Source organism: Talpa europaea, assembly GCF_964194135.1.
Source record: "Talpa europaea genome assembly, chromosome: 12".
Lineage (NCBI taxonomy): Eukaryota > Metazoa > Chordata > Mammalia > Eulipotyphla > Talpidae > Talpa > Talpa europaea.
In genome coordinates, this window is record NC_140079.1 from 93496342 (window position 1) to 93784699 (window position 288358).

Consider the following 288358-nt stretch of genomic DNA (forward strand, 5'->3'; position numbering starts at 1 on the left):
ATCAGTCTGCCTGTTCTGCTCCCCACTCTGTCTCTGGTGAATCCTCTCACCCTCCCACACCTGTGGCCTGTACCCCAGTTCTTATATAAATAAAAATAAATCTTCAAAAAAAAAGAAACATCGAATGCCAAGATGATTGAAATAAGATATAGTTTTCAATGCCTACCTCTTAAAAAAATAAGTATAGAAGACCCTAGCACCATCACAGGTTTTCCTGTGGCAACCAAAAAAAAAAAAAAAAATGAAGAGGCAATGGTGAAGCTGGACATTCCATCATTCACTATTCCTTTAAAGCAATTCACCTCCAATTACCATATTGGTTCTCACAGGATCAGGTAGCTCTACAACCCTAACAGCCAATGCCAAGAAAAGATTGTGAAGTGAGCAAGGAGTAACTTCTACAAAAATCAGGCTGTCTTCATGGATTATGTTGAAGAATCCCCCTCAGAGATGATGGACTTTATTTGTGCCTGCTTTCCACCATGCTGCTTGGTTTCTGGATCCATCATCCTCACAGCTCAAATAAAAAGCCACTTGTCTTCCCTCTGGGAAATTCACATCTCTTAAAAGTGTGATAAATATCTCTAAGCTCCCCATTGTCAGAGTTCTCCTTCATGGACCCCGACTTGCTCCACTGACCTCATTGCTCCCTGATGTATAATGCAAGGAGGAAGGAAGCCCGGCTGGCTCCTTAAACTAAGACTCATTAAAAGACCAAAAAATAAAACTCTTAGACCAGCTCAGGAGATAAGGACCAGGTTATCTTGTCCCCCATCTCCATCCTCACTATAGGACACACACTAGCAATCTATTTTGAAAATTGGCCAATACCCTCTTACCTTAGTCCTTGTAAGCCTCAGCAAATCCATACAATTCATTTGGGAATACTGTCAGCGACAAGTAGTAGAATAGTCAATCAACAAACAGGCCCTGCATTCATGGGATGAGTAGGCTGCTGACTTTGGCTTAGCAGTCAAATGGTCTCAGGTTAGCACCTCTGGTCTGCTTTATCTCTAGGCATCATATCCAGAACATTGGCAACATGGAGCAGGAAACATGCATGCCTGCGCACGTACATGCCTGCATGGTGGTAGTAAGAGTAATGGGATTTGGTCATCTGTCCTCTTTGGTCAAGGAAACAGAAACTTCCCTGGAAGCTCCACCCAGCAAACTATTTTTTTTGTGTCTGGCCACAGTGTATAGCTAGTTTTAATTTCAAGGCAATCTGGGAAATCAAGAATTTTAGTTGGATGCTTTGCTTCCCTGAACACAACTGGAGTTTTTTTCATAAGGAAGAAGTGCAAGTAATGTCACATAATTATTGTTCTGAATTCTCAGTACAAAGTTGTTTGGGTGGCTTGAATTACAGTGCTCGTCAAGGCTTTCTATGTTTTGCAAGGATTTCTTCCTTTCAAGGAAACTCCCCACATTGTCCCCAAGAATTTTCAGGTAATGATAGTGAGAGCTGAGATGTGCATGAATTGATAATCAAGGTTTCATTCTCTAATTTTTCTATAGAAATAGATGTACAATGTGCTTTTGTTTATAACTGAAATCTGATTTATGCATCTCATGGTTTAAATAAATGATTCTGCCTTAGGACATATCCATCACCCAGCATGTAAATGGAGTTCAGTCTTACCTTAAGGGGTTAGAGTAGGAGAAAATACCACAGCTCAAGGAGACGCTCAGTTACACTTTTGCCTCCCCAGGCTTGTCGGCTTGAGTTCTTACAACAGTTCTGCTAGAAATCCTTCCTCTCATGTTAAGCCCAGAACTCTGGCTAAAGCAAATAGATTTGGGAGAGAATTTAAAAATCAGGTTGACCCCCAACAAGCTGAGGTTAGAATCCCAACTTTGTTGCTTACTTGCTTTGTGATACGAGGCAATATTTTTGAGCCTCAGTTTCCTCAAATGGTCACCAAGAACAGCAGTATTTACTTCAAAGTGTGATTCTGCAATTTGAATCAGGTAATATTGGAAATATATCTAGCATGACCCCTGGTACATGATAATATTCAGGAAATATTACTATTATTAACATCCTTTCAAGAAAGCAGAGTTGAAGGGGATTAAGACAGTGAATTCTTTTTTTTTTTTTTTTTTTTTTTTCATTTTTATTTTATTTTTTTTTTAATTAATAAATTTTATTTTTATATTCCCCATACAATTGCAATCCCCCCATTCTGACCCCAATGCACACAAGAGCTGGAGTACAGGCCAGAGATGTGGGGGGTGAGAGGACCCACCAGAGACAGAGTGGGGAGCAGAACAGGCAGACTGACTGAAATACACTGCCGAGGGGAGCAGCGGGCAAGACAGGAGAGATCCACTTTGCCATGTGTGTTGCTCCCTGGCCGGCCAGGGAACTCATGCTGCAGAGGCTGCAGATTGCTTCATAGTGCTGTGCTTAATCCCCTGTATCACCAGGGAGGCCAAGACAGTGAACTCTTAATTTTTATGAAAATATGGCAGAACCAAGATTCAAGAAAAGAACATTCAGAGAAACATAACATGGCCTTTGGGGTCTCTAGAAACCAAGTTCAAATCCCTTCTTGTCAACTTGGAACTATAAAACTTTGGATAGTCTACTTAATCTCTTAGAGTTTCAGTTTTCTTATTAGTAAAATGGGGGGATATGATGCCTATCTTACTTAGTTTATTATTCATGTATCAAACACATATCTGTTAACTATGCAATAGGCTGGGGGTACAAATATTACAAGGCATTGTCCTTTCTTTTGGATTGAAAGTCTAGTAGATAATTGTAGGAAGTAGCTTTAAGTACTTCTATTTATTGAAAATTCACTAGATGCTGGAAGTTTCAATCACATTATCTTCTTTGAAAAGTTACAAGTTTCCTATGAGATACAGAAAACAGTCATGTGTCACTTAACGGTAGGGATACATTCTGAGCAGTGCATCCTTGGGTGACCTTGTGATCAAGGAACCTAGGAACATCTTAGAATGTTGGCTAGTCTACAAATAGCACCTCTCCATGTCACTGGAATAGTAATTCAGGAGGGCATCTTGGAGGAGAAATGACATCTTCCATGACTTCTTATTGCTCCTCTAGTACACTAGCAGTGTGTGTGTGTGTTACGATGTTGCTAGGCAACAGGAATCTGAGGCCCACTGCCATGTTTGTGATCTATCATTGACCAAAAAGTTGTTACATGGTGGGTGACTGTATCATCCCTGTTTTACAGGTGGGAAGACTGAATTCACAGAATATAAGAAACCCAGCCCAGAGAATACAAAAACATGGCCATATCAAGATTTGTACACAGGTCTGTGGGTCTGCAGCACACAGTACAGTACTAAGCATATGGCAAATGCAATCTAGTTAACGGCACCCCAGGGAACTGGGTCAGCATTTCACTGAAGTCCCCTATGCAACTTGAAGCTCATGTGCAGGTAAAGAGTTGCATGTGATCATGGTGACTGCACTCACCTTCCCCCGCACACACTGACATAGATTTGCTTTGTCAGTCTTGCAGATGAGTTGCGGAAATGATCATGTCACAGAGACCGGCCTTATGCGACAGCAGAACAAACACAAATAGCCTCTGAGACCAGGCATAAATTACTTGGTGCACTTGGAAAGCACAGCTGTATCTAAAGCATATGATTACATATAGGCAAAGAACCTTTCAAGAATGCATGATGAATGTCCTTAAAGTTTCCTAAATTAGGTACACTGGAAAAATGGGTCTATGCTTTTCCAAGGAAATGGTTAACTGGAGTGATAATAATTACATTTACAGAGTAATTAATAGATACCAGGCACATTGCTAAGTCACTTACATGCACTGTCTCATCTTCCCTGTCAACAGATTTTTGAGTTGGACACCATAATTATTTAAACTTTACTATGAGGAAACTGAGACTCAGAGAGGTTGAGTCATTTGCCTAAGCTCTGTCACTTGGTTATTGGCAGAGATGGGGTTCAAAATATGCTCTATGTGAGCCTCACACTCTTAATAACACTTGTTGATCAGCTGAACCCCACCCAAACCTCTGTGTATGGAGTCAGATGATACCTATGGCCATTTTCATCCCCACCAGTGCCCCAATCCCACCCATCTGTGCATCTCTCTCCCATCGAATTTTCTATCCCATCACCAATGTCCATATGCCCAAAGAGAACTTTCCTGCAATGTCACCATGCTCCCGTAACATGTTCAAAGTGTGTCCAAGCCTTTTGGCATTTCTGTCTTTGCAGCCTCTCCTCTAGAGGACTCAGAGGGCAATAGAGTGAGCAGGACTTCTAAATCAGAAAAACTTTGGTTCAAAACCAGGCTTCACACCTCTCTGCTGTGTAAACTTAAGCAAGTCCCTTAACCTCTCTGAGCCTCAGCGTCTTCACCTGTAAAAACGTGAATTTTAATATCTATTTTCCCAGGGATCTTATAGGAATAAATCAAATGAAAATTTTGATGTGAGAAAATGTGAAAGATATGAAAGTGCTTAACACAAAAAAAGGTAAAATCACCATTATTTATCATCTCTTTACTTCATATGGAGAAACCAGACTTATCCTTGAAAATCCAGGCTCCTTTTGTCACAGGTGTGTGACACTGTGCTGTGCTGCTAGAACTCCTATCACTCTCTAATTAACCCTTTCCATACTGGTTGGTGTTTTTTTATTTTATCTGTTTACCAGACTATCTTTTCTACTGAAACAATGGTTCCTCAGGGGAAAAGATATCATCTCATTTCTGTGTGTATCCATGGTGTCTGCTGCTGGCCTCCCAGAGTGTGGGATAATCCATTATTTGCCAATTGAATGCATAAAGCTGCATTAACACTCACTCATCTGTCCACACAGACACCTGGAGGAGGCATGTTTTGGAGAACACACACTGTTCCTTTTCTTATGTTTTGTGGACTGTCTCATGCTTGAGATAGAGCATCTACACACACCTAAGAGAAATCACTAACAATTGAACAATAAAGCTTCCTTCTTTTAACCCTGCCCTCTGCTGCTCACTAGCTGTTTTACATATATCCCCTCTAATTCTTATGCTGCTCTTGCAAAGTCACTGGGACTGGAATGAGAGGAAAAGATATCAAATTACCTTTGTAATCAGTCTCTTCCCACTCCCTCCCTTTTAAAAGGGAAGGCTTTTCATACTGCTCATGGGATTTTGCATGTAGGCGGTATGAAGGTTAATTTCATGGGTCAAATTAACTGGCCAATATGAGCCCTGATATTTCATCATCATTCTGGGTGCATCTGTGAAAAGTGTTTCTGGACAAGATTACCATTAGAGGGCCTCCCTTGGTGGCGCAGCGGTTGAGCACTGGGCTGCAAAGCTGCCCACAGCCTCTGCAGCACCAGTTCGATCCCCGGCCACCCGCGAAGGTCCCACATGGCATGACAGACCTCTCCTGCAGTGCCCGCTGCTCCCCTCAGCAGTGTATTTCATCAGTCTGCCTGTTCTGTTCCCCGCTCTGGCTCTGGTGAATTCTCTCACCCTCCCATGCTTCTGACTGTAGCCAGGGCTTGTATAAATAAATAAATAAATCTTAAAAAAAAAATAAAGATTACCATTAGAATCAGTAGACTGAGTAAAACAGGTTGTCTTTAATGGGTAGTCCTTGTATAATCAGTTGAAGGTCTCCATATAACAAAAAAGGCTGACCCTCCCTGAGGAAATGCCTCCTGCCTGACACTTTGATCTGGGACACTGATCTTTTCTAGTATTTGGCTCTCCTGGGTCTCTAGCTTGCTTACTGCAGATCTTGGGATATCTCAACATCCATAATCCCTAAGTTACATATCAAGACGCATTTGGTCCCGTTCAGAGAAATACCAAAGACAGTTTTAGAGGGCGAAAGACCAAGACAGAGAAACAGAACTTTAAGAAATAGGTAAACCATTGGAATTTATCTCCTTTGTCATTTTCTCAAGAATTTGAATAAAGCTTTGATTTGTTGTCAACTGTATGTTCTGCAGAAAGTAAGAGAAAGCCACAGGGCATCCCTTATTATATGTGGGTTCCAGTGTGTATTCATTTCCCATGTAGAAGTTGAATATTTGGGTTAAATTATGGGCTTGTGAGACTCTAGCTACAAGTAGCTATATCCTTTTCTAGTTTCCTTGTCTTTCCTTCCCCTTTTTTCCTCCCTCTTTCCTCTTTTATGTAACTCCTTTACTTAGATAAGTATATGGAAACCTATCCGCACCAAGATGACCACACAGAACAGGGGCCAGTGCAATCTGCCTCAGTTTAGCTTCCCTAAGCCCCCAGGGTGTCTGAAAGAACACTTTTACATGCACCAGATCTGGAAAATTCCATTCTTACTACAAAGCTTGATTTTTACATACTCAAAGTGCACATCAGACTTAGGAAAGTAACTTTCACTGACAAACTTGAAGGAAATAAAGGAAAATTTTGTTTAAAAAAGTGGTTTCTCTTGACTCCCAAACCCACACTCTGTGTTAGTAGGATTTTAATCAGGGGTAAGGGAGGAAAAAGGAGGAGTTGATTCTTTAGATTTTTAGTCCCCTAGAAAAAAAAATCGGCCCCCTTGCATTCCAGAAATCCAGAACACTCAATTCCCTGCCCCCAAAACTTCCAAAGATTAACTAATATCACAATAACTCAACTTGCAAAGATCAGAGAACAGGATTGAATCCAGGGCTACCTGATCTTAAAGTTACTGCTCTTATACTTTCATCTCTGCACAGTCAATACTTCATAAGCAGGAACCAAATTAGGTCCAGGTGACTTCTCAGCAGAGACGACATTACAAGCCAGTTCCACTCTGAGAAGACTCTCCAGCAGTCAATGGTTTTTCCTAAAGGAAACAGTCACAGATCTCCAAGCGGAGGCTGAGGACTACAAAGGGAGCACCTGCAGGATGAATCCCTCCCATTCGGGCCCTCGCAGACATGGACCTGGCTTAGCCAGCGTTTAGGGGTCACTGACTCCTTAGGCAAATTCTCAGCTGGCAACCAAGAGGCATGATTTGGTCTACTGGAATTTAGTTTAAAAAAACAACAACAGGTAATTTAGTCTCTTTGGGGCTTTCATGTCAGAGACTTTCTTTTTTTTTTTTTTTAAAGGTTTATTTATTTATTTATGCAAGCACTGGGTACAATCAGAAGCGCAGGAGGGTGAGAGAATTCATCAGAGCCAGAGCAGGGAGCAGAAGGACTGAAGCACACTGCTGAGGCAGAAGGACCGAAGTACACTGCTGAGGGGAGCAGCGGGTGGCAGGAGAGGTCTGCGCGCCATGTGGGACCCTCCCGGGCGGCCGGGGATCAAACCGGCGCTGCAGAGGCTGCAGGCACCTTCGCAGCCCAGCGCTCAACCACTGCGCCACTTGGGAGGCCCTCAGGTCAGAGACTTTCAGTCTAAATTTTATTTTATTTTGCTCTGGATAGAAACAGGCAATTAAAGATGTCCAGTGAAATTTGCTTTTGAGGTAGAAAGGTGCTAAGACTATATTGGAATGTTCTAAAGTACTGCAAATGTCAAATAGTGATGGTCATTAAAAGGAAACTTGAATGTTAAAGCTAAATGGCCGCAATTGTAGTGCCATAAAATATGAAGGCCTCTTCAGGATTTTAACAGTCATAGAGGCCCCTGAGATATTCTCCAACACACTCATCTCCAAATCTCCAAAAGTGGTGAAACTAAGGCACACACTGAATTTGAACCCAAATTTCTTGACTCTCAAGCCAGTTAACTCATTCATCAATTTGGAATGTAAGAATTAAATATTTATGATGGACGGCTTTTCTATCCTTAAGGACAAATTTCACTGACAGCATTAAATATTTCAGAAATATGTTCATCAGAAAACTTCCCAGCACCATCCACAGGGGATGTATTTAGGAGGGGAAAGTATTTAGTTGTCTAGATGCCAAAGTATGGTCCCTACTGCATGCATTTGGGTTATGCTACATACTGTATTCTTTTTAAAAATTATTTATTTTTAATTGATTTAACATTGGTTTGTGTCTTAGAGGTATAGGATCTCCTCTTTCAGGTATCGTTACTACACCACACCTACTATCAAAGCATTGTTCTTTCTTGGAGAGTCCAGATTCTCTACCTTATGAACATTCTTAGTTCTTAGCAGTAAAGAGTATAGTTAGCAATCTCTGACATTCCTTCTAGTGATCTGACAGTAGTTCATAAACAAATCCTATCAGGGTAACCCTGAAAATCTCTGAATTCCCCAGTCTATGTCTATGTTTATCTTTTATGAGAAAAATGCTGTTCTTTGGAAACTGGGCTATGATATTCTTCCCTCCACTCCAAATAACAAGCTATTTCTAGGGCCAGTGGAGAACTCTCACAGGAGAACCCCATGAATGCATGTGAGGGTCAGAAGAGCACTCATTCGAAGGAGTTTTAGCTCTTTTGTGGAGCCAGGAATTCAGGACTAGGCAGTGGGAAACTAAGGGTAAGCAAATATTAGACATGGAGGAGTAAGTTTCTGGACATCTGTTTCTGGACATCTGTTTAGCCAGTCACTGAATGGCCAGTGACTCTCAAACTTTAGCCTGCATCAGGATCTCATGGAAGGCTTGTTAAGACGAGTGCTGGGGGCCGCCCCTGTGGCGCAGCGGTTGAGCGCTGGGTTACGAAGCTGCCCACAGCCTCTGCAGCGCCGGTTCAATCCCTGGCTGCTCCCCCACCAAAGGAGGGTCCCACATGGCACGCAGACCTCTCCTGCCGCCCGCTGCTCCCCTCAGCAGTGTACTTCGGTCCTTCTGCCTGCTCTGCTCCCCGCTCTGGCTCTGGTGAATTCTCTCACCCTCCCGCACTTCTGACTGTACCCAGTGCTTGCATAAACAAACAAACAAACAAACAAACAAATAAATCTATCTTTAAAAAAAAAAAAAAAGACAGAGTGCTGGACTCTACCACTAGAATTTCTAACTTGGAAGGTCTGGGTGGAACCTGAAAAGTTGCATTTCTAGTAGATTCCCAAGTAGTGTGGATGCTGCTGATCCAGAGACCACATTTTAAGAACCACTGGCCTTGACCATTGGTTTGCCTCGGACATCTGGTGTGGATACTCAGACCAGTGACCTGTGAGCTTCCTTCTAGCAGGAGATCCTTCTGGACATGATATCTCTGCTGTTGTCCTGGCAGTTGGCAGCTCCCAGCATCCATGTCTCAACCTTTAGCCACATCATCTCAACCTTCTTTTAGTGAAACACTGATGGTATTTCCACTCTCCCCTGGACAGAGTGGATGCCTGAACTAAATCATGGTGAGGCCTCACTAAGTCTATGCCAGCAAAGGAAAGTGGTGGGTAAACGTGGAAGCGTGGAGTGGAGGTGCAGCGAGAGTGAGGTGTTTGTTCCTGGGAGAGCTCACACACCAGTGATGCCATAATATGGTCACTGCTCATGCATCACAAAGTCCTTTTTTTTAGCATCTTTCTATCTAGTCTCATCACTGCTATCAATATATTACCTTAATTTAAAAAAATACTTAAGAAAGATCCTACTTACCCAACCTATTGATACTTCTAATCTAAGCCCATCACTTTCTTGATCCTGGAAAATGGAGCGTCAAATTCTAAAATCATTTCCTAACAAAGAGACCCCACCAGAGCCCTCAAAAGTTGGTCCATTGGCTCCTGCTCCCCAGATCCAGAGCCTGTCCACAGCTTCTGCAGTGCCGGTTCGATCCCGGCTGGCTGACAAGGGTCTCACACGGCATGACAGTCCTCTCCTGTTGTGCCCGCTGCTCCCCTCAGCAGTGTATTTCATCAGTCTGCCTGTTCTGTTCCCTGCTCTGTCTCTGGTGAATCCTCTCACCCTCCTGCGGATCTGGCCTATACCCCAGTTCTTGTATAAATAAATAAATCTTTTTAAAAAATGGAATATCTCAGAGTAAAGAGCAGAGTTGGGATCTCAGCCCCAGGCCACTTGGCACCCAGAATACATATTCCCCTTCCCCAGCAACATCCCAGAAGAATTTCTGCAGAACCTTGAGGTTTGTCTATGCACAAATGGAAGACATTATCTTTTATTACTGCTCATGTTTTGGGCTCACTTTTTAGCTGGAGTGAATCTGGTCACCCTAAAGATCAGTGGATAAAAATACTGACTGCCTCCCTGAGCATTTTAAATACAAACCCCCACATTAGGTCATCTCCAGAGAACCCCCAGAAGGTCTAGCATAACTGTGGGGTAACCATCCCCCTGACCCACCAGATTGTATTTCTATTTCATCAGAATAGATGGATTCAGATCTTTGACTCCACTATTATAACACACATCCAAGGTTTTGTTTCCTCCCAAGACATACCATACAATGTAGCAATGTCCACTGAGCCAAAAATATGTTAATTTTGGCATGATTGTTAACCAGAGATATCTGCAAAGATGCAGACGATGGAGGACACACAGCAAAACCACTACTATGCTTTTCAGCACAGTTCCCAGCACAAGTCACTTCATGGAATTTTCAAAAAAGGAAAGAAATGCCCACATAGAAGCTTTGCCTTGAAAAAAATGTTTCCCATCCTGAAACACACTCTGTAAGTCACTGTCTTCCAGAAACAAAGCCTTCACCAAATTTAGGGCACCCGGGTGTCTTGAGATGGATGCTTCAATGCACACAGACTCCAGGAAACCTGAATCATACAAGTTGTAGGTCAGACCATTCTATTCAGGAGTCTGGAGATTCGGACTTTTGAAGGCTGGACATGTTGATTCTCCGGCATTAGTTTGGGTTAGTCTGCTCAAAAGATGGGGGTCTCAGATATTCTGGTTACTCAATCAGTCCAATTGGCTGGTTGGGCTGGAGATCCTCTAAACAGCCATCTGATGGCTCGTGCAGGGAAGAAGGACTCCAAAGGCCATACAAGTACACCCAGGGGACAGATCTCAGAATGGAAAGGCCCAGATCAGTCTATTTAAGGGATGGGGCCATTCAATAGAGAAAGAATCAGACAATTCCATGAAGGGAAGTCAGACGCTCTAAGGGTCAGTCTGTCAATCTTTGCAGGGAATGGGGCTGCTGAGACCTATAGAAGTTCAGTCATGTGACAAACATAAAAATTTTCTGCAGGAAGATTCCCAAGTTGGTACATTAATCTATGAAGCTACATTAAGGCTAAAAGGAGTTATTCAACAGTCTATCTCACACCTATTCTTAAGCAGGAAAACCATTCCTGACAAAAGTTGGAGACAAAAATGAGACAACCTTGAGTGATACTAACAGGGTAGAAACATGGGTCCCCAGCCTTGTCAACACACCACTGCCCTTCCTTCCAAGTGTACCTTAGCCCCTGTCCATTCAACCCTCAAATCATCACTGAACACACATCCTGAATGTCCTTATGTTTTCCTATAAGCTGACATTTTTCTTAGACTTGGTTGCTATTACTTGCAGCCAAAGATCTTTAACAGACCCAATTTCAAGACCCTAAGAAGAAAACTCCTTCCCTTTGCTCCAAAATACCTACAAATATGTGCTGCTCCATTGGAAGAAATATAATTTTTCTAATTATATTTTTGCACCTCTTTATGGCATTTCATAGTTCACAAGCACTTTCACAGCTTCACTAATGTTTTGTGCTTCCCCTCAAAAGACCAAGGTGAAATAGACTAATATTCCTGAGGTAAGTCTTCATCTGATTCTTGAGCCCAGATCTGCCCTGACCATACTCTCAAGATCATCTTTCTCTCTGAGCAGGACTGGAATGTCAACATCTGGAGTCAACAGGCTTGAGATGGGGCAGATGTCATTACAAAAATGGTACCTAGGGAACAAAGTTCATTCACTGAATCACTATCAGCTTATCTTCATTAAATTACCAGATTAATTCAAAGAAGGTCCCTAAGAGAATGGGGTGCCGAGCAGATAAGCTTTGATGGAGATAAGTGTTTTCTCTAATAGGGAAGATAAAATTCCTCACAGCAGGGAAGGCTGAGCAACCATAAGGAACCAGACAACCTTGTAGGAGTTAAAGGAAGAGAGGCAGGGAACAAAGAAGGAAACAGGTTCCTGATCCAAGATAGTGCCCGGGGCGGGGGAGGGGGAGGACATTGGACAACTGACTAGACACACCTAACTCCTCAACCCTGACAGGCATCAATTACCAGAGTGGTTCTGGGTCAGTCTCAATTTCTTAAATTCCAAAATGGAGATAAAGGGCATGCTCCACCTGTGTCCCAAACCTTTTTAGGGACTTAATGAGCAAAAGGAAGAGGAGATACTTAAAGGGAATATGACTACCTGGATGCAGGTGGGAGGCCGGGCACCTTGGCTCCAGGTTTCCCTGGACTGAGAAGGTAGGTAAGTGACACAGTATACACTGGATAAAAACCATATGTGAGGAGAAAGCACTCAGCACAGGTTCCCTGAGTCTCCTGTGGAAGGAGGGTCTAACCGAGGATGTACAACACACCTGCTGGAGCTACACACCTGGTGAGATGTTCCCAGAGCTGGGCCCGGATCAGACATTTCACCCCTCTTTCAGCTGAGTCGCTCTGACTCTGACAGCTGGTCCTCTAGGTACTGTATTTATTATTACTAACCCTCTGGGGCCCCAAGACCCCTCCACAGGACTCTCTCATTTCCTTCCACATAAATCAGCAGAAGAACCATGCTAAGTCCAGGTGATAAATGAAGCCCTTCCCCAAAGAATTTGGCCCAAGCCCAAAGCTGCAGCTTGCCTGTCGATTTATTGTCTATTTAAATCATTCTTTCCCTTATGATAAAATGTTCATGACAAAATATAGGTGATCCTCCAAGAGAGGGAAAAGTTATATTTTTGCAACTGGAAATTAGAAATGTATTATTAACAATGAACATTAATTATATATCTTAATGCTCACATGGGAGAAGTGATGGGGGCGTAATTTGCAGAGAGGCACAGGGGCCCTGAAACCTAGCATGATCATTTTATTAAGGACAGATCCTATTTCCTGCACCCATGAATATTTCATTTGGAATATTTACTCCATCCTATTACTCAGTCATTCCTCCCTGGCTAAGCCACAGTTTTAGACAAGCCTTTTCTCTTTTTCTTCATCTTGTTCTTGAGAGAGCTACACTTATCCAGAAATGATGCATGATTCTGAAAAGGGGTATCCTGAAGACCATAATAAAATTTATTCAGTGCCCAGGAAAATCTGGAGGCCTCCAACCAGTTAGGGCAGCGAACTGCTCTATGAGGGGAGGACGTGAGGTGTTGTCAGTGGTGATATCAGTAGCCCCAGGAAATCTATCCAATAATTAACTCCTGGGCCCAAGTCTTCCTAGGTTCTTCCAAGGTGGCCTGTTGTGATATTGTAATTTACAATAAATACAGATAATTGGTTTTCCTCTACAATTCTGGCTCCCTGTGCCCAAAATCCTTATTCCCTAGGTGTTGAGAGTATAAAGGTGCCTTGTGTCATATTAATGAAAGTAACTTTTGGAAAACAACTGAGGAGGGGGCTGGTTACCAGGGAAATCAACAGGACAAAGGACAAGCGGGTAGAACTTTCAATCTCCCTCCCCCCACCTCCTGGGGAGATTGAGTTCAATAACCAATGGCCAATGAGTTAATCAATCATCCCTATATAATTCACTATAAAATTCCAAAGAGGGGCTTCAGAAAGTTTCTGAGTTGCACAAGTAACCTTGCTCTCCCCAAATCCCTGAGGATAGAAGCGCGGGATGTGGCCTGTGTTTCTCCTCATCTGGCAGTGGATACATACCATTGAGTGTCCTTTGTAATAAATTGTTCAACTAGTGTGTACACTGGTTTCCTGAGTTCTGTGAGCTGCTCTAGCAAATTAATGAAACCTAAAGAGCAGGTGCTGGGAACCTCCAATAACCTATTGGTCAAAAGCACAGGTAGCAACCTGGAGGTTAGGACCTGGAGTCTGAGGCGGAGGTTGTGGGAACCTCCACTCTGCAGCTGGTTGGACAGAAGCACTGGCAGCAAGCTGGGACTTGCACATAGCCTCTGAAGTGGAGAGTGGTCTTGGGGGTGCTGAGCCCTTAACCAAACCACTTGAGTGGATTAGAAGACATGGCATATATACACAATGGGATACTACTCAGCCATCAAAAAGGATAAAGTCATGCCATTTGCAAAAAAACAGAGATGGAGCTGGTAGGGGTTATCAGAAACAAAATAACCCAAAAGGAGAAAGAAATACTAGATAGTATCACTTATATGTAGACTATAGAGAAAATAAACAAAACGTCAACAAAGATAATCTTTAAAATCAACCCTTGAAAGCTGACTATAGAACTGAGGCATCCAGAGGGGAAGGAGAGAAGGTGAGACCAGGTTGAGAGAGAGAGCAAAATGGACTATGGTGGAGGATGTGCTATGGAGACGACATCTGAAGGGGGAGGTTCTATACTGCCAAAATACAAGCAATGATGTGAACCAATGAGACTTCAAAAAAAAAAAAAAAAAAGAAAGGGAACTCTGACTCAAAGAGGGTGACTTCTCACCTGGGCAGCAAAGCAGCAGCCTCAAAGACTTAAGTTGTCTTCTCACCAACTGCTCAGACAGCAGTTGACGATCCTGCCCTGTCCCTCCTAACCGATCTCATGTCTGCGTGTGCCCAACTCTAGACTCAAAAGGCAGTCCTGGGCTCCCTCTCTCTGCCTCGGGGCCTCTGGGTCCAGAGAAACCCCTGCTCTGCTCCAAGAAATTCCCCAACCTGGAATTCCAGTTTGTCTGGTAAAGAAGTTTATTGAAGAAAGACCCACAACAGGTTTGACTCTGGTTGTCTCTTGGGACTTGACAGGAGACTTGATCAGCCTTCTAATGAAAGCAAAAGGTCACCAGTGTGGTTTTTATGGTGAGTGGTAAGAACGTCCCATAGTGTACAATTAAAACCCTAAACAAATGGCATGATACTTAATTGTGTGTGCACACAAAATTATACAAAATCCCCTAATTAGAATGTAAAGTTGAAAAGACCGTTTAGATTTCATGAAGATTTTTTAATGACACTAATGACATAACAAATTAGGGGGAAAAAAGAGCAGGTGTAAAACTGTACACACAGGAAGGTCACAATTGTGTAAATTATTGAAAAGGTATACAGGGATGGAGAATCTGAAGATAAATACACTGAACTGCCAACAATGGTTGCTGATCAATGGCCTGATGGAGACTTAATTTTCTGTCTTTTCATACTTTGTGGAATATTCCAACTTTTCTTTAGGGAAAATAGTTTGCCTAGGGGAAAATGCAAACATTCAAGTAACTGCAATCTGTTAGGTTAGAATATTAAATTTTACATGGAGGGGTTTTGTGTGTGTGTAGAAAAACTGGAATGTAGGCCAGACATATGGGGGGGATGAGAGGACTCACCAGAGACAACGGGGAGCAGAACAGAAGATGAAATACATCAGCAGAACTGAAATACTCTCTTAAAGGGAGCAGCAGGTGAGACAGGAGAGGTCTGCTGCACCACGTGGGTCAGCTCCCTGGCCAGGGATCAAACTTGGGTAATTTGGTGATTAGCGCTGAGACTTAATTCCTAGGCCACCAGGGAGGCCCAACATGGAGGTTTATATAGCTTTGATAGTGAAATTGAAGGAGGGATAAAGTTTGCAGATTCTGTTCCTGTGTCCAGTCACCATACAGAAAATCCTGTTTGTGCATCTTTGTTCCTTTCCTTCAGAGAGAACAGAGCTGGAATTCCTGTGATAAACGAACATCTCTGGAAGGGTGAAAGCCAATCATAGCCCTCCCAGCCTCAGGAGAGGAGAGAAGAGCATGCATTTCCCTATGTCTGGTATGTATATTTAGGTCGGACATAGCTGACGCCTCTCTGGTCAAAGGATAATATTACGATCACTCCCGATTATGTTCCCGCTACCGACACACTGTCACAGAAGCGGTTACTGCGGCATGATAGAAAGAGGAGGGGATGGGAGTTATTGTAATTTGAGATCCACAATATCTTTATGGAAATCTTTTTCTTCAGGATCAAAACCTTCCTCCCCTCCTGATGTTCTGGACACAGGACATGCCACGTGGCCAGTAAAATTTCCCAAGTTTCTACAAGGCACAACATTTGTCTTCATTATCTCCCCAGGTCTTCAGAAGTCATTACTTCGAAGAAGAAATAACTAGGTCACAAGGATTGTAATAAGGTCCATGTACTTTTTAACCGGAATGTCCCCCCTGAAAATAGTGATGAGGAAAGTGTCCTTCTTTAAGCTTGGGGTGAACCTTAGACCCATTTTCTGTGCAACTCAGTTTTTGAGAACCACTCATAATTTTGCACTAATGAAAACCTGATTTAAAAATCAGGAAGACACGTTATGAGGGCTGTCAGTTCATTTTCTAATGACCCAGATTCCCTTCTTCAAGGCCAAAGCAATAACTTTAATATGAAAATAGATGTTCACGGTGGGCCTTCCCAATGCCTATTAAGCCAGGGATGAGGCAAGAAGCAGAAAGATCACAGTATATTTTCATTCAATCTCTCTTAAAATAATGATGCATGCAACTTCATGTCATTACTTTTTAATGATCTTAGCCTAGTTAATAGCACAGTAATATTCCAAAAAGGAGCTGGGAATTATTTCCACATTTAATTTTCATTGCGAAAGTGAAAGGCGCACGCTCTTTTTTTTTTTTTTTTTTTTTGGTGCCAGCAAAGCTGTCTGCTGCCTATGACTGCATTAGCTCTGCTACATTACAGCTGAGCTAATGGATCAAAACCAAGTGATTAGTTTCCTACTCTTTTGAGCATTTCCAAGTATCGACTGACTGGCTCCCAGAAACTTGGACAGGGGTTTACAATGTCTACATGAAATTTGCTTGATTTCCTATCAAGTCGGGGCCTTTTGACCTGCCAACTGATTGACTATGGAGTCATTATATGTGTTCCGTTGGGTGTCGAGGTTGTACAGAATAATCAGGAAAGAGAGTTCCAGGGAGTGCAATAGAATCCACACATTTCACTGCAGTTGTCAGATCTACTGATAGTCAAAGTGGCCTCACGCAAGAATTGACTAGTCATTCATTCGCCCATTCGGTCATTCATCAGGCACTGTGTACCAGGCATTGTCCTAGGCCCTTGGCATACAGCAGTGAACAGTACAGAGATGGTTCCCCATGTTGGAGTTCACAGTAGCGTGTTTGAGTATAGGATTTCTCAATAAAAGATGCTCTTGATTGTAACAAGTACAAGTGATTTAATGGGATATTTTGTTTTGGGGGAGGAAGAAGAAACAGCAGCAGCAAGTCAACTTAAATGCTGACATATGCTGTAAGATGCCTCCCAGATAATACCAAATGTGGGAAAAAATAAGAGGATCAACATATCTTTGAACCACAATGAGATGCTTCTATACACCCTGATGGCTCTCAGAACTTGGACAGGGATTTACAACAGAAAGGCTAAAATTTAAAAAGACTGACAGCATTATATGTTGGTAGTAACTGGAACTCTCATACATCACTGGTAGGAAAGTAAAATGGGTCAAAGACTTTGGAAAAAGTTCTGACAGTTTTTTATAAAACTGAACATATAACTGTACTATGACCCAGTTGGTCCACTCCGAGGTAGTTACACAAGAAAAGGAAAGTGTATGTCCACAAAAGACTTGTACAATAGGACCACAGAAATTCGATGCAGAATAGCCCAAAACTGGCACAGTTGTTCTTGAACAGGAGAATCAATGAACTGCAGTATCTTCATTCAACGGCAAAAGAAACAAACTACTAATACATGTAACAGCACTGATGAACCTCACAGATGGCATGTTGAGAGGAGTCAAGCACAAAAGAGTTGATAATATATGATTCCATTTCTATAAAAGCAGAACAGGCAAAACTGATCTATATAGAAAAGCCTCAGAACAGTTATGTCTGTGGAGAAGAGAGTGAGAATTGACAGGAAAGAGGTTCCAGAAAACTTTCTGGGATGACAATAATGTATTATGACTTGATAGCTACTTGGGTTACACAGGTGCATTTATTTGTCAAAACACATCTAATACTATGCTTAAGAAGTATCGGCATACGGATGTTCACTATAAAATTCAACCTTTCTATGGGTTGAAAATGATCACAATAAAGCATTGGGAAAATGTCTTTGATCCAAATAATTATGGTAAATGAAATGTGTCCCCTGAACCCTTCCATCTAGCTCCCCACTTAGGTTCTTTTCTCACTTGGTGCTCCCACTTAAAGAACGCATAATCTCCATGCGCTGCCTTCTAAAAGCTCAAGATCCTTCCCTACATCTGGTCCCATTAAACAAAAAATAAAAATAAAATTAACACATGAACTTGTCAAGGCTTTCAAAGAAGGCGATGTATGTGCCCCTCACACTGGGGAATTTGCATTGTAACCCAATGATTCATTTAACATTCATGAGTCATCTTTTAAGTTCCCCCATTGCCTCATTTATTTTCTCCTATGTAAACAGATTAACTACCATGTTTTGTGCAGCTACTATGCTAAGTGCTTTCATAAATTATTAACATAAACGACCTTGTGATTTAGGAGTTACAGATGAGGAGACTAAGGTTGGAGCAGGCTTAGAGATTTTCCAATGATTACACAACTATTATATGTAGAAATCTTCCTACAATTACACAGTTACTACATGGCAAAAGTGACACTGGAAAATCCAGTGTATCTGATTCTGAAGCCCATGCGTTTTAACAAGCAATAAAAGGTGATTTTTAAAGTTCTTTCTGTTCCAGAATCTTTGATTCTAGAGGAGAAAAAAGCACTCTATAAGACATTGTTGAGCACAGTTGTTAAGTTTAAGGAGAGTACTGCGATTTTGAGTAAATAACTGAAACCACTCAACCTATTTAAGCATTACCTCCAGCAACTCCTGCAGGCTGCTTTGTTCCCTGTTCTGGGAACACACCTTGTGTTATTAAGTATAGCACAATGCAAAACACACACACACACACACACACACACACAATCAGGAATAAATCTAGAAAAAAACATAGAGCTGGCACCAGTAACCTAAGACCTACACTGAGAGTTGAACTGTATCCTGGCCCCACAGCAAACAAGGAAACATGGTATATCCACAGCACTTGCTTTCAGAGAAAAGATACTGAACAAATACAGCTGCAGTGAAGAACTCTTCTTTTGGACAATTTGGTAGGAACCTACTACATCCTTATTCAAGGATTGTTTGTTAACAGGAAACAGTATTTTGACATTTTTATGACAGACAGGTAAGAAAGCATTGTTTAGATGGGGCAAACTTTTGGGAATACTTCTTAAAGGCGGTGTGTATAACCTTAAATGGAAACTGTGTGAAGGCTTTGTTACGAGGCTGAGAATAAGATTCACATATTTAGTTTCATGCGAATCTCATAAAATATTGATTTAGAACTTGGAGACTCAAGATAAATGACTAAGTTAACCAGTCTTTGGGTTGATATTGGGCTGCAATTGATTCATGACTGGTTTCTCTAAGAGAAATTCATGGGGCAGAAATTCAGAGTTTGAGGTTATAATGCACGCATTTCTCATTTTGCCATTAAACATTGCAAATGTTTCTTACCTAGATGGTGAATTAGATTGCAGCAGCAATATCCCTATATGTTTTCAAAGCCCTTCAAAATCTCTTTCTCTGTGTGGTGTGTGTGTGTGTGTGTGTACATTCTTTCCATATATACATATACATACATATCACATATATACTCACAGTCTGTACAACAGAGCAAGCGCTATTGTATTATTATTTCACTATTAAACTATTAACAACAGTAATGACATCGCGGCTTTGAACAATGTGCTTTGCAGCCACAGGTCAGCCCACTAGCTGTTGGAAGACTTCCCAAGCTCAGCAGCTCCCTCTTCTGGCAGATTCAGGAAACCAGAACCTGTCCCTTCTGCCATTTTGACAGTTCCTCACTACTGCCCACTGGCCTCTAGACAGGACACAATGAAACAGACAGACTTCTGCCGGGGGCCGATTAAATGCTCAGACTTCCTAAAATCTTCCAGAGGCTGGCTGAAGTGGGAGACATGAGAGGAGGAGCTGACCCTGTTGTCGGCAGAGTCCTGAGATCAGGTCTATATAAACTCACTGTTTTCTGATGTATACCGTACCTCTCTCTCCCTATTCAAGATGCACAGATGGGGTTCCCAAATGATTTAGAGCATAGTCACACTTTATTTCTCTGCTTCTTAGGCCTCATAACTGAAACAGGTTGGAATAAGGCAAAAAGTGTATATCTCATGTTAGGGATCACGAGCTGTAGACGTGTTCTCACCAAGAGCAGATGAGAACTGGCTCACTGCAGCTCTCACATCCCGCACAAGCTGCCACATTCATGGGCTTTTATTGAGGGCCTCCCATGGCTATAGACTAATCAAAATACAATGGCCTTGCATGCGATTTTAAAATGCAACAACATGTCTTTCTAATTGCACACAATTCCACAAACGTCCATGTACTCACATATGGCTGAGTGCCAACTACCTACAAGCTACCAGATGAGCAGTATGGTTGCTGGTATTGGACAGCTAAGAGCACCGCTTTCCTAAAGCTCACGGAAGACCTCAAGTCAATATTTTTTTTTAAGATTTATTTATTTATTCATTTATACAAGCACTGGGTACCGTCAGAAGCACGGGTGGGTGAGAGAATTCACCAGAGCCAGAGCGGGGAGCAGAGCAGGCAGAGGGAGCAGCGGGCAGCAGGAGAGGTCTACATACCATGTGGGACCCTCCTCCGGTGGCCAGGGAGCAGCCGGGGATCGAACCGGCGCTGCAGAGGCTGCAGGCAGCTTTGTAACCCAACACTCAACGCTGTGCCACCAGGGAGGCCCTCAAGTCAATACTTTAGAAAGAAAAATTGGGTCACACAGAATTCCTCATGCCCCTTTTCACATACAGTTCAGGGGTTTTAAAGTGGCCATCAATTTGAGTTACCATAAAATGAGGAATAAAAAAAGAGGGATGAAACTGAAAAATGAACCAGTAGGACTTCCACCTCGTCCACCATCCTTGGCCTGTTCCTTTCTTCCTGAGCTCTTGTCTCTTTGTCCGTAACTTACCTTCCTAACTACCCAGGGAAAAGTAATGCACTTCCAGTGATGCTTCAGTTCAGTTATCTGACTCTTGATCTGAACAATAGAAGTTACTAGTAAAGACTCGGAGGAGGGGTTCTTGCAGCCTGAAGAGAGTGGAAGGAGTCTATGGCACATCAATTACCAACTGCAAGGGCCGATCATTAAGTGGAGTGATTTATATAAAGCACCAGGCACATAATAAATGCTCAATAAACATCAGACCCCTTCACTTTCCCTTCCCGAAGAACACAATCCATTTTCTACCTGCTGATTAATTAGCGAGAGGGCTGCCTATCTGCATGATGCGCCTTACAGAGCCTGGACAGTTGATTCATCATGAATAATGTAATGTCACAATCTGGACTATTTATATTCAGATGAATTGTACATAATATGCCACACATGCTAAAGAGGAACATTAATATTTAGCATTCTCAGCTAAGCTAGGATGATTAATTTGGCTTTAACTTTGTATCTTCTTTGTAGAATTTGCAATCTTCTCTCCTTTTATAAAAAGGACATTATAAGAGATGTTTTCTAAAACATAGGTGGGGTTTGTATACACACTGCTAAGAGCAGTTGAGAAGGATGTTGAGAGAGCTTGAAAAGTCTCTGCAGCTTTCTACTCAGTTACTTTAGTTCTGACTTTTATCATAAGGAAACATTCCTAAGAGAAAAACTTCTTTATGCACAAATATATATGGCAGATCGGTTTAGTACATTCATTTATTATATAGAACAGTATGCAGTCATTAAAAGTTACTTATACAAAGCATTATCAGTGACACAGGAATAGATTTCTGCCACAGATTTAAGTAAAAATAATTAGCATTGACGAAGGGATTGAAGAAGAAAGCACCAAAATGTTTCCTGTGGCTGTTTTGAAGTAGAGAGTCTGCTGATAAGTCTTCTTCCTACTTTCTCAAGTTTTATAGATCTATATTAAACATGCATTTTTAATTGGAAACAATTTTTTTATAAACAAATTAAATGTCACTGACACTGAGCTCACTGAGGCCAGGGTCTTGGCTTCTCTCACAGCTACAGCACCAAGTTTTGGCACAGAGTCAACAGACATAGTAATTTTTATCAACTTTTTTTTAATGATCAATTCACTATACATTTTTGGTTGGCCAATTCCTGAAGTCAGGTGAATTAATCGGGAAAAGGAAAGGATGACCACCTGACCACCCTGTACCAAGCACCTACTATGTGCCTGCTCCTCACTGGCCACGTACGATGTTATTTTGAATCCTTGCCATGACCTCATGAGTTAATACTATTTTTTTTTCATGGTTCTGAATACTTTTACTGATGGCTCATGAAGTAATTTGCAATAGTTTTCTTTTTTTTTAATTTTATTTTTATATTCCCCATACAATTACAACCCCCTTATTTTGACCCCAATCCCTCCTTCATGAGTTAATACTATTAACTTCATGTTTCAGATGTGGAAACTGAGGCACATGGGAGGAGCTAAGGAATCTGCCTGAGCCCAAAACTTGGAAGTGATGAGAACCCAGGGTGTGACTCCAGTCTTGACTCTCTATACAAGGATTCACCCAGTGACTTCCATTAGCAGAATGGAATGTCCCCTCAACACAAAGACAACAAATTTCTAACAGATTTCAACTTTTTCTGACTCTGGTGTTCAAGGGATTGCAACTCCTCCTGGTTAGTAACATGGTATTTAAGATTGGGCATTTACTGACCCAGACTCCTTGCTCTCCCCACCCTGCTCTCCAAATCCATTCAGATCCTGCACTGAAGCCCTAGGCCTTGGCCTTCTGGAGGCCAGAGAGGACAGCTGTGCACCGGGCCACATCCACTCACATCCACTGTCGTGAACGCAGACCCTGGTGTCGACTACAGATGCAGACAGTGAGGGGTCCTCAGGGGACTTGGGGCCCACTGCATTTGTAGGTTGAGCCCAGGCTGACCCTGAGCCTTCATTCTTTCACAAATACCTGCTCCTGCTATGCACAGCATCGTGCTAGAACCACAGTGAGGGAATCCAATGCCTGAGACCCGTGCCTATCTGGAGCTCTCATTCGGTGGGGGAGGCAGCACTCATTGGGAGACCCACACAGAAGTGTGGCCACAGGAAGTTTACACTCGGGCCCACTGAGCAAATGCAATCACCTGAGCATGAGGGTGGGTAGAGAGGAGCTTAGCTGAGTGGGCGCAGAGGGAGGAAGCATATGACCAGGGGAAACATGGCCCGTGAGAAATAAAAATGGTTTTCATTTTCCTAGAGCACTGAGGAGCTGGGGCAAGAAGGGACCAGAAAGAGGGGAGAAGTCTGATGCAGGACCCTGTATGCCTGTAAGGGCATCTGTGTTTATCCCAAGAGCAGTGGGGAGTCAGTAAGCTACTACAAGCAGGCTCAGATTAAGTTGAAAACAAAAAATCCCAGTGGGAAATAAACTGGGGAGGGATAAGAGTGAAGGTAGGCACCTCCTTTTTCCTTTGGCTCTAAGCAGCACCCCTCAATTCACCACAGACACCGGGGCTATTGCCTCCTTCGTGAAATTTACTCTGTACCCAAAAGTCTGTCTTAGTTGCCTCCCACATGCCCTACAGCAATCTCAAATGTCTTCATTGCACCACAGGTCACAAGATAAAGGAATCACCTGTTACTTCTCTGCAACATCAGCCAGTCTATACGCTACACACACTGCTAACCCCAATGACACAAACAGTGCTGGTCCACGGTAGGTGTGCAACAAACACAAAGTAGCTAATGTTTCATTGAGCACCTACTACATGCCAGGTATCCTTCTGATCCTTTCCTATACATGAGCCCACCCAAACGTCCCCGTGTCCCTGGGTGGCAGGTTCCATCACTACCCGCGTTGTAACAGATGCATAAACCGAGACACAGAGAGGCTAGATAACACGTCCAGGGTGATGGTGAAGGGGTGCTATTGCATGGCACCTCTGAGATCCAGAGTCCATGTGCTCAACCACAACATTGCAACAGATAACAAAAGAATAGAATTCTGTTCTGTTGTAGCCGCATTTCATTATCTGTGTTAATGGTTTAAAGCAGCGGCCTGCGTCATCTAAAACAGTGAGTAACTGGAAAATAATCCCTAGTCGAGTCAGTGATACATATGGGTTTTTTTCAGTAGATTGACCTTCGTAAATTACCACTTAAAATAGCCAATGACAAAACCAATTCCTGTTCCCTAAGTAGCAATCAAACTAATGAACAGGAAGTAACTAAGAACTAAACTGGCTAAGCCAAAAAAAAAAAAGCCCTCAATCAACAAATTTAATGAGCACTTGCTTCTCCAAGCCCCCACCATCTTTCTCTGTTCCCCATCACTGCCAAAATTCTTGAAAGCATAACCCACACCCAGCAGCTCTACCTCCTCACCTCCTGGCCCCTCTTCCTGAAATCAAATATCTCGGTTCCCATGATCCACCGATGTCACCCATGACCACTGCATGGCCACATCCAGTGGCTTTCCAGCCATCTGTAGTTGTCCATGGCATTTGATCCTATGCAACATCTTCCTCTCCTTGAAACGTCTGTCTAAGCATCTTAGATGCTGCTGGCTGCTCACGAGAGCAGACAAAAGGAGGTTGTTCTGACATGAGAATGAGAACGTGAGTAGCAGGGGTCTAAAGATCAAACAGAATGACATCTATGAAGGTCGACTCTTGTAAATGCTCATTTCCTCTACCCTGTTGGTGCAAAGGGTTTGGATGTTGCTGTGTTCCCCACTCACTTTGTAGAAAGTGGCTTCCCCACTTTCCCAGGCCCCTGAAGGTGGGCAGATCCACGTGACTAGCACCATCCAATGAGAAGTAAGTGGAAGTCATCCACATCACTCCCTGGAATTAGTATGATGGCTCCAGGGGCTTGTCCCCTCATGGCAGCAACCTGGAAGCCAGGAGAGATCAAGGCAGCCACTCTGAGTCACCACTTGGAAGGCAGCCCTGGGGAGGGCCTGGCCTGCTGTGTGCAGAGTTTGCATGAGTGACGCGTAAACCACTGTTGTGCTAAACCACCTAGCTCCAGTGTCACTCTGTTATCACGGCATGGCTTGGCCCAACAGGATTAAATACATCCCTCACTGGGGGTTGCTTGGATTCCCAGAAGTGGAAGCAAGTATGAATCAGTCTTAATCCTTTTTCTTTTAACCTCAGGTATTCACTATTAACATCTCCCTCCAAACCGCTTCCTTCACACACCAGAATCCAATCTCTAAATTTTATGTCTGAAGAAACTTAAGTTCAGAGAGGTAAGTTAATTTGTCTAAAGTCACACAGCAAGTAAGAGTCACAGTCAGACCAAGAAACCAGGTCTCCTGACTTCCCTATTATTCACACTACACCCCGCCACCAGAAAGCTGGCAACTGCAGATGGAAAGAACGTTCTGAGCTGCCACAGTGTTCAATCACTGGGAGCCACACATCCATGCTACACTAATGCACTAACTACCATCCGAGCATGTTACTGTGTCCTATCACTAACAAGAAGTATCGTCAACTCACCATCCTATTTGCCAGAACATGCGAAATGTTTCCACACTTTTTCTCAAGATTCAGCGTGAGGAGGGAAGATGTGGTACCATGAGAAACAGGCTTATTTCATATTGATAACCAATCAGACAGCCCTTATGCCTTTATTCTTTGTCAGCTGAATAAAATCTGGCAAAGCCCCAGAAGGAAGGGGGTGGGGGCGCCAGCGCCAGCTGACAGGACAGGGAGAATGGATGAGCTCTGGAAATAGACTCCCGCCTGCTTGAGACATCTCTCCCCTTTCACCTCTGTGGAAGTCTCAGTATTTCAGCCCTGAACTGGGAATGAAAGCAGCGCCAGCCTCATGGGGTGCCTGGGAATTCAACAGCATCAGGAGCAAAGAGTTCTGAGCAAGGTGCCAAGCTTAGAGTGACGTGTTCAACTGCTCTTAGCGGTGACTGTGATGGCTGCTTGGGGATGGTTCTCTGGGCGTCTTAATATGCTGCATCCTCACTTTACGTCATCAGCAGGTTCTTGGACACTGTGACTTTAAGCAAAATCACATCTAATGAAAGCAGGCCCTGACTAATGTCCTTTTGTTCAACGTTCAACATCAGGCAGGACTGTTTTTTTTCTCATCACCATTGTAACACAATGACATTAAGTGAAACGTTATTTGAGGACCTGCTTGGATTCATTTTGCCGCCAGAAGCTTAAAGGAAAACCAGTAAAGGAAGTTGGGGTGAGGGCCTTAATCCACCATTTATTAAACACCTGCCTATTCTGTAACATGATTCTCCGTACGTACTTTGCTGGCATTTTATCTTGTAACCCTGCCCCAGCCCTGTGAATTAGGCACACATATCCCTTTTGCACAAGGAGGAAGCAGAGAGTCCAAGAAGTTCAGTTATTCATCAAAGGCCACGCTGCTGGTAAGAAGCAGGGTGTGAAGTCAGGATTTCAATCCAGGGGCAGCTTCATTTCCCCAACCCCTTCACACCGCTGTGTTAATTCACTTACATTCCCCAGGGATGTTCCATCTCCAGACATCTCTGTGGGTATTTTGGGGAATGCTACTTGAGGACAGAGGCATGGGGATGTGCCCTGGGGCTGTCATTTGGATCGGGATAGGTCAAATGCACTTACTGAGCATTTACTGCATGCCCAGCGCAGCATGTAGATCTGCGGTCATGAGATGGGAAACACATGGTCCTTAACTTCAAGCTCATAGGGGTCTAATGGGGAAAAATGGTAAAAATGGGAGTCCAGGACAAGAGACTTGGCATAGCAAAAGATGGCAGCGCAGAGGAGAGAGGGAAACTCAAGAGACCTCTCCCAGGAGGCAACCCCTACAGCAGGTTCCGGAACACAAGAAACACCTGCAGGCAGATCGCAGGAGAGAGGGCGTTCAGATGCGAGAAGCGCACACGCACACTCACAGACGATGTGATCAGGCTGCGATTCTGGGAAAGATTCTGCTGGGTAAGCTGTATTACAAGGGGGAGAACAAGACCCCGGAGCAAGCTACTGTCGGGTTACTTGGGAGGACCTCACACTGGATGTTGAAGGCAACAAGAATCAGGCAGGGGCTCCAAGTAGGGGGTGAGGCCGGTGGGAGGGAGAGGGTTATCACCCATCCCTGTCTACTGCGTGAAGGCCGGTAGGCAGGTGGAAAGTGGTAGCTCTGAGCCCTGGTGGCCTTGTAGACTCACCAGGGAGCAGTGCCAGGATCCCACTCCAGACCAGCCAACCCAGCCTCTGAGGTGCCATCTGGGCACGGGCATATGTGCAAAGCTCACCAGGCGACTCCAGCATGCAGTCAGGACTCAGGCTACGGGCTCAGAGGCCAAGGCTCATGGGGGAGAAATAGAGTCTGGATGAAGAGGAAGGACCAGATTCAACATAATACTATTTCAGGATCCACCACTGCCCGTCGTGAGGGATGAGATATGGAGCTGAGAGAGAAGGGGGAGGAAGGTGGGCGGGAGGAAGTGCTCCATTTTTTCCATCTCCATAGATAAAAAAATACACAGCACACACTCTTGCCAGATTACAACAAGCCCATCAGCACTGCTCCCTATAGCTCTGGCCCCGCGGCAGAGATGTGTGAGTCCAAAGAGCCTACATTCAAGCGAGCATTCCTGTGCTACCAACACCACCTCCAGGACTCAGGGCCCCATTCGCTCCATCTCCCTGCACAATCCAGGGGGATTTGCACCGATCCCATCCTAGCCTCTTGAAGGAAAACTGTCTGGGGAATTCCACGGCAGGAATGAAATTGCTGTCTCGTTAGTGCATTATTTACTTTGATGCAGAATTCTAGCAGCTGCAGCCCAGCCCCATTGTTCACATGGCTGGGTAGGGAGTGTAATGGGAATACCATTAATTTGATGGTTTTAAAGGAGGTGATTTCCAATTTGAATTATTCTCAAGTTGTGAAATGAGTCTGAGCTGGTTTGTAAAACAGCAAGGAGTCAATGCACCGTATAACCTTGATTTTTTAGAGACCCAACACCAGGCAGAAAAAAAAATTCTCCTTCCAACCCATTATAAGGGGGTTAAAATAAAATGCCACCAACCTCCCACCCCCTAGGCAAATTAGCAAGACAAATGTTAGCAAAAGGCTCTGCAGACGCACCATTATTTACAAAGGGGAGAGGGAAGAAGATGCTATGAAATAAATCATGCTGACAGTTCAATCAAAAAAAAATCAGAATATATTATTCATGCTGCATCTCAAGAGTTGGAAAGAAACTGGACAGGGAGCGCCAACTGTGTACTTGTGTGCTTTATTTACCCATAATAAAAATTCGAATCCCTAAGGTTTAGCGAAATCTGCATGCTAAACTGCATGTGACAGGCTCATTCAACCTGCATTTTTTTTTTAATGCCACTCCCACCCCCAGCCAATGCTGCTCCTGTCCTAAGCGCTGCACAGGGAGGCGAATCAACTCCTGCTCCTGGGAAGGTTAAAATCCAGAGGCGAGTGGGCTGGATGGGCAGATAATTGCAAGTGCAGGAGTGGATAATGGTCATTGATAAGTGGCCTGAAGAAATTGAAGCATGTGGTGCAGTAGAGACCAACTGGGGGGCTACTTAACTTGGGGAATAGGATAAGACTGTGTGGAGGTGACACTCAAGCTTCCTGAAAGACAGGCGTCAATCTGGGGGAATCTAGAGAGAGTGCTCCAGGGAGAGGGCCCCCCAAGGCGAGGAGGCAAGCAGGAAGCCAAGTCTGGAGTGGTGGGTGTGGCCAGTGGACCAAGAAGGTCCACCTGCTGGGAACACGGTAGAGCTGAAGAGGTGGGGGGAGAGAATAAAGTAGGGGGATGATGGTAAGTCTGCCCAGCAGGGCTTGCACACTGTGGGAAGAAGCATGACTATCCTGCAGGCAAGGAAGGTTACTGGAGGGTTTTCAGCGGAGGGTTGACATGATCTGATTTAAATATTTTCAGGATCCCTGTGGTTAGGTCAACAATGTAACGCTCATGCTGGGCTCCCTGAGGGACAAGAGGGGGAGGTGCATAACTGGGAGGGCTGACGGACACCCCAGGCTGGGGTGAGAGACAGACGTGATCCATCCAGGGAAAGTCGCAAGGAAGACGAGCTATTTAAAGATGCTGTTGGTGAGGAGTCATCAGGGGAATTGCTTGAGTGTGATTAAATCATCAAAGTTAACCCTTTGGGGAAAGATGAGACTGTGGGGGTGAGGGTTGCCGTGCCCAGAGGATTGGGACAGGGAAAAGCAAAGGCAGGGGTATCTAGGCAGGTGGGCACTAAATCCCAGGACCACCAGAAACCATACAAGGAATGAGATGGGGCAAGGGTGGAACCTTGGCCTCACCGTCTGGACCAGTGGTTCTCAACGGGCGGTAACTCCACCCCCGGGGGACACTGGCAGCACCTGGAGACACTTCTGGTTGGTGTAACTAGAAGGGAGGACAGGACGCTGCTGGCATCTAGCAGGCAGAGGTGGGAATGCTGCTCACCATCCTGTGGTGATTTAATCACACTCAGGGCGAGTTGCCCTGCCCCATGTGCCTGGGGGTGCTGAGGGTGAGAACCTGGGTGCCCTGCAGCAATAACGTCTAGGTGTTCTGGATCCCTGACACCTGTGTCCTTGACTTCAGGGTGCCTCAGTGTCTGCCTGTAAAATGGACATGCACCAGTACTGCCTCCCATGGGGGTGAGAATATAGAACTGAGGCCATGGGGGTAATAACTACGCTTGGGGGAAACTGAGCCAGGGAGACAGAGCTACATAATATGCTTTGAAATGAGGTCTCAAAATACCTGGGTGAGCACGGTGGGCAGGGTGAAGCTTTGAATTGAGCATTGGAAGTTTGGGGTGTGGATCTAGGTGCTCACACAATAGATGACTTTGGGGAAGTGGCCCAGCTTTCCTGTGACCTCCCCATCCTGCTTTAGATGTGAATGTAGGAACATAAGCACCTATCTAGGTGGTCCACCTCAGTGGGCCAGTCCTTCCCGGGTCCTGTCCTGGAGAGTGGACCAGGGGAGAGGTCAGGGATCATGAACACGTACCTCTGCCCATGGCAATGGGCCCAGCTGCCCAGGTAGTTCTCCTTTGGGACCACCTGCCCCAGAAAGCCTCCTTAGTACCACCTGAAGACATCTTTATTTAACTCAGTACCACAGAGATGGTCAAAAAGCAAAGACTGAGAATGTCTCGACAAAGGGGGCTTCTTGATCTGGGCTCCACGGACACTTGGGACTGGATGATTTGGGACTGGAGGACTGTTCTGGGCCCTGCATGCAGGTTATGCTGCAAGATCCCTGGCTTCTATGTACTAGATTCACGTAATCCCCAACTGAGAACCGCTCAATTAGCACGGTATAGTCAAAATAAGCTGTGTAGATGGACAGACATTAGACTCAGTTCTCACCTCTTCCCCTTACTAGTGATGAGGGCTTGAGCAAGTCACCAGCCCTCTTTGGGACTCAGTTTTCTCATCAGTAAATGGGTCAAGTACTTCTCTATAGTGAGGATGAAAATATATGGAAAATTCACAGCACAGTGTCTAGCACATAACTGGCTTTTTAAAAAAGTCCTTATTTTTGTTTCCTATAAATGGTTGAAAGTTACACAGAATGGAGACACAATGGAGTCGTGGGGCCCCAGAACAAAGTTCACCCACACCCCTCAGCTGGACCACAAACAGCGATATGGCCCGATGCTATGCTCCTCCGCTGCAGAGTGGCTGTAACTGTTAGTTAAGATCACTGTTGTCATCACTAGCAAAAGCAGAACCTTGGACTTCTCTCCATATCTGGAAACTGTCTTTGTCCCCATCCAGACTCCAAGGCCCCCTACACTTTCAGGTCTTCCCCTCTACAGGGAAGGAGGCCAGGAAAATGCATTTCCTTCCAAGGGCAGCCAATGCCAAGCTCAGGGAGAGCAAGGGTGCTGCAGCAGGCCGGGGTAGGGTGTGGGTGGTCTTCCTGACAGCTGGTTTGTAAATACTTTCAAAGGAAAATGAGTTTGCCTCCAAGGAATTGTCTGTGTGCTGGCAGATCCAAAAACAGAAGCAACGCCTTCGTGGCCGACTGCACACAGACATTCTGATGAGGAAGTGCTACTAATTCAAACCCATTTTGTGAGGTGCCTGCAGCCTCAATGGGAAACCACCACCATTCTCTGGAGAGGATGGTTAATCACCTTTTACAGGAACGGGGATGGAGAAAACAAACAAACAAAAAAAAAAGCAGAAAGCCTTCTGATGGAGGGCGGTCCCGAGTGGCAGGCTCCAAGAGACACTGCTCTCCAGGCGTTTTCTCCCACACTGCACCCCGCTGGACAGAAGAGATTATTAGGACTTAGCGTGCATTTTGATGGTGTTTTGGTGATAGGAGGCCAATTAGGTCCTCAGTTCTGTCCCACCGTTCCCTCCTCCTCTAGGTGGGATTCCTGCAGAAGATGGAAGCAGAGACCTTGAGCCAATGGAAGCCATACTGCCTTATCAGTTGGGCCAATGCCCCAAACCACTAATCCTGGACTTTTTAGAAAAGGCTAGTCTGTGCCCGACACGCTACCCTGTAGTCACTGTGGAAAGGTGCTCTGCTCAGAGGGTGTATGGCTGATAAAACTCACTAAGCAGATCCAGCCCTGGCGGGGAGCAGGGGGACAGCTTCAGAGAAGGAGGAAATGGCTGAGGCTGGTTGCTGACAGCCCCACTCACCCAGCAGGGGCAAGGAAGGACCAGGAGGAAGGCTGCTCAGTCTGGCGCCTGTCTTGCTAACAGTGGCTTTGTTCCCCTTCACCCCAATATAAATGTCCCAAGTAAGGTTTTACACTCCGATTCATCACATTAACCTCCTCTTCCTTTAGAGCCGAGAGCTAGGATGAGGATATACCGAGGGCACAGGGAGACCAAGGCCGCTGGGAGACCCCTCCCCCCTCTCATGGAACTCTCCTGACAAGTCACCTTTCTAGGTGTATACAGTAAAGTTAGTCCTCCCACCTCCAGTGCCAACTATTGGGAATGAATATAGAAGAGACTTTCCGAAGGTACAAAGTGGACCTTGGAAAATGTTCCTCCATTCATTTCTTTTTTTATCCAGTACAGCCCAAAATAGAGTCCTCGGCCACATGTGGGTGTCAACTCTTGCTCTAGGGCCAGGTAGGTGGAGGGACTGAGGTCAGATCTGAGCGGGTGGAAAGCCATGCCCCCTCCTTCCCCTCCTCACTTTGACACCCTCCAGGCTTTTCCAGGTAAGCTTCTCAAATTTTGATCCATCTCTTGTCATCTTGTCAACTCCCACAGCATCTTGGCAAATCACTCATTCATTCATTCATTCATTCAACAAATATTTATTGTGTGCCCCTCGCTTAGGTAGGTTCCTAAGCAGAGGCTGAGGCAAGCATGTGGGGGGCCCTTGATTTATTAAGGGAAAACTGCTGGAGGAAAGCCTCTGAGGGAGGAAGTGAACAGGGAAGGAGAAAGTCCAGAGCCAGGGCATTGTCCTAAGTAGGCCAGACACGGCCTGATCCATGGAAGAATGGCTCTCCAGGGTGGCTGGCACACTTTCTCTATGAGGGGCTCTAGCTGTAAAGCAAACATTCGAGGCTTTGCAGATATCATATCATGTCTGTCACAACTAGTCAACACTGTCACTTCAGTGGGAAAGCAGCCATGAACTACACCTGAATGAACGGGCACGGCCATGAAGTCAAGAAGCATGTCTGTCTTGCCCATCAGGACACCCCAGGCCTGCGACCCTGCAGGCAGGAGTGAAGGATGCTCTGCACCCCCAAGAGCCCCTTTCCTGCACCTGTTCTGCCTCACTTCCTCCCTCAGAGCCCTGCCCAAATCTGACTTATCTTTCAAGATTCCATTTTATTCCATTCTTTTTCCTGAGCATTTGCTCTCATCTGCTCTCATCTCCAGGCTCTATGTGAGGCCCGGGGAATTGAGCTGAAGGCAGGTCCTATCTGGTCCAAGTGGCCTCAAACATACACCAACTGTTATACACACTGTTCCACCTGCCACTGGTATGGGCTGCTCCCCCAACACAACCTCGATAACCAGCCTCCTCTTCATCCATCCTTCAAGTTTCAACTTACACAGATCAGCCCCAGGCTAGGGTCACTACCCCCATCCCACACCCTCCTCTGCGCATCTTGAAACTTCGCTTGCCATTCAGGGCCTAATTTTCTCATGGTATATTAATTATTTCCTACCCCCCCTGCTCCCCCATTGGAGTGTTGGCTCATGGAGCCAGAGACCTCACCTTTCTTGGTCTCCAGTGACCCTAGCATCCAGCACAGGGTGGGCCTGTGGCAAGAATAATATTCAAGGAATCAACAGTCAACTCTATCGTCCTTTTGACTATTTCTTTCCATCTGACTTTTACTATAAACATTTCTTAAACATACAGAAAAATTGCAAGATGAATACAATGATTACAACTTAGATTCAACAACTGTTAATATTTTATAACCTGTACTTTTAAATTAATAGCACATATTCTTTGGGCATTTACTCTACAACCAGTGGGTTCTTGGCAAATGTTATTTCTTTAATTTCTTTATAGAAGAGAAGCATTGTTATTCTTCTCATTTCCCTGATAAGGAAACTGAGGCTTAAAAAGTCCCATCACTTTCTAATTTCAAATGACTACTAAGTGTTAGATCAAATCCAGAGCTGGGTCAGCAACCCGAATCTCTCACTACTAGGTTATGCTGTCGAATGACTCTACCACTGTATGAAGTGCTGTAGAATCCCAGAAATTGTGAACTCTGTTATTTCTGGAGAGTCTGAGGCAGCCGGTGGAGAGATGACCCCAGAGAGCTGCTGAAAGGCAGCCTGCGCGAGACAAGGAATGCTCAGCTGAAGTTTGGGAGCCGATCACCACGGAGATTAACCCCGACAGTCCCTGCCCCAATCCCTTTCTTCCTTGCCATATGTCTCTGCCACCAGCATTATTAGTGCCTGGGCTCAGAAGCTTGCCACCTTGTAGGATCTGAATTGATCCAGTAAAGAATTCTCTGAAAAGCACCATTAAGATGATTTATAGTCTAATTTTGGTTGCTATAGATTCCAAGTCAGACTTATGACTGGAGAGAGAAAAAAAATCCCCCACTCGCTTGGAATTCAGGCAAAGGTTTCAGTATTGATAGAGAAGCATGGCTGACTGAGAAAAAGTCATATTTTTTAAGTTTACAGCTACCACTCCTGGTTTGGGGTTGCCATGGCAACCGAGGGCCTGTGGGGCCTCTACAGATCTCAAGCACCCGAAAGCTGATTGATAGGTCTCCCGAACACTGTTTAGACACTTCTGTGCTAGGAGCCAGATAACATTAGTTTATTTATTAAAATACATGTTAAAACACCAGTCGTCTCTCTTGCCCCAGCATTTCATTCTAATCACTGTTGTTAAGGAATTGTTAACAGGCTACTGATAGGCTGGAAGGCGAGTCCCGCCAGGGAGCTAAACGCCATTTTGCTGGGGGTAATATGCACAGGGCACCAGCAGGCCAGGCAGGGGCATAATTACGCTAATTTGGCGTGATTGATAGCTTCCCTCTCCCCCTGCTCAACCCACCCAGGCTTTCAGGGAGTTTGAGGCACGGCTAATCCTAATAAACACTCCTGTTCCTGGCCGAAGGGCTCTGCTATCCAGCCAAGGTCTGAATTTCTGTCTTCGTTGTCACAAGGCTGATAGCTTGGCCTGGGTGAGTGGCAGTGGGTACCCCGAGCAGAGAAGGCATGATAGGGCACACAGCCAATGTAGACGGCCTGTCCAAGGTGACACAGCTCAGGAGATGGCCTACAGCTGTGGTCAAGACAGGCTGGGCGTGAACCCCAGCCCTGCTGTGGCTAGATCTGGGACATGAATCCTATGACGCCTCCATTTACCTACTTGGAAAGGGGGCTGCTGACACCACTTCATTTTATGAAGTACTTATCATATGCAAGAGGCTCCTATTAGCCCTTTGCCTGGACAAGCTCATTCATTATCACAAAGCCTAACTACATAGCACCCCCTGCTCCATTTGACAGCTGAGAAAACTGGGGCTTAGGGAAATCAGACACTAGAGGAGCTGCAGTGGGGAGGATTCAATAAGAAGTCATGTACATTGCCATAACTATTATTAGGTGTGTACTATCAATAGCAGATTTCAAGTGTACCATACACTGCTATGATAATAGTGATCCCCAGACTTATTCATCTTAAAACTTAAGGTTTGTGCCCTTTGGCCAATAGCTCCCATTAACTATTGTTGGTGGTCCTGGTGTTGACAAGTAGTTTGATCACCCTAGTCATCCAAAGATCACCATGGAGACATCTATCTAAGAATGCGGGAGGGTGATAAGCACTAATAATCTCCTAGCAGGTGGTTGACTGTCACCATTCCTCATGATATCAAGTAATTCATCACACCAACCTCATGAGAATAGCAGCATTATCTCAATTTACCAGGTGAAGACTGAGGTTCTCAGAGATGAAATCACTGACCTGGAGTCAACCAACTGGTAAGAGGCACCATTGGGATTTGAACTCATGTCTCCATCTTGTTCCAAAGCCTGACTATTAATCCTGACACTCTACTATGAGGGTATGCACATAAATCCATAAACTATGCATTAGGGTTTGTCTCTCACAGTCTGATTCAACTCCCCCACAAAATGCATAATTCTTCTACAATATACCTGAGTAAGAAATTCTCCAGGCTTGGGCAGAATGTCTTAGGGAGCTCACTGTTCTACTGAGGGCAGCTTTGTCATTAGAAAATTCCCCCTTACACTAAGCCCAAATCCCAGCCTCTGCTGCCCAACCACATGAGCTCAAATCTCCGGAACAACACAGATCCATTCTCTTTCCTTTTCATGTGTCCATCCATCCCATCACACATTTGAGATGAATCATCATTGTGCCCAGATAAAATATTTTTCCCATTGGTTCATTTATCATTCTCTCATTCATCTCTCCCTTCAGTTACAAAATCATTCCACAAATATTTATTGAGAGCCCACTAATTGCCAAATATCATGCTAGACACTAGGCTGCCATGCTGAACGTGACAGACACAGTCCTGCCTCCATGTGATTTACATTTCATTGGGAATAAAGACACTAAGAACTATTTTTCAATTGATTCCTTTATAATTCAGAAGAATTATTCCTTTATGATTCAGAAGAATTATAAAGAAGAGATAGAAGAATCTTAAGGAAAAGTATAAAATTGTATGGTGGCACATAACAGAGCAAATAGGAATTGATTTGGCAAAGAAGATGATGGAAGTCAAGAGAAGCATGCTATATCTGAAGGGAAAGTGTTCTAGAGAATAAGAGTAGCATGTGCAAAGGTCCTGTGGTGAGAAAGAACTCAGTAGGTTTGAGGAACTGAAAGTACAGTGTGGCTGTAGGAAGCAAAAGGTAAAGAGAGTGAAATATTCAGTTCAAGGAGGAAGAAGTAAAAATAAACATTTTCCTGCCTCTCTTCCAACTTCTTGAAAAGCAGATAGATTAGAATCCATGTTCTGGATGATGCTCAAAGGTTGGAAACAAGTCAGGCTAATCAACACTTTTTCTGATTTATGAAATGAAGGTCATAATGTTGCCTTAAGGTACTAATGACAAAACTATTTGTATGACAATTAGCAGAGTGCCTAACTTGTAACAGACACTAAAAAATGACAGCTACCACTGTTATTAACTGTGTGTTTTATTTCTTGTGTACCGTCTTAGTGTGTGGCATAGGGACAGCAAATAGTCTGAGTTCAATAAGCAACTGTTAATAGAATGGCCCATTGACTATTTCATTAAGAACTTACTGAGATGTCATTTTATTCCAGACAACGTGCTAAGTGTTGGACTTTAAAGATTTTTTAAAAGTCAAATAAAATATGCCAGTCCTGGACACACAGATAACTATGATACAATGTGATAAATTCAATGAAAAAAAAACTCACAGGGTTTTATGGGGGCACAGAAGAAAGGCACTTATCAAATCTAGGAAGGCTTTCAAGAGGAGGTCCCATGTTGACTCCTAAAAAAATAGAAGTGAGATTATAGGCCCTATGATTGCTTTCCAGCCCCCAAAAGTTTGTTATCCTTGCCAGGAGTAAGTTATACAAACAGCAGAGGAAGGAGTGGTGGTTGAACAGATTCATGTTTATGATAATTGCCTTCACATCTCAGGACTTTTGTCTAGAGACTGGGTTAGTTAGAAACAAGCCTCCTTTTCAAGTTCGCTTTCATTTCAGCTTTCCTTCCTTTGCAGTAAAACACACATGTCATTCTGTAAGCTCTCCCCCAGTTCCTTTTAGGCAAGATGCATATTCTTAGAAGCAGCCTGCCGAGAAACAAAGGTTAATTCTGCAGGGAATGAATTGCCAAAGCTGTGTTCTTATTTGAAGTTTTGATTTAGGGAAGCAACCTGGGTTTCTCTTTACTTTGCAAAGTATCCTCACATCTCCATCTGCAGCAGCTCCGTCAGCACAGCTCAGCGCGTGGCCCAAAGTCACTGGCGAGATATATTTTATTTGATTCTGCTATTCTTAAAAGGGAGGCAATGGCTGTGTCAGTGCCTACAGGACCTCTGGTAAGGGTGTTCAGTGGGAAGCCTTCAACCCTGCCAACCTAGCTGCATTCAGGGTGCTGTGAAGTCCACGGGTAGGAACCAGCGCACAGGAGTACTTAAATAAGAGCTGCTGAGGAAGGTGCATTTATGAAATACCAGAAGGTGACAGAGGTCACCCTCAATTGGTTCTTATGCTATTGAAATGCTGTTGAGTCCCAGCTGTGAGCCTCTGATTGGCCCTACCTGGTCTGTAAAGGAACTCAGCAGGGTCTCCAAAGACTTCCCAGGGGCTTCTTTTGTGTTCTCCTACAAGAATATTGCTGTAATACATGCAGTGCTTGGTATATATAAATGAATGAACACCTACTATGTGTCATGGGCAATAGACAAGCAGGGCTGCCACCTGTATTTCTGAAGTTCAGATGGAAGGTGAATTAGGAGTTGAAACTCATCAAGCCATGAACCCCTATGACTATGTCTGCCCAGCAGGTGTGATGTTTTCTCTACTCTCTAGTTTGCACAGAAATACAGTCTACACTAGACTCTACCCTGTGTACAAGACAATCATAGTGCTGACTCTTAGTCTAGAACAAGAGGAGGATGGGCCAGAAGATATACATTGTAAGCAACTTGAGAAGGGGGTCCATGCATTTTCTCCACCCGTGGGTAGTCCAGGCATGAGTCAGCTTATCAAATCCTCTTAAAGGACCTGAGAAGCATTTGTTCTCATAAATGCAATATTAAATCATGTAAATTGAAGGTACCAGGAAGTAAACAGGCAACTTAAATGACTATTTCCTTTCACTTGTGGTGTTAATGCAGTGATAAGGGAAGGGTGTTACCTTAAATAAGGGGCTACCAACTTTTACCTAATGGTACACATTTGAGCTCAGATGGAAGGTGTAAAGGACTAAGCCATTGAAAAGCTGAGGGTTCAAGGTACCAAATAGTCCAGAACTCTAGCAATGAGAAGCTGTACCTGGATATGACCTGGCACTTGTTCCAGGGAAGGAGAGCTTCGCAGAGATAGCCAGCAGAAGCAACTGCACTTCCACCTGGTCCTGACATTGTTCTGATGCTCAGAGTCGATCAATTCCTGGCTGTTCTTGGTGGGCAGAAAGTCTTTGCAAAACTTGACCTTTCCCAAGTGTTATCAATAGCACTAATGGTGATGCTGTCAGGAATGTCCACTAATCATCACACCTCGGGGGGCTTTCTGTGTTCAGTGCTTTTACTTGAGAACATCTATTGCCTCTGGAATGCATTTATTGAAGATTCTTTCTTTGCAGAAGTTCAACTATGGTATCATAGGGATTCATTTGATGTCTTATGTTGTGTTTTTTTTATTTTTTATTTTATATATTTTTATATCAGTTTTCATTTTTGTACAATGTATGCATTTTCATCTTGGTTATCACCCCATAAAATTCCCAGCCCCCGTGCTTTGGTCCTACTCCCTTTTCTCTGCACCCCTCCCCCAGCCCCGTACTGTGTCTTTGGTTTATAATTGATTGTTGATTTTGATTTTTACTTTAGTATAATTAGTCTTTTTCCTGATCCCTTATTTAGGTTTTCTAAATTACTGCTACAAGTGAGACCATCCGGTATTTTTCTTTTTCTTTCTGGCTTATTTTACTGAGCAGGATCCCTTCCAGCTCCATACATGCTACTGCAAATGGCATGAGTTTATCTTTTATGATTGCTGAGTAATATTCCATGGTGTATATGTACCACATCTTCTTGATCCAGTCATCTATTTTTGGGCATTTGTGTTGTTTCCATAGTTTAGCCATTGTAAATAGTACTTCAAAAGGTCACCTGCACCCCTATACTTATTGATGTCTTATGTTTTTATATGTTTATGTGTCTGTTTTTACCAATATACCATGAGCTCCTAAGAGGCAAGTATTCTGTATCTTTTCACTTTGTGCACCCAACACTAAAATAGTGCATAGTCCAAAACAGGAATGTAATCAATGATTTTGTGATCTGATGATCCTATGAGGGCCCCATACCCAAGCAATGTGTTGTTTTGATACTTTAGTTCAAAACAAGCAGATAACCAAAAAATAAATGTCACTCTCACATAGGCTGACATCCACTGGTGTGTTGTAAACAACTTGAGAAGTGGGTTCATGCATTTTTCCATGTGTGGGTAGTCTAGATAAGAGCTGCCACATCCTGTCTTCCAAAAAGGACCCTGAGAAAAATGTAATCTCAAAAATGCATTGTCAAATGATGTAAACTTTACCAAAGATCCCATAAAGTAAATGATATTTTAAATTGCACACCAAATTCAACAACCTAAAGATCTGTCTTTGTACTTTCTTTTAACCAAAGTGTACTCTCCCACACTGTCTGGAGACTATGTTTCTCTCTCCCTGATTTCCTAAAGAGACCCAATTTCACTGACATCTCCTCTTCCCTATTTCTTAGAGCATATGCTGTCATCCAAATCAACTGTCAAATTTTTCATCTTGACAACTACTGTAGTCTGTTCAAGTGGGTTTTTCATAAAAGCTTCTAAGAGATTATGATAGTCTTCATATTTTTTTGCCCTATGGTCTTTGCAGTGCTTTGAATATAATAGAATCTCAATTAATAACCAACTGAATTCACAATAAAACAGCACATGCTAGGGTGTGCTGTACTATGCACAAAACAAGAGCATTCAGCCTTCTCAGAATACACAAGATTGAGCCTATTTTTCTATTGCAGAGAATCCACTGTCAATCCCTATCATCACCAAACAGCAAAAGTTTCCTCAGCCCTGGGTTTGCCACAATCAGGTCATTCTAAACTGTTAAAACATCAGTCACTTCTGAATTTGTACAAGTACATGTAGATGGGTTTAAACTTCTTCTTAGCCAGTTCCATGAGCTAGCCTAGTGCCAAAAAAAACTAGTGACACTGGGACTCCAGTGAGTGACTGCTCTTCCAATTCCTCTTTGCTTACAGTGGATTTTAATACCTCTACCTTGCATCAGCCCCATAGTGTATACCTGGTGATCATGTTCCCAGGTATCAGTTGAGTGGACCAGAGTAAGCACATGACCTCAGTTGAGCCAGTCACCCCGCTCTCTCATAGGTATCTGGAATTGAGGCACAGAGATGTAAATAGAAGCTGAAATAGAAGGTGCTGTAGATGTACATATATGCACAAATGTGAAATGAGAAGCTGGAGTGAATGACAGGAGGTGCTATCAGAGAAACAGAGTAAGAGTTCCTGATGACTTTGCAATTTTTTGATGACTTTTGCATTTGTTTCAATGAGACTCTCTGTGCATCTTTATAACAGCTTCACTTTCCATCTGTGCTCCTTTGAGTGTAACTCTGGTCTGTAAACCAAACTATCCCCAACCAACCAACCACTCCTTTTCACCAGAGACAAGCGCCCCCTCTTTGTGACTTCCTTATATACTGCACACAGGCTCCTCAACACATGGAATTGCAGTGCTTGATTTAGAGATTTCTTTTACCAGGTTGTGAGTGGACTGCAGTTACATTCTATGACCTCATGCCTATGCTGACCACCTTACTCAGCACCAGGGACATAGTCAGTGCCCAATAAATGTTTATTGAATTGAATTAACAACAATGTCATCTGCAGAATAAAATCATGTATGTATCGATTTGTTCTAAGTTCTTACTGTTTCCACAGGAGACCAAGATTCTACAATCAATTTATGGCCATGCCTTTGCAATGTTCACCCATCACAAGCCACTTTGGGGACTCTTTTCTAAAAATAAGTCAATTCCCTTAATGATACCATTGCGTCTGCAGAACCAGAGCAACCTCTGTGGTGACTTGTGATACAAACTTGTGTTCAGGACTACATGTCCAATGTTGAAGGTTGCTAGAGGAGCCATTTTTCATTACTGAATAGGCCAATGACCCACCTCTTCATACTAATGGAATCACACAATTAGATATACTGGCTATTTCTTTTTGTTTCCTTCTGATTATAAGGGTGATGCAATTGGAGATGACTACAATGGCATCATAGGAAGACATGGTACCCACCTCCCGGATCAGAATACACTTACCCACAACATCAGTCTTGTGTCTCTCACCCTTCAGCATCCCTTTATCCAATGCTGGGGGCAAGTTCTACAAGAAATATGGCAAAATAGGAGAGCCTCCCTGGTGGCCTAGGGGTTAAGTCTTATTGCTATCACCATGATGGCCTGACTTTAATCCCTGGCCAGGGATCTAACCAATAAGGTGAGGCAGACCTCTCCTGTCTTGCCCACTGCTCCCCTCATCAGTGTATTTCAGTAGATCTGCCTGTTCTGTTGCACACTCTCTCTCCAGTGAATGCTTTCACTCCCCACACCTCTTACCTACACCCCAGTTCTTCTATGGAAAAATTTAAAAAAATATATGGTGAAAACTCCTTTTTTTCCAGAAAAGTTGCCTTTTCTGCCATTACAAAATGACATCTTGTGTCAAAAGCAAGGGATTATTTTTTTCGTACAAGCTGTTTTCTTTACCAAAATGCTGCCGACTAGCATTTCAGAAAAAGAAATTTTGACTCAGGAAACAAAATTGACAGGGTTTATAAATAACAAAACCCATATTTTAAAACAATTATATGAAATGTGTATACAAAAGTATGGTTTTAAAAGCCTTTAACATGTCCAGAACTGAGTTAATCGTTAGAAATGATAGCTAAAGTTTCACCAACTATGTTTTGTCTGAGTGTTTCAAAACATACTAGTAAAAAAAATAGTAAAACATCTTTTATACTGTAGTTCTACTTTGGGAGAATCCACAAAACCTTAACCTTTATACATTGAAAGATCAAATTTTAAAACATTTCATATATATTATTTTTACCTAAATGCATAGGAGTTTTGATTCTCTGGGAAACTGAGTAATTCAGAATTAGATGCCTTACTTACTGTGCCAGTTGATCTGCATGTACCTTTTCCCAGAATGGTAGTTCTTAAGCCCGTGTGCACATTTGAATATGCAGTGGAGCTTTTAAAATGTTTGCTCAGATGAATTACATTAGAATCTCTAGGTGTGAGACCCAGGCCTTGGCATTTTTTAAAGGTCCTCAGATAAATCTAATACATAGTCCAGACAGAGAGTCACAGTTTTCAAAAACATTTGGAAATGCAAATTGTCTGTTTCCATTAAACAGTAAATTCATTTCCCAAAATGTGCCTCAAATCACCTGATCCAGCCAAGCAAGGCCTGGGAAGGATAATGAGGACCAGGTTTGAGGAAGGGGTTGTATACTAAAGATGGGTAAGTATCTCATTGGGTTGTGTCTGTTATACAAATCAGATACCTCAGTGAGCAAATTTATAAAACACACTTTCCATCATCCAATGCTAATTTAGCTGAGGTTCAGAATAAAGACGGCAGACTGAGTTGTTGTTCATTTGGATATCCTGGGGTGAAGTGGGGAGAATGGCTTACTGGTTACCATCAGGAGTTGGTCACTATTAGTCCTGGCTGTCTTAGACCCTTTGCTCTCCTTATTACCAAGGACAACCTTGAAAAAAAATGAAATAAAATGAACAACTCTACAAACTACATAAGCACAATATTTTAGAGGTATGGATAGGACTTTATACTTGCCCAATATAAAATATTTAAATTAAAGTCATTATTCCATCAGTCAATGGTTTGATATGGTAACTATAGAGATGAAGAGAAATGTGTACAATCTAATGAGAGTAAAGTGTGTTTGGAGGGACTTTGGAAGTCAAACAAAAAATACAACTCCTACATTTTATGTGCGGGAATTCTGAAACCCAGACAGTGTTAAAACTAAGGTTCCCAATTCTAAGACTGCCACTCTCTCTAACTTATCCTAAAAGTCTTCTTCCCCTGGCCCCATCAACAGTTGACTTTTTAAAAGTGGTGTTTGTTCACTCCCCTGTGGCAGATTAATAGTATTTCAGAAAGAATCAGGTGGGAGGAAGACAGGGGTTCCCATAGTTGAACTGGGGCAGAGCTAAGATTTAAACACAATTCTCTCCCTCTAAGTCTAAAATAAATGTACAGGTAATGGTCCCAAATAAGCCAAAAATATTCTAATCTGAACTGCCATCTCAGAAAAGTATCAGTTGGATCATCTTGAAAAAGACAGTCTCAGTTTCCTCATAAATAAAATGCATATAACAAGAAACTGTCTGGCAAGATAGTTGTGAAGATAAAGTGAGCTCACCAGGGGTCAGCAAACTTTTTCTATAAAAGACCAGACAGGAAATATGAGTAGCATGGAGTCTCTGTTACACATTCCCTTTTTCACAACCCTTAACATGCCTTAAAAATAAAATAAACAGGCGCACAGACCTCTCCTGCCATGCCCACTGCTCCCCTCAGCAGTGTACTTCGTCAGTCTGCCTGTTCTGCTCCCTGCTCTGTCTCTGGTGAATTCTCTCACCCTCCTGCACTTCTGACTGTACCCAGTGCTTGCATAAATAAATAAATCTTTAAAAAAAAAAAAGGCTATACTTTAAAAAAATAAAATAAACATTTTTAGCTCATGGTGCATACAAAAGCAAGGTACCAGCTGTAATTCACCATGACTGATCAAGACCATATGCTCCAAAAATGTAGGAACCAGGCCTGACTCAGTGCTGCCTTTTCAGAACCTAGGACAGCACCTGATGCGTATCCATAAGTGCTCCCTTGATAATCTGGTGATGAACAGCATATATAAAGGCTATGGTCCAAAATTTAAAGTGTAAAAATTTAGACTGTGATTTTATTTAATAGGTTTCCTGTTCTTCTCATTACTTGCATAGTGCCAGTTCTATGCAGCAATATGAGAGAAAGGTATTTGTACAGGGATAGTGGAATGGGTGAATTCAGTAATTTAAGAATTCATAGGAAAAATAGGCAACTGTGATCTGGAGTCACTAGGAAAAGTATCCTAGAGGAGGTGGCATTGGTATGGACTTGGAAGGATGGGGAAATTTTGCAGCAATGGAAAAGTAAAGAATATAGTTATAAACGTGTCCCAAAAGAAAGAAGAAGGAAGCTATGTGTCTGTCACTATAGCATGTTGAATATGTTGCCAAACAAAGTGATGGGTGGCAAAGGCCATCTTATTCTATGAGTTCTTGGATTATGGAATCCATGGCTATTAGGGAGGGAGATGGGCAATTCTCAGAGGTAGAATTACCAACCCCTTATCCGTTTGACTTTCATTGACTGCATCTGCATGTAAACTGAAGGCCTGTAATTGAGAAGCCATCCTTGTGCATTACCCTAGGGAGAGACACATTCTCCTTCTTCCCCCTCCTACTACATAGTGCCTCCAACACACACAGAGAGGACCTTTTGCTAAGCCAGAACTGAAGTTTAGGATTATGTTAATCTTCTCACTAAAGGAAATGTGACTCAATTTGTAACCTCCAAACATGTGAACAGTAAAGTATCACCAATATAAATATAATCACCTTTAATCCTCCCATCCTCTTTAACAGAAGAGGAAATTGTTTAAAAGATTTAAAAAACAAAAACAAAATTTTCTCAAGCTCACCCGACTGAACAGCAGAGTTAGGATTCTCTGTCTTTTCACTAAACCACATGGTCATCTAAAGACTGAATTATAAATGACCAGCATCCACTCATTCCCAGGATTTTGAATGGCAGAAGGCTTTAAGTCTCTGAACAAGGGTTTGACACTCAAACAGGGAAGGGAAAGAGAGTAAAGATAAACTTCAAAGTTGTCTTCCTTGGGTAGAGAAAGCCTAGACTTCAATCAAGTAAAGAGATTCCAGGGCTTACTTGAGAACTGGAGCTTCAATGACAATGTCCCCCAAATGATTATAAGTCCATTGTTGCAGGCAAAATGGACACAAAGATCACAGTTGGGGTTGCAACTCAGGCTTCATAAAGCTGCTACAATGGGCCTTCCTGGTGGTGCAGGGGTTAAAGTCTCAGCATTATTAAGCTATCACCAGCCACTGTGGCATGAGTTCAATCCCCTGCCAGGGAGCTAACCCATATGGCACAGCAAACCTCTCCTGTCTCACCTGCTGCTCCCCTCAGCAGTGTATTTCAGTCAGTCTGCCTGTTCTGTTCCCCACTTTGTCTCTAGTGAATCCTCACCCCCTGCACCTCTGGATTGCACCCCAGTTCTTGCATGCATAAATAAATAAAAACAGATCTTTAAAAAAAAATAAGCTTCTATAGTGAAGATTCAAGAAAAAACAGGCATGGGTCATGGAGGCAAACCATGTCCCACTCCCTCATTCAGAGTAATTGGCTACATCTGTTAAATGTAACCTCTTGACTCATCGTGCTAGATAGTCTATTTCAAGTACAGATGATAGCATCGGGTCTATTTCATTCAATTCTTCAAGATTGATCAATAAAAAGATGTATATGGTGCCAGTGTGTCTGCAAGGAAAAAAAGGGAAGAAAAAGATGAAGAAATAACCTCAGTGAGTATGAACAGAGTTTGGATTTCTTAGAACACCTAGGAGACCCTGAGCAAACCAGGCAGGTTCAAGTATGTGATAGATTTCTGCTGTCCAATTTAATATTTAATATTTTAATATTTAATCCTAAAACTCTGTGCTCCATTTCTTAAGTTACAGAATATTAAAAAGTGAAGCTATTAAAAGCACTAAGTGTTTTAGTTCAGGAAGAGAATACAACCTTCCCTAAGTGATAGGTGACTCTGGGTGTCTTGCTTTATTTGTTTTTGAAAAAACGGATTTATTTCTTAAATATTTATTATTAATGCAACGATAATGTTCCTGGTGTTTATATAGTATCATGTCTTCTGAGGAGTACTCTGGCTGAACAACATCATTTGTCTTTATGAGCTTCACTGTCAGGAAGAAGACTGGACTAACTTTTGCCTTCTTTTAGGTGAGAAAACAGACCCAGAGAGATTAAAGGAGTTTTCCCAAGTCACAGAGTAAATCTATTAGATTTATTCACAGTGAATTGAAGGTACTCAAACTAGGACTGGTTGGCTATGACAGTAAAACCTCTGTTACAGATTTTCAGAGCAATGCCCTTTCTTTACCGTTCACTCATAAACCTTCACTTAGAGAGGTATGTATGTAGTGGAGAGAGACACACTTTGCGTTACAAATGACTCGTTCATTCATTGAAGCAGCGCTCCTATATGTCAGCTCTAAGTCTTAAGAGCTGTTCATCGGTTTCCTATTTCTGCTGTAACACATTACCGCAAACTTTGTGGCTTAAGTCAAACAATTTTATTATCTTACAGCTTTGAAGACCGTAAGACCTAAAATCAAGGCACCAGTAGGGCTGCATGCTTTCCTCAGACGTTAAGAGAAAAATCCATTGTCTTGCTTTCTCCAGCTTCTAGAAACCATCTGCATTCTTCGGCTCTTGGAACCTTCCTCTACTTTCGAGAGCATCACTCCAAGCACTCATTCCACCCTCTCATCTTTTCCTGGCTGACCCTTTTGCCTTCCTCTATAAGAGGATTTATAGAGGCATGTTTCATTTATTTATTTTGTTTGTTTGTTTGTTTTGTTTGTACAAGCACTGGGTACAGTCAGAAGTGCGGGAGGGTGAGAGAATTCACCAGAGCCAGAGCGGGGAGCAGAGCAGGCAGAAGGACCGAAGTACACTTCTGAGGGGAGCAGCGGGTGGCAGGAGAGGTCTGCGCACCATGTGGGACCCTCCTCTGGTGGCCGGGGAGCAGCCGGGGATCGAACTGGCGCTGCAGCCGCGGGCAGCTTCGCAACCCAGCGCTCAACCGCTGCGCCACCGGGGAGGCCCTATAAGAGGATTTATAAAGGACTCTATTACTGTACCGGATCCATTTTGATAATCCAGGAGAATCTAACCCTTCTCAAGATCTACAAAGACCTTTTTGCTATGTGAAGTATCATATTCATAGATTGCAGTGACTGGAACTCAGACATCTTTGGGGAAGTGGGACATTATTCAGACTATCATGGATGATAATGATGTTCTAGCCCTTGTAGCAATCATCACTGGGTGGGAAAGAGGTGCACAAATGAATGATGACAAAACATGATAGCAAACAAGAAGAGATGGTATGAGAGTGGATTTCTAACCCAGCCTAATGGGTGTGAGGAAGACTCCCAGGGAGAATAATGTCTAAGAGTAGTCCCAAAGGATTAATGGGGAAATAATGAGGCAAAAGGCAAGGGATATGTTGGAAGTTGGGTAGGTATTCCTGGGAACAAGGGTATTCCAGGTAAAAGGTACAGCAGAGCAGAGTGGAGCCCAGTTTTCTAATTCACTGATGACAATGTTGCTTCTAACTGGTCTGTTTTGTTTTAGTGGTGCCTTGAGTGATATATGAGCAGATTGATGATCAGGAAGCCTGGAGTCCAATAATCTGGGCACCATCCAGGCCTGTCCCTTCCTAGGAGTCTGTTTAACCTCTGTGATCGTCAGTTCACTCATCTGTGAAATGGGAGTAGTAATGGTACATAGAGGTTCTCCAAATGTAAACTGAGATCATACATATAAAATTCTTAGGCCAGTGAGTGTTTGGTGTTAGATTTTTTTTTTAAGGTTGCTTCACTTTGGGTCTCAGGTGCTCCAGGATGCTGTTTGGGGACCATGTTTTGTCCTGTGCCTGGAAACCCCAGAGAGAAGTGACTATCGCTAGAAAGCCTCATCCCCAGGAAGCTATCACATGTCACGTCATGAAGATAACAAGGACTTCCCCATCACGCTATAGGGGGTAATAAACACAGCTCAGAGACAGGAGACCATCACTGGCAGACCGCTGGGTCCAAGAAAATTGCCATTGTTGGAATATCACTTTTCTTTCTTCTCAAAAATAGGCAGGCGTGGTTACTCTTGGGGACGAATAAGTAGCTGTGATTTTTGTTCGCTGGAGGAGTCCTATTTTCTTGACTTGCTCCTACAACGTTGACAGTGCCATGTAGATGAAAAGAAATGGCAGAACCTGGGCCAGGTCAGCTGCTAATAACCACATCTCTTCAGTTGACTGATAGAACCTCAATTTACCCACGGTCAAAATGAAATGTTTTGCACTGGATGATCTGTAAGACTCCTTCTGGGCTTAAAATTCTGCTATTCTATGCTGAGTCTGGAGAACAAATAGATACCAACCACAGAAAGGCATCCTGGGCTGATGGGGAAAAGCATTACTTTGGGGTCAGGCAAATGTGTTTGCATCCTGGCTCAGAGATTTACTCACAGGGTTACTTAACTTCCCAGAGTCTCAGCTTCTGTAAAGTAAGGATTAAAATGTGCCTCCCTGGAAGGACCGATAGGAAAATTACATGTGCCGTTGTATGGAACTGAGACTCTGGCTTAAAATTAGTGTTCAGTGACTGCTGAAAGCTGAGGTTGAAGGGTGATATGTCTCAATGACATTTCATATTAAAATACTATTTCTGAGAGGTCTTCTTTTAAATTGAATGTTTATGAGTACTTTGGTGGTGGACGTGGTGTGATAACATACCTTGGAAGAGGGGTCAGCCTACCTATATCCCTAAATCATACACAGTGTTGTAAACCAACATTACCTCCATAAAAATGATTTTCAAAAATAACTAGTCACACTGCACTGTAAAATAAAGTGAAATAAAATAAAAAGAATTTTATATCTAAAAATGTTTACTGTTAATCAAAGTATCATGTGTTTACAGTTCAAAACTTCGGCATAATCTTGTTGAGGCTTAAAAACAACAGTCTCCTGCCTCAGCCCTCTCCAGCACTAATTACTGCTCCTCAGATGAAATAACTTTTAACTTGTAGTCATCGCCAGGAGTTTCCCTCCATATTTCTAAATAGCATGCTTATACTGCTGTTTCTTGATTCATCAATTTCAACTTCTTGTTAATGGCATTGGAAGATGTAGTTCCCCCCCCTTCTCCCCACTTTCTTTAACCACGCTCCTCTGTGGACTCCCACTTCTGTGATTCCATATTTCTGTATTTTGCTTTTAGAGTGACACGCATCTTTCAAAAGTGTTTTCATGTAAATTTTTGAGTACTTGCATGCCTGAAAAGTTTTCATAATATTATCTCTCTTGACTAATAGTTTCAGTATCAAGCTTTAGATTGTAATTTTGAAAGGAAGTATCTGTTGTTTTCTAGCTTTTAACATTTCTGTTGAGAAGCACAATGGTGATTCCTTATTCTTAATTTCTTTCATGACCTGTTATTAGTCCCCTAAAATTTATAGGGTAATCTCTGCATTTAAGTTTATCCTCAGCATTTTCTGACTTAAAAATGATGCTCCTTATTATGAGAGTTTAAATTTATTTTTTCTGGGTTCTCAGTAAATGTCTGGGAGTGAAAGACTTAAAACTCCAGACTATAGACATTTACTGAGAACCCAGAAAAAATAAATTAAAACTCTCATAATAAGGAGCATCATTTTCTCTGCAATGCCTGGTAGTTATTTTCTACCTTCTTGTATATTTTCTGAACTTTCTCTTTTAACTACGCTTTTGAAAGTTTTTCTGTCTTCCATATTCTTAATTTCAGAGTTGCTTCTTGCCCTCATACAGTTCACTTAGTTTACTTTTTATAGCACCACTTTCTGTTGTATTGATGAGATTTTCTCTAATTTCTGTGAGGGTTTTAGTTACCACTTATTTCTAGTTTTCTTCTGCTTCCTGCATTGGCTGTTTTTTTGTTTTTGTTTGTTTGTTTTTGCAAATTCCTATAAAATAAGGATTAAAAAGTGTTTATTTGTTGTTGGTGTGTTTTTATCTTTTTCATATAGAAGACTTTTCTCAAGTGACTGACTACTCTTTACTATGCATTATTTTTGAAGGAGGCAGGCACACACAATCACTCACTCACTCACCCTGATTGGAGGCTCAATGGATGAGGTTTATTGATTGAAATTCATGGATGAATTTGACTCTCATGTATCAAACCATTTCATAGGGGATAATCCCATCTGTTAGTATTTGTAGCTATTTTTTCTTGGTCCTCCCGGTTTCTTTCAGGAATATTCTAATCTTCTATCTTGGAACACAATCCTGGATGCCAGCATCCCAAGAGCCCAGACAGAAGGATGCTGACCTTTATTAGTCCTCCTCTGTTCACGCCTGCCATACCCACCACTCACTGTGCTTGATATTTCTGAATAAGGAAAGAGCTATCCTGATTCAGTTTTTCTGACTCTTCACCACTTCTGCTGGCTCCTCAGGGTAGGGCTGGGTGCCTGGGAGTCTACCAGTTCACTCTCCTGGTACACCCTTTGCTCATGCTTTCTGACGTAACCAGTGCTTCCAATTTCGAAAATTTCTGAGGTTCTGTGATTCAAATCACCTTGATTTTTATTTCTATGCCCCCTTGATAAGTCCTTAGATTTTAGTTGTCTTCACTCTGTTTCTTCACATTGGCCCACATTACCTTGCTCAAACTTGGTTGATGTATCTTACCCATTCTTGTCTCCTCTCTCAATCTACTGCCCCATCTCACTAAAGACTAAAGATCTATGAAATTGCTTTGAACCCTAACATCACATCACATCCTTCCTAAAATTCCAAACATTCCCAAAGTTTATACTTTTCCTGGACAGCTATTTCTCTGCTCAGATGGACTGGGATTTTTTTGTTTGTTTCATATTGTTTTGTTTTATTACCTCAAATCTGGGACAAATTGTAATTTCAACCCACCACCCCCCCCTTCCCCACATACAAAGGAAAGTAACTGGCCCTTCTCTAGAATGATGACTGCTATCAGACAGTAAGATTTTCATTTTCCCCACCCTGCTATTCCATGTTTCCTATGTGTGGATTTATTTTTGAAATAAACACAAAAATGCAAATTACATGGATTTACTATGTATTCTGGTAAAAAGAGATGAAGAAATCATGGTTTAAAGTCAAGTCCCGAGATTATTTCAGTCTCAGTCAACAGCATGTAGGGCAAGAAAGCCACCCAGCTGAGCTCAGTTTACAGAGATTTAGTGCAATGGTTACTAAGTCACTAAATTTGGGGGTGTTTGTTAGGAAGCAAGAGATAACCAAAACACTGCCTTTCTTACATGCCAGCAAAGAACTTTTTCTGTAAGAATGTTCAGGGTAGTGCTGTTTATACCAGCATACATACATAAACAGAGAGAAAGAAATCTTAAATATCCACCACAGGAGATTTAGGTGGATAAATTATGGTATGTTACATAATGGAAAAGCATTACATTGTTACTGAAAATAATGTAATTCAAGTCTTTTTCATGGCATGAAAAATGCATTTGGTGTCAAGAGGAATAAAGCCATATATGAAACAATGTGAATAGTTTCCACCGGTTTCTGTAAGCAAACTAACAATAATAATTAACCAATATAGACCTCCTATACATTAAGAATTTTTTAAGGACTTATCATAAAATAATACACTAGGTTCTCAAATAACATTATTTTACTCAAGTCATTTTATTATAATATTGATGAAAGGAAAAAAAATTGATAGTTGGTGGGGACACTGTCTCAGTGGAATATGTCCGTTTCTCCCACATCTGTGTGGGTTGCCTCCAGTTTGCCATTTCCTCCCACATCCTGAGGATGTTCACTTGAGTCTCAATGGCTGCCTCTATTGCCCCAGTCTAGTTGAGTGTGGGTGTCCTTCCATGGAAGGGTGTCCTGTCTAGGATGGGTCTGGCTTGACCCTGAGCTGCTGGGGTAGTTCTGGCCACCGACCACACTGAACCAGAAAAAGTGGGTTGAAAAATGAATGGATGAATTAGTCCTTAAAATTAAGTGTTTTGAGTTTATTGAGAAGCTTGGTGATGTTTATGTGACTATAAATATGCCACAGAAACCTAACTCCTATTCATATCAACTAGCCTGTGCTAATGCTGGTTTCATCATAGATCATTTTGCTTCAAGTTGAAGTTTCCAAGAAACTACTGAGGACATTGAGGACATACTGTAATGACTAGCTCAGTAGTATGATTATTCTACTGTATACCTGTAGAGGCAGGACCTGGAGCACAGTGCAGGTTTTCTGATCCCATGCAGACCGGGTAAAGGAGGAGTCAGAGTCCTCAGTGGTTTTGCAGGTTTTTTATTGGGGTTCACCAGGCATATGGCAAGCAGGGGTGCTGGCTGGGGGGCTGGCAGGCTGGCAGGCCTCCCAGCCCCCAGCAAGTCTTCACTCTATCTGGGCTCTCTAGCGTTCGTTCTGCTGCTTCTCGGCTTCTCTTTCGGCTGCGGCGGCGGCTGCGGCTGCGGCTGCGGCTGCGGCGGCGGCTGCGGCTGCGGCGGCGGCTGCGGCGGCTGCTGCTGCTGCTGGCATCCCCTTGACGCTGCCCTTAAAAGCACAGTCTTAGCTCAGCTGAATCCCATCTACCTATGCCCACACCCTACTCCAGGTGCCCACCATCAGGCATGCATTCAGGACAAGGATCCATCATCTATCCTGATGGCGGAAGGGCAGAAAAGCCTGATATTTTCTTTACCCTACAATACCTTTTAATATTTACTGGGTATTTTAATGAACATCTAAGAATATAACTACCAACCCATCATTAATAACTTAAAATTTTTAAATAGATTCGTAACTTTGGGATTCCTGAGGTGTTTGAAAACAAACAGTTCTGCTAATCTGAGATCACCATGCACACCACCTCACATGCCCAGGAGGCACTTTCTGGGACAGTGGCTTGAGCCAAATATTGGGCGGAAGGAGTCCCTGGACTCAGGCATGTTATTAATGCCTAATCATGGATAAATTCTGGGCCATCTACCAGTTCTCAGTTTTGCTTCTGCCATATGGACTACATAAGGGATTCCAGAGTGGTTCTCTCCAGGGGGTGGACCAAGTGAACATTCAAGTTTTATGACATCCCAGAAGTCATACACTCTCTGGAGATTCAAAACATATTGCTTCCTAATGCTCTATAGGCTTGGGAAGCAGGAGTCCCACTGTGCATTCTAAACTGACCCTCCTGCAATTAGAAATGAGATTTTCAGCAGGAGCTCTTGCTCAGTGCGAACCGCAGACAATAGCCTTTGGCTCTCTCTAACAAGATCAGCGAGCCAGGCTCTTCAAATTGGCTAAATTTATACTGCACACTCGACCCTGTGAATAAATAACAAGGAAATTCTTTTGTTGGCTTGAAAATAATCTATACAAATTCTATCTTAATAATAGTCTCTCAACAGACTACGTAAGCACCGGCAGGCAGGAGCCAGCTCTGGAACGGAACAGGACCGCCGAGTTTCGAGTGTGTATGAAACGCTACACCTGCTGCCTCTTAAAGTGGAATTGATTGGATAGAATTTAGTGCACAAGAGCCATCCTGTGCTTGTTTCCCAGCTTTTCAGAAACTGGAGATTAAGGACCTATTTCCCTGGAGTCTGAAAGATGCTTTGAATTTCTAGTGAGATAAGCTAGGGTCTGACCCAGAAGAGATGCTCTGTGTTGAAAAAATGAACCAACTGGGCTTATAGCCAGGGGCCCTTCTGTCAGTTAATGCTCATTTGGTGTGGTACAAATCCCTCTCCACATAGACCCAAGCACAGGTGGAGCGCGTGTACTAACATGACTGAAAAATTCAGAGCCTGGTTCAGCTGCAGGCACAGTTTGATCAGGAGCTAAAAATGGAATTTATAAGCTCTACTTCCACCTCTTTAAGATGCAACCTGACTCATCTCATCGGGACTTCATTTTTAATTTTAGTAACAAGTTCTTCCATCATGGTGAAAAGACAACTGTAGTGTTTTCAGAACTTATATTCTTTTGGTTTCAAATTTCTTATGGAAAGAGTGAGCATCTCTTTTCCTGGAGGCCCATCAGAAAGTCCATTATGCTTCACTGATGCTGTTCAGGTCACATACTCACCCCTAAATGAGTCACTATGGCGAATGAGGAGATCTAAGTCTAGGCAGCAGAGATTTGGCGCATGTCTCTTCTCTGGCAGTTAAGGAAGTTTGGATGCCATCACCATCTAAAAACATGGATTGGTGGGCCTCCCTGGTGGTACAGCAAGTTGAGTGCCATGCTGTGAAGCTGTCTGTAGCCTCTGTAGTGCAGGTTCTATCCCGGCTGGTGAGAATCCCACATGGCACAGCAGACCTCTCCTGTCTCACCTGCCGCTCCCCTCAGCAGTGTATTTCTGTCATCTGCCTGTTCTGCTCCCTACTCTGTCTCTGGTGAATCCTCTCAACCTCCCGTGCCTCTGGCCCATACCCCAGCTCTTGTATAAAAATAAATAAATCTTTAAAAAAATAAATAAAAACATGGATTGGAATGAATAGGGACTGGTTGATTCAGAGCTAAATCAAAGAGGAGCTTGCCTGGATCTGGTGGCAAAGACCCCAAATTCAATGTTGATATAAAAGAAAATGTTGAATTGTGTCCTTTAAAGAGACCACTTAAAGTTCTGTCTCACCTTCTGTGTCCCGGAGCATGATCCATGGGTGGGGACCATCTCCCACCTCATCTTGCAGCCCCTGGTCTTGAGGACAGGATCCATCCATACTTCCAACCTTCATTCTTTGCCCCTTCTTTTATTCTGAAGCGTCACCTCATGGAGGCAAGGGGCTTCCTCTCTGTCATAGTAACAGCTTCATTTGTTAATTTAGTATCTACCACACACAGGGTAAAGTCCTTTATGCAAAAAATCCTTTTAATCTTACAGAATCTCTAGGAGGTCACATCTATTGTTTATAAGATGAGGAAATGAGATTCAGGAAGATGATGAAATTCAGGCAAGGTAATGCAGCTACTAAGAGGAATAAAGTGGATCTAACTGTTAATGATTTCTGAGCCACTTCTCCTAACTATACAGTGATTCCATGATCTCCTTTCTCCACCATATCCGAACCAAGTCCACCTGGCCAGGTGTCTGCTTTTTCCCTTTGTCTTAGGCTTGCTGGTTTCCCTATCTTGCTTCCAATGCCTCACCTCCTGGTGTGGTCTATCCATGGAGGTAAATATGTTTCAAGCTCCAGACCAGTGGCTGAGAATCCAATGCCTCCTTCACATCAAGCTTCCCATGGAGTGACTATTTTCTGCCTCAAGTCTGTCACCTCTTAGACCCCAGCAATCCTATCTACTGTTTTTGTTCTTTACTCCTCCACCCATGCACTAGAAAGGCCCACTCTGACAGGATTTTGCATTCCTCTCTCTCTTTCCTACCAAAATAAGAAAGTACCTTCCACAAGAGATGAACCAAAAATCTACAGAAGAAATATAAGTGCTCCCACAGCAATATGCAAAGATCTTCAATCTTACTGAGAATGAAAGATACAAATTAAACTGCATTGAAATACCTTATTTATATGCTATTAGATTAGTAAATACACAAAATATAGATAGTATATTCTATTGGTGAAACTGTGGGGAAACAGATTCTTTATCCATTCTGTGGAAATGCAGTACAACCTTCATGGAGAGGAAAGTGTAAATGCTGACGAGAATCTATGTATGCATTTATCCTTTGACTTGACAATACCAGGTCAAGGACTCTATTCTAAGGAAAAGTTATAAAAAAAAAAAAAACATGAATGCATAAGTACACAGGCTTAACTATTGTGGCATTATCTGTAATATCAAAAGACTGAAAAGTGTTCAAATATCCTTCTGGGTCCTGCTGAATAAACTATGGTACATTCAAGTGATGGAGTATTATGCGGCTATAAAAAAAGACTGAGGAAAACAATCAATCCTAATTATTCATGGATTTTGCAGTAACAAATTTGTTTATTAGCTAAAATTTATTTGTAACCCCAAAGTCAATACTGATGGCATTCCAAGGTCATCTGCAGGTATGCACATGCCCAGGATGCAAAAAATTTGAGTCTGATATACATATTCTCAGCTGAGGTGAAGTCAAACAAGGTGACACTCTGGCTTCTTGTTTCTGCTCTCATACTGTTGATTTAAATGTCCTTTATATACTCTTTAATACTATGTTTTTCACGTTTGTGCTTTTTGATGGTGATTCTGGTATTTGAAATTACAGCTTAAGTGTTATTAAGTTTACCTGAGCAAAGAACGCTATGATGTGTCTTATGTTGTGTTTGATAAGCTTTGTTCAGGGATGAGTTACAGTGCTTGGGTTCATTGTTAATGAATTAACAGTATATGCTAAATAAGGTGTCACTAAACAGAAACACCCTTGAAATAAGATCATGCAGTGATTGGCTGAAGGAAATGTGACCAAAGGCTCACAGGACTGTGATTCTGCATTTCCCCCGGATCAGTCATTCAGGATTTGCTAATTCAGTGTTCACAGAAATTTAACAGAACATAGGGTTATCAGGAGACTATCCTGTTTGATATATAGTGAGAAGGTGTGATATCCAGGATATAGTCTTAAATAAAAAGTCAAGCAAAGAAGAAAGCTTATAGGCGTTAGAAATATTTTTTAAATTACCTAATGGAAGTGGTAGGAAACAGGCAGAGGGAAGTCTCCTCTGAGTGCCATCGGTTCCAAATATTTTATATTTTAAGCATGTAAATATTTTACAAAGTCATAAAATTAAATTTAATCAAAATGAAAATTCCCACAAAAGCAAAATGAAATTAATGAACTAAACTATATATTAAGTTGGTGGCTTAACAATGAAGAATTAAGTTAAATTGCTTTAAAACACAGAAATCCACCTGCATGTCCCTACTGGGATAGAGCCTCAGGTTACAAACAACTGCAAAGAAATTGCAAGTTGTTTTCAGAAATCATACTTTTAGTTGTAATATTGATTTTGTTATTCAGGAGCTGTTGTAAGGATGTTGTAGGATAAGGCAAGTGGGTAATTACATGTGTCGGTGTCAGTGGAGCTGAGGATTTTGTCATGGGGAAGCAATACTCAAGCACAGAATCAGAAAACTTGGGTCTAAGCCCTTTGACCTTAAATGTGAGTTGGAGATATCCACAGGAAGGCATGATGCATTTTTCCCTTTAAAAAAATACACATTTCCTAGCTTTGTTCAAATGAAAGGTCTAGAAACAATGACAGCCCAGTGTGGGATTTCTAAATACAATTTCTCAATAAAAGAAACTAGGACCCCTTGAGTAATTGAATCAGAACATATAAAAAGTGAGCCAGAAATATAAAAAGCTTGCACTAAGAGGCAAGAGTGGTCAAAAACTACTGGGGTCTGGCCAAAAGGATTCCAGAGGGGGCCTAAGAAGATATTCCTACTGACTGAAGGTGGTTCAACTTTAACTTCAAAAAGATGAATATACACAATGAATTAAGATAATTTTTTTTTAATTGGTGAGTTCAACATGATAGATTTAAAAAAAAAAAAAGAAAGTACAAGGATCCTATCTGGAGATGTTAGGATACTGACCTAGTTTTCTAAAAATTAATAATAAAGGGAAAACAAAAATGTTTAGACTGACTTTGCTGTATAAACCTTACTTTGGGGTTATCACAATTTGATGATGGGAATTTTTTCCTTCCAGAAAAAGCTCAGTTAACAGTGAAAGAATAATAGATAGAATATCTAGAATATCTACTAGATATTTGTATCACCAATTTGTGCCCCTGGAAAAATAATAGATGTAGGCAATTATATCAATGGTGGCTAAAATAATTGAGTAAAAAGTTAAAAAGGAACTTTATAGTGTGTGGTTCAGGTTGATAACACCTATACCCAATGGTAAATGATAAAGTCAATCAGAATTGACCTATACCCAATGGTAAATGATAAAGTCAATCTTTTTTTTTTTTTTTTTTTTTTTTTTTTAAATAAATTTTATTGTTATATTCCCCATACAATTGCAGCCCCCCCATTCTGACCCCAATCCCTCCCCTCCCGCCCCCCTAAAAGTGTCTCTGGTTCATAGTTTTTTGTTGATTTTGATTTTCACTATCTTATAGTTATTCATTTTCCTGGTCCCTTATTTAAGTTTTCTAGATTCCTGCTATGAGTGAGACCATCCGGTATTTTTCTTTTTCTTTTTGGCTTATTTCGCTGAGCATGATCCCTTCCAGCGCCATCCATGTTGCTGCAAATTGCATGTGTTTATCTTTTTTGAATGCTGAGTAATATTCCATGGTATATATGTACCACATCTTCTTGATCCAGTCATCTATTTTTGGGCATTTGGGTTGTTTCCAAAGCTTAGCTATTGTAAACAGTGCTGCTATAAACATAGGGGTGCAGGTGTTCTTTGGAATTGATGTTTCTGTGTCCTTTGGGTAAATACCTAGGAGTGGAATTGCTGGATCATATGGAAGCTCTATGTTTAGTAGGTCCAGAAATCTCCACACAGCTCTCCACAGTGGTTGGACCAGTTTGCACTCCCACCAACAGTGCAGAAGAGTTCCTTTTTCTCCACACCCTCGCCAACATTTGTTGTTGCTAGTTTTTTTAATATGTGCCATTCTCACTGGTGTGAGATGGTATCTCATGGTAGTTTTGATTTGCATTTCCCTGATGACAAGTGATGTTGAACATTTTTTCATATGCCTGTTGGCCATTTGCATTTCCTCTTCAGAGAAGTTTCTTTTAAGCTCTTCTGCCCATTTTTTGACTGGATTATTTTCTTTGTTGTTGTTGAGTCTCATCAGCTCTTTGCAGATTTTTGTGATCAGTCCTTTATCATTAGTGTTGGGTGCAAAAATGTTCTCCCAGTTGGTGGGGTTTCTCTTTGTTTTTGTTATTGTCTCTTTTGCTGTGCAAAAGCTCTTTAATTTGATGTAGTCCCAGCTGTTTATCTTTGCCTTCACTATCACTGCTTTGGGTGATGTGTCTGTAAAGATGTCTTTGATGTGCAAATCACGTAGTGTTTCGCCTATATTTCCTTCTATATATTTTATGGTTTCAGGTCTTATGTCTAGTTCTTTAATCCATTTTGAGTTGATTTTTGTGTATGGTGTGAGGTGGTGGTCAAGCTTCATTCTTTTGCATGTAGCGACCCAGTTTTCCCAGCACCATTTATTGAACAAACTTTCTTTGCTCCAATGCATATTCTTTGCTCCTTTGTCAAAGATTAGTTGACCATAAATCTGTGGGTTTATTTCTGGATTTTCTATTCGATTCCATTGGTCTGTATGTCTGTTCTTGTTCCAATACCATGCAGTTTTGATGATTATGGCTTTGTAGTATAGTTTGAAGTCTGGGAGTCTGATGCCTCCATTCCCTTCTTTTTTTTTCAGGAGAGCTTTGGCTATTCGGGGTTTTTTGTGATTCCATATGAATTTCATCAATAATTGTTCTATTTCTTTGAAGAATGACATTGAAATTTTGATTGGAATAGCATTGAATCTGTATATTGCTTTTGGAAGGATGGCCATTTTAATAATGTTTATTCTTCCAATCCATGAGCAGGGGATGTCTCTCCATTTCTTTGTGTCTTCTTCTATTTCTTTTAACAGTGTTTTATAGTTTTCTTTGTATAGGTCCTTTACCTCTTTTGTTAGATTTATTCCCAAATATTTGATTTTTTTTGTTTCAATAACAAAAGGGATGGTCTTTTTGATTTCTTCTTCTTCAGATTTATTGTTTGTGTATAGGAAGGCTACTGACTTTTGCGTGTTGATTTTGTATCCTGCCACTTTACTGAACTGATTGATGAGTTGAATTAGCTTTTCTGTGGAGTTTTTGGGGTTCTCTATATATAATATCATATCGTCTGCAAATAGTGATAGTTTGACTTCTTCTTTTCCTATTTGGATTCCTTGGACGTCTTTCTCTTGTCTTATTGCCCTGGCTAGGACTTCCAGTATTATATTGAAAAGCAATGGTGAGAGTGGACATCCTTGTCTTGTTCCAGATCTTAATGGAATTGCTTTCAGCTTTTCACCATTGAGAATGATACTGGCTGTTGGCTTGTCATAGATGGCCTTTATGATGTTGAGGTATGTTCCTTGTATCCCAAGAATTTCAAGGGCTTTTATCATGAATGGGTGTTGCACTTTGTCGAAAGCTTTCTCAGCATCTATTGATATTATCATATGGTTTTTATATTTCTTTTTGTTGATGTGTTGGATAACGTTGATTGATTTTCGGATGTTAAACCATCCTTGTGCCCCTGGAATGAATCCAACTTGGTCGTGGTGAATTATCTTATGGATACATTGTTGGATTCTGATAGCTAAAATTTTATTGAGGATTTTTGCATCAGTGTTCATTAGGGAGATTGGCCTGTAGTTTTCCTTTTTTGTGTTGTCCTTGTTCGGTTTTGGTATTAGTGTAATGTTGGCTTCATAAAACGTGTTTGGTATTGTCCCTTCCTTCTCAATTTTTTGGAAGAGTTTGTGAAGGATAGGCACTAATTCGTCTCTGAATGTTTGGTAGAATTCATTTGTAAATCCATCAGGTCCTGGGCTTTTGTTTTTGGGGAGGTGTTTTATTACCATTTCAATTTCGCTAATTGTAATTGGTCTGTTTAGGTGTTCTATTTCTTCTTTATCTAGCTTTGGGTGATTGTAGAGTTGTAGGAATTTGTCCATCTCCTCTAGATTGTTGAACTTGTTTCCATATAACTGTTCATAGTAGTTACTGATTATTCTTTTGATTTCTGCTGTGTCCGTTGTGATTTCTCCTCTTTCATTGATGATCCTGTTTATTTGTGCTTTCTCCCTTTTTTCCTTTGTGAGCCTGGCTAGGGGTTTGTCTATTTTATTGATTTTTTCAAAGAACCAGCTCTTGGTTTCATTGATCTTTTGGATTGTTTTTTTAGTTTCAATTTCATTTATTTCTGCTTTGGTTTTTATTATTTCTTTTCTTCTACTGGTTTTGGGGTTTTTTTGTTGTTCTTTTTCTAGATCTTTGAGCTTTGAGATTAGGTTGTTTCTTTGCGTTCTTTCTTGTTTCTTGATGTGAGCTTCTATTGCTATATATTTTCCTCTTATTACTGCTTTTGCTGCATCCCATACATTTAGGATATTGGTGTCCTCCTTGTCGTTCAATTCAAAAAATTTTTTAATTTCTTCTTTGATCTCCTCATTAGTCCAATGGTCTTCCAGTAGTGTGGTTTTTAATCTCCATGAGGTAGGAAAGTTCCTTGCCTTCTTTTTATGGTTTATTTCTAGTTTGATGCCTTCATGGTCAGAAAAGATGGTTGATATGATTTCAATCTTGGTGTATCTGTTGATGTTTGTCTTGTGCCCCAGTATGTGATCGATCCTGGAGAATGATCCGTGTGCGCTTGAGAAAAATGTGTACTCCGTTTTTTTGGGGTTTAGTGTTCTATAGATGTCTGTTAAGCCCAATTGCTCTAGGTCCTTATTTAGAGCTTTAGTTTCTTTACTTATTTTTTGTCTTGTTGATCTATCCATTGTTGATAGTGGTGTGTTGAAGTCTCCCACTACGTATGTGTTTTCTCTGATGTCTGTTTTCAGAGAGGACAACAGTTGTCTGATATATTTTGGTGCTCCTTCGTTTGGTGAGTATATGTTAATGAGTGTTATTTCTTCTTGAAGTATTGTCCCCTTGATCATAATGTAGTGACCCTTGGGGTCTCTTTTTATCTTTTTGAGTTTGAAATCTGTTTTATCTGATATAAGTATAGCTGTTCCTGCTTTCTTTTTTGGTCCATTTGCTTGTAGGATTGTTTTCCATCCTTTAACTTTGATCCTATGTTTATCTTTTGTAGCTAAATGTGTTTCCTGGAGACAGCAAAAGGTTGGGTTTTGTTTCTTAATCCAGGCTGCAACTCTGTGTCTTTTTATTGAAGAGTTTAGTCCATTTACATTCAGAGTTATTATTGATATGTTAACATCTGTATTTGCCATTGTGTTTGTCTTTCCTTTGATTTTATTTATTTATTCTTTTAATAACTTTTTTTTTTTGGCCTTCTTTCATTGTTATTCGTCCCTCTGAGGTTCTGGCTTTAGGACTCCTTGTAGTATTTTTTGGAGTGGGGGTTTAGTTGCAATGAAATTCCGGAGTTTCTGTTTGTCTGGAAAGGTCCATATTCTTTCTTCAAAGAGGAAGGAGAGCTTTGCGGGATAGAGTATTCTTGGTTGGCATCTGTTTTCTTGGAGTCTGTTGACTATGTCCCTCCACTCTCTCCTTGCCCGTAGTGTTTCTTCGGAGAAGTCTGATGTCAGCCTGATTGGTTTTCCTTTGAATGTTATCTGTTTCTTCCCTCTTGCCAGCTTCATTATTTTTTCCTTGTCCTGGATTCTTGGGAGCTTTACTATTATGTGTCTTGCTGTATTTTTCCTTTCGTCGTGGAAGTTTGGTGTTCTTCTTGCTTCTTGTATATCAATTTTCAGCTCCTTCTTCACATTTGGGAAGTTCTCTTCAATTATCTCTTTGAATATTTTCTCTGTTCCTACATCTCTCTCCTCTCCTTCTGGTATTCCTATAACTCTTATATTTCCTTTCCTCATGGAGTCAGATAGTTCCCGAAGTCTTTCTTCGTTCTTTTTCCTTCGTACTTCTCTTTCCTTTTCTGTTTTGGTTCTTTTTATTTCTATGTCTTCAAGATTACTTATTCGTTCTTCCATTTCATCTATTCTGCTTTCATTGCTTTTCCCAGAATTCTTTAGTTCTTCCATTAATTCTTTGATCTCCTGCATTTCTTTTACTTCCCTCTTTAGGGACTCAATTTCTTTCTTCTGACCATTGTTTTCCCTCTCTAGGGACTCAATTGCATTCTTCTGATCGTTGATTATTTTTCCCTTATCATTGTTTTCCTTTATGACTTCTGTTAGTTTTTTAATCACGGCAATTTTAAATTCTCTTTCTGGAAGGCTCAGAAATTCTTCCAAGTTATTGTCTTTGCAATCTGGGGGCTGGCTTTCTTTTTGTGGTGTGCTTTTTCTCTGGAGAGTTGCTAGGTTGCGTGTGGTTCTTCTCTTCCCTACTGTCTGTTTTCTAATTTGCCGTATGCGTTGGGACAGTGTGTTGTTGGGACTGGCCGGCATCTTGGGTGGGCTTCTCTGTTCCCCTCTGGTTCTTCCAGGAGTCATCTGTCAGTTTCAAGCAGTCTTTACTGGAGAAAGGTCCCTGTTCTAAAATGCCGATGTAGGGACACACTCCCCTGTGCGCCTGGTCTGCCCCGGCGGTGGGTTCCTGCTCCCCTCTGGGCTTGGACTGCAGGCCAGAGGGGGTCTGGCGTGGGCGAACTTCCCCCGCTCACCTCTGGCTCCTGAGGAAGCCTTCTGCAGGTAGTCTTTACTGAAGAAATGTCCCTGTTCTAAAATGGTGATGTGGGACACACTCCCTGCGTGTCTGGTCTCAGGCACACTCTTCTGCGCACCTGGTCTGCCCCGGCTGTGGGTGCTCGCTCTCCCTGTGGGCTCAGACTACTTGTTCGGAAGGGGCCCGGTGTGGGCAAACTCCCCAGCTGGCCACTAGCTCCTTCAGGAGCCTCTGCTGGCTTCAAGTCGCTAGGTGGTGCCAGAGATCTCTCCTAGAGCCCTTGGGGAGCTGATTTTCCACCCCGTGGGACAGGGAGCAGAGCGGGGATGGTAGGGTACACCTCAACGGCTTTGGGGTGCTGTGTCTGCCTTGTGCCCCACCGTCGTGGGGAACCCACGCCCCTAATTTCGTGCCCCGGGTCTCTGTTCCAAAGCCCTCAGTTCCAGGACACGGGCTGTAGCCCAGATCAGTGGGGCGGGAGTGGCGCCTTTTGAATCCTGCTCCCCTGCCTGGGCGCCTTGTTCCTGCTCACTCAGGATGGGCCTCCGCCGTCTCCCCCTAATTTCGTGCCCGGGTCTCAGTTCCAAAGCCCTCAGTTCCAGGATGCGGGCTGTAGCCCAGATCAGTGGCGCGGGAATGGCGCCTTTTGAGTCCAGCTCCCTTGCCTGGGCGCCTTGTTCCTGCTCACTCAGGGAGGGCCTCCGCAGTCTTCCCCTAATTTCGTGCCCCGGGTCTCAGTTCCAAAGCCCTCAGTTCCAGGACGCAGGCTGTAGCCCAGATCAGTGGCGCGGGAATGGCGCCTTTTGAATACAGCTCCCTTGCCTGGGCGCCTTGTTCCTGCTCACTCAGGGAGGGCCTCCGCAGTCTCCCCCTAATTTCGTGCCCCGGGTCTCAGTTCCAAAGCCCTCAGTTCCAGGACGCGGGCTGTAGCCCAGATCAGTGGCGCGGGAATGGCGCCTTTTGAATCCCGCTCCCCTGCCTGGGCGCCTTGTTCCTGCTCACTCAGGGAGGGCCTCCGCCGTCTCCCCGCAAGCCTAGGTCGCAGGCGCGGGGACCTGGGCAGCTGCGATCCGGTCCGGATCCGCGCCGCTTTCCGCACGCAACCTTACCGGGCGGCCGGGGCTGTGTGCTGGTGCTGGTCTCCTCCTGGGGGGCGTGGCTCTCTTTAATGGCGCCTGGAGCTCACCTCCGCGGCGGATCCTGCAGGGTTCGCCTCTCCCGTTCACAGGGTGTGGTGGCTGCAATAGTTCCTTTCCACTCACAGTCCCACTTGCTGCGTCCGTTTTTCTTGTTGGCCGTTTTGGTTTGTTGTTTCCCTCCTTTCTGCCGGTCGGTCGGAGAGTGCCGACTTTGTGGGCGGGGGAGGGGAGCAGGGTTCTGCGCTTCCCTCCCTTCTCGTCCTCTTTTATGGCAACTTTCTTCTTCGGGCAGTTTGCTGGAGTCGTCTGTTTATCTTCCGTGTCCCAGTTCTCACTGGGACCTGCCGCTTTTCCTCCCTATTAACTTTTTTTAATGGGAGATCTTACTCGCAGCGTCTCCTCGCCGCCATGTTGCTCCGCCCCCTTGCCGATAAAGTCAATCTTGATGTAATGTCTTCATAAGAAATACTATTCCCTGGCATTGTTTTTTTGCAACCACATGGATAAAACTAGAGGAGATTATAAGCAAAATAAGTCAGAAGGAAACAAATACCAGATTATTTCACTCATAGTGTGATATACAGAAACAAAACAAAGGAACAAACAAAACAAACCCTTGATCTGCCTGCAGAATTGAGGTTCCAGGAGGGGCATGAGGGAGTAGAAAATAAAGGGAAGAAGGGACCCAACGGGCTATCAGAGCTTTGATAGTGGGCAGTGTGTAGAAACCTATACTTGAGAAGATGTGAACTTGTAATCCTAAGTCATATATAGTGTTATTAACTCAATAATAAATAGCACAATTTTTAAAAAGAGAAAGAAAGATCATTCCCCTATCCCTCCAAATTGAACCTGGATCTAACTACCAATTTATAAGAAATATGGAGCATAGAGGAACATGTTCATGAAACTGCAGATATGAATCAGCAAAATGCAGAATGTCAGAAACTCTACTAAATAAACAAGTCAGGGATTTTAAATGGAAAAAAAAAGTGAAAAGAGGTATTTTAAATTAAGACACTCAAGAAATATATCAATCTAATGCAGTATTATAGACCTCAGATTCTAATTCAATGAAATTAATGGTATTGTGCACACACAAACACACACACGTCGAAAAAATCTGGGCATCAACTAGATATTTTATGATATTAACCAAGTGGTTTTAGACCAGATGCTGGTACTATAATTGGTTATTAAAAGTCCTTATACTCTAGAGACAAATTTTGCAGTATTTATGAATAAGATAATACACTACCATGGAATGGCTTGGACATAATCCAAGAAAGTGAGGCCAAAGGATGCCCAACCATACAGACTTGCTGGGACACACCAAGTCCCAGCATGCTGTGGGATTTCTAAATACACTTTCTCACAGAAGAAACTAGTGCCCTTTGAGTAACTGAGTCATAAAATATAAAAAGACACTGGACATCAGTGCTAAAGCTAGGAAAGTCTGGGATAAATTGGGATAATTGTTCACCCTAAGAATGGAAGACAGAAAAGGAAAAAAAAATGACCTCATAATGATAATTATAGGTATATCGATTTCATTTTAAGATTTTCTTTACTTTTGATCTATTATAAGTTTTTCATCCAAAGTAAAACATGTTTTGTCTCCTCTGTATAGAGGCCCCTGGGGCTGACAATTGCATCAGTTCCCTCAATGCTACTCTGTTCTGGCATCTGGACATTCCACTTAGTCTTGCCTTTGTCCACTGGCCCACCGACCTGCAGTAAAGGAAGCCATGGTTCTAACATCAGACATGTAGAGGAAAAGCCAGGACTGGAACTGTCATCTTTGTGCACTCAGAGCCATGCTTCCAAGCTGCCTTGCTTACAAACCCTGCATCGTGGCCACATTTCCCCCCAGTCCCTCTGAATCCTGCCCAACCCTGCTTCTTCTCCATGTGGCCCTTCATGGCACGCTGTGCTCCTGTTTCTAGGAAATGAATCCTTTATAACAGTCATTTCTGTATTTTCCTATCTCACCATAAGGAATGAAAACAAGTCCCAGCTTCCTCAAAAGCAAATAGAAACAAACCCTGGCCGAGGTAAGCAGGAAAAGACAACGGAAAGCTCCCAGATATTAAAGGGAAAACGGGAGACAAGACTAAGAAAATTAGCAGCCCAAAGAAAACTGTGAGGATGCAACCACCTGTCAAGGCTCAGTGCAGTGCCTGCTGGACACTGGACACCACCACTGGCACTGGGCACTTGATGCCTTCATGCCTATATCCCCAAGATTTAAGGTCCTATGCCCGGACTTCTGATTGGCCAATCCTGCATCATCTAACTACAGTCCAGGTGCCAGAGGGGAGAAGGGCCTTTTTGAATATGGCCCTTTTTGAATTCTACCATTTAAGATAGTAGTTCCCACTGGATACACACAGGAAGATTCTCCTAAAACGAGATGAGTGTTTACACCTTGAGTAGCAGAAAGGTGAAGAGATGAGAAAAGCCAAATGCAGACTTGCTAAGATGAAAAGCACTGCCTTGTCATTGCTGTGCATGTATTAACACACGAAATAGTTTGGTGCACTGAATTATGGGATTCCCAGAGCCAGGAGAGATGGGTGTTAATTGATTCATGGGGCATGAAGGACTAGTCAGGTACTGGACATCTATTTATCACTAAGCTTCCAATGACTTTTCAGAGAAGCCCTTTAACTGCTTGAACAGCTAATTCAATTAAAGGATTACAAGTTTGACTGAATAGAAACTGTAGGTGAGAACCCAATTTTTTTAGTTTGACTCTAAATTATATCATCAATCTTGAGAACATGAAAGAGGTCAAGTAGCATGAGTCATGATGAAGCACAGCACGTCAAGATGACTGTGGGGTGTCGTGCAGAAGAGCCTTAGGATTCAGATATGAAGAGGCCTGACTTAGAGTTGGTTGCGATTTTGAAAGAAAAAGGCATCAAATATTAAAGGCAAATTTAAGCTATTTTTGATAAAATAAAATTATCTACAATTTAATAGTATTTCTTCTGCCACAAACCCTCCTCCCAAAGGCTATCATTTAATCACTGGTCAATTATGGAATCAATAAGATGCTACTGTAAATGTCAAATAAATTTTAATTTTAAAATAGGGCCTTGGGGTGAAATCATCCAGACTCAGCGAGTCTTTCTTCTTTGCCTTTCTTGACCTCGCTCTTTTCATGAACTTCTCATCTCAGCAGAGTTGGTGGCTCCCAGTCTGAGCTGCATGTGAGCTGAGTGGAGGACAGGAACCAGCGACAGCAAGTCTTTGATTTCACCCCCAGAGCAATCTTCCTGTGAAGTGGAGTGACATGGAAGAGACCACCAGGAAGAAAGGGCCAGGAGGTAGATTTGCAGCTTTGGATCCACTTCTTAGCTGCAGCTCTTGAGCCAGTGACCAGAAGTCCCACAACACTTGGGAAATTTGTTCTTCCTTCCTGTGGATCCTATTATGGCTTTGACTGCCGAAAAGCACAGAAATGGAGCTGCTGGGAATCAGCGGGAGAAAGCAGCAGCCTTCTTGGCTCCGTTTCCTATAACATGAAGTCCAGAAGTCACCAAAAACATAGTTTTTCTCCAAATCTCAGTTCTAAAAATGGTGAGCCTTCCTTTAGTTGTCTGTATTCAAAATGCTTCTTTCCTTTATTATTGGATTCCATTTTTTTATCACTTGTTATTCCAGGAAACCTACACCATCTCATTTAATCCTCACAAATACTTTATCAATACTGGTATCATGTCTCCTACACCCCATTTTACATCCTAGCAGGCATGAAATGGTGTCTTGTGGTTCTGATCTGCACAAGATGTGCTTATTCACCATTTGTGTATCTTCTATTTTTTTTAATAGAGGCATGTTTATTTATTTGTTTGTTTGTTTGTTTTGTTTATACATGCACTGGGTACAGTCAGAAGCAAGGGAGGGTGAGAGAATTCATCAGAGCCAGAGCGGGGAGCAGAGCAGGCAGAAGGACCTAAGTACACTGCTGAGGGGAGCAGCGGGTGGCAGGAGAGGTCTGCGCACCATGTGGGACCCTCCTCCGGTGGCCAGGGAGCAGCCGGGGATCGAACCGGCGCTGCAGACGTCGCCGGCAGCTTCGCAACCCAGCGCTCAACTGCTGAGCCACCGGGGAGGCCCCATTTGTGTATCTTCTTTGAAGAATAATCTATTCAAATTCTTTGCTCATTTTTAAATAAATATATTTGTTTTTTATTGTTGAGTTGTAATAGGTCTTTGTTAATTCTGAATACAAATCTCTTATTAGCTATATTATTTGCAATTACATCATCACATTCTGTGAGTTTTCTTTTCACTTTCTTAAGTGTTCTCTGAAGCATCAAAGTTCTTTTTTTTTTTTTAGACATTTATTTATTTATGCATACAAGAGCTGGGGCACAGGCCAGAGATGTGGGGGTCAAGGGGTGAGAACATTCACCAGAGACAGAGTGGGGAACAGAACAGGCAGACTGACTGAAACACACTGCTGAGGGGAGCAGCGAGCGAGACAGGAGAGGTCTGCTTCACCATGTGGGTTGCTCCCTGGCTGGCCGGGGATCGAACTCATGCTGCAGAGGCTGCAGTTTGCTTCATAGCATGGTGCTTAACCCCTTGCGCCTCCAGGGAGGCCCACCAAAGTTCTTTTTATGAAGTTCATTCTATTTTTTCTTTTGCTGACTTTGCTTTTAGTGTCATAATTGCACCAAAATACAAGAGCATAAATATTTATTCCAGGGCCTCCCTGGTGGCGCAAGGGGTGAAGATGCAACCTATGAAGCTGTCCGCAGCCTCTGCAGCACGAGTTCGATCCCCTGGCCGGCCAGGGAGCAACCCACATGGTGCAACAGACCTCTCCTGTCTTGCCCGCTGCTCCCCTCAGCAGTGTATTTCAGTCAGTCTGCCCGTTCTGTCCCCACTCTGTCTCTGGTGAATCCTCTCACCCCCAGCATCTCTGGCCTGTACCCCAGCTCTTGTAGGCATAAATAATCTTTAAAAAAAAGATTTATTCCAGATTTTGTTCTAAGAGTTTGTAGTTTTGGCTCTTAGAATTAGATTGGCAATCTATTTTCAATCAAGCATTGTATATCATATGTGGTAGGGATCCATCTTTGTTCTTTTGTATGTGAATATCTAGTTGTCCCAGCACCAACTGTTGAAAAGTTCTGTCTCCCACTGAATTGTCCTGGTAACATTGTAGAAAGTTGAAGGATTTATTTCTGGACTCTTGATTATCTTTCATTGATTTATATTTCTATCCTATGCCAATACCACACTGTACTGTTTGCTATAGCTTTGTAGTAAGTACAAAAATAGAGCAGACAGATGTATTGCTCCAAATCTATAGATTTAGGCAATTCTGACATATTATGATATTTGATATTGAGTCTTCTAATTCATGAATATGAAATGTAGTTCCATTTATTTAGAGCTTCTTCAATTTCTTACAATAGTTTGGGGTTTTTTTTTTGGTTTTTTTTTTTTTTTTTTTTGGTTTTCAGTGTATATGTCTCATACTTCCTTTACTAAATTTATTCCTATATATTTTATTCTTTTTGATGTTTTTGGAAATATAATTGCTTTCTTAGCTTCTTTTTGGGTTGCTCACTGCCACTGTATATAAATGCAGTTGATTTTTGTATATTGTTCTTATATCACGCAACCTTGCTTGAACTCATTTATTAGTTCTAATACATATTTGAATGTGAATTCTTTAGTATTTTCTATTTACATCCTCCAAACACTGCTGAGGGAAAGCATTGATCTCTGGATGGTCTCTTCAGATACAAACTTCACATTATTTATAAGCATAACCCTCTCTTACCCAGTTGGCTCTAATGGACTTTTTTGTTTGTTTTCATTGGTGTTTTGTACATTTTCACCACGCACTATCCATTCCCTCCTCTTCCTAAAATATTGCCTTCATTTTTTCTAAGGATAAACTCCACCTCCCACTCTCAGCTCATAGCTTTTGGTGAGTTCCTGCTACAGGGGTGGTCATATGATGCAATTCTGACAAAAACGTCCCTCTGACCATCATAATTACATCACACTGGACATATGACACAAATAGAACCAATGAGCCGAACTCTGGGGACTCAGCACAAGGTCACACGTTTTTATTTTCTGCTGGGCTTGAGGTCAAAACAAAGAAGAGTAGAGAGAAACTGATTCTGATTACATCATACTGGAAGCCAAATCGAGTGTGTGATTTGATAAAGTTTTATGGATTAGCTGGTCCAGGATGGCTTGTCTGCCTCTTGCTCTGATGCTACCTCAGGTCATGTGTGAGGCTTTGCCACCCATAATAGACCATAGTACTTTTCCACTGCAGCTCCCAAGAGTTGTGTTTCAAATGAATGGTTTTGTGATAAAGATGTAGGATAACATTATCATGTTTTACCACTTCATTCTGTGAAGGAGGTTCACATCAGGAAAGCTGATTTTCATTAGGGGTGCACATATTTGAACTATCCAGCTTTGTGTTTGACTATGTACTTTGCTTGAACTCCTTGTGTATCCTCTCTGCTGGCTAATTTACTATAGAACAATCCAGGCTTCTTTCTCTCCTAGCGATTTTTGCTATGTGTGAATTTGCTCCCAGAAGATCTGAAGCCATGCAGACTCATGGTCATTATATTTTTTAAAATAATACCATTAGATATAAACAGCCAGTTTACTTTATTGGGAAGCTCTTTTAGAAGGAGTTTTGCATAACACTCAGCACGATAAGCAAAGAAGGTCAGGAAATCCCTTTAAATATCCAGTTCCAAAAAAAAAAAAAAGAGGCAGCCGTTGGTATAGCTCAGGAACTCCAACCTTGAATTCCAGACAAAGAAAGCTACCCTCAGCTATGATCTAACACTCACCAGGAACTGCAGAAGTCTTCAGCTCTGGGTACTAAAAACTATGCCTGTTGTTCAATATTTTTAGCTGATAAGAATAGAAAATCACTGTGGGGAGGGAAATTCTTGGATCTCGCAGGTCTAATTTACTTAGAAAGAGAAGAAAAGGATGGTCAAAATGTGGTCCTCCCTTAGCTAAATGGGGTTGATTTATTTCTACCACCTTTATAAGGGACAGGCATACAGTTGTACTAGACACCTTGGATTTGGAGTTTGTCAAACGCGGATCACTAGAATGTACCCACATGAAAGCTACTGAACCATGCTCCTCTTCTGCAAAGTAGGGTCAATAACAAAATCTATTTCATGGCTTTTGAGGACTGAATGGGATGACATAAAAGATTCTTAGTTTCTGGTGCCTAATAAGCATCCAATAAATATTATCATCATTGTAACTTCTTAACTTCAGCAGGAATAGTGAATAACAGACATCCCTGCTTCCCTCTAACAAGGCATGTTCACCATCTATTCTCAAAACCCAAGTGGCCAAGATGAGCAATTTTGCCAGATTTGACTCATTATTTGCTCCCAATGCTCTCGTTGATGGAATGTGTATGTCAGACCATAATTGTGTCACAACCTTCTAAATGTCAGGGATTTTAGCTTCAAAAGCAAGTATTGGTTTCCGCATCTATATATATATATATATAAATTCTGTTGCTATTTTCTCTTCTTCCTCCCTTTCCTCATTCCTGAGTTTTAGAAGTGTCAAGGGAGTCTGCCATTAAACTTTCCAGACTGTCTTTGTTTTTATTCCACCAGGTCTACTTAAAAATCTCTCTTCTGAAATTTGGCCAGAAATGACAAGGAATCATAATCATGAGTTAATTCCACAGAGGATCCTCCCAGAATGATGGCTCCCAAGCTAAAGTCGTTTTTCAACCCTCAGAGTAGAGTGAATGATGTAGGCATTAGTGGCCCTACTTAGTCATTGATGAATCTGCTCTTAGTGGTTGGAGCACCCAAGTGTGACTGCAGCAGTGGTGAGGGGGAGGTTGCAAGAGGGGGATGAATGAGCTCATTGTGCCTATGTATTTTGAAGGCCAAGACTACTGCCAGGTGGTTTAAGAAATGGGATGGAAGAAAAACTGCATTTGTCACCTAAAACGAGGAAAGGATTCAAGAAAAGCAAAGTCTGTGAAGGAAGAACAGTCAATGTCACCCTATTTCTAGCTCTTCCAGTAATGGCATTGGTCTATTCCATTACACTAGCCATGGAAAAATACCTCCTTTACACACTTGTTCTGCTGGAGACAGTTATTAAAGCAATTTGTTAGAGGCAGACTGTGTACATATTAAAGCAAGATAATCATATTGGAGAAGCTGGCCTGAAGCAGAGATTCAGCTGGAAAGGCCATTGCACATGACTCTGTTTTCTAGACCTGGGTAATGATGGCCATACTTAGTGACTGAGCCACACAGCATGCTTTAATGGGATTTCCCCCAAAACATAGGTAGTGATGAGATTAGGCCTGCTAAAAAGTAGACAATTCTGGGATCCTGCTTTGATTTAAAGAGATGAGAGCTTATCAATCAGATCATGGCCTCTCTTAGGGGAAAAATAGTCCATCTGTCCCTCTAGTTTATTTGTTTACTAAATATTTATCCAAGACCTACTGTGCAAGGGGGTGGGAATATATGCAGTAGAGAATAAGAAAGACCTAATATCTGTCTTTATAATTTCAGATCTGGTAGGGAGATCCAACAAAGCACTACACAATTAGAGAGGCAATTACAATCATGAAAATGCTTCAAAGGAGAACTATAGGACACTTTGCAAATAAACATTAGGAAACTCTCCCCCTAACTTGGGTAATCAGAGATGGTATACCCTAGATGGTAGCATTTAGGCTCAACACTAATGGATGAAAATCAGTTAAGAAATAGAGTGAGAAAGGGAAATGTCTTTCAGGCAAAGTATAGAGCATATACCAAGGCTCCAGGGCAGGAAAGGTCATCAAAATGGTGTGGTTGGAGCTAGGGAAATAGCAGAGGAGAGGGACACAAAGGTTCTGGAAAGGCAACCACAGCCCTTTGCTTATGCTGCACCTTGCCTGGAACACATTGGCCTGCAGGACTGGGCTCTACTCTAAGCAATGGGGACCATGAAGGGTCCCAGGCAGGAGGGCATGAGAGTGGTGTAGCATTTTTGAAAGAATACTCTAGTGTCCATGTAGAGAATGAGTTGGATAGGGCAAAAAGGAATGTAGGTTCAAGAATTATATAGAAGGAAAGACCAACAAGAACTGGAAGTCAGATACAGGACTGATAGATGAACCCCTAAGATAATAGTAGGAAATTTTCATTTAGGAAAGAAACTTTGACATTGAGGAAATAGCCAATAATTGCCTCACTACTATTCTCTCTGAGCTTCATTCCATGAGACAAATGGAATCAGTGCAATAAACACTGAATGTGAGATTACCATAAGGCACAGTTGTAGTAATGCTGGACATACAGTGTGCCTAATGTATGCTCACTCCTGTCAAGACAGATGGGAGGGTAGATCGTGGCCTCTCCCCGTGGTGGACCCAGAAGCTTGCGTGGCTAGAATGGTGTTTTAATGGTGAACATAACAAAAAGGCAAAATAGTGGTCTGGTGAAGTCAGGCCTGTGTGAGTTCCAAGTCTCACTTTGTCCACTAGCTTAAGTGAATCTGGCTTTGAAGTAGATACTTTACCCCTCCAAGTTTCACTCTCCTTACCAGAAAAATTGAACTGAAAGAATATTTGATGCATAGGATTCATAGTGAATAGCTCAATAAATATTATAGTGCCTGTGACCTCTCTTTAAAAATAATTATGAAGAGGGCCTCCCCGGTGGCGCAGTGGTTGAGCGCTGGGCTGCAAAGCTGCCCCCAGTCTCTGTAGCGCCAGTTCAATCTCCGGCCACCAGCAAGGGTCCCACATGGCACGCAGACCTCTCCTGCCATGCCTGGTGCTCCCCTCAGCAGTGTACTTTATCAGTCTGCCTGTTCTGCTCCCCGCTCTGGCTCTGGTGAATTCTCTCACCCTCCCGAGCTTCTGACTGTACCCAGAGCTTATATAAATACATAACTCTTTAAAAAAAATTATGAAGATCTAGTTAAAAGTCATATTTGTAACAAAAATAATAGTAATAGCTAACAGTGATGAACTGTCTACCACAGGCCAGCAACTGTTCAGAGCACTGAATATTTATTCATTCACTTCATCATGAACCCTCCGAAGTGGATACCATCATCATACTCATATTACAGATAAGAAAACTGAGGCTACAGACTCAGGACCACCCAAGTGAGTGTTGGAGTCAGGACTCATTCAAAGCCAATTGGCTTGGGTGGGCATTAAAAAAAATTTTTTTCCATACAACTTATGCAGCAACAGGCAAAAACAAAGGTTGAAATTTATGTTAATCACCTTGTGATTCTATACTCTCAATAATTCAGAAAGAAAAAAAACCAAGTTGACAGCACAGAGGTACAGCGTTCTGAAAAATTTAACACTGTGCCATGCTTATGAAGAATGAAACCCACTGGAAGTCTATTTCACAGTATTCCAAATGCTCTCCCACCCTTCACCCTACGAGGAAGGAACAACAACTTCAATTTATATGCCAACTAATCATGCCCCAGCACTCCAAGGTACTTTGCTGAGGATGAAGTCAGTGGTTGAATGGTACAGTATGTCGTGCTGGGTTAATGATAGAAAGTAGCCGTGTTAGCAAGGGCACCATGTTGGATTTATAAGAGGGGCCTCAGCCAGGGATCTGGGTAGGCCAGTCAAGCCCAGACTAGGAAAGTCTGAATGTCTGAACCAACCTCCTCTTTTGCTTTTCTCTGATCAGAGACAAAGAAATCTTGCAAACCTGAAAACTTCAACGTTCTATGGAAGAAGTTCTATTTATAGAACTTCAAAGTTCTATAAATCACAACCACTGCAAGAGTAATGACTGAATTGTGTAAGGTGGCATTTTGAAAACTGAACTTTTCCATCTTTTGGTACAGAGATCAGTGAATGTTGATGTGCAATAATGCTGTATGCTCTAATTTACTGCCTGCTTCCTGGGTGAACTCCATGAGGGCAAGAGTTGAGTCAGCCTGATTCACAGCAGCATCAAAGCACTGAGCATGATGCCTGAAACACAATAATAACAATGAGGAGGGGGAAGTAGAAAGGAAGGAGATTGTTTACATGCGTTAGATACTTCCATAGGTCCATCAAGACTAAGTACTTTCCATGAACTACAGTTTAACCACGACAAGAACCCAATGAGGTCAATTTTATTACTATCATGTTTTACAAATAAGAAAAATGAGTCATAATGAATTACAGTAATAGGCTGATTCAGCTACAAAATGGTAGAGACAGAATTAGAATCCAGAGCCTGACTTCAGCATCCATGGTCCTAAACACATGATGCCTCTTGTAAAAAGTGGAGATGAATCGGTACTTACAGAATAAAATAAGTGTCCCACTACTCTCACAGCAGAGGAGACTGGGGTGGGGGGTAAGTGAGGACCTTCTTGAGAAGACATAGTGGGATTCCCAGGGAATTTTTTCAAACCTATCCCTTTCTTAGCCACTTCCCATCCCACTTCTGCATGAAAATCCTTAGTGAGGGCCTCCCCGGTGGCGCAGCGGTTGAGCGCTGGGTTGCGAAACTGTCCGCAGCCTCTGCAGCCCCAGTTCGATCCCCAGCCTCTGGGCGAGGGTCCCACATGGCACACAGACCTCTCCTGCCGCCCGCTGCTCCCCTCAGCAGTGTATTTCGTCAGTCTGGCTTCTCTGCTCTCCGCTCTGACTCTGATGAATTCTCTTGCCCTCCCGTGCTTCTGACTGTACCCAGTGCTTGTATTAATAAATAAATAAATAAATATTTAAAAAAAAAATCCTTGGTGAGGTTGTCACTTTCAGTAGGAGGAAGTGGAAGTGTGGAAGTGGGTTTTTCTCCCTCAAGCATATTTGGGGGGGGGGGATAAAGAGACTTTGGAAATGATTATCCTACAAAAGTGGTTCTCAAACCTAACTTGTACATAAGACTAAAACCAGAAGCTGGGCCTCCCTGGTGGTGCAACGGGTTTAGACACAACCTATGAAGTATGAGTTCAATCCCCGGCCAGGGAGCTGACCCAATGGCACAGCAGAACACTCCTATCTCGCCTGCTGCTCCCCTCAGCAGTGTATTTCAGTCAGTCTGCCTCTTCTGCTCCCTACTCTGTCTCTTGTGAATCCCCTCACCCCTCACACCTCTGGCCTGTACCCCAGTTCTTGTATGCATAAATAAATAAATCTTTAAATAAATAAAACCAGAGCTTTAAAAAGATACTGATATCCTACCTCATCTAAGATTGATTAAATGAACACTGCTGGGGGTGGGCACCGGTATGTCCCAAGTGATTCTAATATATAGTGAGGTTCACTGTCCTCTCCAAAAAGCATCCAAGGGATTCTCCAGGCCCAATTCATTACCCGTCCTGAGGTATTAGCTTAGAGGTATGGTTTCCTTAATAGATACCAAGGGTGTTAGGTATTTAAAATTTTAATTTAATTTATTAAACATTTCATGAGGAAACATTTTCCTATCTGGAAAAGACAAACACAAAGCAGAGATTTATCTTTTATGACCGTGAAAATAATAGGCTAATGCAATCGTAGAGATGAATCTGTAACGGCTATTACATGAAAGAAAGTATCATAGAGATGGGAAAGAGTGGGAGGACTAACGTAACAAGAGGCCCTCGTGGAAGTGGAAGGAATGTTCTGGGCAGCTAAGGGGATGTCACAGAGCACAGAGGAAATGGATGAGGAACAGTGGGGAAAGCAAGGACAGCATATCTTCGGTTTTCCGCTTTTATTTTTGAGATAATTGTAGATTCACGTGCAGCTCTAAGAAATAATACAGAGAAATCCGCTATGTCTTATATTTAGTTTCCCCAAAGGTAACATCTTGCATAACTATACTGCATGCTCTATCTCTTATTTTTGACAAAAGACTCTGAGAATTAGGAGTGAATTTCAAAAAAGACTTAAAAGAACCTATCAGATAATTTCATTTTGAGCATAGATCAACAGTTTATTGCAAAGTGTGGCAAAAGAAGAGAACTTGCTTGACCTTGGGAGAAATATTTTGTAAGAAAAGAAAGTGAGATAATCATTGTGAGATAATCATTGTTCTGCTGGATACATGGAAAAGATGTCTGGTGAAGATCATTTAGACCCTTGACTGACAGCTAAGTAGGTAGGTAGGTAGTTTCCCAGAAGAAGTCTTAATCTCATTAAAGTTTAATGTAAAACTGCTTAAGCATTTTAGCACAAATTTTAATTTCCTTCCTAGTAGGAGATTGTGAATTACATCTTGAAAAAAACTTCTGTCTCAAACCAGCTTGGGGACTTTTTTTTTTTTTTTTAATCATAAACCAGTGAACTAAATGCAGTTTTAAAGACCCGCCTTGGGTTTTGATACATAGAACTGAGCCTCTGGGGAAGAAGACCCAAGAAGAGAGTCACTGACAACACCAGCAACATGAAAACTAGCTGGGAAGTTTTCATAAATAACTTGCTCTTTGTTACATGTTAGACTGTGATTCCCCTTTAATATAAGCTTCAGGGGGAAAGGGATTTTGTCTTTTTCTTACAATGATTTTTTTCTCCCTTGAACATTATCAAGCACCTAACAGGTACACAATAAACACTGATCGAATAAATTAATTTCTAAGCATTCAGATAATCAGTGATATTCCCAGGCTATATTTGAAACATGCTGGGTCTGAGAGTGGTTAAATCATGGCTACATTTCCTGAACTAACATTGGGACGCGCACATGTGAGTGCGCTGACATTCACTGATGTCACAGTATGAGAGAAATTTCAGCCTCTTCTTGCACAAGACAAGAGCCTCTACCTACACACATGGTTGGAGATCCAGGAATCACTTTTTAAAGCCTTGTTTTAATTGTAATAATGAAGGAAAAAATCAGTGGTTGCTAGGGATTGGGGTAGAGGTATGATTACAAAGGGAAAGCATGAGAGAATTTGGGGGTGGGTTATTCTGTATCTTTGATTCTAGTGAGAATTATACAAGTCTATGCATCTATTAAAATTCATAGAATACTACACAATAAGTATTTTAAAAGTAAAGTTGTCACTAAATTCCTACTGAATGAATATTTTGCACCAATACCCCATTCTCTTAGAGTAGCTCCTGATTTCATACATGGTGAGATTTTCAGGAATGTTGCTTATATTGTGATACTCCAAGTCCCCCTCCCCAATCAGGGTAACTGACAGTGAGAACACACCCAGCTGGACCAATCAAGTGTCTCAGATTTTTGAAATTGGGATTGTAGCCACAAGTAAGTCTCCAAGAGTGACTGGAATGGTAACAACAGAATCTGTGGTTGTGAGACAGCCATGTTTTCTTAAATAGATACAGAAGTTGAAAACGCTGGTTTGCAGAGTAAGAGAGAGAAGAATGCAAACCCACCCAAAGAAGTAGAGATGAGGGAAATGAGAGAGAGAAATATATGTCAAGTGATTGATTTAATGGCTCCTCTTCTAGAAAATGCATTTGATACAATTGAAGACCCACTCATAATTTTTTTAATTTAGCCAATCAAAGAAAAGTATGTAAGACCTTTCCATAAAAAATCGCTCACTATATATTACAGAAATTCAAGATGATCTAAATACATAGAGGGATATACCATGTTCATTAATTGGAAGACTAAATACTTTAAGGATGTCCTTTTCCCTAAAATTTATCTATAGACTGAATAACATTCCAATTATATTCCTAACAAAGATATTATTAATTTGGTTCTAAAATGCATGTGAAAATGAATATGTAAAATAGCAAGGAAGATAAACTTGGAGAATTTATACTATTAAATATCAAGATTTGCTTTAAAGCTATAGTCATTAACAAAATGAAATTTGATATGAGCTGACATAAGTAGTTCAGGGAAATCAAAGTGAGGAGTCTTAACATATGTATATAGAAACCTCACCAATGGGAAATATCAACATAATAAAAAATAATACTAGATTAATTTGACAATTATATGGGGAAAACAGTCCTTTACTACTACTTCATGTCGTATACAAAACTAATCTAATCAGACTGAAGACCTAAGTGTGAAAGGCAAACAACAATACATAGAAAATAACAGAATATTTTTATAACCCTAAGAAACAGGCCCTTTTCCAAAAAAAGCAACAACCATAAAGAAGAAAAATGGATAAATTATACTTCATTAAGATTAGAGAAATTCACTCCAAGCAGTATCATTTCACAAGGTAAGTTATGTAGTGGAAGAAGATACAAATGCATAACCACAGACTATAAAGAACTATAAATCAATGTAAATAAAAGACAGTCAACTCAATTATTTCAAATGGGCAAATGAATAAAACTCTTAAACACATATCCAGTAGCCATTAAGTTTATGAAAAGATGATCCACATTATCATTTGTCAGGAAAGACCTATTTAGAACAACAATGAGCTATCCACCAAAATGACTAATATTAAAGTGACAATGACAAGAACTAGCCAAAATACACTCACATCCACTGCTTATGGTAATGGGGATTGGCACACCACTTTGGAGAACAGTCTGCCTGACATCTGCCTACTCCCTGACCTCTGAATTCCATTCCTAAAGAATTCTGAACAGAGATGAATATCTATGTTCATTAAAAGATCTATATTCATAGAAGGATATTTTATGGAAGCATTATCCACAGTAGCCCTAACTGGAGCCCACCTAATTATGCAGCAGTATAGCAAGTAAATGAACAGACTATAGTAGAGTCATACTATGGTATATTACACAGCAACCAGAATGAGGAAATATCTGTGAAATATGAAATTATGAATTTTGTAGATAAAATGCTGAACGAAAGAGCCAAAGGGGCACATGCAGTACGAATCCATTTATCAAAAATTCAAAATAGGAAAAAGAAATGTATGGGAAGAGAGAAATCAAAGTAGCAGTCAACTTTGGAGGACAGAATGATTACAAGGGACAAAGGACCCTCTGGGCTTCGCAATAATGTTCTATGTTGGTTTGGGTGGTGGTTCACCCCGGACACTTACCAAGCAGGCCACTTACGATTTGTGTATTTTTGCAAATGTGTTGTACTTCAATAAATTTTTTAAAATGAAAGAAATGTGATGCCATTTTGTATAACAATCTAGTGGAAAAGGACACCATCTCTAATCATTTCCATCATTTAAATAATAGCAAACACTAAACTAGCCCTGTTTGCTTGCCTGACACTTTTCTAAGTGCTACAAACAAATTAATAAAGTACTTAAGATGAGTCCTCTTAAGCAAGTGGTGTCATTAGCCCCATTTTGCAGATGGAGGAACTGACAAAGAGAGAGGTTAAGTAACTTGCCCTTAAAGATAAATTGGCAATAAATGACATGTCCCTACCCTCTCCCCATGCCCTCTCTTTATCTTCCTCTCTCTCCCCTACACATTATAATCATTTGTGAATATTTTAAAATCCCAAAGTCCAGATTGTAGCCCAAATTAATTAAATCAGAGTCTCTAGGATGGAACGCATGTGATAGCATTTTTCTTAAAGAAAACTGATCGATATATGTTGCATTGTCCCCTCTTTAACAGATGTGAAGTTTAAGCTTGAAAGTTAAACAAATAAATTGGGGGGGCGGGAATAATGAGTAGGGATCAGATTTTGAGCCCCACTGTGTTAAACTCCATAATTAATTTGGGGGACAGAAGTGGAGGTGTGGTATGCATCAATCAGAAAACTCCTGGATGTGGGTAGTACCTCCTCCAAGAAACAAATGCCAAGTGGGACTGTGAGAGTGTTAGGGGGAAAAGGATGTCCTAAAGCTAATTCCATACAGGCTTTGTGGACTCCACCCCCACCCCAGGCCAAAGCCAACGACACCGGGAACTCCAAATCCCATCACCACCAAAGGGAAAGTGGCTGGGACCTGAGGGTGGGGTTAAGCAGCCAGGTTTGGTATAAAGCCAGACACGTGGGCTTTGGAGGGGGGTCCCCATTTTGGCTCCCCGCCAGCTCGCAGCGTCCAGCCAGCGCTGAGAGTGCCTTTGGGTTTCCAGGTCGGTGGATCGGGTAGGACGCATTAAAGACTTTATTTCCCTCTTTTCTCCCTGAGTTGTACATTTCCTTAATTCCCTTTCCCTTGTAAATAAACCTTTTATTAACCTTTTGTGTGTGCCTGCAGTGGAGTATTAATAAGTCCCTTTTAAGCACATGGGTGAGGACCCACAGCCAGGCAACCTGTTCAATATCATGGCTGCCCTATAACAAGAGGAAGACATATTTTTTACCCCAGGGCTCTTGCTCTGACCTGACACCCACGCTGCAGACTTTTAAAACCAGCTCCTTTAACCACTAACCCTCTTTGATGGGGCTCAAAGAAGGCTTACCCATCACCCCTTTCTCTCCAGAGTGACGGAACTGCTAGCATTACACCAAGGCTACAATACACCTGCTATAAGATGATGGGATAACACTCAAGTGGGCAAGGAGGAAATTTCCCAGAAATAGAAATAGTAAAAGCATGTGATGTTGCTAAAAACATCCTGACAGATAATTCTTTGAAAATTGTCTATTATACAATTACAATCTCTCAGTATGGGAGAGATAAAAGAGAACAATGTTTGCACAGCCTGTATCAATTACAAGAGCTACCATCACTCTCTCCAACCAGAAAGTAAGCAAATATATGCAGGTTTTTTTAAGCATATACTTAAAGCCAGAAAATAGATTTTGAGTGTAAGTTAAAGTGGAAGAAGCTGCAGGGTGCTCCCCATGCAGTTATATTACTGAGAAGGAGGACATGGAAGTAGAAATATCTTAAGGCGCATCCTTCTCTAGAAGATTGGCTTTTCCTGGTATCAGCTTTTCAGTAGTCTAATAGGTCTGCTCCTTAACATCTAAAATGATGTTCACAGGGCCTCCCTGGTGGTGCCGGGGTTAAGATGCAACCTATGAAGCAATCCGCAGCCACTGTAGCATGAGTTCGATTCCCAGCAGGCCAGGGAGATACCCACATGGCGCGGCAGACCTCTCCTGTCTCACCCACTGCTCCCCTCAGCAGTGTATTTCATCAGTTTACCTGTTCTGTTCCCCGCTCTGTCTCTGGTGAATCCTCTCACTCCCCCCCACATCTCTGGCCTGTACCCCAATTCTTGTATAAAAATAAATCTTTAAAAAAATAATAAAAATAAATAAATTAATTAAATGATGTGCACATCATCTCATTTATCAGGTTGTGTGACTCACCCACTCCTTTGAAATTCAAATGAAATCAGCTCAAGCTATACACTGCTGTAGAAAGCCCAGCACTGATCCCCAGTGCTGTGGAGGTTCCCGAGAAGTCAGGCAAGGTTGTTACAATCATTTAATTGTTTCTAGCTCCCATACTTCAGGTGAGATCATCCAGCTTGTGGATCAATGTATCTGCCTACATCTGCACTGTCACCAGAAACTAATCTCCATCCCTTAACCCAGGCTGTAAGAATGGCCGATGTTTACTAAAAGAGGATTTGTATACCACAGCACAGGCCAAAATGCAGCATTAAAGTACATTTTGAAATTCCTTTGATCTGTGTCTGCTAATAGGATTTACATGGACCACCTAACAGCCTCACTTTCATTCTCCTTCCTCCTCCTAGTCATCCTTTTGCTCCAGGCCAACCTAGCTCCCAAATAGCTATAAGCTCTTACACAGGCCAGCTTTACCCCTCCTATCTGTGCCCCTTGTAACCATGATTTATCAACTTCCAAACCCAAGTGGTCTGTATGAAGCTTTTTTCCTAAACAACAGTACAACTCTCCCTAAAAAAACACTTGGCTGTTATATCTTAAATAACTAATTTTTAATCTCACTAGGATTGAATGCTACAAATTCCCTTCTACTTCTAACTTCAGCCAAGAGATTGTACCTAAACTGTGCCAGGTATTAATGGTCTGATTCTAATATGTATGGTATATAATGAGTGAGCATAAAAGTTCCTAACCTGATTCAGTTCCCAACAGGGGACTTGATAAATGTTTATTTGTTTAGAAAAATATATAATAAGGCCTCTTTCATTAATAATTAAAGAGTGGTATCATTTCCACATATGTGATTTGGAACTCAGACTTTTATATATATTAATGATTCCTTTTGTCTTCCAAAATTATCCACGGGGGGGGGGGCACAAGTTACACACATATGTTCCTAACCAAACACCACTAACTGCACCTCATCAGGATAAGCAACACTCTCTATACCCTCCACAAAACATACTAACTGCTCTCCACAAAAAAGCTGAAAGTTCATGGCAAACAGGCAACTCTAATTCTTCCGCTAGATTAACCAGCCAACTACCAGTTCCCATTATATCAGATAAGAAGGCGTCTACTGTACTTTTCCAAATAAAAACAGTTTCTCCCCAAGTGAGCCTCTAATGCAGTCTACTAGAAAAAAAGTTAACACTGTTTTCTTCCCATCACAGGCAGATGCTTCAGAAAGACATTGTAGGGCTACACGGAATTCACCTTCTTACTGCAGAGTACAGTTGCAATCTTTGTTTGCAGAAAGGAAATTTCAGTGGTTGTATCAAGTACCTATTCCTGACAAATAAAATATTTCAACAATAAGCATTTATTATTGCTCTTGAGTCTACAGGTGAGCAGGGAATTTCTACCGATGCAGACACTCCTTGGGTGATCTCAACTTGTGTCTGTGGTCAGCTGAAGATGTCAAAGAGCTGGAACTGGCTGGTCAAGGATAGTACTGCATATCTGCATTTGGCTGACTACTGCCTTCCTCCACCAGGCTAGCTCATGGTGACTAGACAAAATTCCCAGAGAAAATGCAGAAGCTACAGGGCCTGTCAAGGTCTAGTTTCAGAACCATCATCTATCACTTCCACTACATTCTACTGGCCAAAGTAATTTACAAGGTAAGCAGAAGGGAAACAAGTTCCACCTATTTATGAAAGAACTACCAAACCACATGGCAAAGGTTGCGGATACAGGTAAATAGGTAAGTATGAGAATCACAGCCATTGTGATAATCAGCATACCACATTGGCTGAGGTAGCATTAGCAAGTTTTCTTGCATTGTATCTCAAATTTACCTGGAAATGTTAGTATTTAGAAAAAAGTTAGAGTTCTCTTCAGACAGATAAAGTCACAAGAGACAGCTACTGTCACCCAAAGAATGAAAACAAGTTAATTAAGGTATACAAAGAGCTGAACATGTATACACACATACACACACAAATACACACACACACACTCGCACATGCAAAGAGAACTAAACCCCAGAAAGTGAGAGACCCTTTATAAAAATGAGAAACTCACCATTGCCCTAATCTTTGGTTACACTGTAGAGAAGAGGAGAAGAAGAAAAAACTATCAAATTTCTGAAAAAATTTTAATGGTTACATGAAGCATTAGAATTGCAAAGTGCCAGCCACAAAGCAAATTTCTACCCATCCATTAATACATCAAATGCTTGTTATTTGAAAATGATCCAGTTTTCAAATCAATCATACAAAGCAGGAGTAAATAAACTATGAGCATGAGCTAAGTATAGTTCGCTGCTTGTTTTTATAATGTTCTATTGGAAAACAAAATATAAATTCATCTACATTTTGTTGATGGCAGCTTTGGGATCACAGTGGAAAAGGGGGGAAGCTTAATGACCTCAAGTTTCATCCACTGTGTCACAATGCAAGAATTCACATATATGCCACATCTTCTTTATTCATTCATCCATCAAAGGACACTTAAACTATTTCCATATCTTGGACATTATAAATAATGCTGTAATAAACAAGTGTATATATCTTTTTGAACTAATGTTTCCATGTTCTTTTCACCCAAAAGTGAGAGTTGAATCATAATGTATTTCGTTCTCATATTTTTTGTGAAATCTCTATACCATTTTCCATAGTGCTATCACAATTTACATTCCCACCCAAGGGTGTATAAGTAGCCCCTTTCCTCCACATCCTCGCCAATGCTTGCTGTTTCCTGTCTTTGTGATAATAGCCATTCTAATAGGTGTGATGTGACATCACCTAGCGGTTTTGGTTTTCATTTCCCTAATAATAAATGATGATAAACATCTTCTTTGCACTTGTTGGCCACCTGCATGCCTTCTTTAGAGAAACAAGCAACTAAATTTCTCTTTAACTCACAAACTACTTGAACAGAAATGTCACCAAAAAAATATATGAATAGGGCCTCCCAGAAGGCGCAGTGGGTTGAGCGCCATGCTCTGAAGCTGTCCACAGCCTCTGCAGTGCGGATTTGATCCCGGTCGGCCAGGGAGAAGCCCACATGGCGTAACAGACCTCTCCTGCCTCACCCGCTGCTCCCCTCAGCAGTGCCTTCAGTCCATCTGTCTGTTCTGCTCCCCACTCTGTCTCTGGTGAATTCTCTAACCCTCCCGCACCTCTGACCTGTACCCCAGTTCTTGTATAAATAAATAAATCTTTTTAAAAAAACAAAAATATATGAATAACCAACATTTGAAATGCAGTCATTAGGGAAATGCAAATTATAGGTCATAATCAGAAAACACTCGACACCCACTAGAATGACAACATCCAATACTGGCAAAGATGGAAAAAACTAGAAACTTTATACATTGCTTATTGAATGTTACCACCACTTTTAAAACTAGTGGCAATTTCTCATGAAAGTTAAACAGATATGTACCCTCTGGTGCATCTATTCCTCTCCTAGATACTTATCCAAAATAAATGAAAGCATGTTTACCCAAAATCTTATACAAGAATATCCTTAGCCACATTGATAACTGCCAAAAAGTGGAAACAATGTAACAGGAGAATGCTAATCCTTATAATGACTTTATCTCTACTCAGAAAAATGAAGATGAAACTACTAGCATACTCAGTAACATGTATGAATCTCAAAAACTATAGTAAGCAATAGAAGCCAAAACCAGAAAATCCAAACTATAAGAATAATGGTATCTGGCCTCTATGTACAGACGAAACTAATCTAAGACGACAGAAATCAGGTAGTGGTTACAGGCAGGGGGAGATGAGGAAACAATGCAGAGAAAAAAGGCAAAGGGTCCAGGGATGACAGAGACATATGTTGTTCGGGGTGGTAGTTATATTGGTGTACAAAACTGACAGAACTCACTGAACTGAGCACTTGAGGGCATGTGCATTTTATTGTTAGTTATATCTACAGGAATAAAAGGTTTTGCTCCAAGTGTCTAGCACAGGACATCTTTTGTTTTGGATTTTTCTTTTTGGACTAATGATTTCTCAAGGCCAGAAGAGCACAATACTTGAAAAATCAAAAATTTCAGACACAATATATAAGTGTGTACATTTGCAACCCAATGCTTTGAAATAGGTGCTCCCCAACAAAACAAAATGGCAAGAGAGTCATCACCATTCATGAATAATTAGCCCAACTGCCGTGACATCATGGGTTATAAGCAATGGCCAGCACCCCCAGCCATGACTTGGTGAATTCTGCCCCAGAAAATATCCTACTTTGATCTCACACTCTACTTTAAATAGTCCTGTAAGCCATAATTCCAGAGGGGAACAGGAGGATGTTTCTCCTAATTTCAATCCATTTAACTGACTTACTTAGAGATCCTCATTTTAGGTCTCTCCCTGAGGGGCACAAGATTTGGCATCAGATCCAGTGCCACAGGGTCATCTCAAAACCATAAATGGATACTTTACTCAGCCCCTCTCACCCTTAGTAACCCTCATGCCCTCTTTGGGAAACAGCAAACAAACAAAAAGATGCCACACCAAGTGGTGTGGATATTGGAAACTGCAGCCAGAATGTAAAATGCTTTTCTTAAACAAGACTGTCAAGGAACAAATAGACATTTACTTATTTTTGGGTTACGCATGATCAAGGAAGTCACTCTGCAGGCCCACATTCTCATTTAACACCCTTCAGGCATGCAATTGTTCGACAGGCTTAAAACACATGAATCTATTTCCAAAAATGGAGACAGACATCAAGGCCTTCCTGCCCGGGTAAGTGGAAGAAAGAGCAAACAGGAAGAGAAACCAGCTACGGAGGGGGAGCCCATGGGCAGTCGCTACTACATTTGTTTTAGAGCTTAAGCAAGGAAAAAACTCCTTTGACATTGGAAACTTTCTACATCCTGCCCTCTAAGTGCCAAGCTACCCAGACTTCCCCAGACCCCCAGAGGCCCATATCTTTTCTCATTCCTGGATATAGATGTGACCCACTTCCCTTATTATAAGGCAATGGCAGACCTCCAGATTAAGTCACAGTGCCCCAGAGGGGCCCCCAGAGCTGGCTGAGTAAGAGTGCCAGGTGGCAGGAAAGAAGCAGAAGTCCCTTCGAATGGAATTCTCTCACACACGTTTCTCTGGCCCAAGGCAACAATAACTTAAAATCATTTATGATTTTTTTTTATTGAAGTAACATTGCTTTAGAACATTCTATAGGTTTCAGGTTTGTGGTCTTATAAATCAACATCTGAATATACTACATTACATTCACCACCAGAATTCTAGTTTCCATCCATCACCATAGAGTCAGCCCCTTTACCTGATTTACCACCCCCTCACCTCCTGCCAGCCACTCTTGCTCTTACAGTCAACCTGAGTCTTCTTGGAATTATAAAAATAGGAGTGCATCCAGATCTGAGGACAGGTTGTCCCCTGTTCCCTGGTGCCGCCCCAGCTGGAAGTCAGCCAGGATCTGGCTTATGCAGTCTCTTTAGCAGAAATGGAGATTAGCAGGTGTTAAAGACAGATTAGCTACCAAATGAGTTTCTTGCTGGCATAATCAGCATTCAAAGAGGAAGAGTTTTAGAGAAGTTGGGCAGTTGCTGGGAGTCCTTTCTGGTGAGCAGAAACTTGCCTGAGCTGACCAGGCCTTCCTGAGCTCAAGAACCAGAGAGACCAGGTTGCCCACAACCAGAAGTTGTAGCAGGTTGGGACTCTAATAGGTGGGTCGTGGCTAGGAGGAGGGTGTGGCCGGTGTGGTTTTGTTTTCAGAACACTTTCTAGGGATGGGAGGGAGGAAGCTGCGTTTTTGGACTTTTTCCTCTTGACTGGGGGGGGGGGGGGGTGTCTGACTCTAACTCCAGTATGCCTGTGGCAGATGAAGCACCTTCCTCTGCACCCCGAGGGTTTTGGGGGCAGATATGGTGTTTGTTGAGTGCCTTGGGGCACCCCAACATGCTGCAAGAAAAGCCATTATGTCTCTTCTCAGGGCTCTAGTCCAATCTAGGAGGATTCTACCCTCAACCTAACTACCTCCCAAAGGGTCCACTAAACCAAGTGTGGTTTAGATTCAACAAAAACATTCAACCCCTAGAAAACACCAAGTACCTAATCAACAAGGTTATTAGAGAAGCTGATTAAGTACCCACTATGCACCACACACCTTACTACTTACTGGGCCCTTTCATCATTTTATATTAACACAGAGGGCAGACACACCCGCATTAGGAGATTTGGCAAAAGGAAAGCTCACAACAGATTGAATTCCTTATTTCTTTCCTTCCCGTGGCTTTGTATTTCCTTCTTAATGCTATTTTGAATTTGTTTAGGCTCAAATTATATTACATCCTTGTCATCTCCATTAGCTAAAATGTATTTATGGCTGATTATGCATGCAGAAAATAAATTAAATATCTGAATAACATTACCAGTAATTGGTGAAATTGCCTTATGTTTTCACATCCTTACAACAAAAAAGGCATCAACAAATGACCGGGAAAACAAAAGGATAATCCATTATAATTGTCCATATTACCATAGAGATAGGACAGACACAATTATGGGCAATTTCAATGTCTAAAAATCAAGTGTGATGAAAATTATATTGAAGTTAACCAAAAAAAAAAGAAAAAAATTAACTGTGGCTCCAAAACAACTGCCAGTCACGATAAAAAGAAATAGTCCCTGCTCTGAAAAAATCAGCCACTGACTTGGAAGTTATCACTGAATCTCTTAAGTTTTTACAAAATAGGAACCATAGCTGAAAAGCTCATTTAGATGTGCATGAGTGATTCTCCATGACACATCTCCCTTCAGAAGCCACGGGCTTATTGGTGAAATATTTATGCAGATTGAGAGAGACATTCCAGTGTGTTTTAATTTCCAAACACATAAATACCATCTCCAGCATAGCCCGATATATGTAGGAGGTCAGGTTGGCACCGTTTTTCCTTAGTCTGTGCTTGTATTTAAAAAATAATTGATAATAATTTTAAAAATATTTAATAATCACGGTAACAATTATAGTATAGGTACTAACCAATTGGGAAGAATGATAGCTGCTGTATAAGAGCAGAGTCCAAGGGCCCCTTTTGGACAGACAGGGGACCCCAGCAACTAGGATGTGCAGAGAAGTTGCTATATGCCAACCAAACATGGAAGCATTTTAACATTTTAACGATGGTGCAGCCGTACCAGTGTGTCCTGTTTAATGTCAGCACTGCACAGACGCACAGATGAAAGACCAAGTCTGGCCTCTTGCTTTGCCTTTATTTATCCAGCTGGCTTCTCTCAGCGTCTTGCCAAATGGACACCCCAGGAAATTGCATCCCTCCAGGGCTCTGGCAGGGAATAGGGTAGCACAAGCCAAAGACCATTTCTACAAGTACACATCACTCCTAGATTGAGATCTTGAAGATAGCAATCCCATGTACAGAACACAGCAGCTGGGATTCAAGCACTTGTTAGCACCATTTTGATTTTTAAAGCCAAAGATGTATGGGACTTAAAATAGAAAGGAAGGCTTCAAATCTACCCTGTGGAATCTAAAGAAGATAAATACATGGAGGCAGATGTGGCAGGGTCTGTATCTCATGAGAAAGAGAACCCTTTACATTGACACTGCAGAGGGAGCTTCATAAAGTACATATGCAATAAAGTCAGTTCAGCCATTCTCTCAAATTCTTCAATCAATGACCACTTAGTATAGCAGACAAAGGACACACCTCGCCTTGCTTCTTGCTCCCTGCACCCTCTACTCAAGCAACACTGAACCAGTGGGGCATCTTAACACTTTGTGCTGTTTCCCAGCCCTTACTTCCATGCCACCCAGTGGGTAATATGTTATGATCCCTGATCCAAGTCTTGGAATTTCTTGCTAGAAAATTGCCGAGTCACCTTCACGCAAGTGTCCTGAATAACACATGGCTTGACACATATTAGGTCACAATTGTTTCTGTTGAACAAATAACTCAATATAAACAAGCAGTTGCTTTCAACCGTATCAAAAATGGTGACCAGAATGCCACAGATCTTTGGGGTGAGGGGAGGCAGAATGACAAATATGTCCAATGTCTTCTAAGATCACAGGATCAAAAATGAGAATTTAAAAATGAAAAGACTAACCATAGCAAGGAGGAGTGGCGGCAATGAGGAGGAACTGCAACATTTATGCAGAATGACATACTCATATGGAAAACCATTTAGTAGCTTTTAAGATGATCCAGCCATTCCAGTCCTAAGTATTTACCCAAGAGAAATAAAAGTACATGTTCATACATTTGTACAAATATTCACAGAAGTCCTAATTGTAGCTGACAAAAGTGGAAACAACCAGCTATCCTTCAGCAAGTAAATGGATAAATAAATTGCGGTCTGTACAAAAGAATACTACTCAGCAATACGGAGCAATGAACTATGAACACACACAACAACTCGAATGAATCTCAAAGTAATGACACTAGGCAAGGAAAGAGTATATACCTATGACTCTGTCTGTGTAAATTGCTAGAAAGTAGATCAGAGGTTCCTGGGAGATGGAAAAGGAAGGGGTAGAAAATTTGGGGTGGTAATTTTTTTTTTTGTAATTTTTATTGCAATGATGGTTTAACCAGTGTATTGAGAGGTCAACACTCATCAAATTCTATCCTTTAAATTTGCACAATTTATTGGATGTCAGCTTTTATACCTCAATAAAGCTATAAAAATTAAAAATTGGGCACGGGTATGTGTTATTAGAATAGTCATTGTGGTTTTGGGAAATTACAATTAGATACTAAGAAATGGAAATAATGTAATTTTAGAAATTTAAGTTAGAGATTGATAATAGTGACTGCTATGCAAATTAAATGATTTAAAGGCAAAATACAAGAAAAATCTCTAGAGTCAAAGGATGCCCAAGGATAACATAAACTGACCTCATGTGTAGTGAGCTCCCAGTCCCAGATTTATTAATTTGACAACCATTAAATAGTCCTAAATAGTTCATTGCTTCATATTGCTGAGTAGTATTCTTTTGTACAGACCACACTTTATTTATCCATTTACTTGCTGAAGGATAGCTGGTTGTTTCCACTTTTGTCAGCTACAATTAGGACTTCTGTGAACATTTGTACAAATGTATGAACATGTACTTTTATTTCTCTTGGGTAAATACTTAGGTAAATACTTGGTTGGTCATTCACTGAGACAACATTGGCAGAGTATATTTGCCGGTAAGCACACTCCCTGTTACTGATGCTCACAAAAACAACCATTAGGAGTTTACTTCAAGAATAAAAGAAGTGAAAATAATTCAAAGGACCAGAACTTCAAAGAAGTAGAGTTGAAAGGAAATAAGTTCTTCAGATATAGGAATTGCAAGTGAGTACAAAGAGAACAGTGAGTGATGGAACTTGGGGGAGGGAGTGGTTGGGTGGCAGACAGTATGGGTGTGCGAAAATTTGGGGAGGGGGGTTAGCGCTGGGGACTAGAAAATGTAAGGTGTTGGTATAAGAAATGGAGAACTATGGCCTCAGAAAAGCTGGGGAAGCTGGGGTCTTAGGATGTTTCATCATAGATGTTTGGACTTGATCTGGAATAATCTTTTAAAGAAAAAAATACACCCAAGTTCAAAAACTTCCAGTAGCTTTCTGTTGTACTTAGAAAGCCATTAAAATTCTTTACCAGGGTTACACAGACACTGCTAAGTGAAAACAGCAAGATATAGAAAAATGCATAACAAAAATGGAATGGTATTAAAAACAAAGACAATAAAAACTCCTTTTGTCTGCATGTGTATTCTACATGAGCATGTTACACAAGGGCATCACTCTTAAGATGACACTAAATTAAATCTTCTCCTAATGCCTGTCCCGGGTCCCTCATAATCCCCACTCTGGCATATGGTGCTACTCCAAGGGGGAGACAGGGATAATTGCTGGAAGCAGAGGGGGTCCAATGAGGAGCAGTTGTGATCCCCACCAGGCACCTGGATGAAGCAATTAAATGATCGAGTGAGTGAATAGTAACAAGATGCCAAAGGGATGAAAACTGACTTGGGTAAAGTGGAAATGAGGTCAATTTCCTCACTCCTAAAAACCAAGGTGAAAGTTAAGGGCAGACCTTTCTGCTTGTCCATGTTTCCTTCTTGGCTCACAGAGGAGACGACAACACTCTTATCCTGTGGGAAAGAAATTATCTCTCTCCAACCTCAGTCTTCCCCCAAGAAAGGAGGAAAAGAGGAAGTCAGCTGGTCAGAGGCCAACACTTACCTGACCATGGCTTATGAAAGGGCAGGAATAGGTAACTCAGAGGTAGGACCTACTATTCTCCATTCACTCTTTGAACCCCTCCCAGGCATTTCTCTCCTTCTATCTGATATGTCCCACAAATACATGGGCTTCAGCCCAGTAGCTGGATGGGTAATTCAAATCAGACCTAACCTACAAGTCAATTGTCTTCAACTCAAAGGAGAAGGAATAGGAACCTCTACTCAGTTCCAGGCCATGTTCTTAGGCAAATATAACAGAAGATGGCCTTGGATGAGTTTAGTAGGTTGCACAGCTATCAACCAATGGAATTTTAACAGGGTGGTCCCCAGGAAAGGGGGAGGTTCCAGGTTTCCTGCTCCACCCAAAAGGAGGGTGGAGCTGAGCAGAGAGAGAAGCTGCAGAGGAGATTGAGGAAGGAGGAAGCAGGATAGGGAGCAAGAAGGAGACCTGGAGGAGGCACATGGAGCTGAGAGACACGTGAAGAAACTGCGCTTGACTTTGGGTCGTGGACTGGGTGACACAGATGTGGGTGAGAGACCCGTGGGGAGGTGACAATGGCAGTTTTTGTCTTGATTTTGATTTTGCTCTTTTCCCTCTAGACTTGTCTGGTTGTTTCTGATCCTTTTCTGTGGGTCCCCACTGGAAGATGCTTTAGACTTGTGATGGGCTTTGGGGCCTTGCTCTGGGCCAATCCTGCTTGGGTGGACTGTACCCACGAGGGGACGGGTAACTTTGGGTACTTAATTTAAAAACTATATTCTTTGTCTTTCCTGTATTGTTTTCTAATTGTATTAAGGTTTCTTCTCATTAAAGTCTCATATGTTTTGTGTTGATGCGGGCACAGCAGAACCTGTTTAGAGCAGGCAGTTTTACGGGGTCTGGGGTACCCCTCTCCCTGCCCTGTAACAGAATCACGTGCTTATGTAGGAACCCATCAGGGAGTGTCCTGGAAGGGAAGAGAGGGACTGGTAGGGTTTGGCTGACACCAAGTCTTCAATAATGGAAAACCAGTGGGGTCACACAATGGAATGACACATGGTCTTAGGGACTCTTCCAACTCCTGCCAACAACACCGACCCTGTGAGGTACGTGCTCTTATCCCCACTTCCCACATAATTAAGTAGAGACACTGTGCTATGGGCTGAATATTTGTGTGAACTCAAATGTCACGTTAATATCCTAGCCCTCCAATGTGACAGTATTTTTAAGCGGGGCTTTTGGGAGGTGATTAGGTCATGAAGATAGAGTCCAATGAGTAGACTCACAGCTGAAATAAAAAGAGCTCCCTCCCACTTCCTCCATCTGAGGTCACAGTGAGAAGACAGGCATCTCTGAACCAGAAAGCAGGGTCTCACTAGACACCTAATTGGCCAGGGTTTTGATCTTGGACTTCCCAAACTCCAGAACTGTGAAGAATAAATGTCTGTTGTTAATAAGCCACCCTATGATCTATGGTATTATGTTATAGCAGCCTTAATAGACTAAGATACAGAGTTAAAATAACTAGTGGTGGCATCATACTAGTTCCAGAAAGCTCTTAATCACTGCACTAGTCTACCTTTTAAAATGCATGAATATTAAATAATAGTAATTATTAAGTAATCTGAAAGAGATTGACACTAAACCAAGAGTTCCAGGTTCAGTTTTATCTTGAAACTTCAACCCGTCATTTGGGAAACTCAGTGTCCTAAGAAGACTCAGACAAGATCATTGACATAAAAAAAAAAAAAAGAACCTGAAAAGGAGGTAAGCAACAAGACCAGAAACCTGGCTCACACAAGGAGGTGGGGGTAGAAGAGCTTAGCATAGCCACTGACACAGCTATGGAAACCAAGATCCTTAGCCTTAGAGGCAGACTTCTAGATTACAAAGCATAACATCCAAGCAGGTATCCGAGGGGGCATCCAAAGGCAAAGATATGGAGATTGAGCCCATTGTAGAATCTCAAGTCCCTTTCAAATTCTACATAGTTATCCAAAATCAGCAACTAACCTGAAGACTCACAAGGAGTACCCCTCCCAAACAGAAGGAGATTCTATCAGTGCAGTCTCTGCTCTGGCTTGGGCAGCACTCCATCTGCCCACCTGTGCCTATGCAGGTGCTTCTTTTCACCAATTCTCTCCCCCTGCAAGGCAGCAGCTTTCTGGCTGCCTATAACCTGTATCTTGCCGGGACTTCTCTTCACTGACCTCCTTCAGCAGGGCAGCTCTCCTCAAGGCCATCTGCCTGTGACCATGCAGGCCTCTCTTAGTAAGCCTGTCCCTTTTGGGGCAGCTCTTCTTGCCCGCGTATGTCTATACAAGTTTTTTTTATTCCTCCGGTCCTTTCCCTAATAAACCTGCTCTTTAAATATAAACATCTCTGTTTCGTGGAGAAATTCGCCTGGGAAACTCACCGCACGTCGCCAAAACAGGAGCTCTGGTGAAACCTTTCCAGAGTAAACCCAAGGACCCTGCACTCCAAACCCACAGACTCCAAAAACGATAACAAAAGCATTTCATCCATGTGACACTGTGTCTTAATGAGCACATGCTTTATATGGTGGTAGTTGCAGCTGTCACAAGTCACCAATTTTGAGCAGACCCAGTGGTTTGCCACCCAGGGTGATTCTGTGCCTTAGGGGACATTGGGCAATGTTTGTAGATATTCTGGTTATCACAACTGGGGGGGGAGAGGGTGGTACTGACATCTAGTGGGAAGAGGCCAGGGATACTTGTAAACATCCTTTAAAGCACAAAACAGTGCCCTATACAAAAAATTATCCAAAATGTTAATAGTGCCACAGCTGAGAAACAGTAGCTCGGAATGAATTCATGTGTTATAACAATTAAGGAAAAGAGCTGATGCTTATGATATATTTGTTGAATCTATTATAGAAAAACAAAGAAATAATCAAATCCCACAATGTGGTTAATTTGGGAGAGCAATATCAGAATAAATAAGGCAGGAAGACTGAGGGACAAGCCACGTCCTTGTTACTGCAAGTGTGGCTCGTGAACCAACCTCATCCTCACCTGAACACACCTGTAAGAAAGAGAGAATCCCAGGCCCTACCCTGGACCTACTGAATCAGAATCTGCATTTCAAGAAGGTCCTCAGGTGGTTTGTAGGCATGTTAAACTTTGAAAAAGACTGTCCTAGAGTCGACACTTGATGGCAGGTTCACTTTGACTTGTGCAGAAACTGAGGTCTTTTTAAGCTCAGCCCAGCTAAAGGATCCCTCCTGGCTATAACCCAGCTCTATCCACAGGTGGCATTTCCACCTGGATACTCTCCATTTGGCTAACAGAGAGCGTGTCCCCAGGCCCGTTAGCACAGCATTCTGTCTCTTTGTTCACAAAGTAGAGCACTGAGTATAACGAAATATGGCACATCATCAATACCCCCTATCCAGACACTGCACAGAATGCCACAGCTAAAAGAGTCTTTGAAGAGGAAAAGAAAATTCTATTGCAACTTTTATTTGGAGTTTGATTGCTTCATTGCCTCTTGCCCTCCAGGTGAAGGGGCAGCCACGAAAAATGCATTCAGCGTGATGCTATTAGCTTAGGTATCGTTCAGAATGCCATTCAGACTATGTCCTGTTACACTGAGAGAAATGTGGTGCTCTGTGTCAGCCAAACAGTATCCTCAATCAGAATTATACTCCTCCCTCCAAGAACATATCAAAATATTGTATTCAATATTTATCAAGCACTGACAAAGTATTATGGCACTATTCTATCTAAGTATTTTGCATATCTTAATGAATTTAACACTTACATACAATAGCAGGTAAGAAATATTAAAACTCCCATTTCATAAAAGAAGCAGCTAAAAGCCAGAGAAGGAAGGAATGTCCCAGGTTCAGATATCTAGGCAGTGACAAAGTCAAGATTTGAACCCATGACATCTGGCTTCAGAGTCATGCTCCCACTGCCTCCTCTATAAGGTTTACAATGAACTGTGTATTCAGGACTCTGTGAGGGGTTCATGAGAATCCATAAGGTGAAATACTCTGCCTGGTAAAAGGAGACAGACAAGTGGATACAACACAGCCTATTAGGTACCACCACATCCCTGCTCATTCTTTGCCCTTATTCTACTTTCACCCAATGTTTTAGAATCAAGAAACCTGTTACAACATATCATGTACCTTCCAGGGTCAGGAAATAATGGTTGCACGAATGAATAAATAATTCACAAAAGAATGTGAACCTACGGTGAAATTTTGAGAAAGTGAGGCACTGCAGATGGTAACAGACTCTTCGAGCGAGTATCTTTTTTTGTTCTATGCAACAATATCCTCCCATCTCCATCCTTATTCATGAGGTTGCCCCTTCCTCAAATTCCACTCAAGTGGTTTTTATGGAGCCGTCCTGGCCTGGCATGGGTCAATGGGTTGGCTTTCTTAGGAATTTTGAAATCAGAAGAAAGAAAATCAGAACAACCCCTCTAGGTAGTTAAAACTGCAACCCCCGCCCCTAAAAAAAAGGATATCTGTTTTCATCTACATTTTCAACCTCAGGGAAAAGGCTTGTTTGAAATAAGAGCTGCAGAAAGCTGTATGCTAATATGCAGCCAAGAGCCAAAGATGAGAGATGGAGAGAAATTACTTCTGACACCATTAAAATCTCTGTTTCCAGACACTTAACCTCTCTATGCTTTCATTTCCTCCTTTGTAAAGTAAGGGAGGAAAAGCATGTCCTAAAAGGCTAAGATCCTGCCCCTGATCAAGGAAGAAGGGCTCTAAGCAGATGTAGCACAAACAGTGGGGGAAGTTGACCCTCCCTCCCTCCCACACTCACACTCACAGTCCCTAGCACCAGTTGAAAGGAACAACATCACTTAAAAGAATTGGTTCTTTTTGTTGTTGAGTTCCGCCCAATTGCCTTTTGATTTATGGTCCCAGGTGATATACAGAATATTGCCATGCCCATTGGTATGGACAGGTAATTCTTTAAGTCAAGGGTGTCTCCAGTTTCTCATCTAAAAAAATGTAAATTACACAACTAACCTGTGTCTTTGAATGCCATGAGCCACTTCTCATGGTCTGCTCACCTGGATAGACTCAGCATTTGAACTCTGTTCCCGCAGGGCTGAAAGACCTGCCACCTTGGCTCTCACCAGACACTGGACTAAATGAGGTGGTGCTCCTTACCCATTACAACTGCTCTTCCATGAAGCAGCACAGCAGTATCTGTGAGTTCCAACAGGTTTGGTCAACAGAAATAACCCTTAAGATTCCGGAGTGCCATGCTTTTCACGTTTTTCTCCGAAAATCCTTAGAGGTCACCTGGGGAGGAAGGATAAGGGATTAGATGGCTTTCACCACTGAAGCTGGACTCAGATGTGCTTGAAATATTTGGTTTGGCATGTATTAAGGTTCTTCAGAGTAACAGAACTAATGGGGGGAGAAAAGAAGGGAAGGGTGAGGAGAAGGAAAAGGAGGAAAAAGAAGAAGAAAATATTTAGTACATGGAATGGATGATGCCATAATTTGGAAGTTAGGGAGGTCAATCAGCTGCTGTCTGCAAGCTGCAAAATCAGGAGAGCTACTGCTGAAATCAGTCCAAGTACAAAAGCTGGAGAATCAGGGCTGATGGTGAAGACCCTGTCTCAGTCCAAAGCCTGAGGTCGAGGAGCACTGATGTTCAAGGACAGGAGAAGGCAGACGTCTTAGCTCAAGCAGAAAACCAAGCAGCCTTTGCTCTGTCTTTTTGGACTATTCTGGCCCTCAGGCATTGAATAAAGTCCATCACTTTGGTAAGGGTGGTCTTTACTCAGCCTTCTTATTCAGATGATAATTTGTTCTGGAAGCACAAGCACAAAGCATACCCACAAATAATGTTTTACCAGCTATCTGGGTCTTACTTAGCCCAATCAAATTGACACATAAAACAAAGCATCACATAACGTGATTACATTCTGACATTTTCTAATTCATCTAAAAATAAAAAAAAGGTAACAATGCCTCATCAAATTACCATCATGATCTCCTAATGGGTCCCAAAATGAAGTTTGAAAACCATTCCTTGGACAAGCCCAGGAAACACTTTGTGGCTGGTTTTGTGTGAGTTCACTAAGTCAAAGATCACAAACAGGTGACTACCTGCTGGGCAACATAGGACATGTCTGATATGGGCCATATGTGGTTGGCTAGCAATGTTCTTCTTCAGAAATTCATTTCCAAAAGTTTTAAATGGAGACACATACACTCCAGGATTCTAGCCTTTCAAAGGAGGCCAGGGGTGGAGATAAACAGAGTTTTGTAACAAGAGGTCTAGTCCCCACAGGGAAATAGTTGGGAAGCTGAGTGGAGGCCCCAGAGTTAGAGGATGTATATCCTTTCCAACTGATCAAAGTCCTTTTAGTTAATGACAATTCCACGAATATGGAAAAAGATGTCTGAGTTTGTTCCCTCCACCCTAGGTCTTTCCCAAAATATAAGTCTGCACAGGCAGCAATATCAAGATCACAAGAACTCACTCCAAAGGTCTCCCAGCCCTTTCACATGTCAAGCCTCCTGCTGTAAATCCTTTCTCACCATGGAGCCTGTGAGTACAGTCAGCTCTCCTTTTGATAAATACCCTTTGCTAAGATGCGGGTCAGTGTAATTTTCCAAAAGGTTAGGAGGAGTGACTGCTCAGAGAGGGCTCGCTCATTATTTCAAATGCCACCCGTCCCATTCTCTAACATTTACTGAGTTATTTACGTGATTCTGCCACACCTGCCCAAATGTCTGACCTACTTCCACCTCCCCAACTCCACCCCACCCCATCCTCATCTTTTCAGCCCTGAAATGGTAGCTGGTGGCCACAGGGCTGTTCCTTCTGGACCCAGGGTGGTCTCTAGCCTAAGGTAAAAATGCCACCTTAGTGGGTAATTTTTGCACAAAGTCATGCTCAAAATCATCAACAAAATGCATCCATTTTTAGTTATGCAGGGTTGACTGCATGTGGCTGCAAATGATTAGTCCATTTTCAATTTGCTCAGCCAGATTAGAAACCCAATATTACCAACCCTTGAAACCATTATTTCTCTTTTAAATAATATAGGGCATTTGTTTGTGTCAATAATTTCAGTTACAGAAACTTTTGGAAAAGAAGATAAAAAGAAACTCTTTTTATACAAGATACATATCTTATAAGCCTGTTAAAGTCATAAATGGAAATTATAATAAGGGTAACATTAGCTTTATCATCTCTTCAGTGTCTACTGTATGCCAAGTGTGATCCACAGGGTTCAGCTCTTGGATGGATGGAAGGAAGAAAGGAACGAAGGAGACAAAGATTGATAGACACATCACATCTGTGTAAGTTAGAGTTCAGAGAACTATTTCTTTTCCACAAATAAGAAACCAAGGCCCTTTAAAAAAAAAAAAAGAAACCAAGGCCCAAAGGGTGTCAAGGACTTTCCCAAGTCTGCCCAATCATATGGGAGCCAGAAGCAGATCTCAGGGCTGTCTGCACTTTTCACTACACCCGCTGATTCTCAATCATAATTATGCCCCAAAACATTCTGCAGGCAGCATCTGTGTCTACATATCGATCAAAGCACCAAGACTATGTGACAAGACAACTGTGGAAACTCACTGTTGTCATGGTCTTTCTTCTGGTTTGGAATGAGAAATCCTGGAGCTAGAGTGAAACCAGCCTCCTTCTTCTCTCTGGACCCAGTTTGCAGTTTACCCAAGGAAGCCTCAGCCCATGCATGTCCTAAAGCTTGTCCTCGGGGTTGCTACCTTCTCCACTGGACATCAAGTCTGGGACCTTCTGCTCCTCAGTACATAACTAAGAATTTCCAGCCTCGCCTAGACTTACTCTGAGGTCCTAAGGACAGGGGTACTGATTTTCCTCCATCTCTTCATCCGACCCTCCTCCCTTCTTCCTCTTTTTGTTCTAGCTCCTCTGATATATGCCTCTTTTTCACTTGTTACTCTGGAATAATTACGTTGCATTTTGACCTATGAGCTCTCAAATCTATTCAGTGTTATCTGCTTCTCCATCCTGGTTAAGACCAACTGTGGCCAGGAAGGAAGGAAGGACTTGACTCTCCCATCCCATTGAATATCTTCTCATCACCTACGTCTTAGCACCTCCACTCTTTAGAGTACCCTAGAGCTGCCATAACAAATGACCACAAAATTGGAGGCTTCAAACATGGAAAGGTATCTCTACAGTGGCCTGAAGTTCAAAGTCAAGGTATCCATGGGGATAAGCTCCCTCCAAGTTTCTAAGGGAGAATCCTTCCTTGCCTCTTCCATCTTCTGTTGGGCCTGGGGATGCTGGGGCTTGTGGACACACCAATGCCTCCTTCTTTGCTTCTGTCTTTTTTTTTTTCTTTTTAAAGATTTATTTTTATTTATTTATACAAGCACTGGGTACAGTCAGAAGTGCAGGAGGGTGAGAGAATTCACCAGAGCCACAGCGGGGAGCAAAGCAGGCAGAAGGACCGAAGTACACTGCTGAGGGGAGCAGCGGGCCACAGGAGAGGTCTGCGCACCATGTGGGAACCTCCTCCAGTGGCCGGGGAGCAGCCAGGGATCAAAAAGGTGCTGCAGAGGCTGCGGGCAGCTTCACAACCCAGCACTCAACCACTGTGCCACCGGGGAAGCCCTGCTTCTGTCTTTTCTGTGTCCTTTTTTCCTCTGTCTCTTAGAAGGACATGTGTCCTTAGAGGGCCAATCCTAACTCAGGGTGATCTCATCTTAAGATCCTTAACTTGATATCATCTACAAAGACCTTTTTTCTAGATAAAGTCTCATTCACAGATTCCAGATGGACATCTCTTTTGGGGGCCACCACTCAAACCATAATGAGCCTTATGAAAGCTGCAACACACCTTCTTTTCATCCTCTGACTTATCTCACACCTTCACTGCACAATGTCAACCTATGTCATTATACATGTCCCGCTCCCTTCTTCATACCCCACGATCTGCAGAAATCCAATGGTGGTAGAATAGTTTGCAGGAGTGACATGAAGAAATGAAATAAGCCTATATCAAGATAGAGTGGTTCCTGTCTCCTCCCTTAGGACAAGGATCACTACATGGGAGACACCAACCACTCTGTTCATTGACAAAGAATCTGAGGAATGTGTGCACTTTAGCACTTCACCAAAACTATTGCCATCATGGCCATAAAATTTTTGTTTTCAAATATATCTAGAAAGTACTGAGTTAAATAAATGCAGACAGAGTTCATTGCAGAAATTGCCAAAGATCCCAAACAGCAAATTGTGAATGGAAGTAGAAATCAATTTATAGCATTTCCCAAATGCACTGGCCCTTTACTTGTGAGGCATCTCAAAGCCCTGGTGTCCCAAACACACAATAGGAATTACTGCTATAAACCATTCTATACAGTTAACTATCTATCAGGTCACTGGGGAAACAAAAATTAAAACCACAAGAGGATACCCTACATACCTACTACCATGAATACAATTGAAACAGAAAAAAATAAAGATTTGGCAATAATATGGAGTGGGTGAACTCGCATACTTTTCTGGTGGGAATGTAAAATGGAGTAGCTGCTTGGGAAAAAAAAAAAAAACAGCAATTTCTTTAAAAAGTAAAACTTACAGTATGACCCAGTAATTATTTTCTTAAAAAGAAAAGCTACACCCATGTATGAATGTTCATGGCAGCACTATTCATAATAGTCCCAAATTGAAAGCAACCCAAAAGTTTATCAACTGGTAAAAGGATAAATAAAATGTGGCATATGCATGAAATGAATTATTCTCCAGCAAAAAAAAATAAGATGCTGATACCTGCTACAATATGGAAGGACTTCAAGTACATCATGCTCAGTGGAAAAAAAAAAAACATACGAAACACCACATATTGTATGATTCCACTTAAATGAAATGCCCTCCAAAAGGTCAACATATAGAAACAGGAAGTAGATTAGTAGTTGCCAGGGATTGTGGGTAGGATTCAAGGTAAGTGGACATGAGGAATATTTATTGAAGGGATGGAAGCATTCTGATACTGAATAGCAGTAATGGTGGCACAATTCAGTAACTTTACTAAAAACATCATTATATTAAAAATAGGTGAATTTTTTTGTTTGTAAAAATGTTGCTGCTGATGGATGAAATAAAATTTCATTAACCTAAAAAACATGCCCATCAGTCTATAATCTCATGCCTATGCTTTACGCAAATGAAGGTGTTGAGCAGACATTTTCAGAATCAGGAGGAGAATCTCTTTACAAGTTGAGCGACTTGCCTACAGCAACTGCCTTTTGGGTTGTGTTCAGAAGGATGCATTAAAGCCTTTCCCTACCCCCCCAAAGGATGCACCCCATATAGAGGAACTTGCAAACTGGAAATACTTGTGATGAGTCCCTACTTGCAAACTGTGCACTCAATAAAACAAGACCCAGCCCACTGAATTTGTTTAAATAGCGAAATTGATTAGAATTCCAAGACCAATGTGATAGAAGTTCCAAGAGAGAGGGTTTGGGCTCTTTGATCTGCCTGGTTCCACCCTGACTTCTTTCTAATTAGCAAAGCTTTTGAGGCTGACTGATAAGCATTCTGGGCACTGCACATGTCTGGCCACTGACTAATTAATTAATTTTTGACTTTGAACAGTGACACTTAATTTGAAAACTTTCTACCATCCACAGTTGAATGTGGAAAAGTAGGGCAAAAGATTTAAAAATATGCAAAAGATGCCATTTCAAGTCCAATTGATTTCCAAGAGGGCAGAATGGGTCAATGAGTTAAATAAAGAGATGGATGCTGGAAGGGAAGGACTGGGGGATGGTGTGCTAGACCAGGTCTATATCCACTTTTCCATGAGGCTGGGCTTAGCCTTTTACCCTGTGTTCTCTTGCTCATTTATTTGAAAATTCGGGAGTCCTGGCATCCTAATTTATTGAGAAGTGAATATGTGCATTGCGCACAGAGAGAAAAGGGACAGGGAACAAAAAGATTCATCAAGAGGGGAAGGGGAAAATGGACAAAGCTTACAATCTACACAGAGGTTTTGAGATGAACAATTCCCAGGTAAAGGATCAGCAAACTATACCCCAAGGGTCAAATCCTGCTCACCACTTTTTTTTTTTTGTAAATAAAGTTTTATTAAGACACAGTTATGTCCACTAATCTGTGCACTGTCTTTGGTTGTTTTCATGTTTCCATGGCAGAGCTGAGTGGGTTCAACAGAGACCATATGACCTGCAAAATATTTACTTTCTGATTCTTTACAGAAAAAGTTTGCAACCCTGGCACTAAATCCCTTTCTGAAAGATTATTCTCAGCCCCACCTTTGAGGCAGGAATTCACATGATCATGTTGCAGAGGAGGGACCTGAAACTCAACGTTAATCCTTGCTCATAAGTTATAGAACTGGTGTTTGAAACCAGACCAACTTGTCTCCAACATCATAGCATGATGCCTCTCTATTATGTCAACATTAAAGCGAAAAAAATTTTAAGAGGTTTCCTCAGTGTTCGCTTTGTAAAGGGCCAAAGATCTTTGAGAACAGATAACAGAGTGACACAATTCATTACATGCACCCATCCTCTCTATACTGACTCTATCCTTCTATTTATCCTCTCTCAAAGCAGGCAACATATTTTAACAAATTTTTACTAAATGTTGTGGACTGCAAAATTTTTCAAAGACAAAAACACATGGCCACTGCTAAATTGCTGCCTCTCAAGTAAAAACCCTCTACATTTATGTTTCTATCCTCCCCAGCCCCAAAGGCAAAACATCCCTCTTGCTCAGCTCACCGTCTTGTTACTTCCCATTCCAGGATGTTGGCCAATGAACAGAACTTTCCTTAAGTAGAAATCTCCAGGGTCTCCCCTGGTGGTGCAGCGGTTGAGCGCTGGGCTGCAAAGCTGCCCGCAGCCTCTGCAGCACCAGTTGCCCAGTGAGGGTCCCACATGATGCGACAGACCTCTCCTGCCACGCCTGCTGCTCCCCTCAACAGTGTACTTCATCTGTCTGCCTGCTCTGTCCCCCACTCTGGCTCTGGTGAATTCTCTCACCCTTCCGCGCTTCTGACTGTATGCACTTCTGACTGTACCCGTGCCTGTATAAATAAATAGATAAATATTAAAAAAGAAGAAGAAGAAATCTCCACTCCAACCATACAACAGGTTCCACTCTCCAAGGTCTGGAGGAGACATTCCAATTATTTACAATATAGCTCTGAAAGTCTGGGTTATCACCACCCTGGAGGACTATGCAATGCCAGTCTAGCTCTTGTTTATCATCTTTTCTCCAGGCTAAAGAAAAGAGATCAAGGCTGACCATAATGCCCTCCCAGGAGGATTCTGAGCCTGGGGTCCAAACTTAATAGAAAACAAACTTCTAGGAAAAGTTTCCCATATATGAACAATCAGTTTCAAGTATCATTCAGCCTAAATCCACTTTTAGAAAGGAACAAGTTCTCTTTCTCTCTGACTCTGTGCGACCCTGCCAGACATAATCTCAATTTCCATTACTAAACAGAACTCTGAGCATTGTAGTCATGTTTCTGCATTTGAGTTAATATTAACCAAGGTCAGTTAGAGCTCCTAAAGCTTCTATTCATAACCTAGAACAGATCCATTTCCTCCCAGCAGGTGCATCACTTGACACTGGCATGTACCTTCGCGAATTAAAGCCTTCCTTCAGGTGGCCTCTCCTCAGTCTTGGCACAAGACTGGGCAAACAAGTCAACATCTGTTTGGGCATCAATGTTAACATTGTGCAGTAAGCAACCTGTACAACCATCCATGACACCATCTCAGAGAATACTGGTCATTTCCTTTATGTCTGTTTAACTAACCAGACCATTCCAAATTTTCATTAATACAGGTTGTCTGCAAAATGTTAAAATGATGTCCACCCCTAGAGGGGGGAAAATGCTGGAATTTTCAACAAGTGAATTTAGAAGAATGAATTCACAACTGCCCTTTACCCACTGCTAGCTGAGTAATCTTAAACAAGTCACTCGGCCTCCCTAAGTTTTTCATCTCAAAGATGTTTAAAATCTCTAATTTGGAAAGTCAGAATGACTTGGCAAACATAAGTGACCTGTGGATATTAAGCAGTAACCCTATAAAAAGGCAAAAGTGGCAAATGATATAATTTCTGTTTCCATCCAAAGCCATTTTTTTTTCCTTTTTCTGCTGTCTCCAGCCACACTATTCCTCCAGCTAAAATCTGAGAGGGCCAATTTGTTGTTCCTGGTTTTTCAAAAAAGGTCATCTAACCAATAGAGTTTCCAGTGTAGAAGGTAATTAGCTTTCCATCCCACCTGATCAATTAGCCTAAGCTCTAAGCACTCTATCCCTAAAGAACATCAAATTGAGTTTTATGCTTTACTATTACAGGACGGTAATGTGAGGCTTTCAGAATAAGTCACATAAGCTGGGAAGTAAACAAATGTTTTCAAGCCACCACTCTCCCTACTGATAAGATATTTGACTAGGATTTTTAATTTCTTGTGAAAATAAAAAATACTACGATACCGCCTTATCAGGGTTGCTTTCAAACTACTGTGGAATCCAGCCCAAATTGCCCAGGCATCACTTCACCACGCCCTTCCACCACTGTAATCTGCAATCCCGCGTCAGTGTCCGGGCTGGATGTAAGTACCAAAGGCAAGGCCCATTTTTCTTTGTCAAAGGCTCCCCGTGATAGGAGGTGATGTCAGACATCCAGTGCAGGGTTTTCTTAGCAACCCACCCAAGCAGAGATGGGCACCCCCTCTTCCTCTCCTGGAAGACAAGTTATTAAAAAGACATATTTTTGAAAGCAGGCTTCTCTGCATGCAATGTCAACGTCAACAAGTAAAAGAGGGGGGAAGGAAAGAAGATGGGAGAGCAGTCCAGGGGCCGGGGGGAGAGATGCTTCCCTGAGCACTGTTTAAAAAATGATCAATGCGTGAGTCAAAGGCTGCGATAAGACATGCTGAGCTTATCAAAAACTGAAGCTTTGATGACAGAGTTCGCATGTGGCTGGAAGATAAGAAGAGCCAGGTTCTTCTCGCCTTTTCTCTCCCTAAAGACCCTGTTTTAATTCCCCACTCTGCATGTTACGTTTTCTGTCCCAATGGAGGCCATCTAGCCTCATTCATTTCCTTTTCTAATCTCACTGTAAATGTTTCCAGGAGACTGTGATTAGCAGATGTCGACCTCAATGCTATTTGCAGAAATACTGTGCAAGTGGTGTCAGAGATCTAAAATGCAGCTAGCTGAAGGTTCTGGAAATGCTCTGAGACCAGAGAAAGGAGTGGGAGGGCACTGAGACAGCTGTTGAAAATGCACATACATCTTGGCTCTGCCACAAACAGACCTTGCATAAGTCACATCATCTCCCAGAAAAGGAATTTCCTCTTCTATAAAATTGGGGGAACTGGGGCAGGGAGGGGTGAGAATTGGAGTGTGTTATCAAGAATCTTTCCATCTAGAACAATCTCACCTTCCTCTTGCCCTCTGGTAACAAGATTGCAAACCTGAGCTCACAGCCTTCATCCTCTGCTCTGTCATTAATGGTGCTATTTTAGTCAGCACTGATGTAACAAAATACTATAGGCTGCTGCCTTAAACAATAAAGGTGCGTTGCTCACAGTTCTGGAGACTGGGCCATCCAGGAGATCTGGTTCTTGGTAAGGGCCCTCTTCCCACTTGTAGACGGCCACCTCCTCAGTGTGACCTCTCAAGGTGAAGAGAGCAAAAGGGCACTGATCCCATTTTGGGGGCTCCATCCCCCAGACCTCATAAAACCTAATTACCTCCCCAAAGTACCTAATTTCTAAGACTATCCACTCAGCATTAGGGCTTCAGTATATGAATTTTGGAAGGACACAAGCATTTAGTCCACAACAGAGATCAAAATCTTTGCAAGATGACTAGAATCTCAATTTGAAAGCAGAAAATTATTTTTTGCTTCACTTCTCTTCCTTCTAGTTCAGCAGGTGCTCAAAGTGCCACCTGGTACATTATCCTGACTTTAGTCTGCATTGTGTTTCCTTGATCTATTACCAAAGTCACTTTCTGTTTCCTTTATTCAAGCCCAAGATAAAACTAACCCTCTTCAAGATACAGATTTCTTTTAGTTTCTCTAGTCAAGGACTCCTTGGCATTCTGCTCTGATTAACTGGAAGTGGCTGCCTGCCATTGAGAAGGATCCTTCTGTCGTGTTTGGGCAAGATGGAAAGAGAACTGTGATTGATTAGTGATGTCTGCCATGAATACTGTTTGGAAGAGGGATGATCGATCACACACGTCATTCCTGACACCCAGAGCATAAAGCAGTGGCTCTCCAATGCTGGTGTGCATCAGAATGCTCACAGATTGTTAACGGATAAGTTCCCAGGCCCCACACCAGACATTCTGATGGCCGATGTCTGTGGTGGAGCCTGAGAATCTCCCATAAAAAATGCCCCTAGGTGACTCTGTTGCACACCAAATTCTGCATGGCACAGACTTGGCAAGAAATTAGTTCCCCTCCAGTCTTAAGAGCTGAGATTCCTAGTGGCAGAAGAACCCCTTAACATAGAAAACCCATGGATATGTGCCTTGTCTAAATGTCCCTGGTGGCAAGTAGGTCTGACTTCCAACTCTTGCCATTTGGAGCTCGCTGCAGAAGGGCTTCTTTGAACCACAGGGCCCTGCTCTGCTCACATATGGCAGAACAGAAGGGCCAGTGAACTTTTGTGCTCCAAAAGCATCAACCAGCCAATGAAGCCACACAAACACATGTATGAGAGACTCCCGGGGTTCCCCAGTGGGGTGAAATGCTAGTTGCCACATCAGTGTCCTGCTTGATGACATGCTCTTTACTGGCCATTTTCCCTTCTGTATGCCACATCCAACTCCCCTCCCCCAAAGTGTGCCCAGGAATTACCACGCAAATACACTTTCTATCATTCTTATCCTGGCATTTAGTTCTGGAGAAATCCACAGGAAGACCAAATAAAATCAGAAATACCCTATGACCTAGAAATCTCTTTTCTGGGGATATAGCTAATGGAAATGAAGAAATGAAGTCAGTACCTTCAAGGGATAGCAGCACCCCCAGGTCCATGGCCGCATATTCACAAAAGCAAAGATATGAAAGCAACCTAAGGGCCCATTGATGGACAAACAGGTAAAGAAGTGTTTGTGTGTATGTATTGTTTATATGAAATGCATATATATGATATAGATCACATTATATATATAATATCACACTGTATAGGTATCATATATATAATGAATACTAGTCAGCCTTGAAAAGGCAGGAAATCCTACCATTTGTGATAATACGGATGAATCTGGAGGACATCATTATGTTCAATGACATAAACCAGACACAGAAAGATAAATACTGTATGTCCTCACTTAAATGTAGAATCTAAAACAGTCTAACTCAAAGATGCAGAGTAGAATAATGGCTATCAGGTAGGGAAAGGAGAGATGTTGACTGAAAGTTTCAGTTCTACAGGATAAAAAAGTCTAAAGATAGAATGCACAGCTTGACAATACATACTTCCTAACCATGTATGGTTTACTGGGAATTTGCTAGCAGAGTAGATTTCAGGTGCTCTGGTCACACACAAAACAACGGTCACTGTGTGAGGAGCTGGGGATGGCTGGCTCAACTGCAGTGATCATTTCATTCTGCGTATGCACACACATCTCACATCTGTCCATACATGCATAGATCACACACTACATAGCACATCTTCAGTATGTGCAGTTTTGTTGAATAAATGAATAGAGCTAATTTCAAGCATAAACTTTGTGAAAGAATGTACCTATGGCATTAGAAGCAAAATGGCGATCATTTTTTTTTAAATCCCCACCCTCAAAACATGCAGCTCCAATTCTTTCTCCCATCCTACCGCACATGCCATTCTCAACACCAACAATTCTATTTGTCCAGTAGTTTTAACTCTTCCAAGTCCTTGTGTCTGGGGACCTCGTTCTGGCACTTGCAGGGACCTGCCAGATAGGAAGTGCAGTAGCGTCACATTCTTTTGGAAAATGCCATTGGCCCTTTGCACGCGGGCCCAGCCAAGTCGCACAAGGTCCTACATGGCACTAGCCCCAGCTGCAGAGCAAGGCTGCCTCTCCAGACAGCAGTGCCTGCTGCAAGTTTCCAGTCCCAGGCATGAACTGGCTTTACCACCCAGCACCTCATCCCCAAGCAGGATTTACTAGGAGACCCTCCCATGACAAAAGACTTCGTCTGTTTTCAATCCGAGGCTGGATTACTCTGAGTCGGCCCTGGATGGGGAAGACAGACTAGCTGAGCAGGAGTTTGTGGTGCTACAGGCAGTCGATGCCATTCAACTCTATCTCCTATTCATTGAGGCCCAGCATTTTCCAAGACAGATGAAGAGAACGAGTTTCTTTGATGGAGTAATTCAAAGGTCAGGCTGGTGTAGCCACAGGTGTAAATGTCAGACACAGAAGAGCACCCTTGAAGAGAAATCAGCTTGTTTAAAAAAAAAAAAAAAAAAAAAAAAACCACAACACCACTCTGACTCTGTGTTTCTCAAACTTGAGTGTGGCTGAGAATCCCCCAGAGGGCTTGTTAAAATTCAGATTGCTGGCCCCATCCGAGAGTCTCTGTCTCTGTCCTTCTGGGTGGGAACCAAGAATTTGCATTTCTGAGTCTCAGGTAGAAGAGGCAGCTCTGACTCTGAGGACCACTGCTTCACAATGGTGCTTTCCAAATTTAGTGAGATAACCTGGAGCTATAGTTAAAATGCAGATTTGGCCTCAGGAGGTCCCCGCTGTCTTCTAATAAGCTCCGTGATGCTGAGGCCACAGTAAGTAGCGAGGATCCCAGGCAGCCTGTCTCCACAGTTGTGTGACTACTCCAAACTGCAAAGTGACTGTGGACTTCATTAAGAATGGAAACAGGGGCTCTGGGATGGTAAGACGGTGAGCTGAGAATGCTGGGCTATGGAATGCAGGAACACAACTGCCTACGGATTCATGGACAATACAACACAAAGGCTGAAAGTCCACCCCCAACTCCGTCTCCCCAGCAGAGTCATCCCAGGGTCACGGACTCAGCTCTGGCTCTCTAGTTTTCACCAAAGATGGATCCCTGAGTGTTTTGAAAACAGCAAGTTACAGAAGCCCTCTTGAGAGGGACAAAGAAGGAATCAATCATCCAGCTTGGCCCTGGAGTGATGCTGTCTTCATGCTAGAGGCCAGCTAGAACCAGGAGCTGAGCTGGAGTAGAAGGGTCCACCATCAACTAGACATCCTGAGGATATCAGGACAGGTGCCTCTCAGCCGTCAAAAACAGCAAGAAAAAGGGAGGAGGTGGGAGGGAAAAGAGGGAGGAAGAGAGACAGAAAGAAGAAATTGTGCTCTCATTACAAGATGGCATTTGGAATAACGTAGAAATTCAAAACAAATATTGAACAACTTGCAAATTGCATTTCCCTGGGACTTTTCTCTTGGCATTTCGGGTTTGTTTGCTTTAACTGAAAGCCGTGTGCTTGGATGAGCTCACGTGACATGCCAGGTTCAGTTATTCCAAATGACTTGGGTCCCACGATGCTCTATTTCTCATCAGCTGCAGAGCACATTTATGTGTCGGAACCACAGTGCAACGACTTTCTAACTGTCACATTGCACAGAAATGGCTTCAACACTCAGGTACGATGGCACTTCCTGAGAGACGGGGAGGTCATCCCTGGGTCACAGAGAGCAGGGATCATGAAAAGCAGGTGGCTGCCTGTGGTACCACCTGAAAAAGGGCAGAAAACTGGGAAAGCAGATGCAGGGGGACAGAACACAGTGCCCAGTCATCAGACCTCTGACCCTGTCGTCGGAAAAGCAGAAAGAAGCCCAATAATGTAGCTGGAGAATTGGAGGAGCTGGAGCAGGTAGGGGACATGAAGTCATCCACTTTATTTCCAGATGGATTCCAACTCGTCCACAGCCTTTTATATTCTCAATATTGGTGGTAAGCGTCAAATCACCCCCCAAATGAAGCAAGTTGTACTAATTTTCTGAACCCAAATTTTGGGGAATGGTGCACTTTATCATAGGTAAAACAACTTTTTCTCAAAACCAACCTTTACAAGATTTACTTAGTGACAAGAGCTAATACAGAAATTGTTATTTAACAGACAGTAACCTGATTTACTCCTCCTGGCCACCATACCAAGCAGGTATACTGATTCCACTTTACAAAGCAGCAAACAGAGGCTGACCTAGCTTATGCAAAGTTATACATGTCCTGAGTAGCAGAGAAGAGACAGAATCCAGGGCTACATAAAGCAGAATTGGGGTTTTAACTACCAGTCACTTGAGAAAAACAGTTTAGAAGTTTCTTCAAATGTTAAACATAAACTTATCAAACACAGAAAATACCCAGCAATAGTACTACTCTGGAGTAACATCACAATGGTGGAGTAACACCACCACTGGAAGTAACACCACCACAGGGAGTAACGCCACCACTGAGGAGTAACATCACCACGGTGGAGTAACACCGCCATAAATGACAGTCCACAAATGACTGTCAGATTAGTGCTCACAGTAGTATTATTCACAATAGCTTAATAATGTATACATTGACAACAGGTAAACTAAAGAATAGCTGGACGGGAACAGATTCTTGCAATGTGGTATACCCACACACTGGAATACAATGCATCAATAAAAAGGAATGAAGTGGTTCCAGTTGGAGATGATGATGTAGGAAGACCCTCAACTCACCTCCTTCCTAGGACATGGAGTCTACAGTTGTACATGGACCAATTACTCTGAACAAAACCTAAAGGCTGAATGAGCCATGAGCAGGTATCAGGCAAGAGAGAAGAAAGCCTCATCACAGCAGGTAGGAGAGACTGAGGCCAATCTCACCATAAGCCCCACCTCAGCATATTACCCACAATCAGGAGAGAAGTCAAAACCCAAACTTCTCCCTGGGGAGTGAAGGGTTTGAACCCCACATCAGACAACCCAACTTTTAACACCTGCACCAGAGCGACGAGTCCCCAAACATCTAGTTCTGGAAACCGATGGGGTTCATGTCCAGGAGCCACACAAGACTGTACCAATCTGAGAAAGCTGTCAGAGGGCTCACAATGAGGCACCCGCCCTCCCCAGAAGCCAATCTAAGGCAGTGGCTCCCACCCAGATGTCAAGTGACAGAAGTTCTTTTACTTTGATAGAAAGAAGCCAAGTGTGACCCTGGCTAATTAAAACATTAATAATATGTGAAAAGAAGAAGGAGAAGAACTATGTTTGCTTTCCTAGTAAGAGTAACAGTTGAACCTGGCATCATCCTGGCCCCTTTCTTCCTGCCTTGAATGGAGACATGATCTAAACAGCATGGCAGCCATTTTGCAGTCCTAAGAAAAATATCACAGAAATCACAGCGGATCTGGTCTGTCCTCGCTCAAGCGTAGAGCCCACGCCAGCAGCCACAAGCCTCCAGACTTTCTGACATGAGAAAAACAGAAATGTTCACGTCTCATTTGGATCTTCTCTGTTTCTTGCAGATAATATATTTCTAATTAGTATTGTTATTAGAAGTAGAATGATCATGGAAGTTTTTCTAGTTAGAATCCTTGTGGTCATCTGCTTTGGTCTCTCTCTTTCCTGTTGATTCTTCCAAACCTACCTAAGCTCTTTGTTGTCTGACTGGCAGGCTGAGGGGGGTTCCTGGACAGCCCCTACTTTAGCCCTTACTTCTCAAAATCCACTTGGAACTCCTCTCCCCCGGTTTCACTGAAAATGTCCCAAAGCAGCAGCAGTTCCAGCGGAAAATAAACCAATCTAATTTCAGAAAATCTCCTCTCCTAACTAGCAATCTCATAATACAATGGTAATTGCCAATAATGATAATAGGCAGTTAATACACATTTGCCATCAAAACTTCTCACCATGCTCATCCTTCATTTTTCCCTTCTCCCATTTTTATAGGAGAGGGAAATTTCACTGTAGCATATTCCAGAAAAATGCAGTAATCCTGACACTGGCCCCCTTGATGTCAGTTCCCTCTGTTCTTTTAGTCGGAGCTAAGATACCAAGCAGTCCCCACCACCCCAGAGGATCCTGCCTCTCCCGCTGCAGCAGGACACATTTGTCCAAATCTCAAGCAGGTTTTATTTAAATGGACAAAGGGAGACAGCTCCTTTTTAGGTACCTGGGGGAATCATGATGGAGAAACTCCTGAAATGTGACAATAATATTCAGTTGGTGATCAGGTGCAGTGGGATCCAGGTGTAGTCAGATGCATTCCTAGAAAAGAGCTGAGATTAAGTGGTAGGAAACTGAGCTGGGATTGGGGGAATGTATGGGCAGCATCTGACATCCCTTCCGCCCTGTGAAGCTGTCTGCAGCCTCTGCAGCATGAGTTCGAACCCCAACCAGGGAGTTGACCCACATGACACAACAGATCTTGCCTGTCTCACCCACTGCTCCCCTCAGCAGTGTATTTCAGTCAGTCTGCCTGTTCTGCTCCCCACTCTGTCTCTGGTGAATCCTCTCACCCCCGCACCTCTTGCCTACACCCCAGTTCTTGTATGCATAAATAAATTTTAGGAAAACTGCTTAAGTGTGGGGGTCATTTGCAATACAGCAATAGATAATACAGCAAGAGTCATGGTGAAGCTTAAAAAATGAAGAAAATACACAGACATATAATTCCAGGACTCAGACCCTTTCCCTACTCCATACAATAAGGTTTTTGTTTTGTCCTGTTGGGAGATTTGTGTTTGGTTTAGGTTTGATTTTGTTTTTTTTCTTTTTTGTTTTTTCTTTTTTTATTTTTATATTCCCCATACAATTGCAACCCCCCTGATTTTGACCCCATTCCCTCCTTTCCCCACACCCCCCAAAGTGTGTCTCTGGTTCATAGATGTTTGTTGATTTTGATTTTTTTCTTTCTTATAGTTATTCTTTTTCCTGGTCCCTTATTTAAGTTTTCTAGATTCCCGTTATGAGTGAGACCATCCGGTATTTTTCTTTTTCTTTCTGGCTTATTTCACAGAGCATGATCCCTTCCAGCTCCATCCATGTTGCTGCAAATTGCATATGTTTATCTTTTTTGAATGCTGAGTAATATTCCATGGTGTATATGCACCACATCTTCTTGATCCAGTCATCTATTTTTGGGCATTTGGGCTGTTTCCAAAGCTTAGCTATCGTAAATTGTGCTGCTATAAACATAGGGGTGCAGGTGCTCTTTGGAATTGATGTTTCTGTGTCCTTTGGGTAAATACCTAGGAGTGGAATTGCTGGATCCTATGGAAGCTCTATGTTTAGTAGGTCCAGAAATCTCCACACAGCTCTCCATAGTGGTTGGACCAGTTTGCACTCCCACCAGCAGTGCAGGAAAGTTCCTTTTTCTCCACATCCTCGCCAACATTTGTTGCTAGTTTTTTTAATATGTGCCATTCTCACTGGTGTGAGATGGTGTCTCATGGTAGTTTTGATTTGCATTTCCCTGATTGCAAGTGACATTGAACGTTTTTTCATATTCCTGGTGGCCATTTGTATTTCCTCTTTGGAGAATTTTCTTTTTAGCTCTTCTGCCCATTTTTTGACTGGATTATTTTCTTTGTTTTTGTTGAGTTTCATCAGCTCTTTGTAGATTTTTGTGATCAGTCCTTTATCAGTGTTGGGTGCAAAAATTTTCTCCCAGTCGGTGGGGTTTGATTTTGTTTTGGAGGTTCTGCTTTTTGCTTCTTTTGTTGTTGTTGTTGTTGAAGCAGCTATCAGCTGAATCCAGGCATTTCTTCTGTCCATCAGGACAGTACTGGCTATTGTTATTTTGCCACCATTTCATCAAGTTCGCAACAGGCCAAGCCTTGCGCTGAGGTTTGTAAGAAGTGTCTCACTTAATCCTCATCAACCCAGTGGGAGAGGTGCTATTATTACTGCCCCTCTCACATAGGAAGCCTTGAGAGCTTAGTGTTAACAGTTCTTGCCAGAGTCCTTAACTCCTTAGTGTGGAGCCAGGATGCAAACACAGGGACTCTGACTCAGCCTGTTCTCTAAGCTGGGCAGAGCCAAAGAGACAGGAAGCAGAGAAGCTGGAAAGACTTATATGATAAAGAGCACAGATCCAGCAGGTTGTGGGCTGGGGGGGTATGGAGAAGAGCTGACAAAGACTAGGTTTGGGGAGAGGAATCTTGGGGAGGGTCAAAAGGATAAGTGAGGACTTGGGGTCATTGCCATGAAGGCTGATGGGAGTGGGAAGGGAGAAGGAAATAAGAAAGGGGGGGCAGAGAGAGAGAATGATTGAATAATTTTGTTGCACATTATGTGCATAATCCCTTTTTAGCATTTTCAAGAGATGCAGTAAAGATTTTAACTACTTTCAATGCAAGAGACAGGCAATACACAAAACAATAAAAGCAAAGGGTATTGCATCAGGATTATTTTTGTCTCTTTTCATTCTATTAGCCTCTCTGTTCAGGGTTTCTGTGATGCCGCCACTCTTTCTTTGAACCTTCCTCCATCTTATGTGGATCTGAGCTTATTCATAATTATCTCCCAAATCTCTCTCCTCTCATTAATACTAGTATTGCCGCCTCAGTCCCAACCATCACCATTTTTTCTCCTGGTTTATGGCAACAGCTTCTTGAAAGACCTTTCTATTTTCAGTCTTACCTGTGCTGATCTCTTTCCTAGACTGGTGACAAGGCAATCTGTTTAATTATACAAACCTAGCCAGGCCACTGCTCTGCTCACATCCATCACTGGTTTCCCATCACAAACTGAATTAATTCCAAGCTTCAAGCCATGATATGAAAGATGACCACCACCTCGTGCTTGGACCACAGCAATCACTTCCAAGTAGATGAAACAGAAGTAAACAGTGAGTTCTCTCTCCCCTCCTGACCTGCAGGTTCCTCTCCAGAGACAACAGATTTCTTATTTATGCTTGTAAAGATGTGGGATGTGTGTAGCATTCTGCCCAAGAGGCTCAAACTTCACCACTATGACTCACATGTAAAAAATGTAGCAGATACAGTCAACAGATTTTTGACAAAGGAGCAAAGGCAATACAATGGTGCAAAGGTAGTCTCTTCAACAAATGGTGCTAGAGACTTTGGCAACACACCAAAAGATAGAACTTTTGGAAACTTGAAAGGATGAATCTAGACCTGAACTTTACACCCTTCACAAAAATGATCTCAAAATGGATCATGGACCTAAGTGTAAAACACAAAACAATAAAACTCCTGGAGGCCTCCCTGGTGGCACAAGTGGTTAAATCTCAGCACTATGAAGCTATCGGCAGCCACTGCAGGATGAGTTCGTCCCCAGCCAGGGATCTACCCATATGGTGCAGCAGACCTCTCTTGTCTCGCCCGCTGCTCCCCTCACCAGTGTATTTCAGTAGATCTGCTTATTCTGCTCCCCACCCTGTCTCTGGTGAATCCTCTCACCCCCTATAACTCTGGCCTACAACCCAGCTCTCACATGCATAAATAAATCTTAAAAAAAAAAAAAAGCAATAAAACTCCTGGGAGAAAACCTAGATGACCTGTGTGAGACAATAGAAAATGTGAGAATGGTCTCTATTTCTGGCACAGAGATTCCAAAACCCTGGTAATTTCCCAAGTGATAAAAGCACTAAGAGAATCTTTTATTCTAATATTTTGTCTTTCACCCCAGTTCCTGACAGAGCGCCTGTCCTTGGAGTTTCCTGGGTAATAGCAGTGTCTTTTGTTCCAATTAAGTGACTTTCACTGGGCTCCTGGATGGCAACTAATCACCAGAAGGACCAAGTCTTGATTAGAAGCCTTGAGTTGGTTCAGACTCCTTAGGATAAAAATGCAATTAGAAACAAGGTCCAGGCTCTGCACCGAGACTCTTTCTCTCTCTTCTCTTTCACAAGAAGTCACATGGATGCAGGGTAAGTGCACATGTCCTCAGAGGAGTAGAAAAAGGAAGCCTCAGGTCCAGCAGACACCCCAGGACTTTCTTGGCCGGGGTGGGCTGCCCTGCTATCTCCAGAAGGGATGGCGGGTCTCTTCTGGTGTCTGGGATACAAGCTGAGGCTGGTCCCCAGCTCTGGTTGCAATGTCCCTGTTTCCTGAGTCTTCCTAGCTCTGTCCTCAGATGGTCCACAGGTATCTCAGCACCTGCACATCACCCTCAAAGACTGTGGGGGCCTCTGGACACAGGTTGCTGGGAATCCATCCCCCCACGTTCCTCCCTTACTGTTTCTCCATCTGTGAATGCAGAGTTTCTGAAAGTCAGGGGTATTAAAACATTGATGGGGCACTACAGGAAATCAGGAGCCCCCATGCTCTGAAAGACCCCCAGACTTATCTTCCTATTTCTGACATCACCTCCGATATATCTGTGGGGGTCGGAGGACATCTGAGACACACATCTCCTTCCTACCAGGTCCTCCCAGCAGGACACAATGGCTCGTCAAGAAATGCCGTGGTCTCAGTTGGCCATTTGCTGGAGGAAAATAAATACGTTATCTCTGCAACTCTTGGTAGACAGTTGCTCTCTTGGTTCCATTCTGAGTGGGCCTCTCTGTCCTGGGACAATAAGCCCAGTGGCTTGGCTTCATGTCCCAAGGGTGCTGTGAGGAGGGCAACTGTCTTTTGATGGAATAACTAATCACCAAGAGGGACTTTAAAAACATAACACCTATCATATTTGGTGCACATGGGTGAGTGTGTATGTGTGTGTGAGAGAGTGTGTACGTACAAGCAGCAACAGGTTCTGTACCAAGTGTGTACAAATAATGGCTTGCAAAGGCAGCTGCCTTCTGCGTCTCACATGGGCAACCAGCCAGGGATGCAGGGATGATTTTCACATTTTTAAGTGGTTGGTGCACAGGAAAAGAATATTTTCTGACTTATGGAAACTTTTTGAAATTGGGAATTCAGTGTGCACACACAGAGCTCCACTGTGCCGTGACTGGTCCTTTCTGCACCACGTAGGCCCTTCCCGTAGGACAGGGCCGCAGCCCCGCAGCCAGAGCCTCAGCTACTCCTGGGCCTTTTAAGAAGGAGCTGCCCACCTCTTTTCATGCCATCCGATTTTTTGTCTTTTCAGCTTAAAACAAATCTTGGCAACCTTTCCCTATCACACATTAAACTACTTCATCCCTTTAGAAGGCTTTGCCACAATTTTCCTCTCACCAGCACCATTCAGTATATTCCTCCTCTGTTCCTCACTCTCCATTCCTCCCCTCCAAGAGCATAAGCCCTGTGACCCAGTCTATTTATCTTTGGTTCCAAGTAGAACTAAATAAAAGTATTAATTGGCTGATTAGAATGCATCTGGCTCTAAATGTAAAATTAAAATCAACGTGGAAATTTCTCCTCAAGTTGAACATGGGTCAGACAAAGGGATCTGAACCTCAGCAAACCCCGTGTCCATTTTCTGCCTCTTCTCATGCAGACAGATCCATTCTGCCTTTTTTGTCATAATTTGACCTAAGGGTCTCCCTGGTGGCCTAGAGGTTAAGACTCAGCACCACCACCACAGCCTGAGTTCAATCCCCAGCCAGGGAGCTACACACATAGCACAGCAGACTGTCTCACCCGCTGCTCCCCTCAGCAGTGTATTTCAGTAGATCCACCTGTTCTGCTCCCCATCTGTCTCTGGTGAATCCTCTCACCCCCGTACCTCTGGCTTACACCCCAGTTCATCTATGCAAAAAAAAAAATTGACTTAGGTTTAGCAGTTATTCCCCAAGACAGCATATTCCTCTGCGACAAGATTTAATTAAACTTCCAGCAAAATAATTAGCAAGGCTATCTTAAAAGACTGTTTTGAAATACCAGAGTGATACCGAGGAGCAAATAGAGTTAACACTGTCATCAGAGATCAAAGCCATCAGAAGACGTGACTGAAAATTTAACCTCCAGCAGCCGCCTAATGAAGACGCACACCCTGGGACAGTTGTGATATCCTCCCTCTCGGCTCCCATTGACAAATTCATTTGACATGGAAAATTTCCCAGAGGAAGCTTAAAAATGGTAAATTTCCATTAATTACATAGCAAAGAATGCGCTCTTCATAATTTATTATCCATTAGGAAACTTTTGAGGGAGCTATAACAGCCTCTTATTATACAGATTATCCTTCTTTACTTGGGGAGGCTGACGGGGTTAACAAACAACATCTCCACTGATGGGAGAGCCCATCTGGGAAGAGCCACTTTACAAAACCTCCTTGACAGTGATGGTGGTGGTGGATGTCTTGGCAATGGGTCCCCTGATGATGGTAACAATGGGGGTGATGAGGAAAATGGTGACAATTCTAACAAGCCCAGCTATCAATTTAGGACCTATTACCCTCCCCCACCGCAAGATTCTTGGGAAAAATGGGAAAAGTGAAGAGGATCCAAAGTCAGAAGATTCTAGATTTAAGTCTCTGCTCTACCCCTAGGCTACTCTGTGGTAATGAGGAAGCTCTTTCTCCTCTGAAGCCCCTTAATCCACCGTACATGGGGCTTTGTGCTCTTCTATTTTTCACAGTTGTGGGGGAAATGGGGAGAGTGATGGTGAGAAGAGTGATCCTACTGTGACCCTAACCCCACCTTCTTCCACTGCCTTCCATCAGCATGTCTACCCCCAGGCAGCTCAAGATTTCTAAAAGTATAAGAATAAAGGTCAGATTCTGGTTATTCTACAATAACACAGACTAATCGCTGCGTCTCATTTCTTTCTTGTGCAATCTCCACTGAATATTGTATCATAATTATTTTTCCTTATGTTGGGACTATGTTTATAAAGGTTTATATACTCTTTGGAGTATATAAACTATGTAACTGCAAAGTATATAAACTTTGGAGTATATAAACAGGTTGAACTATTTCCAAAGTGTAGTGACCAGTTATTGTTCTTTCACATGTCATAAATACTCAGAAAATCCAATGACTATTACCTCATACAAGGGATAGTAATGCCCAAAATGTCAGTACTTTTTTGTCTTGAACATGGCACCAAGTGCTTTTAAAACCAGTACAGTTACCAACCCCATTTTTAGGAATAAGGAAACTAGGGACGGTGAGTAATTTCCTAGGTCCACAGTTCTTTCACTTCACACCCAATATGCTCCTCCACTCCCATCTAATCATCACCCTCACCCCTAATGAGAGATACACAGATCCTGCCCCCTTGGTTCCTTGTCTTCCAAATTGCAATGGCACATCTTAAGGAGCATTTAAACAGTTCAGTGGAGCTGGACAGCTAATGAGCCTAGCGGACTGCCTGCCACACAGTGACCAGTTAGTGAACAGTGGCTGCTTATAGCCTGGCAGCTCAGCGCAGGCGTTCAGGGTTCCAAGGTCCAGACCTGGCGCCTCCCCTTATGAATAGGGAGGCCTTGGCCAACCTACTCACTTCTCCAATGCTCGACCTCCCCTTCATTGAGGATTAAATGAATTGGAAACACATAATGTGCCTGGGACCCAGTCTGGCCCTGGAAACAGTCCCTGCAACTCCATGCCACTCCCTCTGCTATTGTGATTGCTTGACAATGCAAAGCTTCTATTAAGTGGGTTCTTTTTTCCCAATGCTATGCCCATGCCAGATAAACCGAATTAACCTTAGGAAGCTTATTACCTTTAAATCTTGATTGCTAACGTGCCTTCTCCATCCCCCCTCAACTCCCCCCCCAAAAACTCTTGCTTCCTCTTAATTCCTCTGTTAATACTTGGGCTGATTATTTTTCTTAAATAGGGTTAGATTGCTTCCCCCAATACACACTCAGTAGAGAAAATAATGAGGAGGAGAAAATCTGTTTTAGCTATTAACTATGTCTCTCATGCTACTGGGGACCTCAGAGAGGCCCTCGCTGGCTCTCCTCACCTCCCATTTGCACTCGGGTTTCCTTTATTTTTAATAGGAACGGCATTAGGTCAACCCACCGCAGCCTGCAACCGGGCCAAGAAAACAAGCCCCCAATGCTGGCAGTTCAGGGAGCTTCCAAGTGCAATTTAAAATAAGTACTCACGTAGGCACTATGGCCAGCTCCTTGGAATTTGTCTCAAAGTGATTTGCATATTCAGAACCATAGTCTCCAGTGCTTTGGCCCATTGGGGAGTGATTTGCATTCAGAGAGGAAAGGCTAATATTCTAGTCTTAGCAATTATTGAAACACATCCAGTCAGTGCGCTAATAAATTATCTTAACCCAATTACTAAAAACATTGCAAAACATTACTGTGCATCGAAGACCGTTCTGCCCAGGAATCTTTATTGGCAGGGTAATTAAAAACGTACTAGCTATGGCTTCTGCTCAAATATTTGGGGATGTTTTGTGCCATTTAAATTAAGTGTCTTGGACTCTGAGAGAGAGAAATTTGCCTACTCCTTGCTATAGCCAGTCCTCCCTTCCCCAACTCCTTGCTTTTAGGGGCACTCATCACCAGGTGTCCTTCGCTCCTCAATGCCACCCACAAGTATTTCCTGTCCCTAGTTGCAAAGGTTAGGGCCCCTCACCTCTACCTCTTGTGTGTCTGTTCAAAGCAAATGATTTTGCTCCGATATATTGGGTGCTTACTATGTGCCAGAAAATTTCACGTTATCAGAATAAATCCTGTGATGACACTGCAAGCAATAATGTCCCCATCACAAGGATGAGAAAATTTCAGGGTCACAAAAGTTTAGTGAACTTACAAAGTCCGCAGACTTGACAAGTGGCAAAGCCAAGATCAGACTTGGGACTGGTGACTACAATGTCTTTTTCTCATTATTCCACGAATATTCAACTGCTCACACATGTGAGGCAGTGGTAGGCTTGGCCCTGAAAATAAGATAGTAAACAAAACTGTGAGAGTGCCCCGTCCTTGTGGATTTATATGCACCCACTGGGCCCATCACGTGTCTCAGTCAGGGTGTATCAGTTATGCTGAAGTAACAAGCAAATCCAGAATCTCGGTAAGATCTAACAAACACCGCGCTCTCATTGGTGCCACGTGTCCACATGGCTCACTGGGACCGTAGCAGGTGCTTGTCCACATCTAACTTTAAAGTCCGTGGGGAAATATAAGCCTACCAGGGAAATGGAAATTGGGAAGTTGGAGATATTTGGTAAACAGCACTAATGACAACCTCAGCTCCTGCCAGACAGAAGGGAGGGATGCCATTTCAGAACAGCAGCTAGGAGCTCTGCGGTGAATTTATAATGAAGCTGTAATACTGGCTGAGGTTCCCAGCACTCTACGTACAAATCCGACATTCATCTCCAAACACCATCTCTAACAGACCACGGGGATCCCAGGCATCAAACCCTGCCATGATCACAGGGACACGCGACCCTCACTCCTTCATAATTAGGCTCATCTTCACCCCCGCCCCCCTCAGTGTGCACCAGGCAGCTGAACTCAGGAGCCAAGATCTAAGAGTATAAAAGAATCCAGTTTGGAGCCATAAATGGAGGTGGCCAGGGCCACGCTTTCTGTTAACTTTTTTAGAATCACTCAAAAGTCCTCAGCATTTTCATCAAACAGCCAAAAAGCTGTGGTTCTTCCTCAATATCATCAATGACATCAATTGACATTAATTCTCCTCTCACTATGGACCTGGGCTGGATTCCTTTTTTATAATTTGATTTGCAAGACAATGCTTAAAGGAACCTATATCAATGGCTCCATTTTACAGATGAAGACACAGGAGTAGAGAGAGATGAAGTAAACATCTCATTGAGGGGAAGAACAAGGCTTGGAACCCCCGACTTTCTGAACACACAGCACCCTGAGCTCCTATGGTCAGAAGCACAATAGCAGAGACCTTGATTCTATGGCTCCAACATCTAACGGACCTGAAGCTGTAGCAGAGCCCAGACATAAGCACAAAGTTCCAAGTGAAAGGCGGAAGTGACTGACCTCAATTCAGCTCCCAAATCCACCAACATTTAATGAGAAAAGACAAATGAATTTTTCAGCATCTATCACGTGCCAGAACTCCAGACATATCCAGACTCTGCATTTCCATGGTGCACATGGCCAAGGCTCCAGGCATCATCTCATTTCATCTTCCCAAAGTCACTATAAGTTGGGTATTTTATGGATAAGAAATCTGAATCCCAGAGAGGATAAGCAACTTGCCCTAGGCCAACTTGCCCTAGGCCACACAGCTTACAGCAGGCAGAGCTCACATGCCAATTCTGCCTTCATATTTTCTGCTCCACCTTGGTGCCTCTTGGGGGCCCCAGAAGGCAAAGGAAGCCCCATGCACACACAACCTGGACAAACAAAGATATGGATAAGACTATCTCAGAGCTAAGACAGCAACATCCGGGAATGGGATTGGGCTCCTCCCCTAGAGAGAACAGTTCCTCACTCCAAACCAAGCCCGTTAACCTGCCAAGGGAGACCATCCTCGTCAGCGCCACACAAGAGTAGCACTGATAGTAGAAAGAAGGAAAAAAGAGGAGGAAAAAGGAAAAGAGAGGAAGAGGAAAGAGTGCTCCACAGTGATGGGCTCTCTACCCATAATGGGCTCTTTCTGTCATGATCTGCATGGACCAGATTATGACACTGGGGCTTTCGGGAAGAGAAAGCAACTTCACTGCTAATTGACTGACAAAGAGATAGGAGGGAGACACAAATCCACCTCCCTGATTAAGAAGGGAAATGAGATTATATGGATTTGGGGGTCCAGGGTGGAGAAAGAATGAATTACATCTTATTGGCTAAGGAGTGAGTTAGGATTAAAGAAATGTGGGCTTGGCTGAAGCCCACTGGCTAGCTACACAGCAGTCCATACATGGGGAAGAACGAAGAAGCTTTTTTTCAGATCACAGGAGCTTTGAAGTTCTGTTGGGGGGCCCTTGCCTCTAGGTACCCCCTCCTCAGTGTTTGGCGACTGCTGCTCAAGCCAGTCTCTGCCCTCAGCTCGAGGTTAGTACATAAGCTTCCAGGTTCTGTTGTGTCTATAAAAGCAAGTCTCAGAGAACAGTTTAAATAAGGTTTTTCTTTCCCTTTTGTGCTCTTAGGGCCTGAAACCAAACTGAACCGTTCAGCCTCAGTTACCAAAAAGGAACAACACTGTCCTTCCCCCTCCACCAATAATGAGGGACTTGGTAAGTTCCAGGAAAGTTCTAACTTCTTTAGATGTGCCATCTCATTAAATCTTCATAGAAAGCCCCCAAGGGTGAGGGGCACCACCTCATATTTACAGCCAACACAGTTCAGAGCAGTCAGTTCTCCCTCGCGAGGTCAGAGGTAGTGGGCAGAAGAGTCAAGATTCAAACCCCACATCTGCATGCCAAGTCTACCTCCGACCTCGTTAGTCCTGTGTGTCTGTGTCAGAGGAAAAGCAGAAAGGGCTTTTGTGGACCAGGGCTTGAGTGAGGGCCAGAATCCAGTTTCCTGTCAGAAATAAATAAAGCAGAGGACAAATTTGGTTTCTTCCCAAAGGGGTCTCCTTTCTAGTGGAGAAAGCTGGCAGCTTCCTCTTGGGTTCCCACCGGATTTCCTTTCTGGTGGGGGCATCCCTTGCCCAGCCCGACTCCGAGCAACTCTGGGCTGCAATTCAAGAGTCAGATCTCGTCAGGTTCCTGGGGACACGAGCCTCCATCCCTGCTCAGTCCTCTGTGCCTCACCCCACCCCTGGGCTCCCCTTTCTCCTGACACCGCCCCCACAATAAATCACTTGCACCAGAACCTGCACCTCAGGCTCTGTAACCAGAGAACCAAGCCTAAGACGTGCCACTTCTCCTGCTCCCCGCTGCAGCCTCTGCTCACTCGGGGTTCCTGGACATGGACTGCTGCCCAGCCTCAGAGGCGGGAGAGATGGGAGAAGGTGAAGTGGGGGGCCTTGGGAGTCAGGGTTTGCTGGGAGGCACGAAGCCAGGTGGCTGAGGGAGGGCAGCCAAGCCGACCATGCTGGCAGCGCCTGGCTGCCCCCGCGCCAGCCTGCCCTCGGCCTCCTGCTCTTCGGGTAATTAAGAACAGATGGCCCATCGCCTCCGCCAAGCCCCATTAATTCCTTAATGCTGCTCTTCTGGAGCCCGGACGGTTGGCCGGAGAAGCCAGCTTTGGAGGTCATCTGATTAAATGACGCCCGGCACAGAGGACTGCCCCGTCTCTCTTCTAGGCTGGCAGTGGTCCCCGCAGCTTCACCAGAGCTGCCATGGTGACCGGATGGGCTGGGAAAGGGGCCGGGGTGTGCTGCGCGGGGGGCTGCGCGCAGGGCAGAGAGCACTGACACCGCAGTCGGGGGACTGGCCTGGGGCCTGAGTCAGTTGCTCAGTCCGGGCCTCGGCCTCATCCCCTGCCAACCGGCGGGCACAGCAGCGACGGCGACAATAATAAAGCTGAGAGTGTACCAGTGACAGGAAATGTCTTATTTCGTGACCCGGGTGATTGTTACATGGGTGTGTTCGTTTGTAAAGATTCACTGAGGCGCTCACTTGGGCTAACGTGCTCGCCTGCATGTATATTCCACTTCAACGGTGTGTTTTAAATAAAGGAAAAATAACCCTAGTGAAAAACAGAGCTTTGGAAAGTCCGAATGGCGACCGACCCCCATCTACTATTTGCATGTTCTCATCTTGTTGTCAATAACCACCCCCGCTTCCCCTGAAAATCTGTTCCTCCTCCTAAAGCAGATGGGCACTCAGATCACTGGATACCTGCTGACTTCAGCGGAAGCCATGCAGCAAAGGCGCCCAGCCCGGCTCTGGGGGCGTTCATAAGCATCTTCTAGGCAAGACTTCATGACTTTCTAATGCCCAAAGGCCTTAAATGACGGAGGTGCTGGCCTCCCCACGGCACCCACTCCTTGAAGACTGAGAGCACAGCATGGTTGCAGCAGCACCTTGGAGTCCCTCAAGTTTTGCTGCCAACAATGCCGGGTCATTGGTCAGCACGCCCAACATGGTGGCCCACCTTTTCCCTCCCAGCCTCTCCTCAAGCCCTCACCGACTCTGCCCCCTGCCCTTGTCTGCCTGGGTACCTAGACATCTACATTTCATCTAGTTCCCGTGGGATCTCCTAATTCTCTTCATTGTTTCCTGCCTCCCCAGCCTCACACCACTTTCTCCTCTCATCTTCCCCAGTCACCATCACCAGCCTCCCAGTGGCTCAAGCCAAAAACTTCCAAGTGGTGGGCATGGTACAGTAATACAGTAATACATCTGAAGAGGTGTGAATCCAAGCCCCTAAGTCATACAGTGTTACAAAGCAATGTTATACTTCAATTAAAAAATAATACAATCAAAAAACTCCAATTACCTTGAAGCGCCCCCCAGCCCTCTGCCTCCATTGGTATCACCGCTCCCGCCACCAGCCATGATGTGAACCATGATGACCTGCATTTACTCTCCTAAACTACCTCACACCCTCTAGCCAGACTGAGCTGCCTGAACTGCAGAGCCGGCCATACCATTCTCTGCTCTGAGCCCACTGGTCTTCCCATCCCCCTCAGAGCACAGTGCAAGCCTGTCATCATGTTTTCATGACATTCAACTCAACATCTGCTTGTTCCTCTCCAGAGCAGCCTGGCTCTCTCAGTCCCAGCCCCGGTGGCCAAGTTCCACTTCCCACTCACTCCACACGCATTCCTGACACAAGCCTCTCACACACTCTGTTCCCTCTGCTGGAACACATTTTCCTTTTCCCATCATTGGGGCTTCTCCTCTTTTAGTCTCAAAGAAAGGCCATCTCCTCAGAGAGGCCCGCCTTGACGACCCATCTAAATTGTCCCCTGATTATTCTTCATGACACCATCTTGTTTTATCTCATTTATAGCATTTCATCAGAATCTGTCATTGTCCTGCTGACCAATTTCAAACTTTTAACTTCCAAAATTGTATTGTAGTATATTTGTGTCATTTTAAGTCGCTAAATTTATGGTGATTCACTATAGAGACAGCAGAAAACAAATCCAGCCATGTAATCTAAAATTATATACTGGGGCCACCCTGGTGGTGCAAGGGGTTAAGTCTCAGGACTATGAAGCTGTCGGCAGCCACTGCAGGACAAGTTCAAACCCCAGCCAGGGAGCTACCCACATGGTACAGCAGACCTTTCCTGTCCCACCCACTGCTCCCCTCAGCAGTGTATATCAGTCAGTCTGCCTGTCCTGCTCCCTACTCTGTCTCTGGTGAATCCTCTCACCCACCCCCTCCATACCTCTGGCCTGCACCCCAGTTCTTGTATGCATAAATAATCTTTGAAAAAATTAAATTAAATTATATACTCCACCAAATGTGCACATGTGCATGTACTTGCACAAAACACACACACAAGCATGTGTGCAGGCAAACAAAACACAACATTCCTCACCTCCTTCCTTGATTTGGTTTACTCCACACTACTCACCATTTGACAATGAAAATAAATTTTTAAAAATTGTGCCACATATCTGCCACATATGCACATGTACACGCAGAAACAAACATTCCATGAAGACAGCGATGTTGGTCTGTTTTGGTCACGCTCTCCCTTGCACTTAGAAGCAGGCCCAATATTACTGAGGGGATAGAGACTAAATTTGTTGACTGCATGCTTTCTTCATCTTAACACTAATACAGCCTATTCTTACTGTTTAAATGAAATCTGTCTCAGTTTTGGTCCTGGAGGGCAGGGACTGGTCTCTTAGTCACTACTAAATCATTCCACCACAAGCACTGCATCTTGCCCACCAGGAAGTCCCCACCAAATGTGCTGGATGATTGAGCCTATGCGACTGCACTCTATACATCTGAGCCTCAGAGTTGTCAGAATTCCAACCCGTCAAGAGCCCTCACATTTTATTTGATTGCAAATATGTCTAATTCCCGGTTCACTGAAGCAGCAAGAAAAAAAAAGCCACTCAAGTCTGTAATTTACAAAGCAAATCTGCCCAGCAGAAATATTCATCTTCAGACGACAGTGGGATTCAATCATTTTTTAAAAAGGAAAAGAAAGCAACCCACTCCATTCCTCACACTTTCCAGTTGTATTGTTTGCAAACCTTTTGAAAGCAGCTTGAGGCCAAGGCTAATCATTTTGCTTCAAGGGGCTCATTTCCTGAGGCTGGTGGGCCTTGGTGTCACAGAGAAAGGAAGCAGCAGGCAGAATACCTCAGAATGGGGCCGAAGTTCTTCTTGGGGGGAGGATTATGAGAATCCAGTCAATTCCACTGGGCTTGCTAATTAGAATTCCAGCAGTAGAGTGGCCGTGTGTCCCTTTGAAATCCTTGGAACAATTAGATAATCAGGACTATCCCTAAGAGGGAATATTATACAAGGACATATTTAAGTTACGTTATTTTCACTTTAAATCACGACATAGAATTGGTGACTAGAATCAAATGAGGCAGGTTTGGGGTATGTATTAGTTGCCTTTGCTTTTTTCCCTCTGTCACATATCTATATCATTATGTCACATTGTAAAGGGCTCTTCCTGTTGATTTCCAGACCTGTCAGTGTGCCCCTCAAGGGTAGGGACAAAAATGTCACTTTTCTGTGCATTCCTAGCCATCTTCATAATGCCTCACACATGCTGGACACTGACTGATTAAACAGATGAGTGGATGGAAGGATGGCTGGAAGGATGGATGGATGGATGGGTGGATGGATGGATGGATGGATGGATGGATGGATGGATGGATGGATGGATTTTTTTTAACCCAGGAATACCTACCCCTGAACCAAGTGCCTGTGTCCCCACTCAGCTGATAACAATTATCCAGGGCACTTATTCAAGTTATAGCTTCTTAGGCCCTCATCCTAGATATTTAATTGGTCTATGTGAAATGGAACCTGGGGATACGTTCTTGAACATTAACCCCCAGGAAGCACTCATCATCAGGCAGTCTTCAGAGACATGTGCAGCCTCCATCTGTTTATTGCATCCTTACCTGAAATGTCCTTGTGTTGTTTTCCATCACAGTGTAATCTTCAGCAGGAGGGGTTTCTCACATGCAAAGGGAATGCAGGCCCTGCCTACTTTTTGCCATCATGTGTCCTTCCCACTGCCATTCAGCCTTCCAGAAGCAGCCTTCTCTTTCTGTTCTCACTCTCTTAATCAGAGAAGCTGAAGAGGGCAGCAGCGGAGCCCACTGGATCTGCATCCTGTCTGACATTCACGCAGTAATGACACCTCACATCTACAAGTAGTGCCTCCAGCTCTTAGATTCCCTGGTACTATGGAGTTGCCTGTCTGTGCACTGATGGGATGCAAAGGAAATCATTCTGTGCCCTTCTGGGTTCTTCCAGACTGGCAGGTCATCAAACAAGCATCATACAGATTGATAAGAGAGGAGAATGAAGAAGTCTAATGATTACATGCACACCTCCTGTACACATGGAAGAGACCCAGGATGAGCCCATGTGGCTTCAGATGCCATCTTAAATAGTGTGGCGAAGATAGAAGGACTTTGGGAGGCAGACAGGGAAGGTCAGCTAGGGGAGGTGATGGGGAAGGTGTGGTAGACAAAGTATGTAGATCAGGTTCTGCCTTCTCTGTTCAAAGAGATAGATTAGGTCTTCCAAGTACACACACGTCCCTACAGAAGTTTACACATAAATATCTTTTCTACCAGCCTTCGGAGTCCCTCCCATGAAATTAACCTTTTGCCAAAAGACATATTTTGGGACGGCAGATTTCTGTTCCCTTACCAGCTTGGGAATGGGGGCACTCCAAAGGGGTGTTGCCTTTGTCTCACTACCCATGTCCCTCCTTTGAGGTACAGGCTCCAAGTTCCAAGGCTCCTCCCTCCTCCCTCCAGGGCAGCATCTTGTTTTTCTAGGTTCCATATGGACCACCCCCTGCAACACTTATTCAAACAAAGTGTTGCACAGATCAAAAAGGTTTGAAAACTACTAACGCTTCATTTTTGAGCCAATGGACAATGTTTACCTTCTCCCAAGACACCAGCAGAACAGGAGGCAATTGCTTTTAGAACAATGAAAAGTCAGACCTAGGGTGATAGTTCCAATGTGTAACTGGGATTTCTGACTAAACTACGCCCTATGCCTGGATGTCAACTGTTATCAATTCCTGGAAGCAGAAGAAACATCAGTGGAAACAAACACTCTCTGTATTAGTCATCTATTGCTGAATAACAAAGTGCCCCAAAACTTACTGCCTCAAGACAACATTAATGATCACACAGTTTCTGTGGAACAGGAACCCAGGCAAAGTGAACAGGGTCCTTTGATTAAGTCTCAAACAAGCTGGGGTCAAGATCTCGGCCAGGGCTACAGTCATCTCAACAACAGGGAAAGAGCCGCTTCTAGGCCACTTGCATGGCAGGGGGATGAAATTCATCTCTCGATGGTTTGGGACTAAGGGACTCAGTTCTTCTCCAGCTGTGGCCACATGGGCTTCTCCAGCAGTCAGTTCATGACGTGACGACTGGCTTTGACAGAATACAAACCAGACAGCAGCAGCCTGATCTTTCTGTAACCTAATCTTGGCACTATCATCCCATTCCTTTGCTGTGCCCTGTTCATTAGAAGTTAGACACTAGGTCCAGCTCACACTCAAGGGGAGGGGATTGCAGAAGAGCATGAACACCAGTGAGTGGGGACCCTGTGAAGCCATTACAGAAGCTGTCACCATAACTTCTAATGCATCTTCACCAGGTAATCTAGTCAGGAGCTGGGTTCAAATCTTGAGTCTGCCTCTGACTACTGCCAATACTACTGCGGATAATAATGTGACAGCTGCTGCTGCTATTAATTAGGCCTTTTGCTGATCTTCATGAGCATCGGTCTTACTTGATCCTCACAGCCGTCCTTTGAGAAAGCACTTTCACTACACCCCTTGAGCAGAGGAGGAAACAAAGTCTCAGGGGAGTTCAGTAACTTGCCCACAGACTCAGAGCTGGTAAGCAGAAGCCAGGTTCCAACCATGATGCTCCTGGTGCTGTCTCCTCTGACCTACGTTCCGACCAGTAATTTAACTCCTTTGATCCCATCCATGAAAGACAGAGACTAACGCTGAACTCCAAGGGTTAGCAAAGAGGATTGAATAAGCTAACGAGATAAATGCACATAGAGACTGACAAAGTAGGTGTTTTATTTACCTCCGGCTGAGCACTGATCTGCGCCAGGCCCTGTGCTGACATGTGCTTTAGCTACACCAGTGTTCGGTGCTCACACCAACACCAGGGAGCTGGTGATGGTAACAGCAGGCAATGGCACAGTAAGGTCCTATTTTTAAGCACTTTATAGTCACTCTTGGCACTCTCAAAATGACGCAAGAAGGTAGGTATTTGGAGCAGATGCCATGGGTGCCCTCACCCTTATCCCCGCAGGCCCTCGCCTCCAGCACCTGGTTTGAGCAGCTGAAGCCTGCCTTATCCTCCTGTGTGGCATGGGCTATGCCCCTCTTTCAGGAACAACATTTAACAAATGACTGGCATCCAGCTCACTCCGTCCCCCTGCTAATTCTGAGCTGAGTGTTAGGCAATGGCCAGAGTGGGTCTCTCTGTGTTCTTTCAGCGGCAGCTGCCTTAATAATGCACTCTGTGACTGCCATGCCTACTCTCTCACCTCCCCCCTCCTCTACTCCACTCTGAACCTTCCAGATAAATTACTTGCTCCCAATTCCTGGCCTCGGTTTCTGCTTCTGGGAAAACCCAAACTAAGACAACACTGTTATTAACCCCATTTTCAGGTGAGAAAACTGAGGCACAGAGAGGTGAAGTAACTAGCCCAAGTTCACACAGGTAGGAGGTAGCAGGATTCAAACCAGGCTCACTGGCTCTTAATATTATGCATGATTGTTATATTTTCCTCTCTGAGCTGGGTAAATAGAGAAAGAAGTTGCCTTCAGATGCAAAAGATAAACCTCTACACCAGACATTGCGTAACCAGTGGCCAGGTGGGCGAATGGTTTCATGATGTTTTGAAGACCGGCATCATCGCTAAGGAAAGTGTCAGCTCCCCAGCACAGCCAGCTGTGATCCCAGAAAGATATGATTATGGAAGCCATGCTAATGGTGTCATCACGTAGTAAGAATTTCTGGTGTGCTTATAAACCTAAAACCGTAATTGCCAAAGAGAACTCAGCCCCCACAAATCAAGCCCCTCTGTATTGACAATTACATCCGGTGTTGCATGGAATTTAATGCCTAAATAATGAAGTCAAAGAACAATGCTAGAGACCAAGCATTTGAATATACTTGATTGATTCATTTCTCGCTCCCATTTAATAACCCACTTAGTCGGTGACGGTTAAATGCAGCAGACTTAGAAAGAACATAACACACCAGAGAGAAAACATTTCACAGATTAATAACTGGATGTGGGTACAAGCTGGCGCTCCCCTAATGGCAGCACAAAAATAGGTTATCGTCAAAAATCTGGATTTAATGTTCCAAAATGGGGATTCGTGCTTTTCTTTTATATGGTTCCATACTTATCACCACAGGCTAATGAAACATAAATCAGAAATCAGGAGCTAATAAATGCAATTCTGGAGGAGTATTTTTTTTAATTTAATACCTTCCAAGATCGTGATCTTTGTTCAAGATCTGTAATGTTCAAATTACAATGTGTGAATATTAAGCATATTCGATTATGATTGAACTCTCCAAAAGGCTAATTTATGAACCCTGCAGCCTCACACGCATGCACTATTTAAAGGAGGATGTGGCCACAGTTCGTTTCTACCAATTTCTCCAGTATAGAGATAAACACTCTTAAGCTGCCTATATGAATGAAGTCATGAGCATATGTATCTGGCTGGTTTGTTTGATTTGTGCAGAGGGATGTACAATTAAATGATATTGACTCAGTGTTTAAGGCAATCTTGGCAGGAATTTTGCTTTGGGGAATGTTCTCGTAAGTTTCTTTCTTGCCGTTCAGATGAAGGAAAGGGCGGTTAGCCGAAGGCAGGCTGCTCTCTCAGGTCAGACAGCGACAAAATGGACTTCCTCTCTAGCCATAATCCTCTTCCTGAAATAATTTCATGATGTTGGTGGGAAAATACTTTCCCCCAGTGAGCTCATTTTTAATGTAAGCTTAAAAACATTCTCATCCCTTTAATTGGTTATGAGATTTGCTATTGTTTGCCCTGTTTATCATAGGATGGCCAAGTCCTTAGGCGTAATGAGAACTGCGTCTTGTCTTTCCAGGTGCCCAGCCAGCCTAGAATGACATATCACTAAAGTTTCAGGAAGGAGTGGAAGAAGAGTGAAGGCATTTCCTATGTGCCATGAAACGTTCTGTCCTGGAGGGAAGCTGGTCCATTCATTCTGCAGTTAGTGACTTTTGCCACGGCTAAGCTACTTTTAAATTTATCGCCAAAGAGAATATATGATACTGACAGTAAAATGAAATGTAAAATTTAAGCTCAGATGTTAGGATAAGATTGGATAAGATATAATGCAGAGATTTACATCTCCAGATCCTGCACATTTATGCCAAGGAAACCATTTGATTCTGAGCCCCCTGGCAGTCAAGATAAAAAGGGAAACATCCTTTTTATGGCCCACCACCCGCAGGGAAAGCAGACGATTCCTGGACCTGAGCAAGTACTACCATTAGCCTGTGAAGTGCCTCTGGGAGAACTAATAACCCTGACCACACACACCCTCCCTTCTCCACACATTCTTCCCATGGTCTGACTCTCCTGCTGAGCACAGGGCATCTAAGCAATTTAGCAATAAATGTACCCTTCTCTGGGTAGGAGCAGCCCTATGGACAGATGCAGGCAAGTTGACTGTATTGCAATGCAAAGAAGACAGCCCTTCCTCCAGGAAGACACAGCCCAGAAAAACAGCTTGGTGAGCAAATGCTGGCTTGATGCCAGCCCCCATGTACTCCTGTGGCTGGACTATGCACAAGGACCAGGGTTTAATTCTATAACTTTTTCCTACAGGAAATGAGACCATGAGAGATAGAACAGACAACATTCTCAACATTGGGAATAACACTGTGTTCCCTGAAGCAATTTTCAGCCTCTGGTGAAAGTCAAGAACAATGCTGAAAAGAAATTTAAGGAAAACAATTCTACAAGGGCCAAGCTAATGTGGCCCTGAAGTCCCCAGTGGTCAATTTTGAGACTATCTCCCAGAGTAGAAGCACCAAGTGTGCTTCAGCCAGTTTCTCAAATCCCTCCATTATGCACCATACTCTGGATATGGCAGGCTAGAGCACAGAATTTGGTAAGCCATTCGACTAAGTCGCAAAGCTAGAGAAATCAGTAAGTGAGCATTATCCAGACCAGCGGGTGACCTGCTAGAACCTGGTGAGAACGGCAGAATGGGGGAGCATGGGAGCTGAGATAGTGAGACAATATCCACCTTCCCTATTTTATTTCAATAAATAAGTCCCCTTTCCCTCTTTAAATTTCTTCTCTTGAGGGTCTGATATAATGAGTCATTAAGGTGGACTCAAGAGTACAGAAACAGACTATAAATTATGAAGGCCACCTAGAAATCATTTAGTTGAATGGAGTAAAGGACAAAGTAAGTGGTAGTAGCTTAAAGAGGGATGACAGAGTTGAGTTTCTTTGGCACTAGAGAAGAAAAAGGAGGGAACAACGGAATGGACTAAAGACCTGGGATTTGCTACCTTGAAGCAATCCTCTGTAATCTTTTCACAATGAAAACCCAACCAAAGCCACTAAGTTTGCATATCTGGCTATTATTTTTTCCACAAACATGGTGCCATTCGATGGGAGGGCTCCTTGGTTCTGTAAATGTTCCTCAAAAAAGATCCTCTTTCTGGAAAAGTCATTAAGCACCCCCAGTCATGAGGGGAGGAGTCTGATATCAACATCATTGATGCTGGCCATGCAGGAAACAGTACACAAATTTGTACTGCTCTGATTGGACAGAGCCTAGCAAGATGCTAACCAATGCCTACGCCATCAGGTTGAACCCATCCTCCCTGTTTCTGCCATTACTCTGGTACCAAGGAGAACTTCACCCTTAGACTCTTAACCCATTAAGCTAACAGGACAGGTTTCACATGGACTAACTGGTGCTTGTGCTACAGAAAGCCAGCTGAGTATAACACAAGAGCAGGTGGAAATTCCTCCTCCTGCTCCCAGTTTTGTTCATGACCCCACCCCTATTATGGTCAACATCTGGAAGGAACAACTAATAATTGCAGCAATGCCCTGAGGAGTTTTCACCTATTTACATATAAATAGTTCTGACCAGAGCTGGCCACCAGCAATGGTTAATTTAATTTACTATCCCTTGGCAAAAGAATAGTCATTGGTTTTCCAGCACTTTTAACCTTGGTAGACCCTTGGGAAATAAAAATTAGATTGAGAGAAAATTACCAGTGGTGGAGAACAGTATAAAAGTGACAGTAACATATATAAACCTCCGGCAGGAGTGGAATAAAGTGGCATATTATTGTTTGCTGGCTCCCAAAGTTCAATATTTCTTGTGTGATTTACTCTTCCACCATTGTCTCACCCCCTGGAGGAATTCTGGCCACTCCGGGCAGTGTCTCCCTAGGCGCACATCCTTGTTACTGTCAGAGAAGGGACAGATCAGACTAAACAGGGAGAGATAGTCAGTCAGACAACGAGCCATGACAAAACAGAACTTAACAAATAAGAATTTAAAGAGATACTTAGAGTGAAGCAAGGGTCTTGGCTGGCCCAGGTTCTCTTTGGCTTTCTCTATACTATTCTATGTGGGGCAAAGCACTGATTGGAGGGTCTCTGACGGTACTCTCTCAGACTCACTGCTCACTCTGTGCTCCCACTACATGAAGCCTCCTGTAGTTAGGCATATGCGCCAAAAAACACACACATACACATACAACAATTATTTCTCTCCGTGAACCTTTGCTCTGTGATGTCCTCTACTTGGATCTCCCTTCCTATCCTGCCCTGTTTTGTCTGTCTATCTCCTAACTGTCCTTCAAAACTAATGTAGGCCTCACCTCCTCCAGAAAGCTTTCTGTGATTACTTCCGGGATAGGTGTCTTCTTTTAATGTCAACCTTCTGACCTTGCCACCTATATTATTTGCATCCATTTATATATTTGTGGGTCTTTCTATGCCACCTCTCTAACACATAGTAAGTCAGTCATGAGCTCCTAAAGAACAGAAAAGTTAAGTTCAGACAGAAAGGCCAGGGTTCAAAACAGGGATGGAGGAAAGAAAGATAGGAAACTCTTAATAGAGATCTCTAACAAGAGGAATTTCCTGTTACAGGTGTTTCCTTCACTGTACACACCACAATCTTGTCCTTATTTTACTTGTGTGATTTTTTTGATTGATGTATTTATATACACACACAACTCTAAAGGCAAGATATGTCTGCCTTTTTTTCCCATATTTCTAGCATCTAATACAGTGCCCAGCACATACATGGTGACCTTTGGATATGCATGTGACTAAGTAATTGGAAAACTAATTAAAGATCTGATATGAAATAGATCAGGGAGGAAAAAAGTAGACGTTAAGGATAAAAATGGGGCTAAATTCTGAAGTTCATTTTTATATGTCTACATGGCACAATAATAAACAGGGACACTCTACAAATATTGGATAGTGAGATCCAATTCCAGTGAAATTATATCCATACCTGGGAAGGACTGAGACATCCATTTAAGCAAACATTAAAACCACCATGGAATTTCTCTTCCCCAGTGGGAATCAAAACTCATAGTTTACTGAGCATAAACAGACTTTAAAAATTTTGAAGCTCTCTAAAATTCACCAACACTCTCATTTTACATATAATGAGGTCGAGCAAGACTATACCCACTTACCGACTAATATGGCAACTTCACAGAGAGATCACTGTTTGTTGAGGAGACACGTTTTTAAGCATTTGGAGCCCCAAAAGTCATACACAAACCACAAGAGAAGAACACCAAAGTTTCTTAGATAAATGGTGATCACACTTAAAGTTGAGATCTTTTATTTTGCCAAGCACAGCTGTGAGTTGAATTTGTAAGTTTGAGGCAGACAAGAATTGCTTTGATAATAGGGAAGAGGGGATCCGGAGCACTGCAGTGGGGACTAGGGAAGAAAGATACGGAGGCATTATCAAATAAGAGACTTTGGGGGAGTCTTCATTTTCTTGTTATGGGCAATGCAGTATAAACTCATTCTCCAGGCTCCCCTACAATATCTTCAGTACATTCTGCTTGGCTCATTAAAGTTCTCCTGTAAGTATATTTTTATTTGGGAGGGGAAGGGAGGATTTAAAGAGTATACATGAGTAGCTGACATCTGGATGTTAAAGGACTGGAGAAAACGACTCCCAGCCAAGCTAACTGATTTGCTGCCCATAAAAAAAAAAAAAAATCAGATTCATCAGTTTCCCTCTCCTATATACTAAAGATGTCAACTTGAGCCATTTAGCAGGTTACTGCAGGGAAATGAGAAGGAAGGGTGAGTTCATTTTGATGAATTAACATCAACATTTATTGACATCTCATACATGTCAAACAGTTTACGTGATTCTCATTTAAATGGTACAGCATCTCTATGGAGTAGTTGGTGTTATTTCTATTTTATAGGTGAAGAATGAAAATATTCAGGACCAGGGAGGTAAATTATCCCAAGTCATGTAGTCATAAGTGTTTGACTTTGACTGGGTTTGAATCCCTGTCCTCTTTCCAGCACTTACTCTATCTCCTATAAAGAGCTGGAGGGTGGCCAAGGGAGGAGAAGGTGAGAATTGGGAGAGATGCCACCAATTCAGGCAGGATTTCCCGGAAGGAACTGTTGCCATAGACTATTTTAATCCTAGGGAGCCAAACAAGGTGTGCTGGGAGTTAGATCCCTTGGGCATCTAACTCTTCCACCATTGTCTTACCCCCTGGAGTAAGTCTGGCCACTCTGGGTAGTGTCTCTCTAGGTGCACATCCTTGTTCCTGTCAGAGAAGGGACAGATCACCTGGCTAAACAGGGAGAGACAGTCAGACTCATGGACTTATATTTGGCATAATCACCAAAGGAAATCAGAAAGAATGTTGCTGGAGATGAAGGCTGTGGAATCAGGCAAATTCTGTTTTCAAACAGTTCTGATTTATTATCTAAAACAGTTGAACTCTAAATTTCCCTTTCGAAATAATAATCATAAATGTAAATCTAACAATTAGTCAAAAGAAGCACAGCTCTTCTGAATCAGGGAACAACTGTCACTAGAGAATAATAATCCTAAATCTCCTTCACAAGATTCATAGCTGCTCCTAGCTAGCAGAATATAAGAGCTCAACCTGTAATTTCCTTAATTCCTAAAAATAAACTGAAACCTCTGGTGTCCAGGGGATGAATCTTAAATTTTATAGGAGAGACAGTATTGAGAGTAGTGATAGTTTTGTGACTTTGAGCAAATTATTTCACCTCATTGTTCTGACATTGTGAAATGGGGAATTATGCACAAATTTACTTTTGTAGATGATGTGATAAAACATGCTCTTTTGCTGAGCACAGTGCCTGGCACAGAGTAATGGTCACTTAAAGGAAGTGATGATGGTGGTGATGATCATCATATTAGGAACAATGACAATGACAAAAACACTGATGCAAAGACAAGACCCCAATGAGACAGAGACGTACTGATGTTGATGTGCTTGACGTGGTGTCGGATGACGACACTGCTGCTGATGGTGACAATGCCGAAGGTGACAGGATGATATTGATGATGATGACAAAAACAACACAACTGATATGACCCTGATGAGCAGTGATCATGCTGCTGGTGTGCTCATTGATGACGATCATGTTGTGAAGGTGAACAAGAAAGAAGAGTGAAAATGAAGGAGGAAGAAAAACAGAAGGAAGAAGAGGAATTTAAAAAAAAAAGGATAAATTAAAAACAATAACTCATAGGTGACTGAGTCTTACATATCCAAACCTAAGTGCTCTGTTCCTCCAACCAAAACAGAGATCTTCTTGATTAATGCAACAACACCAAGCACACAATAGACATGACCTCTTTGATTGCCCTAATTCCAATAATCAGCCAGCCTACTCCCTCAAGGATGACAAAGGAAACTTATTCTTTCAATTATCTATATTAAGAGAATAATACAGCCATGAGTTCATCATAATCCCATAGCTCGAGGCTGTCGGTGCAGTGGAGCAAGAACCAGGAGCAAGACTAATGAAAGAAAAGATAACCCTCAAGATCCTCGTTTCCAGTGGGACTGAGACCATGCTTGGGAGGACCTGACCAAATCTCTTCCTCGGTGTCAGCATTCCTCAGTGTCATCATTCATGAAATGGAAATGAAGTCTTTCCAAGAGGAATAAGATCAAGTGGATGAATAAGATCATATAAGCAAATGTGTTGACTTCTCTCAAGTAGAACTATGAATATCTTAATATTCAATAATTATGAAGTACAGAATTATCCTAATGGTTAAAGCATGACTTGAAACAAGTTAATTAATGTCTCTGAATCACTCTGTGATCAAATAATAAGTGTAAGCAGCAGTACCACTTATAAGACAGTAACAAACCTTAACAGATAATCTCTAAAAAGAGTTCAACATGGTGTCTTTCTTGTGAAGTCCTCCAGTAACATTAGCTGGAGGATTATTACTATTATTATCTGATATTATTATCATAACTGTAAGTGACAATAAAATAACAAACACTTAGATTCTTACAGATATTGCTACCTTTAGAGCTGAAGTTGCCCTCAGCTATGGAAGTGGACAATTGCAGACCCCCCTGGAGCAAGTGTACAATCTGACCTTCTTACTGGCAGGAACTGGGAAGATGATGCCAAGTGGGGACAGGACCATTCTTACCCTACCTTGCAGAAGATGGAACTAAAGGAAATATTTTAGAATGTCTACTACAGTCTTAGCCAGTGATAGGCCCAAAGAACAGGACCTTCCAAGGATATCTAAAAAGTGATGAAAAAAAAAACATGATATGTAACCAAGAGTGAGAGGAATAACTGGGGAATTAATAATTGATTAAGCACATAGAAATTTTTGAGACTAACAATTAACATCTTTCTACTAAAACAGGTGTCAGCAAAAAAATATTCTGTAAAGAGACAGATAGAAAATGTTTTAGACTTTGCAGGCTGCAAATAGTCTCTGTCACAACCACTCAATTCTGTTGCTCTAAAAAAGCATCCATAGACCATACATAGATGAATAATCTTTGCTATGTTCCAAAAATATTTTGTTTAGAAAAATAGGCACCAGACTACATTTGGCACACGGTTTGTTGACCCTCATTCGAAGATATTTGAAAGCACATTCTGTGCTCCACTATAATAGAAACAACCTGCTCAGAATTGAACCAGTATAGAACTAAGCAAAATAGATATCTAAGAGCAACAGTGAGGCTGTAGCTTTATTAGAAACCCAGATGCAGCCATACCTGAAACTAATTTCCCCTCAGATGTTCATTTTTATAAAATAATAAGTTGTCTATTTAAAAAAATAAGAGTTTAAGTCACGTGAGTTAGGTTTCTGTCCACTGTAACTAAAATAGCCCTGATGATTAATCAAGGCACACAAGATGTCAGGAAAAAAGTCAGGTCTCATCCCAAATCTCCTGACTCCCATTCCAGTGCTCTTTCATTTCAACAAGCATCAAGCAGAAATGAATGTTCCAGTTGACCTATCTTTTGTTCTGGCCAAAGACTCACATTGCCAATGTGGGTTAGATTCTGCTCCAAGAAACCCCTGCTACTTGGAGTATCATTAAAGGGAAATACATGCCTAAGAAAGGCTTCCCATGGATGTGCAAAGTTGACAGAACAGCCCTGGAGGACCAGATGGGTTCCAGACAGCTGTGACTTGATGGAGGCGCTCCATTTGGCAGGACCGGGGAGAGCCCAGCATGAACAGCATCAATTAGCAACCTCTTTCGAGAGAGGATGATTACAGCACATCACTGCAATCACGCTTCATGCAGCCACTACAAATAATGGTTATAAAGTCTCCAGCAATATGCAGACACATTTGATACAATTTTAAAAGAGAATAACAGAGTATACTGGAATCCTCATCCATTGCTGAAGGCATTGGGAATTGATACTAGCCCTCTAGGAAGCAGTTTTGCAGTATGTATCAAAAACCTTTAAAACAAAAAGCTCATGACTTCTGTTCAGTAATCAGCCTCTTCTCCTGTAAGAATCCACCCTAAGAAAATAATCGGCAATGCAAACACAGATTTCTGCACAAGGATGTTCATCACAGAATTATTTATAATGTGATAAAAGAAAATTGTACCCAAATGCCAAAGGTAGGAAATTGACAAAAGATGTGATGGTATACAAATATAGGATGGAAAATTATGATCAAGGAGAATCTTTAATGACGTGAGAAAATATTCACTCCATGGCAGGTTGAAAAGCAGGATAAACTACATAAATAATATACACAGCAAATCCAAGGTACAAGTTTTACCTACCTGGCTGTGATGATGAAATGTTTGATTTGCAGATTCAGGACTTCTCTTACAAGTTTATTTGCATGCAGATATTGTTCCAGGGATCAACAATAAGGAAGGAGGTAGTAGGAGAGTTCCTGGAGAGGGAAAACAGCAAGGAAAACTAAAGGGATGTAACAAGATACAGGACTCCCCGCTACCTGAAAGTAGAGCATTCCCATGAAAACTTTCATAAGCCAAAAATAGAGTGCAGCGAAGAAGAAAAATTCCATTAATTTATGTGGGAAAATACGTTAGCATTTCCAGATCGAAAAAATAACCTAGTAAGGTCTCCTCAGTGGCGCAGTGGGTTGAGCGCAGCACTGTGAAGCCATCCGCAGCCTCTGCAGCGCAGGTTTGAGTCCAGGCCAGCCAGGGAGATACCCACATGGTGCAGCAGACCTCTCCTGTCTCTCCTGCTATTCCCCTCAGCAGTGTTTTCAGTCACCTGCCTGTTCTGCTCCCCACTCTGTCTCTGGTGAATCCCCTCACCCTCCTGTGCCTCTGGCCTGTACCCCAGTTCTTCGATAAATAAACAGATCTTAAAAAAAAATAACCTAGCAATTTATACCAAAAAACACATGAAACCTAATGCTAACATAGAGTAAGAACAGCAATGTTATGATAAATACACAGCCTGTACTAAGTGGTTCCCAGAGAAAGGAGCTTGGTGGGACCTCTCTCACTCTTTCAGGTCCCACTGCCTCTAGAACAGCTGCTGCAAGACCAATGCTGAAAGTTATTTTTGCTTTTCAAAAAGCAAATGTGTTCCTTGGATTTTGTTGTGTTTGGTTAGCAAAAACAGGTACCAATGTAGATCTTTCATAAGAGCAACATAGGATAACAAGAACCTTCAAAAACTCGGGTTTACCTGTGGCAGTACCTGCTCCCTCACATTCAATTTTTTTGAGTTCCCCCCGCCCCCTACCTCCTGTCACTAAGCAGAAATTCTAATCAGAATGGAAAGATCACAAATGTCATGTCTTCAGGAAGGGCTCTTCCTCTTCCAAGGTGAGGTTCCACACCCCTGATATAAAGTCTCAAATCACTATTAGTTTCTCCTTCAAAGCACATAATGGATCTTGTCACCCTATATTTAGATGACACGCCATTTCACTCACCAAATCTGCCTTATTGAATATGGTAGCCACTATAAATAGCATGTGGCTATGTAAGAGTAAATGAATTAAAATAAAACAAAACATGGAAACCTATTCTCAGTCACACTAGTCACATTTCAACCACCCAATAGCCACTAATGATTGTATTGTGGATGTCAGGCAATACAGACAAAAAGCATTTGCCTCATCATGGTCTTTTTTTAAAAAAAAATTATTTTTATTTATTTATGCAGACAAGAACAGGGGTCTAAGCCAGAGGTGCAGGGGTAGGGGTAGAGGAGAGGATTCACCAGAGACAGAGAGCAAAACAGGCAGACTGACTGACTGAAATACACTGCTGAGGGGAGCAGCCGGTCAGACAGGAGAGGTCTGCTACACCATGTGGGTCAGCTCCCTGGCGGAGGATGGAACTCACACCACAGTGGCTGCCGATAACTTGATAACACTGAGACTTTAACCCCTGTGCCACCAGGGAGGCCCTGCCTCATCATGATCTTATCAGACAGATGTCAGTCTTGCTCACATGCTGTATTTCTAGTTCCTATTGTCAGCACATTTCAGGCATTGAATAAATATTCGTTGACTATGTTCATTAAAAGGAGATGCTTATAATAGTAAGAGAGATAAAATCACACACATTCCTTAATGTGTTCCTTTTCTCTAACAATACCATCAAGATCTAGTTATGAATACATTTGGTAAAGAATAGACAGAATAAAGAATGACAAAAGAGCACTGAACTCTACCTAGGCATCCAATAGTGAGACATCAGTACTCACAGCAAGGCCATCATCATGACACAAATCACATACAATTTCTCAGGACTAAATCTCCCTGGTGGCATAAGGGGTTAAGATGCGACCAATGAAGCTATCTGCAGCCACTGCAGCACGAGTTCGTTCCCCAGCCATGTGGGAGCAACCCACATGGTTTTTGCAGCAGACCTCTCCTGACTCACCCGCTGCTCCCCTCAGCAGTGTATTTCAGTCAATCTACCTGTTCTATTCCCCACTCTGTCTCTGGTGAGTCCTCTCAACCCCACACCTCTGGCCTGTACCCCCGTTCTTGTATGCATAAATAAATAAATCTTAAAAAAAAAAATAAATCTGCATTGGAAGTGGCAAAGCCTTCTCACTAGTGCCCAGGTGTTTGGGATGACAGAGTTGAGAGACTGATAGTGGTCAGCTCACTCTTTTTTCCTCACTGATGTTTTTACCTGATAGTAAAAAGACAAAAAGTTTAAAATCTTGGTCATGGGGTATCAAAGAACAATTGCTTCCTTCAGGGGCCTCTAAAGACACTGGAGAGTATACAAGATGTTGAAACATAGGAATGCTAGTCACCTAGAATTCTGAGAAACAGGCCTTGAGGAGTGACCAGAGGTTGAATTTGTTTAGAATGCCACATTTCAACATTTTCTAAGTGCTTGCTATGTGCCAGGCATTATGATACAGAGGTGGGAAAAGAGACTCACTTTCTTCCCAAAGATGCTCCTAGTCTATTAGAAGCAAGAAGACACAAATCAAACTATTACAATTCAGCATTATTTAAAACAGAAGCACTTACAAGGTAAAAAGCATACAATAAGAAGGTGCTCATTCTCTCAGGGGCTGGGGAAGAACAACATGGAGATTTTAATCAAAACTGCAAAGAAAGGGCAATGCTTTAGCTGGGTTCTTGAAGGATGAATAGGAGTTTGCCAGACACACTGAAGAGCAGTATCATGGGGAAGTGATCTCTAGAGGAGGGATAATCAGGGACAAAGGTACAAGAGCATGAAATACTCTGATGAGTTCATGGATCCTGAAAACATTTGTGTCCTATCAAGGAAATATAAGACTTTCAGGTCAGCCATTGTTTCTCCAGGCCACAACACACTGTCTAGGGCACACAACACACTGTCTGAGACTAGGGAAGAACATGTGTTTACTTACAGATGGAGAGAACAATTTATGAATACCATTTAATTCCAACTGTATGCAAAAGTGATCATAGAGTGTGTCAATTTGCCTTATAGTTTTGGTTACATTATGTTTTCATTCTTCTTGTTCCATAATGAAAACACTTATGAACAAGTATTTTCAATGCTCAAAACCAGACCTTCTGAACAAAAATTGCACAAATATTGAAGTTATTTTTTTAAGATCTATTTATTTATGCATACAAGAACTGGAGTACAGGCTCAGGGTGTGGGGGGTGAGAGGATTCACCAGAGACAGAGTGGGGAACAGAAAAGGCGGATCAACTGAAATACACTGCTGAAGGGAGCAACGGGTGAGTCAGGAGAGGTCTGCTGCACCATGTGGGTTGCTCCCTGTGGGACAGGGGATTGAACTCATGCTGCAGTGGCTGCAGACAGCTTCATAGGTTGTGTCTTAACCCCTTGCACCACCAGAGAGGCCCCTGAAGTTATTTTTTTTAACCCACCTGTTAGTTGCTATCTTCAGAGAACTTATTCAGGAAGGGTATAAGCCAAGAGCACAAGATTTTCCTCAGTCTCTTCTGAGTCAAGTGTAGTTAGTTAGCAGTAAGATAACAGGCCACCAGAAAGCCCTGGGCTCCTCCCACAGCCCTTGCAATTTTCACAGGGACACAGAAGCTAGTTCTGAGTAGCAGGGCAAGCTGCCAGGGGGGCTTTCGGCTTCTCAGTCCATGAGAGCCCAAAACAGAAAGGGGTCTATCTCACCAAATTTACTAACCAGATTGTACTTGCTTGAAAGATCCTTTGAGGTCTGCTACATACAGTTTGGAGCAGTGGATGCCCTTCTGCCGCTGGGTATTCTCTCCCACTCCCCTGTGCTGAGTCTGCTACATGTCAACAAGCTAACCAACTACTCCTGTCACCCCCTACACGTCAGGTATGTGCAGAGCCACCACTAGGGAGTGCACAGAGCAGTGCTCACTCACAGGGTGGTTCGTCTGGGTGAATGCAGGGACGATGAAGACACAGACGCCACCACACATAACTCCAAAGGAAACTGTCTTATGGAATGGGAGGTGGAGAAAAAAGCCACATTCTGTATGCCTCAGTTCTATTCTGAAATAACCAATTATTTCATAGACAAATTGAAACCGGCATGTCAACTAAATAAATGAAATATAAGTAGACATTTGACTTTCTCATCTGTATCTGTAGTGTATGTATTTAGCTGCTCTAGAAAAAGTATTTAGCCATTTCACTGAGAAAATGAGAGTTGCTATCTATTCATGGATATGGAGTAGTTTAATAGAGCAATGAGCGACAATCGGGGGGAGATCTAGTTAGGGTGAGGAGGGAGGATGGGTAGGCCATGCCTTTAGCCATAGCTCTGACCTCAATTCCTGTTCTCCCAGAGTCAGCTCTCTTCTCTCTTTAAGCCTTAGGCTTAACAAAGCTAGCAAGCTGACCATCGAGCTGAGGCATACAGCAAAATAGGGGGCAGGGAGCAAAACAGGGAAGGGATATACACAAGGGACTATGGTGATGGTTGACAGGTGATATGGTGGCAGGAGAATTATGGGGACTACAATAGTGTAAGAAAAATGTAATCAATTGACAAAAAATAAAATAAAGATAAATAAACCTGAGGTTCAAAACCCTCACTCTGCCCTCACTTCTTTTCGTTTTCTTTTTGCTGTTTACATTAGCATCACAGAGGTATACCCCGTATATAATAAAATGTCCCCTTTGTAAGTATCTGGCTCGATGAGTTTCAACAGCTGCATGTACCCACAGAACCACCATCCCTATCGAACATGAAACCCTAAAGTGCGCCCTCGTGCCCCTGCGTAGTCGACAATAAACTGCCCAAATCAAGGAGAGAGAGGCGCATCTGGGCATGGAAGAGATGTGTTCTAATACACAGCGACCCCAGCTGGCTCTGGGAAGAGGACGATATAGCTGGAGGGGACACATGCCTTCCAGAGCTCTCCAGACAGCCATACACCATCCCGTGCCCTGGCTTCTCCATCACTTCCTCATTTCCTCTGGAAGCAAAGCACCCCAGTGTGGGCAAGGCGACTGTTTAACAAACCCCACTCTGGGTTCTGTAGTTTTATTCCCCAAGGTTAATGATCTAAATAAATCTGCCCTGCCTTACCTCTGCTAAGCTGCTTGAGAAATGATGCTTTATAGTCAACATAGATCAGATCGGTACTTTCTTCCTTTGAAAGTTGCCCTCGGTAGAAGTTCTCACTCTACCTAATGAACCAATATTATTTTAACTACATGTTGTTAATTAAAAGCAGAGTCTTATGCAAGTTTCTTTTTTCCCCTAGAAAAAAATAAAAGGAATATTGTATTTGTCAAGTTCCCGAAACACAACAGTCCTAGAATTTATAGGCCTCTCTTAATGGAGATGGTGAAATATCTTTTAAGGGCGTCTTGCCCTTAGGGAGCTCATTCTCTTTCAAAGCAAGATCTGACCACAGATAACTCTCTATAGCCCTGGTCATTTACCTTTCAAGTGTGGAAGAAAACCTTTCATCCTAGGTTCTCAATCTTTTTTTCATCCCAAACCATTTTCTTGGTAAGTCAACATGAATTGTGTGCCCCAGAAAATAAAAGCCACTTCTCTTGGTGGTTCCGGCTAAAGATTTAGGGACATGTTCTCCTTTGGGCTCCTCCAGAAGCAAACCCGGAAATAAAATTCAAGTGCACGTGGTGTATTAGGAGGTGATCGGCAGACACAAGGGTAGGATTCAAGGAGTGAGACAAGGGAGAGAAAGGAACCAACCTCAAGAGTGTGTTTTAAGCTGCCATGTGGCCAGCTGGGCCCAACCACACTGGGGCACTCTGAGACCAGGGAAGAACATGCATTTGGAGTCAAGTCACTGAGCAGAAAAACCCAGGGTGGGGTACTGTTCCCCACTTTCAATGGTCATAGTGAAGCGGGAAGTTAACTAAGGGCTGCTGAACAATTTGCCTGCAATAATGATCACGGTTATCATGACCCCTTTTGCTGTTCTGAAAAGTTTCTGATAAACTCAAACTGGCAAAACTACCTGATATCCCACACTGCCAGCCTTCATTCAAGCATAGAGTTTCCCCATACAACTGTGTAAAACCTTACCGCTCCTGCTATTCGGGGCTCAGTCTTTTGGGAGCTGTCTAACTGAGCCCACTGGTGTGACAAATAAACCTCTCTCTCCACCTCTCTGAGTGCCTTCTGGTTTCTCTAAAAAACTGCCGTAGCAATAAGTTGACAACTATTACTAGGGGGTGTTAATTTGTCCAACCTCCCATGAGCAGGGGCAAAGTGACTCCAGTGACCACAGATAGCCTTCAAGCAAAGAGACAAAGCAGTCGGCAGCTGGAAGTTAGGCCAGGTTCAGGGAAGTGATGAGAGTAGAGGAGGTAGGCCAGACACCAGCAGCACCTGCAAGAACTGTGGGTCTGAGCAGCGATGGGAGTGGAGGCCAGCCCTCCAGATCTCCAGCCCCCCAGCCCATATGTTGAATAAAAGCTGTTTCTGCATTTGGTAGAAAGAAGAAAGCCTGCCTTTCAAATACTTAACCTCTTGGAAACTCGATTTTCTCCACCTGTAAATTGGGGTAACAGGGAATATCTCATTAATACTTACCCTGAATAAAAGCTAGTATTATCTTGTCTATCACAGAGAAAGCTGAGGTGTCCTGTGTTACAGAGAGAATTAGATGAGATAATATACTCCTAAGGTAAACAGCATCCTACAAACATAAGACAGTGCTCATAAGAACTCCACGAGGGATGCCTTTTTAAGAAGGGCTTTTGTTTTTTGTTTCTTTTGTTTTCATTTTTATGTATTTTACAGCATTGTTTTTTTTAAATCATGTTTTCTTCCTGCCTTGCCCGCCCCGGAGTAGTCCCCACAGAATTTCCTTCACCAATGCACCATCACCACAGTCCCCTGTGCTCCGCCCTTCCTCCCTGGGATCCCTCTTCCTCGTCCACCCCTGCAGGATGTCTCTGGTTTATAATTGTTTTTGTTTTGTTGTATTGTGCTTTCTATTGTTATTATTTTTCCCCATGTCTTATTTGACTCCCCTATATTCCTTCTATAAATGAAACCATCCGATATTTTTCTTTTTCCTTCTGTCTTATTTCACTGAGCATAATTCCTTCTAACTCCATCCATGTTGCTGCAAACGGCATGAGTTTATACAAAGAACTCAACATGACTCAGAAAGAACAAAGTAAACAATCCAATCAAGAAATGGGCAGAAGAACTTAAAGGACACTTCTCCTAAGAGGAAATGCAAATGGCCAACAGGCATATGAAAAAATATTCAACATCCCTTATAATCAGGGAAATGCAAATCAAAGCCAAATTGAGATACCCCCTTACACCTGTAAGAATGGCACATATCAAAATGTTGGTGAGGATGTGGTGGAAAAGGAACTCTCCTACATTGCTGGTGGGAGTGCAAACTGGCCCAACCACTATGGAAAGCTGTCTGGAAGTTCCTCAGTCTATTAAGACAGGCTTTTGGTGCAAAGTTGCCATGCCAAGGCTATCGTCGGGTTATTAAGGATATTGTCAATAGGTACTAGCTTTAAAGAATTGTAAGAAAGCTAAAACCCAAATGTAGCCCATTAATCCTTGTTTGGATCATGGTTTCAAAAAATAGTTATAGGTACAATTTGAAACATTTAGAGAAATTTGAATATGGAATAACTTATTAGATGATATAAAGGAATTATTAATTTTGCTAGGCTTGATAAAGCTATTATGGTTATGTAGGAAATTATCTTATTCTTTGGAGATGAAATCTGCATAGTTAGGGATGAAGTGTTATGTGTCTGTATTTGCTTTAAAATAATCAAGTAAAATATGGCAAAATGCTAACAATTAAGTGATAATTGCATGTGCTCATTATATTCTCTTTTCTACTTCCTATATGTGAAAAATTTCATAATTAATACTTTCACAGTGTTTTAAGGGATTTTAAAATAAATATTTCAGGGCCTCCCTGGTGGCCTAAGGGGTTATTAAGTCTCAGCACTATCACCATCACAGCCTGAGTTTCATCCCCCGCCAGGGAGCTGACCCACATGGCACAGCAGACCTCTCCTGTCTCTCCTGCTGCTCCCCTCAGCAGTGCATTTCAGTAAATCCAACTGTTCTTGCTCCCCACTCTATCTCTGGTGAACCCTCTCACCCCACCTCACCTCTGGCCTACACCCCAGCTCTTCTGTGCATAAATAAATAAAATTTTTAAAATATATTAAAAAATTTCAAACATCACAAAAGTTGACAGCATAATGTATGTTAATTAAATCGACCCCTAGTTCATTCATTTCCTAATTGAAATTTCTCTTGAGATAACTGTAGATTCACATACAGTTGCAAAAAATGAGTCCCATGTACACTTTGCCCAATCTTCCGGGATAACATTTTGTAAAACTACAGTATGGTATCATAACCAGGATATCAATAGTGATATATTCTATTATTTTTATTCCTATTTTCCCATTTTGACTTCTGTCCATTTGTATGTGTTTATATTTAGTTGCATACAATGTATCCCAGGTGCCCACCATCACATCAAGACAGAGCAGTCCATGACCCCAAGGGTTCCTCAGGGAGCCCTTTATAATGGCCTGCTCTCCACCCTCACCTTCCCCATCTCTAAACCCCGACTCCTCCACTTCTACGATGATGTCATTTCAACAACATTATATGGAATCACATGGCATGTAACATTCGGGGATTGCCTTGCCTCACATGCCATAATTCCTTGGGATTCACCCAAGTGGCTGCAGGCATCAATAGTGTGGCCCTTCTTATTGCTGAGTGTTATTCCAAGACATCTATGTGAGGGTTTCCTCACTATGAAAGTAGAACATTCTTATTTGGTATGATTCAGTGAGTTACTTTGGGTCTGGGAACACTGTTACTATTAATTTATATGGAATAATTTTTTGTTCTATTTTTGAATATTGGGGGCAACCTGTATGGCAGTTTGCCTAACCATTCACCTGTTGATGTATATCTGGCTGATTCCAGGTTTTCTCTATTACAAATGCAGCCATGATGATGTCTGTATGCAGATTTTTGTATGAACCTAAGTTTTCATTTCTCTGGCACAAATGCCCAGGTATATAATTTCTGCATCAAATATGATAACTGCAAGTTTAGTTTTATACAAAACTGCCAAACTGCTTTTTTCAAACTGGCTACACCCTTTACATTCCCACAGGTTATAGATAAGGGATCCAGTTCCTCTATATCCTTGCAAGTATTTGCTGCTTCACTACTTTTAATTTGATACATCCTGATAGATTTGTAGTGATATCTCATTGCCTCAACCTGCATCCCCTCGTGGCCAGAGATACTCTGTGCTTTTGCCTGCGCTCACCTGCCATCTGTGTCTCCCCCGCAGTGAAATGTCTGTTCATGTCTTTTGCCATTTTCTAATTGGATTGTGTTGCTGTTCTGTGTCATTCTTACTCTTGAGTTTTGAGAGCTCTTTATGTAGTCTAGATTCTAGCCCCTTGTCAGACATGTGGTTTGCAAATATATTCTCCCAATGTGTAACTTATCTTCTCATCCTCTTCACATGTGCTTTTGTGGAGAAACAGCTTTTTATTTTGATGCAGTACAGTTTAAGTCCAATTCTTTGAAACTATTCTAGAGTGATCCATTCCATGATTCAGCTACAATACGGCACCTCTAAAATGGCCCCAAGACCCCTACCCCCTGATATTCACACTGGTCCCCTGTATGAGGGCCAGATCAAGAGACTCACTTCTCACAAACAGGATATCATAAAAGTGGGAGCGAACTGAGATTAGGCAGCTGGAAAACCGACACCAGGCTTGCTTCTCGCTCTTTCTGTTTAGGTGAACTCAGCTGTCAAGGAGCAAGGAGCTAGTGTCTCATCAGCCTGGGAGGCTGCCCACAACCCCATGAATCAGCACGGACCCTCCCCCAGCCTGGCAGCACCAGGATGGCAGCCTGGGCAAGACCCCCAAACCAGAGGCACCCAGTTAAGTCCTGCCCAATGCCCAATGTCCAAAGACCAGTGAGAAAATAAATGTTTAAGTTGCTAGGTGTTGGCATGCCTTCTTATGCAGTCATAGAAAACTAATATAACCAAAATGATAATGCATACATTGTGCAAAAATGAAAAATGATGTAAGAATTATATAAAATAAAATATTAATTTAAAAAAAGAGGATGTTGGGGCCTCCCTGGTGCCACAATAGCTGTCCACAGCCTCTGCAGCAAGTTCAACCCCCAGCCAGCCAGGGAGCAACCCACATGGCACAGCAGACCTCTCCTATCTCACCCACTGCTCCCCTCAGCAGTGTATTTCAATAGATCTGCCTGTTCTGTTCCCCACTCTGTCTCTGGTGAATCCTCTCACCCCCTACACCTCTGGCCTGTACCCCAGATCTTGTATGCATAAATAAATAAATCTTTAAAGAAGGTGCATGACATTTGGAGTCCGTGCCAGGAGAGGATGCTTTGCACTCTGAGAGTTAACTGGGTGACACATGCACCTCTCTGCAGCCAAAGTCTTTTAATTTATGATCAATTATTTATTCTGCTGTAATGCCTTCTCCAATTACTAATAGATAATTGCCTAAGAGGAAACGGAACCCAACATGCCGGGCTAATGTAAGATCATTTTATGGGCAGGTTCCCGGCTTGGAAGCACTTGCTGAGATGGGGCACAGGTGATTTAGTACAATGAAAGAAGGGAGACAGGGCCCCCTTTTAATTAGCTCCTTAACTTATTTAATGATGCATCATGGATCCTGAAAGCTGTTATTGTTTAAGGGTTTAATGTGCCATACAATTCAGGGAAAGGAGACTGGCAAGGAAAAAGTCAAAATGCTGCCTTATGACCCAAGTTCTTGGTGTGATATGCTCAGCACCACCAGGCATCCTGGAGCTAGTCATTTTACTTTCTTTCTCCTTTCTAAGCACCAGGCATTAGTGGACAGATCCTTTTAGTGATTTCATGCAGCCATTAGCCCCAACAGTGTAGAACCTTCCAACCATGTATTGTTCTACTTCCTCCCTCAGCACATTCATACCCAACAACAAGGAACTAATATTTCCCTCTAGAGTTACTCTTGGTCTTAGGTAAAAATCAGAGTCCAAAAGAGGTGAGGAAGAAATATAACTATCTAAAACAACTTATTTTTATTTCTAGAACTCATTTCACAGGAGATGTAGAAGCTGAGTATCAGTCACTTTGGGGTGACCGAGGTGACCTTCTCCTGGGGTCATGGCTGCCTTCACCTGTCCATGAATAATCAATCTGTTCCCAGCTCCTCTTCCCAGTGAGTGTACAGGGATAAAATGCAGCTCTCCCACCAAAACCAGCATATATTCTAGGTAAACCATACCTGGGTTCAGGCACTGTCCTTTGCCTCTTCCCTCTCAGGCTGCCTCCATCGCCAGCAACGTCTGTTCAACCTATTTTCCTGCCTAGTTCCAGCTTCTCCTTGTCTTCCTCACTTAGTAAAGTTATTCACCTTTTGTGGCATTTGCACATGAACCAAACACCAAGGATCATAGATCAGGGAGTTTGGAACATAGATGAGAACTCAGAAATAATTTAATACAACTCTGCCTCATATAGAAAACCAAGGTTTGAGGACATGTTTGGGTCAGAGTTAGGGGTAGTCCCAGGGTATCAACAACAGCTGGGGGAAAATAGCTTCCACTTTCCTCAGTTGGAGGGGGGCGGGACTCCCCTATTGTGGCCTGGCTGAGTTGCTCAGAGGATGCGGACCCCACTGTGCAGCCTCCTCTCAGTGGGCATTTACAGAGCCACAGTCCTGCGCAGGCAGCTCTTTCCTTACCTCAGAGTTCTCATTGTAAAATAAGTCATATGAAGCTATTCCTAGGTCTAAGTTCATAGAGCTGTACACACACACCAAAAAAAAAAAAATCAATTTTACTGTATCTTAAAAAAAAAAAAAATTGACTTGAAAAAAACAGGAAGAGCAAGTTTGAGTATTGGGATGCAGATCTTGGTCTCTTGAACCCTATGAAACGATTACCTAAAATAACTACAACTTAGCTGACAAAGCAGGTCAAGATGGCCAGGGCACTGTGAGGCTGGTACATTCTTCTCCCGAGAGCTTAGCATGTGTCTGCTACATAGTAGGTGCTCAAGAACTATTTGTTGACTAAAATCAATAGGCAATTTGCATACATGAACACTAGGAAAGAACAGAAGTGAGCTACTAGAAACACAAGTGAGCATAACTTGGGATTTGTTGAATTTTTCAATGCCCAGGTGGGATCTTGGCTAATCGTTTGGAGTAATACAAATGCCGCATTAATGGGGCTGTCGTTTTTCTATCCTTCTGCAGGGAGGCTTTCAAGTCACTCAGAATGACCTCTCCTGCCCTCTCCCTGTGTTCCAGGCTCATATATGGCCTGCAGTCCATTTCGATGTATCCTAGTCACCTCAAACTCAACAAGGCCAAAACAGAATCATTGAAATCCTATCCCCTAGGTAAAACACCACACAAAAAACTCCCAGCTAAAGCAAATTGCCTCTTCTCCATTTCAGTAATGGTACCATTATGCACCCCATGCATAAGCCAAAATGTCACTCTTGAAGCCTTCAGTTTCCTCATCCTCCCCTTGCCAATACATCAACTCCATCACTATCTCTCCCTCTTCATTCCTATCATCCTGGTCATCATCTCTCACCTGGAAAACTGCTAGAGTCTACTTGTTGACCTCCTGCCTGAGCCAGCCTCTGAAGAATGAACTGGTCTTTCACATTAAAATTACACTCTGCCATTAACAGCCCACAGTGCTTCCTTTCATGCTTAGAATACAATCTATTGCCACTCATAGTTGCCCACCCCTTGCCAACCACTGACTTGACCCTTGACCATCTCTCCAAATTCATCCTTTTGCAATCTCCCTCTTATTCATACTTCAGTCACTTTTGCATTTTTAATGGGGATCGAATATTCCCTTTTCATTCTTTAGATGTCTTTATTTTTCCTTGCCCTGTACTTGTCTTCCCCTGGACCATGGCTGGCTACTCCAGCAAGTCTCACTTTAGAGTTGAACTCTTTGGCTAAGACATTTTGAACCACCCATCCTAAAAGAAACTCTTTCAATTAAAGATCATTTATTATTTTCATCAGAGAACCCGAAGTTTTTATTTATAAAAGAAAGTTGTTATCTTCCTCTGACATAGAAGTCCCATAAGTTTAAGGTTCTTTTCTAACTTATTCTCTCTACAGCTTCAGTGCCAAGAATAGTGCAAATGTTTGATGCATGAATCAGTTGCGAAGGAATGTATGTGATACATATATACATACAAAGGAATGTAATACATACAAAGAAAAAATAATTGTGATATCCTTGAAGAAATGCTCAGTCGGTGTAAAATGGCTGACATATTCCAGAGGACACATTTAAGGGAACCATCCTCAAGCTACAAAAGATTTCCATGAAAAACCAGGGGCAAATATGCCAACCTCTCTATCTGTTGAAACTTCAACAGTGAGCAGGAAACACATCTTTCTTCAGCCAATAGGCATCTTCTCAGAGGGTAAGGAGCATGGCAGGTATTCAGGGCATGAATTAGTATGTTTGTCAGGTCACATCCCCAGAGACAAGCCACTTGTTTCATCAAAGTTACAGCTGTCTCCAAAGCATGGAAAATCTCCAATCAGCAATTTACATGGGCAAATTTAACATATTGTCCGATGTTGATTTATGGTGACAATTAAGAACGTATTACCCAACTCTATTTCACCATTAACATCCCTGAGGACAGGATATGTTTTAAATCTTCTGGCTGTTCCCTCCCTAAAGACTTGGATCTTGGCTAAGGATTTAGAGATTATAAATTTAAGAAAGGATGAAAACTGCAAGAGGAGAGTCTTGAACAGCAAATAATGAGTTTAACCAGCATCTCAAGTTCTCAGCAAGATTTACAACTCCTCCCTGCCTGAGGCCAAGGAATCTTTTTTTTTTTTTTTGAAGTTTATAGCCCCTTTCACTTATTGTTTTAGCTCCAGATGTGAAAGTCTGGCCCTTGGATAGGATGTTTATGGAAGCCAATGGTCACTGCTTCAGCAAAACTTTCCTTCTGAGTGGCTTTTGGGGGAGTAGTAGCAAAAGAGGCACCTATGGCTTAAACATGATGCACACTCAGTGATAGAGCATCAATTGCACACCCAGTGACAAGACTCCCAGCCCTCTGTTACAAAAGAGTCCTGGGAATCATTGGTTCTATGAGGACAGAGATGGGATTTTCACCTCTGGTGGAGCTGAGTCACCAAGCACAGCAAAGGACAACACTAGCAAAAATCAATCACTATCAACTCATGGTTGAACCAACAGAATTTGAAACTTAAGTCAAGGTTAAGTTTCAACTACACTTAACTCAAACTTCTCAAAATACAGTCCAGAGATATCTTGATCAGAATCAGCTGGTGTGATTTTTTTAAACTATTTATTTATGCATACAAGAACTGCTATACAGGCCAGAAGTGTGGGGGGTGAGAGGATTCACCAGAGATAGAGCAGGGAACAGAACAGGCAAATTGACTGAAATACACTGCTGAGAGGAGCAGCCGGTGAGACAGGAGAGGTCTGCTGCGTCATGTTGGTCAGCTCCCTGACCTGGGATCAAACTCGTGCTGCAGTGGCTGCAGATAACTTCACAGTGCTGTGTCTTAACCCCTGGTGCCACCAGGGAGGCCCCAGCTGGTTTGTTTTTAAAGTAAGCCCCTACCTCAGACCTATAGAACCAAAATCTCTGAAACTGAGGTCTTGCCATCTCTGTCTGAAAAATTAGCACCTCTGGGGGCTTACTCTGCACTCAAAATTTTACATGCATGAAGATTCTCATCACAATGTTAACTTAGGTTATTTTTGATCTCCATCTCACACATGAAAAAACAAACAAAAAAATGTAAGTGGCATGCAACGATTACTCCACAGAGAAATGAGCTGGGATATGAATCCAAACAGCCTAACTCCAAAGGCATCATTTACTTAAAGACGCAACACTCACCTCTGTACCAATGGCACAAGCACATCTACCAGACCACAGGTAAACAAGGGGTGCTGCTGTGTGCCGATAAAAATTTATTTATCAGCACTAAAGACTGAACTTCATATAACCTTCCTGCATCATAAAATATTGTTCTCTTGGCTTTTCCCACCCATTTCAAATATGTAAAACTATCATGTTCACATGATTGATACAAAAATGGATGATGACCAGGATTTGGCCAGAGGCTATCATTTGCAGACCTCTGATTACATCACTTCCCATTCATGGTATCTTAGGCGTGTTGTTAACTTCTCAGCCTCCTCACTCTTCATGCCTTGATTCATGTGTGCCATTGTCAGTTGGCTCATTCACACATTCACATTTTCACCTAAATATCTATTGAGCCACGCACTGGGCCAGATGTTGTAGATGCTAGATCCAGCCCCACCCTCGCAGAGCTTGTATTTCAGTGTGAGTAAAAGACAAATAAGCAAGTGTTCTACTAGGTGTCAAGTGTATGTTGGCAAAGTACAGAGTGTGGTGGGACAACGAACTGCAGGAAAAGGGATTCAGGATGTATCAAAGCCACCACGGAACTATAAGCAATTCCATCCCACTTGGGGGGTCTCAGAGTTTCACTTCCCCTGTTCTAGTTTGATCCTCTTGAGCAGCAGATGGGTTACATAATTTCTGGACTAAAGCTATATTTAGCTTTCTATTGCTGTGGAATAAATCATCAGACCCACTGCAACTTAAAACAATGCACACTCCCTGTCTCATAGTGTCCAGAGTCAAAGCCTGGTCATGGCTGAGTGGGCCCCTTAGCGCAGGCTCTCACTAGACTGCCATCAGGCATCCGCTGGGCTGCACTCTCCTCTGGAGGTCTGGCTTGAGGAGAAACAGCTGAGTTTGTTCCCTTGTGGCTCAAGCACTCATGGGGGCTTGCTGGCTTGCTTGTTCAAGGGCAGAGGAAAGTGAGAATGAGTTTCCTTGGAGTCACAGAAGTATGAATATTTATAAATAATGAGAACATAATTAGGAGTGACATCCCGTCACCATTTTTGCCAGAGAGCAGAGCTTAATCAAGGTAGTGACACCCCACCAATCACTGTGTCCATATTTCTGGAAATCATTCCCAGAAAAGTGGTAACAGTCATCAAGGGCCTTAAACCAGGAAGCAGAGATCATGGGGGGCCGGTTAGGATTCTGCTGTCACAAAAGACTCCGTCAGACCTGGGAGGGGTACCTGGGTCACAGGGTGTCCATATACTTAAAGCTCTTAGAACACTGTCTGGCACATAGGGAAGGCATATTATCATTTTCCTCTCATTTGACACTATCATTATTAAGAAGATTCTTAAAAAGATAAGCTCATGCAATTTGCAGCAACATGGATGGAGCTGGAAGGGATCATACTCAATGAAATAAGCCAGAAGGAAAAAGAAAAATATTGGATGGTCTCACTCATAGCAGGAATTTAGAAAACCTAAATGAGGGACCAGGAAAAAGACTAATTAAAACAAAGTAAAAATCAAAATCAACAAGCAACTATAAACCAGAGACATACTATGGGGGAGCGGGGCAGAGGAAGGATAAGGGTCAAAATAAGGGGGGTGCAATTGTATGGGGAATATACCCAAAATGAAAATGCACACATTGTGCAAAAATGAAAAATGATGTAAGAATTATATAAAATAAAATATAAAAAATTAAAAAAAGATTCTAGCCACGGGCATCATTCACTCTCTCCAAGGTGATCGGGGATATTGCTATGCAGAGAGCAACTTCTCCGCTTTATCTCCAGGGATTTCCAGGCATCACAATGAGTCCACATTTCCTTTGACGTCGTGGGATCTTCAAGCTGGCCCTAATGGCTCTGTGCCATCTCATTTTCTAGGTGAAAATGTTTCTGTCAGAGATGGGTTATGTCAACTTTTGCCCATAACCTCTGAGCTTCCAAATTCCAAATGCTAATTTGCTCTGATACAACAGACTCATCTCCCAGGCTTTCAGGGCATGCCCACAGCACGTCAAGTGTTCTGCTTCCTCCCTCTCAGTAGGTTTGCTCCAACTTAAATACCCAGAATTTTCTCTCATTTTGCCTGTTTTAATTTGTATCCAGTGTCACTTTTTCCTATTCTATTTAAGATAGAACCCCTTTTCAAAAAGCATTATCTGCAGCTTTGAGGTGTTGGAGAAATAGTGCATCTCACTGTTCCCCAATTTTATTGCATGGATATACAGAGGAGAACTAAGCCTCCCCCCACACCCCCGCTCCTCTCTTTATTTTCTTACTGCCTCTTCCTGTCATTGAGATTCAAAATTGCTGCCAGCCTCCTCTCTCTTAGAACCACTTCTAAAAAAACAGCTCTTTGGTTGACTGTTTTTTATTTCTTCTACTTTTTTTAACCTCTGATTTCCTAAGAGTCCTTTCTCAAAGATTTCAGTCACACCAAAAGACTCAGGAGATTTTTACTATATGATTAGTAATGGCAATAATATTAATAATATGTTAATGACAACTAATATTGCCAGACTTCTAATTACATTCCAGGATCTGATCTAAGATCTTTGTTCATATTAACCCCTTTAACCCTCATTTTGAAAATCAAGAACACAGAGCACAGAGAACTTAAGTAACTTGCCAAAGGTCACACAGCTCCTAAGGGCTGGATCCACGTCCAAGCTGTCTAATTTCAAAGCCTATGCTTTTAACCATTTTTTGTTTCACAGAGACTATGGGGAAAATACTTTTATAGAAATGGAATCCCTTTTCCAGAAACAAACTTTGAATCCAAATGAGAGGAAGAGTTGGGCCTCCCTGGTGGTGCAAGGGGTTAAGATGCAACCTATGAAGCTGTCTGCAGCTACTGCAGCATGAGTTCAATTCCCAGCCAGCCAGGGAGCTACCCACATGGCACAGTAGACCTCTCCTGACTCGCCCCGCTGCTCCCCTCGGCAGTGTACTTCAGTCAATCTGCCTGTTCTGTTCCCCACTCTGTCTCTGGTGAATCCTCTCACCACCACCCCACACCTCTGGCCTGTACCCCAGCTCTTGTATGCATAAATAAATAAATCTTTTTTAAAAATGAGAGGAAGAATTCATAGAGAGGTAAGGAGAATGAGAGGGAAAATTTTAACTGTATTCCTCTGAAATGCAGGTGGGTCCTTTCTTGAACACCTCAAGACTCTAGATAATGCTTTTTAAAAATCAGCTCAAATGAATTGGAAAGGAGAGAGGAGGTGATCCAGAATCCAAATTAAAACAGACATACGGAGAGAAAGCAAAGGTGCAGTGATGCTGTGAATTCCATCAGAATTTGTTCAAATCTTGGCTTGACACCTCATACCCGAATACCTGAATATTGAATATTCAGGTATTATACTGAGCACCTCCAATCTTGTTTGACAAAGTGACTCTTTACTCCCTCAAGCAAGTTAGTACTCATAAATGGAAATCATAATGATATCCTTATCTACCCATTAAAACATTCATTCTTGCATATTACAAAGTGATCTTTAATTTATCTTCATTCTGTTGCTTTACACTTTGTACAACAAAATCAGGATAAACAGAGTCATAAATAATATTTGATCATTCAATATTATAACATTAGTACTCAACAGTGGGCATTCACTGTATTTTTTGAAAGAATTAAAGTTTTTTACTTGTGATATTTAATGGGAACATCCATTCTACTCAATAAATATTTACTTATGTCTTTGAGGATACTAATGTTTCTTAAGTGACTGCACACTCCAGGATCTGTACCAAGCCCTGCATGTGGAATGGGTTATCTAACCCAGAGCCCATCTCCAGCTTCCAGTGCTAACTCTTTGTGGAGTACTGAACCAGATGGGATTGCCAGTACTCAACCATTTTTCACTTATGGGAATGGCAATTTCATATGGTTCATCCCAATACTAGGGATTACACAAAACAGAAGCACAATTATAATCTAAGAGCTATGCAGGAAAATTATGGCACTTAATGTAAAAGTGAAACAGAGAAAACCTCTAAATCCAGGCTTCAGGATGGGTTTGGGAGATATTTCTTCTCCAGTTCTATGTTGTTTCCCAAGTGCAAAGATGCCCATTACTCAAACAGTCCTGCCTCCCGCCACCGTGCCCACTGGTTTGTTAGGGAGAGGATTCTGGCTCAGTTCCTGCCCTACTCCTTTCTCTGGGGAGGCAGCCACTGCACAAACATCAGCTTTGCTTGCTCCTCCACGCTTAAGCGTTCCTTTTCATTGTGGTTAAATGGACATAAAATTTACCATTTTGACCACTTTTAAGAGGCATGAAGTCCATTCACACTGTGCGACCATCAGCACCACCATCTGCAGAACTTTCATCATCTTTTTTTTTTAAAAAAAAAAAGATTTATTTATTGATTGATACAAGCACTGGGTACAGTCAGAAGTGCAGGAGGGTGAGAGAGTTCGCCAGAGCAGGGAGCAGAACAGGCAGAAGGACCGAAGTACACTGCTGAGGGGAGCAGCGGGCGGCAGGAGAGGTCTGCACGCCATGTGGGACCCTCGCCCGGCGGCCAGGGATCAAGCCGGCGCTGCAGAGGCTGTGGGCAGCCTCGCAACCCAGCGCTCAACTGCTGTGCCTCCGAGGAGGCCCTTCTTTCATCTTCTAAACTGAAATTGTGTCCATTAAATAACTCCCCACCCTGCTTTCTCCTCAGGCCCTGAAGCAAGAAAGTATTTCAGTCACTACTGGATATTAAAAAAAAAAAAAAAAATCAGCATAATTCCCAGCCTCTCCCCCAGGGAGAGAGTAGCTTCAGGTTACCCCTCTTAACCTGAGCTTGAAGAAACTGAAAATCCCTGTGGGTGTTCCCAGGTAGTGTGGGTCCTCCCTGCTGAGACCAACTGCAAGCTGCAACGCTGCTGGGCTGCACACAGGGCCAGAAGCTAAACAGGAGTCAACCGTCGTTGGGTGCAAGGGGAACTCAACAGCAGAAGAGTAGAACACAAGATCTGAAACCAGGCCAACCGGTGCTCACACCCCGTTCATTCATTTCTCTAGCTCTGTGACCTCGGGCAGGTTGTAATGATGACTTGATTCAGTGTCTTCACCTGTAAAGCGGGGATAAGGGTAGCCCTGGTCTCACTGGTTTGCTGCAAAGATTCATTGAGGTAATACACGCAGCAGGATCTTGGCTCACGCAAATATTCAATTTTAGTGGATGCCATGTCTGTTCAGTGTTGTCCAACAGAACTTGGTGCTATGATGGAAATGTCCTATACCTGTGCTGTCCAACACAACAGCCACTAGCAGCCTGACTATTAAGCACTTGAAGTGGCTAGTGAGAATAAGGAGTCTGATTTTTTTTAAAGATTAATTCATATATGCATACAAGAGTGGGGAGCAGAATAGGTGGATCTACTGAAATACACTGCTGATGAGGGGCAGCAGGTGAGACAGGAGAGGTCTGCTGCGCCATGTGGGTCACCTCCCTGGCTGGGGATTGAACTCGTGCTGCAGTGGCTGTGGAGAGCTTCACAGTGCTAATACTTAACCCCTTGCGCCACCATGGTGGCCCAGGAGCCTAATTTTTAATTTACAGTTAGCCGCTATCCTGCTGCATAGCATGTCACTTTAGATTGTATTCTGCATCCTGGAGTAATAATATATGTTTGCCACAGAGGCTGGGGGCTGTCACAGAAGCTAAAATTCTCATTCTAGGTCAATGCATTTGGGTCCACAGGTTAGTCCTGTGGAGAAAGGAAGTATCCTTGGCAAGCAGCTCTGAAAAGCCTCTATTAATACATCCCTGGACAAAGGCTGTCTTAAGGTTCTCAGGAGAAGCTCAGAGTATGTGAAAAGGGTCTGAAATAAGTCTCTCTTGCTTCTCTGTTAGTCCAAATTCTTGTCATTGTAATACCATTTATTAAATGCTTGCTGTGTAACGGACATGACTTTTGATGCACATCTCACTCAATTCACGTGAAACACTATGAGCTAGACACCGTGCTAATTCCCACTATACAGACAGGTAAGCAGAAATTTTAAAGATTTACTTTAAAGGGAAATTATATCACCACTGAGAGCATACATTCAAAGTGCTAGCTACACTTTGTCTCCTAAGAGTCATGCAAATACACATAAAACTGAAAGGTGTGGTTTGTTGCTTTTGTTTTTGTTTTTCTTTAAGTTCACCCAGGAATCACCCAGGGCATCCAGGGGATGCTGCTTCCATATAACCAAACTAGGCATCTCCCCGTGAGGTGGCCGTGATGGGGATGAGGGTGCTGTCCACAGAGACCAGATTCAGAGCCAGGGACTTCCAGGGAGTTTCCTCTGTGGCCTCTCTTCCTCCCCGCTGGGACTTAATGGTGCCCCGGGGCTCCTGGTTTCCACTGGGTGCTGGCAGAGAGATGGAAGGCAGCACAGCCCTCCCTAGACTGCTGCCCAGATGCCTTTGTTCGCATTTCCTAAAATGTTCTTTAGGCTCAGCATTTATTTCGTTTTAAGAAACAGATCCCAAGTGTTTTTAAACCCAATCTAGTTCCTTTATTCCAGCCTAGAGACTGCCATTTGGGCACATCATAAACATGACCCTTACCCAAGAAAAGGGGAAAAGGAAGAGGACATAAGACAATTTTATCCAGGTAACATGTTTCACTCGCAAAGTGATGAGCAAATTTATTTACACACCGTATCTTCATGTAGGACTTGCCTCACATCACCAGGATATAAATGTTGCGTAAAAATTACCTTCTCTCTGCACAAAGTCTGTAGGATGGAAAGCAAGACACCCAGGTTGGGAGGCGAAGGTGTCCAGAGGACCCTGCGGAGGAAAGGCAACCCCTCTCCACCCTACACAGGTCCTCCTCCCTCCCTCTTCTCCCAGGAGCAGGCAGGCAGAATTCATGCCTGCAGAATCCCAGACAGTGTCCCAAAGGTGCTATATCGGAACAAGAGCTGTCATGCTGGTTTCCCTAAACTGTTCTCAACATCTGTGATCTCCACCCCAGAAGTGATCAGGCCACGGGATATTATCTCAGAGCCACTTAGTTATAAATTCTCCTGCTTAATATAGTTGACTGAATTAGATAATCAATTAATGCATAAGTCATGCTGCTCTAGACTGATACATATGCCAACACAGCAAGGAACTGGAAAACACAAGGGAAATGAAGGCCGCAAAGGGACTTGCTCCGCAATACTGGAGTATATACTCCAAGTGCAGCACAAGTTCGGCAAACATCTGCTGATTCAGAATATGAGCAACCAGGGAACTCAAAATAAGCAGGAAGGTTTCTTGGAATTTTAAAAGAACAGTGGATGCCCTTCACCCTAAGATTCTCAGGTCATACAACATCTTAAAGTGTCTCTTAGTCAAATGAAGATTCCCTCCCACCATTTAGAGTTTTTGAAAAAATTATGTACCAACTTTCTGAAAATTAGCCCAAGTGTGTGTTCTCTGGGGCAATTCTCAGTTAATGTAGATATTCTGTCCACCAAAGAGTCCATTTCTCAGTGATTGCAGGGGATGGGGAAACAGGATGTAAACCAGGCATGGGGTTTAAGCCAGGAAGGATGTGTCTCTGTAGAAAGAATATCACACTAAAAAGCAGAGGGCACCCTGCGCTCGGGTTTACCAGAAGTATGAGTGTCTAGGTGAAAAGGCCTTACAGAGCCTCTACTTCCCAATCTGTATGACAAGAAAGCCGTTCCACCTTCCCACGTGGCTGTGAGAGTGATAAGAAAAGGTGAGTGTGAGGACTTTGGATGGCAAAGAGTAGTATTCAAAGGCCATCAATAATTACTGCCTTTCATAGCAACACCATCTTGGGTTTGAGTTATCGCCCCTTCTCTCTCCTTTCTCCTTCCCTCCCTCTCCCTCCTAGGGGGCATAGTAACATTCAGGATAAGTGTTACTCATGGAAATTATATCTCTCCATTAGCTCTTCTTACAGAGTAAATTTTATCGAAATCCATTAAAATATTTTAAGCAATATGGCTACTTTAAAAGTGTCATTAATCACTATTTTATATCAAGATGTTGGTCTAAGGGATAAAAAGCTAGATTTTAGATATTTTGTGGTGCAGTTTGATAATAAGGTGGATTTCATTCAATTTTGCCCACTCCTTCCAAACTGTCAACAAACAAAAACACAGAGGGAATGCTGGACAAACATGATGTATTCAACAATTAAGCCAAAATAAAGATGTCCCCTGTGTTTACAAAGGTTGTAATAGGCGAAGAAGAGTGTTTTACCCACAAACTCATTATCCACCCAAATGGCAAATTTATACTCTACTTTTATCCCAAGGAATGGGGCTTTCTAATATTTTCCCTATTACTTCTTGAGTCTTTATGGAGTGGGTCTCAAAGAGAGGGAGAAATTGAGGGGGAAGAGAGGGAGGAGAGAGTGAGAGATGACATGGATTCCATTCAGATGGATTCTTCCTCCTATTCATGGGGGACATGAGATAATGGAACTTAAGAATAAAAAATATGCAAAATGACCGATTGAGAAGGACCCTCAAAAGCAATCCAACCCACCTCTGTATTGTTAAAAAGACATATAACAGGTACGTGAAAACGTGTTCAAGATCATTCACCACCAGGGAAATACAAATCAAAACTACAATGAGCTATCACCTCACCTCACACCAGTTATAATGGATTTCGTCAAAAAGACAAGTGATAGTAAGCGCCGACCCAGATGGGGAGAAAAGGGGGCCTTGTGCTTTGCTGGGGGGAATGTAAATTGGTGCAGACACAAAAAAAAAACCCAGTATGGAGGTTCCTCAAGAAATTGAAAGTAGAGCTACCATATGATCCAGTAATTCCACCACTGGAAGTATATCCAGAGGGAATGAAATCACTATCTCAAAATGGTCATTGTAGGATTAGCTACAAAATTCAAGACATGGAGCGGCCTCCTAATTGCCCACCTATTCAGAAAAGATGATGGTGAGTGCCTTGGGGTAAGGATAACAGAATTACCATGTCTTGACCATCAGGTTTGTGCAAGATGCTTTACTTATATTTTCTTATTTAATCCTCACAGTAACACCACATGCTAAGTCCTACTATTTTCATTGCATGCACGGGGAAGCCAGGGCTCAAAAAAGCCTGGACTCTCCTTTGGGCACCAGAATAGAGGCCTAGGTCTGCCCAACTCAGAGGTCCATACTGACAAGCTGCCACAATGTACAGCATCTAAATCAAACAGACCCTCTCTGCTGGCACCACTTGGTCGTGGGCTTATAAATCAACACCTCTCAGTATTTCCTGGGCATGTGAATCATCTGGAGATCTTATTAAACACAAATTCTGATGCAGCAGCTGCTTGGTGAGAACTGAACCCTGCATTCCTAACAAGCACCCAGCCTGCTGGTGTGTGGACAACACTTTGAATAGCAAAGATATGAGAGAGTCCTCTAGTACCTCCATAATTTCTCACTTTTGGCCACTTGAGACTCAAGCGGCGTCTGTGGTTGTACAATTGAGAGTAGGAATTTGTTTCACTTTCTTGAGCTGTTTGGAGTCAGATTTTCCAAACCAACAATGCCAGTCTCAACACACACACACACACACACACACACACGCTCTCAACCTCTCATATATTTTTGTCACATGGTTATTGCACCCATTTGATATTAACCCATACTAAAATCAAACGAAAACTCAAATTTTTACTAGTCATATTTAATTCAAAAGGAGAATTCCACCATAAGACAAAATGCAGCAGAGGCACCAGCAACTTTCCAGGAAATTTTTTTTAAAGATTTGTTTTAATTATACAAGAACCAGGGTACTGGCCAGATGCACAGGAGGGTGAGAGGATTCACCAGAGACAGAGCAGGGAACAGAACAGGCAGACTGACAAAATACACTGCTGAGGGGAGCAGCGGGCGAGACAGGAGAGGTCTGCTGCGCCATGTGGGACCCTCCCCAGCCGGCCGGGATTGAACTGCAGAGGCTGCGGACAGCTTCACAGCGCTGTGCTCGACCGCCTGCGCCACCAGGGAGGCCCAACTTTCCAGGAAATATTGACCTAAGAAATGATGATGAGCCAGATGGCATTGGGTGTACATGGTTAAATCTTTAACAAAAGGGTCCCTTTCCCTTGCCTACTCTCAAATTCAATCCCATCAGAAGTTTTTAAGTTTTAAGGATGTCCTCATGTAGTGGCCCCTCTTGCTAGCCATATTTCACAGCTGTGGTCCCTCCCATCCATCCTCATCTCCCTAGGTGTTCCTTTCCCAAGACTTTCTTTGCCCAACTGTTCTGGTCTTTTAGATCCTCAATCACCACACTCATGCCTACTTCAGGGACTTTGACTACATTCTTCCCTTTTCTTGGATTATTTTCTCCTATCTGTGACCCCCTGCAGATTCTTCTGTCTCTAGCTTGAGTTTCCCTTCATAGGGTCATACTCGTTGACCTTGCCCACATTCAAGGATATTGACTTCATATCTTAATCTCTCCAATTGGGTCAACCATTTTGGGGGACTCCAGAAAAAAAGGAAGAAAGCAAGGTCAAAGAACGCCATAATGGCTAGTAACACAGGCCAACTCACAAACACCACTAGCATGACCTCCACCAACATTTGGCCAAAGATTTCCTCTGTGAATTAAAGTCAAGTGGTAGTTCAAGCAAGACACTGCATTCCATTTACATATGCTGGTTGCAATAACACTGATAAGTAGAAATAATAGGTAGGCACCACTGCCAACAAGTTCTTGCATATAAAATGCAACCCATTCCCTCTTGATCACAAGTCAACCTCTCCAGAGTTCTCCATCGCTGTCTTCTAAGAAAACTCCTGGATGCCCCTCCAGTGATTTTCTCCTTCATGTGATCATGAAAATGGCAAAACTGCAACATCACTTCCTCTTCATCATTCTTGGGCCTCCCAACATCTCTGATAAAGTTTTAGTCTTGCTGACCAAGTTATGACTGCCGAATTATTTTGATTCAAGACACACTATTTATAGTAACAAAACAGAATATACAAACTACTCCCTAGCATGTAGAATCTTTCCCAGATACAGCTTACTTAAAAGTGATAACAATTATTATAAACAGTTTGCACCAAGCACTATTCTATGCATTTCACATACACTAATTCTAGGGGTAGGTATTATCTTCCCTGTTCCAGAGATTAAGAAATAGAGACACAAAGAAGTGACATAACTTGCCCAAGGTCAGGCAGACAGTAAATCAGAATCTGAACCAGCATTTGAACAGACCACTCAGGCTCTCTGGATCATAAAGTCTTAAATCACTGCACAGTGCTACTCCTGTTCACAGGCTATATCATCATTGCATTGCCTATTGTTGAATAATTTCTCCTTATTTTAATTCATTTCATTTTTGGTCAGTACATTCCATCATATATAATTTCAAATCACCATGGAAATTTGAAGACAGCAGAACAGTGTGCTATGAGAAAGAGAAACAGTAGGGATCTAATCTCCATGGGAGAGTAGGGGAAAGTCTCTCAAGGTTTAAACTTAGACTGGGACCTGCAAGATGAAAAGGGACCAAGTATATCAAGCCTGGAAGGATGATCTAAGAAACAAGAGCAACATGGCCAAACACCAAGGGCAGGAAAGTGACGGGCACTTTCAAAGAATGGATCTAAAAACATTGTGGTTGGAACAGAGGAAGAGGAAGATGGTGGCTGTGTGGACAACTCTTTCAAGGAATCTGACTGTGAATATAGATCAGTAACCAGGGAGAAGTAGAATTTGGGGGATCAGCAAGTCTAAAGGGCACTGGAGCGGTTAAGGGGTTATTGTTTAGGGAAGATACTTTTGAGCAGAACAGAGAAGGAAATGGTGTTTTACTAAAAGCTCCCTGTAGACCCCCATGGACCTATGTTTCAGAGGTAAAGGAGTTCAGCTGACATGATCCTTGAGGGAAATTCATCAGCTTCCCTGGGGAGTACTGGAAAGGAGGGCAGAATAAGGGAGAGAAAAGTGAAGAAAAGAAGTGAAGGAATCCCTCAACCTTTACACCAAAACTTATTTTCTTTCCAGATTCTCTTCCCACCCTTTGTTCCATCACTCATAACACAAGCCCATTAAGTGGATCCACAGAATCATATGTGGCGCTCATCTGACATGACAAAATCAAAGGCGCTCATCTGACATGACAAAACCAAGGATCAGAGTGGGTGAGCGAGTCACACAGCCAGATGAACAGGGGGTTTGCCGTCCCTGCCTGTTCTGTCCTGTGGAAGCACTCCTGGGCAGAGAAATACCACCAGTTCTGCCACACTTCAATCCCTTATTCAGGCAACCTTGTAAAACTGAGAATATTGGCTCCTCTTTCTTTTATACTAGCAGTGTCAGGAGGCTCTCCAACCATTTATTTGATGGAGAGGTTGCTAAATGTTACAGCAAACGGCCACATCAATCTGGATAATAGCTGAGCATTGGTGTCTGCTAAAACCCTAAGACCTCACCAACTTGCAAGGAAAGGTTTTCCTGACCTCCAGACCAGGGTCTGCAAGAACATGGGGAGCAGGTCCACCAGGTGGGGCAAGGGCTCTGGAGGTAAGGGATGTTCTATTTTAGCCCTGACTCTGCTGCCAACTTGTGTGACCTTGAGGAGATCACTCGGTCTCTCTGGAGAGGCTTTTACTGGATAGGAAAGGAGACTAATATAAATAGCCCCAAATGTGTGCACACAGACTTGAGAACAAGCACACCCTTTCAGGCCTGTGTGACTCCAGCGAATCCCCGCTCCTCTAAAACAGAAACTCTGGCTACCACACCGCTCATCACTGTACACCAACCACAAAGCCCCAGTGGTTGTGCAACAATAAGAATGTGTATGGCTCGTGCATCTGCCGTGGGGCTGGTGGATTTAATCTGGGCTTGGCTGGCCCAGCTGGTTCGGCTCCACACGTGTCTGATCCTCTTCTGGCTGCAGCAGACTAGCCCAGGTATATGCCTCCCATGCGATGGCCAGAGCACAGAAAGCAGACAGAAACGCATTGGGTTTCTAGAGGTTTGGCTCCGAACTGGCACATTGTTACTCTCACCTTATTCTACTGACTCAAGCAGCTCATGTGGCCAAGCCCAAAGCTAAGGGACAGGGAGAGAGAATCCACTCCTTCAGTGCATGCAGCCACCAAGTCCCGAGGGACAGGGCATCCCAGAGCAAGGGGTCAAGGGATTGCTGCACCTGCCCACCCCAACAGGAAACCTGGGCCAGTTTCCTCCCTGTGCCCCCACTATGTCTTTGCCCATGTTGGGCATCCCTCCTGAAATAATCCCCCATCCACCTATCTAAACCCTACCTGCTCTACAATCCTCTCCTCCACCCAGGAACCTTCTCCAGCCCCACAGCTGACCCTTGAGCTGTTCTGATCCTCTGGTTTTAGGTACACACCTGCTCTCTCTGGCCAGCTGGAGACCAACTGTGTCTCTTTGACACTGGCCCCACAACTAGTTGTGGGTCACTGGCCCCACAACTAGAGCTCAAGCAAGCCCTGTCAGCTAGGGGATTAGTGTGTGCGCAAAGGGAGAGGGTTCTAATGCTCAGCTTTCCTAAGAAGGGGAGGAAAGGCTGACTGCCTCAGAATAACTGCGCCACCCCAAACCCCGGGGTGCTCAGTGGAGAGCTCACCCTCCAGGTTGAGTGGCAACTGCTCACCAAGGCAGCAATGTGGCCACACAGCTGCAGGCCAGTGCAACAGTTCTCACAGTGCCCCCAGATCATACAAAGACCTTCCTCCCTAGAGCCCAGAGGTGCCCCTGGAGTGGAGCTGAGGGGCAGACATCATAGGGCTCTTCCAAAAGGCTCTTGACTCTCTCACATCAACCACGATACCCCAAACTTCCTTATGGAAGAACCGCCTCTGTAAGATTCACAATAAGATGTGCAAAGACAATTGTGGGTTGTATGCCCACACACTCAGACCTCAACTTAGATGATCTAATCCATCCCCAACTACAAATATAATTTTTTAAAAGGGAGTAAATTAGGAAGAAATAATAAGCTGACACCAAAGAGCATGATTAGCCCTCAAAATTAATTACATCGCTGCCTTAATAATGCCCAGATATCTGGGAACTGGGAGAAGTCAATGGTAAAATCCTGTGATTGGACCCAGTGCCGCTCCTGCCACAGAGCCCAGTGGGCGAGGCAGCTTTCTCCCACCCTCTGGATCTTTCCTATCGGCCTCCTGGATTTCCAAGATCTCCTCACCTCTGGCTTCAGGACCAGGCCTGGGAGGCATTAAACAAATGCCATCTGAACCCCACGGCAATTCCTTCTCATCTTGCAAGATAACTCTCTTCTTCAAGTCCTGGCCGGCCACTTTCTACAAAGTCAGAGGTGACCCAGGCCCTGCATACCAGGCTGTAGACCCTTCTCTCCTTTCCCTGTTAAGTGCCCAGGGACCATTTTGCACACACCTCTCAGCGGCGGCTGCGGCAGACACCACAAACCTGCGGGCAGACTTCATTAGCTCCGTGACAGGCCCCGGGCTCGCCCTGCTCACCACTCCCGCTTCCTCGAGGCATCTGAGGGTTCCAACAGAGAAAAGAGAGAGAGAGTCCAGCATCTCCTGCTGCCCCGCCTCCGCCCCAGTGGCCCCCTGGAGCACATCAAAGTACTCCCCTGGCCGCACGGGCACACTCTCCAGCCCGGCGCACGCTCTGCAGGCCTGGCCGTGCCACTTCAGCTCACAGCACAATTTAGCACATTTTCACACACTGCTCTGGAAAATAGTGACCTGCAGAGATTTGGTAATTGGCAGCCTGAGTCCTAGCATGCCCTGTTCCCCATAGAGCACCATGTTACTTTAATTGCTTGGAAACCCATTTTCATATCCCAAGACCAGGGGCCAAAGATGCTGTAATAACCTGAAGGCAACAGATAATAAACCTTCTCCTGGGCACTGCTCTGGACAGAATGAAGTTTTCTATTTCAGGGGTAATGGCAAGGCAGGACAGGACAATTCGAGGGCACTTTTGATCTCAGACATTCCTTCTGATAAGGCAGGGTCCACAGGAAGAAGAAATTCAACAGGGTTACCCCAAAGTAGAATGCATAGGCTTGGGAGGTCATGGGCATTCAAGGGCTTCAATAGACCCCCTCGGTCAAGCCAGAAACCTGGGCATTAGCTTAGGTGGACACTACTCACATTGAATTAGGGCCTACCCGAATGCCCTTACTTAATCTTAGTTACCTTTTCAAGGACCTCATCTCCAAATACAGTCCATTGAGAGGTACAGGGAGGTCAGCGCTTCACATGTGGGTTTAGGAAGGAACACAACACGGCCTGTAACAGCTCTCTTGCAGGAATGCCCTCACCTGCCTTATTCATTGAACAACACTCACTCTTTCTTAAGAAGCACATCAGTACCACCTCCTTGGTGAGGCCTCTTCTGATGGCCTCTGTGGGGTTCATACCCCATCTCATAATCCTTGCAACCTGTGTACAAGGTCACTGGAGAACCATAACCTTGTGTTTTGATGATTTCCAGTCCTTTTTCACCACTGAACTGTGAGCTTCTAGGGGTTGCCCCTAATTTTTTCATCTCGATTCCTGCAGTACTACCCACAGTGGCCACCACAGGCCAGGCCTGTGGACACCCCTGTAGATTCAGCAGTGAACACGACAAAGTCCCCACCTACATGGAGACTTGATTTAGAGAGGGAAAAGGACAAGAAACAAGGAAAACAAAACAGAAGTGGTAAAAGGCAGGGGACAATGTCTACTCCACAGTAACTTTTAAGAAAACATCGAAGGAGAAACATGTGCAAGAGGGCTCTAGACATCTTAGAAAATGTCAGACTTGGATTCTGTGATTCGTTTTGACGTTTGAGTTTCTGAGGCAGTTTTTGTCCAGAATTTCAGGCAGCCTCCTCTTGTGCTGAAAGTGAGGTCACTAGCCTGTGTCACTGCATCCCTAAATCCCACCCAAAATCATGGGACCCAGCACCATGCCCAGGAAGAAACCAGGAGTCCAAGACAGAGCCTACCAATGTCTCCCACGGCCCCTCTCTCAAATCCCAGAGCCAAGGTCTGGTTGCAGTGGCCAGACCCGGAAATGAGTTCTATTTCCCTGTGTGCAACTTTTAGGTAAATTTGTGGGGGGAAAATAGGATGGGACAGGTGACTGGGCCTAAGAGGACCCCCTCTGTGTAAATGATGCCCATTTCAGCAGCATCACAGCCTATATTCACCAATGAGCAAGCTGCAGGCCATTTCCGGAAATTTTCTAGTAATACATGAGAAGTGGCAGCAGGCACTCTGGGCCGGCAGTCTACTAAAAGCTCAAAAGCACAGAGCTAGTGCGGACGCAGCATGGCCACCCATAATGCCCAGTTCCTTCCTGCCTTCCACAATCTTTTTTTAAATAAGAGCTATTTGGGTATCACTGAATAAAAAATGCCTGTTATAGAAAATTTAAAGAAGACTAGGCTGTAGGCACCAAATTCACTGATGGAAATCCCTGTCCTCACATATTTATTCATAAGGATGAAATTTAGAATCCTTTTTGTCATGTAAAAATGTGTTAAACTTATAGATGAAAGTGTAAAATTTATAGATAGGCAGGAATTGGCTTAGATATTCGGAACACCCCATTCTAGAACATATCAGGTGATCTTTCACGATAGTATTTTATAAATATATTCCAATATGCCCTGTACATCAATGATCTACTGCTAGAGGGTTTATATTGCTGGTGACCACTCTCAAAGAAATCTATTCTTTTTTTAATTGTATGATTTTTAATGACAACACTACATGTAATTTAAGGGTACAGATTCACACCTCTCTGAATGCATGTCCCCACACCCTACTTCCCATCCATCCTCCATCCCAGTCCACTGGGCCACAGCCCTTTTTGTCCCACACCCTGCTCCCCACCTTGGTAATCCTCCAGGCAGATTTCTAGGGTTTGTTTTGTTTCATTTGCTCTCTTCTTTCTCTCTTTATATTCCACATATGAATGAAACCACATAGTGTCCTCAGTTATATGCATGTTGTCATAAATGGCAAAAGTTCATTGTAGGGTAAATGGTTTTCAGGCTTTTCTGTCCTCCCACCATTAGGATGGCCCTGCCTGATGGGGCACCTGCAGTTGTTGCAGTGTTGTAAGCTGTCTTGTTTACTTCTGTGGGCCCAGGGACGAGTACTGAGATAGTCACCAAGAGAAGCAGAAACAGGAGAGAAAAGGGGAGAAAGAAAGCCAGAAGAGAGAGAAAGAAGCCCAGAATGAAGACTTGCTGGGGGCCTAGAGGCCTGGCACCCCTGCCTGCCGTGTACCTGGTTGTTGCACTACATGTAAAAGCTAAATAAAAGCTTGAGATAGCCACCGAGGGCTCAGGACTCCTCCTTCACCCTGTCTGCTGCAAACATAGAACACCTGCTCAGTGCCCATCCTGGTACGACATCCATCTTTGCCTTTGTAACGGCATAGCATTCCGTTGCGTAGATACACCTTCTTTATCTGCTCATCCATCCTTGGTCACTCAGTCTGTTTCCATAACTTGACTATTATAAAGAGAACACAGGACTACATATATCCCTTGGAATTAGTGGTTTGCATACATTGGGTAGATGCCTAGGACAGAGGTACCTGGATGACATGGTAGATCAAATTTTAATGTTTTGAAAGCCTCCATACAGTTTTCGATAGAATCTACATTCCCACTAATAGTGTAGATGGTACCTTTTGCTCTTCACCCTCATGAACACTTGTTGTTCTGGTCTTTTGAGATGGACCATTCTTTTACCAACGCCTTATAGTTTTCATTGTGCAGGTCTTTCACCTTCTTTAAGTTTATTCCTAGGTACTTAATTTTTTTCAATTGGGTTAGATTCAATGGGATTTATTCTTGATTAATGAAATTTTTAAATGATATTATTTTCTACCTGATCATTGTTGATAAAGAAAAGTTTTTATAAAAAAGAAAACTTGGTCAAACGACTGAACTCTCTTATTACTTCTAATTGTTTTTAGTTGATTCTATGAGATTTTCTATGTAGATGTTCCCATCATTTTAAGTAAAAACTGTTTTGCCAAGTTCCATTCCAATACATAGCCTTAGTTCATTTTCTTCTATAATTGCATTGGTGAGCAATCCCAGAGCACTGTAAATAATAACACAGAGAGTAGTTTGTTTCTATATTCAGTAGAAACTCACTTAATGTCTCTCTGAGTCAGCAGGGAGAATACTGATGGCTGCTGCTTTAATATATATATTGGGGGTTACATTAAAATTTCATTTTCAGATTCAAATTGTCCTATTAGTAGTAGCAGATGTCAGATTTTTGAGAATCTACCAAGATGATCTTAAGATTTAAATAATTTTTCCATGCTATAGATTTACATGATCCTTTGTTTTCCCATGTTATAGCCCAGCAGTGGAATTATTGGGTCAATGATAGAAGCATTTAAAATCTCTTCATATATTTCGCTCAATTTATCCCCAAAGGATTGGACCAATTGACACTCCCCTAGCAATGGATGAAAATGCCCGTGACTCTGAACTCCTGCTTGTATTGTGCTTTAACAACAAAAATCTCTGTTAACTGAGAAACTGTTGAATGGCAGCTATAAAGTATACGCAATGTACCACCTCTTTCCCACTCTCCTGCCACAACCCTTAAAAAAAATAGTTGTGGGTCCTCAGGTTTAGGATGCCTGCTGATAGTTCATAGACTTTAACACAATCCTCTGGAAGAGCCTTGCAAGAATATCTAATGCAATGACTGGGATATTTCAAGGTCACAGAAACCTAATAACCTGAAAAAAAACTATGGGCCCTCGCTCCAGGAAAAAAAAAAAAGTGCACATGTGTCATTTGTTCTCACAAGTTTCCAAAGATCCCCAAATCTCCTAAAGCTCATTAGTGGGGTGTCACAGAGCCACAGATGTCCAATGAGGACATCTGGACCATTTCAATACCTCTACAGAGAAAGAAAACTCAGGCTGGGGAAATCTCCTTTGGTTTAAGACGGAAATAAAACCATTTTTAAACTTGTTTTAAAGGGCTTTTCCAAAAGTATTTGAAGAGAAAGGCATATCGTGGCTTTCTACTTTTAAAAGATATTATTTTGAGAAAGGAAAACTTGGAGAAACAGCAGCATTTTATTAGCTGAGCCACAAAGCTTTTCAGATTCATCCTCATGGGGCAAAGCAGAAAGTGCCTGAGCAGGAATGAGACAGGCAGGATCTGGAAATGCTGGTGTGTCCTCAAATAGCTCATCAAAGGTGAGCCCCACTTTCTAGACCTGTAACACAGGGTAATAATCAGGCTTTGGGTTATGGGGGGGTTGAGTATAAGTGTTGAGTATGAGTGTGTATTGTGGGTTAAAGGAGGTTACCAGTACTTCGTGAGTTGTGGGTTGCATGCGTGTTGTGAGTGCGGGTTGTATGTAAGTACTGTAGGCTGCATATGTATGCTTTGGGTTATGTGGGGGGCAGCAGGTTATTTGTAGGGGGGAGTTGTGTGTGCATATGGACTGGAGTGAGTGTGTGCGTGTGCCTTCATGTGTTGGGAGACAAGGCTAAAGGGGCAGGCTGAGCAGTGGGTGGCATGGACGGTGCTATTACTTTGCCGTTCACATCTCTTCCTCAATGCAAGACACCTGGTTCCAAATGCCACACCAGCCCTACGCCATCCGAGAGCCTTGTCTGGATCTGGGTTTTATTTCCCCCATCCTCAGCAGGCTAGACATGCCCATGAATTCAAGTTCTCCACCCTAGAAGCCCCCAGTCAATGACTGGGTGTGGGAGCACAAGTGCCCAGCACCACCAGCCTGGGTAAATGACATGCCCCATGGCTGAGCTCCGCAGCAGGATCACACTCCATCTGCCCGGGGTGGCAACATGCTTGACCATGAGCTTGTGTTGGCTGCTTTCCCCCAATTGTTTCACATCCACACACCATGTGGGTATTTGCTGACCTCCTTCCCAAATAAACGGCCAGTTCTCACATCCCTTACCTCATGGGTCCACATCTGGGTAGACCCAAACTGAGAAAGCTTAGAAGCCATTCTGGGCTGGACACTGAGTGCAAAGGGCAGCCATGGCTGTGACTGGTAGGAGTCTCATGTTTAAACATGATCCATGTTTTAGAAATTAATGACATACAAAGCTCCAGCAACTTTCTAAGTCACACAATTCAACCCCCTGTGCTGTCCATGCCCCCCAATCAAGAAAGGGTACCTGCCCGCCTGCCAGGCAGGGGTGACCCTACCTTTCAGGGATTCTTTGAGATTCCAGAATGTGTAGGCGACTTATCCAGAGCCTCCCAGTTAGGGAGCAACCAAACCACATGAGACTCAAGTCCAAGGTGCCTGCTCTTCCGCCCTGTTCTCACTGGGGTGCCCCCAGTCCCCAACACTTTCAAAAGCTGTTTGTCCACACTTGTCAAGAACAAGACCCTCAGCCATTTCCAGTCAGTATCCTGGAGACAAAGAAAATGAAGACAAAGTCACATTCTGCCCTGGCCAGGAGCCAGGGCCTGCTCCTTTGCAAGTCAGACAACTGCTCTAAAAACTTAAAAATGGAAATATCACATGACCCAGCAATCCCACTCTGGGGCATCTCTCCGAAGAACACGAAACCAGCGAGGCCAAAAATGCTGTGTTTGACAGTGTTGATTGCAGCTGATTTACAGTCACGAGGACATGGCAACGAGGAGAGGCAGAGGGTTGGATGCAGAGATGTGGTCTGTCCACACCATGGAATGCTCTTCGGTCAAAAGGTAAGATGGAATATTGCCACTTACAGCAAAACGGAAGAAGGTTGAGGGAATTGTGTATAGTACAACAAGTGCGAATGGCAAAGACAAATATTGGACATTTACATAGCAGACAGCTTGACAAAATGGAGCACTTGTGAAAACCGCTAACAGATAAAGTGAGGCTTCAGAGGCTAAGAGAGGAGGAGCATGAGGTTAAAAAAAAAATTCTTCCCATATTTCTTCACTCAACTTTTATGATGATGGGGACAGAGTTTGAGACTGGAAATGAAGGGTGTTGCCCCTGGGCCATGGAATGGGGTTGCTGAAAGAGTGGGGTGAACAGACATCCCTGCACTGTGGCTACGGAGAAACTCTCATCCTCGTAACCACGGTTTAATCCTGCACATCTAGCACCATATCTGCCCTGCACTGTAAAGAGCCGCAGGATTTTCCAGAGGAAAAGTCAGCTCAGACCATGTGTGTGTGTGCCCTCGGGTGGTGCCCACAACCTCTGTGCTCCAGACCCTGCAAAAAGGGCCTCTGAGGGACTGACCTGTCACTAGGAAAATCACAGGAGAAAGACTGGCCATCCTCCCTGACTCTCAATCCATGAGATCCACCTTAACTCTGTGAGACATTCAGAATTCTGAAACCTTAGCAGATTTGAAATTGTGGTTATTACCCCATCATCATAAAATTGAGTGAAGAAAAGTAGGGTATAAATTGATTTCAACCATGGTCAGAAGCAAAATAAAACTATGTACAACACGAAAAAGACAGAAAATAAAGGCAGCACAGGAAACGCTGCAGGAGTTGACCTCAGAGTGGGTCCCCTCTCATCTTCTATATTGTCCCAGTTTTCATTAATGAACCCACCTCTTATCAATAAAACAAAATTCCATTTTAAAGGAACCCAATGATGCTGACTACATGCTTGTTACCTGGGTACTTCGTCTTACCTTACATAACTGAGGACATGCATAACATTAGCCTCATTTTACAGGTGGGGGCATTAGGCTCAGGTGGACCGAGGACTTGACCATGCTAGAGCTGTTAAGGGCAAAGCCAAAGTTTAAAATAAGTTTGACCTACTCTCAAGTGGTACTTTCCAGCTTGACTACAGGTTAGAATCATATGGGAAGCTTTTAAAAATCATGATAGTTTTTCAAAAATCATGATATCCAGGCTACATCCTGGACCTAATTAAACCTGAATCCTTGGGTTTTAGTCCCAGGCATCAGTACTTTCTAAATGCCCCTGTGAGTACAACATGCAGCCAGGACCGAGGATATGGCTCTCCAGTCAGTGTGGTTTGGAACAACGGGCAATGTTCTTTTTCAAGATAAGGGAACCTATGTCTCCAGCAGTGAAAAATACAAGCACATTATTTAAGAGCCTTCAATGGGCCTCCCTGGTGGAGCAAGGGGGTGAGCACAGCACTGTGAAGCTATCTGCAACCTCTGCAGCACAAGTTCGATCCCCAGCCAGGGAAGTGACCCCCACAGGGCAGAGCAGACCTCTCCTGTCTCGCCAGTTGCTCCCCTTAGCAGTGTGTTTCGGTAGATCTTCCTGTTCTGCTCCCCACTCTGTCTCAAGTGAGTCCTCTCACCCTGCTGCACCTCTGGCCTGTCCCCCAGTTCTTGTGTGCATGAATAAATGAATCTTTGGAAAAAGGAAAAAAAAAAAAGAAAGAAACACTTATTAGGCACCATGAGGATTTCAGAGCCTGGTGCAGGGAAAGAGGCAGCCATCCTACACAAGACGTATTCCTCAATCTGAGAGTGGAAGAGAATAGCAATGTGGAGAAGAGACTCCTGAAGGCTGGACAAATTTTTTAAAAAGGTTACTGGTTGACTGGGTGCTGGGAAGAGGGGATGACAAGGAGAGTCGGACTCAAGGGAAAGTTTCAATGAACCAAGTACAGAGTGAATTCAAGTCAACTGCACCTTCCATGGAAAAGGCTGACCTGTGCTCCTGGTGCGCAGCAGCTAGGGTGAGCTGCTTGTTTATACAACTAAACAGGTAGGCACACAGAGGAAACAGCCGTCCCCAGGAGGGCGAGATGAACAGGTCCGAGACTGGCTCACGGCAAGAGCTGTAAGCTAATGCATACAAGGATCAATAGGGAGGTCAGAGCAGCTGGCGAGGGAAGAACAAATACTGAGCTAGCACAGAATAATGACTCATAACATCAAGGACAACAAAAAAACATCGGTGAAGCCCTCTCAATGCATGAGTGATGATTTGGATTGTTATTCCATGTCCTTCTTACTGTGGGAAGGTAGACTTCCAGCCCCACCAATCTGAAGCATGGCCATAGGACTTGCTTTAGCTAGTGACCTGTAAGCCTGAGAACCAGACGAGTCGGTGCTAGGAGAAAGCAGGCACCAGACAGCACCCATCTTCCTGGAAACAGCAGGGTGATGGCAGCTTGCTCTGGGGGCATTAGGACAATGTTCAGACTCAGTGACAGCAACCTGATGGCCATTCCCAGTGACAGTGGGGTTCCCAGGCAAGCTCCCTCCAACCCTTTGAGAGAGTCTGTGTGCTACCTCAGAGCCACAGTAAAGTACCTCCCGCTTGAACAAGCTTAAGTGGCTTCTGTTGTCTGCAACCAAGAAAACGTTGGTCATTTAATCCCTGAGCCTATTTCCCCACATAGAAAATGGGAAGAACAACAAACAGTAGGAACATCGGCAGGTGTCAGAGCTTGGCAGTTAAAGTTGGACAACCTGGATTCAAGTCCCAGCTCCATCATGTACTGTTGCTTCAGGCAAGTTACAACAGCTTTCTGAGCCTCGGTTTACACTAAGTAAATGAAGAAAACACATACTTTACTGAGTATTTCAAAGATTGAAAGGGACAGTTTATGTGGCGCTTTGTGCACATAAAGCACTTAAATACTAGCTGTCATTATTACTGGGGGTTAGCACTGAAAGTTTTTCACCTCCCATATTTCACCCCTCCACAACAACCTACAACACTGTGCTCTGGAGGATAGAGTTGAATCTCCATAATTTTAGCCATCAAGCCTTTCCCACCGCTACCCCTTGGTCCTTGCAGGGATCTGGTCTGTCACAACTTCTCCTTATTCCTCCACCCGGCAAACCTGGCAAACCTCGGGAAATCTAAGCTGCCTTTCCCTTCTCTGAGCCTGTGGAGCAGCTGGTGGTTCTTACTGTACAAGCTAGTGCTGAATTATGCATGGCCACAGAGTGTCGGCATCTCACCCTGGATGTGTCCTGTCTCAACAGCTAGACTAGAGACTCCTCAAGGGCAGGTCCTTTGCCTCGTGTATCTTGGTGACCCCCATTGGCCGGGCACTTAGAGGGAAGGAAAGGGAGAAAAAAATGTGTCACTTTGAAACTGAGCAATTGAACAGATGCCAAATCAATATCTCAGGTGGCAGGAGCAGGGCAAGGTCACAATGGAGCCCCAGGGGTCTCAGGCAGCCCTGAATCCACAGGGTGTGCTAGGACACCACCCCCCCTCCTACTTGCAGGCAGTTGGGTAATTTGCATACAGATGACAGTCTACAAAATGCAGGTGCCTGCCTTTTCACCACAGAGGCCAATTAAATGCTTTACGTTTAAAAGCAAACTCTTTAAGAAATGCCTGTGAGAACAATTAAGAGCACAAAACACAGTAAATGAAACTGGAAGTTATCAAAAGCTATTGAAAGAAGTTGAGGAAAATGGCCAGTTGCCAAATGGGAGGGAGCAGAGTACAGTGGGTGAGATTAGGGGCTGTGGAAGCCAATACTTGGGCTCCCACCCCCAAGGGTCTCTCAGGGACCAATTGTAAAACAGAGATAATAATAGTATTGCCTAGGAGGGCAGTGGTTAAGATTGAATGTATTAATATAGGTAAAGTAATTAAAACAGTGCCTAGCACTTAAGTGCTCAGTGACTGTTGTTGCTATGATTATGATTATTAATATAGTAGTATATGTGCTCCAGAGTGGCAGCGCCCTGCCCCGCCTGTTTGCGCAGCACCCTGGCACTTCAGGCACACGGGGGAGACTCCACAAATGACGGAGTTAAATGGCAAGCTCAGCTGGTGACAAGTGAGGACCCAGAGCAGCCTGCAGGCCTGCTGCCCCTGCACCTGCAGCTGCTCCTTCCTGCCCCAGCCAAGTCTCTGAGCCCTCTCCCAAGTGTCCTCCCTAGTTTGATGCCTCAGGGGCCCCTGCCTGGCTCATCCACTCAGTCTCTCCTGGCCATGGGCCCAACCCCTCCTGCCCCTCACCCAGTCCTCTTCAGACCTCCACATTCTGAGTTCTCTATGGTTCTAAGCCGGGACTCTGGAATCTTACAGACCTGGGTTTAAATCCTAACACTCCACTCAGGGATTCCCTGGTGGCACAAGAGGTTAAAGCCTGTGCTATCAAGCGATAGCCAGCCACTGTAGCACCAGGGAGCTGACCCACATGACGCAGACCTCTGCCGCCCTGCCCCGGCTCCCTTCAGCAGTGTATTTCAGTAGATCTGCCTTTTCTGCTCCCCACTCTGTCTGGTGAATCCTCTCACCTCCAGGACCTCTGGCTTACACCCCAGTTCTTGTATGCATAAATAAATCTTTAAGAAGAAATAAATAAATCCTGACACTCAGCCCCACGCTATCCAGCGTTCTTTGGCTATATATGTCATCTCCCTGACCTCAGTTTCCTCACCTGAAAAATGGGATGCTAAGGCCCATTTACATAAATGCCCTCAACACTCCCAGCACAAGGTCTGCACGTAAAAGCAGAACGTGAAATGTTAATTCTCTCCCTGCTTGCTCCTTCCACGAGATGGTGGAATCACTGGCACCCCATAAAAACACTGGATGGGCCATTTGGTCAGCAAGAGCCTGGTGATTGAAATCTCGAGCTTCGACTCTATTTTTCCAAAAGAGAGTGGAACTTTGTAATAAAATTGAGTTGTGGTAGAATGCTTGGAAAAGCTGTTTGCTGCAGTCTTAACAGGCAAGATATAAAGGGCACCTCCTCAGAGGCCAGGGGACAGGTTTATTAATAGGATTAAAGCCAGCCAGAGGGGCTGGGAAGTCAGGATGGCTTATCAGCATGAAATAGTGTGTGCTGGAAGATAAGATCACCCACAGAGCAGCCAAGGGGCCATTTCAGAAATAAAAAATTGTAATGGGCGACTGGGCTAGGGAGACAGGACAGGAAATACCAGTTGCCTTCAAACACTGGTCCATGTGTTCCGTAAGGACGGCTACATCAGAATCACTGGGGAAGGGTTTAGAGTACAGAGTCCTGACGGGCGCAGGGAACCACTCCACCCTGGAGTTTCCAGGGTGGGTAGGTGTAAGGGGTCCCTGGGAATCTGAAGCAATTTTTGCAAGAGTCACAGAAGATGTTGCTGATGCAGCAGTTAAGTCAGGTTGTTTGAGTTACCATGTGAGGATCATTTCATGATTAGTTTAGTAGCAATCCAGACACCTGGATTTATCCATTCATTTGTTTAACAAATACTCATTACACGCCTACCACGTTCTGCGTGAAAACAAAATAAGAAAAGAGGGTCATGTTCTGCACTGAGCTTACTGCTGATCCCTGGGGAGTCAAAAAGAACAACAAATCAGTCACCACTCACTCACAAATGAAGTACCTATTATGTGCCAGACCCTGTTCTAACAAAGCAGGATTTTGACTGGGGCCCCAAAATGGGAAGCAATGAGAGACTTTGGGAGAAAGTCACAGTTTAGATTTCAACCTTTCCAAGGGAGGCATCATTGTTTTTGCTCTTTCTCAGAATCATGTTCTATATTATTCCCTGAGAGGGAAGAGCAATGTTTCTTTGAGCTCAGAGAATGGATTATGTTTCCAAGATCAAGGTCTTCAGACTTGAGAGAGACAGGTTTGCACTATTCAAACGCAGGCAGCATGTTCTCAAATGACACTAAAGAGGAAGAAAAATGTGAGGAGAAAGGAAAAATGCTAATAGCAGGAGTATAATTTCTAACATATTAAGCACATTCCCCACATGGGGCTCAGTGCCAATCACTCCAAAGCCCCTTGCTTTGCTTCTGCAGCGAGCAGCAAATGTGGCAGTCCTTTCAGGAGGTAATTTTGCAGAGGCATCTATGGCCTTCAGAAGCTCTGGTCCTGCCATCTGAACCATGCTCTTTCTTTGCAGGGAGCACACTTCAGACCTCTCACAAAGTCGTCATGCACAGCAACATGCAGTACTGGATTATAAGGGCACAAAACCTAGGAGCAAACTGAGTGTCCAACCATGTCCGGAGCTTGCTTAAATGATCACTGGTACATGGGGGAGGGAGAGGGCTCAAAACAGGGGCAGGCAGAGCACAGGGACTATGGTGATGGTGCGCGGGTGAATTGGTGGTGAGAATTCTATGGGGATTACACCTGAGAGGAGAAAGCAAACATTGCGCAAAAATGAACAATGATATAAAATATATATATAAATAAATAATTTATAAAGCAAAACAAAAATGATCTCTGGTACACCCACATAACAGAAGGAAGAGGTGACTCTGTACTGACATAGAACTGTTTCCACGATGAACCATTATGTGAAAAATGCCAGGTGCAGAAGAGTGTGAGGTATCTTTTAAATTTCAGGGCATATGCATGCATTAACATTGCAAAACCGATTTAAAGCCATATGCCAAACTATTTACAGAGTGTGATCCAATCGTCTATATACAAGGACAAGTAAAGCGGGGGAAAGAATTTTGTAGAAATGTCCACTGCATTTTTCTCTACTATTTTTTATATTTCTAGATTTAGATGTGGGGGAAATGAAAACACTGTTATCATGGAAAAAAGTTTTAAATAAAGAAATCACAGAGCTGGGCTAGGGATTTGCTTTGATTTTTAAAACCTTACCACACCTTCAAAAACTGCAGTGGCCAAGCCCCAGTGACCAAGAAACACACAGCAAAAGAATGGAAGGAAGCAGGGAGGAGATGATTATAAAGGCACAATGATTTATAAAAAAGCAAAAAGCCAAGAACCTCTCAAAATTGAGTTTCAAAGCATCATCCTGAGATTGCTTTGGGGTTTAAGTGTATTGGTTAGAACTCTTCCTGCTGCAATTGGCAGGAACACTAACTCAAACTGGATAAAGCACAGGGGATGTATTGTTGAACCTGTGCCTGACATTTTTCTTTCTGGATAAATCCCTCATATCTGTGTTCCTCTTTCTCTTCCTCATCTTCTTTCCCCCTCTCCTTTTTGAGATATCTGGGCAACTCACCATTTCATTTATCTTCCTCAGTGCTTTAATTACCAAAAAAGATGTGCTTATCATCAAACTACCAAGCAATAAATAAGCACGTAATAAAGTGTGAGAACCTCCCTCTAGTAAATGCTGGCGCGGTTTGGTACATAATCTTCCACAATATTTACTGTGCAGATACAGGAAATCATGTTTACTACAATGTTACGTATTTTCATCGTAGTGAGATAAACTGCAGTGGCCAGCCTGCCCAGTCTCTGGAACTGGCATAAGGCGTCACCATGAACACCTCTCAGAAACCATCTCCATCATTCATTCATTCCTCTACCAGTTAACACCTGGGCCAGGGACCTTGCAAGGTGCTCAGATACAGCTGTGAACCAGACAGGCACACTGCCCTTCTAGAGAGAACATCTGGGCTACATGGATGGTGGATCTAACTCACTTCAAGAACTGCATTGGCCAAGCTCCCCTCTGTCCTAGGCCCATCCAGGCTGCAGGACATCCTAGATAAAGCCTACACAGCCCCTGCTCTGAAATGCTCGTAGAACAGGAGAAAAATACCAGAAAGTGAGCTCTACTGGTTCTATTACGTTACTATGAATTATGCGTACTGGGCACTAACTCTGTGACAGGTACCTCACTCACTAGGCACTTCACACCAGCCTGCTTATCTCCACGAGGACCCTGTGAGGGAGGCTCAATGGTCATCCCATTTTGCAGATGAGGACACAGGCTGAGAGAGGACAAGTGACTTGCTCAAGCCCTCACAGCTGGCGAGTGGGGGGCTGTGACCCCAGCCCAAGCTGTCTGTCTCGAGGTCTTCTCTGCTTTCAGCCACTCTGCTCTTCCCCTCTCCAGCATTCTCTTTGGCTCCCTCTTCACCACATTCCTACAGATCCCTGGTGACTCTACCCTGCCCCAAATAACTTGCTGCTGAGTCACCTAACTTTAGGGGGAAAGCCTTGCCTGAACTGTATCGACAGCCACAATGACTGAAAATTGTGTCACGTACAACAAAGACCCTCTGTTCCCAGGGCACCCAGCAAGACTGAAATAGGTTCATCCACAGGCTTGTGTCTCAAATTCCACTGGCAAGGTTAATGCTCAGGGTCACATTCCTCCTGAGCTTAAAACCAAGGACTTCAAGGTAATGAGGGAGCCAGCACTCCAGGGGGCTTGAACTAATGACCTGTGAGCTTCTGTTCAGCCCCAAGCTCCTGGATTTTCAGAGTTCAGCATAGTGAGATGCTGGACAAGCATCTGGTCAAAAGAAGTCTTGATAGTGTAATGAAAAGGTTAATGGGCCAACAGCTCACTATCAACTTATTCTGAGATCAACCTAAGTCTTATTTTTGTTCATTATCTTACCCGCATCACCTCCCTGCCCCTTCCCTGAACGCAACTGCTCAACCAGCTCTAGGACACGAATGTGCAAAGGTATCTCCCTGTCCTTGCAGGCTCCCTACACAGCACCACCTTGTTACCTGTCTCCATCACAGGTCTCTGCTGACTGAGCAGCTTGCTGGGTGGTTCCCTCAGGACCGTTCTTTCACAATTCATCCCTTCCTCAAGCTCCTGCTCTCTGATCAGACTGTTCAATTCATCTCAATGGGGGTCTCACTGCCCTTCCACCGGGCTGGCCAGCAGACAAAGCTGGTTTGGACAGATGAATGAGACACAGGCCTTAGAACGGTCACGGCCCCCAACAGTCAGAATGAAGGGAACATGACTTACATGCAAATAAAATTAATAATGTCTTGTCTGTGCAGTAAATAGGAGAAACAAGACACAAAGGAAGGGGTTAGTCATCATCTCTGCAGAGGGTAGGAGATGACAAAAAAAAGTCTTCACAGATGAGGGTTTTAAAGGATGAATAGGAGTTTTCCTGAGGGGAAAAGTGAAAACAAAGACAAGAAATCATAGAAGGGCATGTGTGGTGGGCAGAGGAGTGGGAAGAAAATAGGGTTCCCTACAATTCATGATGCCGTAGTGTGGACCATGGGGGAGCAGAGTGGACGGAGATGAGCATGAGAAACTATGATAGACCCAATCACGGTCTTTGCTTATTTTTGTCAATTTTTTTAAATCTTGAAACAACTCCACACTAAAAGGAAAGTTGTAAGCTTTGTATGAAGAACTCTCATGTATCTTTTTCACTGAGTTCCCCAAAGAGTCAATATGTCATGAAACTCACTTTATCATCTTTTCTCTATAGGTACACATTTATATTCTTTTCTAAACCATTTGAGAATGAGTTGGAGCCATGATATTCCTTTACCCCTAAATAGTTCAGTGACTTAAAACCAAAGTCATTTTCTTAGATAACTACTATAAAAAAGTCAGAAAATTTATGACAATAAATTTATGACAATAAAATTTATGACAATAAATGAAGTTTAATCTACAAACTTCATTCGTATTTCACCAGTTGAGCCCATAACACCCTTTATTGTAAATACATACATATGATAACTTATCTCAAGGTGGCAGCCCCACCACTTCCAATATGCCCAGTCATGACCCTGTTTTACCTTCTGCACACACTGTCCCGTCCCCAATACCCAGAACAGTGCTTGGCACATGGTAGCTGCTCAAAAAACATTCTTCACATGACTGAACAGCCAAACCCAGATATGTCTCTTCCAGACTACCTGTTCCTTTCATCTTTTTAACAAAAGCCAATGGGATAGTCACCTCAAGAACACAGAGGCTCCATGTTATGTGTTTCCTCCTTTAAAGTTTTGTTTGGGGTACTCTTCTTTGTCCCCTTCTATGTATATAATGCATATTACAAGAGAGAGGACTATCCCCCAAACAGGGCTTTTCCTAAAGCTAGCACAAGTCAACTGAACCCCTTTGGGCTGATTATTAAGATGCAAAAGTCCTTGAAGTATCTATCCCTCTCCAGAGAAAGTCCGTATCTTTAGGTCTAATTGAAAGATTTGAAAAAAAAATAACTAGAAGGTCAATTTATAGATTCAACTGTTAAACCAAGCCATATTCTTAAGCACATGGGACACAAACCTTGTATTAAATCAAAGACTTGATCTAAGTTAAGCCACCCTGGCTGGGAACTTGAGCTGGAGGAGACGTGTAATTAACAGGAGCCAGTCAGCTGCTCCAGCTGACACTCCACAGCCTGGACAACCTTGTTACAATTTCCAGAGGGCCTTGGTTGCAGCAATGGTGGGCTTGGCCTCTGTGCAACCTTCCTAGACCGGATAGTTCCTTGTTGATTCAGGCAGGAGAAAAGAAAATTTTGGAGCCTTCCATATTTTGCTATGCTGTTAGTGTTGAATCAGGGAACCAGACTCACAGGCAGACCAGCAGGCAGGGAGGCAGCAACTGAGCTTCCTAGTACCTCTTAAATGACACAGGCCTTCTCAATCACCTGAGTCAGTATCCCCTGAGATGACACCATTAACCAGGTTTGTCTGGCTCTCAGGCTGAAAATCTCTAACACAAAAATCAATGGGTAATGGGGAGGTAAGTGAAATGTGAGGGATTACAACTTCAGACCTTGTTGTAGGGGATCTAGGTAGGTCTGAGAATATAACAATCCACATTCCCACAGCTATAGTACTGTCCCTAAACACTGAACTCTATGACCTGGATCACTGAGTATTTTTATATTTAATTAGTATCTGCTATCCTCAGGCCCCACCTGAGCACTGATTCTCAACTGAGGACAACACTCTGCCCCTCCCCCCCAACAATGGCAATGTCTAGAGACATTTTTGTTGTCAAAACTATGGTGCAGGTGCTACTGGCATCTAGCAGGCAGAGACCAGGGATGGTACTAAACAGTTCTACAATGCACAGAACATACCACCCCCACCCATACCAAATGATCCAACCCCAATGTGAATGGTGTCAAGGTTGATAAACCCTTGACACAAATAAACATCAAACAGATATAGATGCTAAATAAAACATCTGAATGCAAAGAAATTCAAATATTTATTGAAATATTTCCTATCTAGTGGGCTGACAGAACTCAAAAAAAAATACATGTACTGGCAGGAATATGAAACTATAGGAACCCTCATGCACAGCTGGTGGAAGCAAGCAACCTTCTACCATCTAGTCCAAGTGAGAATCACAGCCCCAGTAGGCAGCAGGTCTGAAAGAAAGTTACAAAGCTCCCACAAAGGACACATAAGTAGGTAAGGGTTTCAACACTATTTGTGGCTTCAAAAAGTCTGAGGTCATGGGGTGCCCTTCAGTGGAGAATTAGACAGGTAGAAGTCGTAGAAGTGTCTAAGTGGGCACCATGGAGTATTATAAGTGACAATTTAGAGGTACAAAGAGCAGTAGATATGCCCCTTATACCTATAATGAGGGAGGAGAAGTAAAAATACAGTATAAGGTCATTAGCACAATTCCACATACATCAATTTTTTTAAAAGTATATATACTGGGAGAGTACATTGATAAACAAGTACTTTAGAAAATTGTAAATTTCATAGTGTTTACAAAAGCCTAAATGTAAATATTATAACCCAATAATTCTACACCTAGAAGTATATACACAAGAAATGAGTCCCTGTGCCCACCAAAAAAAAAAAGTGTAGTTGTAGCAGTTTAATTAGTAATAGCCCCAAACTGGAAACAGCCAGTTAATAAGTAAACAAAGTATATCCATGTGATGGAATAATATACAGCAAGGAAGATGGACAAACTACAGTCAAGCATTGCTTAATGACAGAGATATGTTCTTTGAAATATCATACATGGCACATGACTCTAAACACAATGTGGAAGAATCCCAGAGACGTGTTTAGCAAAAGAAGACATGTTTAGCAAAAGAAGACAGACACAAAAGAGTACATACTCTATCATATATAGAGTGTATATATTATATATACTTATCAGGTATATGCTCTTTATGTTAGCTATATCTACTTTAAATGCATGTTATACTTCTTGAGAAGAAAGTTTTAAAATTCAAGTTTGATTTGGTCACTGTGTGGGCAAGTGAATGTGCAAGAAGGAAGTCCAGTGGTCCAGTAAAAACATGATGAAGGGTTGAGAAGTAGATTTGGAAAATAGTTAACGATATCATAACTAAAAATAAAACTTGGAGAGGGCAATTTCAAAAGATAAAGATTCAATTGACAATACTAAGGGCAAAAATGCAGGGCAATTAAAAATTCTCATATATTGCTGATGAAAAGCAAAATGGCACTGCCACTCTATAAAACAGTTTAGCGGTTACTTATAAAGTTAAACATACACTTACAATATGGCCCAGTTATCCCACTCCTGAGTATCCTAAAGAAATGAAAACTTCTGTTCACAAAAAAAAAAAAAAAAAACCTGTTCACAGAGATACAAAGAGCTGTTTACAACAGTTCTATTCATAATCACCTAAAATTGGAGACAATCCAAATGTCCTTCAGTGAGTGAGTGGATAAACAAACATCCCTACCACGGAATACTACTCAGTAATAAAAAGAAGCAGACGACTGATACAGGCAACAGCCTGGATGAATCTCAGAGGCATTATCCTGAGTGCAGGCAGCCAATTTCAAAATTGTTACATCCTATACGACCCCATTCATGTGACTTTTTTGAAAAAATAAAATTATAGTGAAAGAGAGAGATCAGTAGTTACCAGGGAAGGCGGGTGAGAAGGGGTGTGACTATAAAGGAATAACATGGAATTCTCTGGGGTGACAAGAGTGTTCAGTATGCTGATTGTAATTACCTGAATCTATAATGTGTTAAAATTCATAGAACTATACATCCCCCAAAATGGTCAGCTATACTGTAGGATGACGTGAAATATAAAATAAATATTGATTCAAAATCCTATCCCCAATGAATAAAGAACTATGTTGGAAATAAAAAGTTCTGGAGCTAACATACAGACTGGTGATTATCATTAACAATACTGTATTATGTACTTGAAAGTTCTCACCACAAAAAAGAAATGGTAATTACATGACATGATGAAGGTGTTAGCTAAGCTATAGTGGTGATTATTTTGCAATTAAGTGTACAATCAATGCATTGTACATCTTAACCTTACACAATGTTATGTGTCAATTATCCTCAATAAAGCTAGAAAAAACACACATATCATAGATATTTTATATACACATCCTATATATACATACATACACACAAAAACATGCATATGCTATAAGAACATACACAGAGAACGCTATACATTGAGCACAAATTGGCCTCTTAAGGGGAGTGAGTATAACAAATGGGAGTTATGTGTGGGGATTAAAGAAAATGAAGCTGCAGCTAGATAAATAAGACACATCTGGTGATGCATGAGGAAGATGAGTACCTGGGACAAAGAGTCAGTGGTACCCTCTGCTTATCACTTCTACAAGATTATGGGGTGGGGTCTGGTCTGGAGGAAACCATACACAGGGTGCCAACACTCTGCTGCCTCTCTTCCAGGGATTGCATTGAACATGGTCCTTCATCCCACAAAATTCAGCAATTTGTACAGAGCTCCTGCCTAGGGACATCCACTGAAGACTTGGGATTTTTATTCAAGGTTGTTGTTTTTTTTCCATTGAGCACAGGTTCAGGGGTCTCATCAGGGGCTGATCAAGTAGGTTTTCATTGGGGGCTGGTCATACAGACACAATAACCGAACACAATTATTGAGGTTGCAGGCTCCCACAAGGGAAGCAGGTATTCACACAGCCCAGTTCCTTGATGCCAGTCAAGGGTCAGAGCCCAAATCAGGTCCCTGGAAAGACAGCAAACCCAGGCCTGCTCTGTTAACTTTTCTGTGCCCAGACCAAAGTCATGAGTTTATAGTCCTAGAGAAAGAGTGAAATAAAATCAACACTGTCTGAGTGAAATAAAATCAACACGTCCGTCTGACTGGAGAACTCACAGGCATTCTGCTACAAGTCTGCTCCCAAGGGATGCCCCGTGGATGCTCCTGTCTTAGCCCCAAGTCAGATTATGACCACCAGTGAGAGCGAATTAGAGTGGACACCCTTTGCATTAAACCAGCTCAGCCTTGGCAAACTCACCCAAATGTATTTTTCATTCACCTTTGTTTCACTGTGTGACAACCAAAAGTAACCAAAAAATCCCTCAGCAAATGTTTAATAACAGAGAAGTGCAGAGGGGCAGTGAACAGCCCACATATCTCATCAAGGATAATATAAAGATGGAACGATCCTCACCCTCCTGCAATGCCCTCCCAGCCTCCCAGCTCCACAGCATCTGACATTAAAAGCAAACAGTCTTTTTTAGTTTCAGGCATGAAAGAATTTTTGCTCCCTAATGATACCTCTCAGATGTAGCAGGACTTAGGCTCTGTTTAGCTGGAGAAATGCCTTTATGTTCACCACAGACTTCCCTTGCCTCAAAGACAGATACTCAGCAAGAAAAGGGAGCTGCAAAGCCAGAGACACTCTCTGATATTAATTCTGATATTAATTCATCTGCTCCCAGATGTCAGTTCTGGCTATTATTTAAGCCATGCCAATGTGTTAACCAGGCTGCTTGGTCAATCAACAGGTAGATGAATGAATGGGTAGGTGAGTGGCTGGGTAAACAAATGGGTGAGTGTTTGGCTAAATGGTTGTGGGAGGGGATGGATGGATGAATGGATGGGTGGGGTGGGTGGATGGGTGGACAGATGGATGGTGGGTGGATGGGTGGATGGATGGATGGACAGATGGATGGATGGATGAATGGATATATACATATATAGACAGAACTAAATATAAACAAATATAGATAGATATAAATAGCTAAAGAGAAATGGGGGTGGTGATGTATCCAGTCATTCAATAATTATTTCTTGAGTATCTACTATGAGCCAGGCATTTTTGTAGGTGCTGAGCACAAAACAATAACCAAAACAGACAAACATCCCCTACCTTCATGGAGTTTACGGTCTAGTAGAAGGGAGACCATAAGAATACATATAAATATATAGAATGGCAGCTAGCATTGATGCAAAGAAGAGAAAAAATTTAAAATATTAACTTTACTTAAAAATTTTAAAAATTAAAAAGGGTCAGGCAAGGACTTGCTAGGAATGTCAGTTTTGAATACAGATCTAAAGGAGACTAGGTATTCAGGTTCAAGAATACGCTGTAACTAAATAAACCTAACTTTCTGAGGGGAAAAAAAAACATGCTTATAACAAAAATACCACAACAATAGAAAATCATAGAAGTTGGTTTAACACTGACAGGTGTTTAAAAGAGAATGTGGAATTTAAACATTTTGTTGTTGCAAGATTTGGATTGGAGATACATAAAATGAATTAGGCATAACTGAAAGAAATCAAAGGATCCCACAAAGGGTGGGTTTACACAGGCCTAAGACCACCAGGAAACATAATCACCCTTAACAATGTGTAACACAAAAAGATGGGGGAATATGCCTAATTTGGGCACAGAAATGGGTTGAAATGTAGGACCAACCAAGGCTAATATAGACACCCTAGGGATGGAGCAAAAAAGGGACTAAGGACAACAGGAAGGTTGAGGCTCTATATAGATATGGAAAAAACAACAATAGTGTTTGACAATCTCTGAGAATTTGTACATCTGTTGCTTACCCCACTGACCCCTATTAGCCATGTAAGTAAGCCCATATTGGCACAGGTCGACCTGTTCTACATTGCTGAGAAGACTTCTTGTTAGACTAGGAGATGGCAATGATCAGTCTTCACAGTGCCTATGCATCAAATCAGAATTATAGTGCTTACAAAAGTTGACCACAAATTCCTCCTATCCCTATATATACACCCCTTTGTCAAACAACTTTGACGTTCTCCCCATTAAGGAGTAGAGTCTATTTCTCCACCTTCTTGAACCTGGGATGGTCATGTGATTTGTTTTAATCAATAAAAATCTCAAAGAAATGATGTTAAAGTACTTTGCGCCTAAGCTTCAATAGGTCTGCAGCTTCTGCCCTCTCTCTTAAAACATTGACCTGAGGCTAAAATACAAGAATGTACAGATTGTGGAGGATGAGAAATCATGTGACAATGTCTTGTCAGCAGACAGACGGCCTTCAGAGTGAGCCATCATAGCTCACCCAACTCTGGCTGAGCTACCAGACAAGCACAGAACATGAGTAGCTCCAGGCAAGACGAACAGAAGAACCACATAGCTGAGCACAGAACAAATTGGAGACTCAAGAGTTGTACACAACATTGCAACACAATGTTGCGTAAAGCCACGAAATTTGGGATGTTATGCAGGAACAGGTAACTAATCCAGGTGGTAACCACAAATCTCTCCCTATTCTTTAAGGCTATCAAGAGATCATGATACTCTGAGGAGTGGAAAGGTGTCCATTCATCAACAACCACTTATAGAGCTCCTACTATGTTCCAATCCAGCCTAGTGACTCACAATCAGAAAGCTCCATAGTTACTGCTTGGTGAGATATCGCTATAGAAAAGTACTCCTTTGTCATATCAAGAGATAATGATCTGCCCTTGCACATCTGTCCTTACTCAAGAAACAAATGAAGGTTCCTTCACTGAAGGTTCTCATTCCAGGGAAGATGAAGCCCAACTCCTTTTGGCCAATGTCTTCCCTTCTATGATGTGCTGACTCACAGATTCTACAATGTGATTGTTTAGGATTTCAGAGACAGCACCTGTTATTATGCAGTTGCACTTAAGGCTGATCCTTCCTAGAACTGACAGGAGAAGAGAAAAATCTGGCCCTCACCCACCAAAAATGGACCAATCCATTCCCCCCCTAATGGCAGACTTAACTTCTTCAGTAGTGAAGAGCACAAGGTATGGGGCGGAAGTCAGGAAATCAGGGTCCTGTTCATGGATCTTCGAGACTTGTAGGACGACACTTCATTGCTCAGTCTATGAAATAGGGATACGAGAGCTCTGACTCCAAACCGTTTAAATGCATTACCTCCATCTTCCCATTTAACTCTCCAGGCATCCCACTGAGGTAGGCACTCTCTCCATCCTGACTTTACAAATGAGGAGTCTGAGGGTTGGAAAAGTTAAGTAACTCGCTCATATCATGCAGCTACTTAGATAAGTAAGGATATGAACCTGGGATCTTCTGATTTTAAAAACATGGACTTAACCAGTACCCATCCATCTGACAGAGGCTGAAGTTGGATACTTTAGATGAGCTTGGAATCCACCTTGTAGGAAACTGATCTATCCAGAGATGGATAAAAGCAGCTAAAATTACATTAGGCTTAAAATTGCCTGGCTGAATCTCTACTTGCTAACCCTTGTCATCTGTTCACATCAATAATCCAATCAATCAATATCACTGATCACCTACTATGCACCACACAAAGACAGTGTGCTTGGGATATACTTAGGAGAGTCCACATTCTGACTTGGGTGTTTCCTAACAGGGATTCTTATTATCCATGGGTGGGGAAGAGAAGGGTAGGATTGGGAGTTGGGTGGGTATAAATGATTAGAACTGATAAGCAAGTTTTGTCCAGCAGAGCAGGTCAGAGGTGCTGCCTGCAAGAGAAATTTCCAAGGAGATACGCCCCAGGACTTGCCAAATGAAGGGCCATTAGTGGCAGAACTCCCAGAAATGGATTATTACTCAGGAGGGGAGAGCCAAAATTTGGAAGCCACGGAGAATAGAGCTTGAGAAGCAGCTGTCCCTTTGATCTTCAAAGGGAGAAGCAGAAGGGCAAGCAGAGGTGTAAACAGAGAAGTGAGTGAAAGCCAGCCACAGCTGGTGAACAGAGAGATGGGGCTGAAAGGACTATGGTAAGGCACTAGGGCTGTGCAAGAGAGAAGGGTGTGAGAAAATGCTGAGCCCAACCCCAAGACGTTATTTCCAGGAAGGTTATACAGAAGGTTATCCTGTTCTGGACACAGGGCCCCAAACAGACCCTGTCCGGAGCACCCTAATGCCAACAATTCTGTTACTCAGATGCATGTCCCCAAGTCCTTCTGGGTTAAGCCTTTTCCTTGAAAACCAAATGAAATACCTCCGAGGACATGTCTCGGCCCAGCGCCCAAAGGTTCCCTGCCCACACCCAAGCCTCACTCTGAATTCCTCTGTCTGAAGAATTCTTGACCGCCCTGCAGTGAGCTCCTGCTTGTAACCTCTCTCCATCATTCTGTCACCCACAGTCTCTCCTGTTATTGCCCTAAAGCACCTCTAAAACAGGCTGTACCTGCCTCGACTTTACTGCAGTTCTCAGGAAATGAAGGGAGATGGAGCACAGAGAAACAACCAATATCACGGGGCCTAGTTCCCATGTCCTAAGTTCCCTGCCACCCCCGCCCCAGAGATTCCTCACTCCCTACTTCCCTCAAGGCTCAACTGTGACCCTCTTGCTTGAGGAGCCCTCTTTCCCTACCGAGTCCCTTCTCCCCATCTTTCTCCTTTTCGTGTTTTGCACAGTTCCAGCCCCCAGACTTCCTGTCCCAGAGAGCTGGGGAAATTCCTGTTATGTATCATGCATACCAGTAAAAGTCTTTTTTATCTAAACTTCTCCCATTCCCACCATGTCCCAGGGAGGCCTCACTCTAAATAAGCAAGTATTTAGAAAGCACATTTTTCTGAAAAAAGTAAGTGCAATTATCACCTCAGGGGGGTTCTTCTGATCCTTCTAGTCACCCAGTTCAAAAGGCAACTAGCTGTTAAAATAACATTTTTCCATTAAATAACAATAACTAATTGAGTCTGCACATTGGCATAGCAGGGTACTTTACATTGATTTATCCATTTTCCAGATGAAGAAATTGAGGTGCAGAGAGAAAGCAGAGCTAGGAAGCAGAAAAGTGAAAAATCAGCCAACCACCAGAGCCAGTGGTCAGGCAAGGGAGGTTGGTGGGATGCAAAATTTAAGGTGATACTCATTCTCAGATGCCAATCCTGCACTTGCACACCCAGGAAGTGGGTACCTCCTTAAAAGCAAGGTGCCTGAGGCTCAAGATCTGGTGCCTGAGGCTCAAGATCTGGGCAGGGTGAATGCAACTTTTATTTTGCATCCTAGGTGCCCAGGTTGCATCCCGGTGGCCAAACCCTGCACCTTTCCTCCTACAGCCCTGAAACGTGAGCGAGTAAAAATCCTCAGGAAGAGGGTGGCCTGGGCCTCTGGGCTGGCATCCTGATGCGAGCCTCACCTTTCCTGTGCAGGTGGGGCTGATTAATGGCTCTGTTAAGGAGAACCAGCTGCTGCCTTTAGCATCCTCCTGCAGAGCTCCTTAATTACTGGGCTTCACCTGTTGAGTCTCCTCAAGCAACATGAGTGTATATTTTTCAGTGGGAAAACAATTCATTAGGAAGTGCCAACATCTTATAGGAGGGAGAGCCCCCAATTAATTCTAGAACATACTACTTCAGCCATGTAAAAGGTGCTGTTTTTATCTGAATGCTACAGAGCCCCACCTCCACCCCCCAAACCAAATCTTCAGCACATGGTGGGGACCCCATCCATGGAGAGGGGCCATAAAATCAGACCACTCTCTTCTCAGTTGCCATCCATCCTTTAGCATCCTCCCTGGGGACCCCTTTATCTCAGTAGCCTTGAAACGACAGCAATAGCACCAATCCAGTACACCCCCCACCCCAAGAACCAAAACTGCTTTAGCATTTTGCTTTAGCTTTAGCATTCTTAAACAAATGCAAGCAATGCAAATGGCTAAAGTTATTAATAGACATTTTGACGTAGGATAATATGCCTTAAGGTATTAGAATCCAGGTTCTAAGACAGCAGTTCTCAACTCTCATAATTAGGAGATTTTTTTTTAATTCAAATGCCCAGACTCTGGATTCAGATTTAACTGGTCTATGGTATGGACTAGGGCATAGGCTCTTTTAATCCTGATCTAATGTGTGACCAGGATTAGAAACCATTCTGGTTTATACTGTACTTTTGACAGATTGCAAAACACTTTCTAAAGGATGGGTCCCGAGTCCTGGTTCCCAGGTCCCAGGCATAGTATCACCGTGCCAATCATAGTGCTTGGCACAGAATTTGTCATGATTACATATTATATAAATTAAAGTTCTGTTATTTGAATCCTACATTATTTTTCAATTATTTTGCCTTATGCATATATAAATTTTACATAAATACATACAGGTGACCAAAAACATGTGTTTATATGTGAAAGAGAGCACACTTCAATTTCCTTATCACTTTTTACCTGCATGCCCTGCCCCCTCTCATTCCTCATATAAAAAACTCTGACTGTGGGGCCTCCCCGGTGGCGCAGCGCTGGGTTGTAAAGCTGCCCGCGGCTTCTGCGGCGCCAGTTCCATCCCCGGCTGCTCCCCAGCCACCAGTGGAGGGTCCCACATGGCGCGCAGATCTCTCCTGCCGCCCGCTGCTCCCCTCAGCAGTGTACTTCGGTCCTTCTGCCTGCTCTGCTCCCCGCTCTGGCTCTGGTGAATTCTCTCACCCTCCCTTGCTTCTGACTGTACCCAGTGCATGTATAAACAAACAAACAAACAAACAAATAAATAAATAAAACATGCCTCTATTAAAAAAAAAAAAAACCCTGACTGTGATCTTCCACATCCTCTCCATCCTCACTGAACTCTAGACAAATACGTAAACATACACAAGCACGGGTGCTCGCTCTGTTTTGTAGAATGAGGCCATAGTATGCACACCAATGCCTTGCAGAAAGCCCTCCCAGTCACTGGCTAAAGCTCCACGGCATTGTCTTTGAAGGGCACATACTAGTTTGTAGCTTACTCAGTCTCCATTTCCCCCTATGAAGGGCACTTACGTTGCTTCCCATTTCTCCCCCATCAGAAACCACGCAGCCACAAACACCAGGTCTTCAGATGCCTGAGCCACCTGTAAAGCACAGATGTTCATGTGGATCTTCCTTTCCATCCCTGGGCACAGGCAAATATCTGGCAAGCCTGCCTTGATGCCGTAATTCTCCATCTCTGGTCAAGGGAAATTTTAATGAATCATGAGATCGTGTACACAATAGAAGTCACTTTACAGTCTGCAGAAGGCTTTGTGTTGAAGTTGGGCAAATACAAAGCACATGTCCAGGTTCTCTGTGGCCAGCCCCATCCACAACTCCACTCAGCAGAAAGCGGCTCAATAGCATCATTAACAGCCCATTGATCCAATTATATTTCTTTCTGTTCCACTTCAGAATTACAATCCCTCATTGCCCCCGCAAGAGCCCAGATAGATTCCTGATGATCAGTGGTGGAGGTAGCTGCCATCAGGACTCGACTGATGGGCCCAAATGCTCATGCAATGGTGGTACAGGATGAATTAATCTGGTTGGCACATCAAGGAAACCTGCTCGTTTCTACAGCCTCTTAGTTTTTCTAGTCAGATTCAAGGTGCAGCCAATGCAGGTCAACCAGGAGCATCACTGGACTACCCACATCATGTGTTTCAGGCAAGCAGGCACTCAAGAAATAACTGTTGAGTTGAAAAAAATGCCCAAGGGATCCTATTTTGGGGTTCAAAGCAGAGCAGTTGGTGAATAAATGGTATTTGTCCAAATGGTCTCTTTGCAGGATGGGAACTGGAAATCTGAGTACAGAAGTAGTGCATAAAATGTATTTACTCTAGAAGAAGGCAAAGTCAAAACCTTGAGCAACAAGTGAGGCAAAGACAGGAATTAAATATGTACTCTGAGTCCAGTGGGCAGGATAGTAAAGGAGAGAAACAGAGAGTAATAGGACCAGAATAGGGAACATTCACTCACTGACATACCTATGAATACCAGGCACTGTGCTAAGTATTGATGGCGTGGCGGCACAGAAGTCATAATCCCAGCCCTCACTGCTCGCGGTCTTACAGGCGAAACCACGACACAAACACACAATCACAACACAGACTTGACAAGTCAAGAGCTAAGAGGGAAACCCAGGGAGAGCTGAGCGTACATGGAGAGGTGCCTCAGACAAGCTGGGGAAGCTTCCTGGAGGAGGAGATGGATGAGGAAGACAGTAAAACTAAAGGGAAGGGGAGGGGGGTTGGCAGAAAAACCATATATATTATGAAAGACTCATTCCCATTGCTGTCACCTCAACCTTTGACTTCTGCATCTAGACACCCAGCTGGTGAGAATCTGTACCCACAGCCTTTTCCCTGGAGCCACCCGCCCTGTGTTCTCCCACCTCCATGCCTTTTGCCCACCCTGCCCCTCTGCCTGGAGAGCACCACCCTCGCCTACCTCTCCAACCTGCAAAACCATCTCCCCGCCTCCCATCAAGGCACAACCCAAATGCTACCTCCTCCATGAAGCTTTTCCAAGTTCCTCTACCTGGAATTAATCTCTGTCTCTCTCCCTGAATTCCAATAACACGCTGCCTGTTCCTCTCTCACAGTACACAGCACTCCTAACACTGTATTGTAATTATTTGTGTACTTGTCTTCTTTCCTCTACTAAACCATAAACTCTGTCAGGGCAATAGCCTTGTTTTACCCACCTTTGTATATTCCCCATGGTGCTTTATCCTCGGCAGGTGCTCAATACATGTTGAATGAAGATTCTGTTTAGCGCATTCCACGTAAATGGAAGGCAGTTAACAGACAGCTCAGCCAGGATCAGTGGGCAGTCCCAACTTTATAACAACTAGAACTGGCTGCCTTTGACTTAATGAAGTTCCCAGAGTGGACAGAGATTCTTTAAAAAATAGTTGGCCTAAATGACTTCTAGGGTCATCCAAACTTTGCCAGGTTACTATGATGGAGAATGGTTGATAAACAAGCAAAGATGAGAGAATCCCACTAAAAGGTGAAATAGGAATAGAGGTAAGTTATTGCCATTATTTTAACACCTGGATTGCAAGGGCATTTATTAGATTATCAAATGACTAATCGATTAAAGTGAAAGATTCATTCTTAGAGAAATGAAGAGCGTGTCAGAAACGAAAATTGTAATTAACCTATTTCTGAACACCTGAAATTCATTTTAAAAGTCTGATCTACATAATAATTGATCCAAGATCTGATTTGATACACCAGTGGAGTCAAGCGATGAAGGCTTTACAGGGTACAAATCTCGACATACCATCCTGCTTTTTAAACCCTTCAATGACACAGCACCCCCAGTACCCCAGGACACACTCCTCGGTGCTCAGCATGATGTTTGAAGCACTGAATATAGCTCTGGCTGTCCTCGCCTTCTGACATCCCATGACACACACAGACCCAGGATCCCGATCTCAAAAGCCTACAGCAATGCAGTGGAGGGTGCTGGGCCTTGAGCAAATCACTAGTGTCTGCCCCCACTCAAAAACTGAGCAATTTCCCAGCTCCAGCCCCTTTTTCCAGCAGACACACAGACTTAGTGTTGCAAGCTTTTCCAAGTTTTCAAAAGAATCAAGAAAACTCATCAAACATTGTACAAAAATAAACAATGTGAAAATAAATAAATCAGGAACTCCAAATTGTTTTTATAGGATCTGCCACTTTTCAATGTTGGCTCAAAAATTCTTTAAACACTGTGCAGGCCAGACAAACCCATCTGTGGCTCATGAATCCCTACCCTACACTTTATTTAGCACCTATTATTTTAATCTGCTTTGTGTTACTCTAATATGCAGTGCTCACTTACCTCCATATCCCCTTCCTAATTTTTCCTCTGCCTTTATCACTCCTCTCCATTTCTTTTTCCTGGATTCATTCCTACTTAACTTTGCTTCTGGCAGCAGTTACTCCTGCGAATTATCCATTTCTTTGTACTTATATTTGCTCAAATTTTTAGGATGAACTTGAGTAGCACATGTTGTCACTGCTTTCCCACTTCCCCTAATACCCTTGGACATTTCCATGCACACAGTTCCCCCATGGGCTTCCACTCTCGGTAGCCTAAGGCTATTGAGATCCACTCCACAAGCCCATGGGAATTGATGGCCGGTGCAGGAGTAGAAATACTTCCGTTCCCTTGTCCCCTGATGAAAATAACTCCAAAATATGCTGTTTCCAAATCTCCCCTGAAGATTGAACCAAAGTTCTTCTCTGTTGCACTTTGCTTATTATGACATACTTGCTGTGTCTTTCCTGGAAACATTTCTAATAGATCAGTTTAAAGGAGTCCTTGTTCAGGATCTCCTTCCTGGTTCTGTGACAGACAGCCTCTGACGTGGCCTCCACTTGTCTCTACCTCTTGTTTAAGTCCTGTGCAATCCCCTCCCTTGAGTGTGACTTGCTTCTAGGTTTCACAGTGATAGGTATCATCTCTAAGACAAGTTTAGAAAATATCAAACTTCCATTTTGCTAGCAGACTACTGTGTGCTCATCTTGCTTTGATAATACAAGATTCCACATTGGAAAGACCCACGTGGCAAGGGGCTCAGGTGGCCACTGGCCAGCAAACAACTCCAAGCTTCCAATAACCATTGAGTTTAGAAATGATATTTCCCCAGTTGGGCCTTCAGATGAGACCACAAAACTTGAGCCAAAGCTTGAGGCTTTGTGAAAAACCATGAAGCAGAAGACCCAACTAATTTACACCCAGACTCCTGATCCCCCAAAACTATGAGATAATACATGTGTGTTATTTTAACCTCTGAGTTATAGGGTGACTTGTTGTGAAGCAACAGATAATAGTTATATAATCAGAAAAAATTCTATCCTTGACATCTCCAGAAAATAATTTCTGAGCCCCCCAGGCCATAGCCCTGTGTCCCTCGTGTCATGGCCTTTAGCATCCTGAATTTAATCCTTGATGTCCCTTGCCTCTCCCCATTTGTCTTCCTTACTCATTGAGAACAAACCTGAAAGTCCTGATAGTTTCTTTTTATCAAAACATAGTGTCTAGTATGTAGTAGATGCTGAATAAATGTCTGTTAAAGTAATTTGCTATTGTTTTGCCATGAAATTTTAGCCAAATGTCTCCCTATACGCCATCATTCTCCAGACACCAACTCAAGGGTAAAGCATTCTTCAATATTCTGCAAGATCCTCTCTCTGCATCCCCTGCATCATTTTCTAAGCAGCTTCTTCTTTTCCAACACCAGGGTGCAAATCAATTTCACATTGACACTTCCTCCCATCTGTTCGATTCATCTGTTGGACGGTCACTCGCTGCCACTTCAGAGCCACAGGGAGTTCACTCTTCCTTTCCTACCCCTCTGGGAAGCCCATGGAAATTATCTCTGATTGATGTGATTCCTTCTTTTGGTCCTAATGACAAAATTACAGCAAAATCCAGTCCTACTCTGCACCACACTTGGAAGAAATCTGCTCAGCGTTTGTCTGCCAACCACAACAAAAACTTGATTAGCTGGGACTCAGCACACATTGGTTTGGAATTTTTGTTTTGTTTTTTTATTTCTGGTTAGCTAAGGGATAAAATCCCCAATGCCTCAATAAAGATGCCATTTATTTCCTCCCTTATTACTGGGAAAAAAAGAATCAATAGGTTAGCCCACATTGCTGCCCATTATGAATAAATTCCCCCAAAGAAATTGAGTTTTTCTCTCTCTCCCTGAGTGAATGAGCATGCTGCAGGCCCAAGAACCATGCAGTCTCAAGCTAAAAATGGTGTTAGAAATTAGGCTGAATCAGGAGAGACCATTCACATGTGGGATTTTTATTTAAAAAAAAAAATATATATATATATATGATATTCCTTGTCTTTACCCTTTGAAAAGCAAAAGTTATTTGAAAGTTCCAGATTCTTAAAGCCCAACTCTTACTAGTTGTGTTATACTTTGATTAATATGGTAGAGATTCTTTTACAGATACCTAAACCCAAGCTTACTGGATTAATTTCTCATATTCATTTCTACTCAGTGGGTATTCAAAATCTCCTGAGCACCTTGGATCCTCTTCCCTGAAGATACATGAGACTCTCTCCAGAACCTTCCCATGGTGTGTGGCATTGTGAGAAATGAAACCATCCTTTGGACCAATCTAACAGATCATTTTACATCTAGGAAATAAAGAAGAAGCCAGAATGATAATTTGATACCTTGAACAAAAATCAACCGCATATTAAGGGAGAAGAATTATAAAGAAAGGAAAGAGGTTGGTGACTACTAACTCGGGATTGAGAACACATTCTTCACTCCTGATCACAGTTTACAAGGCCCTGCATGACCCAGTCCCTGCCTACTTTTTTTGACTACATCCATGCCCATACCCCCAAACTCTCTGAATCAATATGACAAAGAAAGAAAAAGTCTTGTATCGGCCCACGATGGTGAGTGTGTCTACTAAATCACCTACAGTGTTACAGTCCCTTTGCTAGACCATGCCAAGCTCTTCCTACCTCAGGGCTTTTGCACTTGTCATTTCCTTTGCTCTTCCCCAGATAGGTGCACAGCTGACCCCAATCATCCCTTGCTACTCAACTCAACATCATCTCAGAGAGCCCCTCCTAGCTAAGCTGCCACCTTCCATGCCCAGCCATTCCTGATCATGTTCCTGTGTTACAGTTTCTTCATAGCTCATTACCATTTTTAATCAACCTAATTACTGTCTGGGTCCACATGAAATGATAACCTTCATGAAAGCAAGGAATTTCCTGCCTGGCACTTGTGACATCAACATGCCAGCACAAACCTGCCATGAAATAGAAGTTGAGAAAATATCTGTAGAATGAATACAGAAATAACCTTCTTTCTGAGTCCTCCCTAGATAAATATTTTTATCACCTCCACTTACAGATAAGGAAGTAGCGGTACTGAGCAGAGGCGGAGACTCTGCAGGACTGCACAGCTGGCAGGGACGAGCGGGCTGGACCATAGCACCATCTAACTCCACAGCCTGCATTCTCCATCAGTACTGGAGACTGTGTGGGAAGACAGGAAAGTGTGTTTTCATCAATTGTTTTCCAACTTCTATTAATGAAATATGTCTGAGCAGCTGTGACAAGAAGAAAGTCTTTTATCAGCCCAAAATCTTGAGTCTGTCATAGCACGTTGTGTCTTTCAAATCAGATGCTGCTGTTTTGTCAAATATCAAGAAACTACCACATCTGTCTCTCTCTCATGTACCCCTTTCTCTAGGACCCTCTCACTAGGCAGCTAAGATCCAAGCAGTAGATGAAAGTCATGTCTGTCTAGGATGGTTAGTGAATGGATTTGACAAGCTCTGTATTTGAGGAAAGCCATCTACCCTTCGCCCAAATTTTCTCACCAAAGTCACCACCCACCAGCATGAAAGTCAATGGTGAAAAATTGTGGGAATTGGGTCCTGCCACTCTACTGGTAGCCATTTTCTGGGAAGCAAATCCTTTTATTCACCCCACTACCTATACTCCCATCTTCAGTTCCATTAACATTGCCCCCCACGTGCGCCACTCTGCTTTGCTTCTTGTCTCCAGCTTAAAGTTCGAAAGCCTCACAAGATAGGTAGGTGTTTTATGTTCTGGGTGTTGAAACATGGGGCCTCCTAAGGAAGTGGCCTGCATACTGCACCCCTCCATGTAGCAGTCATTCCTCAGCATGACTCATTTGGGGAATGCTCTGACCCAGCATCAGAGCCGCAGACAACAAGTCCCCAATTTTCCTACCCAAGTCCCACTTACAAGAAAACCATCAGTGACCTCACCACACTCAATGGACTGAAAATCTCTGGCAAGAAAGAATTTTAGAGGTGACCTGACAGTATAGTCCCACCACCAGTTACAGAATCAAAGAGAACAATTATAGTTCAAAGGCAAAATGTGTGCTATCTTCTCATTATTTTTTCTGATATTAAGTCTTTTTTATTAAGAGAATCATAATGCTCGTTCTCTCTACATGACACTTCCCATCTTTAAACATTAACTAATTAATTGACTGAAATGGTATCTCGGGAGCATTTATCATCCCTCCCATTAGCCAGCAAGCCAGGCAACTGTCTATAAAAGCTGTCGAACACTCAGTGGAGGCTTCGTCTTTCCGCTTCCCTTCCCAGAAATGTTCGTGTGTGTGTGTGTGTGTGTGTGTGTGTGTGTGTGAATATGTAAAAGGAAAAAATAGAGGATTTTGCTTCCACCAACCACTATAAAAATCTACCTCTGGGAGACATGGAATTTCAATTGTGAAATAATCAGTCTTGGAAATTGTCCTGTCCTCCAGGAAAAGAAAAAATAAGTAGTTTAACAGCAATTGCCCTTCAAAACAATTACTAATTATAATGTCTATAAAGAAAAATACCCTCGATACCATTACTCCTAATAAAGCCAGGCAAATCTATAGAAAGGAATTAGCTAGCACGTCTAAAATCTGATGGAGCGCTCTTGGGAGTGGTCAGAAGCGGGTGTGCTCCAACCAGCTTATAAGCCCAAATCCAGAGCTTTAGGAAGCTTACCACCTGGGGCAAGCCCCTTCCAGCAAACTGGGAAGATTAACACGGGCCTCTGAGAAATCAGACTAGGACAAATCAGAGAGGTCAACCCAAGCTATTTTTCCTGACTTGTGTTTCTGTCCTGCCTGTGGCAGTGTCTTCCCTGGTCCCTTCACCTCTTCCTCAAACAGAGGCCGGTGTTTGGGATTCCATATGTGAGTCATGTCTCAATGATCAGTATCATCCTCTCCCCACAGTCCTCTGAAAGATACAGAGGTGCCTGGGAAGAGACACGTCACGTCCCTAAGGCCTGGGGATGAATTTGACTGTCAAATTTCATCTGTTTGGAACAACATGTGGTGGGGGGAGCAAGAAAAGGAACCAGAGGGGAAACTGGGTGGCAGTGCTGAAGATGGGAAGAGTCGGTCTGGCCCCAAGTGCCCTATTCTAACCTGTCCCGAACAAGCAGCCAAATCATTTGAGCTCAGATCCTCAGACCCTGGGTCCTCATCTGAGAGAGGGCAGAGGAGGGTTTAAGAGAGCTGGGGTTTTACACAGTGTTCAGACAAAGGAACCACTCTGACTACTTTAAGCAAAAAGGGATGTATTCCTAGGTATAAGGTGACTAAGAAAACCAATGGAAGAACCCAAAGAATTGGAGCTTCCAAGAAAATCCCCTCTCCTCTGCAATGCTGGGGAAAACTGCCACTGCTTGGAGGAGACGCTAAGTCAGGAGGCTGGTTGAACACCCAGCAATGTAGGAATCCACAGCAGCGAGGCAGTTGCACTGTGCCTTTCTCCCTCTGCACTCAGCCCTGAACTCAAGGCGCACAGGAGCCCATCAGAACCCAAGTCAAATCCAGAATCTTAACTGCAAGGAGTCTATGAAAGCATACTGTTTCGATTCCCAGCCTCTGCAGCATGGGACAGGCCAGTCAACAGAGACCCGGGAAGAAGTACAAGAAGACCATCTACTGGGGCACCAACCACAGGTTACACGCTTGTCAGGGGGATTAAATGGGATGGTATTTATAAAGTGCCTCGTCCAGTGTCTGACCATTAGTAGGTTCCCCTAAACATTAGTTTATCTTCTCTTTCCCAAAATTTTGAAAGTGGCCTGTGACTCATCCTAAAGAAGGAAGACAGCTGGGAGCAAAAAAATGATTATCCTAACGCATGTGTGAGGCTGACCTGGGCATCTTCAACTAAGCGATCTGATCAAACCTCAGAGTCATCGTATTTCAGGCATCCTCCTGCCTTACAGCAAGATGGGAGCATTTTCAGCAGCAGCATTAGAGTTTACTCTTTGAAATTTCCCTGTATAATTACATTTACTTTACCAATTTAACCAATATTTACTGGTTAATATTAATAACTTGGAATCACCTACTAGATCCCAGGCAGAGGTGACTCCTCCCCTTCAAAGGATGAACAGTCCAGGCAGAAAAAAAATTGGACAAACCTTATAAATTACAAATTCCAATAAACACCAAAGGAAGGGAATAGGGTCCTGTGAGCCAGCAGAAATAGGGGAAAGCAATTCTGTTCAGGGAGTCAGGAACAACCTCTCTGAGAACTTAACGTCTAAGACTGGAAGGACAATACCAGGAAATAAGTGAGGGTGGGACAAGAGTGGTTCTGGCAGAGTAGCATGTGCAAAAGACGGCATGTGGGAGAAGCCAGGGAATACCAGCAAAGGGAGAAGGACAATAGGGTGAGGATGACATTGGCTGTGTCCCCCAAACTATTCATCTGGGGGCGACATTCCTGCTGAAGTTGGAGACTGGAGTCCAGACCTATTAGACAATGAACATTTCACAAAAACAATATCTAAAGTAATGCGTGTTTACCTTTCTGCATCTTAGTTGTTTCTTCAGTGAAAGAGAATAGTAGTAACCCTCTCCTGGACAGCCGCTAACCAGTATGAAGTTTCTAGAAGAGGGCTGGATACAGTGAGCACCACAGTGTCTTCAGTGTCCACCACACCAGTCCAGAGAGGGATTCTCCACCAGGTCTTCCCCATTCAAAGCCCCCCTTGAGACCCTCTCTAGCCAACACATAGCAGAGACACCCTTGTGACGCCCTCACATGGCCACAGCTGACTGGACCAGAGCAGACACCCGCTCACCTAGGCTATCAGACGCTCACATGGAAATGTGAAACAGACATGAAGCCTGAGTTGGTCAGGGAGTGTCAGGAGCCAGGAAAAGTCATGGAAGAGGAAGAATCAGATTCTTGGATGGAAAAGTCGGGAATAGGAAGAATCAGATTCCCTGCAAGGGAAAAGTGACCTGGACTGCAGAGAGGAAGTCTGCAGAGAGGAGAACGGAGCAGAGCAGATGTGCAGAGATAAGCTCCAGAGAGCAAGAGGAGAGGAAGCCTGCTAACAACACCCCAAGCCCATGAGGTCCAGATGCCGGCACTGGATTCCCCGGGAACCTGCTGTGACCTGACAATAAAATTCCACGTTCACTTTGATTTCTTTGAAAGAGTTTCTGTTCCTTGAAATTAAGCAATCGCTGCCTAAGAGACTCATTGACACAAAGAGCCAAAGTTTTACTCCTGAATCAGGTTGCGGGAACTCTGACCAGGGGCCCCGTGCCATCTCAAGGTCTTTCACACTGCTCTTCCCTCTGCAGAGAAATCTCTCCCTCCCACTTTTCGTAAAGCTAGTTCTCACTCACCTTCCACATGCCCCCTTTGAGTAACACCTCCACAAACTCCTACTCTGAGTTGGACCCTTGCTGTGGTTTCAATAGCTCCTGGGACTTCTCTTCGCACAGGCAACTCTCTTTGGTCACATGTCCCAAGGCACCCACCACCCTCCTGCCTTGTTTCCCCACACACTGCATGCCCTGTTTCCTGCTGGGTCTCCAGGACCTGACAAAGGGTCAAGCACACAGTAGTTGCTCAATAAACATTTGATTAATGACTGTGAAATCATCTAAAAGGAGCAAATCGATTTTTTAGCTTTCTTTTACTCTTTCTTTCATGGAAAAGAGTCTCATTTTGCCCTACTGGTGCTCTGTTCTGTGCACGGTGTTTGGGCTAAAAGATGAATTAAACATGACCCCTGTGTTTAGGACCTCACAGTCTAGGGCAGAGGATATGTAGGTACCTAAATGCATTATGATGTAACATGACTATTAGCAGAGAGAGAGAGATTATCGCGGAAATATTAAAAATCATTTATCTTCGATGATCAAGAAGAGTCCTGTTTCATTTCCACCACCTTTTGAATTTCCTCAGAAAATGAAAGTTGTTTGACTAGCATCTATCCTCCCCTCTTCCAGATATAGCCCCCCACTTTTCTTTTTAGAGAAGCTGCTCTCTCAGTCCAAGAGCTGGGTCCAATGCCCTCCACCCAGCAGCAGGCAAGGCGTGTGCTCCAGGTCAGTAAACAGACTGACGCGCTCCTCCAGTGACTGGGGGAGATCATGTAGCAGAACTGTGCCAAGTGAGAGTCAGCCTCAGGATTCTTGGGGGAAGCAATGAAAAGGACAAGCTCTTTTTTCACCGAGTCTCTGAGTGGGTAGCAGCCTTGAGTTGTGGAACCCCATCTTGTGATCATGAGGAAGAAAAACTCCCAACACATGATGCCTACGAAGAAAGTAGGAAGCCAGAGAGAAAATGGCACTTCTGATGTCACTGCTCCAACACACATATACAGCGAGCTCTTCTGGATTTTTCAGTGAAGGGTCAACAAATTCTCTTTATTTCTTATACCAGAGTTTCTCAACCTCAGCACTATTGATGTTTGACAGGATGGGGAGTGCCCTGTGCGTTGTAGGATGCCTGGCAGCATTCCTGGCTTCAACTCACTACGCCATTCTCATCTCACCGCTGTGGCCCCAAAAATGTCTCAAGTCAATGCCAACTGTCCCCTGCAAGGCATCATCACTTCCTACCACTGGCTTCTGCCTGTTTGGTCAGGTTTCTATTACTTGTCACCAAAAGGAGTCACAACCACACACTAATCCCTCCACTCATGCCTCACCTAACCCCCTAATTTCCAGGAATAACTTTTACTCCTATATTTCTTTACTTTCCATGGTTCCTAAAACATCTATCCACAGGCTTTGCTCCCAAAACCACTTGATCTAGTTCACATTTTTTTTTTAATATTGGAGTCAATGAAAGTCAGTCAATGAGATCAAGAACAACTTAGACCTCAGTTCCAGCAATACTTTTATAAGTGGCAGATTTGGGCACATCGATTATACCCTTTTCTCTCCTTTAAAATTTTAAATATCTTCCCTCATTTACTTTCTTTATTTTAGAATTTTCAGCAGTCAATTCTCCTTTATCCACAGACCTTGCCTTCGATGGGAAACTAATCAATAAGAAATTATATTTTTGCCAGGCTATTTTAAAGTAATGTAACCAACATATTTCTCTCTCATTCATGGCTTTATTGATTGTGAAATGAAAACAGAAAGTCGGTGCAGACTCCACACTGCATTTCTGAAGCCCCAATGCAATTCACTCCATCCCAGGCAGCTTCATGCATCTGAGCCATTTCTCTCAGTGGCCTTACTTTGGGTGAAGCTGGTGGTGGTCATCAACCACATCTTGTAAATTAAAGTTCAGCGAGAAATGAATTAGTCCCTCAGAAGGAGGGATGACAGGGTGGTAAGTAACAACAGAACTCAGGCAGATAAGCTACATCCACTAATTCTATCTGAAATCTTGTTTTTGACAATTATTTCTCTTATTGTGGTGATGTTGGGCTACCTTTTGGCTCCTAAATTGAAATATCTCTTTCAAGAAAATATTGTATTGTACTGAATGAGAAAATCAAAATGAAAATGAGGTTTCAAGAGGAATGTAACTACTATCTTTTCAATTTTTTTCTTTAAACACCAGCTGGAGAAGTTTGCCAGACCCAGTCAATGGGGATGTTAATCCCTTTCATCAATGTACTTGTGTATCTGAAAGCCACCATGATGCCACTGAATGATGGAGAAGAAGAAAAATGGACAGTGAGTATGCCTCACTATGCACACAGTAGGTGCTTGGTGCCTGCCTACCTAGCTGCAATCAGTGAAGCTGGGAGTCTCCTCAAAGCAGTTAGCATTAATTCACAGGGGAGCTGGCCAAAACAAGACGTAACACGTGTTGAGTCTGCATTGCCCCTCCCTTCACAAATACCACATCTCATTTCATCTCCATCACAACCCCATGAGGGATGGACGCATCTCCACCATCTCATGGATGAAGAAGCCGAGACTCAGAAGTGACCAGAACAAGGTCTGTCTCACTCCAAAGCCTAGGGTCTTTCTGGTCGCCCTGCTCCCCACTCACCCAATAAAACCCAATTTACTAACAGAACCTGAATGTTTCCTCTGTGTCTATTCCCTGTTAAGACTCAATGAGGGGTATGGAATTGGGGTGTGGTCTTTGCTCTCCTGGCACTAACAGTCTAGCTGAAGAAACTGGAGGAAAATGCTCATTTGATTTTAAAAAAATCATACCAACGTTCCACCCACACCCGCTGATCTTGCAGAAAGACTTGTGAGTTCTAGAGCATGGTATACCACTACACCAGCACATGCCCCTCTCCTTGTTCCTCCTAACCATAATCATCTTCACCCCCCCAAGAGTCAAGTCTTCTAGGAAGCTCAGCTAAACCCTGGGTTGGTCAGCTGCCTCTCCGCTATGTACCCCCAAGCTCCCAGGAAACTTAAAGTATCTCCAACAAGGGGGAAATTAGTGAGAATACCAAAAGTCAGATGGGAAAAGACACAAAGGATGAAGGGTATGTATTATGGTCCAAGGTGGTGCCATCCACGAGAGGAAACTGACCGGCAGATGAGGGACCAGTATGTAGCCAGGTGTGGTGAACTCATAAGACACAGAGTCAGCCTACTCAAGAGCCAATGAATTCACAATGTTTTACTTTCACTTGTTTTCTCTAGGTGTTTCCACCTATGGAAGCATAGCTGGTGGCCATATTTATGAGACAGGGAGTAGATACCATCCGCTCCATCTGATGGAAGAAGAAACTGACATACTCAGAGAAAATCACACAACATGGAAACTGCAAATCAGCAGAGTTGAGTGGTGCAGATCACACTCTGTTGTCAGGCAAGAAACAGCTCTCAACTCCCTGGCCCCATGAGCTTGGGCAAAAGACTTAACTTCTCCAAGACTCAGTTTCCACATCTACATGAGAGGATCAAAGGGGTATGTAAATAAGACCTCAGTCAGCCCTTGACATCTGTGACCACAGACCTTTCTCCCTCCGCTGCCACTGCCCATTTGACCTGAGGCAGCTGCAGCACCACCTGTGTGAAACACTGGTCCAGCTGTTCAGCAGGAATGACAGGGCTTCCTCTTGGGAAACAAGATGACTTTGGAGCCCAAGTTTCTGAGCTCTTGTTCAACTGCACATCCCCTTTTTCAAAAATCCACCAGCTTTATGTTTCCTTTCTAAACTGCCAGGAAACAAATGCCAGGGGCTTGCTTTACAGAACCATTTGGAAAATAATTAGTTTGCCTTCTACAGAGGCCAGAGTTCACCACTGAGATATTTAAAACTCTACTGATGGCTTAAAATAAATATCACAATGGAGATGTCAAAATAGCAGTGTGTTTTAAAACATGACCTTTGGGGCAGGGGTTGGGGGGAGAGTAAAAAATGTAAATGGATTTACCAAAATAATCTAAAGGTAAGACCTTTGAGGTTTGATACCACAAAAATGTCATATTGTTTAAATTTCTATTTTTTTTGTGTTGTTTGTGTAAGTTTGTTTTTCTCCTCTGAGGGCACTGAAAGGTTTGTCATGAAAAAGAATCAAAAACTTGCGTGAAAAATAAAAAAAGCATAATTGCATTTTTTAAATCAATCATTAACAATTTTCAGATGTTTCTTTTGAGAAGTTAAGGCCATTCCCAAACACAAATAATTGATTTCTCCCACTGGAAGATGTGCTAAGTACTCGATGGATGCCAACTCCTGGGCTGGGTATTTTTCCATGTTTCTCTTATTTTAATCCTCACAGGTGCTCAAGGAGGCAGGTGGGCTCCCCCCTCTGCATAGGAGATAGTGGAGACCCCAGGTACTTGTTTAAGAGTCCAGAGCTAATACAGGACACAGGATTGAGCCCAAGTCATCTTCATCCTGACACCTTCTCGTTCCAGCACATTCGATCTACTCCATTTATACTGGGAGACTAAACACCTGCCATTGTCAGGGAATGCAACAACACAATCTCACAAGCTGAAGTTCATGGTTAGAATAAAGCAATAAAGGGCAAATCTGAGAGAGAAGCAGTTCTAGTAAACACCTGTAACCTCAAGAATAAGACCTCTTTCCCCAGTCCTGCCTGACAAAACCTACTCCCTGATCTCCTACCACTACCCACTCACTTGATGCCACCAAATCACTCCTATTGCCCAGAGGTATCCATGTCTCATGTCACTGTGCTTTTGCAAATGCTGTCCCCTTCACCCAAATGCTCTTCCTCCATAATTCACTTGGTCTGCAGTCAAAACCCTACTGAACACAATCTTTTAGACGTCCTCAACCCCCTCCCACTCTTACACCTCACATCATTTACATGCGAACATTTTTTGTAATGGGCATAGTTTTTCTGGGGGGTGTTGTTCTCTTGTTTGGCTGGCTGGTTTGGCTAACAGACCTGTTCCCCTCACCAGGGTGACTTTCACACAGGTAGGAGCTAAGCCTCATCCCTCTCTGTATCCTCATGCCCAGCTCAGTGCTTGAGTCAAAATAGGGATCTAATTGAATGAATGGAAATTGGAAATGAAAACAACTATCATGGAGAACTAGAAGAAAGAGAAACAAGTGCTAATGTTGTGCAAGTCTATTACAGAGCAATCAACCAGACCGTGTTTTCCTAATACAGATCACAAAACTGGCACAGAGGCAAGATGGAGCAGCAGTGGGGACTCAGACTCTCTGGACATCTGCTGGGCGTCTCATCTGATCAATCCTCGCCTTGCCTTGCTGACGATTTCATCTTTCAGAAGTCAGAGAATGCGACAAGGGAATGGTTACTGGCGCTAAACCCTGGCAACGAGGAAACACTGGCTAATGAGGAAGTCATGGAATCCTTGGTTAAAAAAAAAGAAGACAACACGTAATCTTAGTTAATGCAGTGCAAGAGAGCAGGAAAGAAAACACGTCCGTTAAATGCCTGCGGCATGTTGCGTGCCGTGCAGGCACTACTGCATTTGTTTCTGCTATTTTCTGTAGTCGTTTGCTACCACAGCAACCCTAGAAGGTGGGGATAAGTCTCTTCCATTTATAATAAAGGAAATGAGAAAGTGCAGAGAACGCCATGCCCACAGTCCCACGGTGCAGTCTGCCGGCTCGTACTCTGCTGCGAAGCAAAGATCCCACCACTGCCTGACCTGCCCCTGAACCAGAGGGGGTGACTGCGATCAGTAGAGGCATGGGGGCGCCGCACTAACCACACACCCAAAATCGCAGGACGACAATACAAAAGTCATTCTTTCAGCCTGGTCAGTCTTCTAGGATGGGCAGCCGCTGCGTGGTGGCTCAGTCCTCATGGACCCTCCATCCAGCCGACGCACAGGTTCAGTCAGGGAGAAGTCCTGGGGATCTCACGCCAGCACCCCATGCCTCCACCCAGAAACAGCAAGCATGTCCTCTGCTCGCATGACCAACCTAATGCCAAGAGGCAGAGAAGTCAATTCTCTACTCAGAAGGAAAAGGCAGCAAAGTGGCTGAGCTCCGAAAGTCCTGCCAGGACCCTCCGCAAAGCTGAGACAGCAAGCGTCTGTGTGCAACACACTCACCTGACAAGTCCGGCCTCTGCAAGCCTTACGAAAGGAGAGAGGAGAAAACACAAAAATAAAAAATAATAACCATAATGCAATGCTCAAAACAAGGAGAAAGGGGACACTCTTGACCAGGGAGCCGGGTTATGGAAGATGATTTCACAAAAAATCACCGGCATAGCACTAAGCTATGGACAAGGTCCTCTGGCCGCAAATCAAGATGGAAACAGACAACATGTTTGGAAGCATCTTAATTGGGCTGCCGTAACAAAAATGCAGCGGGTCAAGACTGGAAGTCCAGGAGCGGGAGCCAGCACCCTCAGGTTCCAGCGAGAGCCTCCTTCCTGCTTTATAGACAGCTGCTGTCTTGCTGCAGCCTCACGCAGGGAAGGAGAAAGCTCTGTTCTCTCTTCTCATCAGGGCACTAATGCCATCACGGGGGCCTCGCTCTCACAGCTTCATCTAAACCTAAATCACCTCCCAAAGGTCCCATCTCCTAATGCTGTCCTGTTGGGGGTGGAGCTTCAACCTGTGATGAATTCAGAGGGAGAAAGGGGACACAAGCAAGCAGTCCATAACAGGGAGACCTGGAAAATTGTGTCTGCCCATTGCTATTTTTTTTTCAAGATTTATTTATTTATTTATACAAGCACTGGGTACAGTCAGAAGTGCGGGAGGGTGAGAGAATTCACCAGAGCCAGAGCAGGGAGCAGAGCAGGCAGAAGGACCAAGGTACACTGCTGAGGGGAGCAGCGGGCGGCAGGAGAGGTCTGCGCGCCATGTGGGACCCTCCTCTGGTGGTGGGGGAGCAGCCAAGGATAGAACCGGCGCTGCAGAGGCCACGAGCAGCTTCGCAACCCAGCGCTCAACCGCTGCACCACCGGGGAGGCCCTGCCCATTGCTTTTTTACCATTCCCATTGAGAAGGAAGATGAGGCATCAGAAGCAATTGACAGGACTACACACGAGCTTCCTGGATGTTCTTATTCGAAGAGCTATGAGCAAAAGCTAGACACAAACCCTGCTTTGAAAACGGACAGAGGATAGCATGATAGAAGAGGCACTGAACTGTGTGACTGACACTGACAGCCACTGAGCTGTGTGACTTTAGAAAGTTAATTAACCTTTCTGAGCCTAGATCTCAGGTATGTGTGCTAGAAATAATACATGATGTGCCTGAAAGGGTTGTCATGAGGATTGAGATGTTATAGGTTATGTGCTTGTCAAAGTACCCAGCAAAAAGCAAAAGTCAAAGTTATCTCTGCCTGACTCTAAAGACTGGTTTTTTCCCCACCATGAGGGATGGAATCAGGGAAAATAAACCACAAATGTGAGTGCTGGTGGACTGTATTTAGGGTCCTTGAAGGGGCTGCTCTGAAGTCTGCAGAGCAAGGCGGTGTGGTCAGTGGAGATGGGTCCCCCAACTCATAGCCCCTAGTTAATTTAGCCCACTGTAAGCATTTAACTGAATCCATTCATCCGCAGCCACTAATTGGCCTCCACCAGCCAATGAAAAAAAAAAGGATCTGTCCATGCCACTGACCTCAGGACTAGCTCACCCTTGGTCTCAATGCTCATCCCAAAGGAGAATAGTTGTCCAGGTCATGATTAGAAAACTGAACACCCCACTCCCAAAGGTGGCAGCATTTCAAAAGCCATCGACTTAATAGCATAATAGACTAGGAAATGCAGATGATGATACCTGGAAAAGCTGAAAGATACACAGGATCAGCATAGCAACTTGTATTTCCCACACGCCACCAAAACAGTAGCATTCTCTCAATCTTAATGTCTTAAGACAAATCTTATATGCTCTGCTTTGATATTCAAATAAGTGAGAATTTAGGAGACAGCAGAGAGTCTTGGCTCAGAAAAGGTCAATCCTGGGTGTGCACACCGGCTGCAGGACTTGAGCAATTAGTTAATGTCTCCAAGTCTCAGTTTCCTTATCTCAAGAAAAGAAATAAGTTTAGCACTTTCCTGCCATCGGGCTAAATTTTAAGTGAAGAAATCCAGGTAAAGCCCTTGAACAGGGTCCGGCATACAGCAAGTACTCAATAAATGTTAGCTATTATTTCCAAGAAAGAAAAAAGTTAGTCTATAAATTTTATAGGTCACATCAGCACTGAAAATGACTCTTTACCATACCCTGAATTTTCTTTTCTTGATTAATTTACCTATGAGTTCAATTTTCAAGCTTTTCTTAATTTTTTGGGTGGGGGGAATCTATGGGGTACTTACTGTTCTCCAGGACTTGTTACTCTACACCCTGCTTGACTCATATTCCTCCTGGACAATCTCCCCCACATTGTGCATGTAGTCATCCACTCATTCCCCAACCAAGTTCTGCTAATCATCTACTGATCACCAGGTCCTGTGCTCGCATCAGGGCTGGGCAGTAGAGACCCTACTCATCTGCCCAAGATACGGAAACTCAAAGTGTCCAAAACTTGACTTTCCATCTTTCTCTTCAAACGTGCTTCTCCCTCTGCCTCCCTTCTTGGTCAATGGCTCCACCAACCAGCCAAACCAGAATAGTTCTAGACTAACTTTATCCAATTGACCCCCAATTCCTGTGGATACCAAGTATGAACGGCTCTCCCATCACATTTTTCTCCATTCATAACTGACTCTGCCACACATATTCAGAACTCAGCATGACTTCCCTGAAATCCTATAGCCACCTCCATTGTGATCTCTCTCCTTCTCAGTCCCCCCAGCAAACGCCCCACGTTGCTGCACAAAGTCGTCTTTGGAAACATGATTCTGAATCTGCCACTTTCCTGTTTAAAAACCTTAAAGGATTCACAGACCCCAAAATAAAGTCTCTGCTTCTTAGTCAGGAAGGCCCACCGTGGGCTACCATGCCTGCCCACGTGGCTCTGTCTCTGGTCATTTCTCAAAAGCCCCTTCCTTGATATGCGAGCACCTTCCACGAGTCCCCCTGTGACTTTTCACACCTCCTGCCTTTGAATCTGCTGTGTCTTGTGCTCACAGCCCTCCATGCTCCCTAGCTGCTGAGCCAACAACAGCTAGTCATCATCTCTGATAAGTGCGAATCTCCCCACAGGCCTTTTCCAACATCCCTCCCCAGGTTGGCTAAGGAGGCCTCCTCTGTACTCCTCTCGCATATTCCTCTATCATTAGTATCACACTGCTCTGTAACTTGTGGCTTTTTCTTCTTTCTCACCTCAAAACCAAATGGTCATCTTTTTGAGGACAGAGATCTTGTCCATTCATTTCCAATGCCATACATGTTTTAAGGATACAAATCAAGAAAAACTTTGCACAACAGGGAAAGTCAGAAATCTCTGAAAGCAAATGTTTTATGCATAGCAGAGGAATAATTATAATAACAATATCAACTATTTCTAAGTATTTAATATGAATAAACACTTTGTAGGCATAGTTCACTTTGTCCTTTTAGCCACTCTGTAAAAGGACAATTTTGTTCTCACTCTTTTTTATGAGGAAAATGAGGCAGAGAGAACACACACACACACACACACACACACACACAGGTCAGAAAGGCATGGTCCCAATGTGATTTTTGTCATTTACCTTCTATGTGACCTCCAGGCATTTCACTCCATCTCCATTTGTTTCTTCATCTCTGAAATGGTAAAAATATGGAGTGTGATAATTTAAAAATACTATTTATAAAATTACTGGCACATAGTAAATAGTCATTGTTAACATCTCTCAGCCAAACAATGACTTATGATAATTTGTCCAAACTCGGATTCTTCAGCTACATTATTAGATTGGAGAGGTCGACCCAGGTTGGCTGGTTCACTCTGGCTTACCCAACAGGCCAGTTGAGTCGCCTCCTCCCGTCACTGCCCCCACAATACTAACTTCATGGATAAGGTGAGACTGTGGGGCAGGGGGTTAGATGTGGAATGGGTTAGAATGAGCATGACTTCCATACAGACTACTTTCTATCTTCGAAAAAGCAGAAAGCTTAGCAACTTGGTCTTGAGGTGCAAAACAAACGTGCAAGTGCGGGGTATGGACTTCTGCTGAGCGCATCTGAAGGGACACAGGCGTGGAAGCCCAAAGGCTGGGTATAGCTGGGGATGTGCCGTGATCGGATTTCAGCAGTCCTGTCTGCCTGGAGATGCTGAGGCTGCCCCCCTCAGCTGCCCTCTCCCCCCACCCTCCCCTCTTGCACACCAAGGAATACATTGACATTTCGAAATGTATTGATTACAGGAGCAGACTAGGCTTGGGCGAGGGAAGGGGGAGAAATGGATTGGTTTTATTATTTGTGGGAGGGAAAAAGAAGGATAAACAAGGTTGCTTTTGTTTGGAGGACAAAACCAAAATTATCGGTTGAATGGGGCTGAATTAAGCACTTAAAGTTCAATCTTTCCAGAGTGCTGACAATGCAGGTGGAGATCAATACGGAAACAATTTGCACCATGGGGAACCCAGGCTCTGGTTATTAACGACTAATTATACCAAGTTTCTGCAGAATTGGGTTAGTTCTCTTAAACATTGTGATACAGCAGGACTTGTGGGTAATGTCAGACCCCAGGCAGGGATCCTGTTCCCAGAGCACATGGCTCCTAGCAGCTCAGGATCCAGGAATTCCCAGGGGCCTCTGCTCTCTGGTGCCCACTTCAGGGTGCCACTCAAAATTCAGGGTACAAGAAGCCACATTTTAATCATAATTTTAGAATAAGAATGGCAAATCCGATATTTAGCCAGGTGCACCAGTAAGACCATACCAGTCTTTAAAATCCAGAAATTCTTCCATATCTGTTGGCTAGCAGCCACCCTTGCGACCTCCCAGACCACCTGTGACCCAGAACTAAAGGGGTCTCCAGGACTTAGGCGAGTATAGAGGCAGGAAGGGACAGAGCAGGTTTTCTCTGACCCAAGCAGATGGGGTAAAGGTGGAGTCCTGGAGCCCTTGGTGGCTTTTCAGAATTTTATTAATCTTTTACCAGGTATATGACAGGCAGCGGTGTTGGGGCGGGGGGCGGGAGGCTGACAGTCCTCCCAGCTCCCAGCGAGTCCTCAGTCTTTCTGGGCTCTCCAGCATTCTCTCGTGGCCTTGTTCCTTTCGCTCTGCTGTTTCGCTGTTCTGCTGGTGCCCCTGTGACGCCGCCCTTATAAGCCCAGTCTCTCAGCCCAGGTGTACCCACCTAAGCATGCCCACACCCTACTCCAGGTGTCCGCCATCAGGCAAGCATTCAGGATCGCAGATCCATCGTCAATCCTAATGGTGGGAGGGCAGAAAAGCCTGATACTTGTTTACCTTACCCTACAGCAGGCAAAATCAGTCTACAAACTTCTTTGGGAAGTGGTATTAATTCTACATAAATAAAGGCATGCACACATTCTATATTTCCATATAGCTACCTGTATAAATATGCACATATAGTTTAAAATGGAGAAATGGATGGATGAGAGAGAGACGCAGAGAGAGAATAGACACATTAGTTAAACCTGGAATATTTGGGAGATATTTCCATGTTAGCACATATAAATTTATCTCACCTGTTTAACAGCCATATGGCACCAATGTATGGGTACGCCATTACTTAGTCACTCCCTTACGATGGATATTTAGGGTTACTCCCAATCTGTCACTACTGCAACAGTGCTGTCATGCACATCTTGAACATATATTATACACACACACCTGAACATTTCTGTAGAAGTTTCCAAAAAGTGGAATTGCTGAATCAATAGAGATGTGATTTTAATGTTGACAGATCCTGGCAAACTAATCCTATGTGTTTTTATGTGCAGATGATGGCATGTGCCCCTTTTTTCTGTGTGGTTTGCAGAAATAAGTCCCTTCAATGTGGACTCCAGTCAACTCTAGTGATGTGTTCCATCTGCATCTCACAATCAGAACCCACCATACTCAAGCCAATAGATTGTTCCAGATGCCCCCATTTCCAGTCTGTTAGATGGAAATAACAAAGCGATTTTCCCCAAGAGCCTGGAAGAGTGGCATTCCCATCAACCCTGTGCCATGAAATGTTACCCAGGCCCTGAAGCTGCTCTGCTTGAGAGCCTTATAAAGTCTGAGAGCTCCCCAATTTCTGGCCACCAACCTTGCCTCAGATGTCACTGAGCCTGCCACGAAAACCAGCTGTCAATCTCTCCCCTGTAATCTTAGGACAACAGACCCAGGATAGAGGGCTGAGTGGAAGACAGATGCTAGTCTGCCCCTGTCTTCTCTCCTTCCCACGAGGAAAGGTCCAGAGCCTGGCAGAATGTGCAGCAGATGGAAGCGTTGCCCACAGTCAAAGCATCTAGACCCCGGTTCAGTCAGCCTCATGGCCCCTCTGCACCTGCCTTCTTATCCATTCTACCAAAGGCTTGAGGCAGCTTCTGAGAAGGCATGCAGCACAACAACATCGGGAAATGTCATTAAAATATAAATCGAGGGGAAATGTACATGGGCCAGGAAATGAAGACCAACAGGAAATGCATCAATACAACCCACTGGGTTGTAGTTGAAACCTACAAGTTCTAGTCATTCCTAGTGTAACAGGGCTCCGGCTCCAGCCCCCAGCTGCTCGGATCCAAATGCTCCACGAACATAATGCCAAATCCCACATTTAGACTTTAAGAAGAATCGTGAAGAAGAAAATAGGAAATAAAGGTGACATGATAGTCAGTTTCCCAGAATAGTTCTGTTTCTCGTGCAAACCTAGACCTTAGCAGCTGACAATCCAGCCAGGCTACCTCTCTCACCTGCCAGGAAAGACCTTTCTGAGCTGACCTGATGCTCTTCTCCCCATCTTAGCTCCCCCTCAACTTCCACTCCACTCGGGCTGCCCCTCACCATCAACACCCCTTTCCTCTGAGGTGATGCCCAAACCAGACAAAAACCAGCCACAAGATCCTGGCGCACAGCCCCCCAGATAACCAGAGATCTGCTTAGCTCATGCACAGGACCCCGTCCTCTCCATCCACCTTGGAAACCCGGCATGTTCCTAAGCCTTTTCCCCTGCTCCTCAGCCCGAGCACACGGTGTCATACCACAGATATGGCAAGAGGCCATCCCAGTTCGCCTACACCAGAGACCAGGCAGTATTTTCACACAAACCCTTTTTTTTTAATATGTCTCATTGTAGTTTTTTTTTAATATTTTATTTACCATATTTTTACATCATTTTTCATTTTTGCACAATGTATGCATTTTCATCTTGGCTATAGTCCCCATACAATGCCCACACCCATTATTTGACAGTAATCCCTCCTACCCCCACCCCTCGCAGTGTGTCTCTGACTTATAGTTGCTTGTTGATATTGATTTTTACTTTAATATAATTAGTCTTTCTCCTGGTCCCTTATAAACAATCCAAATGCCCCAAAATAGACGACTGGATCAAGAAGATGTGGTACATATACACAATGGAATATTACTCAACAATCAAAAAAGATAAATGCAATTTGCAACAACATGGATGGAGCAGGAAGGGATCATGCTCAGCCAAATAAGCCAGAAGAAAAAGAAAAAGAGCAGATGGTCTCACTCATAGCAGGAATTTAGAACACCCCTTTTTTAACTTGATTAAAAATATTTTTAAAATCCAGATGTCTCACTTTTTACAAATCAGGTGAAAACATGTTTAAAACAAACAAGGCTGCATACTCCTTTTCCACAGCCGGAAAGGAATAGTAGTTGCCTCCTTAAACAGGGAAGGTACCTTGAATTTGCCCCACCCTGACTACTCCCTGAGTCCGACCCCTGCCCCTCACAAACCCCAGTCCAGGAACCAAAGACTTCAACTTTTTTTTTTTACAAAGAGAAAAGGCAAATGGGGTGAGCAAAATTTCACAAAAAAAAAGCCTGAATCCAGACTTAGCCATCTGTCTCCTAGATCCACAAGATGAGAGGTCAAACACCAAAGAAGAGGCTCTTTTCTACCTCTGACAATACTCTTGTCTTCTGGCTGACAAAGGCTCTCCTTCCCAGGGCAGGGAATGTGCTGACATCGACAGACCACGCCACTTTGATGACAGGGTTAGGAGAGGGGCTTTCCGAGATGGGGCCATTTCATTTTATTTTTTGCTCGAAATGGCTTACCCTGCCATGCCCTTGTCACCCCTAGCCCCAGGGTCTTTCCAGCATATTAGGCTGATGCAACCACAGAGATGAAAGGCAGGCTTGGAGGTGCCAGGTTAGTTAGTAAACAGAAACAAAAACAAAAGCAAAAAAAAAAAATTGAATCTCTTCCTCTCCTTAAAATAAAATGTTGCCTGAATTTAGTAGCCTGTTTACCAGAGGTAGGCGGGAGCCCAGGTGTGTCCTGGAAGCCAAGCCTTGAGCGCCATCTAGGAGCAGAGAGCAGCACTGCAGGTACCAATCCTTGGGGGCTGCAGACCTTTGCCCTCCAAAATCCCTGCTCTCGCTGCCTACTCCTCTCTCTAGAGGCAATGTGCTAGAGTGGGGAGTCAGGGGCTTTGCAGACAGACCCAGCCACTACCCAGACTGCGGGACCTGGGGCAGTCTGTTTCTTTATATTAAAACAGTAATAATTATGCCCATCTTACTAGGTGGCTAGAGAATTAAGAAAAACTACGTAATATATAACACAGAGCAAAAAAAATTTTAAACTAAGTACACTTTTAAAATTATGTTTATTGGGCCTCCCTGGTGGCACAAGGTGATAAGACACAGCCTATGAAGCTATTGGCAGCCACTGCAGCACGAGTTCAATCCCCGGCCTGGGAGCTGACCCAACAGGCACAGCAGACCTCTCCTGTCTCACCCGCTGCTCCCCTCAGCAGTGTATTTCAGCAGAACTGCCAGTTCTGCTCCCTACTCTGTCTCTGGTGAATCCTCTCACTCTCCACACCTCTGGCCTGTACCCCAGTTCTTGTATGCATAAATCTTTTTTAAAATTAAAAATTATGTTTACTGAGGTTGTGTTGGTTTACAACACTATATGACTTAGAAGTATAGGTTCACACCTCCACAAATGAATGTTATCATACCACACTCACTACCAAAGCCCCAATAATCTTCACCACAGTCCACTGGGCTCCTTTCTCCCTTTATCCCCCACCCCACACCACTTTCTGATAGTCGCACTTCTGCAGTCATATTTCAAGGGTTTGTTTTTGTTTAATTTTGTCTGTTCCTTCGTATATTCTGTGTTTGAATGAAATCATCCAGTATTGGTCATTCTCCTTCTTTCTTATTTCACTTATTTAACTTAGCATCATCCCTTCCAGTTCCATGTAGGTTGTCACAAATGGCAACAGTCCATCTTTTTTTAATAGATGAATATATTCATTGTCTAGATAGACCACATCGTCTTTAGCCTCTCATCTGTCATTGGACACTTAGATTGCTTCCATATCTTGGCTATTACAAATAGTGTTGTAATGAAAATAGGAGTACGTGTATTCCTTCAAATTCATGTTTTTTCAATTTTTCCAGTAGACACCTGCCCAAAGTTGTACTGCTAGATCATTAGGTAGGATCTATTTTTAATGTTTTGATAAACCTTCATATAGTTGTCCATAGGATCTACATTCCCAACAACAATGTACAGCAGTTCCTTTTTCTCACACGCTCACCAACACTTGTTGAGTCTAGTCTTTGAATCACAGGTGCAAGGTGACATTTCATTGTGGTTTTGATGAGAATTTTTTCATGTGCCTACTGGCCATCTATATGTCTTCTTTGGAAAAGTGCCTATTTAGCTCTTCTGCTTTTTCTAATTGGGTTATTATTTTCTTATTGTTAAGTTGTATGAAGTCATTGTAGATTTTGGATACTAGCCCCTAATTAGATGTGTGATGTGCAATTTTCTTTCTACCTCGGACAGTATCTTTTTGTTTTATTGACAGTTTCTTCCACAGTGCAGAAGCTTTTAAATTTGATATAGTCCTAGGCATTTTATGGTTTCAGGTCTTACGTCCAGGTATTTAATCCATTCTGAGTTAATATTTGTACATGGTAGGAGACAGTGATCTAGTTCATTCTTTTGCATATGAGCTATCCATTTTTGCGAACACCAATCATTGAAGAAACTTTCTTTTCTCCATTGTATGTTCTTGGCTCTCGTCATAAGTTAGCTGTTAATTAAGTGTGGGTTTATTTCTGAGCTTTCAGTTCTATTCCATTGATCTGTGTGTCTATTTTTATTCCAATACCGTACTATTTTGATTATTACTGTTTGTAGTATAAATTAAAGTCTGGGAGCATACCTCCATTCTCCTTTTTTGTCTCATTTGCTTTGGCTATTTGGGGTCTTTTGTAGTTCCATACAAAGTTCAGTAACATTTATTATGTTTCCTTGAAGAAAGCTATAGGTTGCAAGGATGGTTCAACATCCAAAAATCTATGTAGTTCACATCAATGAAAGGAAAGATGGGGGCCTCCCTGGTGAAGCAAGGGGTTAAGCACAGCACTGTGAAGCAATCTGCAGCCTCTGCAGCATGAGTTCGATCCCCTGCAGGCCAGGGAGCAACCCACATGGTGCAGCAGACCTCTCCTGTCTCAACTGCTGCTCCCCTCAGCAGTGTGTTTCAGTCAATCTGCCTGTTCTGCTCCCCGCTCCGTCTCTGGTGAATTCTTTCACCTCCCGCATTCCTGGCCTGTACCCCAGCTCTTGTATGCATAAATAAATAAATCTTTAAAAAAAAAAAAAAGAAAGGAAAGATTAAAAAAAAAAACGAACATGTCAATAGGTGGAGAGAAAGTATTTGATAAGATCCAATATCCATTTATAATAAAAACTCTAAATAAAATGGGGGGATAGAAGGAAAATACTACATCATAGAAGGAAAATACTACATCATAATAATACTACATCCAACAAACCCACAATAATCACACTCAATGGTGGAAAACTGCAAGCTTTTCCTCTAAGATCAAGTACAAGACAAGAATGTCCATGCTCACCACTACCATTCAACGTAGTATGGGAAGTTCTGCCTAGAACAGTGGGCAAGAGAAAGGAATTCAAATATGAAAAGAAGTAAAACTAACACTATTTACAGATGACATGATAATACACACCAAAAAAACCCTAAAGACTTCACTAAAAATATCTATTAAGAACAATATGTCAGTATATTAAAGTGGTAGGCTGTAAAATCAATATACAAGATTCTGTTGCATTCTTATGTGCAATCAATGAACTAGAAGAGAAAGAAATAAGTACCTAAAATTAACAAAGGAAGTGAAAGTTCTCTACTAATAAAACTAAAACATTGTTAAAAGAAATAAGATACAAGGATAGGGAAAGATATTCCACTTCATAGATCAGAAGAAATAACATTGTTAAAATGGCCATTTTACCCCCAAACAAATAAACTTTCATTCCCTTCCCCCAACAGCAACAGAATTTTACTCAGCCCACAGACAAATACCTCCAGGAAACCAGGTGGGGAGGCTTGTTTTGTTCATCTATAAACCAGGGATGGAAACCTCCCTAGGTTCTTGGAAGGGGATGGAACATAATGATACATCCAACTCCTGGCACTCAGTGGGTCTCAAGTATAAATAAAGAGAAGGGAAGGAAACTATAAATCCACCTCTGGTCAGTTATAGGCACTGAGGTTGTGCAGGCACATGAGGCAGGTATAAAGATAAATAAGACAATCTTATAGCAAGAGAGCCAAATGTAAATGATAATATAAGGTAATAAATTAGATGTATGAACAGAGTGCTTGTCAATTTTGTTTTCTAGGCTGTATCAATTACCTCTCTGAATTTCCCCACACATCCTGTGACAAAGAACTGTTACCCCCAATTTAGAGACCAACCAGATGAGGCTCAGGGGACATACTTGCACTATTCATGTGTCACCCCCTCTTTGCTCCTGTCCAGAACTTGCAAGCCTCAGCTTGTCCAAAATGGATTTCGCATTTCTACCACTGAAATAGAACCAATTCAAAGTGAGACTCTTCTTTCCCTTCTCTCTCCTCTCCCCTGTCCCCAGTACTTCATCAGCATGAAGACCACCGGTCTATTCTAATTCTCCACATGTCTCCCACCCTCCCCCTTTACATACTCACTCTTCTCTCCCCAGTTAGACCCTCTCATCTCACCCCTGCAGGAGTCTCCTATCCAGGTGCTCTGTGTGCCTGCTCTTCTCCCTCCAGTCTCTACTGCAGGGGCTCCCAGGGGACCTCACCCTTTCAGCAGCAAGTCTAACCTCTCAGGTTGCTTACCTTTCTCCAGGAAGCTATTCCCAGATACACTATGCCACAAGGATCTCCGCTTTCCCGGAACACATACAGGTTGCTCGTGACCCTGTCTACATACTAGAAGAACCCGGGGAAGCTTTACAATACACTGTTCACTAATAAGCACGTTAAAGGATGCTCATCATTGGCCATCAGGGAAATGCAAATCTAAGCCACAGTGAGACAGCATTTCACACCCACCAAAATGGATATAAAATAATAATAATAATTAAAAGTGAGATATGGAAAGATTAGAACCCTCATACACTAGTGGTACGAATATAAAATGGCACAGTTGTTTTAGAAAACAAAGCTGGCTGTTCTTTGGAAGTTAGCATACAATCAACCACATGACTAAGCAGTTCCACACCTACATATGTATCTAGGGGGAGTAAGAGCATGTCCATGTAAACTTAAACACAAATGTTCATACTTTATAATATCTAATCCTTGATTAAAATCCCTGGGGTGATTAAAATCCTTGATTAAAATCCCTGGGGTGGGGCCCAGGAATCTACGTGTTTAACAAGTGTTCCTTCCCAAAACCACAGAGACAAATTTCTCCAAGGTCTGTGTCCAGCCAGTCATACCAGACTTTTAGGGCCTGGCTCTGCCTAGCTTCTCTGACATCATGTCTCACCATCCCTGCCAGCCCATGACACCTGCTGCTCCATGGAATAGAAATGACCTCCCCGACTTGGCTTCTGAAACTGACCTCCAGGCCTACATTCTGGTATCAGCTCCTCTGCAAGCTTTTCCTGGGCTACCAGTCTCCTATAACTACCCAGCGGCTCTCAACCAGGGGTGACTGTGCTCCCCAGAGAACACTTAGCAAATCTAGAACTGCTTTTAATGGTCACAACAAGAGTTTGAGGAAGATTTGTTACATTATTCTGGCAGTTGATAACCAAAATACCTCTAAAGTGCAAAATTAATTGGTAGCACCAACCATGACAAATGTAAATAAATAAATATATAAATAATAAAAGAAATCTTTCATGGGGCTAAGGTAGAGCAAATTTCACCCCCTCCCTCAAAGTAGGTAGTAACTCCTTGATAACAGACCACACTTTCCCCTAAGTGACCACCACAGAGCTGGACAGTTGATGCAAATGTGTCAATCAGTATCTGGAAAGCAACTAGCAAAATGCTGAAATGAACCAAAGTCAAAGAGCCTGCAAAACTGGATAATCAATCAATTGACTCAAACAGTCTGTGGATTTAGACACTCTAAGTGTTCTCCATCTTATCAGATCTGCAGAGACCCAACACAGATAATGCAGCCACAGGTCTCCTAGGCTTAGCTCCCATGGGGAGAGAGACAGAGACATCCAGAGAGCCATCCAATGAGGGATTGGGTGGTCATAGAAGACCGAAAAGAGTCCAAAGGAAGCAACACTGGCTCTCCTGCAGGGGTCTCAGGGGCAGACATGGCACAGATGGAACTGGAACTGGAACCAATGACACAATGTCATTGTCACAACCAATGACAAAGCCACTACGTTTGCAAGTCCTGAGCTACAGACAGGCGTGGTATCAGCTGTGGGAGAAGATCCGCCACCCACAGCTATAGCCTTGCCAGCTTAAGTAAGGGACATGCCTACCCCTCCTCCCTCCTCCAAGAGTTAAATATTCCCACCTCTTGAGATTACTGCTGCTGGGACCTGAAGGGAGTAAACTCTTAATTGGATTTGAAAGTAGAGGTTTAAACTGAACCTGACTGAGATTTTTTTTTCATTGAAGTGTAATTGACATGCAATATTATTTTAGTTTCAGGTGTACCACATAATGATTCAATATTTATATGCATTGCAAAATTGTCATAGTACATCTATTTACCATCCTCACAGCAATTTTCAAATATTATTTAAAAATTGAAATACCATATTACCGATTTTCATCCCCCTGCTGTCCAGCTCCATGATTTGTTTTATAACTGGAAGTTTGTACCGCTTGCTCTCCTGCACCTATTTCACCCACCCCAGCTCCCCTCTGGTAATCACCAATCTGTTTTCTGTCTCTATGATTCTGGTTTCATTCTGACTGAGATTTTTAATAGCTGAAAGTAATCAAAATGTTAAGAGATCGGCCACCCAGTGGGATAGAGAGACTTAACACACAGTTGACGATAGAATCAAAAAAAAGAAAACTCTTCAGATTTGCATCCCAAGGAGGTGAAACTTATCCCCAGACTAATTACTGCCATGGTATTCTGGCAGTATACTCGGTGCTAAGCACTTTACATATTTTAGCTCACTGAAATTTCACAAAACCCCTTCCCCCAGCTAACAGATGAAGAAACTGAGGCTCAAAGGAATAAGTAACTTGCCCAACAAATGCCAAGTGAAAACTCCAGAGTCAAGATCCATTCCAGTTCTGCCTGTGCAGCCCTTCCCTACAGGAGCCCTTCTCTGCTCTCCCTCTTCACCTCCCCTTCATCTTCACCCACCTCAGCTCACTGCCCTCCCCTGGGCCTCTTCAAGTCCTGTTGCAGGCCATAGCCCCAGCGTGTTAAATGGCACACGGCCTCTGTGGGAGAAGATTCTAATTGCTGCTGACCACAAGATCTGCAGGGAGTTAATAAATTATTCCAAGAGAACATTTGCTCTGAAGGCCTTATTGACTGGAGTCCATTTCCTGAGCTGGCATATTTTTTTCCCCAGCAGTTGATGCAAAGCAAGTGCAACTCTTGATGCATCATCTGTAGAATCCCTTGCTTATCACCAAGGATGCATCTTCAAAGTCAAGGCCATCACAGAGGGAAAACCCCTTAGGGAAGAGGGAAAAGAAGCAGTAGGGGTCTCCAGATTTCTATAGAAAAGTTCCTTCAGTTTCATTCTCGATGAGTTTTCGGATGAAAACAGGCACACCTAGGAGATAATTGAGGGTGGGTCCCAGACCACCTCGACAGAACTGATACGGCAATAAAGCAAGTCACACACACATTTTGGTTTCCCGGTGCAAATAAAAGTTATGTTTCCAATAGAGAGCAGTCTATTAAATGTGCAAAAGCATCGTGTCTGGAAAAAATATCACTTCATTAAATGTGACACAGAGACACGAAGTGAGCATGTGCTGTTGGGAAAATGGTACCAGCTCGTGCTCCGTGCCAGCTCGCCACTACCTTCAACTTGCGGGGTGGCAGGGGGGAGCACATCTGCCAAGTACAACACAATGGGGTGTGTCTGTGTCAGTTTTCTCCCTTCCAACCTCATCCTTTTCCAGACAAGAACCACAACTAATTCATTAACGAACCGTAATGGCTCACAGATAGTAACAAGCCAAACATCCCTCAGTGGGGAACTGGTTGAATAAACCAAAACACATCCACCCAGCAGAGTACAATGAAATCACACTGAAATATTGAGGGGCATCTCTATGGCCCCAATACACGGGGGTCTCTGGTTTCTATCTTTTAAATGAAATTAGCAAGGTTCAGAAGAGAAGAGATGGTTTCACATGAGAAAGAGAATATCTACTTGTTTATATTAGCAGAGTGGCACAAAGGAAGGATAAATCAGAAGGGGCTCCCGAAGGTGCGAAACAAAGATGGAGGTAATGATGGAAGTGGGGTTTCTCAAAGCAAAAAAATGGGGGCAGGACCAAGAAAGGAGAGAGGGGGATCACAACGTGCACTGTCTGCAGAGAATTATTTTTCAAAATTTATTTATTTTTAATTATTTTTCTTGCATTGCTATTCATTTTTGTGCAATAAATGAACAAAAATCCTCAGAAATCTCCCACCACCTCATCACCCATGAACCATCACCATAGTCCCTCGTGCTCTTCCCTCCGGTCTTGACCCCTCCCCCTCCCACTCCCCTACTGTGTGCCTTAGAGCTACAGCAAAGAACTTTTAAAACAATAATAAAATGAACTACTAGACACAACGCAGGGGCCTGGTTTGGCCCCTTAGGTCCTTCAAAAAGAGGACGTGACTGGGGAACACTGGTGACATCTGATGTACGTCCGTAGCTTAGTGACTAGTACTGCATCTGTGTTGGTTTCTTGGATTTGACAAATGTAACTGGTTTTGTCCTGGTTTTTGTATTATTAGGGGAAGCTGCATGAAGGATAAATACGGGAATTTTCTTGGCCTTTTCTGTAAAGCTAAACTTATTCCAAAATTAAAAGATATATTTTAAAAATACAGGAGACGTGCTGAATGGCATATGGATAAATAAGCATTCTGAGATGGGGAGGGGAGCAATACTATTTTTTTCTAGGTTAATCTATTATTTTTTATGTTATTTTTATTTAACTTTTTGTATTTTTTTTAATTGAGGTAATACTGGCTTACATTATTGTTGGTGGTTTGGAAGTATAGGATCTCCCCCTTGGGTATCACCACTGTACTGCACCCACCACCAGTTCACATCTGCTTTTTATTAGCATCGTGTACAGGCAAAACGCTGAGCAACATCAGGGGCAGAACACCCCACTAGTCCCACCAGGGCAAACCTCACCTTGCCCCTTTCTTTGTACACCCCCTGCTCTGAGGACAGCCTTCTAATGTAATCTTAGTTTGGAACAGTATCCTGTTTTACATGTTTTACATGCCCCCCCAAAAAAAAAGATTGCAAACAAAAGGGAAAATATACAATACCTGGCATGATGGCCCAAATCTGAAAACAGTCACCATGCACCACTTTCAAGTACAGGTTTTGGCAACTCTCACCAAAGTCCCATAGCAGTAAAATCCCAGGGGAATTCAAGTCCAGGACCACCTGAGTCAGACTCTATAAGCTTCCTCATGGACCTCCCTGGGATGGGGTACAGTGGGACACAAAACACAAAGAAAAATTGGAATGGGGAACAGGCAGTTTGTCTTCTGTCCTATTTAGAAGTGTTAATGGCAAGTCGAAGATTTCATTATCAATAGGCTGGCACCGAGTTGGCAAAGCCTCTAGCACTGAACCCGACACCAAGCAGCAGTGGGCAGGGCAGGAAGAGGCTGACACACCCTTTCTGTTCACAGCAACAGAGAAACTTTGAGCACCGTAGCTCAGGGCTCTTCCCTAACAGGAAGCCTCCTCCCCGTGGGACACCCCACGAAGAACTCATCACTGCTTCAGCTATGACTTCCATATTTATTCAATGCTTTCTATTACTGCATGCTTTGTGAGGAGCACTGCCATTGCCAAGCCCTGCACATCTTTAAAATATCATCTTCCTCTGCCCCAGGGCCCCTAGATACCTGTATGGCTCATCCCCTTGGTTTAAGCCTTCTCCTCAGAGAGGCCTAACTTCAGCACCCTATCAAAACTGAGGCACACCTCCCATCATCCTCCACCTCCCAACTGCATTTATTTATCCTCATAATGGTCACTGGATCTTGACATTTACTTGTGTTGACTTGTTTGCTGTCTTCCCTCTTTTAAAGCTACAAAAGAACAGGGTATGTCATGATACATTCCCAGAGCTTGACACTTTTCACAGCAAGCCATATGTGCAAAGACCCTGAGGTGCAAATGACCATGGTATGTTAAAATAGCAGAAGAAATACCAATATGGCAAGAGGGAAGGTGTTAGGAGATGAGCTAAGAGAGGTAATCAGAGGCAATGGATAGCAGCTGGAGAGTTGTAAGCTGGGGCGGCGGGGTGAGAGAGTGATATCATCTGCTTATGTTTAGTCTAAACATAAGCATAGCTGGAACAGAAAAGCTGGTACAGCATGGGGATCACTTTGAGGCTACGAGAACAGTCTAAGGGCGATAGGAGGATGTCTTGGATTAAGGAATATCATTGAGATTGGACAGAAATCAATTAAAGACTGGATGTCTTTTAGCCACTTGCTAATGAACTGGATGTGGAATGTGGCAGGAAGGGAAAAGGCAAGTATGACCCCAAGCTTAAGGACCTGGGCAATTGAGTGAATTCTGAAGCATTTACCAAGATGGGCGAGTATGAGTGGAGCACAGAGAGTGAAATATAGTTTGCATTTGTTGCATGAACACCAACATTCATCAGAGGGGGTTAATAAAAGCTTTTAGAAACCACTGAGCACCCCTCTCTTCATAGCATGCAGCTCTTTCTCTCCTAGTAACAACCTCCTTCCTTAGCCAAGTCTAGGTTCCTTGCACAAGAAAGGAAAGGACGTGTTTAGATTCACAAAAGAACAAAGACAGAGGTGGGTCTACATTAGACTTGGCCCCAGAGTCCACAGGGTTCCTAAAGTCCAAAGATGGTCCTCAGGTGCATGCCCTGGTTTACATGAATAAATAGTGCTCACTACCCTCTCCCTTGGCCTGATGACCAGCTGTGACCAACAGAAATGTGATAGAAGTGATGTGCCATGTCTTCCAAGTCTTAAGAAGACAGGTCACTAAACTCCAGTTCATTAAAATCCAGGAGCCAAAGCCAAACAGAGAAGATACATCGGGGAGAACTGAGGCATTCTTGTTGCACTCCAACCAACAGACAATCCCTAGTGCCATCATGTTCAAGAGCCATGTTGGATTCAAATCAAGTTCCCAATGACTGCAGCTCGAGCTACAATCACATGGAGCAGAGGGCTTGCCTGCTCGACCTAGCCAACTCCAGGATCACAACAATAATAAATTAGTCTTAATCCATTATGTTTGGAGGTGGCTTAATAGGCAGCAATCAGTAACTGGCACAATCTAATCACTACCATATTTTGTTAATTTCAGGGTTCTTTTGATGTCGTAATAAGCCTACATTAAATGCACTTATGAAATGAAAACTATATCATGATTTTAGAGTCCTTGAAAATCTGTCAGATTTATGCCTTCGAATCAGGAGTGTGGCCACTAGATGTCACATACATGTGCTCCAATCTCTGTGTTTACCAGGTTCCCACCTACTTTAATTATATGCAGATAACAGAAAGAACTGTCAGACAACTCAGATTACATCTGGATTATCACCTGGTTTGTCCCTAAATTTATTGCCTCTTCAGAGCAAGCAGACGTGTCCCCCCCACCTCTCAGGGCATATTTCAATAACACTCCTTTTTGATGAAGTAATACAAGACACACAAGAGGTGCTAAAACTCAATTTATGGAAGTCAGTGGAGATCAGAATTTGGATTGAGCTTCCCAATCTTGCCTAATTAATGACACACATTATTGCCCCTGCTCCCCTAACTGAATGCAGCCTCCAAACCTTGACATGTTTTCCCAACGATAAAATGCAAGAAATGAATTAGTGTCCCCAGGGACCCTGGCAGAAATAAAGGGAAAGCCACAAAAGATAGATGATGTCTCAACTAATTTTATGATTTATCGATCTCCACTTTGCTCATTTTGCAATGTGGGAGAGCTCATTTTTCTGCCAGGCCCACAGTGGTGTCACCCTTGCTAATAGATATGATTACCATCCCCAAAACTGTGTTTGTGAAAATAAGAAGTGTGGCTTCTCTTTGCTGCTGACCTCAGCAGTTTTCTTTTATTATGTGTGCTGGACCTGCCAAGAACCAAAATTGATGCACTTATCCAGGGACTCTGTTGGACGGTCACAAGCATTTTTCTCATTTTTCTTCCAAACAAGTTCATCTTTAAGCAAGTACAGATTCATGGTTTAAATTACTCAGCTGACACATCATCTGTTTTCAGCATGTGCAACCTCACAAGGAGGATCTTTTGAGTGGTAGGAGAACAGAAAAGAAGCAAGAAGTGTCACCACTTTGTGCCAACTTGAGTTGAAAGATGTGTTTGTCAGGACACAACACAAGTTGAAGTGGATGGTTCAACGATTTAATCAGCAAGCACTTTCTAGGTATCGGTATTGAGCTAAATATTCTGGGGTTGGTCAGTCATTTAACAAACATTTCTTCAGTACACACTATATGCTAAGTACTAGAATCACAGATTAACAAAAAGGACATTGTTTGCTCACAGGAACTGGGACTCTGAAACATGTGGAATTTCAATAGCAGTGATGTGAAGAAGTAGAGTAGGATGCCGCAGCACCCACAGTCACTGGTTCTCCATGACAAGCTTGTGCAGCTCACTCAAGCCTCTGTGTTCCACTTGGGTTTGGCCAGTCAAGCAGCCCTTGGTTTCAGGACATCAGATCAGTTCAGCTTTGTTCCATGCACCTCTTATTTTGGGGGGACCAGCAGGTTACCCAGATGTGTTGCTGCCATGGCCTTGACAGAAGTAAAGAGGGCAAGTCCTACAACTCAGTCATGATTCAAATCTCTGTATATGTCATATCCACTAGCACCCAATATTGGCCAAAACAAGTCATATGGTCACATCCAAAGTCATGGGGCAAGAAAGTAACTAGAGGAGAAAGAGAATGAACATTTGCTGAGCAATAATCCAAACTATCGCACAGAATGATATGACAAAAAAGTGATTTTTGAGGGTACAGAGAAAGTGGAGTCTAGTGAGTACGACAGAGAGTTACCTGGGATGATGTCAGAGATGCAGGCAGAGGCCAGACCTTGTTGGCCACATCTGTTTTATGATTTCAGTTGATGCTCTTCACTGCTGTGTAGAAAGAGAATTGTAAGGGACGCACAAGTGGAAGCAAGAAGTCACATTAAAACACTGGTGCAGGGCCTCCCTGGTGGTGCAAGGTGTTAAGTCTCAGCACTATGACACTATCGGCAGCCATTGCAGGATGAGTTCGATCCCCGGCCAGGGAGCTACCCACATGGCACAACAGACCTCTCCTGTCTCGCCTGCTGCTCCCCTCAGCAGTGTATTTCTGTAGATCTGCCTGTTCTGCTCCCCAGCACCTCTAGCCTGCACCTCAGCTCTTGTATGCATAAATAAATAAATCTTAAAAAAAAAAAAAAACACTGGTACAGCATTACAGGTGAGAGGTGATAGATGGCATGGACTCGGGTGGTGAAAGTCAAGGTAGCAAAGTAGGTAACATGTGGTCCCCAATCTTAAAAAGCTAAAATCTACTAGGACAAGGAGGTATGTGGAAAGAGTCATGGTACAGCAAGACATGTGGAGTCACGGGTATAAGGGGACATACGGAGCCATGGTATGTTGAGGTATGATTTGGGGCCATAAGCAATGAACTAAGAAATCACAAAGAGAGCCAAGAACTCTGAGGGTGCTAGGAAAACTTCAGAGGGAGGTGACATTTGATCTGGGCTTCAGTGTGTCATCTCATCTCAAATGATACCAAACTGGAGAGCAGAACCATCTCAAACAGATCAGGAGTCAAACAGCCACACCTAAGAGATGCACACAGGAAATACAGCAGTCAAGAAGAGAGATGACAACTTCCATGATGCAAAGCTTTAGTGTCTTCAAAGTACAGGCTCTGCATGTTCTGGCTGGTACATGGATCAGGAGCCCACCAGGAGGTGAGATGTGCAACAGGTAGATACTGTACCACATGCTGTTCATGTTATCACCTCAGGATGGTGATTATCAAAAAGACAAGAGATAAGGGCTAGCAAGGATGTCAAGGAAAAGGAACCCTGTGCACTGTTGGTGCAAATTGGTGTAATTATTATAGATAAAAAGGTATGGAGGCTCCTTGAAAATTTAAAGTAGAACTGACATGTGACCCAGCAATCTCACTTCTGGGAATAGCCAAAGGAAATGTAAATTGGATCTCAAAGAGCTATCTGCACTCCCATGCTCACTGCAGCATCATTCACAATAACCAAGGTATGGAAATAACCTAAGTACCTATTGACAGAAAAAAAGATAAAGAAAATGTGATAAACACACACACACACACACTCACAGGATTATGTGTGTCATACTGTTACACACTGCATAGTCATCAAAAAGAAAGAAATTGTGCCACTTGTGACAGCCTGGATGAAATTAGAGCACTGTATGCTAAGTGGAATAAGCCAGAAACAGAAAGGCAAATACCGTAGACCCTCACTTAAATATATATGGGATCACTTACACATGGAAACTGTAAATAGAGACTGTATTCACGTAACTTTTGTTACAGTGCACAGTTATAATTACTTTTTAGGCATTGCTGTTAAAATCTTACTGTGACTCACTTCTAAATTAAGATTTATCAAAGGAAAAGGTACTTAAATTTGTTATAATCTGTGGTTTCAAGTATGCATTGGGGGTCTTGTAAACATCTCTTACAGATAAGGGGGAGCTACTATACATAAAGATTTCGCAGACAGGTGTATGTGTGTGCTGCCTTTGTCGGGGTAAATGACGGTAGGGAACTAGAGCTGAAGTTAACAATGGTTCTCTTTGGGTTGTAGAATTACAGCTGGCTGTCATTTGTTACATTGTTCTGTATTTTCTTCATGTTACACCACAAATGTGTTGCAATAAAAAAAAGTGATTTTTTAAATGGGACAATGGATTTGGAAAAAAATGAAGGTAGCTAGTTAACCACCTGAGAGGTTTGTGGTTCTGTGGTGCCATGAACTAGAAGTTTATGGAAGCTCCACATTCACTTTCACTCCCAGAATTATGCCTCCTGCTCAAACAAAGTTGACGGGATGTGGGACAGACTAGAGGGGACAGGAGCAGGCTGGGGGTCCACAGGACCCGCAGGGTCTGTCCCCCTAGCTCAGCTGACAGGGGGCCAGATCCAGGTGATCTGGCAAGGCCCAACCAAAAAAAACTGGCTGAAAGATTCCAGATGCAGGTGGTCAGAGGGTGCGAGGAGTGAGACACAGCAGCACAGTGCTGGCCAGCAGGTCTCCCCAATGCTCCCTGCACAGCAGGAACTGAAGGAAATTATGAACCCTGACTCTCAGGCCTTTCTCAAACCCTCACTCCCCTGGGCAGGATGGCAAGGAAGGTGCCATTTTGACAGAAGTTAGTGGAGAAGAGCACGGTGGACACCTGACATTGGTTCTGTCAGGCTCTGGTCTCAGAACATCAGCGCCTGCTGCTGCCTGGGAAAGAAAGTTGAACTTCTTTTAGCACGGAGTTCAGGGCTCCCCTGGCCTGTCTGTAGCATTTGGCTTCATTTTCCCCAATCTCTCTCACACACACACACCACCACCACCACCACCACCACCACATACTACCATACACAAACTTCCCACACACACACTTACATGCCACACAACACACATACATAACCCACACACACACCCCACATACACACACACCCCACACACACCCCTGCCAGACCTTTGCCCATACCATCCCATCTGCATGGAATGTCTTTCTCTCATTTCCACTTATTTAAATTCTTTTTGTCATCAAAGTCCTCTTCCAAGAAGCCTTTTAAAAAACTATTGAGTGACTAAAGCAGAGCTCTGCTCAGAAAGTCCCTGTCTCAGCCCAGGCCCCTCTCCTTGCTGGGCTTGCTGGGTCAAATCAATCTCCCCATCCCAGTTTCCTCATCGGTAAAATTAGTTAATGGTAGCTACCTCCAAGAGTTGCTATAAAGGTTAAAGGAGAATGTATTTCAAAGATCTGTAGTCATTTCAGTAAATCTCAACAGGTGTCAGGTCTATATGCTCTCCAAGTATCAGCTATGCACCCCATTTTCTGGGTATATAACCACCATCTCTGTCAAAGTACATCTCCCGGCATCTAGGATAGAGCAATTGCTAACATCATCCTCCTCGAGTTTACACAGTTTGACCTGACCCCAGCTTTGGCATCTCCCCACTGTGTGATCTTGAACAAGTCATTTCACCTCTAGGACCTCAGTTATCCCATATGAGAAATGCATTTCAGGTTAGGAGTTGGTTGAATGACATGGATTACGGCACATAAAGCCCTTAGGACGGTGCCTGGCACACAAGAGGTGCTAGAACGGTTTGTTATTCCTGTCTCATGCAGTTGCAGTGAAGATGGAGTGGCCCTGCGCCTCCACAGCCCATGTCCAAGGTCCTCGTGGGCACACAGCAAGGCCCTACAAACAGGAGTGGTATAATCTGGTGTTTGATAAACAAATTGACACCCTCTCTCCATGCTCCAGACAATTGCATAGATGTCAGTTATTTCCTTTTCCAAGCAAGAAAGCCTATTTCCTCCAACTCCTGGGCGCCCCCGAGTTCATTTATCCATCCTTCCCCCACCCTGCCATCTCGATCCTAAACAAGGGGACTTCTGCAGCCAGGTGGGATGCTACCCCCACTTTCACACCACTAGGGCCTGGGGCCAGGTAACGGGCCGTCTGGCTAATTTGGAGCCAAGCAGAAATGGGCGCTGGAGGACATCCACCAGGCTTATTGCATTTCCTTCCCCCATAAAAGAACCCTACGGTCCAACCCAGCCAGAGACTCTTATCGACCGGCTAATGGGGTTACAAGATTCCACTCCCCAGGAAGCTGACTTTAATAATGGAATGCCAAAGAAAGAATGGTCCTAGCAGGGAAAAGGAGGGAGAGCAGGTGAGGGTATGAGTCTGCGGCTGAGTGACACATCCTATATGAAGTTGATTCATGTTGGAGCAAATCTGGGCAGGGACCAGCTGATTCCGGCAGTGAAGTTATTGCTCTGCCAGTTTAATATTTCGCCATCTGCTAACTGAAGGCTCCGCTGCCTGCTGGGTCCTATAAAGACTTTTATTTATTATATTACACATGGCAACATCTGCCACCGGATGAGGCTGTACTCGGCGCCCTAATTAAACAAACACACACCCCGGCGACGGTGGAGGGCCCAGTCTCACAGTGAGCCAGAAGAGCTGTCGTGGGTCGTTAAAACTTGGAGCGTCCCCAGCCAGAGGAGCTTTCCTGTGAAAAGGCAGCATGCAGGACATTCAGCTCCCCTCCTGATGGTCACTCAGTAGTCACAACTGATTAAAAGTAGGCTGGAGAACATGCTTTAAGAAAGTCGGCTCGTTGAGCCTCCCTGGTGGTGCAGGGGTTAAGTCTCAGCACTATCAAGCTATTGCCAGTCACTGCAGCATAGTTCTATCCCCAGGCAGGGAGCTGACCCACATGGTGCAGCAGACCTCTCTTATCTTGTCCGCTGCTCCCCTCAGCAGTGTATTTCAGTAGATATGCCTGTTCTGCTCCCCACTTTGTCTCTGGTGAATCCGCTCATCTCCCCGAACCTCTGGCCTACACCACAGTTCTTGTATGCATAAATAAACAAAAATAAATCTTACAACAAAAAAAAGTAAACTGGCTGGGTTTTAATCTCCTCCATCCCACCTCTCTCCCAACCTGAACTTGAATTTTAGGACTAGTTTTGGTCAGTGGTCAGAATTCCTGGTTTACTTTTCCTTCCACTCCCTCAGGTGGTCCCACCGTCACCTGTCAGTCTCAGAAATGCTGCAGGCCTTGCTGAAAAAAAGAGTCCTACAGATAAGGAAAAGGAGCCCCAAACATTCTGTTTTCTCATTCATGGTTGATTCAGTAAATATTACTAAAAGTGCACTGTGTGCCCCATTCTCCACTAGGTGAGCTAGTGAACGAAACTGACTACATTTCATCTTTATAAAACATACCTTTGGCTGGAGTCTCTGAATGGAGAAATAAATAAACAAGACAATGACAGAGTATGACAAACACTAAGATGGAAGTAAACAGGGTGATATGTTAGATTGCTGGAGACTGGCTGCTATGTGGGGGTATCAGTATCCTACAGCTGCTGTAACAAGTCACCATAACCTTAGTGACTTAAAGCAACACAAACGTACTATCCTGCAGTTCTGTACCTCAGAAGTCCCACATGGGTCACAAGATAAAACCAAGTAGTTGGCAGAGCTATCTCTTCTAGAGCAGCAGAGAATCATTCTCCTGCTTTTTCCAGCTTCTAGAGGCTCCCTGCATCCCTGGCCTAGCAGCTCCTTCTTTCATCTAAAAGGCAGCAACATAGCTTCTCCCTGGCCCTCCTTCTATTGCCACATGTCTTCTCTGGCTCTCCTCTTTTGCTTCCCTCTTCCACTCTTAAGGACTCTTAAGATTACTTTTGGTCCTGCCAGATAATCCAGGACACTCTTCTTATTTTAGGGTCAATTGATATGTAACTTAATTCCATCTGCAACCTTAATTCCTCTTTGCCATGCAACCTAATATATTCACAGGATCTGGGGGTTGAGATGTGGACCTCTTTGGGAAATTTATTATACCTGTCACAATGGGCAAAAGGTATTTTAGACAGAGTGGCATCAGGAGGGCTTCTGTGGGATATGGTGATAAGAAGTGATTGCAATCAGAAGAAAAGGAAGTGCAGAGGCTGGAAATAACTTGGAGTGGTCACAGTACTGAAGGACATTTATCGTGGGCTTGAGATAATCACAGAGTCATGGGCAAGGGAAAGGTGGCCCAAGATGATGTTAAAGAGGTTTATAAAAGAAGTTTATATAGAGTCTTACATGCTTTGCAGAGGCAGACTAATGCAATGATTAAAAGGCCAGATGGAAGAAGGGAACTTACTTCATTTAGCACCTAATTTTTAACAGATCCTATGCCAGGACCTTTAAATACATTATCATGTTTAATTCCCACAACAAGTGCATAAAAGATGCTTTGCAATTCCCATCTTACGAGATGATAAAGTAGTAGCTTGTACAACTAAGTGGTAAGGACAGGATGTGAACCCTGAAATATTTGGCTCCAAAACCCATGCCCTCCCCACCACACAAGGCTCCTGTCAAAATGATTTTGCCTCTCATGCACTTATGATTATGATGCCAGAACACTCAGTCTCCCCCTTCCTCCTTTAATCTGGTAGATTTAAGAGCCAAAAATACAACATGCAGTTGAGCATCCCACTTAGCTTGTGTTTTGCTTGTTGCTGCTTTGTCAAGAGAAGAATATGAAAATCCTCTTGTTTGCCCTAAAGAGTTAGGTTCATACAGAAGAGAAAGATGATATCTTCTCCAATAGAGAAAATGTACCTTAGTTGGGACACTGGCTGAGTCGCTGGAATAAGAGACCCAAAAACATAATGGCTCACACAAGGTAGAAATGTATTTTTCTTTCACATACGGGCCCAGAGGTAATTTGCCTAGGTCTCACATGACTCTTTTGCCCTTTGCAATCATTCATGGACCCAGGTTCCTTCTATCTTACTGTTCTTCTTTCTTCTAGAATATTGTTGAAGAATGTGAATAAAGCAGGCTTACCAGAATGCCATCAAATTCCAGCCTGTACCAAGGGGTAAGAGGGGACAGAATGCAAGCATTTTTCTTTCAAATTATCTACTTGGAATCATATACATCAGTCTGTCATGTCCCATTGGCCATAAATTAGTTATTGCCACACACAATTGTAAGAGAGATTGGGATATAGCATCTCCAGCTGGAAGGTCAGATACTCAGCCAAGACTTCAGAGCTTTATTACTAACAGGAATGAGGAAGAAGCAAATCCCAGGGTATAACTGGCATTCTCTGCCACCAAGGTTGACTGCTCTTTTAGTCAGAGAAAGGTCTAGTCCCTACTGGATATTAAAAAAAAAAAAAATAGAAGTAGCAAATCTCTATGATCTGGGAAAGGAATGTTTTTTTCCTAGCAGAGACTCCAACAAAGATGGCCTGTCCTTAAGTGACCTTCCTAAGCAACTGTGCCTGGAAGAAACACAGGCGTGATGGGCCCCAACAGATGGGTACCCAAACCTGACTCTCTTGAGGGGAGAGTCCATGGAAAGAAAGCTCTGTATGTGAAAGGGAGGATTTGGTGTCAAGAGCTGTAGCTGGGAAGCCCAGTGAGTCACGTGTGGACCTGAGGAAGAAAGGTTACCCTGAGTCAGCCGACTGCTCTGCAATAGAGCCCAGTGGTAATGGGTCAGTGTGCAACACTGCCATCTGTGGCAGTGAGGAACAATAGCAGGATGACAAATCACAGAGCTTTTGCCCATTTGGAAGTACAAGTTGGGAAGACAGCTTCTCTGAACTATAAAAGAAACAGGGTCTTAAAAGAAAAGGTTTTAATTTTTCATTATAGAGTATGATAGAATCCTAGGACTTGCAGATGATCCATGGTAGAGGAAAGCCCTAATAAATTAAATAAATTAATATAGGACTTCTAGACAATCCAGAAGGTGGAAATATAAGAAATTTCATTTTTCATTTGGTAAAGAAAAAAAAAAACAATGTGACAGCACTTGTTCCTGATGTGTTTGTGGAAATAAAAACAATAAATAAAGTTGTTGAAAATTAACAAATTCCCTGAAGATTTCCTTAAACATGATGTAGAAGCAACATAGGCCAATAAAATGCCAAGGATTTGGCTCATAAAAAGCAGAAAGAAGTTCATATAAGTGAAGTGACACACTAAAATCACACCAAGCTCAATCTGTGACCAAGGCCACTTAAGAGTATTTACCTGGGGTAAGTGGCGAAGGGCAGATCCAGAGTGGAAGGAACTTACAATGGTCTTCAGGACACAAATTGACAAAAATTTCAGTTTTTGAGGGGGGAATGTTCTAAGAGCTGCTCCAAATTCAGTGTTTTGAAAACACAGGAAAGCAAGACCCTAAGTTCAACTCTACAACTCAAAACATGTGTCACCTAGGGAGCCAGCGCCTGAGTGCCAAGTGGAAGGAAAGGATGGATTTTGATGAGCAGGGCCTTGGTGGAGGGGCAGTACCACCAGAGCATTCATGCCCAAACTTGCTGAGCCTTTTTATCTCATGGTGAGTTAGTTACAAGGCCAATGGGAAGGTTAGAAACAGTGTTTTTTGAACACCCAAAGCAGTGTGCCACATTAAAACTAGTAAGTGGTTATTATTAAAATAACCACAAATAGTTGATGGAGCAAAGTGGGGCACACAAATCTGAGATTCCCACTTTAGGCCATTTCTCTTAAAGGCAGACAAAACACTCTCTAGGCTCCCAACAGAAGCAAATGCAAATCCTCTCTGCTAGAAAGAATTTCCCATGTAGGCCCTCAGGATCTCCACAGATTAAGATCAAACCTCTCTGAGCTCACAATCAAAGACCACCAAACTCACTAGGAAATAAATTGTCATGAGTAGGAATCAACAGAAATAATAAGCAACACATTTTATCCCCATTGACTTCAGATATATAAGCATAAAAACAACCAGATACAAAATAATTGTGTCTAAAATGTTCACTTAGAGAAGTAAAATACGGAATTAGAAAAATGAGGATGTAAACAAAGATTTTAAAAATGACTAGATATAGTTGAAAAAAGAAACAAAAAATTTAGAATAAGATATGTAATTATTGTTTAAAAACTCAATTCAGATTTTTTAAAAAATACCAGGAAAGAGAATTAAAACTTAAATATATACATATATATATAGCTGAAAAATTATTCAGAATGCAACACAGACAAGGATATGAAAACCATTAAAGAAAAATTAACCTATCAACTATTTAATGGAGAGGTTAACTTTGTATTAAACAGAAATTTAGTCTTGATATGGGTTTCTATGTGAGGATAGAAAGAGACAGGCTAATATATGTCTAATTGGAGTCTCAGGATGAGATAGATTAGATAAGAGGCAATATTTCAAGTGAGAGTGGGTGGGAATTTTCCAGAAATGATAAAATATATAAATCTTCAGCACAACATATAAAAGCAAATATATACAACAAGTACAACATATGTAAGCAAGATTAATAAGCAGAAATCCATCCCTAGACATTCTTCATTAAGCCACAGAACATCAAAGACAGAGAGAAGACTTAAGACTCCCAGAGGAAAAAGGCAGATTATCTCAAAAAGACCGATGATTAGATCACTGTCTGAGTTTTTAAACACACAATGGAAGCCAGAAGAACCTGAAGGAATAGCTTCAAAACGCTAAAAGAAGACAACTATCACTCTAGAACTACACACGAGGCAAACCAATCTTTTAAGAATTAATAGAAGATGGCAACATTCCCTTATAAACAAAAGCTCAGAGATTTTACTATTATCAGATCTTTACCAAAGGAATTCTAATGCAATAGAAAAAGAAAAAATGAAGAAGGAAGTTTTCAGGCACAAGAAATAGTTAGCAAATAAACTCTCAAACTGGTAGGTGAATCCAAAACAGTATCTGTATAAAATGTTAATATAATATTTTAATGCGTGAAGCTTATAAAAAGACAAAATTGAAACAACTGATAACACTGACATTTAAGTCAGGAAGACATGGCATTACAGCATGTAAAGTCATTCTATTATTTGTAAGAAGAAGTTGAGGTATTTATTGATCTCCATTATTTTTAAGTCTACACAATAAAATTTCAAGGGAAAAATAAGAGGAAGGGAGATTCAAATTTGAGGAGTGATCTTGAGGCATTTTAATTTGGGAATTTAAAATTTCAGAATTTTATAATTCTAGACCAAAAGAAGGAAAAAGAGAATATGAAAACAAAACAAAAACTTCAAATAAGAGAGACAAAAGCAGCACAGGAAATTTGAAGTAAATCTTAGAAACCACATTGAGTGGAAAAGGCAAGTCCAAAAATCTTATTTATAGTGTCAGTTTTATGAAATTCAAAAGCAAGCAAAACTGAGTGAATAACACATTTGTGAAAAAGCTAATAAGGCAAAGGAAAGAGGATGGTAAACACAAAAGCAGGATAATGAATTGTTGTGTTAGAACAGAATGGGGAATGGGAGAGGTCATTAACATTCAAATAGAACCAGTAGTATTGGTTAATTTTAACTAATAAGTTAGGCAGTGGTTTCCTGCCCTTGAAAAAGAACCAAATTAAGAATAAAGTTTTACTCATTTTGTCACTATAACTTACACATACTATATATACTATACATGCATATATATTCTTTTGTATATTTTAAATTTGACATTGAAGGGCCTCCCCTGGTGGCACAGCGGTTGAGCGCTGGGCTGCGAAGCTGCCCGCAGCCTCTGCAGCACCGGTTCAATCCCTGGCCACCAGCGAGGGTCCCACATGGCGCGCAGACCTCCCCTGCCACCTGCTGCTCCCCTCAGCAGTGTATTTCGTCTGTCTGCCTTTTCTGTTCCCAGCTCTGGCTCTGGTGAATCCTCTCACCCTCCTGCGCTTCTGACTGTACCCAGTGCTTGTATAAATAAATAAATAAATCTTTTAAAAAAATAAATTTGGCATTGAAAATATCTAAATAAATTGGAACGAGACAATAGGAAGACAAGAACAAAAGCAGACCTCCTCTGTATCCCCTGTGGGTTGTGCACACAGTGAGTCCTCATCATTACAGCCAAAGAATTCATGTGCCTTAGTGAGTTACAGAGAGATGAGGAAAACCAAGGCTTCTCAAAAACAAATGGCAATAGAACAGAAGGGAATCTAAATTATCCTATAATATAGTATATAATATAGAATAATGGGTGTGATACAGGTAATAGTAATAGAAAAATAAATCGGTGTTTCAGCCATCAATTACACTGTCTCTGCGGCTTTGGGCAGGAAACACGCCTGTAGCTACCATGGGCTTTAGATTGTTAAATCATGATGGATGATCCCATAAGAAACCAAACAAGATCAGTGGAATTCATTCATTTGCCTGGTGCCTGGGGAACTCTTTCATTTCCCCCAGCCCTGACTGCCTCCTGCCATTAAGGGAGTCAGCAAGCAAGGGTCTGTGCGACACAGACTGACAGTGAGGTGGGAGAGACCCCGGACCCCAGAGCTCGCGTCCCCAGGCTAGACACTCCAGGTCTAGCTTGCTTTCTAGGTCAGAAAACAGGCATCTCCCACAAGCATCCCACAGGACAATAGGGTGGTAAGGAGAGGGGAGGCAGCGAGGAAGGAACACTTAAGAATCAAATCCTACTTTGTCTGCACATGACTCAATTTCCTCACTAGGAAATGAGAATGATAGTGCATAATGCAAGGATTATTGGGAAGAAGTCGCTTGTACCAGGCCTAGCACATAGTAGGTGCACCCAAAATATCCTGCCTTTCCTTAGTAAGTTCCCCAGACATCTCTACCTTTGCTTCCCCACTCTTAAATAAAGAGGAGAGTAAAATAATGAGTGACAGAGAAAAAACAATGCTATTTAAAACTACTACTGACTGCAGCTGCTTCTGCCCCTGAGGGCGAGACATTATTTCTCTTCAGACTAAATATATTTTCTTTAGCAAAATACTTTGATAGGCAGCGTTGGTGATGAAATGTGAGGCCCCATCTGCCCCCCAGGGCACAGTCAAGAAGGAGACCATGAAACAAAGAGGTAGCTAAACAGCAATGCATTATAAAAATGAACAGAAATGCTGGGAGTTGGCAGCATGCTGAGAAGAGGGTTGACAACAGGAGAAACACATCCCAACAGCAACCTGCGTCTCTACCTGACAGCCCAGCCGTCTCCCCCTGCTTTCCTATCTCATTAGAAATTATCAGCATCTCACATAACGTATCGTTCACTTATTTGTTTATTGTCTGTCTAGAATATAAGCTCCATGAGAGCAGAATTTTTGTCTTTTTTACTCACTGCTGGTTTTCCCCAGAGCCCAGAAGAATGGCTAGAAGAGAAGAGGCATCCAAGACACTTTTCTTCAATAAATGACTAAGGGAAATTGTGAGGCAGAACTAGCTCAGCTGACCTGCAGATTGCTGGAAATAAATGACTAGTGTTTTATGTCAGACTTTGGGGGTTGTTTGTCATGCAGTATTATTTCAGTAGTGGATAACTGAAACAAATAAGAGTATCAATTTGGTTTGGATATGATAAAAATCACATCTAAACTGTGTGATCGACTGCCTAGAGTCAGAGCAGCCTGGATTTTATCTGTGTACTATTTCTGAACCTTTGTTTCCCCCGTGTAAATAGTTAATCCACTGAAACAAGGAATCAAATGATACCTGTGAGAGTTAAATTGTCACTTTTTCTCTCAATAAGCACCCACTGAATGGTGGCCATTATCATCTGCTCAAACAATTCAGCTGCTTGATGGGTTCACTTGATCTCCACATAAGGTCAGTCCTACTAAAAAATGAACATAATATTTTGATCCTGTACAATGTTTGAAATTAAAGATGTGGAATGTATGATAATAATTTTGCCTGATAAATTAGCAAAATAAAATTAACTATATAATACTTAATGCTTGTGAAACCACATGGTTATTCACATTTATTAGAAAATTCAGTGACTTCCTTTCAATTTCCTTTCTTTTATTTTTAAATAATGGGACCATATTTTATTAAGAACCATGAAAGCTTATAGATTTCGACCCAATATTTGCCTTCTAGAATCTAAGCTAAGAAAATTATTATAAATATTTTAATCACTTTATGAATGCAGATATTTAATGATATATAATTGGTTGGTATTCCACTTTGAATTCAGAAATAGAAAGTCCCCATAGAATGCCATTCCCACCCAAATAATCCCAAAAATAGCCAGATAAAATTCCCTGGGAAAGGACATGGATAAAACCAGATTAACTAAATTCCAGAAAGTGAGCATCACTTTAGAAGAGATTTATCACTGACATAATTATCCCTGGCAGAACTACAGGTGGAAGAATGGGCTGATGTGCTCTTTTCTGGAAGGAAATGCTTTGACTTTGGTCTCTACTGCTGTTTTATACCAAATGTCCAGCATATAATCAAATATTATTTAAAGAAAAAAATGTGGCCCAAAGTTAAGAGAGGAAATAATCACTAGAAAAAGACCCAGAAATGACACAGATGTTGTAATTATTTGACAGGGATATCAAAAAAATCCCCCCAATATTAGGAAATAACACAACACTATCCTAAATAACCCATAGATCAAAAAAGAAAATCACAAAGGAAATTAGAAGATATTTTGAATGGAATAATAGTGAAAACACAATGTATCGAATTTGTGGAATAAAGTTAAAAGAGCACTTAAAAGGAAATGTATAGATGTCTTTGATGTGCAAATCACGTAGTGTTTCGCCTATATTTCCTTCTATATATTTTATGGTTTCAGGTCTTATGTCTAGTTCTTTAATCCATTTTGAGTTGATTTTTGTGTATGGTGTGAGGTAGTGGTCAAGCTTCATTCTTTTGCATGTAGCAACCCAGTTTTCCCAGCACCATTTATTGAACAAACTTTCTTTGCTCCAATGCATAGTCTTTGCTCCTTTGTCAAAGATTAGTTGACCATAAATCTGTGGGTTTATTTCTGGATTTTCTATTCAATTCCATTGGTCTGTATGTCTGTTCTTGTTCCAATACCATGCAGTTTTGATGATTATGGCTTTGTAGTATAGTTTGAAGTGTGGGAGTGTGATGCCTCCATTCCCTTCTTTTTTTTTCAAGGCAAAGATAAACAGCTGGGACTACATCAAATTAAAGAGCTTCTGCACAGCAAAAGAGACAATAACAAAAACAAAGAGAAACCCCACCAACTGGGAGAACATTTTTGCACACAACACTAATGATAAAGGACTGATCACAAAAATCTGCAAAGAGCTGATGAGACTCAACAACAACAAAGAAAATAACCCCGTCAAAAAATGGGCAGAAGAGCTAAAAAGAAACTTCTCTGAAGAGGAAATGCAAATGGCCAACAGGCATATGAAAAAATGTTCAACATCACTGTAATCAGGGAAATGCAAATCAAAACTACCATGAGATACCATCTTACAGCAGTGAGAATGACACATATTAAAAAAACTAGCAACAACAAATGTTGGCAAGGTTGTGGAGAAAAAGGAACTCTTCTGCACTGTTGGTGGGAGTGCAAACTGGTCCAACCACTATGGAGAGCTGTGTGGAGATTTCTGGACCTACTAAACATAGAGCTTCCATATGATCCAGCAATTCCACTCCTAGGTATTTACCCAAAGGACACAGAAACATCAATTCCAAAGAACACCTGCACCCCTATGTTTATAGCAGCACTGTTTACAATAGCTAAGCTTTGGAAACAGCCCAAATGCCCAAAAATAGATGACTGGATCAAGAAGATGTGGTCCATATATACCATGGAATATTACTCAGCATTCAAAAAAGATAAACACATGCAATTTGCAGCAACATGGATGGCACTGGAAGGGATCATGCTCAGCGAAATAAGCCAAAAAGAAAAAGAAAAATACCGGATGGTCTCACTCATAGCAGGAATCTAGAAAACTTAAATAAGGGACCAGGAAAATGAGTAACTATAAGAAAGTGAAAATCAAAATCAACAAAAAACTATGAACCAGAGACACTTTTGGGGGGGTGGGGGGTGGGAGGGGAGGGATTGGGGTCAGAATTGGGGGGTTGCAATTGTATGGGGAATATAAAAATAAAATTTATTATTAAAAAAAAAAGGAAATGTATAGCTTTAAATACTCATGCTGGAGAAGAAAGGTATTGATTACCTACCTCCCATATTAAGTAATGAAACTAAAGTGAGTAGAAGAAAGAAAAAATTAAAGTATAAAGCAAAGTCTTTTTAAGAAGAGAAATAAATTATCAATATCAAGACTAGAAAAAGAACATCACTCACTCCATGACATGCACCTCAAAGACTTCTTTACAGACGCATCACCCAAAGCAGTGATAGTGAAGGCAAAGATAAACAGCTAGGACTACATCAAATTAAAGAGCTTCTGCACAGCAAAAGAGACAAGAACCAAAACAAAGAGAAACCCCACTGACTGGGAGAAAATTTTTGCACCCAACACTAACGATAAAAGACTGATCACAAAAATCTACAAATTGCTGATGAAACTCAGCAAAAACAAAGAAAATAATCCAGTCAAAAAATGGGCAGAAGAGCTAAAAAGAAAGTTCTCCAAAGAGGAAATACAAATGGCCAACAGGAATATGAAAAAATGTTCAACATCACTTGCAATCAGGGAAATGCAAATCAAAACTACCATGAGATACCATCTCACACCAGTGAGAACGGCACATATTAAAAAAACTAGCAACAACAAATGTTGGCGAGGATGTAGAGAAAAAGGAACTCTCCTGCACTGCTGGTGGGAGTGCAAACTGATCCAAACACTATGGAGAGCTATGTGGAGATTCCTCAACCTACTAAGATAGAGCTTCCATATGATCCAGCAATTCCACCCCTAGGTATTTACCCAAAGGACACAGAAACATTAATTCCAAAGAGTACCTGCACCCCTATGTTTATAGCAGCACTATTTACAATAGCTAAGCTTTGGAAACAACCCAAATGCCCAAAAATAGATGACTGGATCAAGAAGATGTGGTACATATACACAATGGAATATTACTAGCATTCAAAAAAGATAAACACATGCAATTTGCAGCAACATGGATGGCGCTGGAAGGGATCATGCTCAGAGAAATAAGCCAGAAAGAAAAAGAAAATTACCGGATGGTCCCACTCATAACAGGAATCTAGAAAACCTAAATAAGGGACCAGGAAAAAGAATGACTATAAGAAAGAAAAAAATCAAAATCAACAAACAACTATGAACCAGAGACACACTTTGGTGGGGGCGGGGAAAGGAGGGATTGGGGTCAAAATCAGGAGGGTTACAATTGTATGGGGAATATAAAAATAAAAAAAAGTAAATTTAAGAAAAAGAAAAAGAACATCTCTACAGATACTGCAGATATTTTAAATAACATTAAAACATGATAATGACTCAAAAACATTAATTAAAATGAAACCATAAATTATCTTCCCTGAAACCAAAATAAATAACCATATCTATAAAAGAAATTAAAGTTGTGATAAAAACCTTCCCACAAAGAAAACTTCAAATACTCTTCATTCACTAGAAAACCTTACAAAACATTTAAGGAAGAAATAAAAGCAATTCTTCACAAACTTAGAAGTTAGAGGAAGAAATATGACTTCTCTAAATTAGTCTACAAGGTCAGCATCTTCCTGATACCAAAATCTGACAAAATATTACAAGGAAAAAAATAATATGCTAATATCTCTCATGAGCATAGATACAAAAATTCTAACCAGGAAACTAGCAAATGGAATCCAACAATATATACAAGGGTTATTACATCATGACCAGGGCCTCCCCGGTGGCGCAGCGGTTGAGCGCTGGGTTGCGAAGCTGCCCGCGGCCTCTGCGGCGCCGGTTCGATCCCCGGCTGCTCCCCGGCCACCGGAGGAGGGTCCCGCATGGCGCGCAGACCTCTCCTGCCGCCCGCTGCTCCCCTCAGCAGTGTACTTCGGTCCTTCTGCCTGCTCTGCTCCCTGCTCTGGCTCTGGTGAATTCTCTCGCCCTCCTGCACTTCTGACTGTACCCAGTGCTTATATAAACAAAACAAACAAATAAATAAAACATGCCTCTATAAAAAAAAAAAATACATCATGACCAAGTGGGATTTATTCCAAGAAAACAAGGTTGGTTTAACATGAAAGTTAATCAATGTAATTCACACACTAACAGATTTTGATCATCTCAAAACATTACAGATAAAGCCCTTGACAAAGTCACTAGTATTTCATGATGAAAATACTTAGTGAATTAGGAATCAATGGGAATGTCTTCAAAATGGAAAAGGGCATCTATGAAAAACCTACAGTTAATATAACCATCAAACATTAACCCTTTTCTCCCAAAATCAGGAAAGAGACAAGGATGACCACTCTTATTACCTGTGTTCATTATTTACTGAAGTCCTCAGCCAGGACATATGGCAAATAAAAGAAATAAAACAAATTGTCATTACTTATATAAGTATAATTTCTTTAATACTGAGAGCAAAACTAATGCCCACATAATGAATCCTTTGAATACATTTTGGCAAATGGATTCAACAGACTATTCTGTGGTCATTTAGAATGAGATACTTTGAAGAGTGCAAATAAAATTAGAAAACATTTGCTATAACCAATTCTGTAAATCTTTATAGGAAAATTATTAGGAAATATGGACTCATTATTAAATGATTATAAGCAATGATATTTAACTTTGTCAAAAGTGATGATGATATATAGTTAGATGGAAATTTACACTTTAGAAAAACACGTTCTTAACTTGGGGCAACGTTTTGCAACCTCTGACAACCTATTGACATTGGGTACTGGATAATTCTCTGTTGTGGGAGGTGGCCTCCCCATACATTATAGGATGTATAGTGGCATCCCTGGGCTCTACTACATTAGTGTTCCCTTTGTGACAAATATCACAATGTCTCCAGATAAGCCAAATATCCCCTGAAGGGGTCCAAAGCACCCTCAGTTGAGAACCACAGATTTAGGGTCAAATATCAAGACACATGCTATTTATTTTAAAACACTTCAGAAAAAGAAACACAAACCAAAGAAATATAAAAAATATTCATGTCATTTCTAAGTGATGAGTAGTGGGAGTTAATTATACTGGTCTATCTTCTGTACATTTGAAAGTTGTATAAAAAGTCAAAATAAATGTAACACACCATGGGAGGGAAATACAATACGCACAACTGTATGTTCTACAGGACTAAAAATATGGAAAATTATGTATAGAGAAATACCCAAAAAATACATCACAGTAGTTGTGGATGAGTTAGAGTGTGGCTCATGGTTGATTTGCTTTCCCAGATTTTAAAATAATATATAATTACATGCTTTTAGATTAAAAAAATGACAAATCTAAGAGAGTCGAAATGCAATATTATTAATCATTCATGGTCTAATATTAGAAGAGAAATGGCAAGAAACACAGCAGGGACTGAAAACTTTCAGACTGGGAATCTCTTCTCAGTACTGCACAGAAAGCATCTAAAGGCAGAAAGACTTTGAATGGGCTGCATCTGCATAATGACTTTCCTTTGTTCTTTTCTTGCTGGCTAATTGAGTAACTTGTTAAACAAACATGCCTTTAGACTTCACACCAGATTAGAGCCCTTTGTAAATAATAGTTGGGAATATGCTTCCTCTAACTGGTAAATAAATTCAGGAATTTAGAGATTTGGCTTTGCATGCCAAGAAGACTAAGTAAATCTCAAATTCTTGAGTAAAGGCCAAGGGTCATCAAATGCCAAGAGCTCAAGAGTCAAGATGACTCAAAATTTCTCACCTGAAAAGTGGCCCTTTCTCTCCTACCCCTTTATGTGCATAGGGTGCTCATGATGCCATGCTTGCTGAGGATATTGCTGGTTTCTATGACAACAAGAACAAAAAACATCTCCTAGGACTCTGTGGCAAACACTCTTTCTCCTGAATTCCTGCATTTCTTCACGTCTTCATTTAGCATGAGTGCTCCTATGTTGCCGTTTTTCTAATCACTAATGTCACAATGGTGACTAACACGAAAGCCACACAGAGCTTACTTTTGAGTGTATTCTTAGTTCCGTTTATCCAAGATCCTTGGAGTTGTGGCCACACAACTTTGAGGAGGTAGATGCTGAGGACCTTGTTCAAACATTAAGTCATTTGGGTGTATACCTATTTTTCATGGAAGAACAGACACCTTCAGAGTCTTCACTCACCACACCACAAAATCATAAGTCCTGGGCCATTTTAAGAGAGGCTGACCAGGAAGAGGCCTTGAATCCTTCAGAGCAGAGTGGTGTCTGCCTAGGAGGTGAGGAAGCTAAACATGGTCACCCAGAGATGAGAAGGAAGCTGGTACAGTACAACTCCCAAGATGCCATCCTTTCTATCTGGAGAGTCAGCTTCTTACCCATAATTCAAGGATCCAGAGAACAGGAAGTGGGATCAAGGCTCCTTCCAGACAGAATGCCTCAGTTGGAATAAAAGCTCTGCCACTTACTAGTTGTGTTTCACTGAACAGCATATTCAACACTCCCCTCTCAATGTCCTCATCCATAAAGCAAGCGTGACAAGAGCACTTCACAGATTCACCATGAGGCGTAAACAGAGGCAGCGCCTGTCACGTTTAACTCTCAGTGAATATTAGCTGTTCCTCCGCAGCCTATGATGGACCATTAGTCCCCACTTTACAGGCAAGGATTCCAGGCTCACCTGAGGCAACCTGCCCAAGGTCCCATAGTTAAGTCAAACAGAGTCAAGATTCAAACTCAGGCCATTTTTCCTGAAATTCCATTCTCCTCCCAACACAATCTTCCCTCCCTATCTTCATTCTTTCCAATGACACTGCAATCTCCAAATCTCCATTTAAAAGTTTCTTTAACATATCTTTCAGGTCGTGTGTGTGTGTGTGTGTGTATTTTAATTCTTAAGCTGGCAGGTTAAGTTAGTTCACTTGGGATGCTATAATAAAATATCATAGGTGGGGTGGCTTATAAACAACAGAAATGTTTTCTCCCAATCTGAAGGCTGGAAGTCCAAGATCAAGGTGCTGGCAGACTGGGTTTTGGTGAGGAAAAACTTTCTGACTCATTAACGACTGTCTTCTCACCATGTCCTCACATGGTAGAAGGGAGAAGGGAGTTCTCTGGAGTTCCTTATAAAGGCCATTAATCCCATTCATGAGGATTCCACCATCATCCAATCACAGCCCAAAGACCCCACCTCCTACTATCACAGTACAAGTAGTTTTCAACATATGAGTTTGGGAGGGACACAGGCATTCAATTGACAGTACCTGGGAAATGACTCTCCTAATGAGCTGGCAGCTCATATTTATTGCTAAACCACCACCCAGCATCCCTGGGCTTCTGAGTATCAGAATTACAAGTGGCCTCACTCTTCAACTCAGCAACTCTATGTTCAGAAATGTATCCCACAGGTAAGCAAATATATTGTACACCTATGCAAATGACATACATGCAGTGTTATTCATTGCACTGTGATTTGTAACAGCAAAAAGTCAGGACTAGCCTGTGGGTCCATTACACTGGGGAGATGATGTACAACCTGATGCGTGTGGCTACCACTATTTATGATATATATGAGAGCTAATAGAGTAAGTATTAAGAGTTCCATCATAAGGAAAAAATTTCTTCTTGTTTCGTACAGCATGAGATGATGGATGGTAACTAAACTTACTGTGGTCATCTCTTCACAATAGATATAAATCAAGTCAATAAGTTGTACACCTTAAACATACACAGTGTTAGTTGTCAATTAAATCTCAATATAACTGGGGAAACAAAAAGGGAATAGCTGAACAAATCATGATATAGTGACATAACAGAAAACATAATTGTAAATGAAGATGAAATAAGGACACTAATACGATACAGAAAATAAGATACAGTATAAGTTTAAAAAGGTAGGATATAGAACTGTTTAATAAAAAGAAAAGAATGGTGTATACATTTGTATTTGCTTAACATGCCTGAAGTTCTACAAAGATAGAACTACTAACAGTGATAACCTGCGAAAAGGGGTATCAGAAGTAGGGGGACACTTTCCACTGGATACCCTGGCATACACTTATTTGTTCATTTTCAAGTCATGTTAATAAACTGTCTATTTAAACATGAAACAATAAAAAATATGTTTTAAGAGCATCAAGAGTCAAAGACAGAGCAACGGCAGACAACTTACTTTACCCCGATTAGCCTGTTTCTTCATCAAGAAAACCTCCAAACCCTAAAATACTATTATTTAGTCACAGGATTATTGCCATCGTCACTACCATTTATGAAGGGTTTGCCCTGTGCCAGGCCCTATACTAAGCCCTGGAAACAACCAGCTCATTCAATCATCTCAAGCAATTCTATGAGGTAGGACCTAGTGTTACTCCAAATTCACAGATGAGGAAGCTTGAGCCGAGAGGGGCAGAGTGTAACTTGCCCAAGATTGTACTGCCTCTATGTAGCAGAACCAGAGCTTGAACCCAGGCCTGTCTGGATCCCAGACCTATATTTTGACTCTATGGGTTTCTGCCACCATTGAAATTGGTGATTTGCCGCATTGCACTCCCTGCCCATCCACAGAATGCATCCACAAGTTTCCTTCTGAGCCCTGTCAACTTCCACCAGGCCTGGCCCTCACTCATTTCCAATCACCCTTTATCCACCATAGCTTTGGAAATGAACTGTTACTAATGGCTAGTCATATGTCAGCCTAATGAATGGGATGCAGACTTCCATTAAAATAATGAAATTAGTGAGTTTTGAATTTGGTTACAACGCATGGCACACAGCCTCAAGTAATTACCACCCTACGCTCTTTCCCTCGAATTAAAGTCAGTTTATTCATTTAAGGTCTTTGGCTAGGCCATCTCTATTAAGCTCACATCATCTATTTGGGGATAGATTTTTTTTTTTTTTGGCTTGTTTGTTTAAATGATGTTTGGGCTGTTCCTCTGATTAATAAAGTTGTAAACACAGCCAGCAGCTGCTTCTGAACCATGTGCAAAAGCAAAGACTATAAGCCAAAGAATAATTCTTAGGGGGTTTGGGTTTTGTTTGCTGTTTGTTTTGTTTTGTTTTTTTTGTGGCCCCCCCCACCCCCAAAGAATGGAAACAATGAGAAAGAAGTTCTTTGAGCTCCAGGAACTCCAATTATGCTGACATTTCTGCAGCAAAAATACACCAAGATCCATTTTGCAGGAACCCAGTGAACTAGCTAATCAGATTTCCTTGGATAATTTGCTCCAAAGGTCAGCTGCCTTAAAAAGCACCCAGTGCCTCATTATTTGGTGAAGCAGGCTGCACACAAACCAGGATTTGGAACTCAGCCTCCCATGGCAAGGAAATAAATCTGGAATTTTTTAGCGCAGATCCAGCCACCTTGGCTTTGTCCAAAGTCTCATCCAACTCCGTGATGACCCTACAGACAAAATCACATCTAGAGCAAGTACCTGCATTTATGAGAGCCCTTGTCTCTAAGATGGGTCTCTCCTGCATCCCAAGGACACCAAAGATGGCAGACTTGGGCCTCCCCTGGTGGCGCAGCGGTTGAGCGCTGGGTTGCGAGGCTGCCAGCAGCCTCTGTAGCGCCAGTTCGATCCCCAGCCACCAGCGAGGGTCCCACAAAAAAAAAAAAAAAAAAAGGCAGACTCATCTGAAATGTCTGTGGCCTTGGTAAATTTCAGAAGAGGCTTTTATTGATGACGGGCGGGTGGCCAATAAAACCACCAGGTCCAATTCCACTAAAGATCTACCCACCCTCCTCAAAATGATCGAGGCCATGAAAAAGAAAGAATGACTGAGAAACTGTCACAGACCAGAGGGGACAAAGGATACCTGTTAGCTGAAGAGAGGGAGAGGGCAGTGGGGAAGACAAGCACATGACCAGGCACCAAAGCCAGGAACTCAGGCCTCACACAGAGGAGAACGTGAGGCAATGTGGGGCTCTGACTGGCGCTTCACAGAGGAGGGCATGAGTAGAAAGTCTGGTGAAATCCAGATAAAATCTAGAACTTAGTTAACAGCAAGATGTTCCTTCCGATTTGGGCTGGTACCATAGTTGCCACTGTACCATTACTGTCTCACAGTAACGAAAGATGAGAGATTAAGGGAACAAAAGCTGGGGGGAGGGGTGCTGGGGGAACCCTCCCTGCTCTCATGGCAATTTCTCTATAAAGACAAAATCAATTCAAAACTTTGAAAATTATTTTAAGGATTTTGTATACCCTGCTGTGTATATATTGTGTAGAGTTTAATGAAAATAATTAAGCTAAGTTTATTCTATAATAAAATTTGTGTCATGATCTGAAAAATTCAAAACCTCAAGTCCAGAGAGGAAGTTGATAGTCCAAGGCATTATGCTAGCCTTTACCCTGCAGAAGATGTCCGAGTGATCCCCACTACACAGAGAGGAAAATTTAGACTCCAAGAAGTTACATGGCTTCACTGCATGGCTCTCAACAAGGCAGAGAGGGGACCTGGTCCATTCCCAATCACCCCTCTCCAGGGCACCTCCCTATACGCCCCTCACTGCTCTTTGCACTCTCTCGCAAGCTCCCCGCCTCTCCCTCACAACCAAGACCATATGGCTGGGCCAGAATAAAATCTGAATAGCCACATCCAGCTGTTGTTAAATGCCCAGTCTTCCCTGACCGCTCTCTCCTGTCCCTGAGGACAGCCAGCCAGACGCAGGGACAGTGGCTCCAAACCTCTTTGTTCATGGTTTGCCACCAAAAGTCAAATGATGGCTGCTTTTTGATCAGTCCTGAAAAAAAAACTATAGGGCTGGATGGATGGAAGAATGGCAGACAGACAGGCAGACAGGTAGGCAAGCATTTTACAATTATAGAATACTTCTAAAAGTGAACAGAGGAAGCTAGCAACAGTGGCTGCGGCTGGGAGAGAACAGAGTAGCTGGGATCGGTGGGAGTGGGGACTGCCTTATTACACAGTTGTTTTTGCCTCTGTCCAATTCCCAGCCGTGTGTGTGATACCTACGTTACAACAAACAGCAATATCCAAATAATCTTAAAACATCCTGTGTGGAAGAGAGAGAAAGAGAGATGAATGTGTTATTAGAAGAATGTCTAAATCCAAAAAAAAAAAAAATAAAAATAATTAAGAAATACATTAAAACTGTTAAAAAAAATTGTTTCTAACCCATGATTTTTCTTTGATTCGTGACACCAATTTCCACCTGTCTATATAAAAATCTAACGTAATGTACTATCCAACTTGGCACATAGTCAATTACAAAATTTGGTTATTTTAAGTCAAATATTTCGATAGCACTGCGGTGTAAACAGGGAGCATCTGGAGTTCAAAGTTTGCCAAACCTTGAAACTCTAGTTTCAGGAGCCGCTCTGCAGACAGAGCAAGGGACAGAGGGGGAACATGATCCCCTCCCCGACTTTCTTTAAGCTGCACGCTGGGCCTCTGAATACTGCCCCCTGAACCACAGGAGCATAAGGAGGGCCGTGAGTGCTCACCCCTGCCACGCAGAAGATAAGGCGACAAATGGCTTCCCCGGCCACCAGCAGCATCCCAGGGACAAATGAGAGACCTGACTCTTGACAATGAAGGACTTATTGCTTCCCCTTCGCTGGCATGGCGATGGACTGGGGTTGCTTCAGAGCTGAGTGTTTCAATTTCCCCATGGACTATTGGGATTCCATACCCTCTAGGGGGTTGCCAACAATCAACAAGAATGTATGGGCTTCAGCTGGGCCAGCATGGACTCCATGTCCTGCCCTCTTCTCCAAGACATAAACTATCATCCAAAAGAGGAGGAGGCAGTAGTCAAATGTCAAGTGTTCACAGCAAGTTAAGTTACTAGCCTGGCTGGAGGATGGTGGCAGGTGCTTTTTTTCCAGTCTCCTGACAGGGGTGTGGGGTAGGAGGTGGGGGGTGGGGGGGTGGGGGAGTGGGGGGTGGGGGTGGGGGGTAGGGTAGGTCTGGAGGTGGGGCAGCTACAGGTAGGGGGGATTTTTAACTGTGGTTGAGGTGACAGGACAGAGGTATGTGGGATCCCCTATGTTAACTGTGGGACACCAGGCAGTATTCCTCCTGGGAAGTTTGGTCATCAAGAAAGAAAATGAAACTAAAGAAAAGCCATGTGGGCAAGAGGAGCCCTAATTGACAGCAATGGCTCAACAGCGCCATCTTGTGGTGATCTTGCCACCATCCCATGAGGGGGCCAAGAGTCTGCCCTGGCCTCCCCCTGACCTGCCCAAAGGCTTTGTTCTCATGTCCCACCAAGCAGTGCAGAGGGATCTGGACGAGATACACATCCTATGGACTAGATCTTAAGGAGATCATAATGAACGAGATCTTGAGGAGAAATTTGAGCTGGGTTCTAAAAAAATAGATGTCCAGATGTCAAGGAGCAGGAAAGACATTTCTGATGAGGGACATGCATGCAAAGGTCAAGGGGCTGGAAAATGTCCTGAGGCCAAGAGTCAACCTGGGCTGTTGGAGACTGACTCTAAAGTTGCTGTGGGAATGAGCCTCCCTGGGGAGATGTGGATTTTCTGGGATAAACAAGGTATCTACCACTCTCTAAGCACCCGTCACGTCATGCTGACAGAGATCTGTTACCCTCCAGCAGCCCCACCTTCTCTGTGGTTTCTTGGAAGTCTCCCCTTCCACTCCTGTCACTGTTCCCCTGGGCTGGCACCACGTTAAGCCACGGATATGCAATGCCTCATTTCATCATTCATTGCGTGAAAGAGGGGTACTATTATAGCCACACAGGATGACTCTGTCAATAAGTAACAGAGCCAGGACTTGAACCACATTCCCCATCTGACTCCCAGGCATGCTCTTGTTAGGACAGCTGTTATTTTTTTTTTTTTTAAGAAACATAAGTATTGATGAGAATGTAGAGGGAAGAGAACCCTGATGCACTGTTGTTGGGAAAGTAAATTGCAGCCATTATGGGAAACAGTATGGAGGCTCCTCAAAAAAATAAAAATAGCATTTCCATATGACCCAGCAATCCCCTCTCTGGGTGTTTAGCCACAAGAATTTAAATGAGGATCTCAAAGAGATACCTGCACTCCCATGTTCACTACAGCACAGATCACAATAGCTAGGACATGGAAACAATCCAAATGTCCTCTGACTGGATAAAGAAGATGTGGTACATACATGCAATGGCATATTACTCAGACTTTAAAAAGGAGAAAATCCCGCCATTTTCAACAGGATAGATAAACCCGCAGAACACATGCTAAGTGAAGTAAGCCTCACAGAGAAAGACTAATGCAGCCTGATCTCCCCCATATGTGAGTATCATTTTACTTCTCAATACTCTCGAACAACTCCTCTGACCAAATGGAGATGCATGAGGTCATTTGCAAGCCCACCAGAGAACACAGACACATGCAGAAGGAACAGTGTGAAGAGAGGGAGAAGGGCAGCAACCCAGTCAGGGCTCTACCATCAGCGCTCTATTTGCCTCTGCCTCGGTGGGGCTTAGCCCCAGGCGGCCACTAGTCTGCAGTGCCAACTTCAAGGCCCCTGTAACTGAGCGTGTGGGCCAGAGCCACTCACACGCCTCTCTGAAAGCAGCCGAAAGTCCAAGGCAAGGTGGCCGCCCTCGTGGCTGTACCCTTCCTTCCAGGTCCCTGGGCTGTGGCCAGCAGACGACCGCCTAAATGAGGGTTTGATCAATGGAGGCCAGCTTGATATTGATGAAGTGGCTGCAGTTTCTGCAAATCACCCAGTGCTCATAGATACTGAAGATTAATCTTTACAAATACAGGGCAAAGGGGAGGAAAAAAACCAAGTCGATTTAGTTTCCGATTATTACTTTCTCCAGAAAGCACCGAAGAGTCAAAAGTTTAACTGATGTACATTAGACAGGGAGACAAATCCAGAAATATCACCCAATTACCCGGTAGCTTCTAGAAGGTATTTTTCATGCCAGCAGGTGGGTTTGCCTTTTCTAAATCAGGAAGAAGACAAGACAACTCTAAAAAGATGCTGACTTGGGCGGGCGCAGGGTGCTGACCTCACAGGCGAACGGAAGCCTTGGTATTTGTCCTCAGTCTACAGTGTCCTTGAAAACACAGGTCTGCTGATTTCCTGGACTTATTTTACACTTTATGTATCTTTATGTGTTTATTCCAACTGTTCCTTCCTGAAACAAGATGGATTTCTTTTATGCCACAAAATTATAAATAAAAGCGTTTATCCTCCCTAGGCCTCCAGTGGGAAACCCAGAGAGTAGTTACCAGGCCAGGATATCATGAACAAAACTGTTTCTGTACCTCAGCGGGCTGACATGTGAACTCTTCTATAGTGGGGCTGCCCTGAGTATTGCAGGATGCTTAGTGGCATCCCTGGGCTCAATCCCTAGATGCCTGTAGCATTCACCCCTGCACCCCCAATTGTGACAACCAAAAATGTCTCCAGATATTACCAAATGTCCTCTGGGTGGGGGGGCGGGGGAGAATACTACTTTCATATACTCACATCCAAATACCTGACATAAATAAGAGAAATGCCACTGAAAAAAAAATCTCCCATGTTGTATTCACGTAAGTAACAAAGCCTGGCTCTGCACTTGGTGCCGGCTATAACCCTGTTTCTTCATAGCCAGAGAACTTGAGGCCTAGTCTTACAAAACGTGGATCACAACACAGTCTCCTGGAGTTAGGGCTCCTGTGCTTAGAGGGCCCACTCTGCTGCTGGCATCGTGAAATGCCCAGTACTTTCTGATAACGAGGACCCTGTTTCATCCAGCTCTGGCTCCTGCGAAGGACATAGCCAGTCCTGCCTGAGGTGCTTTGCTGATATCACTACCTCAGAGAGATGTCTGCACGCCCCTGTTCACTGCAACATCATTCACAATAGCCAAGATGTGCAGACAACCTAAGTGCCTATCAGCGGATGAGCAGAGAAAGAAGTGTGTGGGGGGGTGTGTGTGTGTGTGAATACACAAACATGCACACATACACATACATACATACAATGCAATGTTATTCGATCACAAAAAAGAAGGAAATTCTGCAATTTGCAACAACATGATGGACCTTGACGGCATTATGTCATTATGCTAAGTGAAATAAGTCAAAGACAAATACTGTATCACCTCACTTCTATGTGAACCTGGAATCTAAAAAATTAAAGTAGGAACAGAATAGAACAGTGGTTACAAGGGCTGGAGAGTGGGAGAAAGGGGACAGGTTGGTAAAAAGGCAAAATCTTCCACTTATGAGTAAGTTCTGGGCATCCATGTGCCGCGTGGTAATTAGAGTTATGATAATGTTTTGCATACCTCAAAGTTTCTAGAGTTAATGTTCACACCACACACCCCAAAAAGTAATTATGTGAGATGATGGACGTTCTAACTAATCTTACTGTGGTAATGTTTCACAAGTTATATGTCATTCAAGTTATTACTCGGTACACTTGTTTTATTATTTTTTTTTTTGCCTAGATGACCTGGGGTGTAGGCCAGAGGTGTGGGGGTGAGAGGATTCACCAGTGACAGAGTGGGGAGCAGAACAGGCAGATCTACTGAAAGACATTGCTGAGGGGAGCAGCTGGTGAGACGGGAGAGGTCTGCTGCGCCATGTGGGTAGCTCCTTGGCCAGGGATCAAACTCACGCTGTAGGGGTCATAGTGCTGAGACTTAACCCCTAGCCCACCAGGCAAGCCCTACACAGTACACTTTAAAGTTGCACATTGTTACTTGTCGATTATTCCATCTCAATTAAACTCTGGTCCTGAATTTTCAACTGTTTTGCAATAGTTCACCTGACATCAAAGCCTGCAAGAGACACTTTTTGTTTCTCTGATTTAAAATGAGAGAGAGATTCCTCCCTAGGACCCAGGGAATGCCAATTAAAAATAACCTCTTATTTTAAATGCAGAAAGTGTGCCGCAGAGACATGAGATGTGTTGGAAGACAAAACTCTGACACCAGCCTGGGAGGGTTAAGTGACTTCATGGAAATGAATACAAAAATATTTAAATTGTTCAACCTTTCTATTTTTATTTCTAAATGAGCTGCAGGGAGAGGAGGCAGATTACTTGAGAGAAATGAAAAAGAACAATATTTATAAAACCCAAATCACATTCCTAAACACTCGACTCGACTGTGGGAGATAAAACTGACCTGGACTTTTCCCTGTGGGAGGGAAGAGCCAAGTCCCAATGCGGACATTTTGGCAGTTAGATTTTTCAATCATAATTCACACTGCAGGATTTGCTGAACTGGATTCAGGTTTCTTATTTTTAAGCATCTAAAAATCACTTGTACTGCAACTCTTCCTTCCCTCCCCTCAAAACTGTTTTTTGAAGCAAAGACCAAAACTCTTAGGAACTTTTGTATGAAAAGAACTTTCTGGGCTGCATTAGACACGTTATTTAATTCGCAATCGGGAAAAGAAGACACAGTGCTCCCAAGGAGCTGGCCCAATGTAACACGCGCAGGCTCAACAGATTCAACACACTGAGTGAGACCCAGGGTCTCTGCTTTAGAAAGCAGGACCCAAGGAAGCATGTCAGCATGTGTTCCAAGCACCGAAGTGCGGGAAGCCCAAAACCCGCCTGGTACAGGACAAGATGGAACTCAGAGGATTTGGCCAAATCATTGAATGCAGGAAAATATTTCCAAGGGGGCTTCATCATATGCTACAAATAAAATGCATGGCTTTGTCTAGAGGGAAAATATGGAAGATGGTTTGGGTTTTTTTAACTTGATCAATCTAAGTCCCTTGCTCAGCGGAGGTCCTAGAAGTGACACTGGTAAGAGATAACAGAAGGGAAAAGATTTTAGTATCTTACTAGGAGTAGGGGCAGATTTGGGGAGATAAAAGAAGGCTCTAGAAGCCCAAGTATGCCAGAAACTTATCCCATCCCGAGTCCTATGAATTCATAATTTGTGGACAGGTTTCACATAGGCCTTGGGGAGGAGCCCAAGTTCTGTGTTTGGGGTCAAATGGGGTAAAAGAGAGGCAACATGGGGGACATGAAGGTGTGTTCCTTAAATACAAACATGACCTCCCTCTGGCTGATAATGGGTCACAGAGCTCATGTCCACCCACTAATCTTACCATATGATCCAAAACACAAACCCAGATAACAGCCAGGCCAGGGAAGTACAAAATACTGTTGAGAGAAATTAAAGAAGACTGAAATAAATGGCTGCAAGGAACAGAGAGTTCATTAAATGGAAAACTCAATATTGTTAAGATGGAAATTCTTCCTCATTATCTATAGAATCAATGCCCTCCAACTCAAAATCCCAGCAGGTTGGATTTTTTTTTTAAGAAACTGATAAAATGATTCTAAAAATATATACAAAGAGGCTAAGAACCAAAAATAACCAAGGTAATTTTGAAGGAAAACGAAGCTACAGAATGATACTACCAAATATCAATATTTACAATAAAGCTAAAATAATGAAGGCAGTAAGGGAGACAAGGGAACAGAAGAGGGAGTGAAGAAAATGTGTGACAAAGACACCACGGCGATTGTGAGAAAGGTGCTCTTTTCAATTACTGACACCGCATCAAATGGATTTCAACCTCACATGTCAACAACGACACGACGCAGCTTAGACTGCCATGCTTTGCTAGTGGGAGCGCAGGTTGGCATAACCACCTGGGAAAACCATTTGGCTGTATCTACTGAACATGAACACATGTAACCCCTGGAATCCAGCCACTTCTCCCAGGGGGTGACAGTGTTCGGAAGGTCAGCTTCCCAAAGAAACAAAGCACAGCCCCAAGCACAGCCCCCAAATCTCTGCTCTGCTGCATGAGGTCTATGACAAACAGCAGGTGTCTCTGATTCTCACAAGGGCCCCGGGGAACGAAGTCTTCAAAGCCAATAGCATGCTGAAGAGGCACTGGCAGGAAGAACTAGGAGGCGCGTGCACTTACTGCCACGGGAAGCAGGAGCAGGACAATGTGTCCCTGCTTTCCTCTCTGCTGCTGCAGCAGCTTCTCTAGCTTTCTAGGCTACAGGTCAGCTGTGTGTGCTTCTTCCGGTTCTAATGGACTCATTTGTTTGACCATAGTTAACGCAATTAGCTGCGAGTTAGGTGGGCGGCTGTCATGTCTGAGGCTTCACCAGCACAAGAGTGTCCTCCTGCAGGTGGTCACTCGTCTTCCTGAAAGCTACCCCACGCTTGGGCATAGTGTGGCAAGGTTCCCCAGGAACAGGTGGGCACATACCAGCCTTGAGGCCCAGGCTGCCCTTGGGCTCCAGCTTCCGTCCTCAGCTGCACCTCCTCGCTGTCTTCAATGTCCTTTCTGTTAAGGAGTTATTGGGGAAAAGTTGAAGTTTTCGCTTTAAAAAGTAAAAAGCAACAGAACTAGAATGTTTTAAAAATCAACTTGAAATGTGGTAAACGGCCCTGCCAAAAGCAGAAGGGAAAATGCTGGAAATGTTGAAATGCCTTGATGGTCTGTGACCAGGATTTCAGAGGATGCTCCGCAGGGAAGGGATACCCAGGGCTCCCGTGCCATGACCCACGGAACACCCTAAGCTAAGCTCCTAGGAGCAACTTCACCTGAAACTTTCTGGCCCCCTCCTCTATCACCCCTCACTCCACTCCCATGTAGCAATGAAAACACAGCAACTGGAAAGAGAATGAGAACAACTATTTAAATAAAAACACATTGCTAGCAGTCTTCGCCTTCTTCATCCTCACCCATTCCCTCAACAACAACAACAAGAATTTCTCATTTATCATGTTGATTCTCTCATCTCTTCTGCACACCACACAATTGGGTAAATAAGTTCCGTGTTCAATCTTTTAACGGGGGTTATTCAATTTACTCAAGCCAATGTGAATATTTCCCCCTGGTTTCCATGGCAACCTCTCAGCATATTCAGTCTTCATATAAATGAGTTATTGCTTTTATGTTCTCATACCCTAAGACAATGGGGAAATTAACATAATGTGGTCATACCAAAAAAAAAAAAAAACCCAATCAAAATCCTCATATCCTCCCAGAAATTCATAGATAGTGCTCTGTGAAAAAGAACCAAAGAGAAATGAGGCCTTCACATCTGACAACACTGTTAACATTAGAGATTTCATTTCAGATGCATTTAAATGAAGTCAGACCATAATGGGGTTCAAAACAGTATACAGACAGACAACCAAAATGCAGAGGAATGAGATGTACAAGCAGGGACCCAAATTTGCCCTCGGCTCAGACATCCTCCCCACATCTCTGCCTCGGGCTAAGCACTCCGGCCATGTATTCCTGCCCCAGGACCTTCACACGTGCTGCTGCTGGGCCTGGAGTGTTCTTCCCCTGCTTTTCTCCCCAGGCCTGTTGGCTGAGCTAATTCCTACTCATCCTTCAGGTCTCAGCTTGGAAAAAAACACTTGCTCGGAGAAGTTGTGCTTCCCCACTCAACGCCAGGATGGACCTCCCAGGTGTGTGTGTCTTGTGGGCCCCTGTGTACTTCGTTTTCTTAGGTGGGTTTCCTCAGAAGTAGACCCTAAGAGAAGGATTTGAAGGCAAATGGTTTCACTGAGAAGTGATCCCAGGAGACACAGGAATGAGAGTGGGGGAGTCAAAAGGAAAGGAGAAGCCTTTGTCAAAGTGTCCAGCAGGTTAACTGGACAAGTAGGGCTTAGTTCCACTAAAGATTCTGGGAGACAGCACAGAGTGTGCCTCACCTCAGAGGTGAGGATGGCAGGACAACTACCTTGAGGGGTTGGGGTGTCCACCCTGAGAGTGTATTCTCTGCGCATCCAGCCTACCCTCAAAGGCCCAGCCTGAGAACCCCCCAGGCATTGTCTCAGGAATGGTGAGCTCTGCTAGCGGATGTAAAGGCAGCAACCGCACCTGCCACTCCCTCCAGTGCAAACAACATAATTATTACCTGAGACTGGAGATCAATAGCACAGGAGACAGGAGTTCAATTCAAAGCCAACAGGCAAAAAAAAAAAAAAAGGCGGGGGAGAACCAAATGAAGACAGAGGCACAAGAAGAGCAGGGCAAGTATAGGGTCGAAAGATACTGAAAACCTTGACTCGGGCTCTGTGCCTGACTGGATGCTGGGGTACAGGATTTCATCAAAGAGCTGGAGACTTTATGGAAGAGGGCATCTAAGATCATTCCTGCCATCCTAAAATCCCCCATCATCTCTTTTGCGGGCCAGGGGCATGCCTGGAGAATGATCCAAACCAGAGCAATTCCAGCTCGCGGGTCAAGGAAGATGGAGCTTTGGTCCCCAGTGCAAGATGGAGCTTTGGTCCCCGGCTACTCCCACAATGGACTTCGGAATAAATTCTCAACATCTGTTTGTTGAAATGAGATTCCTAAGCCTCTAAGCTTCCTACTGGAGAAAGTAATTTGATTACCCAACAACAGGGAAATGCATCATTAAACAGTGATATAACCATTCCATCAAATATTATGCAACCACTAGAAATGATGGCTGTTTGGGACAGATACTCATAAAGATATGTATGTAGCGGTAATAACAGCAACCATGAATTATGCCTATTGTTTACTGATTGTCTTTCCATACTACTATCAAAGGTCAACTAAGGAAGCGACCTTCGTTTTTTTCGATGCTGAATCCTCAGCATCTGGGACAGAGCTGGGCACAAGAAATGTCAGGCAACTGATGGAGTAAAATTCATAATGTCTGACAACCAATCAAATATGACTCTGCCCTGGGTGTGGGCCAGGGCCAACTTCCCTCACACCCAACAACTCCCAGAGGTTCTGGGTCCTCAGTAACTGCTAGGAGGTTCGGGGGGACCAAACTCAGAAAAGTATGAGAGGGTTCTGGGGACAGGCAAATAAAACAGCAGGCATGAGGGAGCTAAGAGATAAATCGCCGCGCCCTCACCAGGCAGGTGTGAGCCCCATGCTTCCGCAGCGCTTCCCCAAAGGTGCCCCAGAGCAGCTGTGTGTCTGAGAAGCCGGGCCCCTGGTAAGGTGCACCGCCTTGCGCTCGCTCCCTCGCCTCCTCTGCATCACCTCCCTCTCCCCTCAATCTTCCTTCCTCAGGATTTTACAGCCCAATAAAGCATTTGAGCACACACGTGCTGCCCGGTGCTGTTGCTAGGTTGAGACAACCTGTCCCCAAATCTGTGACTCATGGAGTATCTCTGGAAGGATACTATTCTGGTTAATCCCAAAACTTACTGGTTTAAAGCCTCTACCAAGGTTATTACGGCTCATGATTCTGAGAGTGGGGAATCCAAGCAGACCCAGCTGACGATTCTTCTGCCCCACATGGTGCCCACTGGGGTCACTCGGTGGTATTTGGCTTATGTGCAGGCTACTCTGTAGGTCTAAAGAGCTCCAGTGACATGCCAGGTGGCTTGGCGGGGACAGCTGGAAGCTGGACTCAGCTAGAGCCCTCTCCCTCTCCATGGCATCATAGGGTGTCCCTATGTGCCTCCGCAGTAGAGTCATGGGCCTTCTTACAGAGTCACTCACAGCTATAAGACCAGAGTTCCAAGAAACTGGAAGAAGATACTGCCTGACATTGTCAGCGGGGATCAGACCACGTGGCCACCTTCTATGGCATTCTCTTAGTCAACGCAGTCAAGGTCAGGCCAGGTTCAAGGGTCAGAGAGAGACAGACCCATTCCCCAAAGGCGGTGTGTCAAAGTGTTTGTAGCCGTCTATCATTTCCAGAGATGCACACGAGGCTGGGGGCCAGGAAGGGTGTGGGGTAGGAGGGACTTTTCGTCCCTGTATGATTTTCCATGTGCCTGTATTATTTTTTCCAAATAAAAATGATGGAGGGAAAGATGAGAGGAGGGACCGTGTCAATAAACTGAATCCTCATCTTCTATGGCAGAGTCGATAGAAAATGTCTTAAACTGATAAATCAAGAAACAGCTGCATAAGCATCTTATTTGGTTGTACAGATATAAACACCAGAGGACCTAAAAATGCGAACAACATTTCAAGCAGTTACCTCTGGGCAACAGGACTGGGGGAGGCCAGAGAGGCAAGAGGGCCGGGAGCCACTGCTTTCATTAGAAGCCCTTCTGTTCTTTCTTTTTACCATGTGCACGTACATATTACTTTGATTAAAAAAAAAAAAAGAAAAAATGGTGTAGTTATTTTTAAAACTATGTAATTAAACCTGGGGAAAATCTCATTTTACTCAATGAGAAAAAAAAAAGGAGCCAGAACCAAAACCAAACTCATAGTATGTTGCAAGGATGTTTAATAAAGGAAAGAAAGAAAATATGGGTGTGGGGGAGGGGGAGCCTACCTACCCAATGACTACTGGGGGCTCTTTTCTGTGATTCCCAGGTTTGTAGTAATGTGATTTCAATGATTCTCTTATTTTCATAATGTAAAGAAATGAATTCATTGCTTTAAATAAATGGACTGACCGGTGATTACATAAAAACATCAGCAGGGTCTGTGGTGAACTCGGCTAGCGCTCTAGAAGCCTGTTTTAACCCCGGGGCCTCCCAGGCAGGAGGACGCTTGTATGGGTGGAGGCTCTGTCTGCAAACTCTGGAAGACCAACCAGCCAGGCCTGTTGACTGGCTATCAGACCTTCCCAGAAAGAATTTAGCCCTTGTACTTTAAATTCAACGGAAATATAACTTTTGTAAACCTCCAGTTTATTCAGCTCCACATCTGAAATGCTCGTTCAGTCATTAATAGGTATCAGGCACCACCTAGGTGCCAGACAAAATGCCAGGAGCTGGGGTCACAGAGATCCCATCTAGAATCACCATTGCTTTGGTCCCAAACCCTAGCAGGCGGCGGGGGGGGGGGGGGGGGGGGACCGGGGACAGATGAGCAACCATCTAGTTGCATGTATTCAAATTGCCTTGATTAGGGAAAGCACAAGTGGGAGGAGATCACCTGGAGGGCTTCACAGAAGAATCCAAATCTAAGCTCAGACTCAAAGGTTGAGCCAGAGCAGATCAGGCAAAGAGAGAGAAGTGTTTCAACACAAAGAACACAACATGCAAAGGCTCAGCGATAAGAGAGAAGATGGCAATTAAACGAGCTGACAGTCATAAAAAGATGTCCCATGATGAGAAGTCAGTCCCAAGAGCCACTCACTGGGGCTTCTGGGGCTGTGCAACATGAATCAAACCCCAGAACACGCCCTGTGACCTCAGCCAGACTCCGAGAACCATAGCCCGTGACTTAGTCAGTCTGGACTGCAGGAAACCACAGACTGGGTGGTTTATGAACAACAGAAACTTATTTTTCACAGTTCTGCAGGCTAAAAAGTGCAAGATCAAGGCACCTGCAAACCAGTATCTGATGAAGACCAGTTTCTGGTTCATGGACAAGGGTTTTCTTGCTGTGTCTTCACAAGGCCGAAGGGACAAGGAGCTTTTGGGGGATCTCTGCTCTATCGGCACTAATCCCACCCATGAGTTCTCACTCTCATGACTTAATCACTTCCCAAAGGCCCCCGATTCCTAATACCACATGGGGGGCAGGGGGAAGCAGGGTTCAACATGTGAATGGGGGGGGGGGAGCAAACACTAACATTCAGCCTGTAGCACTGGACTCTCTTCATCCCTGCCCACCTTCCTCACCTCCCTTCTTCCAACAGCCCTCCCTCAATAAGCCAGGCCCACTGAATCCCTGCTTCAGGCTTCAAAGGAGGCCACCTAAATCACACCACTTGCAAGGAGGAGGCGCCGTGCTCACTGGCAGGCCTGCATGTGGCGTGGAGGGACAGCAGCTGATGCCAAGCCCTGCTGGGCAAATAAAGGTGAACCAGACACCACCTCAGGCCTAGAGGGGTAATGCAAATGTGAAGATGACAGGGTCACGGCCGCGCCCATACAGCACCCCATTCATGGGGTATCATTGCAGCACACTCAGGAGGGCAGGACAGGGACACTGCAGTCAGACAGTCCCAGCCCCACAAGCGCCAAAGCTCCGTCTCTTCCTCTGCACTACGGGGATCATAAGGTTGACTTCACAAAGTAGCATAAATGCCTGGCATGAGTGAAGTGCCTGGCACTGTGCCCAATGTGGGGAACTGGTCTCTGCCCAGGCCCTTCTCTCTTCTTATCCATCTAGTCCATGCCCAGCAGAGCTGGGCTCCTTCTCTTTTATCAAAATCAAAGAACATCTACAAAAAAGAAGCAACCCCCTGCCCCCTCCTGCCTCCACCTCAATAGTTTATCTCTAAGTTATTCAATGCAAGAGACTTAGCCCAGCTAAAATTATTCAAAATCGACCTTGAGATCAGGAACAAATTGGCTACAGCAGTCAGCGATTGGCAAATGCAATCTAAATGCCCCAGGTGGCATTAGAGCCTTCCTTGTTGACAGGAAGAGTCAATGTGCATCTTGGAAAATTCTGAAAAAAAAAAAAAAATTAAAGGTCACCGCATTTGTAGGCAGAATGGATTTTCTTAAGACCATTACAAACAGGCTGCCGAACAGCAAAGATTCTGGGCTGACAGCTCCCGGAGGACTTGGGGTGAAAAGAGCACCACTCCCAGCCTGCAAACACCCCAGCCATGGGCTCTGGGCATCTAAAGGGTCCCTTACTATCCTTTTTCTAGGTGGGTGAGATTTCATAATCCGCCTGTAATGCCCTGATGAACCAGGGCTCCAGATTGGGCCAGCCCTGGCCAGGAGGAGGGCAGCACAGGCACAAATCAAGAGGATGGGCTCAACCACTTCGGGGGGGAGGAAGCCTTGAACCAAAGCAGGAAGAAGACGCCACACCAAGCCTACGTGGAAAGAGGGGGATTGTAATCTCGGGAAAGAGACTAAGATAGAACATAGCCCGGGAAAATAAATGACCTTGAGCAGCATTAGCATGCCCACACCGTACTTGCTGTATTACTATTAGAACTAGTGATGCTGGGCCTCCCTGGTGATGCAAGGGGTTAAGCACCACACTATGCAGCAATCCGCAGCCTCTGCGGCATAAGTTCGATCCCCAGCCAGCCAGGGAGCAACCCATATGGTGCAGCAGACCTCTCCTGACTCGCCTGCTACTCCCCTCAGCAGTGTATTTCAGTCCATCTGCCTGTTCTGTTTCCCACTCTGTTTCTGGTGAATCCTCTCACCCCCTGCATCTCTGGCCTATACCCCAGCTCTTGTATGAATAAATAAATAAATCTTTTTAAAAAATAAAAAAAGAACTAGTGATGCTGGCATTAACATTAATAATGATAGCTAATATTTACTGAGTGCCTTCTGGAGCAGGGCACAGTGCTGAAGTTCCACATGCATCGTCCCACTGAATCCTCATGGTGCGCTATGAAGTAGGTGTCTGTCCCATCCCCACTTTACAGAAAAGGAAACTAAGGCTCAGAGAGATTTCAGGAAGATCACCCACAGATTCATCCAAAAAAAAAAAAAAATCAGGAAATGTGGCTGCAGGTCAAGACCTTGTCCGCGTCACCTAATTACATGGATCAGCTTATCTCAAAAGAGCATGTCAGTTCTGAACAGAAGCCAGTCATTTGTATCCCACTTTTCAAGCAAGGAAATGAATATCCAGTAGCAGTAAGGAGCATAATATAGAGCGGGGCTCATGAGCACAAAATATACAGATATATCCAAACATAATGAAAAGATACTACATTGGCGTTTTTGTTGTTCAACAAAGATTTACTCCACCACGTTCCCTGCACTATGGAAGGAATATAATCCCACCACATAAATGTTGGACTTGATTTGGCCAAAGGAACTTGGGCAGAAGGAACCATGTACCAGTGTCTAGCTTAGGCCATAAGCAGCATCAACTATTTGTGCTCACCCCTCTGGAATGTGATTCTCCCACCTGCATCTCAGAAGAAAATGTAGGAATCAGACCTGACCTTGACCTGCAGTCTCAGCCTCCCCAGCCAAGCCACAGACATATGCAAATAAATGCCTACTTTTATACCCCACTTAGTTTTTCATGCTACTTGTTACCCAACTATAGATAACTGATACATTTATTTATAGAAATGCATACATATTACATAGGATACATAACTGTGGATGAATGACATGGAGATATAAGTGTATAAATACTGAAATGTAATCTGGGAGATAGAACAGAACAATGGTTGGTGTAGGACATAGAGAAAGAATTAAGTTCACATTCTTGCTCTGACACTGTGTATTTGGGAGGAGTTACTTGACCTCTCTGAGTACATTTTCTCCTTTTTAACATAGGGATAAAAACTGTCTACACAGGATTCTTGTGAGATTTAACAGAAATAATGAACTTAGCACAGAACCTAATAGTCAATCAACAAACAGCCACTGAGTAGCACCTGGGCCAGGCTCCCGTCTCCATGTTTAGAATACAATTCCCAGCTATGTGGGAAAAGAAAAGAAAAGCAGTGTAAGGAGACCCTGTAGCCAGGAAAGAGGAGGGGAGCGTTGCATGGGCAGAGCCCTGCACAATGCCAGGCATGTATGTGCTCAATAACAGGCCATTTTAGTCTCAGAATGGGTTACATGCAAGAATGACATACTCAGTTGTAGACACACACACACACAAATACAAAAACAAAAACAAAAGAACAGCTTCCCTACTCCCCAGCAGACCCCTGTCCTTGGAACCCTCAGGAAACCACAGCAACAGATCAAGACCTTCACCAATGGACACAGCCTCCGGCGCTTTGGAAGCTGATACCAAGTCCTGCCAACAGGCTCCTACAGTAGAGCAGAAAATAGACAAGCCAGCTGCTGCTGAGAGGCTGAAGCTTGCTTCATTCTTAGAAGTTTCCTGGGGCCTGAGCCCTACTTCAAACCCAGTGATCACATCAAACACGCTGCTGGGGGCTTCCTGCACAAGCTGGAAGGCAAGGTTAGCTGAGGGAACTCTGCATGTGGGTGTCGGGGAACCAGAGATGCCCCGGGGATGTTAGGGGCTGGAGAAACACACTTTGCAAACACACTTAATGCACCGCCCTTGAGCCACCTCCTGTTTTCTGGCCCTAACTGGCATCTCAGAAATAGGCTCAGGAGATAGCCCCTCAGGCTAGTCCCCTCTCCCACTGGTGGGGAGTCAATGAGATAACCTTACAGCACCTTGTATGTAAAACACCTTACAAGCACAGTGCTTAGCACAGTGCTTCATACAGGTAATTACTTATCATCATGGCTCTTAGCATGCACTCATTTTGCAAATGAGTACTTTAGGCCCAGACAGATTAGGAGATTGGCTCAGGGTCTGACCTTGCCATCAAACGGTGAGTATTTTTTTACCCCTCTACTACCCTATTCCCAGCTATCTATTTCTCCAATGAATCTCAAAAATCCTCTAAGAATGAATGCTGATCTGCTTGGAGGCTTGTTGACTTGACTTAAGGGCCGAACAGATAAATATTTTCAGAAGAGAAAGAAAGTGGCCTTGAGCACAAAGGACAATGGCCACCGCAGGAACCTGGGGCTGGGGTTTGGTTTGGTGTCAGCAGTGGTGCGCACAGAGCATGAACTCAGCGGGTGAGATGTAGAGATGGGAGCACAAGCTGACACACTAGCACAAGGGTGGCCACATCCTGGTACATCCTGATCCTTGTTGGCCAAATCGGGACAGTAAGTCCCCCTGGTTGCAGCACAACTGAGTGAAGGAGTAAAAAGCTGAGGCATCTCTGCTGGCTTGGGTTCCGGACTGTGCAGTGGTCAGGAGCGAGGGCTCTGGGCCAATCACACTTGGGTCACACCCGACCTCCACTGCCCGCCAGCTATGGCAGCTGGAGAAGACAACCTTTCCGTGCCCCTTCCGGTCTCGTACAAGTGGGGCCACTGAGCACTTCGAAGGAAGAATTCCTAACCCAACCCTCTCTGGTATCCAGAACCCAATCCTCTGTTCTGAGGGCTACTGGCGTTGTCACAGGATGGGGAGTGCTGACCTCCACACACCACACATCCTGAGCACTCCACCGCCACCGCTCGGGCCTTGGCAACTGTGCCCTGGGAGTGGCGTGAGTGCCCTGGTTGAGACCCACCAGTCTCCCACTTGTGGGGATGAGCAAGGTGACACACGCATCGGACTCTCAGAGTCTGTTTTGACAGGACAGACTGGTCTCAGCGAGACCAGGGCAGCGGTGAGCCAAACGGTGAGCAAGCGGGACCTCAGGTGGCCAGAGCTGTTCAGACAAGCCACCGCTGGGTGGACAGAGCATCCTGTCCCACCACCGTGAATACACTCAACCACTTTGCCTGAAGCCACCCTACATTTCCAAGGACACCACCAAATCTGAGCCCTGATACACTGGCGTGGGAAGAACCCAGAAGGGCACCAGCCTAGCTCCCTGGCTTTACAAAGAGAGAAACTGAGGCTGAGATGTGAGAAGAAATTGTGGGAATTTGGGGCAGGCCAGGCTTGAGATTCATGTGCCTTGGCATCTTATTCCTCTATAGAGCCCTCAGGAGCAGAACTGCGACCTTAATTTACAGCAGTGAGTTCACTTTACTGATTTTTCTCCATCTCTCCCACCTGCCCCACCTTCTCCCTCTTAGATTCTCCACCCCACCCTGCTTTTTAATCCTTGCTAGAACCATCTATTTTGTGACCAAATGTTGACTTCAAATGATATATGAGACAATTGACATTTTAAATATTCCAGGCAGGATAGAGAATTCTAATCACAGCCCAGTCTGAAACGTCTCCACCTTTCCTTCCTGACTCCCTCTGGCCAGTAACTGTTCCCCCACCAACCTACACCCCCCTCCTGCACCCCAACATTAATTTCCCCTGATTCATTTTTCATGTCTTTGAATTCTGCCTTTTCAAAGCAGAATATGTTTCTGTAGCTGTTTCTTATACCTCCCTTCCCCTCATGAATATTTCAAATGCAATAGTGATATGATCACTCAACCTTAGAGGCACACCAACTTTATCTTATTTATCTTACTAAGCAGCTTCAGATCTTGGGATTAAGTCCAAAACATCCTTTGAGAGTTTGGTTAGATTGTTTCCCCCTGGCTGTTGCTGCCGTGTATGTAAAGTAAGGAAAAGCTTCCTCCCCGTTCTAGCCAGCGCCAGCCCCGCTGCAGGTCCCTGGCCCCAGACCCCCGCCTTACTGGTGCCAGTCCTCATCCAGAGAGGTGTCAGATGCCAGCTGGGGGCTGGCCCCAGCTCGGCAGTTTCCTCCACCATAGTAGCAAAGCCAAATGGCAGACCTCCTAATGGGCCCCTGCGCAAAGTTAGTCTCCCCTGACTTCCAGGCCAGCGGTTTCTTGGAAGCTCAAAACTTACTTGCCGTTTGACCTTGGGTAGGCCACTTCACCGCTCTGGAGCCAAGTTTCCCTGTCTACAAACATGGTGCATTGCTCTAAGGTACCATGTGGTGTAAGGTAACAAAGAGAACATAGCACCAGAATCAGACAGTGCCCGGTTCAAATCCAAGCTCCATCACTCAGTTAGCAGGGTAACCCCTCAATAATCATGTTCACCACCAACCATGGGACCCTAAACTGTGTCCATCACTAACAAGAAGTTAACTACATCTACCACTAACCGAGCAGTGTAACTCTTAAATAACCATGTCTACCACTAACTAGTTGTGTGACCCTTAACTAACCGTGTCCTCCACTAACTAAGTTTGGGACATTATGCAGGCTTCAGTCTCCTCCCTGCAAAACAGAGTTGATGATAACGGCTGCCTCTGGGGTTGCAGTGGGTCATCCACCACCCCACTTGGTTTGCCAGGGCCTGAGCAGGCAAAGTGAACCAGGAAAGTCCTAGACAAGCCAAGATCATGGTCACTCTCCGTAGTGGTGAGGATGAAAAGTCAATTAGGGGCCTCCCCCGTGGCGCAGCGGTTGAGCGCTGGGTTGCGAAGCTGCCCGCAGCCTCTGCAGCGCCGGTTCGATCCCCAGCTGCTCCCCGGCCACCAGAGGAGGGTCCTGCATGGCGCACAGACCTCTCCAGCCGCCCGCTGCTCCCCTCAGCAGTGTACTTCGGTCCTTCTGCCTGTTCTGCTCCCCACCCTGGCTCTGGTGAATTCTCTCACCCTCCCGCGCTTCTGACTGTGCCCAGTGCTTGTATAAATAAATAAAAATAAATCTTAAAAAAAAATGCTTCCACAGCTTCCTGAAGAATTTAAAAAAAAAAAAGAAAGAAAGAAAAGTCAATTAGGTCACATGCGAAACACCTCGTTCATTGATTTAAATTAGTATATAGCATTAATTATTGTTAATGGTATGTCTGTGGTTACAGAGGAATTCTTTGGCTTCTACATTTTCCAAGAATTTTAATATTTATTTTTATCAAAGCAATACAAGCCTGTGATTTTAAAAAGCCATGAAATAAAAAGCAAAGCTTTCTTGCTCTGTCCCCCCTCTCGAGCCAGTCCGTCTCCCCAAAGGCAAACACTTCTAGCCCGTTCCTTGCTTCTGCTCTTTCGGCCCCACTCTCTCTCCAATGCTCCTTCATCCTGGTTCTCCCGACCCGACAGCTCAGCCTGCCCTGGCAGGGTGGGGGCCCACAGGCAACAACTTCATGGCAGGGGCACCAAGCATCAGAATTAGGAGTGTGTGCAGACCCTGGAGAGCCCTCTGAGGGACCAGGCAATGACTCTTTAGGTGCCTGCTTCTGGGCAGGTGGGAGCCATGGGTGAAGAAAGAGAATCAGCTATTTACCACAGAACAGCAGCATCCCCACATAGTGACAAACATCTGCTCTGCTTGTGAGGGCCTCACCGACGCTGTATAGGTGAAGGCACCTTCCAGGCAGAGAGACTAGGCAGGAGCTGACATCCCACCCTCTGGGCAGAGCTACAACCAAGGCATCCTGGACGCCTCTTTTGCATCTGGGTCTCCCTGGCAACACGGTCTCCAGGAGATGGCGATCAGCTGGTTCAGGTCAAAGCAAGTCCACTGGGAGTGAAAGAAAGCAGTTCCACAAGGTACATGTAACTGGCTTCAGGAAACTGTCACCTCCTGCCGAAGTCGCATGGCAGAGGGGCCCATGCCATGCCCTATAGTGGGAGATGGCCCTATACCGGCTGCAGGCAGCCCTGCCGGGCACAGACCTTTGGTTTCCCTTATTGCCACCTGACAGGTGAGCAGTCTGGTTCATACTCCTGTCAATGGCATGCCTTGTCAACTGGCGCCCACAGAATGGGGACCGAGAACAAAGCAAAGCAGTGCCCTCGGGTGGGTCTCGAAGGGTACAAGGAGAACAGGACCTTCCCCGTCCCACCAAATCAAGCCCCAGCGCAGAGAAGCCCATTGTGTAGCACAGAGATCTGGAGATAGAGAGGCCAGAGAAACTGAACACTAAGTGCGATTCTGCTTATTTCTGAGGCTCTGTCAGTAATGAGCCTTTGATTGTGAGCAGCAGGAGTAAAATCTTAAAACAAAAATTGAAAAGGGAAACTCACAGCATCAAAGAGAGGACAGAGTACCCAGACTTAAGAAGGGTGCATGGCTCTCCCTTCCAGAAACTCCTGGGCCATCACTATGGCAGTGGTTTTCAGTCCTTGGTGCAGGTAAGAACAAAATGGAGAGCCTTTTAAAACCACCAGTGCTGGAGACTCACACACAAATTAGAATTTAATTAGTCACTTCAATATGCCCCAGGACTTTCAATGTGAGGCTGAAAATGAGACCCGCCATTCTAGAGATGCTATACCCCCAGTGTGCTCCACAAACTATCACCACTGCCAGGCCGCTTGTGAGAAACGCAGACTCTCAGAACCACCGGACCTTCTGGATCAGAAACTGCATATTAACTCAATCCCCAGGGCAAGCAGATCAAAGGTTGAGAAGCGCTAAGTTCTCCACCCCTCCACGGATCATCTGGCAAACCACCCAGCGGGGAGGCGCTATTGGCATCCGGATAAGTAGCAAACAAGGGCACTGCTGAACAGCCCACAGCCCCCTCAGAATAAAGAGTTGTGTGACCCTAAATGTCGACAGTGCTGAGATGGAGACACCCTGAAGTAGGGGAAGCATCTGGCTTATCATGAGAGTGTAACAGGGACTGCAGACCAGCAAACCAGAAGCAAAACAAAATACAGGCTCACCCCAACCCCACCACACTGCTCACATACAAGGGGAGACAATCATACCCGGGGCCTGAGCTCAGGGGCTGCATTTCATCCTCACTCCTGGTGATTCTGGCACCACAAAGCTGCTCCTCCCATGCGAGGCCTGCTCTTCACCTCTTCTGCCCTCTCCCACTCCGGGCACCTCTGACAGTCCCTGGCATCTGATCCATGAGATCACTGAGATCTACCAGGGCACAGGCACCAGCCTGGTGGGGCTGCCTACAGGTGTGCCCACAGATGCTACTTTAAGAAATCATCTCCGGTGGGGGGAGGGGGGGCGGCGGTGAGGCAGGGAGAAGCCAGCCACCTTGCATGGCAGAGCCCCACCCCAATTAAACTGCAGGAGCCGCAGCGGGAGGGAAGCAGAGAAGGGAGCCGGGAGCCTTGCAAGCTGCTCCTCCTTTCCCTTTTCATCTCCAAGAGCCAATTTCAATCTTGCCTCGGGTCATAAAAGAAATTAATTTGATTCTCTCACCCTTGCTCAGAGTGGACACATGTCTTCCACTGGAGCATCAGCTGTTGGCACATCCAGAGTGAGGAAACCAGCCCTTGGAATGATTCCACTTTCAGGACTGGGCTCCCATCATTTGCCTGAAGCCTGAGGAACAACTGCCTTGCAATTCTCTGGACTGCAATTTTTGCTGGCAAGTTCTACAACAGCTCTCGTAGGTAAGGTGAGTCCCAAGTCAAAGGAGGTTTACCCAAAGGGACGAGCTGGATAGGGCTGGTTTGACAAGCACCTGAATAGAATTAGGATCGGCATCGCCCACCCCCTCTTATTACTAATTACGATCACACTGAGCCCCAGTGTGTGTCAGGCATGGTGACAGGCCTCATTTCCTGCTTGTATCACCCACCGGGGGTGGACATAGCTAAGGAGACCTTCTTGTACTGTTCTCTCCCCCTGAGTGCAGGCAGAACCTGTGACTTGCTTCTAGTCAGGAGAACACGGCAATGGTGTCTCTGTCAGTCAAGATTTAGAAGTTTTCCAGCCCCAGCCACCAGCAGTCCCACCATGGTCTCCTCCTCATCACAGCCCCACCCTCAAAGACTGTCTCAACGTGTGCAGACAAGTTTCATTACACTCGTGTGCATCCTTACACACCACAGTTTAGTCTGGCCCAATCTTTGAACTTGACCTGTTTCTTTTCAGTAAACCTGACTTTGGAATAATTTTAGTTTTATAGAATACCTATAAAAAATAGTACAGAGACCTCCCAAGTACCCCTCACCTAGATTCCATTCCCCCGATGTCATCATCTTGCATTATCAAAACCAACACTACTATTTGCTAAACCTTTTCTTAGTGAATAGTTCTTTTTATCGATACTTTGGACTTCACTGGTATTTTTTAATTATTTTTTTTCCTGTGTGAGGATCCCATTTGGAATACCATATTACCCAGAGCTCCTGGAAGAGAGTTCACATCAGCTGGCTTTGACCCTGTATGTGTCCCTTACTACATTCAGCTATGGTCAGAGTCCAAAGAATCATATACACAGTTCTGAGTCTTCCAGGACTCAAGGAGTCACCAAAGAACAAGGAATAGGGTGGGGGAAAAAATGACTGGCTGAGAAAGTAGTTTGTGGATAATATCCTGTTAGCCCCATTCGAAGGATGAGAAAACAGAAGCACACAAAGTTTTAAGTCCAAGATCACTCAACTGGTAAAGGACATATCTATCTGACTCTGAATCCCTTGTGTTCCTGCATGGAACCACGCTGTCTCCTGGACAGCGCTGGTTGAGGAGAGCAACAGGAAATAGCAGATGCTTCCAGCAGATGTCTCAGAAGCAGTTTATTGTAATTTATACTGTGAACATCTCAGACGCAGGAATAAATGCAGTTGGCTGTATAATGATTTGTGACAGTCAGGATTGTTTCTAATGCAAATGAAACAAAATTAGACTTGCCTAAGCAAACAAAAAAAGCTTTATTAACTTATACCAAGAGGGAGATTCAGGCCTAGCTAGACCTAGCAGTTCTGGATAGAAATTGTACTTTATCTCTAAGCTCTTTTTTTTTTCCCTTTGTGGTGGCATAATTCTCAGACAGCTCTTCCCAAACTCCAGTTCTTCCCAACAACTTTCAACTTACATGCTACCAGTTTAGAAACCCCAATGGACAGAGAATCCCAAGAAAAGTCTTGGGGCTGATGCCCATCCGCCTGGGTTGGGTTACACCATTTTTCCATGCCTGAATCCAACCCTGAGGTTAGGGTGCTGAGTATGGTGATGGCCCAGAACTACATTGCAGACCCTCCCCTAAAAAAGTAGATGACAAACAGTCCTTAATGGGCCACCTAGCCTGGAAATACAGACGACAAAGTGATGATATTCATAATTCTTAACAACCAGCATGGCACAGGGACCCACACTCAGCTTGGATGCTGACCACAAAAGCCAGTGCAGCCAGTGTGTGTAGCCTAAGGATCAACCCTGGGTCACTTATTACCCAAAGTAAATTTTGCTCTTATTAGAAGAGCAGCGGATGAATGCTGAACAAGCAAATAGTTCAGACTCCCTCTATAGGGCTTCCTGGTGTGCCCTCCCCACCCCTGTGCATATGGCAACCTCCTACTCAACCTTCACAACCCACCTCAGAACCTCCTCCTCCGTAAGCTCTTACTTTTCATCTCACCCTCCTCCAGTTTGTTCCCTCACTGGGATGACTTCTGGGCTTTACTGCTGCCTCTGTGATGCCACCTTGTATATACTCGCCAATGCTTTGGTTTATATTTATGAGTTCCCAGGGCTGGGCCTGTCTTGTTCACCACTGTGTCTCCGTCATCTGGCACTAGGCCTTTCACACGGAAAAAGTTCAATAAATAGATGATGGGTGAGTGAGTGAGTGAGTGAACATATAAGTTCTCCCATGAAACCACCAGGTTAAAGTAAAGAGACGAGAATTACAAGAAGGAGAAAGTTGTCCTAGAAGAAAAAGGTCGAGCAATTCAGACAAATCAAAAGCAGCATCATACAAATACAAAATTATAGTTCAAAAAGATGAAGCATTTTTCCAAACTGCAAACACAGTAAATGATGGAATTGACTTTTCCCACATGTCACAGAGTAGAAGGAAAAAAGGGATTTCTGTGAAAACCTCAGGATGGTTGGGATATCCATCAAGGATTCCCCAATTGTTCCTGTCACCCCAGCAGGAAGCAAAGAACTCAAGCCCACATCAGTAAAGGAAAGAAAACTCTCAGGGCACAGAGCTTGCCGAGCCCAGGAATTCCCAGGACAAACTCTTAGGTTTCAGGGCCCCAGAGTAAGACACACCAGTCTCACGTTGCCTAGTACCCATGAGAATGAAAGGACCAGCCCCTCGATAGAAGCCTCAAGAGCCTTGAGCCCTTGTGACTCTCAGTTTGGAGAATTATTCTACCACCCATGACTGACACTGCCATGTGGCCGCACAGCAAGATCTCATAAGTGGCTCCCCAGCATAAATGCCAAGAAAACCCAGACTCATCACAGCTTCATACACATTTCTGACATTTGCCAAATTGGCCCTTGATAAAGCATGTGACACTCTCGTCACAGAAGTCAACTTCCTCCCTGGGCATAAAATTAGAAGCTCTGACTGCCAGCTGTAGTACAGAGCTCACTGCCTGCTGAGATCCCCTTCTCATTTACCTTCTGCGGGAAGTCTCAAGTTCTCGCCAGCTCTCTTGTCATCTGGCCTGGAGGAAAGCAACAGGAAGCAACAGGGACAAGCTAACAGATGAAGAGAAGAGAGGCCAAGGAATGACCCTGGAGATGGAGGAGCCGGCTGGTCACTGGAAGGCTTCCTGCTAGCAGGACCAGAGCACAGGCCTCAGATGCCCACGGGGAAGAGTGTGACAAGATGTAGTGCCAGACTGGATTTTTATGGGGCCCATCACACTTTGTCTACATGATCCATTTTGATACTCAACCCATCCAAGTTCTCACCACTCAGAATACTGACTGAAATAAAAATAAAAGACAACAGATTGGGGTTGGAGCAGTGGCTAGCTATGAGGAAAGAGTGGTGGACTGTGTAAAAGTGTATATAATGACAGATCCAATGGCTTGAGGGGAAAGGAAGTATCCAGTGAGCTTCCCTGAGGTCCTGACATTTAAGCTAAGGTTAGAAGTACACAAGGAGATATCCAGGTGTGAAGTGAGGGAGAGAGAGAACTGTGTGCAGAGTCCTGGAGTGAGAAGGGGTACTGCATGTTAAATAGGATGTTCAGAATGATGGGGAGAATGTGGTGAGAGAGATGAACTGAGGAGAAAGTGGGGGTTAGCTCAGACAGGATTAGGCAAACAGTTTTTTATACGGTCACAGGAAGTCAACACTTCAAAGATGCTAATATTTACTTGTCAGTTTTTGGTTGTATTTGGGTTTTTTTGTATTTCTTCCCCATTAGAATGTAAGCTCCATGAAGGCAAAGATCTTTGGTTCATAGCTCCATTGCCAGAACTAAGAACAATACATAGAACTATGGATATTCTCCAACTCACCCCCACAACTAGTACCCATGACCTCTCCCTCACTCATTGGGAAGCTAAACGAAGCTGGTCCCTGTCCACAGTGACTATTATCAAGGGTCTCCAAGACCACCTTCAGGCTCAGTGACTTCCTAGAAGGACTCACAGAAATCAGAAAAGCCATTATACTCATGGTTATGGTGTATTGTATTTGAAGGGATATGAGCTAAACTAACCAAAGCAAAAAGTGCATAGGACAGAGCAACACAGTGAACAAGCAGTTTTCTACCATCTTTTACCCAAAGGGCACTCATTTAGACAATCACCTACAAATAAGCTAACTTTTGTGGCAGTCCAGGTATCCAGAGGAGTAGTTTCAGAACAATGTTGGAGGGGGGGATATCTGAAGTTGGAGGCACTGAAGAAGGTCAAAGGCACAATTTCACTTTATCCACATGAGTCCTCCCCCAGTGGGGCTCAGCCCAGTGCCAAGAGAGAACTCCTTGGCCTGTGATTTCTGCCACAGGGGAAGAGACAGCATATGAGTAAGTGTCCAGCTTCCCCAGCTGTGCCAAAGAAATTCACTTCTTTTGTGCCCCTTCCAGGAAACTGAGGTAAGCTGTGCAACTTGGGGCTGGGAGAACAGCAGACAGGCTCCTGGAGGGCATCACAGGGACACAGACCTTCTAACTGTTGTGGATGCCATCCAGAAGTCTGCATGAGCTGCTGACAATGTCTCACCGGCAGATCCCCTCAGCTAGACATAGGAACTCCCAGTGCCCCAAGTGCCTCATCCACAAGCCCCACCCCATGGCCAGCTCCCTGTGCATACCCTCAAAGGTGGTGACACCAAGTCTTTCCAGATGCTTTGCAGATGCTTTGGTATCAAAAGAACAATCAGCAAAAGCCCAAATCAACAAGTGGGACTACATCCAATGAAAAATTTCTGCACAGCAAAAGAAACAATCAACCAGATGAAACAGCAGCCTACAAAATGGAGAGGATATTTGCAAACAACATATTAGATAAGGGGTTGACACTGTGTATGAGGAAGTCATACAACCCAATAGCCAAAGAACAATAACAACAACAATAACAATGTCTATTTGGGCAGAGAACCCAAATAGACATTTCTCCAAAGAAGACATTCAAATGGACCTCAGGTACATGAAAAGATGTTCAACATCACTAATCATCAGAGAAATGCAAATTAAAACCATGATGACATATCACCTCACACCTGTCAGACTTGCTATCATTAAAAAGACAAAAAATAACAAATAAGCACCAGTGAGGATGTGAGAGAACGAGGACCACTGTCGGTGGGGATATAAATTAGTGCAGTCACTGTGGAACACAGTATGGCAGTTACTCAAAAAATTAAAAAGAGAACTACCAGGTAATACAGCAACCTCACGTCCCAGGATTTAGCTAAAGGAAATGAAATCAGGATATCGAGGCAATTCCTGAACTCCTATGCTCACTGCAGCAACATCCATGACAGCCAAGATGTAGAAACAACCCAAATATCCTAAACAACCTAAATAATAGTGGAAAATAATTGGATAAGGAAACTGTGAGAAAATATAAATATATTTTTCTTAAATATGCTTGTGTACATATATTGTGAATATAAACATACAGATAGATCAACATGATGTTACATATAGATATACATACAGATCCAATATATGACGTGTGTATAAGTGTAACATAGATATAGATATAGTGGGATACTTTTTTCGTTCATCATAAAAAAAAAGAAGGAAATTCTGCCACTTGCAAAGCTGATGGAGCTGGAGGGCGTTATGCTAAGTGAAACATCAGTCAAAGAAAGATAAGTACTTTATGGTCTCCTTATATGAGACATCTGGAAAAGCTGAAATTATAGGACCAGAGAGTAGAATGGAGGTTGTCAGGGACTGGGAGGGGGTTGTAGAGGAAATGGGGGGATGTTGGCCCATTGTTCCAAACTTCCAGTTACAAGATGGGAAGCTAATGTAGGGCCTGGTGACAACAGCAACAGTACTGTATTATATAATTGAAGGTTACAAAGAGAGCAGATCTTAAATGTTCTCAGCACAAAAAAAGTAATTATGTGAGGTATTGTGCAACCTTCCTTGGTGACAACATGTATGCATCAAATCATATTGTACACCTTAAACTTACACAATGATATGTATCAATCACATATCAATGAAGATGAAAAAAAATCGTCATGAAAAAAATTTCCATTGCATATGGCAGAGTCCAGGAGAGACCAGGCCCAAGCGCCAGGTGTCCTCTGCGTGGCCCAAAGCCTGAAGCATAAAAAACAGGCTTTCCCCAGCAGTCTCCCAACTCCCATGAACGCAAACATACTCTCATCAGGCAGAAGAGCCCAAGGACTCACAGGCTGTCTCCCAGGCACCAATCAAGGGCTAGCCCCGTCTTTGGAGCATGCACGATTGGAAGAGCCCAGGATGCTGAGTCAGCCTTTGCTGCACAAGGACAGTGCACAGATGAGAGCTGTGCCCCACTCCTTAGTTCTGGGGTGCAGAGGAAACAAACGGAACCAGGATGAAAGAAGATACCTTCAGGTAAACCAGGGACCACCACCTCTCCTACAGCACCTGCCTCAAGGACCACAGGCACTTCACCCCTGCCCGGGGCACTTGTGCATCGTTTCCCTCTGCAGGCCAGAGGGGTAGCCCCACTGCCCCATATCACACCCCTGTGACTTATAAGCCTGTGATAGCCAGCCCTTCAGGGAGACAAACTTGGTGGGGGGCGAATGGGACTATGTGTATGCAAGAGGCTTACTGGGGAGCAGCAGCTAAAGGGGGGCAAGAAAAGTTGCAGGAGGCAGAGGGTGGAGCAGATGGTGGCAGCTGCTACAGACACCTGAGGCAATCCCAAGGGGAGCCTTGAAGCCTGGACATCCCATCAGGGTGGAATGTGGTTTTTGGAAGCCTCCAGGAGTGGTCACTGGACACCTTTGGGAGGAGGGAGTATTTCCTGGTACCAGGTAGCTCCTTTGGGCCAGAGGCCCAGCTCAGCTCTGAGCGGTCAGGGCCAGCTCTCCCAGCAGCATGGGAAGGAGTGCCTTCGTGGGTGGCAGCACTCAGCACAGAGCCCATGACCAAAGAGGGTCAAGAAAGATAAGACACTATGACTTGGTTAAGGTTTCAAAGCCAAGTTGACATGTTTCCCCAAGAGATTAGGTCTTGGGCCTCCCCTGGTGGCGCAGCGGTTGAGCACTGGGCTGCAAAGCTGCCTGCAGCCTCTGCAGCGCCAGTTCGATCCCCGGCTGCCGGCGAGGGTCCCACATGGCGCGCAGACCTCTCCTGCCATGCCCGCTGCTCCCCTCAGCAGTGTATTTCATCACTCTGCCTGTTCTGCTCCCCACTCTGGCTCTGGTGAATTCTCTCATCCTCCCGCGCTTCTGACTGTACCCCAGTGCTTGTATAAATAAATAAACAAATAAATAAATAATAAATCTTAAAAAAAAAAAAAAAAAGAGATTAGGTCTTAAGCCAGGTTTACCTTGACTTGGCAAGACCAAGTACACCAGCACTGGAGCAATAGGGGACTGGTGTGGAGCAGGAAAAAGGAGATTGTAGGGTAAAGAAGTTTAGGATAAAGAAAGCGACACATCAGACCTCATACACTGGGCTAACTAAACATGTGGTGGT